This window comes from Juglans regia, chromosome 3, assembly GCF_001411555.2.
Source record: "Juglans regia cultivar Chandler chromosome 3, Walnut 2.0, whole genome shotgun sequence".
Lineage (NCBI taxonomy): Eukaryota > Viridiplantae > Streptophyta > Magnoliopsida > Fagales > Juglandaceae > Juglans > Juglans regia.
Window position 1 is genome coordinate 28,382,928 of NC_049903.1, and position 288,358 is coordinate 28,671,285.

At 35.8% G+C, this 288,358-nt stretch overlaps 12 protein-coding genes, 3 long non-coding RNA genes and 8 pseudogenes across 15 annotated transcripts in view; 16 read left to right on the forward strand and 7 right to left on the reverse strand.

The window, feature by feature from the left end:
• Positions 1-1,191: 1,191 nt before the first annotated feature.
• Positions 1,192-7,034, forward strand: LOC109002196 (annotated as a pseudogene).
• Positions 7,035-10,354: 3,320 nt separating this feature from the next.
• Positions 10,355-21,098, reverse strand: LOC109022293 (annotated as a pseudogene).
• A 10,019-nt stretch (positions 21,099-31,117) lies between these two features.
• LOC109002198 (pentatricopeptide repeat-containing protein At5g02830, chloroplastic) lies at positions 31,118-40,920 on the forward strand. Its single transcript, XM_018979843.2, has 12 exons — positions 31,118-31,758; positions 32,251-32,338; positions 32,606-32,810; positions 36,200-36,307; positions 36,733-36,897; positions 37,063-37,659; positions 37,920-37,985; positions 38,144-38,224; positions 38,432-38,529; positions 39,815-40,025; positions 40,184-40,247; positions 40,387-40,920. Exons 1-12 carry the CDS (start codon positions 31,203-31,205, stop codon positions 40,731-40,733), a joined length of 2,586 nt encoding a protein of 861 aa, XP_018835388.1. The 5' UTR covers positions 31,118-31,202; the 3' UTR covers positions 40,734-40,920.
• A 458-nt stretch (positions 40,921-41,378) lies between these two features.
• On the reverse strand, positions 41,379-42,915 carry LOC109002201 (DNA topoisomerase 6 subunit A). The gene has a single exon (XM_018979844.2). It carries the CDS (start codon positions 42,815-42,817, stop codon positions 41,549-41,551), a length of 1,269 nt encoding a protein of 422 aa, XP_018835389.1. The 5' UTR covers positions 42,818-42,915; the 3' UTR covers positions 41,379-41,548.
• Positions 42,916-63,529: 20,614 nt separating this feature from the next.
• On the reverse strand, positions 63,530-68,099 carry LOC109002202 (thioredoxin-like protein AAED1, chloroplastic). The gene is made up of 9 exons (XM_035688892.1): positions 67,829-68,099; positions 67,454-67,595; positions 67,252-67,297; positions 66,273-66,332; positions 65,924-65,960; positions 65,079-65,158; positions 64,862-64,953; positions 64,357-64,417; positions 63,530-64,048 (listed from the first exon to the last, which is right to left on the reverse strand). The coding sequence occupies exons 1-9, from the start codon at positions 68,031-68,033 to the stop codon at positions 63,989-63,991; spliced, it is 783 nt and encodes a 260-aa protein (XP_035544785.1). The 5' UTR covers positions 68,034-68,099; the 3' UTR covers positions 63,530-63,988.
• On the forward strand, positions 68,032-157,057 carry LOC108997622 (probable pectate lyase 4). The gene is made up of 6 exons (XM_035688758.1): positions 68,032-68,113; positions 68,401-68,635; positions 68,753-68,875; positions 68,966-69,176; positions 155,281-155,349; positions 156,821-157,057. The coding sequence occupies exons 1-6, from the start codon at positions 68,032-68,034 to the stop codon at positions 157,055-157,057; spliced, it is 957 nt and encodes a 318-aa protein (XP_035544651.1).
• Positions 70,052-74,527, forward strand: LOC109002199 (annotated as a pseudogene).
• LOC109002200 lies at positions 95,021-99,024 on the forward strand (annotated as a pseudogene).
• Positions 126,882-128,050, reverse strand: LOC109002204. Its single transcript, XR_001997980.2, has 3 exons — positions 127,796-128,050; positions 127,169-127,258; positions 126,882-127,089 (listed from the first exon to the last, which is right to left on the reverse strand). It is a non-coding gene; the product is annotated as an uncharacterized LOC109002204 (long non-coding RNA).
• LOC109002205 lies at positions 130,471-132,778 on the forward strand. Its single transcript, XR_001997981.2, has 3 exons — positions 130,471-130,709; positions 131,438-131,869; positions 132,361-132,778. It is a non-coding gene; the product is annotated as an uncharacterized LOC109002205 (long non-coding RNA).
• Positions 150,357-155,251, forward strand: LOC108997593 (annotated as a pseudogene).
• Positions 157,058-166,142: 9,085 nt separating the features above from the next.
• LOC108997594 (MDIS1-interacting receptor like kinase 2-like) lies at positions 166,143-169,204 on the forward strand. Its single transcript, XM_018973943.2, has 4 exons — positions 166,143-166,334; positions 166,403-166,638; positions 166,702-167,942; positions 168,813-169,204. The coding sequence occupies exons 1-4, from the start codon at positions 166,143-166,145 to the stop codon at positions 169,202-169,204; spliced, it is 2,061 nt and encodes a 686-aa protein (XP_018829488.2).
• Positions 169,205-182,465: 13,261 nt separating this feature from the next.
• Positions 182,466-184,935, forward strand: LOC108997619 (MDIS1-interacting receptor like kinase 2-like). Its single transcript, XM_018973973.2, has 2 exons — positions 182,466-183,417; positions 184,276-184,935. The coding sequence occupies exons 1-2, from the start codon at positions 182,484-182,486 to the stop codon at positions 184,671-184,673; spliced, it is 1,332 nt and encodes a 443-aa protein (XP_018829518.2). The 5' UTR covers positions 182,466-182,483; the 3' UTR covers positions 184,674-184,935.
• An 11,461-nt stretch (positions 184,936-196,396) lies between these two features.
• LOC108997596 (MDIS1-interacting receptor like kinase 2-like) lies at positions 196,397-199,469 on the forward strand. The gene is made up of 2 exons (XM_035688759.1): positions 196,397-198,236; positions 199,081-199,469. The coding sequence occupies exons 1-2, from the start codon at positions 196,397-196,399 to the stop codon at positions 199,467-199,469; spliced, it is 2,229 nt and encodes a 742-aa protein (XP_035544652.1).
• Positions 199,470-199,879: 410 nt separating this feature from the next.
• LOC108997624 lies at positions 199,880-203,824 on the reverse strand. Its single transcript, XR_001997177.2, has 4 exons — positions 203,553-203,824; positions 203,181-203,354; positions 201,411-201,456; positions 199,880-200,131 (listed from the first exon to the last, which is right to left on the reverse strand). It is a non-coding gene; the product is annotated as an uncharacterized LOC108997624 (long non-coding RNA).
• Positions 203,825-204,277: 453 nt separating this feature from the next.
• Positions 204,278-206,923, forward strand: LOC108997597 (annotated as a pseudogene).
• A 667-nt stretch (positions 206,924-207,590) lies between these two features.
• On the forward strand, positions 207,591-208,715 carry LOC118348032 (LRR receptor-like serine/threonine-protein kinase ERL1). The gene has a single exon (XM_035688760.1). It carries the CDS (start codon positions 207,591-207,593, stop codon positions 208,713-208,715), a length of 1,125 nt encoding a protein of 374 aa, XP_035544653.1.
• Positions 208,716-219,907: 11,192 nt separating this feature from the next.
• LOC108997598 lies at positions 219,908-225,763 on the forward strand (annotated as a pseudogene).
• A 4,004-nt stretch (positions 225,764-229,767) lies between these two features.
• LOC108997618 (probable leucine-rich repeat receptor-like protein kinase At1g35710) lies at positions 229,768-233,117 on the forward strand. The gene is made up of 2 exons (XM_018973972.2): positions 229,768-231,608; positions 232,491-233,117. Exons 1-2 carry the CDS (start codon positions 229,772-229,774, stop codon positions 232,880-232,882), a joined length of 2,229 nt encoding a protein of 742 aa, XP_018829517.1. The 5' UTR covers positions 229,768-229,771; the 3' UTR covers positions 232,883-233,117.
• A 1-nt stretch (position 233,118) lies between these two features.
• On the reverse strand, positions 233,119-237,437 carry LOC108997620 (thioredoxin-like protein AAED1, chloroplastic). The gene is made up of 9 exons (XM_035688761.1): positions 237,230-237,437; positions 236,936-237,052; positions 236,532-236,575; positions 235,337-235,392; positions 234,986-235,020; positions 234,186-234,262; positions 233,973-234,061; positions 233,477-233,540; positions 233,119-233,175 (listed from the first exon to the last, which is right to left on the reverse strand). The coding sequence occupies exons 1-9, from the start codon at positions 237,435-237,437 to the stop codon at positions 233,119-233,121; spliced, it is 747 nt and encodes a 248-aa protein (XP_035544654.1).
• Positions 237,438-262,378: 24,941 nt separating this feature from the next.
• Positions 262,379-268,289, reverse strand: LOC108997600 (annotated as a pseudogene).
• A 13,404-nt stretch (positions 268,290-281,693) lies between these two features.
• Positions 281,694-284,116, forward strand: LOC118348056 (MDIS1-interacting receptor like kinase 2-like). The gene is made up of 2 exons (XM_035688887.1): positions 281,694-282,682; positions 283,557-284,116. Exons 1-2 carry the CDS (start codon positions 281,719-281,721, stop codon positions 283,937-283,939), a joined length of 1,347 nt encoding a protein of 448 aa, XP_035544780.1. The 5' UTR covers positions 281,694-281,718; the 3' UTR covers positions 283,940-284,116.
• A 2,905-nt stretch (positions 284,117-287,021) lies between these two features.
• Positions 287,022-288,358, forward strand: part of LOC118348033 (MDIS1-interacting receptor like kinase 2-like) — a 2,277-nt gene continuing 940 nt past the window's right edge. The window contains exon 1 of the mRNA XM_035688762.1: positions 287,022-288,069. Coding sequence (XP_035544655.1) covers positions 287,022-288,069 — 1,048 coding nt within the window. The remainder of the gene's footprint in view (positions 288,070-288,358) is intronic.

Here is a 288,358-nt window from a genome sequence, read left to right on the forward strand (position 1 = left end):
ATATATTATCACTAGCATATATGTAACCATTAGCATATTAATTATTATCACTAACATATACAATCAAATATATAAATAGAATCACTAGCATATTCGTAAAGCTTGTGCCATGGATTATTTTTTTAGAACAGAACATTGTCATTCATAATAATAGAATCAGTAGCAAAGTTAACCCCATACAATTACAAATTAGCATCTAATAAGACTTTAGACTGAATAAAGTTTGGACACTAATACATCACTGAATAGTATCATCTACAAAATGAGAGGCACCACAAGTAAGTGAGCTACTTCATTTCCTTGCATACCAACATGAAGTACATCATCCACAAAATAAGAAAGAAGACTTGAATTTTAGAGATCATATTCTTTTGCCTAATAATTAGGTTCCTTAGAACCAATTGCTTCAATCACAGACAAGGAAACTCCTTCCAATGGCAAACTGGAAAAAACCTAAATTCAAGATCATTTGAAGTCCCCTCAAAGCAGCCACAAGCTCAATGTCATCCGCTTCAAACAATCCAAATTCTTTCCGACTCAAAGCAAATAAAGCATCACCTTTATCATCCCTTAAAATAACTCCAACACCCATGGAGTTAGAAGAATTAAATAATGCACTATCAAAATTAGGCTTTATTGTACCCTGGTAAGGAGGCTTCCAATATAGTGCATTTTCCTTAGGTACAATTAGTTGGTGAATTTTAATGGTAATGAACCCCTCAATATATGCTAAACAATTCTTAACAACATCTTGAAACATACTATTAGAATTATGAAATAACTTCAAATTTCTATACTTCCCATACACCCCACTAAAATAGTAATAAAAATAGAAACTAAAGTTAAGGTCTCGTTTGGTTACACAAATGAGATAAGATGAGATGAAAATTGAGAATTAAATAAAATATTATTAGAATATAATTTTTAATATTATTTTATTTTTTATTCAGGGAGGGGGGTCGAATCCAATCATTTCATTTTAAAGATTTGAGTGTTATGCCATCAAGTCATATGCCTTTGGCTAATATTATTTTATATGAGAATTTGAAAAAATAATAATTAAATGAGATAAGATGTTTGTATAACCAAACGAGTCCTAAATCAAATTGGATCAAAATCCCAAACCAAATAAACAATGGACTAGCAACCTCCATTATTGAACGGAGCTACAGAAACTCACCCCTTGGCGCCTCTTTTTAAATTTTTAAACAATCGTTTTTTGTCAATCCTCTTTTTATCTCTTCGTTGCAGTCCTGTCCATTGCAGATCTCTCTCTCCCGCGATCTCTTGTCGAGGCCAGCAGCCGCCATTGCCTCTTCTCCGGTCGCCGCCACGTCTGGACGCTCTGGTAAGCATGTCTGCTACTTGGCTCTTTCTCTATTTCCGCCTCCCTTGAGTCCATCACTAACCCTAACCGCCCAACTGTTAAGCCGGAAGAGGCCAGTGGGAATACGCGTCCATGCTTACCGTGCTGCATACCGTCTCACACTCCCCTCGCCTCCATCTATTCTCTCCCTTGCTTTTGATTTCTCAAGTGTCCCAAACTGTAGGCTTCTTGATTTCTCTGGAGCCCATGGCCCCCGAAGCCCCTGCAGCCTGCCTGGGATGAGCGTCCTCTGTCCCAAATAGTGGGTTTCTTCTCATCAATGCTTAAATGTAATATTTTTCTGATACTTCATGAGTTCGTGTTGAATGTTGAATTTTCTGATTAAAGATTGTGCTATTGGGTTTACTAATTTTTAGGGATTTGATTGTTTTCTCACTTACGCGCACACGCAGTCAACACTTCATCACTTCTTTTTTCTTTGTTTTCCCTCTCTCTCTCTCTCTCTCTCTCTCTCTCTCTCTCTCTCTCTCTCTCTCTCTCCGTCTCCGTTTGTTATTTGTTCTTTATTTTCCATTTCGCAACAGAGAATTAATGTAAGGAAGAGGGGTGAAATTTCGTCCTTTCTGTTAGATGTTCCTTTGCTTTCCAGTAAAGTGAGAGATTTCCATGCTTTGGCCAAATAGTTGTATTAGAAATTGTTTAGTGGTGAAGTTTTTGAATTGGGAATCACATAATTTCTAAGGGTTTTACTTTTTCGTTTTTTGGTACTTAACTCTTCCGAGTTACCAAACAGAGGGCCAGTTCAACAACTTCTTTCTGTTTTATTGTTCTTTTGGATGTTTTGAAAGTATGGGAATTATTATTTCTAAACGTCTCCTCTCTCTCTGATGTGGCTGGTCAATGTCTGCCACATCAGCAGTATATCCTAGGACTTTTGACCTGTATGCAGGACTCATCTATGTTATTGGGGTTGGCCTGGACAATTGGCCGTTGAGATCTCCATGTGCATAAACTTTGTTTGATGAAATGTTTCAATGAATATAGGTTTTTATATATGATTGTTAAGGGGGATTTGGAGACAAGGGTTGAGTTGGTTTTTCATTCATTTGAAAGATGTATGGGAGAAAGGCATGCCAGCTGGTGAAAGAACTTACAAGTGGTGAAAAGGGGCAGCTCACATCTTACAATGTAAGTCTTGGTGCCTAGTTTTTTTTTGATAAGTAAGAGATAAATATTGTTGATATGAATGAATAGGCATAGCCCATGTACACAAGAAGTATACAAAAGAATACCTAAATACATTATAAGAACAATAAATTAAAGATAATAAGTCATGAACATTGTTCCCATTTAAAACAATGGTTGAAAACCAAAACAGTAAAGTGTGGATAAAAAAATTCTTCAGCTCCGTCATTCTGCACTCCTTATCTTCAAAACATCGCGCATTCCTTTCCGACCAAATACACCACATGATGCACAACGAGATCATTTTCCACACTGCTGCCACTTGAGGACAGCCTTGCATTTTCCTCCAACAACCCAACAAATCCACTACCCTCAAAGGGATAACCCAAGCAACATCGACCCTTTGAAAGATCTCGTCCTACAACACCCTTGTTACCTCACAATGCAATAAGAGGTGGTCCATGGATTCTCCATTCTTTTTGCACATATAACACCACTCCATTACTACACATCCCCTCTTCCTCAAATTGTCCGTAGTCAAAATCTTCCCAAGAGCTGCATTTCATACAAAAAAGGCACATGAGATCTCCAAATGTTATTCCAAGAGAAAGGAGCAAAATTTTGTGTTGCCAAAATTTTATAGTATGCCTTAACTGTACATTTCTTGTGATTATTGGACCTCCCCTTCAATCTATCTTGTTGTGCCATAGGGGTCCCCATGGAATATATTAGTCTGAAAAAATATGAAACAATAGATAATTTCCAATCATGAAAATCCCTGTTAAAAAGAATGTTCCACTTGTGAGAACCATGAGAAAATATCCACATATCCGCCACTGAAGTCTCCCTATTAGTTGCAATACGATAGAGAGCCGGAAAAGCCTTATCCAACGCATGTTGTCCTCACTACACATCCCGCCAAAAATTGATTATGTTGCCTCACCGGCTACAAAACAAATATGTTTTTCAAAACATGGCCATCCCCTTGGTGCCTGGTTGTATCTTGTATTATAAAAGGTTTTGGTAGTTTTGTGTCTGCATTTGTTCAAAGGTTTTGGTAAAGTTTGAATGGAGACCGTTATCAGGAAATATTTAGAAACTCACTTGGTGGGTATGTTTCTTCTCATCTCAATTTGGTGATATCTAGCTGTCAATTTGGTCGATAATTTTATTTTGTTCTCTTCAAAATTTGGTGCTACGTGGTTGGTTTGTCGGTGAAGTTCTCTATTAATTGATGCATGGTGTCTAAAACAACATATTTGAGTTCATTAGGATGGAATTTTTTACTTCTAAAAAAAGGATTGAATTTTGTTTTCATCAAATCTGTTGATATGTGGTTGGGAATCTTGGATGTTGATGGTTGGAAGTATATATATATTTTCCTTATAACAATATAATTGTCTTGTTCTGATTTTTCTTAATAAGTTGAATAATTGACAGGCGATTCACCATGGTCCCAAAATGATTGGAAAATTTTGGTATCGGGCTAAGAATAATTGAACTATATGCACTGTGAGCTTTACTGTTAAATAATAAATCCTGCTTTTTTTACTAGTAAACAAAATGCGTTTTTCCAAACATGGTATCTTGTCAGTGTTTGTCAAACTCAGTACACTTTGGTTAATTTTAAATTTATTGATATGCTTCTAAATTGAACGGAAGTGTAGAAGTTGACCTCCGAATTCTGATGTGCTCTTTGAACAGAAGAAAATAAATGCTTTCCTCAAAATTGGACTTTCTAACTTGCTTGCCTCAATTTTTTTGAGCATTGATAGGGATAGTGTTTCGCAGGCCAAATTTTTCTTTTCTGCGAAGTGGCAATACATGCCATATGGAAACACTTTTGATGCGCATGTGTGGAAATACTTAGATTGTCTATATTGATTGTCAAAAATTTCTTCAGATTACATACGTGAATGGTTCCTCTCATTGCATGATGCATACCTGTCTCATTTTCAACCTTTCCTCTGGGTTCAGGACTCCCATAATTCTCTCTCTCTCTCTCTCTCTTCATTTGATATTTTATTTTTACTATAATCATGTAGAGCGACCTGTTTGATCAAGTGACAGCAGAATGTAGTCAACATCACCTTGAGCTTGAATCCTTGATAATGTAATCTTTTTTCCTTGTCTGCTTCTTGTAGCTCCACTTGTTGTTTTATTCTATTACTGATTTTTTTATTCAAAATTGCTGTTCCAAAAAATTATATATCCTGTCTCATCTTTTGAGCTTAACGTAACTTTTTGTATATATCATTTGTCCTGCATGTGATTTATGAGCTTTGACATTGCTGTTTGGGAAACTAACCCCCAAAATCCTTAGTGACAAATTCATCCTAAATGGTGTGCTGCTACTGCTTTCATTTCTTTGATTATGAACCAGAGGCTGAACAGATAGTTGTATAGACATATTGTACACAAGCAGTTAATGAATGTTAGATGCATACATAATATATACATTATTTGTGGATCATTCTTATTTGAATAATGTAAAGGGAGAGAGTTATCACTTTTCTAAAGAGGCTAGTTGTAATCATGAGACAATTTTGAATTGCTGCTGCCTTTTTTTTTCTCCTTGGGGTGGGGTGGCTAATTCACATTCCAGTTTTTTCCTTCGATGTCCTGTTATCGTTCTGTTAGTCAACATGGTTTTTCAATCTTCAAATTTATTGTCTCTGGCCTCTTCTTAAATGTAGCAGATCCTAAATAAAATTTATATCAAGTTCATAGAATTTCCCAACTATAGTATTTTATATTAGCAAAATTGGCATTTTGAAAGTTCCGATTACTCATTATGTTGGAATTTGTTTTTTTTGGGAATTTCTTTCCTCAATTGGCTATCTACATCTCTTAATATCTCTATTAACATATTTCATATGCAAGGATGAATAAAATCAGTTTGGTTTTGAATGGCTCACATGGCTTATATATATCTTTATATTACCACAGAAAGATCCAAGAAGAAGGATTGGATGTCCAAACAACTAGAAATGCAGAGCACTATGGAGCGCTCATCCACCACCTTTCTTTAGTTCGTAATAAGTGCTGTTTAGTGGCATATGTGTAATATTTCTTGCTTGCCATGTCTGTCGAGCATATTACTGGTAGCTAGCTACCTGTTTTTGTTCAAGGCCACGTTTGAGATCAATCTTATCTCATCTTATCTTCTTTCTAAATATCATTTAAATAAAATACTTTTTAATTTCAAATTTTTCACCAAATCATTACAATTTTTCTTAACTTTAAGACAAAACACAAAAAATAATTCAACCTTTTAAAATTTTAAAACAAAAATCATATTAAAAAGTTATATTCTAATGATATTTTAACTTTATAATATTTTTATTCAACTTTTTCTCTCTCATTTTTTAACATTTAATAAAACATTTTAACTTAAATTATTTCATTACTATTCATTTATTTATCATCTTATCTTATTTTCCAAACAAAGCTTAAAGGTTTATTTATTATGTTCACTAGTTAAGGGTATGGTTTTTATAACCATGCAGATACAACAGAGAAGAAATTATAAGAAGTCTGATATGGAAGGTTGGGCCTGTGCTTCCTCAAGAAATTCAAGAGAAGTTTAAGGTTGTGTTTGGATGTTGAAGTGAGTTGAGTTGAGTTGAGTTGAGTTGATAAAATATTATTAGAATATTATTTTTTAATATTATTATTATTTTGAGATTTGAAAAAGTTGAATTATTTATTATATTTTGTGTTGGAATTTGAAAAAATTATAATGATGAGTTGAGATGAGTTGAGAAGAGTTTGGTAACCAAACGAAGTATAAGTCACACTGAGGAAGAGTATTTTAAGAAACAGTCTGCAGCTTTGCAATCATATATGTCAAAGCTTGACCTTGATTTGACTGTGGTAACATTTCTCTCCCTCTCTCACACGCACACGTGCAAATATATGTATCTACTTTTTTGTGTTTTAAGGGATACGTATGAATGCTCAGTGTTGGAAGTACCTATTTTCATCATTTCTGCCTTGTATTTGGCAGGATATGGTGCCACCCAAAGATCCGTACATCCAAGTGAGAGTCCTCGAAGATCCGTACATCCAGTGGTACTCAATGATGATAAGACGACCAATTTTGCTTGCCACTCTATGGACTTTCTTAAACGAACTGATGTTGAGCAATTCATCTCACGGGTGGGTTCTCCATTAATTTATTTAACTAAAATTCTCATAGCAGAATGAATGGCCTTTTGGAATTCTTCTAACCATCTCTCTCCTTGTTATCAACAGGGTTTAATGGAAGAACTCACAGGCTGATTTAACAACCTTCTTTGTTATGCGGTCTTTTTTTTCGCAAAAGAAGATACTGTAAGTTGAATTTAAGCATTTGCCACCTGTGAAGGTGACACTTTTGTTTTTGTTTAGTTTTATCGTGTACGGTGAAAATCTTTCCCCCTGGATGAATAGGGCTTTATGATATTTATTGTTTACTTTTTTGTAATAACATAATTGCTCACATTTTTTTTTCATTTGTCATGTTATCAACACCAGTGGCAATTCGTCGTGTTATGTTAAATCATGAGCATTAAATTTTATAGATCAATTTGAATACGATTCGTTCAATTTAGATCCTAACACGATCCATATAAATAATATGTAATGTGACAATTTGTATAACTTGTTTAATAATTAACTTATATCGGGTTAATTTGGACACGACTTGTTTAACCCGTTTTATATAAATGGATGGAGATGACTTCTATATTTATTTTTTAATCCATTTCATATATAATACAAAGGTAACTATATAAATTAGTTATAAACCATTCACAATTATAATTAGATTTATGCAAAAGTATTTTATCATCAATATCCAAACTAATAAGAGATATAAGAAAATTAATATTTTCATAAACTAAAATCACATTAAAAAAAATTTAATAATTTGAGATATTAAGTAGTCAAATAATAATATTAATATTACATTCCAACAATATAAAGACATAAAACAAAAAATTTATAGAATTAAAAAATAGAATTTATTCGTGTTATACATCGGCGGAACTATGGTTTCTTTTTTTTTTTTTTCCCTCAAAATCTATATACCTGAAAATTGCCCCCCACCCCTCCAAATATATATATATATATATATATATATATATAATCCTTACATGTTCTCTAATGTTTTCTAAAATCTGTTTATACATAGAAATATTGCCCCTCTCCAATTTTTTCTAAATGCTCCTTTAATTTCTATATATCATCTATTTACTATAATGTGGTTACTTCAAGATTAATTTCTTTGCACCTAATAATTCTTTCAATTTAATAGGTAAATTCTAAAAAATCTTAAAACTAAAATTAAATGTATAAGAATAAAGAATTTATTAATATGGACCCCAAACTTCTTGAGTATATTATACTAAGCTTCTTACTATGAAATTCAAAGTGAAATAAACATTTTTATCCTTTAGATTTCATTAAGTATGAAAAATAGCATTATATACTAGATGTGGCACCAAAACATCCAGATTTTACATAAATTTGTATAAACTAGCTTACAGCCTTACATACTAAAATGAAAAATAGGTTTATGAAATATCATCTGTTCATTTTTATTGAGAATTCTTTTTTTAAAAATATCTTTACAAAAATGATAATGAATGAATTTTTTGATTTGGAAATGAGAAATTCTACTTATCATTTGGCAATGGAAATCTTCTCGAAAGTTTTTTGCTCTCAGTTTAATTACCGTTATACCAAACATTGTCAAAACTAGTTTTAATCAAAATATTTTACCTCAATGTAACTAACAAAAGAAAAATCAACTTTCACAAAATTTCAAGAGAATAAAAAAACCATTCAGATTTATTTTTAATGGATTCCACCACTTCTCCAAATTCCAATAATAACTGCTCTGAAAAACTTCATCAATCCAGTTTTAGTGAGTTCACTACTACTTTCACAAAAGGAAAATGCTAGTGGAGCCCCCCAAATTTACTGCTCATGTATTTTAATCTTTTTAATTTTTTATTTAATAGTTAAGGAAGTGGTTATTATTGAAATTATATATATATATTTTATTTTTTTCTAAATGATTAAGAATGTTAAAAAAAAATACTTGAAAGAAAATCAAAAGAAAACAACAAATTTATAACCACTGGGCGGCCCGCTAGCACCATTCTTCACAAAATTCCATAAAATTAACCTAATTTTTTTTCTTGAAGATTTAAGAAAATCTTAAGAAAATTGGAAGGTATGACCTATACATGTGCATACATAATCACATTAGGTAATTTTAAGACTTATTTCATATGTCTATTTCTCTAGTACACTGTACACCATGAGATTCAAATCCACGGCATCAATGCATTCCCACTTGAATTGATTCAAGATATGAATCACTTTGGAGAATTAAGTTTATATAATTAGTTTCAAAGTTTATTTCTATAAAAAATTTTTGTAATTGTAACACTTCTTCTTATTATTATATTATAGATAGTAGACACTAAAACAAAAAAACTTACCCTTTAAGACTAATTAAACTACCTAAACACAGATTGAGATATGCTCTACTTTTTCAACCCAAAAACTTTATATATGGGGCATAACCTTACAGTAAAGTCGTGCAAACTCAACATGTGCACAGGTGTAATGCTTCCAGGCTTAGGGCCGTACAACTACAGTATTGACCCCACACTTGTAACATCTTTGTTAACATGGGACATGAACCTTTTTATATTCACACGTGAGATTTGGGCGGCCCTCAACTGTGCAAAAGCCATGTTAGCCAAAGTGGGCAACACTCGCATCATCTTCTCGACGATAATGTCCGACGGCTCTGCTCTGGGGAGTGCATGACAAGAGGAGCCCAGCATTCCTTCATAAGTTTGCCAATAGGTTTTTAGTCTATGCGAAGCAAACAATCATTGTTCTTTGCATGAGTTTTATGCTCCTCCCACAAGAACACCTTAGACTTAGATCCCAATATATATATATATATATATATATATATATATATATATATATATACATACACGTGTCACTATAAGAAAACTGCTTATTTATTGTCAGTTATTTATTATAAAAATAATTATTTTTTATTAAAATAAGTCTATTTTTATCTCAAATGGTCATTCTCATTACAAATAATCTGTCTCAAATGTTTTTTATTTATTTTTTATTGTTTTTCTTTTCTTTTTAGGTAGTGTGTGTGGGATTGTTATGACATCCTATTCAGTTTCCACCGTTTATGCCCCCTCTTTACCAGAGGTTCAAAGGAAGACACCTGTAAGGCTTGTCTGCTCTTTCCCCAATTACAAGGGCTCTTCGGGTCCATTTCATGGGAGACAATCTCAGAAATTCTTTCTCAAGGTGTCGAGTTCATCTCATGTGTTATAATTATGTGTAGGATGCAACCAATTGAGTTCGAGCGGTTAGTGAATCATCTCGTTTAAAATTTATTAGAAAATTGGTCGAGTTCCGTTTTTTTTATTATATTTTAATATTCGAGTTCGAAATTATTTACGAGTTGCTTTATTTAATTAAAATAAATTATTTTTTATTTTATTTTATAAATTTTAACAAACTAACATTTACTTTGCTAATATCTTTCTAAAGTTTGTATATACATTTATTAATTGTTATATTAATAATGATTTAAGTAACATGTTTACTATTATGATCACATTTTTTCTTAATCTCTATAAATATTTTTATTGCATATACAAAATGATTATAAAAAATAATTTATATGAAGTTATTCGTACTTATACAAGTCGAGTCAAGTCAAATTTTATATAAGAAAAAAGATACATGCAACCGCCCAGTGCATACGCCGGGTAACCCCCACCTAATTTAATAAAACACATCGTTTTACTTAGAAGTTAGACGTGTTAGACTTCTCCTTGGACTTCTTTCCTTGGCAGAAATATCTCCAGCATTACTCTGAAGGGCAAAATGCTGCGTCAAAGCAGCTTTAGTTGCTCCACTGGCAACACCAAAACGATCGTGATAGGCTCCCCAAGCAAACTACAAACACGAAAACTGAAGGAAACAAGGGAGAAACCAGGTCCATTAACATTCCAAAATCATTCATAAGATCTGCGATTAAACGCCACATTTGGGCATTGCTATCCAGGTTTGAGCCCTGGTAGAATGTGAATAAAATGCCTCCAAGCATTCCAGTTAGGTCTCTAAAAAACTCTGAAATGTGGCACCAATTACAGTCGCAGATTTCTCTCCAACTCCAATAGCACTAAGAAGAGCTTGTGTCGAGAGCATGGTCCGAATGTACGTTGAAAGGCCCTGCAATGAATCCCCAACCTTTGGATGGAGAGAGAAGGAGAAGCGGTAATGGTGGCAGTTCCAAAGAGCTTGGTAGAAGAAGAGCCATTCCATTCTTCTAAGATGACTCCGTAGAGGACGATTTTGATGCTTCCACGAGAGAACTGAGTCAAAGTCCCTCTGTCTCCATCTGATCTAACGAAAAGGAGAGGACCTCATCAGTTCTAGTGTTTCCAGAAATGTTAAGTGTTTTGGACTTCTCTTTTTCTTTTTTACTTTCTGACAGATACTCACGTGCCACATCAAGCGGTTACACGCCGGTTGTAAATCCCGGTTGTACGTAGCAATTCTCTTTATATAAATTGTATCGTTTAACAATCGAACATAATTTTGTATTCATACAATATGACTTATTTAATAAACAAGTTGAGCCGAATTCGAATTTGATTAAGCTGATCTCGAATAGTTTGTTGAGTAATATTGTTTATTTACAACCTTAGTTATGGGGAGAACCTAACTTGTGCTACTATCAAAAAAATACTTTGGGCAAAATTGTAAGTATAATATATTTAACACTCTCTAACAGGCTCTTGAAATATAATTAACACTCTGTTTTGATACTATTTAAAATCATCACTCGTGAAAAACACTTAACCCATAAAGAATATTTAATTATTTATATTATATATTTTTTTAACATTTTTCACACAATTTTGTTAGATTCAAGATTCCGGGATATAGAACATAAAAAATCGGTTGAAATTGAGAGTCTCTTCAAATTAAAATAGCTAATAGACAGTAAAAAGCAGAAAATGAAGAGAGGAGAACGGACTTGGGAATGGTTAAGAAATTCCAAGCTTGGGTAGTCTTTGTAAATCAGCTTTGAGTCACTTAGTTCAGCAGGTTGTCACCATAGTAATACCTTGCCGAGAAGCAAAATTATACAAGAGAAATGATATTTGCAGTTATAGAGTGCGTAAACATCGCACACTTCTTTTGACATGAAAAAAATGAAAAAATATAGAATCCACTTGAAAAAATTAAATTTTTAATGATGAATTTCACTATTTTTCAAAAGGAGTTTGCAACGTTTGCACAACCTATAATTGTATTTAGCATTACTCATTATACAATATGATCAGTATTTGCTAAACAAATGTTTGAGAAATATTTTGGTCAAATATATCACATTAAGTTACGTTAGTGTATAAATTCTTTTATATAAGATTTACGTATATATAGATGTAACACTTATCATCAAATACAATCAGTATAAAAAACAAACCTTCTATAATGTTGATCAACTTCTAAATTTTTTTTGTTGTAAATCAGATTTTATCAGGATAGAAATGCAAGACATTCTCCCATGTCTAGGAAAAAGATTGTCGGTTTCTGTACAAGAAAAACCTTGTCATTTGCAAATATGGTGACTGTTTCCTAGCTAACTGAGTAGTGCTATGCTGCCTAGTATAAATTTATCTTTTTATTATTTTATTTCTTTTCTTTTCAGAATTTTTAATATATTTAAATATTTTTAAAAATAAAAAAATATACTAATATAGTAAAAGTCACTTTCTTAATCATTAAGTAAAAAATATTAAAAATAAAATAAAATAAAATACATGAACAGTCAAAATAAGAGAACAAACTAGGGTACATACTAGCATTTTCCTTCCTAAAATATCAACCACCTTGCTCTTGAAATATATCATTATTTTCGTCATATTTTGTCAGCAACTAAACAGTTGCATGACAATTCTGCCTTTTTGCATGTGATCCAATCATCCAAGCAACAAGTATTGATGGCTCCGCCCCCCTCAGCAGTATATAAGTATGTGGCAGTGGCACATTATTCTCCCCCTCTACGCTCACTTTCTTCTCTTGTTTTTCTTTCGTCCTATTTTGCTCTCAAGTACAGGCTCTTTTGGCTCTTGTTTAGTTATTTCAGAGTTCGGAACTCCTCAATTCAGCAAAAATGGCTACAAAAACTGCAACAGCCAATCCTTCAAATAAAGGGAACGCTAGGCTTCCTCCAAAGAGAGGTCAGATCAAAGTGAGAATAATTTCCAAGTTTGTGAAGATGGTAGTCGGAGCAGCTTCAAAAGCAGTAAGAGGACTGGGAAGAAAGAAAAGGGTGATAGAGGAAACTCAAACTCCACAACGATAAGGTTCCAAGCACATGGCTTACCATGCAAGGGCATTGTGATATCTAAGCTAAGCTGAGACCATCAAAATAGCATCATTTCTCAAACATTGTCGTCCAGCTCTCTAAATTTGCAGTACTGATCCTATTATTTAGCTGCATTATATCAATAATGTATTATTCCAGTAGGCCTGTGACAATGGCCATATAGATTAATTATTATCATACCCAGTTCTCTCTCTCTCTCTCTCTCTCTCTCTCTCAATTTGATACTCGTGGTTTTTCTTGCATATGTGCGAACATTCCATTCTCTGGTTGTTCAGAAGCAAAGCTTTATGAACATGACATAAATATCTGGGTATTATGACTTGTTCATTCTTTGGTCAATTTCAGCGGTGAAAACTAAAAGATATCAATTATTATGAACTGTATTTATGGGAAAATGGCCTGATATTTGCATATGGCAGAAGTGGCTTTCCATATTCACGTGTAGAGTAGAATGCTTTTTTTTTTTTTTTTTTCCAATGTCCTTCTCATATCCTCCTGTTTTCATACTACTAATTTGTGCACCATATGATTGCTACAATTTGGACAAAAACCCATCACTCTGATCACCAAAGCAAAGAACATGTGGACCAATCCTTATGTTTGGTGTTGGCTGTGATAGTCAATAGACCAATTGATGGTGAAAGTGAGACCCAACAATTAATGGCATTTAATCAGGGAATAAATTCCCCTGTATTGAAATGGAAATATAGTTTACTTTATTATAGGCTTACAACAACAAAGAGTTTTGTGCAGAAATTCTAGCTTTGATTTGTATTTCATATGGATATATGGTTTTCAGAGTTAAGAATGTAGAATTCAGAAGCTGTTTTGGGTGCTCTTGGGATTGCAATCTTTATAGTCCTTTCTACTTTAGATAATAAAAACTGGTGCTAGGATCAAAGTGACACTCTCCTAGACATATAACGATTATTACATTAACAGGAACACATAAACCTTACAAGAGAAATAATGCTTTGGTTGCTGCATTGCTACAGGCACAAAGATATTACATAAAATAAACCTATAAATTGATGTGGTTTCATGGAATTCGTGAGATCTACTTTATAATGAAAGTAACTTTACAATCTGACGTACTACATCGAGCTACATCAATTTGTGAGTTTACTTTTATGTAATCCCTCTGTAGCTAAAGTATTTTTCTTAAAAATAAACTTGGGCTATGAAATCTTATTACCCAAAACAAACAAAAAAATGAACATGAAGATGAAAATGAAAATTTGATTATGTTTTACATGATATCGACACTTCTTCTCTCCCAAGCAAGTGATAAACATGACCTTATGATATACACATAAATGCCCACTTCCCTAATCCTAATTTACGCGAGGCTCTCATAATTGAAGAATATTCATCCAATAACCATTATACACCATTCTAAGTGGTGTATTTATCATTGAAAGGGCTCCTGTTTTATATATATATATATATATATAATTATCTTTTAGTCTTTTCTTTATGGAAAATATAAGCCATTACGTTTTGCCTCTTGGGAGAGAGAAAAAGTGCTTCATCAACCATGTGATTATCGCAAGGCAAGTACCTTTTTAACCTAAGAAACATTTGGGACCACAAAGCACGACTAAGTTTTTGTTCCACTCCCTACATTTGTGTCTGTCTTGAGTTATCTTATCTGATATGGGTTTCACTGTCAGCAAGCATGCAAGCACTAATTGAGGAGCCAAAAAACCAGTATTATTGTCGTTATCCTGTGAACGCGTTGGTACCGTACCATAGTTGTTGTAACCCTTATTAATGATTGTGCATTGTTGGTAAATTTGTTTCAGGCCATTGACTTCAGGTGGGGTTTCTGTGCTCTCTCTCTCTCGAAGAACGCAAGAATGAAACCCCAATTGTACAAAACTATGAATGATAATAAATAAACAAACAACAAAGCATTCCCTGATCTCCATTTCACTTTAAATTGATAGTTAGTATCTATTTAGTTTATAAAAATTATATATATAGTCATTTTTGTATACTTTTTACGCACTTCATTAATGTGATTGATCAAAACAATTATTTTATATTAAAAAAAAAAAATAAAGCAGCCAATCACATGAATGAAATGTATAAAAAACACGCAAAAGTAGCTGTATATAGCATAATTCATCCTTGATTATTGCACTTGTTAATTGATCATCAAAATATTCTCATATTTTATACTAAATAATTCTTGAACTCATTATTAATATGAGAATAAGGGGTATTCTCTAGGGTCATACTAGAACTCATTGAGATGGGGTTGCTCTGTAAAAGTGGCATTGTCCTAGTCCTGTAGACCCATAAGCTTTAGCCAACTGACCATAATATCTCATTTATTTTACATTAGGGCAGGTTTGGGAGGTGGGATGAGATACAAAATTCTCATCTCATCATTACACATTTTTCAAATTCCTATACAAAATATAATAAACAATTCAACTTTTTCAAATCCCAATTCAATTTTTTCAAATTTCAATACAATAATAATATTAAAACATAATATTTTAAACATTAAAACAAAACATAAAATTCTCATCTCACCCTCCAAACTTGCCATATTATGAAACCAGGTCCTCTTGTCATACTAGAAAATATGGAAACAATGAGGTTGTTCTGGAAAGGGGGCTTTATCCCTGTCCTATAGGCCCATAAGCTTTTCTTAATCCATGTATCAATGACCTAATATGTTACTAATGGAGTACTGATGTTTTCCACTGACACCTAAAACTCAATCCCACAATATCCCATGTATTAATCGCGCGATATTATGGCCTGGTTTGGATAGTAAGAACTTCTCAAATCATCTCATTCCATCTTATTTCAATATCCAAATATTATAAATATAAACACTTTTTAAATTTAAATTTTTAACATTTTTATCTAATTATTACCTAATCATTATAATTTTTCTAAACTTCCAAATAAAACACAAAAAATAATTTAACTTTTTCAAATCTCAAAACATAAATTATATTATAATAATATTTTAATTTTATAATATTTTTATTCAACATTTTCTCTCTCCTTTCCCAAAATCTCATAAATCATCTCAACTCAAATAATTTCAACTATTCCAAAGCATCTTGCTACCATTTACCTATCATCTCATAGACACTATCCAAACAAGGTCAAAATACTACAAATCCTTGGATTTTGTTTTGGTTTTGATGGGTTTGAATTAAAATATATTATTTTTATTGATGTCATGTTTCACAGCTTGAGCAGCTCCACGATGGGTCGATTCATTCTTGCGAATATGGAGGAATGAGAGCTCGGAGTGGTGAAAAATACCTCTGATACCTAATTCAGTTTGAGTTTTCAGTCTATGATTTAAGGGATCTTAAATGAAAGTGCTTAGAAAGTTTTTTGCCCCTTAGAGGGGGGTATATATACCTGGTAGGGGTGGTCCCCTAGCAAGCCGATTGTGGTGATGTCGCTCCATATTCAGGTTGTGCCTTCTTCCAACATTCTGTCACGTCCATGTCTGATCGTGACAACTGCTGACAGCCCATGGTTCACGTCGAGGCGTGTCTGTCTCCGACCTTCATTAAATGCAGCGTGGTCTCGGCCTAGTGCACCCACCTTCGAGGTCTGTCCAGGAACTAGGGTTGTCCATAACCCTGCGTATATGGATTGTCGACCAATAGACGTGTCAAACCTTCTAACTCAGGGTCCACGTCCTGCACGTGCTACTTTGCTGCTTCTTTCTGAATTTTCTGGGCCGACCTCACCCTTTTTAGCCCGACCCATTCTATAATTTCATACTAATTTCCTTCTACCGGCTACCCTTAGACCCATTGGTGCCTCGTAGGCTAGGCCTGTATGGTTTGGCCCGACACTGAGAACGTCCTCCCTCACAATTTTGTTATGAAATTACAAAATAATTATAAATGAGTTGTAACTCTATCACTTCTAATTAATCAGATTGATAATGCATACATTCAAAACTGGGCCTTTTTTGTGCCCTCTCACGTACGGCTGATGTCCGATGCATACGTTTGCCTAAGGAATATATCAACAGGTTTGCTTCTGCTCTATATTTGCAGTCTCAGTAGTTGAATTATGCAAAAGAATTTTATTGCATGTTGGGTTTGAAGGAGACATGGCTGTCTCTTTTGGTCCCTTTAATGGTGTGTTTGTCCCCATGAGAAATCATCTTTCATTTACACGTTCGTTTGGATTCATATACAGACTTTTATGTTCGTTTTGGGAACCTACACTCGATGCTCTTTAGAGTTTTTTCAAGTCTTTTGTCGAAACATTTAACAGCCCTCAGATCCATCAGTTTCTGAAACCCACGCAAGTACAGCGTTCCTTTTCTAGTGGGAGGGTGATTTCCACCTCAATAATTGTGCGATATAAGTGAGGTTGGGAGTGGTGTCGGTGTGGGGATGGGGATGTAGCTGTCAACTCATTTTTTTTATTTAATTATTATTATATTTTTAAAATGTCATAAAAATAAAATAAATAATTTAATTTTTTTAAATTTTAAAATAAAAATAATATTAAAAAATATATTTTAATAATATTTTATTTAACTTTTAATTTTAATTTTAATTTAAATTCTTCTCATCTCATCTATAAAAATAAATGAGATCTGAGTGATTGTTAGTAGTTCAATTTTTTCGATTTACTTTTATTTGAATATGAGCGGTTGGAGTTTTTTTTATTAAGTTTAATTTTGTATATATGAACAACTCATTTAATAATAGGAGTGAATTCGAATTTATTCAGGAACTACTTTTTATTAAGCTAATATTATATTTTCACGAACAAATTTTGACTTTTTGCTAATATGTTTATAAATTAGTTCATATATACGTATCAATAATAATATTTGTAAGGATTCAAGTAACATATTTAGTATTAGGAAGTTAATTTCTCCAAATCTTTTAAATATTGAAAACACTCTCATTATAAATATAGAAATAATACTATAAAAATGTAACAAATACAAAATTATTCGAATTTATACGAGTCGAGCCGAGCCGAGTTTTATACTTGTTTTATGGTTAAATAATTGATCATAATTTTGTGTTCAAGAAAAGTTCGTTTAATAAAAGAATCATATCGAACTCAGTTTAGGTTGTGTTTGGATGTTGAAGTAAGTTGAGTTGAGTTGAGTTGAGATGATAAAATATTGTTAGAATATTATTTTTTAATATTATTATTATTTTAAAATTTGAAAAAGTTGAATTGTTTATTATATTTTGTATTGGAATTTGAAAAAGTTGTTGAGATGAGTTGAGATGAGTTTGGCAACCAAACTCACCCTAATATCAAACCTAGGCTTGTCGAATGTCCTTATTTATTTACAGGCGCCATTGGTCTCACCTCTCGAACAAGCGACTTCGGGTGTCTGCCGAAGCAGGCGTGCATGGCAAGCAATTTAGATAGAGAATCTTAAGTTCATTCCCATTCAAGAAAATGATGCTTTATTGAAGCATATAAAACTGAAAACACAATTTCTTTAGATCTCTTTTGGTTATACAGATAAAGTAAAATTAGATAAAAGTTAAAAATATTGATAGAATATAAGTTTTTAATATTATTTTAAAATTTAAAAAAATTAAATTATTTATTATATTTTAAAAGAGAATTTAAAAAATTTATAATAATAAAAAAAGATGAGAATCTCATCTTGATAACCAAATCAGTCTTAGCTTTCCTCGAACATTGTTTAAAAAATAAGATAATTTCATTTTCATAGTAAATTGTCTCATCTCTATTTATATGCATCATTCTTACTACAGAAAAAAATAGGGTTGTCTTACTTCTCTAATACCTGAAATCATTCTTTGATTATAATTTTTTTGAATTTAATCATTTTGAAATTATGACCAGCTTGTACAAACTTTGGCCCAAATCAAAATTTCTCCAAATTATTTCTAAACATTCTAGGGAAGAAACAATCATTGTTTAATGTAATAAAAACTCTATATACTACACTGTTATCTCGCACACGATCTATTGTTTTGATGTGACAATATAAATTAACCTTGATTTAAAAAAATAAATAAATTATCGGTCCAAGGTTGGACAATATATAGGACATTAATTAGCATAATAAAATAAGAATGAAATGAAAAATATAGCATATAAGGATAATTCATGACAATCCTATTGTGGGAGATGACATGCCACAATCAAAGTTGGAGAAGAGCATGAAGACATGACAGTTCATCATCCATCGACAAGAGGACACAAGCCCATAGGCTCACATATATAGGCATTTTAGTGTTGGGGTAACTTTAAGTTCTGACTAGTCTTGCTCACCTCTTCTTTTAACAAGATAATGCACCTTGGAAAGTAGAGACTTTTAGGCCCTTTTTCACTTTTTTTGGGCCAAAAGACGTTCTCTCCCGGAAGCAACTCTCTTTCAAGAATACTTTCCTAGTTACTAATGACGTGGAGACTCGGACAAAACATGCATAGGAATAGAGGTAGATGAGCAGAAAGCATCAAGATATACGACCTCTCTTCCTACTCTAGGTAAAGGAAATAGTCCAGGAAACGAAACACGACCTGCAAGAGAGCCCTATCTTCATGTAAAAACAGTGCAATAGTTCCAAAAGCAAACTCAAAGCTAGTCTATAATCATCTTTGTTTTGGTCTGTATAAAGTTTATAAATAAAAAGGTAGGTATATATATTCCAAGTATACAGGATGCATACAAGAGGAAGGATGTATAATCATTTTGATACTTATTGACTTGATAATAAGGATACTGACAACTTTAACTAACTTCAGTAGCATTAAAACTTCGCCTTTTAACTTCATAGGCCCGTCCAACCTCAAAGAAAGCACGTCCAGACTAAGTTTGGACTCTCAGGATCAAGTATGATTGCCTGCAGGCTCTTGAATTTGGAGTGATGTCTCTAATTATAAGCTTGCTTCCAACTCATTTAGTTCATTCATGTCAAGTTCATCATCTTCGTCTTCTGCAGCATCATCAGGTGATCATTAACCTGATGTTGAAAGCAATTAAAACATGGGCATCATGACATTGCAAAGATCATGTACGCTTAGTCCACTTTATTTATATACCAGACCCGTATTTTACATCCCAAACAAAGCAAAACTACCAGGAAAATATCAATCAATGCCCCAATTCATTGGCTGAATCAAGATCAAAACATATCCTGCATGTATACTTCGGCAGGAACATGAACAAAATAATTGGGCAACCATATTAACAGCATTTCCAAAACCAAAATGTGACATGGAAGTTGACGCAATGAGGACATTCTTCTGATATCAGTACATATCAGCCACTATATTCCAAACTTATATTTGGGCCCATTTGCATGTATCAGCAGTTCTCTGCAAAGTGACAGTAGCAGAAACTAACATGCATAGCATCAAAGGATAACATTTCATCCATCAGGGTAGCTAGTGAAGGATGAAAGGGGGATCTAGGGAAAAGACGAAGGGCGACAACTCATTTTTGCTCAGAAACATCAGATTATGGCCCTCTTTCATATGTCTCAGCATCATACAAGACAAGCTAGATTTCGACAGGAACAGCTCACGGCCACTGAAATGGAGGCAAAAAAGTATATGTTCAGAAAATAACATCAAACATACTGGACACCTGCCTTTTTTCCAAGCAGTATCTATTCTCCTTTAAAAAGGTGAGGTACATGAGAGAGGTAGAGAATATACCTCATATGGTCATTCTTAGCTCTCTCTCTCTAGTTTGTTTTCACAAATTTTTTTAATTTTTCTCAATTCATCTCATCTCATCATTATATTTTTTCTAAATTATCACGTAAAATTAAATAAATAATTTATTTTTTTCAAATACCAAAATAAAAATAATATTAAAAAAATATATTCTAATAATATTTTATTCAACTTTTAATTTTAATCTTAACTCATCTCATCCACAAAAACAAAAGAAGCATTTTTTTCTTCCATTGCATAAACAACTCGGGTGTCATAAGAGTTGTGGTAGTCAATTTTTCACGCTAGAGTGAAAAAAAAATATTTAATTAATTTTCCTGGAGGAAGAGCATGCGGCCTGTAATGGCAGTCTTGACCCCCCATCTGGGCAGACCCAAAACCAACCATATTGTTTCTTCTCCACTGCTTCTAAAAAGTAGATACAAACCTGCTTGATACTTGAAGAACATTCATTTTCCTGTACTTCAATTTTTTTCCCCAATGTGTATGTCACCAAGCTGATGGGAAACAAAGTTTCCAACAACAATCCACCCTTGCAAATTTGGGATGGGCTCATTTACAATTGAATTTATATAGGCCTAGAACAATTCTTTTTAAATCTTCCACTTAACATTGATAATTTTCCAATTAGATTCCTCTTAGGTTTCCAAATAGATTTTAAATGGCTTATGTTTCAAATACCTATATACATTCTCTCTCAGTTTTAAACTAGTTGCAGCTTCTCATTTTATTGGCTAACTACTAGACAAGAACTAGAGAATCAAAAGGAATGCGTTCCACTAACTCAACTCATGCAGCCCACCAAAGAACATATTAAAACAGAGAGAGAGAGAGAGAGAGAGAGAGAGAGAGAATGTCAGTTTTTAATTTCTTGGAAAATTCTCTCTCAAGGGCATTCTATGGCCAAAGTTGTTTTTGTCACTTCCATGCTTCAAAAGAGATGCTTTCTCATGTCAAAGAGCATTGATCCTTTATCTCTACCAAGTAACAACTATTGCCAGAGTTACTCGTTCTTTCGTGCGTTGATGAATAATAATGGACCTGTTCATGCAAGCTCAGTGGAAGCAAACAGAACATCTCTAGCAACAATATTTACCAATCACCAATATGTCTTATATGTGAAATCATTACGTGTTTTAAAAGTTTAAGCGGATGGGAAGATATATATTTTATTATTTATTTTATATATTAACACTCCTTTCACGTGTGAGCCAGACTCCCCCTCAATGGGTAGTCCAATATGTGGAATATTTAATTAAATGAGATAAAATGTAGAGTCAACGTTCGAACTTAGTACCTTTGCTTTGATACCATGTGAAATCATTATTTGTCTAAAAAATTAAATTGATGAAAAAATATAGATTTTATTATTTATTTTATATTTTAGTACTATAATATGTAGAAAAGTATGAGATTGAGCACTAAGAATGAAGAGAAAAATGTGAAAAATCCATTTTCCACAAACAAAATATTTATACACTGTAGAGATAACATTATAAAGACCACTTACATTATCAGTTGGCTTGTTCTGCTTATACTTAGTTTTCTTTGATTCAACAGTCTTCTCTAAATTCTATTGATCCCCCATTGTTTCTTCAAAATGAAAGAAGTCATGTGAAGCTCGCAATGAAGTTAAAGAAATCGAAGTATAGTAAAATAGCAACCAAAGATGGTAAGTTTCCTCTTCAATACCTTGGTCACGCTTGTCACTGTTTTGTTGCCCTAGCCGAACCCTACTTCCATTTGAATTTGAATTCAAATTTCGGCACTCCTTGCCTAATTTGAATTGTCCTAACCGAACACTCCACTTGCCTAATTAAGGTTTCTATAATCTAGGAATCCTAATTGACCAAAGTCTTACTTCCCTAGCCGCCCAACACTCTTGCTCTAAGTCCAAAACCATAATCCTAAACCCTAGGTGTCCATCATCATCTTCCCAACATTAAACCCTAAACTCAAGTGGCGCCAACCCTAGTGTTCCCATCTTACCATTTTTGTCACTTATCATAAATAGCCCTATCATCCACATAAGCCATAGCCGTCCATCTCAAGGCTCCATAAGGTGATTATTTCCTTTTAGGAGTCTTGACATCCTCTTACTATATTCAAATTCAAATCCCAAATCCAAATCCCTCAATTTAAGGAATTGCAAATCCTCTTCAATTCCTTAAATCACTCTTCCTACAATCTCTCTAAGTCAACTATTGACTTATTATTTTAATTCAAATTCAAACTTCCATCTTCCCTCGAAGATTCCTTCCATTTTGCAAACTTTCCATATCCATTCCTAAACCAACCAAACCCTAGCCAACTCCCTCCAACTCGCCAACCCTAATTCCACCACACCAATTCGGCAACCCTGGGTGTTCCTTAGCCACCAAACCCTAGCCTCACTCTTCCATCTCATTCCCAAACCTTAACATCATCCTAAACTCCAACCTAAGCCAACTTTTGTAAATCTCGAAATCCACCTTAGCCACCCCACAAAACCCTAGCTACACTACACCATATCTACCCTAATCACCATCCAAGTGGCCCAAACATCAAGGGCAACCCTTAAGTCATTCCCATTGCATCAAACACCCAGAATCATCTCTTAGAACACTCATATTCCATCATCTTGGTACTTCACTCAAGAACAAGTCTAGCCACCCACATTGATTTGCCTTAGCCTAAATACTTAGTCTACCCAAGTGCATCATCATTCCATCACTCAAACATCATCCTTTTGTGGAAGGCCAAGCAAGTTGGCAAGATCACTCGGTCGTCATCTTCACCAAGGCAAGCTCGTGGACCTTAATGTTAGGGATAAGACCGGGGTCCCTAACACCTAAACTCAAACCCTAAGCCAACTCTTGCAAATCTCGAAATCCACCCTAGCCACCTCACAAAACCCTAGCCACAAAGATCAATCTTTTCCTCCCTTCCTCTGAACATTCAAATCATGTGAAAATTTGCATTTAAAAACCACTTTATAAAATTGACATAATATGGGACTTGGGATCGATCAACACCTGATCACCAACCCAATCATTACAAATTGTGCACCGTCCACAAAATGAGTATAACAAAAGAGTAATGTTAGACTCTACTATGCATGCCGCCTAGACAATATTAATGTATTTTCTTTTCTTTTTTCTTTCACATATTTTTAACATCTTTAAACATTTTTTAAAAATAAAAAAATATCAATACATTAATAGTTAGAACTATTCATCCAAGCAGGTTTTTTCGAAGTCCGGAATCCGGGTTGCAAAACTCCTGGTACACCTAGTCCTGGTACCGAGTTTTAAACCTGGAATCCAAGTTTACAGCCCTATACCTTTTTTAAAAAAATTTATTTTCTCGTCACAATCATAATATTGTGACATATGGCCAAAGACTTCTAAAACTATTGAATTTTTAATGTATTTTATAGTACTAGCTTGGTCATTTTAGTGTCATTGATTGATAATTCTTTTAAAATTGATTATGAAACAATATAGGATTTTTTTTTTATTAATTCCATGTAAAATTGATTAGGAACTCTTGAAATTTGTGTCCCAATTCTATGACTAAGGATGAGAAAATTGTAGACAAAAAGTAGATAATACTTTTTTTGTAATGATTTCCCACTCTACCCCTTAAATTTATAGGTCTAGTTATAATGAAATATTATTACCTTCCAAGGTGGCCACCACTGGATTTTTGACCTTTCAATTTATTGTTGCAGCAGCAGATGAAATCATGAAACAACTTAATATGGAATCATGCATATTCCATGCACCAAATGCAAAGAAATCAATTCTCCAATGGTCCTTTAAAAGAAGAGCCGTGCTCGGCTTCGGACAAGAATAAAAAAGTTTTTTTTTTTAATTCATTTTTTATATTTTTAAAAAAATATTATATCTCTAAAAAAACATTTACTTAATCATTAAGTTAAAAAAAAAAAAATTGTCGGGATCCAACTCTCAATGACAATAGCATTTTTGTTAAAAGAATTATCAATCAATGATACTAAAATGGCAAAGCTAATACTGAAAAATATATTAAAAATCCAAAAGCTTCATAAGTCTTTGGCCATATGTCACAATATTATGATTGTAATGAGGGAAATAAAAGGGGATTAAAACTCGATCCGGATTTGAAACCCGGGTTCCGATCTGGATATACCTAAATTTTCAGGTCGGAGTCTAGATAAACAGTCATATTAATAATCATTTCTTTAATCAGTAAGTAAAAAAAATTAAATATATGAACGGTCAAAATAAGAGGATAAAATAGTATTATTGATAACAAAATTATTACCGACGGCATAGGAAAAAGAACCAAAGAAATAAGATGTTTACCAACAGGCACTGGAGTCGAGTTACAAATTGGAAAAACAAGTTTCTCTCTTCAGCAGGGAAGGAAGTTCTCCTCAAAGCAGTCCTTCAAGCCATACCTACCTATGCCATGGGTATATTTTTTATACCAGCCTCTATCACTAATAAAATAAATCAGTTACTCAAGAAGTTCTGGTGGAGCTCCAATGAAGATAGCTCCAAGATTCAGTGGGTCAATTGGAAACAGCTCAACTTCAGTAAAGACATGGGAGGGCTTGGGTTTCGAGATTTGAGGAGTTTTAATCTAGCCTTACTTTCCAAGCAAGGTTGGAGAATTTTACAAAACCCAAACTCGCTGGTGGCCAGGGTTCTTAAGCAGAAGTATTTCAGCAAAGTGGGGCTTTTAGAAGCCAAAGTGGGGTCAGGGCCTTCTTTTGCCTGGAGAGGTATCCATGCAGGCCTAAGGCTATTAAAGGAATGTCTCATATAGAGGGTGGGGAATGGACAACAAGTCAATATATGGTCAGATAAATGGCTACCCTTCTCCCATCCATATAAAGATTCAGTCCACCCGAGATGTGGATTGTTGGTGTGAAAAGGTTTGTGATTTGATTGATCCTCAAGTGCAGCAGTGGAAGGAATCTTTTCTCCAAGAGCTCTTCACCCAGTAAGAAATTGATGATATTAAATCAATACCAATTAGCCTTGGGGGGAGAGAGGACCAACTAGTCTGGCAATTTACTACAAATGAGAGATATACTGTCAAGAGTGGATATCACCTCAGTAAAAGTTTGGAGTGTAGCCTAGAAGGGGAGACCTCAGGCAAAGCCAAGGAAGAACAAGCTTGGAAGGCTATTTGGAAGTTGAGAGTACCCCCTGCTACCAAAATGTTTTTATGGAGAGCATGCAAGGAGGCCTTACCAACTCTAGCAAATCTGAGAAGGAGGAAAGTTGTGGAAAATAGTTCATATCTGATCTGTAAGCAGGAGCCAGAAACTTCTGGACATGTTCTGTGGGGCTGCGTTGTTGCAAAGGATGTGTGCGGTCAGGGAGTGAAAAAGGTGCAAAAACTATCATTTCAAAGTGATTTCATCTTTGATATCTGGTCAAGACTGGTAGAGATACTTAGTTTAGAGGAACTTGAAGAAGTGGCAGCTACTATGATGGGCATATGGACTAGAAGGAACAATACTCTTCATGGTAAAGATTTCAAACATCCAAATGCTCTCCACCAACTGGCCAAGGCAGAACTGGTATCATACAAGGAAACTCTTACAGAGGAGCTAGTCCTCAAGCTCCCAGCTCACGTAGGGACTCCAAAGTGGTCAAGCCTGAGGTTGGGTCCTATAAAGTCAATTGGGACGTGGCTGTAAATCAAAAGGAAGGGCACATAGGAATTGGATTGCTCATTAGAGATAACCAAAGTTTCTTTATTGGAAGCCTATAGTCACACAGATCCTTCAAAGGAACCCCTTTCGATGTTGAAGCCTATGGCATACTCCTAGCAGCAGTTTTTTTTGCAAAGAGTTTGGCATAACACATTGTCTGTTGGAGAGGGATTCAAAGCAAGTAGTGGATTTAATGAATCATCACACAAAAAACTGGAGTTTGGGTGGCTGCCTGGTGGAAGATGCAAGGGTGGTACTTAACTCCTTTGCTTGTTGGTCAGTGGTTCATACATACCGAGATGCAAACATGACAGCACATCATCTAGCAAAATCTGCTCTTGAATGCACAGATGATCTATATGATCTTGAAACTTGTCCCTCATGTATCTTATCTATTGTCACAAAAGAAATGAGGTAGTTGTATTACTCGATTTCTGAGTGTGAATTGATGTAATTGGCACTTATGTTTAATGAGATCAGTTTCTTTTATCAAAAAAAAAAAAAAAAAATACAAGTATTCTTAGCAAAATGCCTAAAAACACATATCTCAGTCGGTGTTCCGCCACCGAGAAATTACATTAAACAAGTACTTTAACCATTTACAAATTAATGAAAGCTTCAACCAGTACGTGAAGTGAACTATGTTGTATTGGGCCCATCCAAGTAAAAACTCTTAAGATAACTAATGAAAAACGTGAAATTCATAGGCCTGCTTTATTTTCTTTAGTGAACCAATTGACAACACCACCTTTAAATTCGTTTCCTGTCCAAAATACTTGAAATGCAAAATGGTAAGTTGGCTTGTTCTGCTATTCGTAGTACAGAATATGGAGTTCCCAACAGTCTTCCTGAACTGTGTGCTCGTCCAAAACTCAAAAGCAAAAAGAAAGTACTTTTCTTTGTTTGGTTCAATGGCAGGGCAACAGAAATGGGGGATATAATTACTCTGGTAAACACAAATAAATTCAAAAAATGAAGTCAAATGAATACTTTGATCTCGTGTATTCTTAGCCCATCGAATAAAAAAAAAAAAAGAGAGTTGTTACCAACATGGTTAATTTCACGGTTTAGAATCTTATGAACTGCTAGGATTTGATTGGTGTACTTTTTATATTCGAGCGATTCTTTAAGCTCAATTCAAAAATTAAATATTCTCCGCTCGAGTTTGGCTTGTATGAATGGCGAGCTCTAAAGTCAGTTTGTAGAACATGTGATTCGAGTTCGACACGAATTTCGAATTGTAATGTGTCAAATGCTTAATCAAGCTTGGCTCAACTAGAAAAATCTTTCTATGAATGATTTTTAAATTTTCTTATTTTTCTCAATTTAAGAAATAACAAATTAAACAAACCAAATTACGATTTTTATGTATTAGACAAATATATAAAGTATACTACTACAATATTACAATTTTTTACTTTTTTTCTTCTAGGGAATCCAAATTTTATTAAAAACCCTTACTTATAGAGGAGGAAAACCGTGGTAAAAATTTAGACACCTGGGATTACATATAGACCAAGCCCAAGCATCAAAAGAAATAGAGTAATGCTACACAAAAGTCTCACACTCTGCACACCACTTAAAAAACATGTGATTTTACTTTTTTATTGAAATATGAAATATGAAGATAAAATAGTAAAATCACATATTTTTAAGTGGTGTAAGGAGTGTGGAGCTTACGTTTAGAATTTTTCAAAGAAATAAAGACCCAAAACTATTTTGTACAAACCCCAAAAAAATTTTATATTGATCGAATATAAGGTAAACCATATCTATCATTACGAACAAGACCACGAAACCAACCCTTATTATAACTATCCCTAATAAAATCCAAAGAAACCCCCTGGTACCTTCTTTTGCCAAAACATCTGTTGCTATAAGCCTATATTCACTTCTTGAAGACATGTTGCACTTGAGCATTAAGTGAGTAGACAAGCTCCTAAGCTTCCTCTGAAAACTTCCATAAATACAAAAATTTGCAAACTCCCGACAAGAACCATCCCACCACAACACTTGAATATGATTCCACCAAAATATTCCTCAAACCCAATTACCGACACAATTTCAAGCCATCTACAAGCGCTCTACACTATGTAAGAGTATCAGTCGCATGTCCATAATGGTGCGCAAAACCCGACATGACCCTACCAGGGACATCCTGAATGACCCCACCACCTCCTAAAGGCCCCGGATTCCCATAAGACCCTCCATCCACATTAATCTAGAACCACCCCTCTTGAGGCCGATTCTACGCTACCTACTTCGGAGGCTTATAACCCACGAGAACTAGAGAGTAATTAAACTCCTACAGCAACAAAACATCATTATGATTCAATCTCTTAAACAAATGAAGGGTGCTGGAAATTTCAATAAAAAAAACCTTTAACTACATGGATAATAGCCCTCCAATCAAATGTTACCCCCTCCATTCGAGTTGCACATCTAGCTCGCCAAATCTCCCAAATAATAAAAATATGAGCAACACCACGTAACTACCCCACTTGAGAATTCGACGACGCCCGCAACCACCAATCATTGAACACCCCCTTCCACAACCTCACTTGCAGCAAACGGACCCCAAAAATTCCTACGAAAAAATTCCAAACTTTCCTAGCCCCCTCTCCATCACACAAAACATGATCTAACGTTTCAACCTTAGGCTCCACACAACAATCACACTTTGAAACTAGCAGCACTCCTAACCCCTTAATAGCCTCATCTATCGGCAAAGCATTTTGCCATGCCCGCCAGCAAACCAAAGACATTTTTTTGGGGACCTGCCACTGCCACAACCACTTCCTCCATATACAAATAGCGCCATGATGCCGAATTAAATTCCATGCAGACTTGGTGCTAAATTTTCCCTCCGTTGAAGGCACCCAAACCAAAATATCATCCGCCTCTCTGAACCACACCTGAGCACGTCTAATCTTCTCCACCATTTCCTCATTTATCACGCAGCTTACAAAAATTCCACCTAGCTTCATTTCTCAATTCACGCAACTTGATACCAAGATCACCCACCACTCCTATTGCATCAACCATAGCCCCATCTCGCAACCAATTATCAAACTAGAAACTCAAGCATCTCGAATTAGTCAAGACATGAGGTAAAACCCGTAGAACCCTCTTCCAAAATCGAGAACCTCTAGTAGATGAAACTAGAGCCGCAATATGTGAGTTTCCCACATATTTAGCTTTAAAGAACTTAGTCCATATAGACCCCAGTCACCATTTTCCATGCATACTTCATAAGTAATGAAACTTGAATTTCTAATAAATCATGAATACCCAAATTTCCCTCTTCTACCGGTAAACAAATCATGTGCCAAGACACTCAATTCCGTTTTTTCTTGCCCTCATTCGAACCACTAGAGAAAGTTGGAAAAAATTTTCTTCAAGCCTTTAAGAACACCTTTTGGCAAATTTATCTCCCAAAGCAAATGTATCGGTATACTATTTAGCACATGTTTTAAAAGCACAATTTTACCACCAAACGATAAGAGTTTACTCTTCCATCCCGCAAGCTTTTTCTGTACTTTAGCAAGAAAATGATCAAACATTCTTAACTTTAATCTCTTCACATGTATCCAAATTAATACAAGGAAAAATATACGGATGGTAGAATGTAACACATTATCTGGCTTATAAGTTAGCTTTGTCTCTGAAAGAGGAGCATATATGGATGGAAGAATGTCCTTCTATTTCCAGTTTTGTTCTGGAGGAAAAATATTGTAATGATTCTCATTAAAGAAAGGTTTCAGTATTTTATTAAAAAAAATAAAAGTAAAAAATAAATAAATGAATTAAAAGTGAGTTGAGACTTGGGTTTAATCCAATCGAATTTGAACTACTGTTGAGTAGCATGTTCAAATTGCACCACTTCCGGTCCATTATGGCATTAAAAGTTGGGGAAAATTTTTAATGGTGGCTGTAACATAAAGTTCTAGAGAGATGATATGCAACTACTGCTGTCCAATTTTTACCCAACCATCTATCAAAATATAATTGTTTTTTAAATGAGTAATTCTATTATGTCTCTAATTTATATCACTCTTTGATTGTGATCCCATATGACTTAATAAAAGAAATTAGAAAATTTAAAATATATATTCAAAATAAAATAAGGTCCAAAAGACAAAAATAGTAAAATTAAAACTTTAAATTTTATTTATTTATTTTATATTATATTTTTAATTTTTTTAATAAAGTGCCAGGTCAATAAAATAAAATGAATAATATAAATTAAAAGTTAAGTAGCATTTCTGTTTTAAATTCATATCCATGAAAACTTAAAATAAAATTCAAATAACTTCAATATAAATTAAAATTTATTCCTAGAAGCCTATGCATGTGGGTATATCCAGATGATTGGCCCTCCTTGGAGAGGACGAATGTCAAGATTCGATGGCTGCCCTACACCCATCAACTAATGAGTATGACCTGGTATTATTTTTAAAGATTTAAAAAATAAAAGGGTATGAGATCATTTATAAATAGTAATAATATGATTTAAATTAATATATTTTATAAAATATCGGTATAAAATTTATATATTTTAAATTTTTATATAATAATTTATCAAATCTTACGTCTATTTTTTTTTCTATTTTCTAAAATATTATTATTCTTTAATAAGATAAATATAAAAATATATTTTAATATGAAATTATAAAAAGTTTAACTTGCTTCTCTAAAATAAATGGATTTAATAAATTTCGTATATTCTTGTTTATTTACGTCCTTCTATTGACTGGTGACTCTGGTCTCTTATCTCTTGGGGGGGGTGAAAACGCCATGTGTACACTGTAGTGTACGAAGCGCCTAAAGTCCCCCACTTTCATCCCCAAAACGGTTGGCCAAGGATGAGAGAGTTCGTCATCCTTGGCTCCTCCTCCTCCTCCATTGCCACTCCTTCCCTCCACCTCTACCACTCCCCCAAACCCTACAGGTCCTCCCTTTCCAACCCCACAAAGCTATATTCTTCTAAACCACCACCACCACCACCATCGTCATCTTCCTCTCCGCTAGTCCCCATCCTCCATTCTCCTTCTCCTCTCCGCTCCGCCCGCCATGGCGTCCTCCTAAAGTATTATGCGGACCTTGCATCGAAGCTCGCAGGGAGCGGGAGGCTCGAAGAATTCTCAATGATTGTGGAAAGCGTTATTGTTTCGGGGGCAAACGCCTCCAAGTTTCTCGCAGCGTTGAGTTCTGAGCTCTTGGTCCAGGGGATTTTGACATGTCTTCGAGGGGGGAAGGTTCGGACTGTAATTGATGTTTTATGGAAAGTGAAGAAGCTTCGGGTTAGTCCATTGAAGTTGGTTAATGGGTCTGCTACCGAGTTGCTGGGCATAGAGTGCCGCCGCCTTGTGAAATGCGGGGAAATGGAGGAAGTTGTTGAGTTGATGGCGGTTCTTGCAGGTAATTATTATGATTACTTTATCATTTTGTGTTTTTTAATCTCCGTTCTGCAGCTTATTGTGTGATTGAATTCTTCTAGCACAAGAACTTTTTCAATTTGTTATATTGATGGGGAATTTTTTTTATATTTTATATTACTTTAGTGCAGCTACATTGTATCTAGCCTTGTTGGCTGCAGGGCTCTTGGTTTGATATTTGGTCTAAGAGAGTATTACCTCTAGAAAGTTTTGTGTTGGTTTCAAGTTCAAGGTAGGCTCTAATTTCCTATTCATGAAAAGAAAGGAAAAAAAAAGTATTAGTAGTTGTTTTTAAAGTACTTAAACTTGAGGTGTTGTGATGTGATTGATCTTGACTAACTGAATGGGCTAGTCTAGAAAGGAGTAGAGAATAAATTAAAAGTTTCTTATATGTTTATTTTGGAATATATGGTTTGTGTTAACTTTGTCACAATTGGAAGTTTTGCATTGGATAACAGATGATTACTTGATTCAGGTTTCCGTTTCTCAATCAAAGAATTACTGAAGCCGTCTGAGATTATTAGAGTTTGTGTTGACAAACGTAACCCAAAACTGGCCATAAGGTATCATTCACTTTTCTATTATTGATGTGTCTTTGTCAGGTTCAAGTCTCTCTCTCTCTCTCTCTCTCTCAATAGGCATTAGAGAGGCATCTTTGCCAAATAAGTTTTTGTTTAAATTTGTTATATTTTCTATAATGTAAGTTTTGCTTTGTAAATGGCTCAATTTTCATAAGTCTAGCTTTTGGGTGCATATAATGTATTAATGTATGCCATTTTTTCTTATGTGAGTCTAGCTTTGGGGCGCATATAATGTATCATATTTTGCAGGTATGCTTGTATTCTTCCACATGCGCAGATATTATTCTGTACTATTATACATGAATTTGGAAAGAAAGGGGACCTGGTGTCTGCTTTGAGAGCATATGAGGCATCCAAGCAAACCATCAGTGGTCCTAATATGTATGTCTACCGCACAATGATTGATGTTTGTGGTCTTTGTGGAGATTACATGAAATCGAGGTACACGTATGAGGTACTTTCTCTGACTACCTCATATTAATTTAATTGTATAACTTGTTTGTGACTGTTTGTTTGATAGGGATCTTTTTAAGATGACACTAATCCCTTTTTTTATAGGATTTAGTTCTCATTTTACTAATCTTTTTTTTCCCCCTCTTTTTTTCTTTGTCCCTTTATGCATATGGAGCTCAACATGTAGGGATGATTAGAACAATTTGACTTTACAAAAAGATCACGTAATTGCGATAGTCCTTAAAATAGGGAAAGGTTATTTATCTTTATTATTTTATGCAATGAATTGCATAAAAACAGTATTTTGAAAGGAGGGGGGTGGGGGGTGGGGAGGGAGGGAGCAGGTGATTATCAAATCTGTAAAAACCTGATGTTTAGATATAACTTTCCTCTATAAAAAGAATAAATAAAATATTCCAAATGTGGTTAAAATGGTGAGCATTATCATGACCAGGTTAAAATTTTTGGAATTCAATGGCTCAAGGTCCCTCATTCTATGAGCGCTTTAAGCATCACATTAAACTTCAGTGGATTTTATTGATAATAAAGTATAGGCGTAACCCAGGTACATGGGAAGATTACATGAGAAGACACCTAGTTAAGAGGTAGAAGTAGATACAAGGAAATCACGGAAGCTTAGTCTATTGAAATTTATAGCTAGTGCCCAAAGGAACAAACTGTTGAGAAAGAGACGTATAAGTTCATCCATTGTTCTTTCTCGATCTTCGAAGTTCTGACCATTCCTGTCCTTTCAAGTGCACCATAGAAGACATATGGGGCCATATTCCACGCCACTGCAATGTGGATTGCGTATAAACCTTTCAAACTTGCAAAGAGATCTACCACCGTTCTCAGCATTACCCATGCTAATTCCATTATGCCAAAGAAGTCATTACATAGTGCTTTGGCTACCTCGCAGTGAAGACACAAGTGATGTATTAATTCCCTATTCTTCTTGCACATGCAACACCACTCTATAATTATGACTTGGCGCCTCCTTAGGTTGTCTATGGTTAGGATCTTCTCTAAGGAAGCTGACCAGGCAAAGAAAACTACTTTGAGTGGCTCCTTACTCCTCTAGATACTTTTCCAAGGGAAGAGGAAACTCTCCTGCAAAAAGAGGTCCTTGTAGAATGAGCTTACCCTGAATTTTCCTTTCTTGGATAGACTCCAAAGCATCTTATATGTGCCTCCAGCTCAAGGTCCAATAGTTGAAGAGTTCTATGAGTGCATCTATCTCCCAGTCCTAAATCGCTCTAAGGAAACTTACATTCCACCATGGGGAGTCACCAAAGACTTCCAATAAGTCACCCATTGACACCTCATGCTCACAAGCAATTCTATGTACTGTTGGCAAACCATCATTAGGGGCCCTATCTTCGCACCATAAGTTGTGCCAAAATTTGATCTTGGAACTATCACCCACCTCAAGTTTTGCGTCTAGAGAAGAGCCCACACCTTTTCTGATATATTTCCACAGACCCACCCCATATGGTCCATGGACCTCAGTCACCACCCCTCCAAGCACTACCAAACTTGGAATCAATAACAACTTTCCACACAACCTACCTCTTTTTCTAGTAATGCTAGAGCCCAATTGAACATGAATAATTTGCAAACTTCCAACCCTTCCCCAGATATTGGAGAGCATACCTTTTTTGTTTTCTAGTGTGTAGTAGTATTTTCTTTGTATACGTCCTATGTACTTGGGCTTTGCCTATTCTTGGTAATAAAGTTTCTTATTAACTATATAAAAAAAAGCTATTGGAGAGCATACCTAATCTCAATTAATAAGGTGATATTTAAACTTTTCCCTATTCCAATCCATAAGAAATCACGTTGGAGCTTCTTTAACAATTTGCCACATTGGAGGGCAAAGGGAACAATGACAAGGAGTGGGCAAACTGGAAAAAGTGCTCTTAATTAAGGTGATCCTTTCTACCACCTTTCGACGTATACATCCTCTTCTAACTTGCCAACTTATGCTCCATCTTTTCAATGGCACCTTCCCAAATGGACTTCTCCTTAAAAGAGGCTCCCAAAGGAAGATTGATGTATTTCATGAGCAAAGATGATATCTTGCAACCCACTATGCTAGCCGAAACCACCAAACCTTAGGGACTTTCCAATTGGAACCAATTCTAACTTGGCTGAGTTCACTTAACTATAAACAGATTCAAAGCATACAAGAAGAGCCCTCAAAGAATGGATGTGATTTTGGTTCGCCTCATAACATATCATGTGTTATCTGCAAACAACAAATGATAAATGTTGAGTACACCACAATTACTGCCCCCCACCAAAAATCTAGAACAAAGCCACCCTCCACCATTGCTTCTAACATTCTATAAAATGCTTCCATGATGATCATGAAAAGGAATGGAGACAGTGGGTTGCCCTACCTCAACCCGTGGGAGCACTTGAAGAAGCCACTTGGAGAACCATTCACCAACATGGAGAAACAGAGTGTAGATATACAATGCCTAATTAAAAAGTACCATTCACCTAAAAACCACACCTTCCAAGCAAATAAAACAGAAATTTCCAATTGGCATGATCATGTGCCTTCTCCTTATCTAGCTCACAAAGCAATTTTGGTTCTTTTTCCTTTTTGCTAAATACAAATCATCTTTGGTTCGCCAGAATTAGTCTGCTATCCAGACATTTATTGGCAATAAGCATCGAATCTAGAATTTGTCGCCCTATAACAAATGCATTTTAGTGCTCTGTTATAATCTTCTCCATCACTGTGCTTGGCCATTTAGCAAGAACTTTAGAAATTATCTTGTACACCCCATTCACAAGACTGATAAGGCGATAATCTTTAACCTCCATTGCTCTAGCGGTTTTAGGGATGAGGGCCATAAAAGTGGCTATAAGACTTTTTTCAAACTTGGCAGAGGAATAAAACTCTTGTAATACTTGTAATACCTTTATGATATCATCTTTTATCACATCCCATCAAGCTTGAAAGAACTCTATAGTGAACCCATATGGACCTGGTGCCTTGTCACTAGTCATACTTCTTACCACTAAACAAACCTCAACCTCTTCTAATGGCCTCTTAAGCCACATTACTTGCTATTGATCAATGGTCTCAAGTACTAATTTGTCCAGGCTCGGCCTCCATGTGATCTGCTCATAATAATGCACAACATAATCCTTAATCTCAAAGCGCTCTGAGGAAATAAGATCACGAGCATCTAAATAGCGTTGTTTCTCCTATGCAAATTGGCCACATGGTGAGAAAAATTTTTACACTTCTTTTTTGGTTCTTCAAGGTTCATAACGATTGTGTTTTTGTAATCCTTGTTCGCTTTGTTTTGGGACAATTAGAGATGTTATGCTGCCATTGAGTGTTGGGCTTTCTTTCATATGAGTTTTTTGTAGGACTTGCTCAACCAAAAGATCACCCCGAATATTTATGTTTTCAACAGTCTCATGAACGTGAACGCTCATGACTTGAGCTACATATTGGATGTATACAAGAATATGCAGGTATTACTCTCTCTCTCTCTCTCTCTCAACAAAAACATGAATGTTGCTCCTTTGGTGGGTTCTAGTTACCTTGTATACTTTGGATTTTCTACGAATAATCGTCTGACCAATCGGAGTGAATGATCCCAAGTCAATTCCACAAAGCTCTAGGCTTTTAACGTTTTCTGCTGCCATGTTTTGATTAAAGATACATGATAGTGGAACTCTTAATGGTTAGCATGCTTACTGTGCTGCATCCTTTATACTTTTCCTTCAATCTTCATTTTTATTAATTTAACTATAATTTTAAGTTTCAAGCTTGTATCATTGCTATTTCTTTTCCTTTTTTTTCAAGGTAAAACCATGAAGAAAATATGCCTTAACTAGCGAGCCAGTATATCTCCTTTGTTACTTAATACTACCTCCTTTGTTTTTTATGCAACCAGAATCTTGGTGTCAGGGCGGATATGGCATCTTATAATATCCTTTTGAAGGCATGCTGTCTTGCTGGCAGAGTTGATTTGGCCCAAGACATTTATAAGGAAGTGCAGCATTTGGAATCGACAGGAGCACTAAAGTTGGATGTTTTCACTTACAGCACTATTGTAAAGGTAACTCAATGTGTATGAACATTAATTTTAAAGTCTTCACCATCTTGTTGTTTTGGGCGGTTCATAGATCTTCTTTTCCCTTTTTCTTGCGGAAGTGTAGACTAGTTATTTGAGACTCTTGTGCTACTTTTTCCATATCTACATGACCTGTGCATCACTTTCCAGGTCTTTGCAGATGCAAAATTGTGGCATATGGCACTACACATCAAAGATGATATGTTGTCAGCTGGTGTGGCTCCTAACACTGTTGCATGGTCATCGTTGATCAGCGCCTGTGCCAATGCAGGTCTTGTAGAGCAGGCAATTCAATTGTTTGAAGAGATGCTGCTGGCTGGCTGCGAACCCAACACACAGTGTTGCAACATTCTTTTACATGCTTGTGTTGAGGCTTGCCAATATGACAGGGCCTTCCGTCTTTTCCAGTCTTGGAAGAGAAGTAGGGTCTCAGAGCCTACTAGTGGAGATTACAAGAGTAATACTACATCTAGCAATTTAAGTGCAGAGCATGCGGAAGAAAATTGCAGTAGTACTGTTGCAAATTGCATATCTAATTCACATCACTTAAACTTTTCTAAGAAGTTTCCCTTTACACCCACTACTGCAACGTACAATATTCTCATGAAGGCTTGTGGTACTGATTACTATCGTGCAAATGCTTTGATGGATGAGATGATAGTAGTAGGTCTCTCCCCTAATCATATAAGCTGGTCAATTTTGATTGATATATGTGGAGGCTTGGGCAATGTAGAAGGTGCTATACAGGTAATGTACAAGTTAATATTGATCTACTTCATCTTTGCTCTTCCTTTTTGTATAATTTTTCTGAATATGTTTAGCTGAAAATCTTAGACTAGAATTAGCTGAATGCTTGCACTAGAATTATTGTTGATGTTGGAGAGTACTAGATCCAAGACTCATTTATGGAAGCAACATTATCCTTTCCTTTTTGCTACTGGGGTCTTTATTTACATCCTTTCATCAAGATCTTAGTTCTCTTATAACTACTTTTTCTTCCAGTGCAGATTTTGAGACATATGCTTGGTGCTGGAATTCAGCCAGATGTTGTTGCATATACAACGGCCATCAAGGTTAAATCTTTCTTCTGACACTACTTTGGTTGTAAAATAGTTTTCTTGTCTGGGATTAGTCGGGATTGTCCTGGACCCCCGACGCCAATAAAAAAGGAAAGATGTCTTGTCATGACCACTAATTAAGATGTTTATGCCTTGTGCCCTTGGTTTAATAGGTTTGCGTGGAAAATAAAAATTTGAAGCTAGCGTTTTCATTATTTGAGGAAATGAAAAACTATCAGATACGTCCAAATTTGGTAAGTGCTTAGAGTTAATCTGCTTGGATTCTTTATGCGTCACTGTGAATTTTATGGCATATTATTGGAAGAGGGAAGATATTGTAAATGAAAATGATTCTGCATGGTATTTTTAGATGGCAGTTTCGCACTGCATTCTGAGTACAATTTTGTGTATGCTCGCTGTGAAAGGCATTCTGAAAACTCGTTCAAGTTATTTATTTTCAGGTGACTTATAATACACTTCTAAGGGCCCGCACCAGATATGGCTCCTTGCATGAAGTACAACAATGCCTGTCTATATATCAAGATATGCGGAAGGCAGGGTATGTTAGTGTAAAGGGATTTTACCGATATTTCATAAATTTTCCAAGCAACTATGAATATTTCTTTTATCATTTATCTGTCAGTTAATTACATTGCATGAGTAGTACTGTCAAGTGTTGAACAATATCGATTCTGGGTGGGTCCACACTGGCAGCGAAGCTTATCTAACTGATCACTAATATTCATGAATGCCACTTTATGCCATTCATCAGGGATATTATCTTAAGAGTATGTTTGATTTGTAGAAGTTGGGAACGTTTTGATGAATGAAAAATTCTATTCATCATCCCCACGCACCACCTTTTTTTTTTTTTTTTCCTTACCAAATATGTGGCATATGGATGATGAGTAGAAGAATTTAATAATTTTAAGAAGAATAAAACAAAACAAAAAAAACTTAATTTTTTTTAAAAAAAATGTGTGATGTGTGAGGATGATAAGTGACAAAACTCATGTTTAAATAATGAATTTATGTAATATTTAATTTTAATTTATTTATATTAAAAAATAGTGGGGGTGGCCCGCTGCGGCTTGTGGGTGGCCACTTGATCTGGGCCACCCAGAGGTGGACGATTTTAAAGTAATGTTTAATTGTAATCAAATAATATATTTTGACAAAGGGAATAAATTGAGATGGGAGTTTTGAATATTTGGAAATAAATAATTTTTTTACTGTGGATGGAATACTACACTACTGTAGATGAATTTCTCCTCACCCAAATATGGGTTTGTCTAATCATTTTGAGTAATGCTATATAGAGTCGTGTTGTGCGTAAATGATGTGCAGTCGATTTGAAAAAAGGTGAGATCCACTATTAAAAATTAATTTTCTTTTAAGGTGGGTCTTGTATTTATTCATTTTTTTCAAAGCGATTGCACAGTGCTTACATACTCACGATTGCAACTATCATTTCTCTTTAATAAAATCTAAAATAAGCTCCATGGCAAAACATCTCTTATCTAGATAAAATTGGGCCAATTTTTTCATTTCTAATTAGCAAGGATTGAAGATTGCATTTGATTATGTTTTGTAAGAACTGATGTAACAGCCTCCTGGTTTGCCAATCTTGGTTTAACTTTGCCTTGTTGGTTGTGATGTAATTGGATGTACAAATCATTCCCATACTGTTGAAGATTGCTCTTGGGGTCGATCCTCTTTGCTGAGCTTATTCAGTTCATATATACATGCTCTGCCACATACAAGTAATGGGCTTACTTCGTGATAGATAATTATATATTAGTTGAATACACTCTTTTTGCTATTAATAATCGGTGCTTATGTAGGTACAAATCCAATGATTATTATCTGGAGGCGCTCATAGAGGAGTGGTGTGAAGGAGTTCTACAAGATGCAAATCAAAGCCAAGGAGAGTTCAGTTCCTGCAACAAGGCCAACTTAGGGAGACCTCAAAGTATACTTCTTGAAAAGGTTGCAACGCACTTGCAGAAGAGTGAAGCTGAAAGCCTAGCTATTGACCTTCAGGGGCTAACAAAGGTATGGGTAATGTCAAAGCCAAGGAGACTACAATCTATAGCCGAGCAATGGATTGTAGTTTAGATTGACTGCTATCACGCTTGTTTGTACTCTTTCAGAATTACATCATCTGTTTTCTCATGATTTTTCTCAAACGATTTTTCAATGCGTATCAACAGCTTGAAGCTCGGATTGTCGTTCTTGCAGTCCTGCGAATGTTCAAAGAGAACTACCATACTCATGGTATGAATGAATCTCTTCCATGTACATCTGCATTGATCCAGAGTCACATATATGTCGTCCCGCACTGAGGAAATGGATCTAAAACCCAAATTCAATATGTACAACTTCATTTTGATGACTTAATGGTTTATCATTGCAGGACATTCAGTAAAAGATGACATCTTGATCATCTTAGGAGTCAGTAAAGAAGATACAAGCGCAGAAAGGCACAATTTAGAGGTGAAAAATGCGATAATAAAACTTCTGAGGGATGAATTGGGGCTTAAGGTTCTTTCTGCAGGACCTAGAAATGCACTTCATGAGAAGGCATATTTGGAATGCACTGTTGAATCAGATATAAACCTAGAAGAATTGATAGGAAGGAATAGTTTACCCGCAAAGTTGGAATGTTCCACTAGGAGACCTGCGATTGTACAGAGGTTAAAGATCACCAGGAAGTCATTGCATTATTGGTTGCAAAGAAGAGTAGGTGACATTAGAAAATGAGTATTTTTGTATGTGAAATCAGGTCAAAGAGTTTGTACATGTATAAGATATGCTATATTCTTTACATATTGATTTCAAAGCGGAATAAGTAGCTCAATGTAAAAACCCGTATGGCCTCAATTGTAAGTAACAGAACAATTGAATTCAATTTTGAAAAATTGTTAAATAAAAACAACCCTTCTCATCTGCTCCGTTTGCCTCTTGATTTGTTTCCGTGTATCTTACCGGTCATAATCTTGTTGGCTTTTCAATTTAACCAGTTTAGGAAACTTTTCGAGGCGGTGTATGAGACCAGAGTTTATTTTGCACAGGTGGGTTTGAAGGGTCCTTGCCTTGGAGAGGTCTCCGACATCAAAATAATAATAATAATAATAATAATAATAATAATAATGCTTTTTTCCTCCAAAGTGAATAGAATCCACACAACTGCAAACGGTCAGATTTTATCAATGTTGTCTAACTTAGTTCGCAATAATGGAACTTGCAGAGACATAATCACAGAAGGAACGTTTTGGCTGGGCAGATAATCACAAAATCGACATTTTTCCCTTCAGCACCACCCATCAATGAAAGACAGAAGAAACATATGATTTTTCACTGTTGATTTTCGATTTCACAAGGGCCATTAATCCCAATATAGACGTGTTATCTCAACAAACAGACATTACTATTATTGATCAGCTGAAGGCATACAAGGGAAGTTTCAGCATACCAAAAGAGAAATTCCCATTTTTCATCCCAAATGTAAATTAAACAAAGAGGTACACAATGGAATTACCATTACACAAATACTCTGCCGGCTCAAACCACGCCTCTCACAGCCAGTCCCTCTGCTGCAGCTTGAGTGGCAAATAGACCTCAGACAAGTACTGAAACCCAAACGTGCTTAAAGCCTGAATTTCCGCTTTCTGCTTAGTCTTCACCATCAAAGTCAGCTCCTCAACCCAACCCGGATTCTTCTTCACAAAATCTTCCTCCAACAGATCCTTTCCGGTCTTAATATCCTGTTCCGTCATTGGCAATCTACACTGCTCTGGTATCTTATACTTATCCAAATCACTCGGCCTAATCCCCAACCACTTAATATCAGGGGTCGTCAAATTCGCACTATCGTACGACATGTTCTTGGAGCCGCATCCGTAAACGGACAAAATCTTCAACCCGTAAGGATCGCTATCCACCAGCGCAAGCACGGGGAGCTTCAATTCCATCTTCATCTTCCTCAAGAACAACCGCGTGGCAACGTCCGGCTGCCCCTTTGCTGTCACAATTATACATGGAAACCGGTTATAGAACCGATCCTCGGCCAATCGAATATATGCCGCATCCTTCTCAACCAGGAGTATAAACAATGCATCGCTCTGCATATCCCCAACTCTGTCAATGTTGGGGGGAATGGCCTTTCCGCCCATTCCCATTTTCGTGCAATCGATCATGTCGCCATTATCGCTGAAAATCAGCCGACCCACAACAACCCCTTTCTCAGCGGCGATGACATTGAGGCTGGAGCGCGTGCAGCCGAGCATACAAGAGACGTCGTCCAGGACGGAATCGGACTGGGTCTGGTCCTGAAAGAGCTTGACGTCGGTGTAGAAGAGGTCACGCTTGGTAACGTGGATGTTCTTGGAGCAGAGCTGGTGTATGAGCTGGAGGATACGGGTAGTGATGGTGGACTTGCGGACGGTGGAGATGTTAGCGTAGGGGCGGAGGGAAGTTTTGTCTTTCAGGACGATGCGGTCGAGCTCCGCGACGTAGAGCTGATTGGCGGCGGAGCGGGAGGGCACGTCGAAGGAGAAGCCGTGGCCGGAGAGGATGGAGTGGGCGATCTTCAAGATTTGGGACTCGATAGCTGATTGGACGGAGGGGAGCGAGAGGTCGGTCACCTCGCGACATGTGGAGGCCAGGGAGAGTTCGGTTAGGGTTAGGGTTTTAGAGTTAGAGGAGGAAGCGGAGTGAGTTCTGAGGAGGTCATGGAGGGATTCGAGGATAATCGAGTCGGGTTTGAGGCGATTCTTGAAGGGGAGTCTGGTTTCGTCATCGGAGCTCGGTTCCGGTCGGCGGCGTTTCCTCTTCTTGTCGTCCATTGACACAGAGAGAGAGAGAGAGAGAGGAGCTACCAAAATGTGGATGGCTTAAAGAACGGAAAGGCGGGAAACAAGTCTCCGAGGGCATCCAACTAAAAATTATTGGGAAATATTAACTTTGCATGCCTTTGTTTAGAGGATGAAATGATTTTATATGAATTGAATAAAATATTATTTTTTAAAATTATTATTATTTTAAAATTTAAAAAATTTGAATTATTTATTATATTTTATGTAAGAATTTAAAAAATTTGTAATGATAAAATAAAATGGATTTATAGTATTTCTATATCCAAATATAGTCTAACTTAAAATAAGGTCAGTATTTTCCATTTCAAAATTTAAATAATCAATTCACACATTAGATATTTAAATGATATTGAGAAAAGAAGATTGTGCAACAATTAGTCTCCTCTCTATTTTTCTCTTGGGAGAATTGAGTTGGAGTTTCGAACAAACATTTCAACCTCCCCACGAAAGAAGAGTGCCTAATCTCTGCCAACAACAAGTTATATGGAGGAGATGAATGGATTAGAGGAACTATAGGGTCAATTGAGGCTAACATAAGAGGAAAACTAGACAATAGTTTTGAATGGAGGAATAATGGTAGAAGAATGAGGAGTTTGGTTGATAAGTTGGAATTAGTCAATAGGAAAAGAGATAGTAGCTTTGAATATGTAAAAAGTATGGAAGGTGAGTAAATCGGTTGCCTCCCAGGAGTTTGTGCCTAATGTCTTCATCATCACCTTTGCAACTCATGTCGACAAATAGAGAATGATGGAGGGGCATACATGGCTGTTTGATAATAGTCTATTTATCATAAAAATGTTCAATGGGTTTTACCTAACCAAATAAGATGAATTGATTATGAATCCTTCTGGGTTCAAGTTCATAATTTACCCTTAGACATGCATGAACCGGGACTGTGGGGAGCAAATCGGAGGCACAATTGGCAAAGTAATTGAGGTGGGCGTTCTAGAGGATGGAATCAGTTGGGGACAATATCTTCAAGTTAAGATTGAAATGTCATAGCAAGGGGTTGAACCATCAATGTGAATGGGAACATGGTTTAGGTTTCACTAGAATATGAAAATATTCCTGGAATGTGTTCAAATGTGGCCGCATCCTACATGGTGATCGAGAATGTTAAAACAAGGATCAGTAGGTGGATATGATGATTGAAGATTTTAACTAGTTCAGAACATGGTTGCATGCTGAATTGAACATGCGTAGACAAAATTAACTGAGATATGTGAACTAGGAGAAAAAAATGCATGGTGGTTGGGCAAAAGAAATCGTAGGAAGGGGGTGGGCGGGGAAGAAGGTAATAGATTGGAAACTAATACCAGGCCGGTGGTGATGGCTAGTAGTGAACATGAAACTGGAATTAGAAAGTGCAAATGATTGGGCGAAAATCACTGAGGCAGAGAAGGGATTAGGGATACAACTTGATTTGGGGAGGGGATGGAGGAAGGGTTACCAGTTGAAGAATCTAAATATGTCACAAAAGAATGTTAGGTGAGAATGGAGGAACAAATGTGGGAAGAAAGTATGAATGATAATGTGAGAATGAGTTGTAGGCAAGAAGGTAGTATTTCAATGTAGGTTAGGGGGCTGGAGGGCCCATATATAAGATAGTAAAAGGAAGTGGGCCAAAAAAGGAAAAAAACTTACAAAACTAAAACTGAAGATGTTGCATAAATGATGAGAGAGAAGAAGGGGGAGGAATTTCGAGCTACTCAAGAACAATAGAAGGAGAAGACTATATAGAGCAGAGGTAGCTGGAAGCGAAGAGGAAGAGAAAGAAGTATGATCTCTGTGACTTTGCATAACTACTTTGCAAAGATGAGAAATTTGATTGATGATGATAATGGAAATGTCTAAGAAGCTTATGTATTGGTAGAGGTTGATAGTCGGCCCTGCCAAGGGCAATAAAAATATTAAGCTAGAACTGTTTGGTGGTTCCCATTGACAGGGGCTTGGGAACCACCGAACAATTCTAGACCATCACTTGTTAGTGAAGGATAAGACGCTCAACTTAGGCCCAATTTGGATACGCAGTTCAGATGAGATGAGATATTTTAAATGGTAATGAGATTTTTTGAATTAAGATGAGATGAGATAGTTAAAAAATATATGTTTGGATAGTAAGATGAGATGAGATAGTTTTGACTTTTTAAGATTTGATAAAAGAAAATACTAAAACCACAATTGGGTATTCCCAACTGGGATCCCAACTGGTTTTTTTTTTTTTTTAACTTAATGATTAAGTAAATATTTTCTATTGATGTTGTGAATTTTTAAAAAAATGCATGAAAAAAAAAGAAATACATTGGGTGGGATCCCAGTCGATCCCCCATGTGTGGTGGGTGTAGAAGCACTCTTTGATAGAGAGGTGGGTCTCATCAATGATTGAGTAATAGTTATGAATATATTAATAGAAAATAATAATTTATGAGTAATTAGAAAATCTATCATAAATAAATTTAAATCCCAAAATATATTGAGAAGTTGTTAGCCGAAATTACTCCATAAATCCAAAAACTAATTTCTCTTTTTAAAAGGATATTATTATTCTAAAAAATAATTTAAATCCCAAAATATATTGGGAAGTTGTTGGCCGAAATTTATAATTTCTTTTTTTTTTTTAGATATTTTTAACTATTTATTTTTCTATATTTAAGAAATTCGTCATTTTTTATTCTAATTATAAATTATAATTGTTAGAGTGTTTTTTCCCGACCCATAGAATGTCATAGGCCCAACCATTGGGAGGGGAGTCAAAAGAAGACAAGATGGGAAGTGACATAAATGAAGGTGTAAGGTGTCAAGAGAGAAAATGAGGGAAGTGACCTAAAGCAAGTGAGGGGGCAGAAGATACAAGGAAGGGGAAACCTACGGATTCAGGACTTCTTTTTTTTTTTTCGTTGGGGGGGGGGACTTCTTCTTCATCCAAAGAGCTCCAGAAAGAACTGATTCTCCAATAAATAGCCATATTGCTTTCAATGTACAGTGAGAAATGAGAGACTACGAGAGACAGTAAACAAGCTTATTATAGTGGAATCTCCTCTCCCCAAACCCTGTGGACGTAGGCTTGGTGTCGAACCATGTAAAATCTGTGTGTTCATCTATATATTTTCTGCATTTAAATAATGTTCATCGCCATGGACGTACGAACCAACACCATACAGCAGCACCGGACCTCTACCGGGGGCTCACACTCAGCTCCGAGCGAAGCCTAGCTCCGAAGACCCAAGTTGCCGGGGCTTGGCCCAAAGGCATGCGAAATACAACATCAACAATGGTGCCATATGTGGGATCGTAATAGATCTTGAGTATCTTTCGTATGCCTGCAACAACTAGTTCCTGGCGACTCGGAAGAGACACAGAGGAAGCCACAGAGGCAAGGTTAAAAATGAGGCTAGAAATCATGGAGGAATGGGTAACAAAGCTGACCGACTGAGTGTAAATGCTCCGTAGGGAAAATGAGAAGCTCATAATAAAAGAGCAAATAAAAATTTTCCAGAAAAGTACATTCGACTTTTCTACTTTTATTTTTATAAAAAGCACTGCTACCGAAAATGAGCGATTAAAAGCACACTGCATTTGTATTTTTTCACATCCAGCATATAGCCTGGGGTACCAAACTTTCCGGCCACGTGAGCTTAAATGAACACTGGGTGTGTACATGCACAACATGCATATACTATGCACTTAAGTGCACAATGCCCGCATAGACTTCACGTCCCGACTGTGCATGGCATGCACAATATGGGTTACACAGCAGTAGCTCAACGAGGAGTTCACGGTCGCCCGCAGTGAGCTAGAAGGATTTTCTAGCGACCACCGTTAAGTCTGCCGACACCATCAGTCCCCAACAGTGGGGCACCCTAAGCCGGCAGCAGGCGGACGAGATCTGCACCACACACGGTAGCGGGATAAAGAGAAGTGCCACAATCCTACCGTGGGGCAGTGTGAAAGTGGCACTGGCGGTCACCTGTGTGACCACTGATGTCATCTGTCCCCATGGGGATGGTTGGCGACCTCCCCTCAAGGCGGGGACCATGCCACACAATCACCCGCATGGATATGCATAAACAGTAAGTTCTGCAGCCCAGCCCAGCTGCAGCGCAGCGAGGACGACGGCGGCTACACCTTGCCCCATCGACGCTCTTTGACTTCACTAGGTTGGCCTCTGACCACCCCCAACTAGCAGCAGCTCAGCCATGAGATACGGGCAGTCCTGCGAATACACTGCCACTCTACGAGGCCTTGGCCTCCTCTCCACTCTACACGGCCGCCAACGGGCCGGTAGGACAGCACTCCACAGACAAAGCTCCACGAAATCCCATTTTGCAGTCAAGCACCGCGGCCTCAACTCCTCGACCAATTACTCTCTGCGGGCATGAACTCCACGGGCAGCACCTTTCTCGGCTACTCCTCCTCTGCCAGCAACCACACGGCCTCACCTCCATGACCAAATCGAGGTGGTACCCTCTCCTCAGCCACTAGCCTCCTCGGCGACTAATCTACACGGCCAACCTCCACGGCCTCAACAATCTCTCCGCGAAGCTTCTCGATCCACGATCTTGCACCATGCATAGATAACTCCATGGGCTTGACACACCGGCCTTCATGCATTGTGGCCACTCTACTAGGCCTCTTCTCCACTCCTCGGCCATGTGTTCCACGGCCAGTGAATCTACTCGTCAGCCAGTACTTCTCCACGATCTTGATGGACTTTACGCGGCCACTACGTGTATATGAGCCATGTACTATGCCATATACACAGTAGGCATACATAAGGGCACAAGCAGCAGATGAACAAAAAAAAAAAGAGAGAAGGAAGTGAAAATAAAAAGGAAGAGCAAGGAAGAAAGGAAATGACAACAATTGCAGACAATTTTGGACAAGTAATAGTGAGAAAAAATCCATCGCGGCAGATATATGCTCAGGTTTGCTTTCTTCAAAACTTGTGTAAATTTTGTTTTACTACCGTAATTACATCATGTGGTGTGAATTTTGTTTTGTACAATCCAACACTACAACAACATAACCAGCCAAGCTCCATCAATAAAGTCAACTCTACAAAACGGGAACTCTATCAACAACTTACCTCCCCGCGAGGTGAAAGGGATGAGGGTAATGCCTAAAGGCTGCTCTATCCCTCTTGTGGAGGAGTGTGGGCCGGTCCTTGGTCACCCGAAAATAAAACTTACATTCCTCGTAGGCATCAACAGGCGAGAGTGTGTCCAGTTACATATTGCTAGAACAATTTACCTCCCTGCGGGACACCATAGGGAAAGGCCGTCCCAAGGGTGGCCTTATACCTCTTGCGGAGGAGAGCGGGGTCAGCTTACGACTGCTCGAATGACTTACCCGACCTCCACCGTGATGAAGTGTGGGATCAGAGCCAGCCTGACCAACTTACCCTTCCCTATGACGTCAGTGGGAGGGAGCGTGTCTAGTAACAGACTGCCTTAACAGATTACCTCCCCACCAAGGGTGATAGGCGAGTAGGCGACTCGGCCTCCTCTTCAGGGAGAGTGGGACCAGCCTCTGGGCGGCCTGAATAAGTTACTCCAACTCCCTCACGGTGAAGGAATGGCCAACCAACTGCTGTCCGAACTTACTTCCCCGCGAGATACCATAAGGAAATGTAGGCCTTAAGGTTGCCTTATCCCTCCTGTGATGGTTACCTCCCCACGGGTAGTCCTTAGCTACCCAACGTCAGAGATCTTTACCTTCTTCGTAAGTGTTAATAGGCAAGAGCGGGTATAGAAACCGACTGACCGAAAACTTACCTCCATGGGGGACACTATATGGAATGGTCGGCCAAAGGGTGGCCTTATCCCTCCTGGAGAGGAGAGCGGGACCGGCATATGACCCTCTCGAATACCTACCCTGACCTCTACTGCGAGTGAAGAGTGAGTCTAGCACCAGCCTGGCTCAAAGTATTACCCTTCCTTGTGATGTCAACGAGTGGGAACGGCTCTAGTTACAAACTTTCCGAACAACCTACCTCCTTGCAGGGCCAAAAAGGGAAAGGTCGGCTTAAGGGTGACTTTATCCCTCCCGTGGAGGAGAGTAGGATAGTCAAACAACCCTCCCGAATAAATTACCCTGACTCCTATCACGGCGAAGGAGCGGACTGCTCTACTGGTAGCCCGAAGAAGTTACCTCCTTGGGGAAGAAAAAGGGGCAAGCTAGCTTGAGGTAGCCCGACCCCATCCCAATGGAGAGCGGGTTTGAATCTTACGACTACCTGAAGAAAGGAAGCTCCACGGAAAAGAAACAAAATGATGAGAAGAGAAGCCACACAAAGCATCAGCAAACAAATATCATCTAGAGAAGGTACAATCGGGTACACATATTTACTTTATTACTCAATGCAAGATTACAAAAAAGAAGAAGAGGAAAGCAGTAGGAGTGCAAGAAGATAAACAACAAGGGAAGCACAAAAACAGTACAAAATGAAATATGGAAGCGGTACCTCCCAAATAATAAGAAAAAATATACGGACGTCATCAACGGAATCTACATCAACGGGATCACCATCAACAACTTACCTTCCCCGAGGTGAAAGGGATGAGTGTAATGCCTAAAGGCTGTTCTATCCCTCTCGCGGAGGAGTGCGGGTCAGCCCTGGGCCACCCGAAGACAAAATCTCCACCAACGGACTTCAACATAAGAATCTCCAACAATAGAATCACCACCAAAGGAAACTCCACCAGCTCCAACTTACCTCCTCGCGAGGTAAAAGGGACGAGTCATGCTAGAGGCGACTCTATCCCTCTCTTCAGAGGAGTGAGGTTGGCCTTCGGCCACCCGACATATTTATCAACGGAATGTCATCTCTAGCAACAGAACACCAAACAGACAGCGCCTCAGACCTTCACCGCATCCTGACAAAACAACTCTGGTTTGCGAATTCACTAACAGGTTTGACTTGTGCAGCACCTCCAACTTACCTTCTCATGAGGGTCACTAGGTGGGACCAGCCCTATGGTACGGCCTGCCTCACGGCGAAGCGCGAGTTTAGTCTTTCGATAGGATCTTCTATAAAATATTATTTAGTAGGATCTCCATCTGCAGAATATTTATCTTCATTTACGGAATATTTATCGGCATCTACAAAATATTATTCAACAGGATCTTCATCTATAAAATATTTATCGGTGGGATCTTCTACAAAATATTATATGGCGGGATCATCTACTAAATATTTATCAGCAGGATCTTCATCTATTAGATATTCATTGGCAGGATCTTCTACAAAATATTTATCAGCGGGGTCTTTATCTACAAAATATTTCTCAACGAAATCTCCATCAAAATGAATCTTCACAGACAGAAACTAACACTCTTATAATGCAAGAATGAGCAAATGAAAAGAAAAGCTAAGGAAAAGTGGCAGGGTAAAGTAAAAAGAAAGAAAAAAGAGAGACAAAAGGCTTGGCGGGGTGCAAAATAGGAGCGACTAAGAAAAATACGGCGAAAGGAAAAGCATAAATGGATGGGAAAGGCGACTAAAGGGAAAGAAAAGAAAAAGAAGATTAAAGGAAGTTGGAATGACAAAGCGGCGACTTAGAGGCGTAGCGGGTTAGAACCCATAGAATGTCAGAGGCCCAGCGATTGAGAGGGGACTCAAGAGAAGACAATAGGAGAAGTGACATAAAATAAGGTGTAAGGTATCAGGAGAGAAAATTAGGGAAGTAACTTAAAGCAAGTGAGGGGGCAGAAGATAAAAGGAAGGGGACACCTACGGATTCAAGACTTTTTTTTTTTTGGGGGGACTTCTTCTTTATCCAGAGAGCTCCAGAGAGAATTGATTCTTCAGTAAATAGCCATATAGCTTCTAATGTACAGTGAGAAATGAGAGACTACGAGAGACTATGTAACACCCCGTATTTTAGTATATTTTTTAATTGAATGATTATTTGTTATTAATTTAAAAATTGATTCTCTTGTTTTAAATTTTTTTATTTGGGTTGTTGGATTGAAAATTGGATAGATGAGTTTATATGGCTTATTTAATTAAAGTATTTACGTTTGATTTGAGGTTTGAGAAAATATATATTCTTGAATTTGGAAGTACTCTAGCCTTGTTAGAGTTGATTATCAGGTTATATGAGTTAACTCTCCGGACCCTCGGGAACGGGGCGTTACAGTTGGTATCAGAGACATGTTTGAATTCTGCATACTATAAACTTTGGAGGTTTAGATTTCTGTGGGTTCATAGGATGTAAAAATTTCAATATAGGAACTTAAGGACTATAAGGACGATTAGGTGGATATTTAAGATTTTAGATTTTGTAAGATTTTATGATTGAGTTTTGAGACTTTGATGTTTTGGGATTTTTAGATCTGACAAGCTTACTTTGTGGACTATAGGAGATAATTTTTATAAGATTAATTAAAGGTTTAGATTTTTGTGGTTTAGATTCTAAATATATACGAGAGTTTAGAGCAATGTCGGGATTACAACATTAGATAGTAGGAAGGACTATATGAGTTGGTTAAAGATATGGCTAAGAATGGGTAAAACCATATGTGCAGTACCAAAAAAGTTTAAAGGTTTAATTTGAAATTATTATTTTTATTTAAATTGAATTCATTTCATTTTATTTGATTTTATTTTATTTGAAATGAAATTATGTTATTTTATATATTAAGCTTATTTGTTTTATATTATTTTGTTTTATTTTATTTTGTTCGTTTAGTCCGAAGTTGAAAAGTGGGTTAAGGATTAAGTTATGGCAGGCAGATGGTACGACTGAGAATGTTATTGTTAGGTATAAATATTTAGCAGAGTAGGCTTAAACTTTTATCGACTTGGTGTGCTTTTACAATATCGAGGCTTGAAAGGAACGGCATGGTCTGGTTGATCTATTTAAAGAGTAAGATATTTAAGGTTTTCGATTTCGTGGATGTATGACACAAGGCTTTAGAATAGAAGGTTATAAGTTCAACAAATTTTAAGGATAGATTTACGGGAATTTCACCAAAAGTTTAAGGTTTTGCAGACTTTAGAAAATGATTTGTTATCATTTAATATTTTAGATTTTGAAAGCTTCGGGAGTCGATTGTTTTATTATTGGATATAAGTTCATCGATCGTACAGATTTCGGAAAATGATTCTTATAAAATTTAAGGTTTTAGAATTACAGATTTGAAGGAATGATTTGTAATAAGATTTAAGTTTTTAATTTCGCAGGCTTGGTTTGCTAGCTTGATTTATTTTGGAGACTGGTTAGTATGTGACCATTATTATGGGGTTGATCGAAGTTGAGTTATTGATATAGGAATTTTCAAGGGGATTATTTCTTTGAGGATTGAAGGTATTGGTCCAGTTTGGATAATAATTGTTATTAGTTCGAAGTTTTAGTGGCAAGTTTTGGGATTTGATCCATACCAAATTTAAGGATGATAGTTGGTATAGATTCAAGAAGGCATTCTTAGCAATTTTGAGGGAAAAAAAAAAATTTGTAATAATTCATGGTTTTGGAAGATCAAGCATTTTTCTACCAAAATGTGATAAGAGTTTTCTGGTCAGTAGGTATGGAGCCACCTTGTACTCGATGGTGTTGTTTCTACGAGGACATAAATTTTATGCATGTGGCGAATTATCAGAGTGTGCAGTAGGAGCGTGATATTTTGGTTGTATTTAGGAGTCCAAATTTTGTGTTGATTTTGAGAAATTAGTCGTGACTTGAATTTTTTAAGACGATACTTGTAGTTGGAGACTAATCACACAGTTGTACCAATTATGTTATTGATGGTTAACTTTGGAAGTAACCATTAGGTTACCGAAGGTAGAATACAATGAAGATTTGGAAGTTATACCGTAGGAGTCAATTGAGGTTAGTATAGATTATTGAATAGAGCTATTAATCATTGGGATTCATTGGATGTTGTATTAAGGCTCTTGTGGAAAATGAGATTTTGGATATCATAGCCACCCTAGAAATACTGGACGTGCCACTGGGGGACTAATACGAGTATGATGGAATTGCCTATGGAAGGTTTAGCGTGTTTTGGGTTGTATCTTCTATCCTGCTTTAGCATCATGTTTGACCTTTCAAATTTCGAGGACGAAATTTTTTTAAGGGGGAGGATGTAACAATCTGTATTTTAGTGTATTTTTTAATTGAATGATTATTTGTTATTAATTTAAAAATTGATTCTCTTGTTTTAAATTTTTTTTTATTTGGGTTGTTGGATTGAAAATTGGATAGATGAGTTTATATGGCTTATTTAATTGAAATATTTATGTTTAATTTGAGGTTTGAGAAAATATATATTCTTGAATTTGGAAGTACTCTAGCCTTGTTAGAGTTGATTATCAGGTTATATGAGTTAACTCTCCGGACCCTTGGGGACGGGGCGTTCAGACTATAAACAAGCTTATTATAGTGAAATGTCCCCTCCCAAACCCCCATGGACGTAGGCCTGGTGCCGAACCATGTAAAATCTGTCTTTTCATCTATTTATTTTCTGCATTTAAATACTATTTATCACTATGGACGTACAAACCGACACCGTACAGTCGCACCGGACTACTGCTGGGGGCCCACACTCAGCTCTGAGCGAGGCCTAGCTTCGTAGACCTGAGTTTTCGGGGCCTGGCTCAAGGGCATGCGAAATACGACGTCAACAATAATAATTTTGATTATTGTAATAAATAAGTATCTGAATTATGTTGTAGATTTGTTTTAAATAATTTATTAATTTCAAATTTTCTAATAAAATTTCAAAATGCACTTCTATTCAATACTCACAAAATTATCAATTTCTTTGTGAAAATATATTATTATAAAAATGACTTATTGATTATTCTATTATAATCACATATGATTTTTTTTTTACTGTGTGAGATTCTTCTTATTGTTTATGTCAAAAAGTAATGAGATGAGATTGAAAACTTAGAGATGAAATAGAGATATGAAATTAACCATTTGGATAGACAAAACTATCTCATCCTTACAGACCATATGAGATAGTTTCATTTCCGTTGGCAAACCAAACTGGGCCTTAGTTTTTCTCATAAAGACTAAAGATTAAAGCATGTAGGTAATAAAGAAAAGACGGGGATTTGATGGGTCTTTAATAGTTGCGCCCATAGGGAGGAGTGGAGGCTTGGTCTTTTTATGGCGGTAGGACAAGAATATTGATGTTCTGAATTATTCAAATAGACATATCAATGCGTGGATCAATGATGAAACTTGGGCAACCTGATGTCAATAAAAGGTGAGAAACTTGGGATTTGCCATCTTCATTCAAACCTCCAAACTAGCTAGGATGGTGTGTGATTGGGGATTTTGATGAGATTACATCTCAAGGAGAACAACAAGGTGGAAATGAAGCTTAGATGGAAGATTTTAGAAGGGCTTCGAAAGTTGGAAACTTATACGATTTGGGGTGGAGGGGCCAAATATACATGGTGTAACAAACATAATGATGAGTCTTTTAGAAAAGAAAAGGCTGGACTAAGTGGTTGCAAACCCTTTTTGGCCAGATATGTACAAGAAACTGTGGGTGGAAGGTTTGGTTGCTAGGAACTTAGCTCATAGACCACTTCTCCTTTTTTGTAGCATGGACTCAAAAATATTTTTTGAAGTATGAAGCCAGCTGGGGTCTTGAGGAAGAATGCAGTAGGATCATAGAATAAAAGTGGAATGGATGAGGAATACTGTTAGTATAGATCCTATAAAAAGTGTGCAAGATTGCCTGAACCTTTGTAATGCAGCTTTAAGAACATGGGATTGCTCATGAGGGAAAAGCTTGTTTTTGTAAAGAAGTTGCAAGTTGAGGAGGGGCCTAATAATATGGAAGAAATAAAGAGGTTATAAAGGAAGCTTGGATTATTGTTAGATCAAAACGATTTAAAATGGAGACAATGAGCAAAGAGGCATTAGTATCAGTTAGGAATGCTCGAATTATCTAATGATGGAGAATAAAAACTAACGTAAATTTCAAGGCTACATTGAAGACTTATCTTAGTGTGTTATAGAGGTGCAATGAGAACATACATAGCACAACTAAAAGCATAAAGATGAACGATATTTGGTGGTTGATCAAATGTAAGTTGCAATAAAAAATATTTATTAGAATATTGCAAGGTACAAGCCCCAAATAGACAATACTGGTACAGTTGTAAAAATGTGGGTCCCACTATAATGGGACTGCAGGTGGCTTGTCTATTTATAGCTTGTACAGATCATTATTCTATTTACTATAAGTAGTTGGTTGTATTCGAACCAATAATGTTGCAGTATGCAAAATTCCATGTCCCCAAGAAGAGGCATGTAATTTTATTTTCAAAAGTAATAGTCAAGCAATTAATTGTAGACGTTTAATAAATGACTAAGCTAAATCATTTAGAGTATGTGTATGGACAACAAGATATTCAATATTAATCCCAATTGATATGCAATAATCATAAAAAAATTTATATGTAAATTCTTCTACATTATCCAATCGAATAAACTAAATTCGATAATAAATAAATTGAGTCTGTAATCTAATAATTTGTGCAAGAAGTTTAGTAAATGCAACATTTTGAATAGAGAATAGACAAATATGTGACCATCTACTTGATGTGTCTATTAAAACCATAACATATTTAAATGGTCCACATAGTGGATGTATATGCTAGCATATATCTCCATGGATTCTTTGTAAAAGTGATGGAGATTCAATAATTACCTTGGAAGATGATGGTCTGATAACTGGCTTTCTTTAGAAACATGCTGCAAATGGATAATCAATTGGTAAATGAATATTCTGGTTCTTTAATATATGAATTCTCAATTATTCAACGCATCATGATTGATCCAAGATGACGAAGATGATCATGCCAAAACATAAAGACCTTTAGATTTGAGCACTTCTAGTGCACTACAACAAGAGATTCAATTGTTTTTATTGTTGTATAATATAATCCAGAAGAGAAAACTGTCAAATTTTTTTAATATGAGCTTAACAAATTTATTGTTGTAATATAAAGATATTCATTATCATTGCTTTTATTGGTGATTTTAACATGATAACCATTACGATGTATATTTTTAAAATTGAGTAAATGTTTTTCTAGATTTTGAATAATACCAAGTATATATTCATTACAAAATGTGTTCCTTTTGATAACATGATATTGGCTTTCAATTAGGTTTGATAGATATTGTATAGACATTGGCTCTATTTAAAATTAAATATTAAAAATATTTATTATTCTTAAAAATTATGTGTATTGTACAACTGTCTGCCAGACATATATCTTCACTAATTATTTCAGAATTGGTCAATGGATATATACTTATAAACAAAAATATATATAAAACTTTATTAATGCAAAAGAATGTTTAAAAAGATGTATTGAAATATTATAACTCAAACATAATGTGATTACATAATAAATAAACAAAATTAATTATTATGATCATATGCATGACTAATCAAAAAATCACCGTCTACGTTAGGATCCATAAAGAAATCAGAAACACGAAGATGGGTTAGTTATATCCCATTTGGGTTATCAAAATTCATTTTGACATTTTTTTCTCCTTCACAGATGCTTGAAAAATTTAGATGTATGACATGTACGTGACCAATACCATTTCATGCTACACATATGACATTTATTGTCACATTTCTTTATAGGCTTATTTTGCAAGCTTTGTTTTCATCTTTCTTTGTCATTTGTCTTGGTGTGGTTTCACTTCTAGTAGTATGTAACATTTCTTTTTTAAAATCTTTGAGTACGCTCTCTTTGATTCCAATAGTTTTTTTCTACCATGTCCACGACCACGGTTGGATGAGACTGATGATTTCTCATTAACAGCTTGTTGTTTTGTTCACACACTAGTAAAAAAGATATTAGTTCAAAATATTTAGTGAACTTTTGCAATCAATATTGCTTCTACAGGAACACATTCAAGGCATGAATATATTATATATTTCATTTCAAACATATCTTCATTGGTGGCCTTTTGTCTAATAATCTTGCAAGTTCAAGTGCATTAAAACATAATGAGCTTTTGGGAGAATCACGATCGTATGGTCTATCCATTAAACTGCCTCATAGAATTAATGGATATTTAATTGTGAGGTACTCAGTTTTTAATTTTCATATAGATAGTGGTGAAAAAAAAGGCATTGCTTTAACGCAATCTTGCAAGGATGCTTCATTTAATTTCTTAGTAATATTTTCAAGATTCATTCATTAAGATGAATTTTAGCATTAAGTATCTATGATAAATAATTGTTATCAGAAACATCGAAGACAACAAATTTGAGTTTTGTAAGATTTGACATGATGTATAACAAATAAGTATTTAAAATCAAACTGACATATAGAAGACAAGAATATTTATTGCATTGATATGATATAACATTATACTCTATAGAATATCATATCAATCAGATCAATATTTAACAAAATGATTTATATCGCAATAAGCATATATCATTATTTATCGAATAGAAACTTATAGTGGTAGGGAAAGGTTATGCAAGTATTTTGCTAGGGATCAAAAGAACACAACAATTAGCAAGAGAATTGAAAGAATTGCAATATTGACTTATTAGGAGCTCAATATCATTCACTTCAAATTTCTTGTGTTGTACATATAGTCCTCAAGACACACTTTATAGGTATAGGATGATAAAGTGATACATAAATTACTAAAATACATTCATGAACACAATGATTGAAAGAAATTAATGTGTTGTAAAATTAAATAAAAGTAGCAAGAGAATTGAAAGAACTGCAATATAGATTTAGCTCTTTAGGAGCTCAATATCATTCACGTTAAATTGTTTGTGTTGTACAAATGATCCTCAACACTCTTTTATAGGTATAGGATGATAGGGTGATAAATGAATTAATAAAATACATTCATGAATTTAGAAATTCCAAGAATTGGTACATAAATGAAGTAGAATTCTAAAAGATGGAATATGTATGATCATCCACCAAGTTCATGTATGCATTTACAACAAAAGTGATCTTTTTGACCATTTTTCAAATCCAACAACTGTTTAGTTGATGTATGTTATGGTTTCATGCATATTTAATTTATCCTTTATTGGTAAAATGATGATCCCAAAACATTTTGGTAGAAGCTATGCGAAGAGCAAGTCTTACATAGGGGCAGTAATTTGTACTTGCAAGTCGTGTTTGTGTCATGTCAAGTCATAAGTATGAGAATATATGGTTAAATCTGAACACGATTCATTTAATTAAACGGGTCATACCCTAAAACCCTAACACGACCCCTATAAATAATGGGTGACACGACATGACCTGTTTAACTTGTTTAGTAATTAACTTTTATTAGGATAAATTGGGACACAACCCATTTAATCAGTTTCTACCCATTTCAAATAAATGGGTTGAGCTAACTCATATATTTATTTTCTAATCCAATTAATATAATTTCATATATCATACAAAGATAACTATATAAATCATTCATAATTACAACTAGATTTATGAAAAAATAACTTACTATCAATATCCAAATCAATAATATATTATTATTTTTTGATCAGTAAAGATTAAGGTCAATCAATAATATATTATAAGAAAATTAATATTTTCATGAAATAAAATTACATATTAACAAAAAAAGTTTAGTTTGAGGTATTAAATAGTCAAATACTAATACTAATATATATATATATATATTCTCAACAACAAAAAAAGATATATAAGACTAAACATTTATAAAATTTGAAAATATAATTTATTTGTGTTATACAGGTTGATTGCAGGTTTATTAATCGTATCTTACGATTCAACTTGTTTTGATCAAAATCCGTTTATTTCGTATTGTGTTTTTGTCGAATTCACGGGTCGTTTCATATATTGCCACCCATAATTTCATATTGTTGGGGTTTTTAGTGTTAGCTAAATTCGGTTTCAAAACAATGGGTTATATTTGTCATTTGAGTTAGGATGATATTTGGAAAATATATAAGATTTATCTATAAGGATATGGGTAAAGTTTGAGAAGATATTAAATATATCCACAAATGTGCTATTTGACCATATAAATTAGAATATTGGATGAACCTAGAAATTTGAAGATCTTAAAATTTGAATATTGGATGAGACCACGTTATTTGGAGTTTTGAAGTAGAAATCTCTCTCCAGTCAACAACTTGTAATGACAGCCTATCTACAGATTTTCATGATTGTGATTTTAAAACTCAAAAAATGTTTGATCAACTCAGGGACCATTCAAGGAGCACAAAAGTGGTTGCTACAAGTTATCCATTAGAGATTGAGACCTGAGTTGAGTACGCCAAGAACCACAGAAAACACAATAATAGAGATCCATGTGATGTGAGACAAGTTCAGCCACAGGAGGTTGGAGTAAAAGAAACCAAGTTCTAAAATTATTAGAAATTTTAGCTGCTATTGAGATAATTAAGGATGTGTCAAATAAAGAATTATGTTACAATTTTTTTTTGAATAAAGTTACTTAAAGGGTTGTGGCAAGTAGGGATTCTTACTTCCCAAAGGTTTTGTTGGATGGGATGTTTGCAAAGCTTTTGTAATCCTACTGTTTGTAAGTTATAATCCAGTAAAGATTCTTATTACATGTGTGGCTTCACTATGCCAGTTGTATTCCTAGAGTGGGCCTTGGATATGAATACAAAACTGAACGAGTTTACATCTTGCGACCCTCTCGGATTTAGTAGCTTAAGAACCCCAAATTGAGGATGAATGCTTCCTTTAATTCTTTTCATTCTCAATCCTCAAAACTCTCTCTGCCCAAAAACTCCTTAATCTCCTTTTATGGGACACCAAAGAGAAAACAGAGGGATTTTTGGATAGAAATGAAGATAAAATCGGAGAGAAGAGAGAGGCTTGGGCAATACGAGGGAAAGAGGAGAGAGGGCAGTTGGACTGTATTTTTTGAGTAAAATATTCATTTGGTATATGAACAGTGCTAGGCCAAATATGACCGGTGGGAGAAGATCATTGTAGCTCAAAATCATAAAGTTATGTATTTGGCTAATCTAATGCAGACATTTTTTAGATATATGATGCAAATATTTGCAAACACCGGCATTGTGTTCTTACCAATTCCCTTTCTTCTTCCACTTCTCATGTTTATAGATTGTTTATTGGTTTTGTTTTCTTCACTATTGCTTGGGTCTGTTCTAAATTGTTAATTTTAGGTGAGCAAAGTCTGATACGCGCTACCCCATGCTTCTCCCCATCCATTGATTTTCTTAAAGAAAGAAGAGTCGCTACAAAACACCCAATGCAAGAGCCTCAAGAGCGGCCTATCCATGCGTGGATTTCATGCTGACAGACACTTGCACAACCACACCTCTGATGGCGAAATGCGCATTACCAGAAAACTTGATTTCTTCTTATCAAACCCACCCCACCTCAATAGCCAGTGCCCATGGGTCCCACACATCGATAAAGCCATGTGTTGGATATAAAATGAGCTAAGTCTAGCCCATTGGGAGTTCATAACTAAAAGGAAAGGGTTTCGTAAGACAAGTATGACTCAATTACTCTAAAGAAGGAAACAGACCTCTATAAAGGGAGGTCATCTCCTCATATTTGAGAGAGACTGGACTACGCACAGAGATCCCTAAAATCTTCACTCTTCGGGAGGATGGCATCTTCTTTAACCTCTAGAAACTCTAATTTCATCTATTGTATTGAGAGATAGGTGAGGCCATGAGAGATTCTACAAAACTGAACCAGTGGGCCTTGGATATGAATGCAAAACTGAATGAGTTTACATCTTGCGACCCTCTCGGATTTAGTAGCTCAAGAACCCCAATCCCTACCACTCTGAGCCATTTAAATAATTTGAGATATTTAGACCTTAGTCAGAATAAAGTCAATGGATCCATTCCTCCTAAAGTAGGGATACTGAAAATTCTGACCTCTTTATACCTTTTTTCGAACATGCTTGTCGGTACCGCTTTGGGCCATTTAACTAATTTGGAATCTTTGTTCCTTAGTCACAATAAAATTAGTGGATTCATTCCCTCCGAAATAGGGATGCTAAAAAGTTTGACCTATTTATCTCTTTATTTGAACATTCTCATTGGTCTAATCCCTTCCACAATGGGTCTAATGCCTTCCACAATTGGTCATTTAACTAATTTGGAATCTTTGTTCATTGATCAAAATAAAATCAATGGATCAATTCCCTCTGAAATAGGGATGCTAAAAAATCTGACCGTTTTAGACCTTTATTCCAACATGCTCGTTGGTCTAATCCCTTCCACAATTGGTCATTTAACTAATTTGAAATATTTAGACCTTAGTTACAATAAAATCAATGGATTCATTCCCCCCGAAATAGGGATGCTAAAATAGCTAACGTCTTTATACATTCATTTGAACATGCTCGTCGATCCAATCCCTTCCACTCTAAGTCATTTAACTAATTTGAAATATTTAGACCTTAGTGTAAACTATTTAACTAGAAGCATTCCCTATCATGAGGATAACTTTTATTGGGTGAAATATATTAACCTAGTCATAAGTTTATTAGAGGAGAAATACCCGTTGCACTTGGGAGTGTTTCCTATCCCTCGAGTTTGGATCTTAGCTATAATAATTTTACAGGCCATATTCCCCTCTCTCATTTATATAAAATAAATTGACTTGTCACACAATTCTTTGAAGGGTTGAATTCCAGACGATTATATTACGTATCATACCTCCTACACATTAATTAGCAACAATGATTTATGCAGTCAGTTCAAGATTTTCCTTTCATGTCCCGAAAGCAAAATATCAATTGTAACCAAAATAGAAATTTGTGTTCCCATCACCACTTTCCTTGGATTCCTAGTTATTGGGCGTATTCTCTTCTCTCGTTGTGTGTTAAAGGAAAATCAGATTGAGTCTAGGGGATCAAAGAGTGGAAACATATTCTCAATATGGAATTATGACGGAGATATTGCATATGAAGACATTATTAAAGCAATTGAGGATTTTTACATCAGATATTGTATTGGAATCGGTGGTTATGGTAGCCTTTACAAAGCAAAATTACCATGCAGAAATGTGGTTGCCTTAAAGAAACTTCATCAGAGAGAGGCTGAGAGTCCAGTTTTCTATAGAAGTTTTATAAATGAAGTAAGGGTATTAATAGAGATTTGACATCGAAATATTGTGAAGCTACATGGGTTCTGTGTACATAAATGATGCATATTTTTAATTTATGAGTACATGGAAGGGAGAAGCCTATTTTGTGTCCCAAGAAATGTTGATGAAGCTATGGAACTCGATTGGAGCAAGAGGATAAACATAATCAAAGGCACAACACATGCTTTATCTTATATGCATCATGAATGCATCCTAGCAATTGTTCATAGAGATGTATCATTCAACAACATTTTGTTGAACTCCGAATTCTGAGGTTTTATATCTGACTTTGGAATTGCTAAACTCCTTGATTCTGACTCCTCTAATCAAACATTGGTTGCTGGCACTTATGGTTGCATTGCTCCAGGTAAATCGTTAATTGGTTGTTTCTACCACAACAATATCATTTAAATTATTTAATTAAGAATATTGAATATAATTATTCCATTAGTCATGTATCTAAATACTTTTCAAAATTATCTTTCTTTACTGTTTTTTTTTGTCATATTTACAATTTATGAATCGTTATCACCAATTCAGCTAAAAGGATATTAAGTTGATAAAACTAGAATAAAATCACAATAATCTTAAATTATTAATTTAATTAGATATACTTTTTCTTCATTTAATTATATGTTTAGCATAATCGGATATATTATTTAATAATAATACATTTGGAGAGTGGATAATGAGACTATATAGGAATAGTTTGCAACTAGCAATAATATAATAATATATATAATACCTTCCTACACTCAAAGTTTCATGATTTAAAAATCATATAAAACTACTCCTAGATCTGACCGAATAATGTGCGAGCTAGCTAAATAATCTAAGATATTAACTAAGAATATCATATAGATTTTCTAAAATATTTTATTTTAAGATATTTCAAATAAATTTAAATTTTTTTAAAAATTTATAAAATTTTTTAGATTCAAATTATATCCTCTATGCAAAATAAAATAAAAAAAGTAAAAAATAAATAATTGAAGCTAGAACCCATTTTTGTGAACTTTGTTTATTTTTTAAAATAATATATAATGAAGTCATCACGTCTTTATTTAAAAGATTTCTATTTTAAAAGCTAAATATTATTATCGATAACTTGATTAAATATTATTCTTTATTCAATAATTTCACTGTTAAATTATAATTATCAAATTAATTTGATGTATTACTGTTCAATGACCATATTTAGGCCTAGTTTGGATATCGAGAATAGTATTTTCAGAATACCTCATTATTATTCATTATTTTATTATTACTTTGCACCTACGTTTTACTACTATTCACTATTATTCAACATTCTATTATTACATTTTCATTACTTTTTTACTACTATTCAAAGAATACCTAATAGTACCTCACTACCCAAACGCAACATTAGTCGTTCTCATCCTTTTTTTCTTTCTCTACACGATGACAATTACTGAAAAATGCGATGCATATAACTTTGTAGTAGTGGCACTAGAAGTATTAATGGGAAGGTATTATGAGAACTCTTGTCCTCATTATTATTATCATCATTATAATCTCAAAATATGATGCTAAATGAAATATTAGACCAACCCTGCCATCTCCAAATCGTCTAATTGGACAAGATATTTTGCTTGTTGTTACAATAGCATTTACATGCCTTTACACTTAGCCAGAGTCTTGACCTATAATGAAATGTATGTCACAAGAATTTCTCTCTCACAAGAAGCCAAATGCCATACCCTTGACTACGGTTTCACTCTTGAAATTGAGGAAACAAGCAGTATATGTGGTTGGATCATGATTTGCTTATTGTTCAGGTGTTTTGTGTGCTGTCAATGTGCCATTTACATTTGTCGGTCTTTTTTCAAGAAAAATATTATTTGTAAGCATTCCAAATCACCCCATAAACCTGAGCTACTCACTTTTCAAGGTTGGAAGTGGCTGGAACAAAATGGGGCGGAGTGTTTGTATGAGATAAGTGTGCAAAAAGAAAGTAGAAGTGAATTAAGTAAAATCTAATAGAGAATGTCTGCAGACTTGTCATTTCTTCTTCATGAACAACAGGCTTTCAGAACATCTTTGATATTAGGATCATCCCCAGCTTCTTTGTCCTACTCAAAAAGAAATAAAGAAATTTTACATCTAGTTAGAGTAATATCTAGCATAAGAGCTCAGAACTTTAAAGCCTTGAGTGGAGTCTTTTGATACTCCTCTCTGATCTTAATTGTATAAGAAAATATATTTGGATAGGGTTTCAAAAAGTGTAAAAATATACACGTTAATTTGTTTGTGTGTTAGGAAAAAAGGAAACTATTGATCAATAACAAATATATGACAATGGTCATATTGATGATTAATCGTGTTCTGGGCATGAGGACAAAAGAGAAAGGGGACAGGCTATGATGAGGAACTTATTTACCTTGTGAACGAATGAGATGTTAGTTTTGCCAGGACCTGCAACTATAATTCCACCTTGCTGCCTGAGAAACAAGAAACTTCCACTTGTTAATTTAAAAACAAGAAAAAGTCATCACTAAGAAAAAATATATTTTCTACCCTTGCAGCAAACAACTCATATTTGACAAGCTTAGCCAAAATATATAAATATCATTAAACCAACTGTTTTATTGAAGGCAGGCCTTATAATCTATACACTTCTATACTTTTTTTTTTTTTTCAATTTACGCATTAGTGTAGAGTCAACTGTTGCCAGATTTCTTTGGTGGCTTCCTTGGGATCTTGTTTAAGCCACCAAGGGGATTAGTTGTGATGGATCTAGGTTCTGTTGATAATACCATTAAGTCAAGTCAGGATACTGGTTTTGTTAATAGTTGCTAGGAATTCGAGAAAAGTACATAACTGGATACTTTGATCTCATCATAAAAAAAATGGACACAGTAGTTGCAACAAGATGTTTTGCATACCAGCCACCTCTAGTCACGGTGTCCTTTTCAAATGAAAGCTTCCAGTCTTGTCGATAACCTTCCATATATAATTGTATTATCTTGAGACCTGCCTGTAGTGTCATAGAAACAATTAAACTAAGAATTCCTAGATGTAATCATGAAGTGCTAATTTTCACAAACACCTTATGTAAGCCACAAGTACTAGTAGAGTTACCAAAAAGGGATTTTCACATACTTTAGGAGTGAATGTAGTTGAAACCCCTGAGACAAATTGTAAAGCCTCATACGAAGAGTGGGTCGGGTCGGCATAAACTTCTGAAACAAATAACAAGTTTTATTAGCAGGTTGCAAAATTAAGACACATTACAAATTTTTCAGTTGGGAAGTATATACTCCATAGCAAAAAATTGAATAGATTTCATTTTTATTTTTTTACAGCCCTGCTTTGATGAGTAATAAGGTCTTTCCACAATGCAGGCTACTTTGCAACAACATGAATGACACCGTCATTGTTGCCATCACAAAACCTTCACCATCTCATCATTATCACATTATTGTTGTTATCATCATCATCAACTAGCAGCGGAAACAATGATTCCATATCCACACAGATTTCTACAACATAAAATTGAACAGATTTCTCATTCATTCTTTTACACCCCTGCTTTGATGAGTAGTAAGTTCTTTTCACAATACATGCTACTTTGCAACAACGAGAATACCATCATCATTGCTGCCATCACCAAACCTTCACCATCTCATCCTTATCATTATCACATTATTGCGTTATCATCATCATCGATTGGCAATAGAAACAATGGTTCCATATCCACACAGACCCCTTTATTATAGAGTAATTAAAATTTCAAGATATAAACACTGTAAGAACTTAAATATAAACAAGAAATTTAAAACAGAAAACAAAATGGAACCAAAAGTGCACATGTAATTGTCCGAGAGACACCATCTCATTTCCATGTTTCCATTTTACTCCATTGACAGTAAAACCAAAGTAGAACTTGATGTAACACTACTGATATAATAGAATTCACGTAGTATACAAATTCTTCAAAAACATACCTCCTTTGAATTTTGTTTGCTCAGTAAATGCTCTTGCCTGCATAAAATTACTGCTGCAAGTTACTTCAAAAATTTATGTTATTTCCTTGATAAAAAACTGGGGCAAAGGGTGAGAAATGATTTCAGTGAAGCATAACATTGTTAGTCACATATTTACCCTTAAAATATATGTGAAGAGTGCCATTGGTTTCCTCATGAAACTTCTATACATATTTACAATTACCCTTATTCCAAGGATGGCATATTGACACCCAACAAATACACGAGCAACTTATTATTTTATACTTAATTCATCTATTAAGTCTTATTGAAGCTAGTATCAACAGTTCAATTAATCATCAGTACATACCTGATCAATACTACCAGGTCCAATAACAACCAAAGCCACACCTGATGCATCCATTATATCCTGCCAACATATCATATATATCAATACTATGTCGACATAAGTAGTTCCCACTTATCATTTTAAACCAACAAAAATTAAGGGAGAAGATGCCAATAAGTTATTAAGTCTCTCTCTTTTTTTTTGCTACTTGTAAGCATACGGGAGGTGACCAGAAGTGGCTTCCCTACCTGGATGTGAACATAGTATAGCACCCTACCTGTTGGAACTGAACATGAGGGGCCTAGACGAAGAGAAGCCTTAGGCGCTCCTTCAAGTCGAGTTTGAACCACAGCTTAGAACCTAGCCCTACTAGGGAATTTAATGAATCCTTTGGTAGCTAATACTAATAGTTTAAGGTGAATTCATATTCGGATTTGAGATCATGATCTAGTACATGTCAAACCACTTAGGCGTAACCCAAGAACTATTGAGCCACCATCCTTGGTGGCCAGTCATTAAGGAGATGTTTGGATTCGAAGATGACTAGAGATGACTTGAGATGGGCTGAGATAGATTGTGAATAGTAATGAGATGAGTTGTGAATAGTAGTGAGATTTATGAGTTAAAGTTGCTGAATAGTAATGAATAGTAGTGATATGAGTTGAGATGAGTTGAGATGACTTGCAAATCCAAACAAGCCCTAAGTCTTCTACAGGCTATATGAACTCATCCTAAAGCTAACTATGTATTGCCCTTCCTTGGAAACATCCATTCAGTTGATTTGAAGTTGGTAGTGATATAAAATAAAAGTTTTTTCTCTTCACAGATCCAACAATTTCTAATTAGCATCAACGTTTTCATCTAGTTTTTGCTCCTCAACAACCATTATTTGTTGTTAATATCAAGGGGGAGCAAATATTTTGTTTCTTTTTGCAAGTAGAATTTACGTTATAACAGAATGAATGAATGCATGGCATCTATAGTCCATCCACACACTTACCTTCTTGGCGGCAAGATAATCAGCTCGTTTGCGGCAAAAGACACACCTGCAAAATCAAAGACAAGTACCATACGCAAAATGAATGATTGGTGCGCAATACTTGAGTGAAAATATTACTTCCATTAGCCTCTACTACCTATTTCTGTGACAGAAATTCGTTCGGAATAATCAGATATATATAACATTTATATAAGAAATTGACCCAAAATGGCGAGCGAATGCCACGACAGCTTTCCTATCTTTCCACAAATCAGAAATCGGGATCGCGTTTCCATTCAAATCGAACACTTTTACCGTGTCCAGCACAGTTGCGGTATCGTCACCCGCCACTGAAATTTCGGTACCTGTTGACATATGCACATATCATAATTGATCCGCTCCAAAATACCGTACAAAATAATTAAGTTTGTTTGCCGAGAAAATGAGGAAATATCAACATCAGGATGCTAAATATTTTCAGTGTAAAACGACGGAAATGAATAAAAGGACACATATTATTCTTTACTTTTTTTTCCCTTTTTTCTGTTTATAGAAACCAAAGATATATGATTAGTGCAAGAAATGTAAACAGATCTACCAGGAGAACCCAATATTGCAGAAGTCATGAGGAGGGTTTGCCGTGGTGAGAAACTGGTTGTATACTTGAGGTGTTTGGGAATCGTAGAAAGTCTGAGAGTGCTATTGGGTGATAGGCCAGGAAGCAGATGTGTTGAAGTCGGGTTGGTGATGCTGTTGGAGTAGAGATTACTGGTCGAAAGTGTGGTAGACAGAGAAGTCGCCATGGATGGATGCTCGAAGGATAAGCAGAAACTCCGCCCAAGGACTCTGGTTGGAGTAGAGATTATTGGGCGGCTTTGTGACCGTTGGTCGTAATTGTGGGAAATGGAGTTACACGTGGCAACACTCTGGTTGGTCAAAATGCTTCATTATTAGAAATTCGCGTGGTTATGCTTTGGCAATTAAAACTGCATGATGTTTCGTTGCGTTCTTGCAAACTGCATGTCGTTCCCCAACCAGATTATTCACAATTTGTAAAATTTACTGGTCATTGCCTTGTGAAAGTCTTCACTATGAGGGTCCTTCTCGAGTTTCCCTATAAAATTCGTTTGATGTGTTCTGCTAATTTAACATATTTTTCCATTGGTGTAGATGATGGGCCAGGAACACTTCGCCAAGGATGTCGTAGCAAAGAGCCACTATGGATTGTCTTTGAAGTTTCAGGCACCATTCATCTCTCTTCTTACATGGCTGTGTCGTCTTATAAGACCATTGATGGCCGGGCCCAGAGGGTTAAATTCACAGGGAAGGGTTTGCGGCTGAAGGAATGTGAACATGTAATTATATGCAATCTGGAGTTTGAAGGCTATTACGGGATATCAGTTGATATTTTCCATATTTCTAAATGTACAGCTTACTTTCCTTGTATACAGCTCGATTATAGGACAGATTATAGGTCTTTTTCTTGTATTTAAACTCTTGACTCTGTTTCCTAACATGGTATCGCTGATGGTATTCAAATAAAGCCTAATTCAAAACATATATGGATAGATCGCTGCTGCCTCCGTGACTATGATGATGGACTTATAGACATCACGCGAAAGAGCACAGATATTACTGTTTCTAGGTAAGATCAAGTCCTTTTTTTAACAAACAGGGATAACAAAAACAGAAAAAATTGATAATAATAATACATGTCTTCAAACATTGGCTTCAGGTGTCACCTTTCACAGCATAACAAGACAATGCTCATTGGGGCAGACCCTTCTCATATTGACAACAGATGCATCCGTGTGGCCATCCACCATTGCTTTTTTGATGGGACAAGACAGCGGCATCCTAGAGTTAGATTTGCAAAAGTACAATTGAACAACAATTATAGCAAAAACTGGGGCATTTATGCTGTTTTTGCCATTGTAGAATCACAGGTGCTAATTTTATAGCGAATTCTAATATCTGTTAGTTTTAATATTGAAGGTTTTAATATGATTCCTAGTCTAGGAGATTAAAGATCTTGTGATCTATATTTTGATACCATATATATTCCCAATGCAATATATATGAAGCAGGGCAGAAGAAGATGGCATTTAAATGTCTCACAGAGAAGGTATATGCCCTCGTTCTGTTTTCAACCCAGTACATTTCTGAATTCTGCTTATCATTTAGAATTTTTGGTTTTAATTAATTAGGGGATCAATTGAAGTGTGTGTTGGTGTGATTGCACATATAGAATTTTTGGTTTTAATTCAGCTCTTTGATCATATTTTTATTTGAAATGGACAAAAGAAAAAAAAAAAAAAGGCAACAAAAAGGCCTTAGTTGGGAACTAGGTATGATAAATTATGACCCTTCACACCAATTAGATACACTTTTGCACTGAGATTAGAGATGGATATGCACGTCACTGGCATTTCTATTTTGAATTTCATATCCATTTCCAACATGTCTGCATGTTTTCATCTATCCTAACCTTCAGTGTTTTTCTCTCTCAGTCTCTCACTCACAGCCTTTCTTATGTGCTGTAGGAACAACGATTCTAATTATGCAAGTTAAGAAAGTTTGGCTTTGTCCCTACATGAATGACTATATAGAAGTATCATACAAGCTTTCTTGCCCTCTTTCTCATTTCCTTTCCATCCGAAAATGGATGTCATTCAAAAGTCCCTTTAGCCCATCATATCAATTGGTGAGAATAATATAGCACCTGATCCTTGGAAGAAGGAAATAATACAGAAAAGAGCTCCAATGAGGAAGTCCTTGATGCCTGTAAGACGGAATAATAGAAAGAAGATATCTTTGAGAGAAGAGTCCACCTAATAGCAACGAAATAGATGGTAGACTCCTGCACTCGATTGAAATTTGAGCATATTGCTTTCTCATTTATAAAAGTGTGCGACTGTAAGTAATCTTTTCTAGCATTATGAAAGAGACTCCGAGTCCTGACTTAATTAAGCATTATTAAAGAGACTCTGTAGTTCATACCTTTACTGTTGAAGTCGAGTTTCAAGCATGCTAACAATTTTGGCATCCTCCCATGATAAAAGAAAACAGAGATCCCTGTGTAGTTAATTTTGCGACTGCATAAATCGTTTATATCAACAATAGGAATACAATGTCAGACTACTTGAGATCATTGAAAATAGGAATCTTGATTGGGACACTGCAGTAAGCGGCTAATTTGCATTAATATTTACAATGGGGGTGGCTGTTTCCTGCTTTCATTGACTGTACAATTATCATTATGAATCAGCGATGATGCTGCGAAACGTTTGTGCTGCTTGACTAGTCAATGGAGGAAGCTTGACATCATCTGATACTCTTTTAACTGTCATAATCCATAGTTTGACAGTGCTGTCCATATTACAAAGTTTTGCTTGTCAAGCCACTTAGCTAGATGCCATAAAAGAGTGGTCGAAATTATGTCTAATACATTATGCAGGCTTAAGAAATTATGCAGGCTTAAAAAATTATGCAGGCTTAACAAGTTCTTAAGCCTTAGTCAATCCTCTGAAATCGTTAAATTTACAGGAAGCGTGTGAATTTATCTATAACCAACATATTTCTCAAGCTCCAACACTGGAGCTATTATTTTCATAATGAGATTGAAATTGGTTATTTTTGACATCTCTCTAGGCATCTAACGGTTTTAGGGACGAGGGCCATAAAAGTGGCTATAAGACTTTTTTCAACTTGGCATAGGAATAATTATCTTGAAATACCATTATGATATCATCTTTGATCACATTCCATCAAGCTTGAAAGAAACTCTATGGTAAACCCATCTGGACTTGGTGCCTTGTCACTAGTCATACTTCTGGCCACTCGACAAACCTCGACCTCTTCTAAAGGCCTCTTAAGCCACATTACTTGGTATTGATCAATAGTCACAAGTACTAATTTTTCCAGGCTTGGTTTCCATGTGATCTGCTCATAATAATGCACACATAATCCTTAATCTCAAAGTGCTTTGAGGAAATAAGATCATGAGCATCTAAATAGCGTTGTTTCTCCTATGCAAAGGTTCATAATGATTGTGTTTTTGTAATCCTTGTTTGCTTTGTTTTGGGAGATGTTATGCTGCCATTGAGTGTTGGGCTTTCTTTCACATGAGTTTTTTGTAGGACTTGCTCAACCACAAGATCACCCCGAATATTTATGTTTTCAACAGTCTCATGAATGTGAATGCTCATGATTTGAGCTACATATTGGATGTATACAAGAATATGCAGGTATTGCCCTCTCTCTCTCTCTCTCTCTCTCTCTCTCATTCTCTACAAAAACATGAAGATTGCTCCTTTGGTGGGTTCTAGTTACCTTATATACTTGGATTTTCTATGAATAATCGTCTGACCAATCGAAGTGAATGATCCCAAGTCAATTCCACAAAGCTCTAGGCTTTTAACGTTTTCTGCTGCCATGTTTTGATTGAAGTACATGATAGTGGAACTCTTAATGGTTAGCATGCTTACTGTGCTGCATCCTTTATACTTTTCCTTCAATCTTCATTTTTATTAATTTAACTGATAATTTTAAGTTTCAAGCTTGTATCATTGCTATTTCTTTTCTTTTTTTTTTCAGGGTAAAAACATGAATAAAATATGCATTAATTAGCAAGCCGGTATATCTCCTTTGTTACTTAATACTACCTCCTTTGTTTTTTATGCAACCAGAATCTTGGTGTCAGGGCGGATATGGCATCTTATAATATCCTTTTGAAGGCATGCTGTCTTGCTGGCAGAGTTGATTTGGCCCAAGACATTAAGAAGGAAGTGCAGCATTTGGAATCAACAGGAGCACTAAAGTTGGATGTTTTCACTTACAGCACTATTGTAAAGGTAACTCAATGTATATGAACGTTAATTTTAATTTCCATCTTGTTGTTTTGGGTGGTTCATAGATCTTCTTTTCCCTTTTTCTTGCGGAAGTGTAGACTAGTTATTTGAGACTCTTGTGCTACTTTTTTCATATCTACATGACCTGTGCATCACTTTCCACAGGTCTTTGCAGATGCAAAATTGTGGCATATGGGCACTACACATCAAAGATGATATGTTGTCAGCTGGTGTGGCTCCTAACACTGTTGCATGGTCATTATTGACCAGCGTCTGCGCCAATGCAGGTCTTGTAGAGCAGGCAATTCAATTGTTTGAAGAGATGCTGCTGGCTGGCTGTGAACCCAACACACAGTGTTGCAACATTCTTTTACATGCTTGTGTTGAGGCTTGCCAATATGACAGGGCCTTCCGTCTTTTCCAGTCTTGGAAGGGAAGTAGCGTCTCAGAGCCTACTAGTGGAGATTACAAGAGCAATACTACATCTAGCAATTTAAGTGCAGAGCATGCGGAAGAAAATTGTAGTAGTACTGTTGCAAATTGCATATCTAATTCACATCACTTAAACTTTTCTAAGAAGTTTCCCTTTACACCCACTACTGCAACGTACAATATTCTCATGAAGGCTTGTGGTACTGATTACTACCGTGCAAATGCTTTGATGGATGAGATGATAGTAGTAGGTCTCTCCCCTAATCATATAAGCTGGTCAATTTTGATTGATATATGTGGAGGCTTGGGCAATGTAGAAGGTGCTATACAGGTAACGTACAAGATCTTCTTTATCTTTGCTCTTCCTTTTTGCATAATTTTTCTGAATGTGTTTAGCTGAAAATCTTACACTAGAATTAACTGAATACTTACACTAGAATTATTCTTGATGTTGGTGAGAACTAGATCCAAGACTCATTTACGGAAACAACATTATCCTTTCCTTTTTGCTACTGTGGTCTTAGTTCTCTTATAATTACTTTTTCTTCCAGTGCAGATTTTGAGACATATGCTTGGTGCTGGAATTCAGCCAGATGTTGTTGCATATACAACAACGATCAAGGTTAAATCTTTCTTCTGACAGTACTTCGGTTGTAAAATAGTTTTCTTGTCTGGGATTAGTCGGGACTGTCCTGGACGCCCGACACCAATAAAAAAGGAAAGATATCTTGTCATGACCACTAATTAAGATGTTTATGCCTTGTGCCCTTGGTTTAATAGGTTTGCGTGGAAAATAAAAATTTGAAGCTAGCGTTTTCATTATTTGAGGAAATGAAAAACTTTCAGATACGTCCAAATTTGGTAAGTGCTTAGAGTTAATCTGCTTGGATTCTGTATGCGTCAGTGTGAATTTTATGGTATAATATTGGAAGATGAGGGAAGATATTGTACATGAAAATGATTCTGCATGGTTTTTGTAGATGGCAGTTTCGCACTGCATTCTGAGTACAATTTTGTGTATACTCGCTGTGAAAGGCTTTCTGAAAACTGTGACAACATTGCCTGTCTATATATCAAGATATGCGGAAGGCAGGGTATGTTAGTGTAAAGGGATTTTACCGATATTTCATAAATTTTCCAAGCAACTATGAATATTTCTTTTATCATTTATCTGTCAGTTAATTACATTGCATGATTAGTACTGTCAAGTGTTGAACAATATCGATTCTCTGGGTGGGTCCACACTGGCAACGAAGCTTATCTAACTGATCACTAATATTCATGAATGCCACTTTATGCCATTCATCAGGTATATTATCTTAAGAGTATGTTTGATTTGTAGAAGTTTGGAAGGTTTTGATGAATAATGAAGAAATAGAGTTGAGATGAAAGTTTTATTGGATTTTCTGTCAACCCCACCTTTAAAATATTTTTACATAATGAATTTGTGTAATATTTAAAATTTAATTTATTTACATTAAAAAAAAAAACTGTAGATGAATTTCTCCTCACACTAGCTATAGATTGTAGTTTAGATTGATTGCTATCACGCTTGTTTGTACTCTTTGAGAATTAGATTATCTGTTTTCTCATGATTTTTCTCAAACGATTTTTCAATGCGTATCAACAGCTTGAAGCTTGGATTGTCGTTCTTGCAGTCCTGCGAATGTTCAAAGAGAACTACCATACTCATGGTATGAATGAATCTCTTCCATGTACATCTGCATTGATCCAGAGTCACATATATGTCGTCCCGCACTGAGCAAATGGATCTAAAACCCAAATTCAATATGTACAACTTCATTTTGATGACTTAATGGTTTATCATTGCAGGGCATTCAGTAAAAGATGACATCTTGATCATCTTAGGAGTCAGTAAAGAAGATACAAGCGCAGAAAGGCACAATTTAGAGGTGAAAAATGCGATTATTAAACTTCTGAGGGATGAATTGGGGCTTAAGGTTCTTTCTGCAGGACCTAGATTTAAACCTAGAAGAATTGATAGGAAGAAATAGTTTCTTGGTCTTACATTTCTTGGTGTTGTTTCAAGAAAATGTTATTTTGTAAGCATTCCAAATCACCCTATAAACCTGAAATACTCACTGTTTAAGGTTGGAAGCGGCTCAAACAGAATGGGGTGGGTGTGTATGTATGAGTTAAGTGTGCAAATAGAAAGTAGAAGTGAATTTAAGTAAAATTTGATAGAGAATATCTTTGATATCAGCAGATTCATCATTTCTTCTTCATGAGCTACAGGCTTTCAGAATATCTTTGATATCCGGATCATCCCCAGTTTCTTTGTCCTACTCAAAAAGAAATAAACAAAGTTTACATCTAGTTAGAGTAGTACCTAGGATAAGAGCTCAGAACTTTAAAGCCTTGAGTGGAGTGTTTCGATGCTCCTCTCCGATCTTAATTGTATAAGAAAATATATTTAGATAATGTTAAAGAAAGTGTAAAAATATACAGGTTGATTTGTCTGTGCGTTCGGAAAAAAAGGGAAACCATTGATCAATAACAAATATATGGCAAACAATGGTCATATTGATGATTAACCGTGTTCTGGGCATGGGGACAAAAGAGAAAGGGGACAGGCTATAATTCCACCTTGCTCCCCGAGAAACAACAAACTTCCACTTGTTAATTTTAAAAACAGGAAAACAACCATCACTAAGAAAAAATTATTTTCTACCCATGCAGCAGACAACTCATATTGGACAAGCTTAGCCAAAATAGATAAAGATCATTAAACCATCTATCTTATTGAAGGCAAGCCTTATAATCTATACACTTGTATACTTTTTTTTTTTTTCAATTTATCCACTAGTGTAGAGTCAACTGTTGCCAGATTTCTTTGGTGGCTTCCTCGGGATCTTGTTTAAGCCACCAAGGGGATTTAGTTGTGATGGATCTAGGTTCTGTTGATAATACCATTAAGTCAAGTCAGAATGCAGGTTTTGTTGATACTTGCTAGGAGTTCAAGAAAAGTACATAGCTGGAAACTTTGATCTCATCATGAAAAAGAAAAATGGACACAATAGTTGCAACAATATGTTTCGCATACCAGCCACCTCTAGTCACGGTGTCCTTTTCAAATGAAAGCTTCCAATCTTGTCGAAAATCATCCATTTATAACTGTATTATCTTCAGACTTGACTGCATTCTCACTGAAACAACTAAACTAAGAATTCCTAGATGTAATCACAAAGTGATAATTTTCACAAACACCTTATGTAAGCCAGAAGTACTAGTAGAGTTACCAAAAAGGGAGTGGATGTAGTTGAAACCCCTGAGACAAATTGTAAAGCCTCATACGACGAGTGGGTCGGGTCGGCATAAACTTCTGAAATAAAACTCAAGTTTTATTAGCAGGCTGCAAAATTAAGACACATTATAATTTTTTCGGTTGGGAAGTATAGACTCCACAGCATAAAATTGAACATATCTCTTTTTCATTCTTTTACACCCTTGCTTTGATGAGTAGTAAGGTCTTTCCACAATGCAGGCTGCTTTGTAACAACATGAATGACATCATCATTGCTGCCATCACCAAACCTTCACCATCTCATCCTTATCATTATCACATTACTGCATTATCATCATCATCAATTGGCAACAGAAACAATGGTTCCATATCCACACAGACTACTTTATTATAGAGTACTTGAAATTTCAAGATACAAACACTGTAAGAACTTAAACATAAACATGAAATTTAAAACAGAAAACAAAATGGAACTAGAAGTGCACATGTAATTGACCCAAGAGACACCATCTCATCTTCATGTTTCCATTTTACTCCATTGATAGTAAAACCAAAGTAAAACTTTATGTACCACTACTGATATAATAGAATTCACATGGTATACAAATTCTTCAAAAACAAACCTCCTTTGAATTTTGTTTATTCAGTAAATGCTCTTGCCTGCATAAAATTACTGCTGCCAATTACTTCAAAAATTTATGTTATTTTCTTAATAAAAAATTGGGGCAAAGGGTGAGAAATGATTTCAGTGAAGCATAACATTGTTAGTCACATATTTACCCTTAAAAAACATGTGAAGAGTGCCATTGGTTTCCTCATGAAACTTGCATACATATTTACAATTACCCTTATTCCAAGGATGGCATGTTGACACCCAACAAATACACGAGCAACTTATTATTGTATACTTAATTCATCTATTAAGTTTTACTGAAACAAGTATGAATAGTTCAATTAATCATCAGTACATACCTAATCAACACTACCAGGTCCAATTACAACCAAAGCCACACCTGATGCATCCATTATATCCTGTCAACATATCATGTATATCAGTACTATGTTGACATAAGCACTTTCCACTTATCGTTTTAAACCACAAAAATTAAGGGGGAAGATGCCCATAAGTTATTAAGTCTTACATGACGATCTCGAGCAATATCCCAGAACAAGTGATGACAGTCATGGCAGTTTGGAGCTGTTTGGTATGTAGTTTTATATATTGACAAGGTTTGATTTCCTGTAGTTAATGTGAGGTAGCATCAAAAAATCTGTAGGCCAATCTGTATGGCTGTTTTTTTGCATTATGTTAATTAATGTTATGTACTTAGATATAAATTACGCTGCTATGTACATCCTAAGGTTATATTGAGTAAACTGAAGGTCAATTTGGTTGCTTATTTGTTTAAAAAATATGTATGGAAAACAGATAATGAAAATTGAGATATGATAACCATGTCTTTCCCATCATGCTTCCTTATCATTGTTATGCAATAATTTGCATAGGAGGGGATGGGTACACAGATTAGAGACGGGGCTGGAAATTTCATTTTTTTTATTGATGTCTTGTGAAAATAATTTCCACTTGATTAATTTGTGTGAACATAATATTCATGTCTTGTAACATAAACCTGATTATTTATGTATATCATGAGGACATCAGACATCTTATAATTTTAATTTATAAAGATCTTCACAATGATTTCCAGATTGCAATGGCTACAGATTTTATTCACGAGCCTTTGCAATCGTTAGTCCAAATCTAGAAATCCTTTATATGTAATAACTTTCAACATGTGTTTTTGATATGTTAGGAAGTTAAGAGGAACACATAACAACACCATAGATGCACATTAGGTACAACAGTATATATCAGCTTATTGAGATTTTGGCATAATAGGGGGGACTATGGGGTTCCTTTTCATATAGATGGATGATGACAGTGTGAAAGGAATATATTGAGAAAATGATTCGACTTTGCATGATGTTTCTCAATCAAAGTTACAGCAAGGCTATTGCTGTGTTTATTAGATTTTTTCTTTTTGCTCTCTGGCCAAGAAAGTCTCACAATATGGTTAAATGTACTGTGAGAGTGAACACTGCTTTGGGAATGTTTTTTTGGGTATTGGAATACTAAACAACAGCTGAGATGTTTACAAAATCTATGGAAGAAAATGGGAGATTCTTAAGTGCAATTGTACTATTGGCTAGTGAGTGACCCAAACTGTAGGTCTGTCCAAAGTATATATATATATATATATATATATATATATATATGTGTGTGTGTGTGTATATAAACTCTAGGCTATTTTAGCATACATAAGTTTACCTTCTGCTTTCTGCCTTGTTTTGTACTTCCAGTGATTTTATAAACACTCTTGTAATGCAGGTGGGTGATTGGAGTTAATATGCCAGATTTATGGGTATTGTTGGGCTGAAATGCTAGGACATTTTGTTGGAGGGCACTTCATAAGATATTCCACCCACTCCTTCCAGTACTATTGTGTTATTGTTGCTGCTTTGGTTCACCTGAAAGGGCATGAACCAGTTCATTGAGTACCTGGTGAGTCTATATATTGGTTAGGGTTTAATGTGTAAGAAATCAGCCTCTTCTCTCCTTCTACATGTGAAATTACATGTCTGCACCAGTGTATATATAGTGTGTTGTAGTTAAAATACATGTACACTTTGTGGGGATGGATCCTAAGAGAAATGATAGTTGCAGTTGTGAGTGCGCAAGTGCCATGCAATCACTTTGACAAAAGTGAACAAATATGGGACTCACATGAAAAGAAATTAATTTTTTAATGGTGGACCCCACTTTTTTTCAAAGCGACTGTACAACGCTTGCACACTCCATGATTGTATGTAGCATTACTTTGGATCCTAATTAGTAGGCTGGGCAGTTGTTGCAAGGCCAAAATATGTACCCACTTCCCTTCAATTATTGTATGTACTATGTCACTGGTTTTACACTTTGATGAATAAATGAGCAGTCAAATTAGCCTTCTGATGTTTGGGTAGCAACAGGTACATTTTGAGATGGATCCTATGCACAAGGGATTCAGAATGAGTTTGCATGGCTAGATTTAATATATGAGATTGCAATTTTCATTCCAGTTATGAGATATAAATTGCATGATGATGATCAGAGCAGATATTTTATAGTGAATGCATTAACAAGGGAGTCAAGGTGGTATATGCAAATAGTGATTATATATACAACTTGTTTATTTATGAAAAGAACTTATTTGTATACAGAATTTATTTAAACTACAGATAAGTTTGGCTTCTTCATTAGTAATTTTTTTGGGAAACAATTACTTATATTTTGGAAAAAGTAATCAGTTAATGAGATCTTGATGATCCAGTCTCAACTCCACTAAGTAGGACTGATATAGAACCTATCCGTATTGATGCACCAGAAGGCATGGATACAGGGAATCACGGTTGAAAGTCCACATATTCTATTGAGGATGAGGAGGTTGCATCTGGTTCAAAAGATACTTTTGGTGATGGGGAAGATTCAGATGAGGAAGATTTCTCCACAGAAGAAGATTCAGTGTTAGGATAGACCACATATTGTGAATGGATGGAAGGTAAACACCATATTCTTTTCTTCTAGTCTTTTGTGGCCATTACCATAAACTATATTGCAACATTCACTAAGTTGTAAATGCTCTACTTAGTTTTGACAGCCTCATATTTTAATGCCTTAACTTGTACGTATCGGGTTAACTTAATTGGGGTGGTTGTTTATTTAGGTGTAGGCTTTAAGTGGTGTGAGATCCCAAGAGTAATACGTGCAGAAAATATGTATTTAATTTACCACTTCCCTGTTTTTACATCAATAAAATTTGTGTTGATTACAACCAAACACCATAACCATTCACTAACCATATGTTCGATGTGTGTGATGTTACTGCAGGTGATGAATTGTCCTTGAAGGTTACACGACAGCGTGCTGTTGTAGCTAGAACAGGGCTGGTGGAAATAAACAATTACAGTATAATATTGTGCATGTGCTGTACAATAATAATAAATCACCCTGAAAAAAATGCATGGCATATAGTTCTTCTCATAGTGTTTATAATTATGAGAAGAACTTCACTCGCAATGTCTACAGAAAACTGCCTTTTGGGAGCTGCATCTGAAGACTATCACAGCTTAAAGAGCATGTTTATTATGTTTGGTCATGCATGAAGATAAGATGATTTGGTAACTGATAGTGTGTAGATACCTTTCGTAATGTGGAAAAGGTAGCAAGTTGGACAAAATGCAATCGACAGCCACCCTTATCATGGCTGTTTGGTGCAAAAAATTCCAATCTTCGCTGCCCAGACCCATGCATATGCAATCTGTAGGTAGCTTATTAATGCTACTTCCAGTGCCATACACATCAACAGAACTGCATATGGGTAACCTGTCTAAAATTAATTCCAAGCCAGTTATCCCAACAAGGCAAATTGGTTAATAAACAATATTGGAAGAATAAGAAGCCAGGTTAACAATAAAACACTTGTTATTATATTATATGAGTTGTGGAACTGCTAGAGATAAGTTCTCCATATATCAAACAGCCTAGACTTGAACTGCAATAGCCTTGACACTTGGGCAACCACCATAATAGTTGCAATGCATTGAACTTTCCCATTTAGTGAGACACTATGCAATTTAATTGAAGGTAGATTTTTATATGTAATGACTATATTAGATGCAAGGGGACAAGTGATCTATTAAATTATAACTAAATGCCTCCACTGAGAAAAGTGTAATTCAAGGCACACTACTATTTCCCCAATGTAAAAGGTAAAAATGACAGCCTTATTGCAACAGAACATGGATAATGTGCTTATTAGATGATCTTTTGCAAATTGCAACTTTTCTTCCCAGTATTCACTATGCAAAGAAGATTCAAATGAGTTGTTATTTTTTAAAAATGTAAAGAGGTTTACTGATCAATGTAACCATGAGATAAATTGGTTCCAGATAATAGGTGCTGATTTTCAGTAGAAAACTATAGACCATGAACAATTTAATGTTAAATAAGCTGATGGTGTATTAATCTTAGTTTAATTTAATTTATACTAAAAAAGTTGAGGTAACACTAAATGATGTACGGGTACAGTTTATAGCAGTGGGATGGGGGGAAACTTTTGGCGCTGGGAAAAGTGGGCAGGAGTTTACCTGCTGAAAGACTCAAGTCTAATTGGTAAATTGGGAAATTATGTAATCAAACTGGTGCTAGCTGCTGACATACAGTACACAAAGTTGGTGCTCAGTACATATACACAGCAAAAAGTTGGGGACTTCGGTTTTGCATGAGATCAGTTCCTCTCGCCTGCTCTGGTGCTGAGGAAAGTTGGAAGCTTTTCATCTCCACATTCTCGACTGCTACTTGGTATAAGGAGAGATTTCCACCATAGTCGAAAAGGTTCAAAGTCTTGAACCCAGTGAAGGTAACAAAATATTCCTTCTTGCTCTCTCCAGGTATTTCTTCCACAATAATTTTTTTTGAGATAAATGCAGTAATTTCCTACTGGTCTGGTAGAAAGTTGCCCTTTTTTTTTTAAGTTCAGTTACCTAGGGTGTGGGAATTATAGAGGCTACCTACGGTGTGGGAAAAACATAATGGAGGGTGTGGACTTGAGTAAAATAAAAACTCTGTAAAGCCAGGGCAGATTTGTTTTTCAATATTGCAAAGCACTACACCCACTACACTTATGATAGAATAGGATCAGTCACCCTTGTGCTGCAACAAAAGGCCAGCCTTTGTAAAATAGATTTGAGTTACATTTTTGTATATTTCAGAGTAAAATATGCTTCCTAGTGACTAGATTATTGTTGCTGGGGAGTATTATAATATCCATGCCTTATCCCAGCATGATTTGATGAATGACAATTATTGGGCAGGTGGTTCTATGCCCAGTAACCTGCCAAAGAGTCATAGGAGACAGTCAAATTGCCTATCACTTGGATTACCAACTGCAGTGGGGTGTCACAAGCAGAAGCATTAGCCCAGGTAAAATTGAACTCGTTAAACTACTTTCCCAAAGTTGGGTTGAGATTATTACACTGCATGGTAGGTAATGATTTATTGTGCCACCAAATTTACAGTGAGGAAATGCACATGTAGGACTTGATGCAGCATGAAATGGGCCATTCTATGTACATACTGTAAATTAATATGCATGGAAGTTGCAATTATGTTTAGTTTCCTGATAATAGGCACTTACATATAAACGAAGGTTAAGGAAAATGGTGGAATACGTGTAGTAACTCATGAAAACTGCTGTTAAATAACCTTGTTCTATTTTTTTCTCTCCGTACGCTTTTTGCTTTTCTTGGTTTTTTCTGTTCTTGCTTCTAGAGTTGGGTCGTCATTGGTGATAGACTCTTGTGGTGATTAACATGTAGTCCAGTTGGGGGTGAAGTTCAGATTGGAGTTTATTGTTATCGTGTTAGTGAGTTTTACAGTTTAAGGAAAATGCTGAGTTTTCTCATTGGTTTTTCAGTTTTTGCTGGTTGAGCCCAGTGTTTGTTAGCCTAGAGTTTTCAGGATTTTTTGAATAGTTGTTTTGTGATGGGGTCGAGTAGGAATGTTGTTATTGATAAAAAATGTTTTGAAATTATGAAGTCGAATGCAAGGTGGTGGAGAATTACCGAGAGCAGTTGTCGCGCGGTGAATCATATCTTCATTGAGCAGGACTCCTTGGGGTGGCTGGCTGGCATGGTAGAGGAAGGTATAGTTTCAGAGGGCTCCTCTGTTTTCATCAGGTCGCGTAGAATAGGCTCTCACGTGTTGGTGATTCAGAGACAACGCAACTGTTATGGGAGTTTCTTCTCCCTAACAGAGTTTGGTCAAGAGAAACGGCGTGGCTTACTAGTGATTCCAGAAGGGAGGAAAGGTGTTGGTTGGAGGAATTTTGGTGAGTTGTTGAAGGAAATTGCTGCAACTGTAACCGCAACCTCCTCTGTTTTGCGAAGAGATAACAGAGGGAACCAAAGGACGCTGTCTCCTCCACTACCACAGGGGCATGAAATTTTTTCTTCGTACAAGGAGGCTCTGTCTGGAGCTCCAAAACCTGCAAAGGGGTTAGGTCCTTTGGTGAAGACGCGGCCCTGTGAAGAGGCAAGTGTACGCAAGCCTTTGTCGGGGCCAAGTTTGGAAACTTTGTTACAGTCGTTGGCAGAGATGGAGAAGCAAGTGGGTGGGTTAATACTTAATATGGGGGTATTAAAATGCTGCGTTGAGGAGGAACTTCAGAGGGAGAAGATTTGCGTGGGGGGCCAGGGAGAAGGCTTCTTTAATGGGCCTGTGTCCGAGTATGGGCTTAAGGGGAAGGGAACCGCTTCTGCTGGGCCTCATTTGCAAGCCATCGATCTGGTTAAGCCCGTAGCCCAGGGCTCGACGCCTGTGTGGAAACGATGCGAAGCCCATAGCGCTAGCCCAGTGTCACCGCTACCGTTGGTGGCGGGTCAGGCATCCTCATCGGTGGAGGCGAGTTCGACGGTGGCGGTGGTGGGCCTGTCGGTGAGTTCTGTGCTGCCTAAGGTGGTGTCGGCAGGTTGCAGAGTGGAGGATCCGATTCTTAGTACTGCCAGAATCCTCACGTCGCTGACTCAAACGTCGGCATCCCTGAAACAGAACCCGACGGTGTCCCTCGCGAAGGTGACTCTAACGTCGGCAGCCACTGATATGCCATCCCATTCCATGGAAGTCCTCGATGAAGTCAACGGCCCTGCGCAAGCTGCGTTGGAACATGGGGAGCTTTCGGAGGGGCCGCCACCCTTCGTGGTGGCACAGACTTTGCCGCCGGTATGTTCTGGCTTTCTTCATGACTCTCTGGTGACGAATAGGCTACCTGTGTTGTCTCATAATAATTCGTTGGACGTAGTTGAACTTTCGGGCCTAGCAGTGGCACAGACAGAGACGTTAGCTCCTTCTGGGTTGTTTTATGTTCCCCTGGCTGCGAAAACAGTAGCCATTGCGTCGGAACAGGTGGTAGAAGAGTCCGATTTTCTCGAAAATACTGATTCTTTGGTTTTGTTTAAGGCTAACAGGGAGGATGAACCTACTCCACTTTATTCCTTTCATCCCAATGTGTCAGACTGGGTTATCCGGAGAGCAATGGACATTAAGCACATGGTAGGTATTTCTTATGGGGATTTTGAAGCTGAATTTATGGCCTTACTTACAGCCGTAGAGGCGGTGAATGCCCAAGCAAAGTCCGATCAATCCTTGGCTTCGGCCAAAAAAAGAGAGAGAGAACTCAAAAGGCTAGATTGGGCAATGAAAGAGGATGGAGGTGAGAAGAGCTCTACTTGGGAGCGTAGTAAGGGGAGGGGGAAGATGGTTGTCCAATGAAGCCAAAAATAATTTCTTGGAATGTGAGGGGGCTGCATGATCCTAACAAGCGGCTCCAAGTTAAAAATTTATTTCGCCAGTGGAAAGGGGACATCATATGTTTACAAGAGACTAAATTGGAAGTTATTACTAGACAAGTAATTCGCAGTTTATGGAGATGACAACATATTGGGTGGTCCTACCTACCATCAAAAGGTGCTTCCGGGGGAGTTTTAATTATGTTTGACACAAGGGTGGTGGAAAGGGTGGAGGAGTGTGTGGGTGATTTCTCGGTGTCATGCTCTTTTGTTAATTTAGAAGACGGCTTTAAGTGGGCTTTTACTGGGGTTTATGGCCCTAATCTTGATTCAGAGAGAAGATTCTTGTGGGAAGAACTGGCGGGAGTCATCAGTTGGTGGGAGCTACCGAGTTGCATAGGGGGTGACTTTAATACTTCTCGCTTTCCAAGCAAGAGGTCGGGATCTTCTCGCATCACTCTAGCCATGAGAGATTTCTCTGATTTTATTTCAGAACAGGAGCTCATGGACATTCCTCTTTCAGGAGGCACTTTTACTTGGTCCAACAACCGTGACTGCCCATCATGGTCGAGGATTGATAGATTTTTGCTAACATCAGATTGGGAGTCTCACTATCCGGATGTGGCTCAAAGAAGATTACCTCGTTTATGTTCTGATCATTTCCCTATCATTTTAGATTGTGGAGGCATCTATGGGGGTAGAAGGTATTTTAAATTTGAACACATGTGGCTTAAAACTGACGGTTTTGTAGACAGGGTCAGACATTGGTGGACTTCCTATAGCTTCCAAGGTTCTCCAAGTTTCATTATGGCTAAAAAGTTAAAAGCGTTGAAACAAGATTTGAAGCAGTGGAACTTCAGCAAAAGCGCTCTCTTTTAGAGGAATTACAGGGCTTGGAAGGTGAGGAGGAGGCCATATCCCTTTCTGATCCTGCCAAAATCCGGAAAAACCAGGTAGTTGCTGATCTTGAAAGGGTTACTTTAATGGAGGAGATTTCATGGAGACAGAAATCTAGGGTACTCTGGCTTAAGGAGGGGGACAAAAGCACGAAATTCTTCCACAGGATGGCTAACTCTCACAGGAGGAATAATGCTATTGATACACTGATGGTAGATGGGGTAGCTTCTTCGGATCAGACGGTTATCAAAAACCACATTCTACAATACTACCAACAATTATTATCAGAAGAGCATAATTGGAGACCGAGAGTGGATGGGTTGTCTTTTTCTACTTTAGATCAGCACAGTGCAGGGTGGTTAGAAAGGCCTTTTACAGAAGAGGAAGTGGGCAATGTTATCAGAAGTATGTCAAGTGATAAGGCTCCCGGTCCGGATGGGTTTACCCTGGGTTTCTTTCAAGCTTGTTGGGAGGTGGTCAAGGAAGATATTATGCAAGTCTTTCTTGAATTTCATTCTAATGCTAGATTTGAAAAGAGCCTCAATGCTACCTTTTTAGTCCTTATTCCTAAAAAGGTGGGATCTAGGGATGTGAGGGACTATCGCCCCATTAGTCTCGTGAATGAGATGTATTAGATTCTTTCCAAAGTGTTAGCAAATAGACTAAGCTCGGTGGTGGAAAAACTAATCTCGAAGCCGCAAAATGCGTTTGTCAAAGGTAGACAAATCCTGGACTTGGTTCTTATTGCAAATGAAGTATTGGATGGTTGGCTTAAGTCTAGAGAGCTAGGGCTACTTTGCAAATTAGACATGGAGAAAGCTTATGATCATGTCAATTGGAAGTTCCTTCTTTATTTACTTGAAAGATGTGGTTTTGGGGGGAAATGGCAGAAATGGGTAGAATTTTGCATCACTTCAGCTCGGTTCTCCATCTTGGTAAATGGCTCTCCGGTGGGTTTCTTCAGCTCCTCTCGTGGCCTGAGACAGGGAGATCCGCTCTCTCCTCTACTTTTTTTATTTGTCATGGAAGCTCTCAGCAAGATGATTGAGGGGATGGTGGATGGTGGTTTACTCCATGGTTTCTCGGTAGGGAATGGTGATCTTAACATATCTCATTTGTTATTTGCTGATGACACACTTATTTTTTGTGGTGCACATCTTGGTCAAGTCCAAGACTTGAGGGCATTACTCCTTTGCTTTGCGGTCGTGTCAGGATTGAGCATTAATCTCGCTAAGTTGGAAATAGTGCCAGTGGGGGCCGCTTCTGATGTGGAGATTTTTGTTTCTACATTGGGTTGTAAGATATCTTCGCTTCCTATGAAATATCTTGGTTTACCGTTGGGGGCCTCCTTCAAATCTGAAAGGATTTGGAATGATGTAGTCGAAAGGGTGGAGCGTAGATTGGCTGCTTGGAAGAGGCTTTACTTGTCGAAAGGTGGTAGGTTGACTTTGATTAAAAGCACTCTTTCTAACTTACCCACCTATTTCCTGTCTCTATTCCCGCTTCCCACAAAGGTGGCTAATAGAATTGAGAAATTACAAAGGGATTTCTTATGGAGTAGATTGGGGGAAGAGTTCAAATTCCACCTGGTTAATTGGTCTACAGTTTGTACCCCAATTTCTGAGGGAGGTTTGGGGATTCGCCACTTGCTGAAATTCAATCAAACCCTCTTGGATAAGTGGTTGTGGAGGTACCAAAATGAAAGGGAGGCTTTTTGGAGAGCAGTCATAGATTCTCAGTTTGGGGAAGCTTGGGGAGGATGGTGTTCGAATGAGGTACGAGGCACTTATGGAGTGGGTTTATGGAAAAACATTAGGAGTTTTTGGGAGACATTCTGTGAACATGAACATTTTGTTGTAGGCGATGGTTCGCGTGTCCCTTTTTGGTTTGATATATGGTGTGGTAACCATTGTCTACGAGATACTTTCCCTGCCATCTTTGCGCTTGCAAGAGTTAAGGAGGCATCGATTGCCTTTCTTCATTCTTCAGCAAATGGTACCACTCAATGGAATATTGACTTCATTAGGGCAGCCCATGACTAGGAATTGGAGTCTTTTACGGAGTTCTTTGCGGCTTTATATTCCGCTAATATTCCAGGGGGCTCTGGTGATAAATTGCATTGGAATCATTCTAAAAAAGGTATATTCTCGGTTAGTTCTTTTTATCAAAAGCTTACGAACTCCGGTTTGTTTATATTCCCGTGGAAGAGTATATGGAAGACGAAAGCTCCTTCAAAAGCAGCCTTCTTTGTCTGGACAGCATTTTTGGACAAGATTCTTACCATAGATAATTTGAGGAAACGACGGGTCATTATCCTAGATTGGTGTTGTATGTGTAAGAAGCAAGGGGAGTCTGTCGATCATCTGCTTTTACATTGTGAGGTGGCTAAGGCTGTATGGGATGATGTCTTCTTAAGAGTCGGATTGTCCTGGGTTATGCCTTGGAGATTGGTGGATTTCCTCGCAAGCTGGACAGGACTACACGGAGATTCTCAGGTAGCGGCAATTTGGAGATTGGTACCAATATGCCTGTGTTGGTGTATTTGGAGGGAGAGAAATGCTAGATGTTTTGATGATCAAGAGAGAACAAGGAATGAGCTTAAAGTTTTCTTTTTTAAGACATTGTTTCTTTGGGCGGGGGCTATAGTTTGTAACGGACGTAGTGTCCATGATCTTCTTCTTTCTATTGTTTCCTCTAGCTAGGCGTGTTTTCATGTATACTTCCTGTGTACCTGGGTTATGCCTATTTTATGAATATATTATCTTTGATTACCGATCAAAAAAAAAAAAAAAAGTAATTCAGGGCAAATATGGTTAGGAATGGGCAACTATTAAGGGGTAAGGGTGTGGTGATTATGAGGCTCCACAATGCATTAGCAAATGACAGGTATCATCCGTATTTTTCAGTGTGTTCCTGTCAAAAATAGAAGACACATATTTAATATCGGATTCTAGATATGTGAGTGGAAGAATATGTAAGGGGTGATCTATCTGTTTTAGTTGTACATGTTCTGTGTAAGAGGGAGAGAAAAACATGATTAGCAACGCTTTCCAGAATTTGTACCATTGAAGTTATGATTAAATTCAACCAGTTAATATATTATACTTGTAAGTTTTTACCTTGTGCTGTGTGATATTACAGAAAACAAAAAGTAAATACTGGAGAGTTATGTCTAATAGAATCAGTTATGCTTTAATTCAGTCATTGCTTCCTATTTTTATACCTGACCTGATCACGTGGTTCAAGCATTCTAATGTAATAAATATGTTTCCAGTAAATAATTTACTGACTTGTTTGTCAACAAATGTGGAGATAAAGTTGGATAACCAGATGGAACAAAGTGGCCAAGGAGGAGGGAGAGGAGGTCGTCTGTGTGCTAGATGACCTGCACCTTACTCAAGTAGAGGCCGACCACGGCCTGCAGTTATTAATAGATGGAGTCAGCGAGATGCTGATGGTTCGAGCTCTGATGACTCAACCCAGCCTCCGAGCATAGAAATAAATACTCCATGTGCCAATCCAATACCGGAAGCCGACACTAATAGAGACTATTGGTAAGCATTATTGATTGCGTATATCAATATCATTGATATTGATGCTGAGCTGGACTCGTTGCTGGTTGTAAAGTGGCTGAAGGATAAAGTTTGTAAAACATGGTAACTTGAGGATTTTTGGGAGGAGGTAATGGGGATTTTACAGGGCCTAAATGCTCACATCTATCATGTTTTTAGAGAAGGAAATAAATCTGCGGACTTTGCAAGGAGAGGGGTGGATGGGACAAATGGTCAGTGGAGGTCGGCTCAGGAGCTACCTTCTCTTCTCAAAGGTATTTTACGGCTTGAAAAAAGTGGTCTTCCAGATATTCGGCTGGTTTAGTATTTTTTGTTGTTGGTGTAATGTTGAGTCCTTTGATGTTGTTTATTTTGTTGGTTTGGATATCGGGGATGGGTTGAATATCCTTGAGTCTTGGATGTTAACACGGATTTCCTCCGCCATAAGTGAGGGTTCTTAATAAAGTGGACGGGGGTCACTCATGGACATGTGACTTCTTCTCTTTTGAAAAAAAAAAAGAATGAGTTGACCTACACCTTATATATATTCCAAGCAAATATGTGTCTTATATGAAGTCTAACTTGCTGTATTTTATTCCCATCATAATACTTTAGCGGATGCAACCCTGGTTCCTGTAGCAAACGTGGCACAGAAATGGGGATGTGGGCCGGCAAAGTGCACTGAGTTTGAGAAGATGCGCAGGCACGATAAAGTACCTTTGAAAATAAATGATGGGCAAATAGTACCACGCTGTGAGAACATGTCCATGCTTACGACACGAGTAACATGGATTTTGAAACATCATGCGGACATGAATTATGCAAGATGGACTGATGTACCCAAGTCCGATAAGGATGAGTCGATTGACTGTGTCCGGGTAAGACATTTATGCCTTCATTTTTATATGATAAAAGTGGACAAAAGCTATTTGATGACTTACGTTTTTTTATATTTGTAGGGTGACTTCGAACTAGATTGGGAATTAAAGAATCGTCGAATGGCAGTTTGGAAGCAACTGCATAAGAGATTTAATGCCTTCCACCATGAGTTGCACAAGAAGTATTTGTCATATGGCAGCCATGATGAAGCATTGGCTTCTGGGACTAGGCTGGTCGACCCCCTAGTATGGGTTAAGCTATGTGGAAGATGGGGAAATGAAGCCTTCAAGGTATGCCCTCCCATATGTTATATGATTTGTGAAATACAATGTAGACATGTTATGAAAGTGGTTTAATATTTAGTGTATACCTAACATTTTGTTATCATGGCAGAAAATCTCATGCCAAAATAGGGAGAATCGTAAGAGGCTGAAGATTAATCGCACAGTAGGGCATAAATCATTTGTCAGGATCCTGGAGGAAAAGGTATAGGGGTTACGCCATTTTGCTTCCATAAAAAATGGGGGTGCAATATATCTTAAGCTCATATCACAGTTTTTACTCACTTATTTTTAAACACAGTAAGGAATGATAATAAATGCTGATTGAATGTAGTAATTGTAAGTTGCTGCCTTTACATTTGAGTATTTTCTTGTGATTATTATCAGTTTTAAAATGAATAAAAGGTAAAGACATTGTCTATATTTTTGTTCAAGCAGAGACACACATACAAGTAAGATAAAAAAAACTTTCGCTTACTAACAGTTGTTATATCTGGCCATATACAAGTTAGGTTTTAAGTGAAGTCCAGAAATAGGAATGTGGGGTGAGAGAGAACGAGTGCCCTGTGTTACCAGCAGAAATGCCTTGAAGGCAACCTATATTTCGACTTAGTAATGATGCTTGGATAGTTTAGCTGGGCGTTTTTTATGGTAGGGGATACTTTTGAACTTAATACATGACCTGAAAGATATTTAAATAAGTCTCTATCTCATCCCAGTCATTTTTTTGCTATTTTGTATACTGGATGTTGAGTCACTTATAAAAAGCGAAAGCTTATAAAAAAGGAAAAAAAAAAAAAGAACTGTGGCTGTACAATTTAGACTTGAACATATATAGTTCATGAAACCACACTTTTTTTTTAGAATAATTTGTCATGCCTCAACATCTAACTATACACATTCCAGTTACATATAGCGTACTGAAGGAGCAAACTTGGTGGACTTCTACAAGGATGTTCGCTGGTCTAAGAAGAATGATAAATTTGTGACATCTGCCACAGAAAATATTTATATAAGTCTTCTCATACCTTTCAGTCCACTAAAGAAAAATACCTGGTTCTTATTTGATGAAAATAAGCACATTAATATTTCTTGCATGGATACACTAATAATTGAATTTTAAGATGTGTGCAGAAGGAAATGGTTGGTAAGATGGATGATTTAGAACCCGAGTGTCGTACTGAGGAGGCAGCAGTGACTGTCTTTAGGGAGGTACTTGGTCATAGACCAGGATATGCAAGAGGCCTAGGAGAGATGGTAATACCAGAGTTTATGAGAGAACAGGACCGTGAACGAGATAAAGAGTACGCTGCTTTAGTGGAAAGACATAAGAAAGATGCAGAGGACCACAAGAGTCAACTAGACCATATGAGGGGAGAAATGCAGATGCTTGTGGAGAGAAAAATTGAAACTGACAATATTTTGAGGAGTTTCATGGCCGAATTTCAGTCACGCGTGGGAGACTCTCTTCGGGAGATGCAGTGACCTGCGAACTGCATGCAAAAAAGCGTTGGCAGAAATTTTTTGACTTCTTTTTGGGTGCTTTTTGGTACTTATTAGTGCATGCTTACTGCATGGTTTTTGGAAAGGAGGTGAGGGTGGCTGGGGAATATATATGGTGTGGGGGTTAACAATTCTGTTTTGTGGAAGTGATAATGGGCAGGTGTGGGAAGGTTGGGCTTTTAATATTTCCTAATACGTCCAGTTTTTTTGGTAGATGAACAAAGTAGCTACTTTCCATGTCCTTTTTCAATATTAGGGCTGGGGGCAACACTATGGGTTATATCTCTGAAGTAGAATTTGTACTAGGAATATGTAAGTATCAAAATTAGTTTCATTTTCTGCATTTAATTCCACACTGCATGTGTATTTAAAAGAACCTAACTGGAGTGTTCTTATACAGGTAGAGCGAAGTGCAGATGGAGTTGGTCGCCTTGCATTCGCAACCAAACTACTTACATGACGATCTTGAGCAATATCCCAGAACAAGAGATGACAGTCATGGCAGTTTGGAGCTGTTTGGTATGCAGTTGTATATGTTGACAAGGTTGGATTTCCTGTAGTTAATGTTAGGTAGCATCAAAAAATCTGTAGGCCAATATATTATTTACTTGTTGAATTTACCTGGTATTGCTGCTTTTTTGCATTATGTTAATTAATGTTATGTACTTAGATATAAAGTATGCTGCTATGTACATCCTAAGGTTATATTGAGTAAACTGAAGGTCAATTTGGTTGCTTAGTTGTTTAAAAAATATGTATGGAAAACAGATAATGAAAATTGAGATATGATAACCATTTCCCATCATGCTTCCTTATCGTTGTTATGCAATAATTTCATGTTTGTGTTGATGCATGTGGGAGTATCTAAAAACATGGTGCTGCACCTATTTACTGCATACTGAAGGACTACTTACGCATAGGAGGGGATGGGTACACGGATTAGCGACAGGGGGCTGGAAATTTAATTTTATTATTGATGTCTTGTGAAAATAATTTCCACTTGATTAATTTGTGTGAACATAATATAATATTCATGTCTTGTAGCATAAATCTGATTATTTATGTATATCATGAGGACATCAGACATCTTATAATTTTAATTTATAAAGATCTTCACAATGATTTCCGGATTGCAATGGCTACCAGATTTTATTCACGAGCCTTTGCAATCGTTAGTCCAAATCTAGAAATCCTTTATATGTAATAACTTTCAACTGTGTGAAGAGGAACACATAACAACACCATAGATGCACATTAGGTACAACAGTATATATCAGCTTATTGAGATTTTGGCATAATAGGGAACTATATATGGGGTTCCTTTTCATATAGATGGATGATGACAGTGTGAAAGGAATATATTGAGAAAATGATTTGACTTTGCATGATGTTTCTCAATCAAAGTTACAGCAAGGCTATTGCTGTGTTCATTAGATTTTTTCTTTTTGCTCTCTGGCCAAGAAAGTCTCACAATATGGTTAAATGTATTGTGAGAGTGAACAAGGCTTTGAGAATGTTTTATTGGGTATGGGAATACTAAAACACAGCTGAGATGTAAGAAAATGGCTGATTCTTTAGTGCAATTGTACTATTGGCTAGTGAGTGACCCAAACTCTAGGTTTGTCCAAAGTGTATACATATATATATATATACATATATATGTATATACACTCTAGGCTATTTTAGCATACATAAGTTTAGCTTCTGCTTTGTGCCCTGTTTTGTACTTCCAGTGATTTTATAAACACTATTGTAATGCAGGTGATTGGAGTTAATATGCCAGATTTATGGGTATTGTTGGGGTGAAATGTTAGGACATTTTGTTTGAGGGCACTTCATAAGATATTCCACCCACTCCTTCCAGTACTATTGTGTTATTGTTGCTGCTTTGAGTACCTGGCAAGTCTATATATCGGTTAGGGTTTAATGTGTAAGAAATCAGCCTCTTCTCTCTTTCTGCACCAGTGTATATATACTGTGTTGTAGTTAAAATACATGTACACTTTGTGGGGATGGACCTAATTAGTAGGCTGGGCAGTTGCTGCAAGGCCAAAATATGCACCCACTTCCCTTCAATTATTGCATGTACTATGGCACTGGTTTCACACTTTGATGAATGAATGCGTAGTTAAATTAGCCTTCTGACGTTTGGGTAGCAACAGGTACATTTTGAGATGGATCCTATGCACAAGGGATTCAGAATGAGTTTGCATGGCTAGATTTAGGCCCTGTTTGGTAGTTGAACTCTATTGAGATCAACTTAATTCAGTTTAAGTTTAAAATAAGTCTAACATCCAAATACCCAACTCTCAAATCACTAAACTCATCTCAACTCAAAACCTTTTTACACGTAGGACCCACAACATTTTTCAATTCACATCTCTTTATACACAAGACCTATAATCTTTTTCAAATTCTCATAAATATATCTAAACTCATTTTAACATCCAAATACATATAAACTCATCTTAAGTGGGCTCTACAAAACTTACTCCACTATCTCAACTCACTACTATTCATAAAGAACTCAATTCATCTCAACTCAATTCAACATTCAAACGTAGCTTTAATATATGAGATTGCAATTTTCATTCCAGTTATCAGATATAAATTGCATGATGATGATCAGTGCAGATATTTTATAATGAATACATTAACAGGGGTGTTTAGGTGGGATATGCAAATAGTGATTATATATACTGCTTGTTTATTTATGAAAAGAACTTATTAATTGTATAGACTTTATTTATATTACAGATAAGTTTGGCTTCTTCATTAGTAATTTTTTTGGGAAACAATTACTTATATTTTGGAAAAAGTAATCAGTTAATGAGATCTTGTTGGAATTTCACAAAGAAAAAAACGCAGTAGTAGTGATCATGTTTCTCCTTTGCAGCCTTAGCGCGCGTGATCACTGGTTGCCCTATCATTGGCCGAAAGTTGTGTCGTTCACAAAAATATAGCTATGAGGCACTCTCGAGTATTGCCGAGCAGTAAGTTAACACAGCTGCACACAATGGATCGGGGCTCTTGACCTTCTTGCATCAAATTGAAATGTTAAGATTATACCTCAAGAATGAAGTGCATATATAAATAACTGATTAATCAGTATTTTCATTATCCTTATCGAATGGTCTATGGAAAACATTAACTGAAACAAGCCCATTGTTTTAGAATCCCAGCGTTGAGGAAACGTCTCGTTTCATTTTCTCCCTTGACTGCACGATCTGGGCAACTTGCTATATCTATTTCATCACTTTTTCAAAACGCAAGTCTCGAGAAAAAAAAAAAAATGATTTACACTATAATTTTTACAAGAGAAATGCTTTTTGTACTTGAAAAGAAAGGGTCTAGCTACGCATACTTAAAACGTAAGTCTCGAGAAAAAAAAAAAAAAAATAGGAAAATGGTTTACACTGTAATTTGTACAAACAAAGAGTTGGGTGAGAAAAGTCAGTACGTCCGTCGAAGCCTTTGACGGGGTTAGTGTGGAAGTCTTGAGGGTTGATTTCAAGGAATAAATGGGACCTATATATAATTAATACATCAATTTAGTCAATGAGTCGTCGCATGCACGTAGGACAAGTCTTGAGGGTCGATTTCAAGGAATAAATGTATTCATTTCCTGGAAATTTCCAGGATGACTCGTTCAATTATTTCACAGGCCTAGCTTGAGAGTATCTTTTCTTATATATACAGTCTAGCCTAGTACTAATCGGTCATTACTTATAAAAATGGCAGCAACCTCTCTTTCCATTTCCATACCGATACTAGCATGGGCTATTTAGATCTTGTTATGTGGAAAGGGTTTGGATAATGCACTTCATCAGCTTGTTGTTGCTGCATCTGGATCATCTGCCCTTCAACTTAAACAAGCCAAGGCTTTGCAGGAGACTGGGTGGTGGCCGTCCACTATTGCCCAAGCCAATAGTAATTATTCAAATGCTTGCGACTGGGATGGTATTACTTGTAATGATGGTGGAAGCATCACAACCATTGATAGATCTTTTCAAAGTTTGCGAGGTCAGTTGATCAAACTCAACTTCTCTGTCTTCCCAAATTTAGGCACGCTTGATCTTAAAGTGAACAGCCTTACGGGGCATATCCCAATTGAGATAGGGATGCTGAAAAATATGACCTTTTTAAACCTTCATTCGAACATGCTCAGCGGTTCAATCCCTTCTACTTTGGGCGGTTTAACTAATTTGAGATATTTAAACCTTCGTCAGAATGAAATCCATGGATCCATTCCCTCCGAAATAGGGATGCTGAAAAATCTAACCTCTTTATACCTTTCTTCGAACATGCTCGTCGGTTCAATCCCCACTACTCTGGGTCATTTAACTAATTTAACTAATTTAGACCTTAGAGCATTGGCAATGGCTGCCAAGTCCAAAATTTAGCTAGAATTCCAAATTTTGGCTATAGGATTAAATTTTGGCTAGATGAATCCACATTGGACTAGCCATCTTAAAGTTAAAATAATAATATTATATTATATATTTTAATAATATTTTTCAATTTTTTTTTTAATTTTACAAATACACTTAATATATTAATTAATAATTCAATAGAGTAGCAATTAATTAATAATATATTTTTAATTTTTCAGTACACCTTAAATATATATATCTTAATTAATAGAGTAGCAATGATTATATATATATAAACTCGATCATGGTTTATAAATCTTGGAAAGAGCTTGCAACAGGTTTACTTGCAGCCTCAAATGCAGGATATAATCTGCAGTACGAAGAAAGAGTCGGTTCGGTTGAGGAGATGTTATTTTAAAATAAAATAATGATTTGGCGATGAATAGGAGCTCGCTATGTTTGGAGAAAAGGATGGATTTCCTGTAGATGAAAACTTAAACTTTTCTATCTTACCGAGTCCAATGCAGCGGGTTTAAAGACGACCAAGTCCATAATTTGGCTTTTTTGGAGTTTTAGCGAGGCTGATGCTAATGCTCTTAGTCAGAATCAAATCAGTGGATCCATTCCTTCCGAAATAGGGATGCTAAAAAATTTGACTTCTTTATACCTTCATTGGAACTTGCTCGTCGGTCCAATCCCTACCACTTTGGGTCATTTAACTAATTTAGAATATTTAAACCTTAGTCAGAATAAAATCAATGGATTCATTCCCTCTGAAATAGGGAATGGATTCATTGGAACTTGCTCGTCGGTCCAATCCCTACCACTTTGGGTCATTTAACTAATTTAGAATATTTAAACCTTAGTCAGAATAAAATCAATGGATTCATTCCCTCTGAAATAGGGATGCTGAAAAATTTGTTCTACGTTGACCTTAGCCATAACTTTATTAGTGGAGAAATACCTAGCGCACTTGAGACTATTGCCCCTCAATTCTTTGATCTTAGCTACAATAATCTTATAGGCAACATCCCCTCTTCTCTCATTTCTATTAAAAGAATTGACTTGTCACACAATTCTTTGAAGGGTCGAATTCCAGACAATTATGCTCTATATCATACCTCCGACACATTAATTGGCAACAGGGATTTATGCGGTCAGTTCGAGATTTTCCCTCCATGTCCGAAAAGCAAAAAATCAATGGTAACCAAAATAGAAACTTTTGTACCCATCGTCATTTTTCTTGGATTCTTGGTTATTGGGGGGGTTATTCTCTTGTCTTGTTGTCTATTCAAGAAAAATCAGACCGAGTCTAGGGGATCAAAGAATGGAAACATATTCTCAATATGGAATTATGACGGACATATTGGATATGAAGATATCGTTGAAGCAACCGAGGATTTTGACATCAGATATTGCATTGGAACCGGTGGTTATGGTAGCATTTACAAAGCAGAGTTACCAAGCGGAAATGTGGTTGCCTTAAAGAAACTTCATCAGAGAGAGGCTGAGAATATAGTTTTCTATAGGAGTTTTATAAATGAGGTGAGGGTATTAACAGAGATTCGACATTGAAATATTGTGAAGTTGCATGGGTTCTGTGTACATAAAGCATGCAGATTTTTAATTTATGAGTACATGGAAAGGGGAAGCCTATTTTGTGTAAGAAATGTTGATGAAGCTATGGAACTGGATTGGAGCAAGAGGGTAAACATTATCAAAGGCACAGCACACGCCTTATCTTACATGCATCATGAATGCATCCCAGCAATTGTTCATAGAGATATATCATCCAACAACATTTTGCTTAACTCCGAATTCCAAGCTTTAATCTCTGACTTTGGAACTGCTAAACTCCTTTATCTCGACTCCTCCAATCAAACATTGGTTGCTGGCACTTATAGTTACATTGCTCCAGGTATATTGTTAATTGATTATTTCTACTCCAACAATGTCATTTAAATTATTTAATTAAGAATATTGAATACAATTATTCCATTAGTCAATATCTAAACATTTTTCATTATTATTTTTCTTTACTTTTTTTTTTTGGTCAGATTTACAATTTATGAATGTTTATCACCAATTAAGCTAGAATGATATTAAGTTGATAAAACTAAAAAGACATGTAATGAAATCTAAAATCCCAATACTCTAAAATTATAAATTTAATTAGATATATTTTTTCTTCATTTAATTATATGTTTAGCATAATCGCATATATTATTTAATAATAATACATTTGGAGAGTTTATAATGAAACTATATTGGAATAGTTTTCAATTAGCAATAATATAATAATATAATAGCTTCCAATAGTCAAAGTTTCATGATTTAGAATTGATATAATACTAGTCCTAGATCTGAATAATGTGCGAGCTGAATAATCTAAAATATCAATTAAGAATATCATATATAATTTCTAAATATATTTTTTAAAGGTATTTCAAATAAATTTATAAAATGTTTTGGAGTCAAATTATATCCTCTACCGCAAAAAAAAAAAATTAAAAAATAAGTAGTTGAAGCTAGAACCCATTTTTGTGAACTTTGTTTTTTTTTTTTTTTTTTCAGAATATTATATAATGAAGTTGTCAAGTCTTTATATTCTCTCTTTAAAAGACTTGTATTTTGAATACTAAAGATTATTATCAATAACTTGATTAAATATTATTCTTTATTCAATAATTTACTGTTAAATTATAATTATCAAATTAATTAGATGTATTATTGTTCATTGACTGTATTTAGTCGTCGTTCTCATCATTTTTTCTTTCTCTATAGAGTTTGCCTATACGATGACAGTTATTGAAAAATGCGATGTATATAGCTTTGGAGTGGTGGCACTAGAAGTATTAATGGGAAGGCATCCAGGAGAACTCCTGTCCTCATTATCATCATCATCATCATCTCAAAATATGATGCTAAATGAAATATTAGACCAACGCCTGCCACCTCCAAATCGTCTAATTGGACAAGAGATTTTGCTTGTCGCTACAATAGCATTTGCATGCCTACACACTCAGCCAAAGTCTCGGCCTACAATGAACTGTGTGTCACAATAATTTCTCTCTCGTAGGAAGCCGAATGTCATACCCTTGACTACGGTTTCACTCCTGCAAATGAGGAAACAAGCAGCATATAAGGCAGGATCGGGATTTTCTTATTGTTAGGGTCTTTTGTGTGTTGTCAAGGTGTGGTTTACATTTCTTGGTCTTGTTTGAAGAAAAATGTTATTTTGTAAGCATTCCAAATCACCCTATAAACTTGAAATACTCACAGTTTAAGGTTGTAAGCGGTTGAAACAGAACGAGGTGGGTGTGTATGTATGAGTTAAGTGGGCAAACAGAAAGTAGAAGTGAATTTAAGTAAAATTTGATATTGATGATTAACCGTGTTCTGGGCATGGGGACAAAAGAGAAAGGGGACAGGCTATGATGAGGATCTTAATTACCTTGTGAACGAATGAGATGTTTGTAACGCCCCGTTTCCAAAGGTCTGGAGAGTTAGCTCTTAATACCTAATATCAACTTAAATAACACAACTATAAAATCCAGAAAACTCCATAAAATGTTAATCCCTTTAATCAACCCAAATATCTATGTTCCTTCATGGGGACAACAAAAACATTCTCAATAACATAAATTAAAAATAGGAAAAAAACCATCACTAAGAAAAAATTATTTTCTACCCTTGCAGTAGACAACTCATATTTGACAAGTTTAGCCAAAATAGATAAAGATCATTAAACCATCTATCTTATTGAAGGCAAGCCTTATAATCTATACACTTAGATACTCTTTTTTTTTTTCAATTTACCCACTAGTGTAGAGTCAACTGTTGCCAGATTTCTTTGGTGGCTTCCTCGGGATCTTGTTTAAGCCACCAAGGGGATTTAGTTGTGATGGATTTAGGTTTTGTTGATAATACCATTAAGTCAAGTCAGAATGCAGGTTTTGTTGATACTTTCTAGGAGTTCAAGAAAAGTACAGAGCTGGAAACTTTGATCTCAACATGAAAAAGGAAAATGGACACAATAGTTGCAGCAAAATGTTTTGCATACTAGCCACCTCTAGTCACGGTGTCCTTTTCAAATGAAAGCTTCCAATCTTGTCGATAACCTTCCATGTATAACTGTATTATCTTCAGACTTGATTGCATTCTCACTGAAACAACTAAACTAAGAATTCCTAGACGTAATCACAAAGTTATAATTTTCACAAACACCTTATGTAAGCCACAAGTACCAGTAGAGTTACCAAAAAGGGAGTGAATGTAGTTGATATTAAGGAAGATTGCATCAATCCCTCAAATCAAACTGAATCAAGGAATCAAGATTAAATTACCAAAGTCAGCAGAATCTGTTTTCATTCATCTGTATAGCAATATAGCCGTTTCATTTTAATGTGAATAATTTTCTTTTATTGTACATTTATTTCACCATAACTCTGCTTTCCTTTTCTATGTAATTACCAAAAGTTTGCTACTGCACTTGTATAAATTGCTTCAGAACTTAATAAGAAAGTGTGTATTTTTCCATTGAACCCGTGTAGTAAATTTCTTTATATGGTATCAGTAGAGCCCTACTCTCACGAGCAACCAGATCCTTTCCCTCTCTGAAATGGCCTCCTCTTCAGAACAAACATCCACCCAAACCCCACATACTCATCCCATCTCACCCACCGAAAATGCTCTCATAGCTCTCAATATTTCTACACAAATCAATGAGAAACTAACACCCTCCACCTTCCCTCAATGGAGAGCACAATTTGAAGCTCTCCTTATCAGCTATAATCTCCTTGACTACGTCAATGGAATTTCTCAGTGTCCCTCCCCTGTCGGCACCTCCTCCACTGAGTTGAATAAAACTCATTGGGTTCGTCAGGATAAATTAATCCTGAGTGCTATTCTGGCTTCAACCTCAACCACCATTACTCCTCTTATCGCCACTGCCAAAACCTCTCATGAGGCTTGGAAGAAACTCAATCAAATGTATGCCAGTAAATCCCGCACCCGTGCCATGCAACTCAAGGAAGAACTCACCTTGATTCAGCGAGGAACACGCTCCATTCCGGATTATTTGCATTCGGTGAAAGCCCTAGCCGACGAAATCGCCCTTATCGATCATCCTATCTCTGATGATGATCTCACCCTCTACATTTTAAATGGATTGGGTTCTGACTTCAGGGAAATAGCAGCGCCGATTCGAGCCCGGGAAACATCCTTAGCCTTCGAAGAATTACATGATCTCCTTGTGGGACATGAAGGCTACCTGCGGCGCCTGGAGCTGAAAACCCAGCAACTCGTCGCCTCTGCAAATCTCTCCTACCGCAACAAGGGCAACTCGGGCACTAGCAATCAGTCAAACGGGCCTTATAAGGCCAGTGGATCCTCTCGGTCTCACGGCCAAAATCGCACTCCTCAAAGCCCATCCACTCGCAAGCCCAATAATAACCCAAACCAGCGACGTTATCAGCCGAAATGTCAACTATGTGACCGCATGGGTCATATTGCAAAGTATTGTCCCCAGCTCAAATCATCTGAAGTTCAAGTAAATTGTGCGACTACTTCCAAACAACAAGATCATAAGTGGCTCCTTGACTCCGCTGCTTCCCACAATATTACTGGTGACTTGGCCAATTTATCTATTCACTCTGAGTACGATGGCACTGATGAAGTTGTTATTGGTGATGGGTCAGGTTTGGCTGTCTCACATATTGGTTCATTAACTCTAAATTCCCCAAAACGGAACTTTATTCTTCGTGATACTCTTTGTGTTCCAAACATTTGCAAAAATTTAATTTCCGTTCACCATTTCACATCCCAAAACAATGTTTTTGTTGAATTTCATCCTTCTTATTTTCTTGTGAAGGATCGGATCACGGGGGCGACCCTACTACGAGGAGCATGTGACAGTGGCGTTTACATTTTTCCGAAATCACTGGTGGGCTCTTCCTCCAACATGGTGGCTAATGTGCATGAACGGACCTCGTTTGATGGGTGGCACAAGCGTCTTGGACATCCGTCGTTTAAAGTTGTTCAACATCTTGTCAAAAATTTTTCTCTTCCTGTTATGAATAATAAAATGAACTCTTTGTGTTCATCTTGTTCTATTAATAAAGCCCATCAACAACCTTTTCGGCCCACGAGTTTTCAAAGTCATGCCCCTCTAGATCTTATTTACACTGATGTGTGGGGACCTGCTCATTGTCTTGGTCTAGATGGTTCTCGTTACTATTTACTTTTCATTGATCATTTCACAAAATATATGTGGTTTTTTCCAATCAATGCAAAGTCTTGTGTCAAGACCATTTTTCCCCAATTCAAAAATCTTGTTGAGACTGGCCTTACCTTACTTCATGATGCAAATCTTCCTCTTTCATATTGGCCTCATGCCTTCCATACTGCTACCTACCTCATAAATCGTCAACCCACTCCTCTTCTTCAAAATAGAACCCCATTTGAGGCCCTTTTTGGTCAAAAACCGAACTATTTCAAATTAAAATCTTTTGGGTGTCTCTGTTTTCCTCTTACAAGGCCTTATAACACGCATAAGCTTCAGCCCAAGTCCAGCCCGTGCGTCTTTATTGGGTACTCTACGACCCAAAATGCTTACAAGTGTTTTGAGCCCGTTACCCAGAAAATTTATACTTCTCGGCATGTCTTATTTGATGAAGACCGAACCCTAGCCTCCATTGCTTCATCTCCGCCTCCATCGTCTTCATCGTCTAATATGCACTCCACTCACGACGTCGTCTCATTCGTGCCCTCAGCTCTCTCGCTGGCTCCAACCAACCACGACGTTGCTCCGTTCGTGCCTGCAGCTCCCTCGCTTGCTCAATCCGACGCCGTTCCAGTGATTTCGGAACCTGTCTCCGCTGCAATCTCATCTCCTCCAGGTAACACCCGACTCCCTTCTTCTCATGGATTTATGGATTCTCCATCTATTTTACCTGCACCTATGGTTGACTCTCATTGTGAATCTGCTCCTATGATATCTTCCCCTTCCCCTGTTTTCAACACCGAATCCGCTGCATCTCCTCCATCATCTCCACGTCGCACACACTCCATGACCACTAGATCTATGAATAACATCTTCAAACCAAAACAACTAAATGTTGTCACAAAACACCCCCTTCCCCCGAGTCTTGAACCAACGTGTGTGACCCAAGCTCTATCCACTCCTCAGTGGCGTGCTGCCATGTCTGAAGAGCTCACTGCTCTTATGAGACATAACACTTGGGACTTAGTTCCCCCACCAGTTGGATCAAACCCCGTGGGTTGTAAGTGGGTTTTTCGGGTTAAGAGAAAGGCTGATGGCTCCATAGATCGTTTCAAAGCCCGTCTTGTTGCAAAAGGGTATAATCAACGACCCGGACTTGACTATAAGGAGACTTTTAGTCCGGTCGTAAAACCAGCCACTATTCGATCTGTCCTTACTATTGCTGTTATGCAAGGCTGGGCTTTAAGGCAAATGGATGTTAATAATGCATTTTTGCATGGGGATATTACTGAAGATGTGTATATGAGTCAACCTCTAGGGTTCAAGGATTCTTCCAAACCAGATCATGTGTGCAAATTGCGTAAAGCAATTTATGGCCTTAAACAGGCTCCTCGGGCTTGGTACTCTACTCTCAGGGATGCTCTTTTTCAGCTTGGTTTCAATAACTCCAAGGCTGATTCGTCACTTTTTATCTATCACAGTGGCCCCATTATATGCTATTTTCTGGTATATGTAGATGACCTTGTTCTTACGGGAAATGATTCTAGTTTTGTCAAATCTATCATTAAACAGCTTGGTGTTAGATTTTCTTTAAAAGACATGGGATCTCTTCATTATTTTCTGGGTGTGGAAGTTATTCCAACACATGCAGGTCTGTTTTTGTCACAACATAAGTATATACGTGACTTGCTGTCCAAAACCAACATGGTGGGTGCTAAGGATGTGTCCACTCCTTTATCTACAAGTACTTCTTTAAAATTGATTGATGGTACAGCTTCTTTTGATAGCACTGAATTTCGACGAGTTATTGGAAGTCTTCAATATCTTTCCCTCACTCGTCCCGATATATCTTTTGCTGTAAATAAATTGTCTCAATTTATGCACAAGCCCACCATTACACACTGGACAGCAGCAAAACGTTTACTTAGATATCTGAAGCAAACCATCTTCCATGGTATTCACCTCAAAAAGAACACTTCTTGGCGCCTCATGACATATTCCGATGCTGATTGGGCTAGAAATGTCGATGATCGATCTTCTACTTCAGCTTACATCAGTTTTCTTGGCACCAATCCCATCTCTTGGAGTTCAAAGAAACAAAGGGCTGTTGCACGCTCATCTACGGAGGCTGAATACCGATCCTTAGCAAATGCAGCCTCCGAAACAATGTGGTTACTTGGACTTCTCAATGAGCTCGGTTTTCCTCTCAAAGAGCCTCCTACCTTGTTATGTGACAACCTTGGTGCAACTCATCTCAGCTTTAATCCAGTCAACCATTCTCGCATGAAGCACATTCAAATAGACCTCCATTTTGTCCGTGACTTGGTTCAAAAAGGGATCCTCCATGTCAAACATGTTCACACTCAGGATCAGCTTGCGGACTTGCTGACCAAACCATTGTCTAGGCAGCGCACTGAACTTCTTCGATCCAAGATTCGCCTTGCCGATGGAAGCCCCATCTTGCGGGGGCGTATTAAGGAAGATTGCATCAATCCCTCAAATCAAACTGAATCAAGGAATCAAGATTAAATTACCAAAGTCAGCAGAATCTGTTTTCATTCCTTTGTATAGCAATATAGCCGTTTCATTTTAATGTGAATAATTTTCTTTTATTGTACATTTATTTCACCATAACTCTGCTTTCCTTTTCTATGTAATTACCAAAAGTTTGCTACTGCACTTGTATAAATTGCTTCAGAACTTAATAAGAAAGTGTGTATTTTTCCATTGAACCCGTGTAGTAAATTTCTTTATAGTTGAAACCCCTGAGACAAATTGTAAAGCCTCATACGACGAGTGGGTCGGGTTGGCATAAACTTCTGAAATAAAAATAAAGTTTTATTAGCAGGCTGCAAAATTAAGACACATTATAATTTTTTCAGTTGGGAAGTATAGACTCCATAGCATAAAATTGAACATATTTCTTTTTCATTCTTTTACACCCTTGCTTTGATGAGTAGTAAGGTCTTTCCACAATGCAAGCCGCTTTGCAATAACATGAATGACATCGTCATTGCTGCCATCACCAAACCTTCACCATCTCATCCTTATCATTATCACTTTATTGCATTATCATCATCATCAATTGGCAATAGAAACAATGGTTCCATATCCACACAGACTACTTTATTATAGAGTACTTGAAATTTCAAGATACAAACACTGTAAGAACTTAAAGATAAACACGAAATTTAAAACATAAAACAAAATGGAACTACAAGTGCACATGTAATTGACCCAAGAGACACCATCTCATCTCCAAGTTTCCATTTTACTCCATTGATAGTAAAACCAAAGTAGAACTTCATATACTACTACTGATACAATAGAATTCAGATGGTATACAAATTCTTCAAAAACATACCTCGTTTGAATTTTGTTTACTCAGTAAATGCTCTTGCCTGCATAAAATTACTATTGCCAATTACTTCAAAAATTTATGTTATTTTCTTAATCAAAAATTGGGGCAAAGGGTGAGAATTTTAGTGAAGCATAACATTGTTAGTCACATATTTACCCTTAAAAAACATGTGAAGAGTGCCATTGGTTTCCTCATGAAACTTGCATACATATTTACAATTACCCTTATTCCAAGGATGGCATATTGACACCCAACAAATAAACGAGCAGCTTATTATTGTATACTTAATTCATCTATTAAGTCTTACTGAAGCAAGCATGAATAGTTCAATTAATCATCACTACATACCTAATCAATACTACCAGGTCCAATTACAACCAAAGCCACACCTGATGTGTCCATTATATCTTGTCAACATATCATATATATCAGTACTATGTTGACATAAGCACTTCCCACTTATCGTTTCAAACCAACAAAAATTAAGGGGGAAGATGCCCATAAGTTATTAAGTCTTACATGACGATCTCTAGCAATATCCCAGAACAAGTGATGACAGTCATGGCAGTTTGGAGCTGTTTGGTACGCAGTTGTATATATTGACAAGGTTCAATTTCCTGTAGTTAATGTGAGGTAGCATCAAAAAATCTGTAGGCCAATATATTATTTTCTTGTTGAATTTACCTGGTATTGCTGTTTTTTTGCGTTATGTTAATTATAGTTATGTACTTAGATATAAAGTATGCTGCTATGTACATCCTAAGGTTATATTGAGTAAACTGAAGGTCAATTTTAAAAAAAATATGTATGGAAAACAGATAATGAAAATTGAGATATGATAACCATGCCTTTCCCATCATGCTTCCTTATCATTGTTATGCAATAATTTCATGTTTGTGTTGATGCATGTGGGAGTATCTAAAAACATGGTGCTGCGCCTATTTACTGCATACTGAAGGACTACTTATGCATAGTGAGGGGATGGGTACACAGATTAGAGACAGGGGGCTGGAAATTTAATTTTATTATTGATGTCTTGTGAAAATAATTTCCACTTGATTAATTTGTGTGAACATAATATTCATGTCTTGTAGCATAAATCTGATTATTTATGTATATCATGAGGAATCAGACATCTTATAATTTTAATTTATAAAGATCTTCACAGTGATTTCCAGATTGCAATGGCTACAGATTTTATTCACGAGCCTTTGCAATCGTTAGTCCAAATCTAGAAATCCTTTATATGTAATAACTTTCAACGTGTGTTTTCGATATGTTAGGAAGTTAAGAGGAACACATAACAACACCTTAGATGCACATTAGGTACAACAGTATATATCAGCTTGTTGAGATTTTGTCATAATAGGGAACTATATATGGGGTTCTGTTTCATATAGATGGATGATGACAGTGTGAAAGGAATATATTGAGAAAATGATTCGACTTTGCATGATGTTTCTCAATCAAAGTTACAGCAAGGCTATTGCTGTGTTTATTAGATTTTTTCTTTTTGCTCTCTGGCCAAGAAAGTCTCACAATATGGTTAAATGTATTGTGAGAGTGAACACTGCTTTGGGAATGTTTTTTTGGGTATTGGAATACTAAACAACAGCTGAGATGTTTACAAAATCTATGGAAGAAAATGGTAGACCCCACTCTTTTTCATAGAGACTGCACAACGCTTGCACACTCCACAACTGTATGTAACATTACTTTGGATCCTAATTAGTAGGCTGGGTAGTTGCTACAAGGCCAAAATATGTACCCACTTCCCTTCCATTATTGTATGTGCTATGTCACTGGTTTGACACTTTGATGAATGAATGAGCAGTTAAATTAGCCTTCTGACGTTTGGGTAGCAACAGGTACATTTTGAGATGGATCCTATGCACAAGGGATTCGGAGAATGAGTTTGCATGGCTAGATTTAATATATGAGAGTGCAATTTTCATTCCAGTTATGAGATATAAATTGCATGATGATGATCAGTGCAGATATTTTATAGTGAATGCATTAACAGGGGTGTCTAGGTGGTATATGCAAATAGTGATTATATATGCAGCTTGCTTATTTATGAAAAGAACTTATTTGTATACATAATTTATTTAAATTACAGATAAGTTTGGCTTCTTCATTAGTAATTTTTTTGGGAAACAATTACTTATATTTTGGAAAAAGTAATCAGTTAATGAGATCTTGATGATCCAGTCTCAACTCCACTAAGTAGGACTGATATAGAACCTATCCGTATTGATGCACCAGAAGGCATGGATACGGGGAGTCACAGTTGAAAGTCCACATATTTTATTGAGGATGAAGAGGTTGCATCTGGTTCAAAAGATACTTTTGGTGATGGGGAAGATTCAGATGAGGAAGATTTCTCCACAGAAGAAGATTCAGTGTCTGGATAGACCACCTAGTGGAATGGATGAAAGGTAAACACCATATTCTTTTCTTCTAGTCTTTTGTGGCCATTACCATAAACTATATTGCAACATTCACTAAGTTGTAAATGCTCTACTTAGTTTTGACAGCCTCATATTTTAATGCCTTAACTTGTACTCATCGGGTTAACTTAATTGGGGTGGTTGTTTATCCACGTGTAGGCTTTAAGTGGTGCGAGATCCCGAGAATAATATGCGTAGAAAATATGCACTTAATTTACCACTTCCCTGTTTTTACATCGATAAAATTTGTGTTGATTACAACCATACACCATAACCATTCACTACCCATATGTTCGATGTGTGTGATGTTACTGCAGGTGATGAATTGTCCTTGAAGGTTACACGACAGCGTGCTGTTGTAGCTAGAACAGGGCGGGTGGAAATAAAAAATTACAGTATAATATTGTGCATGTGCTGTATAATATTAATAAATCACCCTGAAAAAAATGCATGGCATTTAGTTCTTCTCATAGTGTTTATAATTATGAGAACTTCGCTCGCAATGTCTACCGAAAACTGCTTTTTGGGAGCTGCATCTGTAGACTAACACAGCTTAAAGAGCATGTTTATTATGTTTGGTCATGCATGAAGATAAGATGATTTGGTAACTGATAGTGTGTAGATACCTTTCGTAATGTGGAAAAGGTAGCAAGTTGGACAAAATGCAATCGACAGCCACCCTTATCATGGCTGTTTGGTGCAAAAAATTCCAATCTTCACTGCCCAGACCCATGCATATGAAATCTGTAGGTAGCTTATTAATGCTACTTCCAGTGCCATACACATCAACAGAACTGCATATGGGTAACTTGTCTAAAATTAATTCCAAGCCAGTTATCCCAACAAGGCAAATTGGTTAATAAACAATATTGGAAGAATAAGAAGCCAGGTTAACAATAAAACACTTGTTATTATATTATATGAGTTGTGGAACTGCTAGAGATAAGTTCTCCTTATATCAAACAACCTAGACTTGAACTGCAATAGCCTTGACACTTGGGCAACCACCATAATAGTTGCAATGCATTGAACTTTCCCATTTAGTGAGACACTCTGCAATTTAATTGAAGGTAGATTTTTGTATGTAATGACTATATTAGATGCAAGGGACAAGTGATCTATTAAATTATAAGTAAATGCCTCCACTGAGTAAAGTGTAATTCAAGGCAAACTAGTATTTCTCCAATGTAAATGGTAAAAATGACAGCCTTATTGCAACTGAACATGGATAATGTGCTTATTAGATGATCTTTTGCAAATTGCAACTTTTCTTCCCAGTATTCACTATGCAAAGAAGATTCAAATGAGTTGTTATTTTTTAAAAATGTAAAGAGGTTCACTGATCAATGTAACCATGAGATAAATTCGTTCCAGATAATAGGTGCTGATTTTCAATAGAAAACTATAGACCATGAACAATTTAATGTTAACTAAGCTGATGGTGTATTAATCTTAGTTTAATTTAATTTATACTAAAAAAGTTGAGGTAACACTACTGACGTACGGGTACAGTTTATAGCAGTTGGGTGGCTGGGGGGAAACTTTTGGCGCTGGGAAAAGTGGGCAGGAGTTTAATTACCAGCTGAAAGACTTAAGTCTAACTGGTGCTAGCTGCTGACATACAGTACACAAAGTTGGTGCTCAGTACATATACACATAGCAGAAAGTTGGCGACTTCGGTTTTGCATGAGATCAGTTCCTCTCGCCTGCTCTGGTGCTGAGGAAAGTTGGAAGCTTTTCAACTCACATTCTCGACAGCTACTTGGTATAAGGAGAGAGATTTCCACCATAGTAGAAAAGGTTCAAAGTCTTGAACCCAGTGAAGGTAACTAAATATTCCTGCTGGTTGGAAAAGGTAGGTTGGTGCAACTATCTTGCTCTCTCTCCAGGTATTTCTTCCACGATATTTTTTTTTTAGATAAATGCAGCAATTTCCTACTGGTCTGGTAGAAAGTTGCCCTTTTTTTTAAGTTCTTTTTAAGTTCAGTTACCTTGGATGTATTCGGGACTTGCATGTGGAAATTATATAGGCTAGGCTACCTAGGGTGTGGGAAAAACATAATGGAGGGTGTGGACTAGAGAGTGATATGCTTGAGTAAAAATAAAAACTCTGTAAAGCCAGGGCAGGTTTGTTTTTCAATATTGCAAAGCACTACACCCACTACACTTATGAAAGAATGGGATCAATCACCCTTGTGCTGCAACAAAAGGCCAGCCTTTGTAAAACAGATTTGAGTTACATTTTTGTATATTTCAGAGTAAAATATGCTTCCTAGTGACTAGATTATTGTTGCTGGGGAGTATTATAATATCCATGCCTTATCCCAGCATGATTTGATGAATGACAATTATTGGGCTGGTGGTTCTATGCCCAGTAACCTGCCAAAGAGTCATAGGGGACAGTCAAATTGCCTATCACTTGGATTACCAACTACAGTGGGGTGTCCCAAGCAGAAGCATTAGCCCAGGTAAAATTGAACTCGTTAAACTACTTTCCCAAAGTTGGGTTGAGATTATTACACTGCATGGTAGGTAATGATTTATTGTGCCACCAAATTTACAGTGAGGAAATGCACATGTAGGACTTGATGCAGCATGAAATGGGCCATTCTATGTACATACTGTAAATTAATATGCATGGAAGCTGCAATCATGTTTAGTTTCCTGATAATAGTCACTTATATATAAACGAAGGTTAAGGAAAATGGTGGAATACGTGTAGTAACATTATAGTAATTCAGGGCAAATATGGTTAGGAATGGGCAACTATTAAGGGGTAAGTGTGTGGTGATTATAAGGCTTCACAATGCATTAGCAAATGACAGGTATCATCTGTATTTTTCAGTGTGTTCCTGTCAAAAATAGAAGACACATATTTAATATCGGATCCTAGATATGTGAGTGGAATTATATGTAAGGGGTGATCTATCTGTTTTAGTTGTACATGTTCTGTGTAAGAGGGAGAGATAAAAAACATGATTAGCAATGCTTTCCAGATTTTGTACCGTTGACGTTATGATTAAATTCAACCAGTTAATATATTATACTTGTAAGTTTTTACCATTTGCTATGTGATATTACAGAAAACAAAAAGTAAATACTGGAGAGTTATGTCTAATAGAATCAGTTATGCTTTAATTCAGTCATTGCTTCCTATTTTTATACCTGACCTGATCACGTGGTTCAAGCATTCTAATGTAATAAATATGTTTCCAGTAAATAATTTACTGACTTGTTTGTCAACAAATGTGGAGATAAAGTTGGGTAACCAGATGGAACAAAGTGGCCAAGGAGGAGGGAGAGGAGGTCGTCTGTGTGCTAGATGACCTGCACCTTACTCAATTAGAGGCCGACCATGGCCTGCAGTTATAGATGGAGTCAGCGAGATGCTGATTGTTCGAGCTCTGATGACTCAACCCAGCCTCCGAGCGTAGAAATAAATACTCCATGTGCCAATCCAATACCGTAAGCCGACACTAATAGAGACTATTGGTAAGCATTATTGATTGCGTATATCAACATCGTTGATATTGATGCTGAGCTGGACTTGTTGCTGGTTGTGGCTGAAGGATAAAGTTTGTAAAACATGGTAACTTGAGGATTTTTGGGAGGAGGTAATGGGGATTTTATAGGGCCTAAATGCTCACATCTTTCATGTTTTTCGAGAAGGAAATAAATCTGCGGACTTTGCAAGGAGAGGGGTTGATGGGACAAATGGTAAGTGGATGTAACGCCCCGACCCAGAGGGTCTGGAGAGTTAACTTATATCACCTAAAATCAACTCCAAATAATGCGTTTAAAATAAAACAGAGTCTCCATAACATATTAAGCTATTTGTTCAACACAAATATCCATGTTCCTACGTACGGGCACATCAATGGTATCTCGTCGTTATAAATAACTTTTCTGCAAAGACTAGAAATATTCATTACTCAACATACCAAAGTCACATAAAATATCTATACTACCAAAAAGTTACTCTCCAAAAGTCATTGCACCCTAAGGCACTAGTCTTCTATGTTCCACAAAACTTGCAAATACTCCCTATTCCTGATTCTCAGCTGTTGCATCAAAATTATCTGAAACATATTATGAAGATAGGGGTGAGTTATCAACAACTCAGTAAGCAGAGAGCATATACTAGCATGTAAACATGAGCCCTTTTCAGAAAGTTCAGTATGCAGAAACAAAAACATTTTATTATTTTCTATGCAGATTTCAGAAAAACGTGTTATCAGAAAATCAGAGTGACTTTTCAATCTTTTCATACTCAAAATCAATAATTCATATTTAAGGATCCATTTCATATTCAAAAACGCTTTGGCATAACATAACTGAACATTTCATCTTATCATATCATATCATATACCATGTTTAACTCCCGTGGTAGGGCTGTGCTATCCCCGGTGGCCAAACCAGGCAGTATCATGTGGTGAACTTCCCCTTTTTCAATCTCGGAGCCCCGAGTGTGCATACAGGAAAGAACACGTAAAAGGACCACTTTGTTTCCAAAGTAGGTGCACTCATATCATATCATGGTGGTACCAACCATATCACGTGAACAGTATAATCATATCAGAACCATATTCAGAACAGATAAGTATGCCAAAGTTTTATCATATCCAAACACGTGCGAAACATATTCATATCATTTCTATTTGATCAAAAACAGATCCAAATCATTTCATATCACATGCATAAAAATTTCAATGATATCATATTCGCTCTTTTGCATATTTCAGAAACATGTCAAATATTACTCATGTCTACACATTTCATGTCAAAAACATTTCTTTTCTCTTTCATACGTATCTCATGAGGGAATGTAAAACATATACTGAGGTTGTTTTTCACTTTTTCTTTTTAAAACGACATGCATATTTTTACAAACCAACCTCAGTTCATTTCTTTTTATGCAAATCTAGCATATGAACCCCGCTTACCTGGACTTCTTAGCTTTTCGAAAATTTCCTCAACAATGCCGAACAAAATTAATCGTCACCTATAAGATAATCACGTAAATTTCCATAAGTCTCCAATCAATCTCGTATTTCGATATTCAAGCCTACAACTTCTAAAATAGTCTATTTTTAATTCCTCAAACTCAAAATTCTCATTATTCTCAAAATACCAACATCACTTTCTAAACTCATCAATATCCCACTTCGACTAAACATTTAATTCTAACTTATTTACGAAAGAGATCTTACTATAATTTATAATACAAAGTGACATAACTATAATAAATTCATTACAATTAGAAATTCATACTTTTGTTTAAATAATAATAAAACAAAGATATTCTTTTAAAAGGATAATTTAAAAGAGTATTTTAAAATATTCTTTTTAAGTGTTACTTATCAGTCTACTTACTAACTATTCCAATAAAATATTAGCCCTTTAAAAAAATTGTCCCTTAAACAAAATAAATCTATGCGTCTACGCCTAATTAAACATACTTTACAACCCACGCGATATACTCATGATTTCAAATCTGAAGTACATAACATAAACTTAATTAAGTTAACACCCTAAACACTAACCTTGGAGGCGTACTATAAGAGGCGGAAAAATAAAAACAAAACGATATTATTTCCTATTGTTAAGTTAACATAATTTACATATACATCCACATATATATATATATATATATTTACGCCAGAAAATTGATTACATCCGCATATATACATATATATATATATACACCAGAAAAATGGATTTACGTATATATATATATATCTCCGCATATATGTATATGCATGTACACAGAAAAATACTTTACACAGTGCGGTGGAAGCACTTACGGAGAGGTGGGGAAGCACGACGGCGTGGAGCTGGGGCTGGCTACGGCGGATGAGGGTGCTGCTTGGTCACTAGCTGCGAGAGCAAGAGAAAGAAATGAGAGAGAGAGACACACGGTGAGAGGACGGGGAGAGGCCGAAATGCAAGGACCACCACTGGAAGTGGTGTGAGCTTACCGTGGGATGAGACAGTGTGCGGCGGACCGGGGTGATGGAAGGTCCTCACCGGCGGTTTCTGTGGGGGCACGGCACGGTGTAGCTCCCGATGGAGCGTGACTGCAGTGGCTTGGATGGTGGCTGAAATGCTCTGTTTTTGATATCTAAAATAGGGGAAACCGAAATCTGCAATGGAGGTTATGGCTCGTTGGGCAGCAGCTTCGGTGGCTGGGCAGTGGGCACGATGGTGATTTCCAGAGTGGCTGAAGAACATGAAGAGGTAGTAGCGGCACTGAAGTTAGGTCAAGGATGCTCAACACAAATATATATATATGCTATAAGAAGTAAGGAATAAAACCTAGAGGAAAAAGTGAGGAACGGACATGCATGGAAATGGAAATGAGAACGTGAGCTTAAACGACGTAAGGCGTGACCCCGTGCGACAGTTTATGGAGCCGTAAACCACGTGCATGAGTGTTAGTGGCTGGGTCTCACATCCTACCCCCTAATAAAAATTCCGTCCTCGGAATTTTGTGTTATCAAAAGTCAAAACCCGCTTCGAAGAGTTGTGGGTACTTATCTCGCATTTCTTCCTCCAACTCCCAAGAAGCTTCATTAGTAGCATGATTCTTCCACATTACTTTAACCAAAGGGATAGTTCGAGCCCGTAATACTTGTTCTTTCTTTTCCAAAATCCGAATTGGTTCTTCCGCATAAGTCATATCCTCCTGAATCTGAAATGGTTCATAGTCAATAATGTGCGTCGGGTTGGGAATATATTTCCTCAACATGGAAATATGAAATACATTATGCACTCCCGCAAATGCCGATGGAAGTGCTACTCTATAAGCCACTGGTCCAATTCGGTCAAGAATCTCAAATGGCCCAATATACCTTGGGCTCAACTTGCCTTTCTTTCCAAATCTCATAACTCTTTTCATCGGTGCTATTCTCAAAATTACTTTTTCCCCAACCTCAAACTCTAACTGCTGGTTGTGGCTGAAGGATAAAGTTTGTAAAACATGGTAACTTGAGGATTTTTGGGAGGAGGTAATGGGGATTTTATAGGGCCTAAATGCTCACATCTTTCATGTTTTTCGAGAAGGAAATAAATCTGCGGACTTTGCAAGGAGAGGGGTTGATGGGACAAATGGTAAGTGGAGGTCGGCTCAGGAGCTACCATCTCTTCTCAAAGGTATTTTACGGCTCGAAAAAAGCGGTCTTCTAGATATTCAGCTGGTTTAGTATTTTTTGTTGTTGGTGCAATGTTGAGTCCTTTGATGATGTTTATTTTGTTGGTTTGGATATCAGGGATGGGTTGAATCTCCTTGAGTCTTGGATGTTAACACGGATTTCCTCCGCCATAAATGAGGGTTCTTAATAAAGTGGGCGGGGTCACTCATGGACATGTGACTTCTTCTCTTTTGAAAAAAAAAAGAAAAAAAGAATGAGTTGACTTGCACCTTATATATATTCCAAGCAAATATGTGTCTTATATGAAGTCTAACTTGCTGTATTTTATTCCCATCGTAATACTTTAGCAGATGCAACCCCGATTCCCATAGCAAACCTGGCACAAAAATGGGGACGTGGGCCTGCAAAGTGCACTGAGTTTGAGAATATGCACAGGCACGATAAAGTACCTTTGAAAATAAATGATGGGCAAACAGTACCACGCTGTGAGAACACGTCCATGCTTACGACACGAGTAACATGGATTTTGAAACATCATGCGGACATAAGTTACGCAAGATGGACTGATGTACCCAAGTCCGATAAGGATGAGTCGATTGACTGTGTCCGGGTATGACATTTATGCCTTCATTTTTATATGATAAAAGTGGACAAAAGCTATTTGATGACTTACGTTTTTTTTATATTTGTAGGGTGACTTCGAACTAGATTGGGAATTAAAGAATCATCGAATGGCAGTTTGGAAGCAACTGCGTAAGAGATTTAATGCCTTCCACCAAGAGTTGCACAAGAAGTATTTGTCATATGGCAGCCATGATGAAGCATTGGCTTCTGGGACTAGGCTGGTCGACCCCCTAGTATGGGTTAAGCTATGTGGAAGATGGGGAAATGAGGCCTTCAAGGTATGCCCTCCCATATATTATATGATTTGTGAAATACAATTTAGACATGTTATGAAAGTGGTTTAATATTTTGTGTATACCTAACATTTTGTTATCATGGCAGAAAATCTCATGCCAAAATAGGGAGAATCGTAAGAGGCTGAAGATTAATCACACAGCAGGGCATAAATCATTTGTCAGGATCCTAGAGGAAAAGGTATAGGGGTTACGCCATTTTGCTTCCATAAAAAAATGGGGGTGCTATATATCTTAAGCTCGTATCACAGTTTTTACTCACTTATTTTTAAACACAGTAAGAATGTTAATAAATGCTGATTGAATGTAGTAATTGTAAGTTGCTGCCTTTACATTTGAGTATTTTCTTGTGATTATTATCAGTTTTAAAATGAATAAAAGGTAAAGACATTGTCTATATTTTTGGTCAAGCAGAGACACACATACAAGTAAGATAAAAAAAACTGTCGCTTACTAACAGTTGTTATATCTGGCCTACAAGTTAGGTTTTAAGTGAAGTTCAGAAATAGGAATGTGGGGTGAGAGAGAACCAGTGCCCTGTGTTACCAGCAGAAATGTCTTGAAGGCAACCTATATTTCGACTTAGTAATGATGCTTGGATAGTTGAGCTGGGCGTTTTTTATGGTAGGGAATACTTTTGAACTTAATGCATGGCCTGAAAGATATTTAAAGAAGTCTCTGTCTCATCCCAGTCATTTTTTTGTTATTTTGTATACTGGATGTTGAGTCACTTATAAAAAGCGAAAGCGTATAAAAAAAGAAAAAAAAAATGAACTGTGGCAGTACAATTTAGACTTGAACATATACAGTTCATGAAACCACACTTTTTTTTTAGAATAATTTTTCATGCCTCAACATCTAACTATACACATTCCACTTACATATAGCGTACTGAAGGAGCAAACTTGATGGACTTCTACAAGGATGTTCGCTGGTCTAAGAAGAATGATAAATTTGTGACATCTGCCACAGAAAATATTTATATAAGTCTTCTCATACCTTTCAGTCCGGTAAAGGAAAATACCTGGTTCTTATTTGATGAAAATAAGCACATTAATATTTCTTGCTTGGATACACTAATAACTGAATTTTAAGAAGTGTGCAGAAGGAGATGGTTGGTAAGATGGATGACTTTGAACCTGAGTGTCGTTCTGAGGAGGCAACATAGGCTGTCTTTAGGGACGTACTTGGTCATAGACCAGGATATGCAAGAGGCCTAGGAGAGATGGTGATACCAGAGTCTACGAGAGAACAGGACCATGAACGGGATAAAAAGTATGCTGCTTTAGTGGAAAGACATAAGAAAGATGCGGAGGACTACAAGAGTCAACTAGACCATATGAGGGGAGAAATGCGGATGCTTGTGGAGAGACAATTGACAATGTTTTGAGGAGTTTCATGGCCGAATTTCAGTTGCACGCGGGAGACTCTTCGGGAGACTTAGTGACCTGCGAATCGCATGCAAAAAAGCATTGACAGAAATTTTTTGACTTCTTTTTGGGTGCTTTTTGGTACTTAATAGTGCATGCTTACTGCATGCTTTTTGGAAAGGAGGCGAGGGTGGCTGGGGAATATATATGGTGTGGGGGGTTAACAATTCTGTTTTGTGGAAATGATAATGGGCAGGTGTGGGAAGGTTGGGCTCTAAATATTTCCTAATACGTCCAGTTTTTTTGGTAGATGAACAAAGTAGCTACTTTCCATGTCCTTTTTAAATATTAAGGGGGCAACACTATGGGTTATATCTCTGAAGCAAAATTTGTACTAGGAATATGTAAGTATCAAAATTAGTTTCATTTTCTGCATTTAATTCCACACTGCATATGTATTGAAAAAAACCTAACTGGAGTGTTGTTATACAGGTAGAGCGAAGTGCAGGTGGAGTTGGTCGCCTTGCATTCGCAACCAAACTTCTTGACGTTCTCGAGCAATATCCCAGAACAAGTGATGACAGTCATGGCAGTTTGGAGCTGTTTGGTATGCAGTTGAATATATTGATAAGGTTCGATTTCCTGTAGTTAATGTGAGGTAGCATCAAAAAATCTGTAGGCCAATATATTCTTTACTTGTTGAATGTACCTGGTATTGCTGTTTTTATGCATTATGTTAATTAATGTTATGTACTTAGATATAAAGTATGCTGCTATGTACATCCTAAGGTTATATTGAGTAAACTGAAGGTCAATTTGGTTGCTTAGTTGTTTAAAAAATATGTATGGAAAACAGATAATGAAAATTGAGATATGATAACCATGCCTTTCCCATCATGCTTCCTTATCATTGTTATGCAATAATTTCATGTTTGTGTTGATGCATGTGTGAGTATCTAAAAACATGGTGCTGCACCTGTTTACTGCGTACTGAAGGACTACTTATGCATAGGAGGGGATGGGTACACAGATTAGAGACAGGGGGCTGGAAATTTAATTTTATTATTGATGTCTTGTGAATATAATTTCCACTTGATTAATTTGTGTGAACATAATATTCATGTCTTGTAGCATAAATATGATTATTTATGTATATCATGAGGAATCAGACATCTTATAATTTTAATTTATAAAGATCTTCACAATGATTTCCAGATTGCAATGGCTACAGATTTTATTCACGAGCCTTTGCAATCGTTAGTCCAAATCTAGAAATCCTTTATACGTAATAACTTCCAACGTGTGTTTTCGATATGTTAGGAAGTTCAGAGGAACACATAAGTACACCATAGATGCACATTAGGTACAACAGTATATATCAGTTTATTGAGATTTTGGCATAATAGGGGACTATGGAGTTCCTTTTCATATAGATGGATGATGACAGTGTGAAAGGAATATATTGAGAAAATGATTCGACTTTGCATTATGTTTCTCAATCAAAGTTACAACAAGGCTATTGCTGTGTTCATTAGATTTTTTCTTTTTGCTTTCTGGCCAAGAAAGTCTCACAATATGGTTAAATGTATTGTGAGAGTGAACACTGCTTTGGGAATTTTTTTTTTTGGGTATTGGAATACTAAAACACGAGATGTTTACAAAATGTATGGAAGAAAATGGGAGATTCTTGAGTGCAATTGTACTATTGGCCAGTGAGTGACCCAAACTGTAGGTCTGTTGAAAGTGTGTGTATATATATATACATATATATGTATATAAACTCTAGGCTATTTTAGCATACATAAGTTCTGCTTTGTGCTCCGTTTTGTACTTCCCGTGATTTTATATACACTCTTGTAATGCAGGTGATTGGAGTGCATGTAACGCCCTGAACCCGAAAGTCCAGAGAGATAACTCTTAATACTTAATATTAACTTCAATAACACAACTATAAAATTCAGAAACTCCATAAAATGTGAATCCATTTAATCAACTAAAATATCTATGTTCCTTCATGGGGACAACAAAGTAATTCTCAATAACATAAATTAAAAACTCCCCAAAACTAGGAATTATCTTTAACTCATCAAATCAAAATAACTAAAAATAAATCAGTTTACTAATTACGACTATCAAATAAGCACTTGTACCCTCGGACACTTATTCCACTACGGACGTCACACCTTGCTAAAACTTCCTACTCTTGTTCTCCAATTGAACCATCAAAATTATTTGAAAAATAATTGGAGATAAGGGATGAGTTATCAACAACTCAGTAAGCAGAGGACATATACTAGTGTGTAAACATGAGCATTTATAGAGTTTAGAATGCATAACAAAATATTTTCTTTCAGAATGCAGAATCGGAATATTGTTTTCAAAATGCAGCGTCAGAGCATGTTATAAAAAATATCAGAGCGAAAGTTCGAAAATATTCATAATCAAAATCCCTTTGGCATAACATAAACAGAAACATCACATCTTATCTTATCATATCAGAACAAATATCATGCTTAACCCCCGTGGTAGGGTTGTGCAAACCCCAGTAGCTAACCGAGCAGAAATAGAATGTGAATCTATCCAAGTACTTTGGCATAACATATCTGATTCATCATCATCATCTTATCAGAACAGAGGTCATGTTTAACCCCATTGTAGGGTTGTGCATTTGCGGATAACCAAGCAGATGCATATCAGAACTGAAACAGAATACCACTATTCTTTCCCGTGGCAGGGCTATATCATATCGGAACAGAAGCCATGTAAAACCCTCGTGGTAGGGTCTCTAACTAAACATAGCAGAAATAGAATTATATGCAGAACCAGATAGTTATGCTAAAGGTTTTTCAAATGCCACATCTTATCAAAACAGAGTACTGAACAGAATTCGAACGAAACAGAATCATATCACAAAAACATAATTTATGCACAAAATTTCATATTCGCTCTATTTTGCATAGTTCAGAAATAAAATATCAAAAATAGGCTCATGTCTACACCAGTCATGACAGAAAATATTTTCTTCTTAAACAAAATCTCATGAATAATGCAGAACAAATAACTGAGTTAGTTCAAATTTCTTTTTATAACCAAATATGTATATTTTTCAAAAATCAACCTCAGCTCATTTTATTCTAATGCAAAGTCTAGCATAGGAACCCCGCTTATCTGGACTTAGCTTTTTCAGAATTTTCCTAAAAAATGTCGAACAATAATTAAGCTTCACCAATAAAATAATCATGTAATTCTCGTAAATTTTCAATTAATCACGTATTTTGATATTTAACCCTAAGCTTTTAAAATAACCTATTTAATTCCTCAAAACCTAAAATTACAAATCATCACTTTCTAAATCATCAATGTTGATTTAATAACTTTGACTAAAACATTTAAAAATTTGACCTATTTATTATTGAAAACAAACTATAAAGTTTAATACTAGATAATATAATTATCCCAAAATATTTAAAATAAACCATAACTATTTTTAAATAGACTAAATCATATCTAAAGTGTAAAAACAACATTACTCCAATATTGTTTACTCTTAAAATAAATCTTTACTTAATAACATGTTAAAATATTAAAGTGATTTTTTGTAATCATAATTATATAAGAGTGTACTAATACATGATAAAAATTTAAAAGCACATTAATATAACATGTAGTAAAAGGGCACTAATGTAATTTCTTTCAATTCTTTGAAAACCAACAAAAACCTACGTAAAACAAACAACTTGCATGGCAGGGGCTTACTCACTGAGGAATCAAGTGGCAGCGTGTGATACAGTGAGGGGCAAGAAGCTTAGCGATGTAGCGGTGGTGATCTCGGCGGAGCACTGGAAGCGAGAGAGAGTGAGAGAGAGAGAGAGAAACACGATAAAAGTATGAGTAAGAGACAGAGAGAGTATGGCATGCGGAAGGGGGAGAGAGCTCACCATGGGACAGCGAGAAGGCGTGTGACTGGTCGGGAGCTACGTGCAGTGGCTTCCGTCGTGAAACGTGGCTGAAAAACCAAGGGGCACAGGGAGAGGGAGAGGCAGAGGAGCTCACTGGAATGGCTTGAGCAATGACTACTCTGTTTCAGGAGTGGGAAAACAGAGTATGCCGTGTGTGTTCCTCCTTCAACGGCTAGGTGACGGTGGTTGGCTTTCCGTGGCGGCGAGGACGACCTGGGGGGTGGTGTGTTGTTTGCAATGAGGAGTTGCTGTTTGTGAGTTCGTGTGGTAGGGTAGCAACATCACGGAGAATCAAACCGTGTTGCGTTACGGCTTGGCCAGTGGTTGGGGGTGCTGCACGGCTTGGGGTGGGTTTATGTGACCAAGGCGGAGGAGTGTTCTGTAGTGGCTATCTTATGGTGTTGGTGGTTTGCGGTAGAGGTTTTTGGTGGCAAAGTTGATGAGCATAGAGTCGAGAACGCGGAGAGGCAGTGAACGAGAGAGAGTTATGCATGGGTTGCTGCGGCTACTACTTTTTCAGGAGAGGAATACAAGTCTATATATAGGCAAAGGAAAAAAAAAAACCTAGAGAAATGAGGGAGACGTGCAAGATCATGCATGCCGTGGATGTGAGGAAAACTCTAGGGGTGAAAATAGACGGAAAAAAATAAAACGTTCGGGGAAGTTAACGTGCGAAAAAAATAAAATATAAAAAAAATAAAAATAAAAAAAATGAAAATTCAGCTTGACTGGGTTCGGGTGTTACAGTGCAATTGTACTAAACACAACTGTGATGTAAGAAAATGGGAGATTCTTAAGTGCAATTGTACTATTGGCTAGTGAGTGACCCAAACTGTAGGTCGGTCCAAAGTATATATATATGTATATAAGAAAAAATCTTGGGAGCAGCCACTGTTTGGCTGCATCCATTGCACACATGACATGGCTTAAGTGAAATGAAAAAAAACTCCATGTAACAAAACCACACTCCGCACATTCACTCTCTCAGATTTTACTAAATTCACGTTTGATTTCTCCCCATCCCCAGCTCATGTTCCCATCTGCTCTCGCCCCCACCCCTGCACATTTAATTTCCTCCTCCCCCATCCCCTCCCCATTGAATCGCACCCTTCCTCCCCCATTCCTCACGCATCTCGTCAGGCAGTGGCAGAAATGGGCCATTCGGAATGAAAACTCCACCATTCGCGATGGACTCGAAGGGAGACGCAAAGTCCGAGTTGGCCTGTGCGGGGATCCCATAAAGGTCATCGTTGTAGTAGTACTGGTGGCTGGCTGTGAGGTCATCTGATGGAGCGATTGGTGACGAGCTGGGGCATGGCTGCCCAGATCTCGGCATGAATGGCAAGTTGGTGCTCTAGGAGGCAGTGGATCATTAGAGAGTTGGACTGTGCATTGACGCGAGTTGGAGTAGGTTGGATCGACGAGTGACCCAAGTTGGAGGGCGACTCGGAGGAGCAGTGGCTCTGTGAGGACGAAGAGGAGGATGAAGGGGAAGAAGAGGAGCGGAAAGGATGATTTCGAGGAGGGAGAAAGTGGGGTCGTCTTCGGAAACCTCAATGATACATGGAGAAAAAAAGAGCAGCCATGTAGGGTGTGCATTGTGTGCACTGCTATAGTGGCTGCTCTGTAGCAAATCTCTTCTCCAAAAGAGGGGATAAGCTATTTTTTTTTTCTTTTGAGACAGCATTTACCATATAGCAAGAAATATTGTAACCAAAATAAATATTAGTGAAGCAGGTATCAAACACATTGTCACTGACTAATTCTAGCAAGCAAGGCCCAAGGCAAAGTGAGAATGAGAAACATAGGGGTGCAATTTTGGACCAGAAAATCGGACCGGACCGGTTTTACCAGTTTTGAACCGGTCCGGTCCGGGACCGGTTCTTATAATGTAAAAACCGGCCGGTTCCAGTCCGGTTCCGGTTTTGAGATTTTTTGGCCCTGACCGGTTAATTAAAAATATATATAAAAAAATAATATTAATATTATTGTATATATAAGTTTTATACAAAATATTTTATATATATATGAAATAATTTCTTATTATAATTTATAAATTATTACATAAAATGTTAATACTAAATCACTAAAAGTTTATAACTAATACTAATAGTCTAATATAGACTAATGACTATAGTTATACTTATAATTAATATTACAAGTTTTTACTAAAAGTTTATAATTAATACTAATATTAAATATATAGTTTATAACTAATACTAATATATAACTTATAACTTATAACTATACCAATAGTCTAATATATAAGTCTATAACTAATAGTTATAGACTATTTAACTATTTAACTAATACTAATAGACTAATAGTCTAATATAAACTATAGATTATAGTTATACTTATAATTAATACTAAAATTTTTTACTAAAAGTTTATAACTAATAGTAATATATAACTATACTAATAGGCTAATATTAATACTATTATATAGCTATACTAATATACAAGTCTGTGACTATTTAACTAATAGTCTAATACTAATAGTTTAATATAGACTATAGACTATAGTTATACTTATACTAATATAGTTATACTAAATCACTATAACTAGTATTAATATATAACTATACTAATATGCTAATATTAATATTATTATATAGTCTAATATACTATTAGCTATACTAATATATAAGTCTATAACTATTTAACTAATATTAATAGTTTAATATAGACTATAGTTATAGTTATACTAATATAGTTATACTAAATCACTATAACTAATACTAATATATAACTATACTAATAGGCTAATATTAATATTATTAGACTAGTCTAATATATTATATAGTTATACTAATATATAAGTCTATAACTATTTAACTAATACTAATAGGTTAATATAGACTATAGACTATCGTTATAGTTATACTAATATAGTTATACTAAATCACTATAACTAATACTAATATATAACTATACTAATAGCCTAATATTAATACCATTAGACTAGTCTAATATATTATATAGTTATACTAATATATAAGTCTAACTATTTAACTAATATTAATAGTTTAATATATATATTTAATGTATTACAATTTACAAATATATATATTATATATTCTAATATATAAAATATTTGACTATAGTATATTAAATGTATTACAAATATATATATAGTTATATTAAATCACTATAATCACTATAGTCTATTAATTATCATTTAACAAAAAAACACATTGGAAATAATTAAATTTTAATTAAATAGTAAAGGCCAAAGGCCAAATGACGCCGTTTTCAATTTGAAAACCCTAAATCATAGATTCCTCTGATTCATCTCTTTCATGAATCGTCTCCGAGTCTTAACTCCGTCTCTTTCCAAGTTTCTAGTTTCCGCCTCGTCTCACAACAGTCTGCTCTCGCCTCTCGCTCTCTCCGTCTCTCGTGCCGTCGTGCACACTGCGCTCAATGGCTCACTCTCTCCGTCTCTCGTGCTCGTGGCTCTGCTCTGGTCTCTCAAGCTCTCGTCTCTCGTTCTCAGTCTCAACTCTCCCGTCTCTCACTCTCTCGTCTGAGTCGTCTCTCACTCTCTCGTCTCTCAACTCTTTTGTCTCTCACTCTCAAATCTCCCATGTCTCACTCTCTCGTTACTCTCAATCTCTCGTCTCTCAACTCTCTCGGCCCCTGTCTTAGTCTCTCTGCCAATCTACCCCCACGATAAGTTTTTTTTTGGAAATTACATACTAGCCTACTATGATTTTTGTGATTGGGTTTTGTGATATTAGGATTTTTGTGATTGGGTTTTGTGATATTGAGATTTTTGTGAATCTGTGATTATCGATTGGGTTGATTGGGTTTTTTGATATTAGGGTAGGATTTTTGAATCCGAAATTATTACAATGTTTTCTTGCATTGTGTGTATTCTCTATTTGAATTTCATCTATTTTGCATTGCATCCATCATCAATTATTTGAAAGTAATAGCAGCCCGTTTCCATTCCATGCATACAGATCAAGGAGATCATGATTCATGATCATATATAATTTAGAATGCTTAAGGAATGTTTACAAAGTCCTTATACCAGTAAGTCCAGCATGGATCACAACAATCACCCTAACTCAGCGTAAGGAATGTTTATAAAGTCCCACTCCCTTCTCTTTTTTTATAGTAGATTTCATCTTTTGATCCTTTATAGTTGATTAGTTGCTTTAATTATCGTATATTATATGTCATTATTTTCTTGTTGCGTTTTGAGTCAATGAGTGTAGTTTTTTAATTTTGCTTTTGGGTACCTGAAGATTACAATTAAGTTGCAAGAAATGGAAAGCTTAAATGATATATTTTAAATTAGTTTTTTTTTTATGAACATTTTTAATGACAAATTGTGAAACTTATATTTTAAAAAAATCAGAAAATCGGACCGAAAATTGATAAAATCGGAATTACCGGTTTATGAGGATAACCGGTGCGTAACCGGTTTTGAAAAATACAAAATCGATACATACAGGTTTGGTCCTAGATTTTGTTCAGAACCGGATCGGACCGGACCAGTTACACCCCTTGAGAAACATCATAAAACCATTTTCATGAATGGATTCTCATGAAACAGAAAAATATAACCTTCTTTCGTGATTTCAGAATTACAAAAGAGGTTTTTTTGTTTTTTTGTTTTTTTTGTTTTTGGAAAGTCTTGTAAGGTTATTTAATAGATTTTCTATTACCAAAATCCAAAACAAATTGAGACTTCGAAGTTCAACTGTGCAGAAGACCTACAGGACCTGAAACACCCGGCCGGAAAACAAAGAACCTACAGGGGATTCTCGCTCGTGTTCAGAGAGAGATGCACGCTTCGTTCGTGTGGCTATTTCAGCAGGTCTTTTCTCATACTCCCACTCTGATGGTGTACATGATGATTCTCCTCGCGAATTTCTCAGTTTATTCCATGGGGCAAAACAACACTACGTTCGCAACCTCACTGCCACTGAGGTCATTTTCAACGACAGCCGAGATGGCTTCGGTAGTTGAAATCGATTAGGACCATACGTACCAGAGGTTTGATTCTTCATCAATTAATGGAGGTTTAATTTCGTCAGATGAAGATGAACTGGTGACTCACAGCAAAGGGAATAGATAGCTTGGCAAAAAAAAGGGAGAGGAAACGAAGAGGAAGAAAGGGAATCTGAGAATCGGGAAGAAAGGGAGAGGAAGAGAAAGGGGATTTCAAGCTGTTGGGAACTTGGGAGAGGAAGAAAGGCAGAGTAAGAGAAAGGGAGAGAGAGCAACAAGAATGTGGGCGAAAGATATGATTTTGCTAATAAAATAATACCGATAGCAATGAATAGTAGTTCTTCAAATTTGAAGATGAAATGAGATACGCTATCGCTTAGTTTCAAATTTTGAAGATTGGACTAATGCTAATGCTTTTAGTAATGTTGGCTGGTTTAGCACATGAACGTGCTCTGTTATAGACTCTGGAAAACCAAGTCCTTGAACTCGGATAGGTTATGAATATAATGGCAATTTGCATTATGGTGAGTAAATGTAAAGGCAGTGTATTTGAGAATGCTTGGTTGTAAACATTACTCCCTTGGTTGTAAATATTCTGTACTTGAGAATGAATAAGCAGTTTCAGTTTTGCATTTTATCTTCATGTGCCAGTTTTGCAAAGTGGTATTTTTATCTTTCCTAACAGATGAATATGTCCTGTTTTGATTTGTATCCATCAAAATGGTAAGCACATGGTGAATTGCCCTTGGTTAAAAACAGGCCACTCAACGGAGCAGTTATCTATTATTCATTTATTACAGGAAATTGTACGAAATGGTAAACTGATTCCATCACAAAAAAACATTACACTAAAGATAGTACTGAATCAAAATGGTAAACTCATTCCATCACAAAAAAAATTACACATCAGCATTACAAGAAAGCATTCCATCACAAATAATACTGTATCAGAATACTTATTACAAGAAAAGATTCCATCACAAATAACACTGTCAGAATACTTGAGTGCTACTTCCACTAGGGACTGCTCTGTGTTGGACATACTTCCTGCATGAAAAATAACAGTGTCAGAATACTTGTTATAACTACAAACAAGTGAAGTATGTAAGCCACATAAGATCACAACTTGTTTGTACTAGGTTGAGCCCCTTCTATTGTGTCCATCATGCATATCAGTAGGGGCCTCTTTGTATTGTAATTTACTTGCTATGAAAGTCTGCACAAAAAATTTGCATTTCATTAGTAACGTGTTTGATCAAAACATTGCAGTAACAATTTTGCAAACAAACAATATTACAAACCTCAATGAAGCACAAGTGAAGCAAGGCTGCAATACCCAGCAGATTATTTGAGAAAATTTTGAAATCAAATGAAGCTAAAAAAATGAGTAATATATTTGCATATCCGGTTGTCAAGTGGAAAATGAACGGGAAAATAACAAAAGAGTAAAGACAAGGAAACACACAGAAAATATGTATAAACTAGATGAGTCTACTTGTGATGAGTCTATGAGACAAAATGCGAATTTGGTAACCGGATATATATAGCCCTTTCAGAATTGCTCTTCCCTATGCAAAATAAATAAAGTCGGATATAAAAAGGGTTACTTTCAACTTCTCCAGTTATGAACTCAATTCAAGAAAGGTTAATTTACACAACTTTTCATTACAACATTGTTTAATCCGAAACTTCAATACAATCCCTCAAGCAGAATATCACAACCAATTGACTTCTGAGGATTTCAGAGTTTTACCTTCTCCAGTGGATAAGCCGTTTTACCACAAGTACCACATTTTTCTTGTGTCCTAGATAACATGCTGGCAGCTTTTCTGGGTGACTTAGTCTGAAACCAACTTAAGCTTTTGAGAATCAGTGACGATGCCCAAAAACAGATTAGACTCATTTCAATAAAATTTTCAACAAGTGGGTAAACATCTATTTCCCTTGTAATGAATTTTAACCTGCTTGGGATAAGCTTGTGTGAGCACAATGTCTAAGGTGTTGGGGGGTTGTGGGTGAGGCAGACAAGTGTGGTCCATGTACGATATTGGTGCTCACTTATGCGCAGCAATGATTGAGAGTTGAAATGCAGTAATGGTCGTTGTGGATGAGATAATGTCTGTGCTTGATCATTATCCTCTAGGATTACCAATTACTAGTCCAAATTTTATAACAGATTGAAAAAAAAAAAATTCAAAACGTGTGAAATATATCATTCAAAATATAAGACTCACATACTCTATTAATTGCTCCAGAACAACTCTCCATCTCACATTATTTTAACACTGTAGATTCTGGATAATTTCTAGCTTCAGATTATTCTCAGCATTGTATTCGCCACAAATTAAAGTGCTCTACCCCAGCAATAAGTTATGTGGAAATGGGTTGTCTTTTGTATAGTTTTATATCATTAATGGCTCATTTGCTTTTTATTTTCGAGTATTATTTCTGGACCCCATCATGCGGCTGCCCCCTCTGTCATTTATATGCTAGTGGTTCTTCATTTTCTTGGTAAGCATTAGACTCAATACGTTGATTGTAAGAGAATTCAGAATGTACCCCTTGATTATAAAAAAGATAGTAGCATCTACTCTATAGGGACTGAAAATGGTCACATTTAAAGGGGAAAATGATATGAGACTGGACTAGAGTCCGTTTTCTCAATTAAAAATCGTAATTTTTTTTTTCTGGATTTTTAAGAAAACCAAGCATTACATGTACCTTTGCTGATGTATTAAAATAAGCTTTTTTCCCGAGTTAAGGAGATAGTGAGCACTAAATACCAACTAGATTATATTTATGTCATTTGAACCTGGTCTAAAATCAAACACCAACAAAGAAAGAAAACTCTTTCCTCACTAAATACCAACTAGATTATATTTATGCCACTGAGATTTGGATCTGGATTGAGCTATTGAATCATCCCAACTAGATTGTATTAAAACGAATAACAAAAGCAAACAACAGTCATAAGTTTTTTTTGTTGTAACAAAAAATTTAAGAGCACAGCAAAGAAGTGGAACAAAAAATATTCACATAGACCCGAGATTTCTGGTTGATGGTCAGACAAGATGCAACTCATACAGATTGACATTGAATACCAACTAACAATTTTCAACTAGAATGGCAACTCATACAGTAAGGTGCAAATTAATTCAAGAAACAATCCTGATATATTGACATTGAATACCAACTAAGAATTACAAGCTTAACAGATTTCTGAACGCACCTTTATACCAAGGGTTTCTAAAGGAAAAACAATATGCATAGATCTTTTTCTCGAAATTGAAAATAATTTGGATTGAAAATCTTTGGTCACAATTGAATTAAAAAGGTAACAAATATTGTAGCTCATACAACAATTAGGAAGTTAAGAAACATCATTCAAACTATTGCTATCTGAAACTTCCTGTGAATTTCTATAAGTACCATCTGAAAATTGACTCATTGAAGGAACTCACAAACAAAACAAAATCCAATGACTAACTTTTAGAGTCATTCGAGTTTGAAAGTCCAGATAATTCAGACTTCAATGAAAATAATCAACAAGTAAGACTTATTCGTAGTCGTAGAAAGCCAGTTACAAACGCTATTAATCCCCTGTTCTTCTATGAAAATTTATGAAGTCCTTATAATTTTCTCCATTCTATATGCCGTCCAAAATGAGGTCTCTTTACCTTGAAGGATATGATTATTCCGTGTTCGATCTAACGAGGCATGATAGAGTTCAAATTCAGGTATAGTGGATCTTACAGCCATAATGAAAACTTAAAATTCTCGTTTGCCGCTTATGAGGGCATCAGTTGGGATTTCTTAGCCTTTGGTGAAATTTGAAGACATGGGTCAATGTAGTGTTCAAATATTGGATTGAAATTTTCGATGTCTACATTCACTCACCCTTTTTATTGTCTTGTTTTTGCTTTGTAAAGCATGAATTATGGAAACTGCAAACTGGAATGTATTATTACAATCTTTTAGCTTGTATTTATTGCTTATCTTCTTTTGATTGATTTGTGTGGATTTGAATTCCACATTAATATTGCTTACCTTGCCACATACCAGGCGTGACGATTAGGAGGGGATTAGTTAGGTTTCCCTGGCTCTTGGTGAAATTTAAGGTCATGGGTCGATTCCAGTTTCAATAATTGGATTGATTTGTACATGTATTCTTTCATTCCAATATTCTAGTTGTGCCACATTATGACTTTGATCATAACTTTCTGGGTCATCTTGATGGGTCCTTGAAATTTTTTCAATAATTGGATTGATTTTCCCTTCCCCTTTATGGCCATCTTGATGGGTCCTTGAATTTTTTTTTTTTAGAAATTTTATATTCTATAGGTTGTATTGTGTACATGATAATGTGGGGTCATGTGTTATTTATGCTTTAGTTAAGCTACATAATTTCTGAACTGAATGATTTTTCTATGGTTGCACTCATATTTCTTCTTCCCTTCATTTCTGAATGCTATTGGATGTGCTTCAAACGGTGTTTTGGTTTCAGCTTCAGTACTCTGTTGTCATGCTTATATGCTTGAGATATATAGTGGTAAAGATCTGTGTTGGTTATTTGCTGCAGGCCCATATGAGGTTATTTCAAATTAGCTCCATCTCCTTTTGAACGAATTTTGATGGAAGGAAAAAGTTTTGAGTGGTGTGGTAATAAGGTATATAAACAATTTCTTATTAAATTTTTAAATTTGCATAATCTCCTTTTTAGGTACTTTACTGTGTGTTCTCTAGCTTATTTTCTACCTAGAGTGAGATGCTGGAGAGTGGAGGTGGAGGTTTAGGTCATACCTGGTACTCATGTCCTGCTGTTTGCACTCTGTTTTAGACACTTGGTGAATACGGAGGATCTGTAAATTTTTCAAGAAGCTTATGAAGCTATGATGGTGGCTATTTTTGTGATTGCTTTGAGATATATGGTTTGCTTTTGTGTTTCTGGGAGATATCGTGATTGGCATGTCTTTGTGATAGATTTCTTTCAATTTGGTCGATTTTTCATACTTTTTTTTTCCCATGGGTTTCCTTTTTCTATCTTTTTCATTTTCATTCCCTAGATTCGTTATCTGAGCCTCTAAAGGAATCTTGAATGGCCCTTCAAAGTTCAAGGATGAATTTTCCAACTCAATAGTTCTGATATTAGGAATTTGCCAACACCATAATTTTTATTTTTGTGACAAGCTCTCTTTGTCTCTGTGGATCATTACTTTGTGATGGCTTGTTGAGGAGGCCATCTATTGTGTAGAATATAGATTGGCCAAGCCAGAAGATGGCCAGAATATAGAATTTGTTCAGCTCAGCACAAGTACCTGAGCTGAGCGTTTGGACTTTGAGTTAGACTTGACAACATTAGTTTGTAATGCTAATCTTTTGAATTGAATATTTTCAGATGAGTATTCGAATGTCCAAACTGGAATTCTTTTGCAACAGACCCACTCTTGTTGCCTTAATTGGTTTTGGCTTGGATTTAAGCGCTGTGAATCATATAGGAAGCAGTACAGATATGACCAAAGCTTCAGAAGATGATTGAATGGTCCAACATGAGTGAATCATGAAAAGGAATCATCATACCTTTGGTGTTATGTGCATGTTACAACAGCGAAGAACAGGATAGGTGGAGCTTGGAACGCACACTAGTCAATCTCATGGTGCCACTCTTGCATGGAATCACAGTTATGATTGGCTTATATTGCTGCTTCTTGCCGTGATAGAAGTAGTTGTATATATCATTGGCCCATTTCACTGCTTTGTGGGAAAGGATATGATGACAGACCTCAAGTATCCCATGAAAGGAATCACAGTTCCTGTATGGTCTGTTCCGGTAAGTTCTCTATCACTGTTTTTTATTTCTTTAATAAAAAAAACTTTTAGCTTAATTTTCAGTAAATTGAACTGGCTAGATTCTGTTTTGTCACTAAAAGCAACAATTAGTATTCTGTTTTCATCCACTTTGCAAATGCAAGTTTCTGTAAGATTTATTTTAGAAATCTCCTATTGCCATTTTCCTTCTCTTCTATATTCATAGGAAAGATATCTACGAGGCTAAGAGGGGATCGGAGAGAGGCGATACCTTATTCATGAAGATGTGCTAAATGCTTGGAAAATTTGTCATCTTGCAAGACAATGTGAAGTTGGCTGGATGTATACATTATATTACAACTGCTTCTTGCTACTGTTATTATTATTTAATCAATTTCTATGATTGAAGCCATGATCGTTATCAAAATTGAAAATTCCATTTGTTAGATATGACTTTAAAGTGATGAAAAATATTGATTTCATGTTGAGTTGAGCTTCGTGTTGTCAATGTAGGGGTTTGATGTGCATACATAGGATGAAGATTGTTCATCGTTATATAAAGAGTGCAAATTGCCTTGTGAATAAGAATTGGACTGTCAAGATCTGTGATTTCGGGCTCTCAAGGATAGTAACAGAATCACCAATGAAAGATGCTTCATCTGCTGCTCATCAAAGAGATGGAACATCTAGATCGTTTAAGAGGGGAATGAGAAAGAGTTGACAGTGTTATTATAGTGTATTATAGTGTTAAGACAGTGTTATATTTCACTTCATAGAAAATGTATGTAAATTTATTGATTCACAGTTTTTCCTTGAAAGATAAGTCCTGATCTTTATTTGCTTTTCTTTTATTTTTCCTTTCTCATAATATTCCAAAACCAAATATAGACTGTATTATGTTATTATTATTCCATTTGCATCAAATCGAAAACCAGATTCAGACTGTGTTGCAATCTTGATATAGCCAATCCTTCTAGTTTTATTATGTTGGGTAACTAAATATGTTCTGATTGGGTGCCAAGATTATGAGGTAAAAGAACAAATTCAAACTGTGACTAATTGCATATTTTTTTAAAAACCGGTACTATCAAACTGAGAATGCAAGTGAAGTTAGGTTCATGTTGCACCATTAGCAACAGTGGAATCAAAATCAAAATCATTCATGACATGTGCACAAGCTATTTTCATTACAAAAGTTAATTTAATGAACCTATAGCTACCCTTTTTGTACAATAAGAGGAGTACCATTACAGTTGATCTATTCAATAACGATATATTCATACATCGTGCAATTTACATACAATTTATCCAACCAAACCAAAAGTATTACAATTGTGACAACCCAATTTTAGAAACTTGTCTGCTACAGTAGGGAGAATATTTTTCATCTGTATGTCTTGCTTGTATCTTTCTTCTGCAGCCAACCATTCTTTAACTTTTGTATCAAATGGAAGATTCATAATCCAACTAGAAACACTAGACTACAAAGACTTTTCTTCTACCTAGCTCTTCCATATCTTATGCATATGTTCATTAATTTTAAGCATAGCCTGAGCATAAGAAAATAAAAATCAAACATAACTTACTCCGTATGTCTTCAAGAATACTATAGTCAGATGCCATATCTTCAATAGACCATATAGAATGCAGGAACGATGATATGCATCATACTTGGACCAGGTGTTGTGAAAACATAAACAAAAGCTCACCTCATTAAAGTGATGCCTTCTTCAATGTTTATTAACAATTCCATCAGTGGCACTATAAAACATATCCATAAGCATTGCCTTCCATACAAAAACCGCAATAGTTATTAGTTACTTCGGTTAATTGTATTATTTTCAGTAAACCATTTTGAAACAAGTTAAATGGACAGAGAAACTCAAAATGATTGTGAAGGCAAGAGGCTTAAATCCATAGCAACATATTTTGCAGTGATGAATATTGATGAAATGATACATTGGGAGATGCAGTCAAATGAGAAACCAAAAGCAGTTTTTGCCAGCAAATACTGGCTTTAAAGAAAAGTATTGACTTAAAGATGAATAAATTTTTTTAGCATAATACCGCTTCCAACATTGGCATATATATATAGTCCTTTCGGGAAAAGAGGAGAAGTTGGACGACGACCAACAATAGAATCTAGCTTCTTCTCTCGGTTGAGATATGATCAAACCCATTTCCCTGCTCCCGATTCTACATTTTCAGAGCTTTTCTTGAGTCAAGAGAAAGTTCTTAAATACAGAGATGAATCAAAGTGAAGATGAAAATAAAAAGTTTCACAGAGAGAGAGAACAGAGAGAGTAATTAAGTTCTGCACAATAAAAAAAAATGCAGCAGAAAATTCAAAAGGGCCAGAGAGAAACGTGGTAATGGACGAAGTGCTGTTGTGGTAATGGCAACTTTGCAGAGAATGGGTGATGGGGGTGGGGGAGAGGATGGGCGATGGGGAAGAAATTTGATGAGGGCCAGAGAGAAACGTGCGATAGGGAGAAGGAGGAATAAAAAAAAAAAGTTACCTTAGAGAAGAAAAAGAAACCTTAGAGAAGAAGAAAAAGAAGAAGAAATCTCAGAGGAGAGAAGAAGAAGAAGAAGAAGAAGAATAAGAAATCACCTGCGAACTCGAAATCACATTGCAAAGGAGCTCGGGGCTTCGGAGGAGGAACTCGAAATCGCAGAGTAGGGCTTCTCAGGAAATCACGTTGCAGAGGAGTTCGGGAGCTCGAGGGGTGGGGGGAGAAGAAGGAAAGAAACAGGAAGGGAGAAGAGGAAGAAAGAAACAGAGAGGGAGGAAGAAAGAAGCGCGGGGGGTTGGGGGAGAGGAACGAAACGCACGAAAGGGATGAAAATTCAAAATGAAAGTGGATTCTTCCATTTGGGGGGAGAGGAACGAAAGACACGTTATATGTGTAAATTGGATGCACCAAATAGTAGCTGCTATTTAGAGTTTTCCTTTCATCCCTCAACTCTATTAAACAATAAAACAAACAAGTTCCGAACAAGGATCATGTCTTCCAAGCCCAAAGAACAATCTTTTCTCCACACCCTAAGCTACAATACCCCCATCTCACAAAACCCAAAAATCACTTCTCTCAGTACACAAGAAGAACTTAATAGTATGGAATGAAAAATGGTACAACATTTAACTATGAAGCTGATGGTGGGGGGGCGGCAAAACAGAGCTCTATCGGAGCAGTGTCTCTGGTTTGGTGCGTTCAATCAGCTCGCAGGAATAGGCAAACGGAGGAGCGTCGCGAGGTGGCACTGAACAGAGAGACGCCGTCACGGGGTAAAGCTGGGAAGAGGAAGCCGACGCAGGTTCTGTCGAGGGAGGAGGGTGGGTGCGAATCTAAATCAAAATTTGAATGGAGACTCAAAAATGTAAAACCCACTATGCAAAACATGCATTTTGCTTGAAAAAAAAATTGAAGTCACGTAAGGTGTGCAACGGATGATGAGCTACAGTTGTTGAAACCTAGTATTACTCTTTAGAGAAAACTTAACATCACAAATGCATGTTTTTCTATACCTGTTAGTAAAATATTGTTGTGGTATGCTTCAGATTTATAAACATACATTTGAAACTTTATGTGACTTATTTCTTATGTTCTGTATAGTATTCTTGGCCGTTACGGCTCTGCTTCGGCCGCGGCCATCTTCGGCGGTTTCAGTCACAGTTGCCTCGGTCTTCGCTGGAAAGCTGGTTGCAGGTGAACCAGCTCCTATGGCGGAATCAACTCGGTTGGCCAATCATATGGCTGTCTCGCGTTCGGCTTCACCCGAAATATGCAAAAGTGTGCGGAAGTGAAAGTGACTTAAGTGTTTAAGAGAGACGACGTCGTTCCCATTCAATCTGAGTACAAGGTGTTTAACACAGTACCATTTTCACGCAATCATGGACACTGGTTTCGGATTAGGTAAATGCTTCCTCTATTTCCTTCTTACTTTTAATGATTTACCTTTTAGATCGATTTTAGGTTCTTCTGATTTTATTCAGTGTTTTGTTTTCAGAAATTGGATCTTTAAATTTTTTGTTGTGCAGGAATATTTTCTTTTTAGGACTTCCTTCCAACTTTTCTTTAAAAACTCAAACGTGTCATGAAATTGGCAAGGAAGCATATGGTTTCTCTATATCATATTAATATAATCTATTTTATATTGTTTTAAATTAAACAATCATATATATACATATATATATATATATATTACATTGTTATTATTATAAATTGACTATTAAATATTTATTGGTAAAGTGAACTCTTTTATATATTCATGTTCTATTTTATAAATATTTGATATACATTTTTTTATAGTTATGAAAGTGATTATGTATAATAAACTATTTAAAATTATAAAATTCAACATAAATAACGATCCGCGCATTGCGCGGGTTACATGCTCGTTACAATTAATATCAGAGTTTATTCAACATGCCTTGCTGTGGAAATTGTTCTTCTTCATTTCATTTTTTTCTGCGACTCTCTCCTATAATCAATTTTTCATATGTCTAGACTTCTAGGATTTAATGTTTTGCTGGTTGCAGGATCAGGTAAGTTAGTAGAAAAGGTTGCCCCACCAATTGAAAACGGGAACCAAGAGTAATTGAACATATTGGTGCTTATGTAGACATAGAAGGTTTTCTAGTTTACTGAAACTTAGGTCTTTCAGATCAAGTGGTTTTCCATAAGCTTGATGTGTCTGACCCTGCTAGCATTACTTCTTTCGCAGATTTCATCAAAACCCAGTTCGGGAAACTTGATATCTTGGTATATATGATTCAAAGCTGATTTCTTTATCTACTTTTTCATTCTTCTTGAACATCATGAAATTTGTTAAGTAGCTTTCTTGACAAAGTTGGACAGTTCGTTGAATTTTTTTATTTCTTGTAGGAACTCGTTGGCTTCTTTTTCTTAGTTATTATTGTCATTGTTATTATTATTTTGCCTTTTTCATCCCGTGTGAACCTTTTTCTTTGGGGGAAATTTTGCACTTGAATGATCTCTGTTTTTCAATTTGTATCCCAAATGATAAAGCTTGATAACTGACAGCCTAAACTACCAACTTCAAGTAATTTGTTATTACAGGTGAGATTGATACGTACGAAGGGTGTAGGTATGAAGACAATTCTGCTGTTAATGAAATTCATATGATCTTCATACATTAATGGTAGAACTAACAAATGTGGCTAATTAAAATTATTATAATTAACATCTAATTATGCACTGCAGATTCTTAATAAAATTAAGGTAAATCTTGTAATTAAGTCGGTTAGAAATCTTTTAGATAACTGGAGGGATTTGATATCTTTTCCTACTTAAAATATCTAATATGGTAATTAGTATAACATATTAATTAACATATGGTTACTGTAATTGTAAAATATGAAAAAAATAAATTAAAAATATTATTATTAAAAAAATAATATTATGTTATTATTTTGATGAATCCAATGTAGGGTTGGTTATGGCTAGGAAGGCTTTGAACTTATGGAAAATATGTATTTTTCATCAAATTTTGAAGATGTCTATGATGAAACCAATATTAATGCTCTAATAATCACAGCAAATTAGTTGGCTAACATAAGTGAATCTTTACAAATTAGAATGAGCCAAACATGTCTTTACTGAAGCTATACATAAACATTTGGCAGAAACACTAGTTTGTATTGTTCTTTAACTCTGGGAATATAAGCTAAGCACACCAGCTACCCATTTTCACTTTTGAACTGGCCTCGTGCTTCTTCACTTTTGGTCTCCCCATTTTCTTTCCAACAAAGATTCCTAGCTTCATGGTTGTAAATAATGCTCATGTAATCAGAAGTGGTCTCACTATCTAGTGAAAATCCTCTAGGTGTTGATACATCCTCACCATCCCTGGACACTTTTTAAATGTAATCATTTCTACTTCAGTTGGATCAGCCTAGAAGGTGGTCCATTCATCACCAAAAGTCAAAATCCCTGGAAACATCTTTAGTGGGTCGTCTGACATCCCTATGGATGCAACTCCACCATCTACACCATGCATCTATCCTGCCCATTCCAACAAAAAACCGTTTTGAAAGTTAACGCTCAAAATAAGTTAACCCAAATAGAAGCTACAAACAATAAAATTAAAACTTTGCATCTCCACAAAAACACAACAAAAAAAATCTCCTTTCATCTTTGTTTTAATCCTGATTTTAATGATTAATGAACTGAAGAACCAAAAGTGTTTTAACAAAAATATATCTCAGAAAGGTTTCTTCGCAAACATATTTTCTGTCCAATTTAATAATTCAAAAGAAGCAGAACTATAATAATTCAAAGATGAAAACCATTAATCCTCAAACTTTCTTGGACAGTTTCAAGCATTGAGAGTCTCACCAGGTAGCAATATCTGTTCTCATGTTTTGGAGCACAAACCATGTCCATTGGAAGCTCTCCAGAGTTCTGGAAATATTACATGAACTTGCGTTCCAAGAACCATTGCAGTGGATGGAGGGAGGGAGGGAGGAGAGAGAGAGAGAGAGAGAGACATTGCTAGTAAAAATTTCATTTTTTGTGTAAATGTGAACAAATTACTTATGACGGCATAGGAAGATGTTAAAGATGCAAATGATTTCGACACTCCATTCCCTAAGCCGCAATATCCATCTCACAAAACCCAAAATTTGCCCCAAAATTCACCTCTCTTAGTGCACAAGCAGAATAATAATATGGAAGGAAAAATGCACGGAGGAGTTACCAATGAAGCTGAGCAGAGGCGTGGCAAAACAGAGCTCACGAGCAGAGGCGCAGCGCTGGGCAGACTGAGGAGCCAACGAGGGGCAGCACTGGATAGAGGGAGGGGCGTCCCAGGGTGGTGCTTGGCAGAGGGAGGGAGGTGCGATGCGAGGTGGGGGAGAGGATGCGCGACGGGGCCGACGGGGATGGGCGGTGGGGCTGAATGAGTTTGAAATGGGTGAGAGAAGGTCCGATAGGGAGAAAGGGGGAAAAAAAATATGCTGCCACATGTGACGCCCCCAGATTCCGTTTGGGATCGGATCAGACGGACATCAGAAGCGTCGGGACATGCAACCCAAGGTTACCTGCCCCCATTCATGACATAAGGATGCAGTGTTCCTATATTGCATATAGCATTATGCAATATTTGCAGCATATAACTTTTTTTTTTTTAGCAATACTATGCATCAAACTTATAATATCTCAAATAGTTAAAACATAAACCACGCATACTTAAAACATCCACGATTACAGCACGGATCTCAGAAGACTGTAATCACAAAACAACGGAGATTTGGCTCTATAATTATATTGCCAAAATACACTATTAGGCTAGTTCGTTGAGTAACTCACGTAACTCGACTAACGATGCCGAAATAATATCCAAAGATCTAATTATGGAGGCTGCAAGCTCCGTGTTGCGTCTATGGCGTCTAGTCAACCTTCTCCAGTCTGCCAGTGTCTGCTCCCTGCTCTGATCCTGACACACCGCCTACCATTCGGGGGGAAGGGTAGTTGAGACTACCACAGTGAGATTTGACTACAAATCTCAGCAAATTAACAGAAAACCTCCACACAGGTTAACGATGCATGCATGGCAGTAAAAGTATGATGCATAATCAAAATCATAAGTAAGCATAACATAACTTGACTTCTAGCATGGCATAAATGACATAATTTGAATTGAAACTGAAACTTAGCTTGACGTGACATGGCATGTACGTGAACTTAAAACATAACATGGACTAGCAACATAGAATGAACGTGAACTTGAAACATAACATGGACTTGAAATATAACTTGAACGTGAACATACATAATTTGAACATGAACTTGAACATAACATGAATCTGAGCACAATATAGCATAAACGTGAACTTGAAACATAACGTGAACATGAACATAACATAATACGAACGTGAACTTGAACTTGAACATAACATGAACTTGAAACATATTCTTGTCTCATGGGGTCACCATGATTTAGTAATCTTATCTCATGTAATTACCATGATTGCGTATTCTTATCTCATGGGGTTACCATGATTGACATGAACTTGAAACTTGACATGAACGTAAACTTGAACATAACATAATGTGAAACATGACTTGAACGTGAAATATATGAACTTGGAATCTTATTCAATACACTTAATTAATAAAGTGAATGTACGGGTGCTACACAGGTCCCCTTGAGCCGTGTATCCCTGCCGATTATCGCATCACAACACAGGTGTCTATACTAGCTGTGAGTGCGTTAATACGTACTCCACAGTTGTTATGGTCCTACGTATTCTACGTGTCACAATTGATGTGTCTCACGTAGTCTATGCTCCACAGTTGTTGTGGCCTCATACTTCATGCTCCACAGTTGTTGTGGCTAGGGGTATACATAAACATGCCAGACCAGCCGCAGTCGATGTAGACCGACCGCCGAATTCAGGAATCGGCCTAAACCGATAGAGAACCGGTCGGCCGGCGGTAGACAAAACCAACGTCGGCCAGTTCGGTCTACGGTTTAGGCCCAGTCTAAACCGAAGAACTGACCAACATTAATAAGGTTATTTTTTTAATATATTTCTTATACAAAACGACGCCGTTTCACATGAAACGGTGTCCTTTTGGTTAGTAACCCATTTAAAAAAAAGAAGAAAGAACGAAAACTGCGCCGTTTGTTCTAAACCAAATGGCGTCGTTTTTGGGTAGGATTAGGAGTTTTGAATCCACCTCCCCCCCCCCCCCCCCGGATTTCACTTTCTCCTTCCTTCTTCGCAGCTGCTCTCTTCTCAGACTCCCTCTCCCTTGACTCTCTCCTCTCCCCAGACCTCACATCTCATAGAGTCACAGACTCACTCTCAGACTCTCCTCTCTCGTCGCCGACGACCCACATGCCACACGACCCTTTCTCCTCTCTCGTCGTCGACGAACCACACGGCCCACATTCCCCCTGTAAGTTTTCTTTGTATTTCATCTTTGTTGGATTCCATTGTTTTGTTAGTTGTTAATTTATGGGAAGAATTTTTTGGGATGAAAAGGAAATGTCAAAATGTTGATTTCATCTCTATTTTTGCCTTGTTTAATGTTAAGTAAAAATATTGTGGTTACTGATTTGTGTCGTGTGTGATGACTGATGAGCAATGGTAACAGTAGACTTGTGGTTTATTGGTTTATGCCGAAATGAGCAATGCTTATTGTCCTAAATATTGTGGTTTGTGTCTGTGACATAGTGTCGTGTGTGATAATTTGTGTGTGTGTGATAGACTCATAGACTTGTGGTTTTGCATAAATATTTAGGTTTGTCTTTGAATTTATTTTCTTATTTTCTTAGCAGTCTTTGAAGTTGTGGGCTGTGAATTGTGATTGAAAATTTATGCAAAAACACCACATAAAGAAAAGATGAGTGAACTAAACTTAGATTAGAGTCTTAGACTTGTGATGTTTGCCATGTTGCAAACTAGCTGCTGTGTAATACTAGTCATTGTTTTGTTTTATAATGTATGTGACAACGTATAACATTTATAATTGTTTTATATAATAGATGGATTCTTCGTCGTCTCCGATTGATGTTGATGCATCAAGTCCAAGTCCAACCATTAACTTGAGAGATGATTTGAGGGAGACCCACTCATCAAAACCCCCTAGTGCCTCTACTAGTACCACTTGTCCATTACCTAAGAAACGAAAAGGGAAGGATCCATCGATTGTTTGGGACCATTTTACAAAAGTGGAGGGTTGTCCCATAGATGATCCGTAGGCTAAATGTAATTATTGTGGTAAGACGTATGCTTGCCACTCAAAGAGGAATGAGACTTCAACAGTGCAAAATCATTTACCTTCATGTTCTAAAAATCCTCATAAACGTGGTCCTTTGGATAGGTACCAAAAAATATTAACAGGTGAGGCAACACATGAGGAGGGGGGTGGAAAGAGTGATGGTATGTTAAGGAATCTTGTAACCCACAAATATAATGAAGATGTTGCGAGGTTGGCGATTGCAGATATGGTAATTATCGATGAGTTGCCATTTAGAGTTATTGAAGGATAGGGATTTAGAAAAGTGTGTTGGTGTCTTGAATCTCAGTTTAAAGTGCCATGTCATGTCACAGTTGCAAGAGATTGTATGAAATTGTATGAAGGTGAAAAGGGGAAATTTAAAAAAGTGTTAAAAAATGGTGGCATGAGGATTTCGTTGACGACCGATACATGGACATCGGTATAGAATTTGAATTATATATGTCTAACTGCACATTTCATTGATACAAATTGGAAATTGCAGAAAAAAATCATTAAGTTTTGTTTAATCCCTAATCATCGAGGGGAAACTATTGGGAGATATGTTGAGACATGCTTGCTTGATTGGGGTATTGATAAAATATTTACTGTGACTGTTGATAATACAAGTTCAAATGATACTGCAATTTCATATTTGAAAAGTTTTTGAGTGGGAATTTGTTGGAGGGTAAGTATATGCACATGAGATGTTGTGCTCATATATTGAATCTTATTGTGAATGAGGGTTTGAAGGAGTGCAATGACGCCATCACAATGGTTAGAAACGCAGTTAGATATGTGCGTTCATCTCCCGCAAGATTAGACAAATTTAAGAAGTGTGCAGAAAAAGAAAAAATTGATTGTAAGAAAATGTTGTGTCTTGATGTACAGACACGATGGAACTCAACTTATATGATGTTGGAGGCAGCTGAGAAGTTTGAGAAGGCTTTCAAGCGGATGGAGAGTGAGGATTATAATTACCTCTCTTACTTTGATGATGGCCCTGGGTCTAGGCACATGGGGCCTCCTACAGCTAGGGAGTGGGAGACAGTGAGGGTTTTTGTTAAGTTTTTGGAATGTTTTATGATGTCACTAACCAGTTTTCTAGAGATTTGTGATCTCCAAAATGAGATGGTGGAGTTGAGCGAGAGTCCTAATAGTTGCTTGAGGAGTATGGCCATAAATATGAAAACAAAATATGATAAGTATTGGGGTTCATTAGACAGGCTGAACTTATTCATGTTAATTGCAGTTGTGCTTGATCTACGAAGCAAGTTAGGACTTCTTACTTTCCACTTGAGGAAAGTTCATGATGAGTTTCGTGCTGAGGAGTTGGTGTCGAGTGTGAAAAATGTATTGAGAGATTTGTATGCAGAATATAATGCGGAATTCGGCTCCACCACGAGTACCCAAGAACGTGAACAACCCCCTCCAATATCTAGAACTATGAATGTTGGTGATGGCAAGCATGAGACCAAATGGTTCTACGAGTGGTATAAAGCATCTTCCGCCATGGGATCTAATATTGCCAAAACATAAGTGGATCGATATTTATCAGATGGTTGTGAGGCACTCTCCATATCGTTTGACTTGTTGACTTGGTGGAAAATTAATGAGACTAACTATCCTATACTCGTGAGGATTGCACGAGACTTATTAGCCATGCCTATTTCTATGGTTGCGTCCGAGTCAGCATTTAGTATAGGAGGTCGTGTCATTGATCCTTTTCGGAGTTCATTGGCTCCGAGAACCATTAAGGCACATATTTTTTCTCAAAATTGGTTAAGGCATCTGGCAACAACCATGGATATTCAGGAGGTTATAGATAATGTGGAGAGTTTCATGGTTGAATCAAGTAATATTTTTTTGATTTCATTGTAATTTAATTTTAGTATTTGTTATAATCCAAACTCACTAACATTTGATGTTTTATTCTTATTATTTATATTTTTTAATGTCTGTATATAGAGTTGGGCACATCTTCAAACGTGACAACTATTGAAGCTTGAAGGCTTGAAGTTGAAGTAGCAAATATGAAGATCATTGTCAATTTCCCAATTTGTTGTCATTTAATTATGTTATATTTATTAGTTGCATTTTGTTATGCTTAAACAATTTGTTTTTGTTTTTTGGTAATATGTATTATGTAATACTAAACATCTAGTGAAGTTATTTTTATTTTTTTAATTATGTAATAAGTAGTAAGTAAAAATTATTATTAATATAGTTAGTTACTTAGCAATAGTAGAAAATTATAACTTATAAAAAAAATAGTAGAAGATTATAAATGACATTACTATTAAAATGAGATTAACTCAAAAAAGCTTAAAAAAGAACTTGGATAATGAATTGAAGAAAAAAAAAAGTTCAAAATAAATGTTGAATTGGTCCAAATAGGGCAAGAAAAAAGGCCCAAAAAAGGGCCCAATAAAGGGGCCCAAATCGATCAAACCGACCGGTAACCGGCCGGACCGATTCCGGTCGGTTTTGTCCCCTATTACCAGTCGGTTTCGATCGGTTTTTAGGGATACAATTTAATGGTCGGTCGGTTTCGGTTTTCCCAAAAAACTGAAACGACATAGTCTATTTTCAGCCCTAGTTGTGGTCCCATGAATTGTTTGTGCCACACTTATTGTGGACACACATAACATAAAGTGTGGCTCCATTGGCGTTAGTATCTGGCGTGCTCTGGTGACCAGCTAGTTAGACTTCATTCACAACATGTTAACTGTATTTCGTCAACCAAAGGAATTTCACACCTATTTAGACACTCCAGCGTGAACAAAGGAGTTTCACTAGGATATTACCCCATCCTAGCACTTAGGGTCGTGATTGACAAGAATAACTTAACTGGCATACATGACATTTTGTAACATGACGTGACATGAACGTGACATAAAAGACATAAGTTTTGACATAGCATAACGTGTTAAACGATATGACGTAAGATGACAAACATGACATACTTTGAGACATAAATGTAATAGAAAATATTTCATAACATAGTGTACATGTAACAGACAATATTTCGTGACATGATATAACATGTAACATACAATATTTTGTAATATGGCATAACATGTGATAGTGAATATTATGTGACATGATATACTGTAACATATTGCATACATAATGTGACATACTTGTAATAGATAGTAACATGTGACAGAATATATTATGTAACAAATAAGATTTTCATGACAGAATAATTCGTGTAATAGATTAACATGTGATGACATGGCATGACATGCCATATATAACAACATACAAATATAAATTGTAGTTCTCTTACCCATCACACATACACAGTAAACTGATAGTAAGTTAAGAGCTAACTTAGCTCAATCATCGCGTTCTACGATGATAAAGCGTGAAATACGAGGAACTGTAAGAGGGTATTTTAAAAGTTAGAAATTTAATTACTATCAGTTAGAAACGTGAAAAGAGACAACTTAAAGTACAATTACCATTTTACCTTCTACATGTGGGAAAACGACCATTTTACCCCTAACTTAAGGATTTCACATCCTAACTCTAAAAATTACCAAAATTTATATTCCTCATGTAAATTTTGTCCTAGACTTAAATATCAACTCAGAAAAAATTAAAACCATTCACAACTATGGAAAAATCACAATGGCCGAAACATTCATAGACCATTTCTCTTAATTTTGGTTGCAATTTCTTCCATTTTCAAAACCCATGATTAAACTAAAATTTTGTAACAAAGATCTTCCTATCCTAAGTTTAAAAATACACTTAAAATATCCATTACGAAAAGCTAATCATCAACACCAACATTTTGTAAAAAGACCCAATCTTTTTAACAAAAAGTAAACCCTTAAATCACAAGTTTTGGCCTTAATAAAAACATCTCCAAGAATTCCAAAAAAAATAAATCTTACTTCTAACATATTCATAACATCATCCTAAGATTAACCATGATTTAAATCATCAAACAAAAGTCACAAAAATCACAAAACAACACTTGGAGTTTTTTGGTTTTAAACTTAGTCAAAAAATAGAAACTTTTCTTTCCACTAACTTAGATCAATCTCTTGATCAATAGCTTAAAGATATGTGATCTTCAAACTAAAACATCTCATGGTTTAAAAATGTGTTCTAAAGAAGATCCAACCATCAAACTTAACATCACAGGCTAAAATTCAACGAAACATGGATCTAACCCAAAAATATCAAATTTTAGGCCTAACCGAAATCCTCTTGCATAGAAAAATCATACCTTTTAAAAATAATAGTAAATATATTCAAAATAACATCCTGACATGTATGTAAGAGACTTAGGATCATCATATAAAAATATCAAAACCTTTGGAATAAGATTAAACCACGAAATATTCCAACTTTCACAAAACAAAAACTGTTTTTCCACTTCCAGTTTTCAAGTTTCTAAATCTAAGGAAATCTATCATCAAAAGTTTTATCCATGCAACAAAACCTTAATGGACATTCATAAACACATGCTAACAACACTCCATAAAATTTTCGGAGCAAGATATGTCCATTAGCTTGGTCAAAAATTTCAAAACATATTATACTCTCCAGTTTCAAGCCCAGAATGACCTTTCCATAATTTAAAGTCGAACAAATTTTATGAAGGAGTCATCGTGAGAAAATACCTACAAAGGGTCGAAAATGGCCACGCAAATAGACCTAGAAATCTACCCGAGAGAGCTCTTTTGGGTTTCTTTCTTAGAATTCAAATATTTGATGAAGACCACATTATTTGGAATTTTGAACTAGAAATCGACAGCCCCGACCTAAACTTTTCTCAATGTTTCTCTCTAAACCCAAACCCCCCCTTTCTCTCTAAAGCTCCCTAAACATCAGATCTGTTGAAAGGGGGTGGGAGCTTCGGCCCCTCCCCCCCAAATGCCCTCTTCCTTTTCTCTGTCCATTTAATTTCTGTATAGTGTTTTTTTATTTTGTTTTGTGTTTTTAGGCCGAATAAGAGAGAATCGCCGTTCGAGTCTTTCTAGCCATCACATCTCTACACGCGCCCCACTGGTATGAAGCCCAGCCGCCGATCTTCAAGACCTCCAAATCCGGCGTCCATCGGAGTGGCTCGTAGCCCGCACGCGCGGGATGAAATTTCGAACAGCGTTGGCTCATGGCCTTCACGTGCCACCGAGGAGCCCTCTCCCGACACCACGCTCGGTTGTTATGGAACCTCTGACTCCGGGTCTTCCAAGTCTGACTGCGGCTTTCCTCCCGGCGTGAACAGTTTCTGCATGAAACAATGCCGACCATTGTGTGCTGTTCATCCGTTTTGTAATTTTTGTTCTGTTTTTTTGTTTCGTTTCTTTGTTGTTGTCCGTTTCAGTATTTTGTAGTTATTTTGTTTCTGGTGTTGGTGTTGCTTTTGTTGACCCGAGTGTGGATTGGGCCTTTAGATCAGACGTAATCCAGGGCAAGGCTTTCGAGAGTGATGGGCGATGCTATGGCCGGTGGTTATATGGCCGGGCTGTTGTGGTCCATATGTATGCTGGGTGCTCGTTCCACCAGGGCTCGAGATGACGATGCTTGCGATGGGCGTGACGTCTGGGGTCTCACCAGAGATTGTGGTCTTGTAGTTGTTAATGTGGTTATTTGTAGTTGTTTGTTAGTTTAGTTTTTAATAAAATTGGAATAGGCTATAGGATTTGATGTCCATAGCAGTGTCCCGTACTCTTATTCACTGGGAGGATAGAAAGGGCCATTAAGTTCTGTTTTAACAGAGCGCTTTCTCTGTTACGAGAGAGTTTGATTAGAAGTTAAGACAATGTCTACCATAAATGTATTTGTGTGTGGGGAAGTCCCAGAGTTGTTGCGTTAGTTGGCTTATAGATTAGATTTTCTATGCATTGAACCTTTTTGTATTGATAAGTCACATTTATAACTTCGATTTATTAATAAAATGATTATGTTTCATTTAAAAAAAAAAAAAAAACTAGAAATCGACATAGAAAAATGTGTCTGGTCCCACTAACCGACAGAGCCATGGAAAAATGTTTTTAGTCACTGCCGATCTGGACCACTTGCTATCTATCTCATTACTTTTTCAAAACGTAAGTCTCGAGAAAAAAAAAAAAAATAGAAAAATGATTTACACACTATAATTTTTACATGAGAAATATTTTTGTACTTAAAAGAAAGGTCTAGCCACGCGTACTTAAAAGAAAACTCAAAAAAACGTACAACACGTGAATGCAATTGACAAAGTACGCGTAGCAAGACCCTTTTTACAAACGTAAGATTGGGTGAGAAAAGTCTCCCACGTTGGTTGAATTCTTTGATGGGGTAAGTACGGAAGTCTTTTCTTGTCGATAAGTCATCATAACTAAAAAGTAAAGACTCGAGCAATAATTTTTTCAATCTGTATCTTGCCCGATCTTTTCAGCTAATTAAATTTTATTATTGACTGTGTGAATAAATTAAATATTAGTACAATTTAATTAATTTAATTGGAGTTAAATTTGAAAAGTAAAATAGAAAATAGTTAAAAACTTTACAATGACGTCCTCCACAAATTGCGCATGTAACTATTAGTATTTAATCATATCATGTACGTCGTTAAGATGCAATAATACACTTTAAATTCAGTAGTAGTAGTGTGTTGAAACTATATATATATATATAAGATCAATTCCCCAAATGGGACCTATATATAATTAATACATGAATATAAGTCAATGAGTCGTGGCATGCATGTAGGACAAGTCTTGAGGGCCGATTTCAAAAGGAAATTTCAATGCAGGTTGAATATTCATTCCATGTAAATTTATAGGATGATTCATTCAATTATTTCACAGGCCTAGCTTGAGATCGAGAGTATCTTTTCTTATATATAAAAGTCTTGCCTAATACTAATCCGTCATTACTTATAAAAATGGCAGCAACCTCCATTTACATTTCCATACCGATAATAGCATGGGCTATCTGGATCTTATTATGTGGAAAGTGTTTGGATAATGCACTTCATTAGCTGCTTGTTGTTGCATCTGGATCATCTGCCCTTCAACATAAACAAGCCAAAGCTTTGCAGGAGACTGGGTGGTGGCCATCTAGTACTACTGCCCAAGCTCGTAGTAATTATTCAAGTGCTTGCCACTGGGATGGTATTACTTGCAATGCTGGTGGAAGCGTCACAACCATCGATAGATTTGATCAAAGTTTAGGAGGTCAGTTGAAACTCAACTTTTATTTCTTCCCAAATTTAGTCAGCGTGGGCGTATCCCACTTAACATAGGGATGTTAAAGAACTTGGTCTATTTAAAACTTTACTCGAACATATTCGTCGGTCCAATCGCTCCCACTCTGGGCCATTTGACTAATTTGGAATCTTTAGACCTTAGTGAGAATAAAATCAATGGATCCATTCCCTCTGAAATAGGGATGCTGAAAAATTTGACCTTTTTATACCTTTCTTCGAACATGCTCGTCGGTCCAATCCCTTCCATTTTTGGCCATTTAACAAATTTGGAATATTTAGACCTTGGTCAGAATGAACTCAATGAATCCATTCCCTCCGAAATAGGGATGCTGAAAAATCTGACCTATTTATACATTTCTTTGAACATGCTTGTCGGTCCAATCCCTTCCACTCTGGGCCATTTAACTAATTTGGAATATTTGTTCCTTGATCAGAATAAAATCAATGGATCCAATCCCTCTGAAATAGGGATGCTGAAAAATTTGACCGTTTTGTACCTTTCTTCGAACATTCTTGTCGGTCCAATCCCTTCCACTTTAGGTCATTTGACTAATTTGAAATTTTTAGACATTAGTGGGAATGAAATCAATCGATCCATTTCCCCCGAAATAGGGATGCTGAAAAATTTGACCACTTTATACCTTTCTTCGAACATGCTCGTCGGTCCAATCCCTTCCACTCTGGGTTATTTCACTAATTTGGAATATTTGGACCTTTCTCGAAATAAAATCAATGTGTCAATTCCCTTTGAAATTGGGATGTTTAAAGATTTGAGCTACCTTAACCTTAGCTATAACTTTATAAGTGGAGAAATACCTAGCGCATTTGGGACTATTGCCCCTCTATGGACCTTGGATCTTAGCTACAATAATCTCACGGGCAACATTCCCTCTTCTCTTACTGGTGTACATAGACTCAACTTATCACATAATTCTTTGGAGGGCCAAATTCCAGACGGTTATGCTCTGTATCATACCTCCAACACATTAAATGGCAATAAGGATTTATGCGGTCAGTTCAAGATTTTCCCACCATGTCCAAAAGGTAAAAAATCAATCGCAACCAAAATAGAAACTTTTGCACCCATCACCATTTTCCCCGGATTCCTGGTCATTAGGGGGGGGGGGGTATTCTCTTGTCCCGTTGTGTGTTCAAGAAAAATCAGATTGAGTCTAGGGGATTAAAGAATGGAAATATATTCTCGATATGGAATTATGACGGACATATTGCATATGAAGACATTGTTGAAGCAACTGAGGATTTTGATATCAAATATTGCATTGGAACTGGTGGTTATGGTAGCGTTTACAGAGCAGAATTACCAAGCAGAAATGTGGTTGCCTTAAAGAAACTTCATCAGAGAGAGGCTGAGATTCCAGTTTTCTATAAGAGTTTTATAAATGAGATTAGGGTGTTAACAGAGATTCGACATCGAAATATTGTGAAGCTGCATGGGTTCTGTGTACATAAAGGATGCAAATTTTAATTTATGAGTACATGGAAAGGGGAGCCTATTTTGTGTCCTAAGAAATGTTAATGAAGCTATGGAACTGGATTGGAGCAAGAGGGTAAACATCATCAAAGGCACAACACACGCCTTATCCTACATGCATCATGAATGCTTCCCAGCAATTGTTCATAGAGATATATCATCCAACAACATTTTGTTGAACTCTAAATTTCAAAGTTTTATATCTGACTTTGGAACTGCTAAACTCTTTGATCCTAACTTCTCCAATCAAACATTGGTTGCTGGCACTTATGGTTATATTGCTCCAGGTAAATTGTTCATTGGTTATTTCTATCACAATAATGTCATTTAAAGTATTTAATTAAGAATATTGAATATAATTATTCCATTAGTCATGTATCTAAATATTTTTCAAGATTATTTTTCTTTACGTTTTTTTATTGTTAGATTTACAATTTATGAATAGTTATCACCAATTAAGCTAAAAGGCTATTAAGTTGATAAAACTAAAAAGACATGCTATAAAATCTAAAATCCTAATAATCTAAAATTATAAATTTAATTAGATATATTTTTTGTTCATTTAATTTTATGTTTAGCATAATCTAATATATTATTTAATAATAATACATTTGGAGAGTGGATAATGAGACTAAATAGGAATAGTTTGCAACTAGCAGTAATATAATAATATATATAGTACCATTCTATACTCAAAGTTACATGATTTAAAAATTACAGAATACTAGTCTTAGATCTGATCGAATAATGTGCAAGCTAGCTGAATAATCTAAGATATCTATTTCTAAATATTTTATTTAAAGATATTTCAAATAATTTTTTTTTTTAAATTTATAAAATTTTTTAGATTCAAATTATATCCTCTATGCAAAATAATAATAATAATAATAATAATAATAATAATAATAATAATAATAAATAAATAAATAAATAGTTGAAGCTAGAACCCATTTTTGTGAATTTTGTTTATTTTTCAAAATATTATATAATAAAGTTGTCACGTATTTTTTTAAAAGATTTGTATTTTGAAAACTAAAGATTATTATCGATAACTTAATTAAATATTATTCTTCATTCAATAATTTTACTGTTTAATTATAATTATCAAATTAATTAGATGTTTTAATGTTCATTGATCGTATTTAGTTGTTCTCATCATCTTTTTCTTTCTCTATAGAGTTTGCCTACACGATGACAGTTACTGAAAAATGCGATGTATATAGCTTTGGAGTGGTGGCACTAGAAGTATTAATGGGAAGGCATCCGGGAGATCAACTCTTGTCCTCATTATCATCATCGTCATCTCAAAATATGATGCTAAATGAAATATTAGACCAACGCTTGCCACCTCAAAATCGTCTAATTGTACAAGAGATTTTGCTTGTTGCTACAATAGCATTTGCATGCATGCACACTCAGCCAAAGTCTCGGCCTACAATGAAATGTGTGTCACAAGAATTTCTCGCTCGTAGGAAGCCAAATCCCATACCCTTGACTGCGGTTTCACTCCTGCAACTGAGGAAACAAGCAACATATGTGGTTGGATCAGGATTTGCTTATTGTTAGGGTGTTTTGTGTCATGTCAATGTGTCGTTTACATTTATCGGTCTTTTTTCAAGAAAAATATTATTTGTAAACATTCTAAATCACCCCCATAAACCTGAACTACTCGATTTTCAAGGTTGGAAGTGGCTAAAACAGAATAGGGCCGATATGCTTGTATGAGATATGTGTGCAAATAGAAAGTAGAAGTGAATTAAGTAAAATCTGATAGAGAATTTCAGCAGACTCGTCATTTCTTCTTCATGAACAACAGGCTTTCATAATATATTTGATATTAGGATTATCCCCAGCTTCTTTGTCCTACTCAAAAAGAAATAAACAAATTTTACATCTAGTTAGAGTAGTATCTAGCATAAGAGCTCGGAACTTTAAAGCCTTGAGTGGCGTCTTTCAATACTCCTCTCCGATCTTAATTGCATAAGAAAATATATTTAGATAAGGTTATAAAAAGTGTAAAAATATACACGTAAAAGGAAACTACTGATCAATTAAAAATATATAACAATGGTCATATTGATGATTAAACGTGTTCTGGGCATGATGTCGTAGCAAAGAGCCACTATGGATTGTCTTTGAAGTTTAGGGCACCATTCATCTCTCTTGTTACTTGGCTGTGTCGTCTTACAAGACTGTTGATGGCCGGGCTCAATGGGTTAATAAAATCACAGGGAAGGGTTTGCGACTAAAGGAATGTGAACATGTAATTATATGAAATCTGGAGTTTGAAGGCTAGTACGGGATATCAGTTGATATTTTCCATATTTCAAAATGTACAACCTACTTTCCTTGTATACAGCTCGATTATAGGTCTTTTTCTTGTATTTAAACTCTTGACTCTGTTTCCTAACATGCTATCGTTGATGGTATTCAAATAAAGCCTAATTCAAAACATATATGGGTAGATCATTGCAACCTCTGTGGCTACGATGATGGACTTATATACATCACGTGAAAGAGCACATATATTACTGTTTCTAGGTAAGATCAAGTCCTTGTTTTAACAAACAAAGATAACAAAAACAGAAAAAAATTGTGCTAAAGTGAATAATAATAGTCATGTATTTTTTTTTTTTTGAAAGAACCAAATCCATTCTATTAAACCAAAGGGATACAAGGAGGGAGAACCTCCAACGTTACAATATGATCATAGATGGAAAGGGCATCTTTTGCTAAATGTGAGCCATAGTATTGCCATTTCTCCTAACATGGGAAACCTCCCACTTTGCAAAATTTTTTAGAAGCTGTTTTGCCTCACATACAAACATACTTGCACTATTACAACCCTCTTTCTCCCTTTTAAGTTCATTGATGACTTGTAAAGAATCCCCTTCTACAATCACTTGGGATAGACCAAGCTCCATGCCAAACTGTACTGTTTTAAGGGCTCCAAATGCCTGTGTTAGTAATGGATCAGGGAAGAGATGTTCTTTGGTCCTCATGGTGGCAATGATTTGACTAGAGTTGTCTCTAACTGCTACTCCCACTCAAATTACTCCTTTGGCCTTATCAACTGCACTGTCCCAATTCATCTTGAGCTAGTTTGGTGGAGGAGCGTGCCAATCCTCAGCTGAGGTACAGGCCTGCCTACGATTCTGTCTAGAACTCTCCTCATTTAGCATCTCCAAGAGACCTCTTGCTTCCTTCACAACCACATTCAGGTGAGCAAAGGAACCTTTAAAAATAAAGTTGTTCCTTCTCAACCATATCTTCCTTGCAACCATGACAAACTTCTGAATGAGTTGGCAATCCTAGGTCTGAAATAAGGCTTCAAGTATTTGGAGCATGGATATGCATGGGAGGTGGCATTTCTGTAATCTTTTTGAACACTGACTCCAAACATCTTTAGCTGATTCACACCTCCATATAGCATGAACTGAGTCTTCTTCCTCCTGGTAGCAGATAGGACAATGGGGATCATCAACTATTCTCTTCTTAAAGAGATTTGACTGGGTTGGAAGGGCCCCTAGGTAGGATCTCCAAATGAAAAATTTATCACCAGGCTGTACTTCTAACTACCATAGCTGCTGCCAAACTGCTTTGAAGGGAGAACTGCTTGATGCTTGACTAGAGTCATGTAGACTTCTCCCTAGTTCCTTGTGGTAAGCACTTCTTACTGAAATTTCACCTTCTTCTGTGCCTTGCCAAACGAGTCTGTCTCTGCTGTTGAGTGAGCTTATAGGAGTTTTAAGTATGATATCAGCTTCTCTGGGATTAAAAATCTGCTGCACCAGGGCACCATCCCATTTCTTTGTGATAGGGTCAATTAAATTGGAAATTGTGGCATTATTCTCCAGCACACTAACATTACTTTGGACCCTACTAGGATTTGGATAGATGGTCCATTTATCAGTTGAATGGGGCAGACTTTCTAGATTATTAAGAACTTATGAATTAGCCTCAGGTCAAAGGCTTAATCTGGAGAAAATATCAATCATTTTTAGTAAGAATACAGCAAGGGTCACACAACAATATATCTTATCTATTGTGGGGGTAAGACATGGCATGTCTTATGAAAAAAACTTGGGTTTGCCCTCAGTGGTTGGAAGGTCCAAATGCAAGACTTTTAAATGTATCTTGGACAATATCAGATAAAAAATTAGTAATCATAGAGTTAAATTGCTGTCTCAAGCTGGGAAGGTGGTCTTCATAAAAGCTGTTCTCCAGGCACTACCTACCTACACAATGTCTGTTTTCAAACTTCCCAAATCTCTACTTAAAGAAATCAATAGTGTCTTCAACAGCTTTTGGTGGGGGTAGCAAAGCAATGAACACAGAATCCATTGGATTTCATGGGAGAAATTGGGAAAAGCCAAATCAGTAGAGGGGATGGGATTTAGAGATATTGAGGCATTCAACAAAGCTATGCTTGCCAAGCAATGTTGGAGGATGATCCAACATCCTTATTCTCTGGCTGCTCAGGTGATGAAGGCTAAGTATTATCCAAATTTAACTTTCAAGAAGCAAAACTAGGATCGAAACCCTCTTATGTCTGGAGAAATTTCTTAGCAGATAGACCTTTGGTTGAGGCAGGTTCATATTGGAGGATAGGAAATGGGAGTCGAATAATACATGTCTTCAAACATTGGCTTCAGGTGTCACCTTTCACAGCATAACAAGACAATGCTTATTGGGGCAGACCCTTCTTATATTGACAACAGATGCATCCGTGTGGCCATCCACCATTACTTTTTTTATGGGACCAGACAGTGGCATCCTAGAGTTAGATTTGCAAAAGTACAATTGTACAACAATTATACCAAAAACTGGGGCATTTATGCTGTTTTTGCCATTGTAGAATCACAGGTGCTAATTTTCTGGCGAATTCTAATATTTGTTAGTTTTAATATTGAAGGTTTTAATATGATTCCTAGTCCAAGAGATTAAAGATCTTGTGATCTATATTTTGATACCAGATATATTCCCAATGCAATATATTTGAAGTAGGGCAGAAGAAGATGGCATTTAAATGTCTCACAGAGAAGGTATATGCCCTCGTTCTGTTTTCAACCCATTACATTTCTGAATTCTGCTTATCATTGAGAATTTTTGGTTTTAATTAATTAGGGGACCAATTGAAGTGTGCGTAGGTGTGTTTGCACATATAGAATTTTTGGTTTTAATTCAGCTCTTTGATCATATTTTTATTTGAAATGGACAAAAGACAAAAATTAAGACACTTCACAACAATTAGATAGACTTTTGCACTGAGATTATAGATGGATATGCACGTCGCTGGCATTTCTATTTTGAATTTCATATCCATTTCCAACATGTTTGCATGTTTTCATCTATCCTAACCTTCAATGTTTTTCTCTCTCTTTCTCGCTCACAGCCTTTCTTATGTGCTGTAGGAACAATGACTCTAATTATGCAAGTTAAGAAAGTTTGGCTTTGTCCCTACATCAATGACTATATACTAGTATCATACAAGCTTTTTTGCCCTCTTTTTCATTTCATTTTCCATCCAAAAATGGATGTCATTCAAAAGTCCCTTTAGCCCTTCATATCAATTGGTGAGAATAAGAATCTAGGTTTCTAGAAACCATATAGCACTTGATCCTTGGAACAGGGAAATAATACAGAAAAGAGAAATAGATCCAATTAGGAAGCCCTCAAAGCCTGTAGGACGGAATAATAGAAAGGAGATATCTCTGAGAGAAGAGTCCACGTAATAACAACGAAATAGATGATAGACTCCTACACTGGATTCAAATTTGAGCATATTGCTTTCTCATTTACAAAAGTGTGCGATTGTAAGTAATCTTTTCTAGCATTATGAAAGAGACTCCCGAGTCCTGACTTAATTAAGCATTATTAAAGAGACTCTTACAATTCATACCTTTACTGTCGAAGTCGAGTTTCAAGCATGCTAGCAATTTTGGCATCCTCCCATGATAAAAGAAGATAGAGATCCCTGTGTAGTTAATTTTGCGACAGCATAAATCGTTTATATCAACAATTGGATTACATTGTCAGACTACTTGAGATCATTGAAAATAGGAATCTTGATTGGGACACTGCCGAAGCGGCTAATTTGCATTCATATTTATAATGGGGGTGGCTGTTTCCTGCTTTCATCGATTGGACATTTGTCATTATGAATCAGCGATGATACTGCAAAACATTTGTGCTGGTTGACTAGTCAATGGAGGAAGCATGACATCATCTGATACTTTTTTAACTGTCATAATCCATAGTTTGACAGTGCTGTCCATATTACAAAGTTTTGCTTGTCAAGCCACTCAGCTAGATGCCATAAAAGAGTGGTCGGAATTATGTCCAATACATTATGCAGGCTTAACAAGTTCTTAAGCCTCGGTCAATCCTCTGAAATCATTAAATTTACTGGAAGCGTGTGAATTTGTCTATAACCAACATATTTTTCAAGCTCCAACGCTGGAGCTGTTATTTTCATAATGAGATTGAAATTGGTTATTTGTGACATCTCTCTAGGCATTTGACAAGGAGGAGGCAATGACTGGTCGCATAAGGTCTGAAGGAGACTTGTTCGTGAGTGGAACTCAAGCGGGGTTGATGATTGAGAGTTCTGACCACAACATGTTTCATCCAAGTGAATACTACCCTACTTGGACAGTGGAACCTCCCACCGGTGATCTTAAGCTCGTTCTCCAACATTGCACTGGATGGCAAAGTGTTCTGCTACCAGTAGATCAGAAGGTGGATTCTTAGCTGCATGGAGTGATGGGTTAGTAGCTTAGCAGCCTAATTTACATGTATAATGTGTAATCTAGACCTTGATGTTCACTATGGTTTGTCAGGTCTTAAATTTTTCTGTTCCTTAATTTTTTTTATTAGTAAATGTTCCGGTATGCTTGGTCTGTTTTGAACTTACATCTCTGCTTAAAAAAAAAATTAGCTGTTGAAATAGCAATTCGATCACTCTGACATATATATGATCATATGCTTTTAGGGATTTCCCCCACACAACGGATTGCAAATAGAACTTTTCATTATCTTATTTTCAATGTGGTGTGTCTTCATGTTAACGATAAATATTATTGCAATGTTTGGGAGATCAAAAGGACAATTACTACTTATGAATCTTGGTCGGGATAAAAGGTTAATAAGTAAAAATCTTCAATGATCTTTTCTAAACACGACTTTGACAAGAAAAAGGGCGCTTTTGAGTATTACTAGTTTTAAGGAGGATAATGTCCCTTTCAAGTATTTAGGGGCTCATTTGATTTCTGGTAGATTGCAGGTGCAACACTTGGATGAATTAGAGCAGAAAATACAAAAGAAAGTGGAAGGTTGGCAGAACAAGTTGTTATCTAATGGAGCAAGAATATTACTTCTAAGACATGTACTGTCGAGTATCCCTATACATTTATTGTCCATTATTCAAGTCCCGGTTTTGGTGATAAAAAAAATTAAACAAGATATTGAGCTCATTCTTTTGGGGTACCTTGGATGGCAAATCTAAAAGGAAATGGTGCTCTTGGGACAGGATTTTTAAGTCAATACAAAAGGGTGGTTTGGGAATTCGAGACTTCAAAGAGGTTCAAACTTCCTTAAATATGAAATTTGCATGGAAACTGATGACAGAGCATTCTCTATGGACTGAGTACTTTAAGGCCAAGTATGTGAAAAACAATCATATTTCTTTGGTTGATGCAAGGAAAGACACTAGGTTTTGGAGAAATGTTATCAAGTGTGTCCCAATGGTAATTGAAAAATCAAAATGGAAGGTTAAAGATGGAGAGATTTCTTTTTGGAGGGATAAATGGACATTGGATGGTCCATTAGCAGATCAGTTTGAGGTGAACACTCGTCCAACTTACTTCTCATCAAAGAATGTGAACTTGATAATGGATGGAATGTGGATTACTTACAGGAGCTGGTTGGCATGGACAAAACGGAAGAGTTGTTGGAAGTTTTGGGAAGGAGTAGAGAGGGAGCTGATATTTTAATCTGGACTACTGAAAAATAATGGGAAGTTTACAACAAAAAGTGCATGGCAATGTATCCGAATCTCGGCTCCAAGAATTAAGTGGTTTGATTAGGTGTGGCACCCTTGCCTCCCAAAAAATATTTTCTGTTGCAAAATGGAAAGCTTTGAACAATGCTTTAAGTGTTGATGATAGGTTAAGGAGAGTTGGTATTCCATTAGCTTCAAAGTGTAATTGCTGTAGGAAGCCTGCTTATGAAGACCTTAATCATGTGTTGGCTATGGGAGATTTCGCACAGGAGCTATGGCATCGATGTGCAAGCCGGTTGGGTATTCCTTCTGTTCCTGGCAGAACTTGGAGGATATGGTTGAAGGATGGTTTAGGCGTGCAAGGAAGTCAACACAGGTGGGCAATCTATTGGGCTTAATACCGTGCATTGTGACTTGGCTGTTGTGGAATAGGAGATGTAAACTGAGAATGGAAGATAAATTGGACAGCATTGAAACAACTTGGTTGTCTTTTAAATATTGGGTAGCATGGGCTGGCATGAAATTGAAAGAGGGGAAGAGTTTATCTTGCAGAGATGAGGATAGTTTGCTAGCTCTTAATATAACGGTCAAACCCACTAAACATAAGCTACTTATGCAAGTAAAATGGCAGCGTCCTGAAGTTGGGATTTATAAATTAAATATAGATGGAAGTTGCAAGGGGAACCCAGGTCAGGCAGGGTAGGTGGTGTGATCCAAAATCATCTTGGTGATCTAATGGGTGCTTTTGCAGTGCACCTAGGACAGGGGACAAATAATTTTGCAGAAATGATGGGTTAGCTTCATGGACTACGTTTAGCTCGTACACTGAGAATTACTTTTATTGCAGTGGAGATGGACTCAATGCTTGCTGTTCAATGGGTGCAACAGAATCAATATGATTTATGGTACCTTGAGGATTTTTGGAAAGAAATTAAGGTACTCTTAGGCGACTTCTCGTATCAGATTATCCACTCTTATAGGGAGAGTAATGTGGTTGCAGATGTTTTAGCCAAAATGGGTTCTGAAGGAATTTCAAAGACTTGTTCACTTGGCAGGAAATACCTCAGGCAGTGAAGGAATTGCTCAAGCTAGATAAAGTTGGGGTGTCTTATTTGAGACTAGTTTAAAATAATGTAGTCCTTGAATTCTTTATTTGTGTCCTTTGTTATATTGGTCCTTTATTGTTTCACGGTATTCCTTTGTCATGAGTGAGGTTATTTTGAATAAATGATAGAGGTGTCATCCTCTTTCCAAAAAGAAGAAGAAGATGAAACTTTTGGAGTAAATTATGAATTTTATGTCATATATATGTCAGAGTGAAAAAGTTTTAAAATCCATATACGTAAGTTTCTTTTCAAGTAAAATCCATATACCTATGGGGGTAGGGTTGTTTGAGAATTGAGATGAGATGAGATGAGATGAGATGAGAATTATGTGAATAATAGTAAAATGATTTGTAAATAGTAGTGAAATAGTTTGAGTTAAAAATTTTTATTGGATTTTGGAAAATAAAAAAGAAAAAGTTGAATAAAATTATTAAAAAGTTAAAATATTGTTTTATTATAAATTTTTAATCTAACTTTTATTTTGAAATTTGAAAATTTTGTATTGTTTTTTGAAAGTTTGGGAGAGTTGTAACTGTTAGGTAATAATTAAATGAAAAAGTTGAATATTTGCAATTGAAAGTTGTTATATTTGATTGATATTTAAAAATGAAATTATGAAAAATTTTGAGATAATCTCACTTCCCGTTTCGGAACCCAAACCATCTCATTCTTCTTTTGTATTCAATCACAATTGAAAATAGTAAAAATGTAGCTCTTAAATTCTCTCATACTTTGTTTGTAGTCGAAACTCACCTTAACTTATCCCATGTTATCATTATAAATTTTTTAAATTTTCATATAAAATATAATAAACAATTCAATTTTTTTAAATTTCAAAGCAATAATAATATTAAAAATAATATTTTAATAATATTTTATTCAACTAATCTAAAACTATCATAACTTATCTCTACTTATCTCTGAATCCAAACCAAATTTAATGTTCTTTTTATTTTCCATTATATTTTATTTTCTATCACAAAGTGGGGCCGAAATGTCTACCCATCGCAAGCTCCGTAGTAGCTTGAGGAACCAAGATTTGGTAACCAAGATTTGGTGTCTGGGGCAAAGTGTGCGACATGTGTCAGCACAAATAATATGTACTTTTTATATATGATTATATGAAAAATTAATCATATCTGGTAAAATTATATAATTTTTCTCGATTTATTTATATTTTTTTAAATTTTAAGAAAAATTTATAAATTAAGAATAAACATAGAAAAATATATAATAATATAAAAGTCGTTAGATTTTTTATTGTATAATTATATTATTATTAATAAGTGAACAAAAAAAAACATGTGAATAACTAATAAATTCTTCACATACTCTCTATCTCTCTAGAAACATCTCATCAATCATCAAGTTAGATAAATTTGCTACCTCTCATATGCAAGAATCTTCCAGATTTATTTTAACTATTAGATAAACTCTCTTGAAACTTCTAACTAGTTAACTGATTAATATATGATTAAAAACATCTCAAAATTTGTAAAGGAAGATTATATATAGGTGATAGGCAATAAATTTAATGAAGTCGAGAATGACTTAAGTGAAAAATTAAACAAAAAAAAATTGTGTAACTATATATGTAAGCTCATAACGATAAGAAAAACTTATATGATATCATTGATATGAAACTAAATAAATCACACAATGCACACCAAAAACAAATAAAAAAAGATAGAAATGTCAAATCAAGACTATTATGTTAATATTGAGTGATATACTTTGTGTTTGAGTATTGGTGAGGCAATCTTAAATATTTTAAGAATATTTACACTTAAAACATGCAACATAGTTCCGCCCCTGACCTCCACGCTGCTGGGAGTTATATTTCCGCGTTGATTCTCCCCCCTTGGACTCAAATCTTGTGCATTTAATAAAGAACAACGCCTTCATTTCCAAATCCACTTGGATTGGTAAATATTGCATGGTGGCTCCAAATCCCTTGTTAATCTAGCTAGAAATTTTTAACAGAAAATGGCTTTGAATTGTACTGTTACGTGTATTATTCATTGTTGACGTAGTGAATAGTTTAGGGAGTGAGATCAGATAAAAAATTTGTGAATAATAGTAAGATAGTATGTAAATAATAGTGAGATAGTTTAAATTGAATATTTTTTTAGTTTTGCAAAAGAAGAAAGAAAAAATTGAATAAAAAATATTATAAAGTTAAAATATTGTAATAATATAGTTTTATAATATTATTTATATTTTGAGATTTGAAATTTTTGAAATTTTTATTATTTTTTATTCAAAAGTTTGAAAAATTGTAATGATTAGTTTGAAAAAATTTTAATGATTAGTTTGAAAATTTTATATTTGAATTTTATTTAGGAATAAGATGAGATGAAATGAGATCAGATAAAAATTTAAAATAACAAAGAAAAATGTAAAGAATTAACGCAAATATCCCTCGTCAAACAGACAATTCCAAAACTCAAAACTCTTTATTTTGTTCCCTTTTACATACAGAATCAAATTTTGAAGAACACATGCACTTAACTCACCATTAATTATTATCACCATTAAACCAAGCACAAAGAGAGATATTTATTATCCCAAATAATTGGTTTTTGGATTTTTTCTTTCTAATAAAAAAAGTCACAAAAAGAGATATTTTTATTATAATTTTTATTTCATTTGTTCCGCCTCGTTTATTTTCACAACTTCTCCTAATTTATCTCATTTAATCATTATAATTTTTTCAAATTTTCATAAAAAATAAAATAAACAAATCAATTTTTTCAAATCTCAAAATAAAAATAATATTAAAAAACTATAATCTAATAACATTTTATTTAACTTTTAACTTTAATTTTAACTTATCTCATTTCATTCTTCAAAACGAACAAGGTATACTTCCTTCTAGGGGTGTAAATTTAAATTGGGAAACCGGAAAACTGGTCCGGACCAGACCGAACCGGACTGGTTAGTCCGGTTTTGAACCGGTATGGTTCGGAACAGGTTCCTATTTTATGAAAACCGGCCGGATCCGGTCCGATTTCGATACCGCAGTTTCCGGGACCAGATCGGACTGGTTGAAAAAAAAAAGTATAAAAATTAATTTTATATATTATACAAATTTTTTATATATATAATATATTATCATATATTAAATTTTTATATATAATATATATAATTATATATCATATATGAAATAATTTCATATTATAATTTATAAATTATAACATAAAATGTTAATCTTAAATATGAACATTTGTAATTTGTCTGATCATATGTTATTAATATAATTATATATAAGATAATATTGTTATAATTTATAAAATAAAATTTTAATCTTAAAGATGAAAATTTAATTGATCATATGCTTTAAATATAATATATATATATTAAATTATTAATAACATGTTATCAACATTTTATTATATGTTTTTTACATTTTAAAAAAATCAGAAAACCGGACCGGACCGAACTAGAAACCGGTAAAATCGGAGGTACAAGTTTAAGAGGGTAATCGAGGCATAATCGATTTTAAAAAATGTAAAACCGGTACATACATATTCAATCCTAAATTTTGTATAAAATCAGGCTGAACCGGACTGATTAATCTCCTTACTTCCCACAACTCTTTCGTAGATGTTCAGGACACTCGACGATGCGTGACGTGAATTCAGCTCAAATGGTTGGATGTTGACTGACTAACTATATTTTACTAAAAAGTCTCTTGTTTCTAACAACCACCGCATGGGGTAGTTGTAGAATTAATGGACTCGATAGAGAAAGACCAGCTCTAGGCCCCGGAGCCCTAGTAAATTGTTATTGTTTCCCTTGGGCCCTTTGATTTTTTTTTTTTAGAGATCAACCAAATATTTTCTCTAAAATTAAACTTGACAACTGGTCAGTGGTCATACTAAAATTATCAATTTGAATAAAATGAGAAAATCGCATCATATATATATATATATATATATATAATATTGTTTTTGTTTTTTTTTTTTTTGGAGGAGAAAAAAAAATTGTTTGAAAAGGCTCAGGGGAGGATATAAGAATGATTTTAATGGTTTAGAAGAAAATGGAACAAGTTAAAACTATATATGCACACATAGATACTCATATTTTAGAGACCAAAATCTTAGGTTTTTCAAATTTCAAGAGTCTTTTTAAGTGTGTATAATATTAAATATACATTCATTTTTTTTTTTTTAGATTTTGGAGTTAAAAACTTTTGAGTTAAGAAAAAAATTAAGAACGTTCTTCAATAATTTTAGCTGGGGTTAGAAGAGAGTTTCATATCGTTGGAGAATTTGAATAGGGTTTTCAAAATTTGTAAGAGATTAAAAGATAATTTTTCTTTTTTTTTAATAAATAGTTATCCTGCAAATGAACTTATCATCTTTGTCCTTATTATTGAAATTGAAAAGACATTTAACTGTTGAAATAGCAATTTGATAAAAAAAGGATTGAAAATTCTTGTGCATTGAAGTCTTGTTCGTGACCCTACAAATATTTTATAAAGCCTCATAAAGATTTGTATCCATATGAAGCATATAAGAATCTCTTCAACCTTGTTATTTTTTTTTATTTACTTTCTTAACACTACTCCTTTTAATATATCTTACTTTAATTCACTTTCTTAACACTGCTCCTTTTAATCAATCTTTCTTTCCTTTTTATTAGAAGATATGTGTGATTTCAATTTTTATTTGTATTGATAAATTTGGACATTTTTCTCATCCACCCCAAATGTGGGGTTGGGTGAGAAAAGTCTCAAAGTCCATCGAAGTCTTTGATGGGGTTAGTGCGGAAGTCTTTTCTCGTTGACAAGTGATTAGTAGGGGTGTAAATTTAAACCGGGAAACCGGAAAACCGGACCGGACCGGACCGAACCGGACCGGTTGGTCCGGTTTTGAACCGGTCCGATCAGGAACCGGTTCCTATTTTATGAAAACCGGCCGGTTCCTGTCCGGTTTCTGTTCCGTAGTTTTTGGGACCGAACCGGACCGGTTGGAAAAAAAAAATATAAAAATTAATTTATATATTATACAAAATATTTATATATATAATATATAATTATATGTTAAATTTTTATATATAATATATATAATTATATATCATATATGAAAAAATTTTATATTATAATTTATAAATAATAACATAAAATGTTAATCTTAAATATGAACATTTGTAATTTATTTGATCATATGTTATTAATATAATTATATATAAGATAATGTTGTTATAATTTATAAAATAAAAGTTTAATCTTAAAGATAAAAATTTAATTGATCATATGCTTTAAGCATAATATATATATTAAATTTTTAATAATATTTTATAATAAGAATTAACACTTTATTATATGTTTTTTACATTTAAAAAAAACCGGAAAACCGGACCGGACCGGACCGGAAACCGGTAAAACCGGAAGTACCGGTTTAGGAGGGTAATCGGGGCGTAATCGGTTTTGAAAAATACAAAACCGGTACATACCGGTTCGGTCCTAGATTTTGTCCAAAACCGGACCGGACCGGACCGGTTACACCCCTAGTGATTAGAACCAAAAAATAAAGACCAAACAATACATCAAGCAATAATTTTTCCTATTGACTGCATGTATGAATAAATTATTGTCACAAAAATATTAACAAAATAATATCAGTACAACTTAATCAGTTTAATTGGAGTTAAGTTTGAAAACTGATTCATGATCCATCCAACGAGCTATATAAAAAAACATTGAAAATCCCCTATTTATAGGAAAAGAATAAAATTGTTAAGGAGGAAAAGATTAAAGTGTAATGCTACGTATAGTTCGCACATGCAAGCTAGATAATTTTCTTTAAAAAATTTTTAAATTATAATAATATCTCTTTAAAATTATTACAATTTTTATTTAATGAAATATATTAATAGATCTGTACATACAATCTTCACTTGAGTACTATAAATATAATTTCTTAAGACTAAAACCACTTTAAAGGAAAAGAAAAAGGAAGCATCCTACAGCGTACGTGTTCCACGTCCATCGAATTAGTAATTGATCATCGTCGGGTCAATCATGTGGAAGTCTTTTCGACTTTAAATTACGTTCTGACTCTTCAATACACAAAAGATCTTTTAATTACTTTCCAAAAAATCTGACTATAAATTTCAATAATTTTAAAGGCTGTGAAATCTTAAAATAATATGAATGGTATAAATGGAGTGACGTTAAAAGTACTAAAAAAAACACAATATATTTTTTCCTCTTTCATTTTAAATGTATTTCATTGAAATTAGTACTCACAAAGTTTAAAATAGAAAATAGTTTTTTTTTTTTTGAAAAGTAAAATAGAAAATATCTAAACACTTTACAATGACGTCCCACAACATATAGCATTTAATCACATCATCATGTACGTCGTTACGATGTAATAATACACTTTAAATTCAGTAGTACTGTGTTGAAACTATATATAAGATCAATTCTCCAAATGGGACCAACATATAATGAATACATGAATATAGTCAATGAGTCATGCGTGTAGGACAAGTCTTGAGGGTCGATTTCAAGGAATCAATGTATTGGCTTTCAAAAGGAAATTTCAATGCAGGATGAAATATTCATTCCATGGAAATTTTCTAGATGATTCATTCAATGATTTCACAGGCCTAGCTTGAGAGTATATTTTCTTATATAATATAAAAGTCTAGCCTAGTTCTAATCGGTCATTACTTACTCATAAAAATGGCAACAATCTCCCTTTCCATTTCAATACCGATGGTAGCATGGGCTATCTGGATCATGTTATGTGGAAAGTGTTTGGATAATGCACTTCATCAACTTGTTGTTGCTGCATCTGGATCATCTGCCCTTCAACTTAAACAAGCCAAGGCTTTGCAGGAGATTGGGTGGTGGCCGTCCACTACTGCCCAAGCAAGTAGTAATTATTCAAGTGTTGCCACTGGGATGGTATTACTTGCAATGTTGGTGGAAGCGTCACAACCATCCAAAGATCTCATCATGGTTTGGGAGGTCAGTTGAAACTCAACTTCTCTTTATTCCCAAACTTAGACAGGCTTGATCTTAATGGGAACAACCTTACGGGGCTCATCCCACTTGAGATAGGGATGTTGAAAAATCTAACCTATTTAGACCTTTCTTCGAACATGCTCGTCGGTCCAATCCCTTCCACTCTTGGCAATTTAACTAATTTGGAATATTTAGAACTTAGTCAGAATAAAATCAATGGATCCATTCCCTCCGAAATAGGGATGCTAAAAAATCTGACCTATGCATATCTTTTTTTGAACATGCTCGTTGGTCCAATCCCTACTAGTTTGGTTCATTTAACTAATTTAAAATGTTTACATCTTAGTATTAATCAAATCAATGGATCCATTCCCTTCGAAATAGGGATTCTAAAAAATCTGACCATTTTATACCTTTCTTTCAACATGCTCATCGGTCCAATCCCTACCACCCTGGGTCATTTAACTAATTTGGAATATTTGTCCCTTCATCATAACAAAATCAATGGATCCATTCCCTCCGAAATGGGGATGCTTAAAGATTTGAACCTCTTTAACCTTAGCCATAACTTTATTAGTGGAGAAATACCTAGCGCACTTGGGACTATTGCCCCTCTATGGAGCATGGATCTTAGCTACAATAATCTTACGGGCAACATTCCCTCTTCTCTCATTGGTATACATAGACTCGACTTATCACATAATTCTTTTGAGGGCCAAATTCCGGACGATTATGCTCTGTATTATACCTCCAACACATTATATGGCAATAAGGATTTATGCGGTCAATTCAAGATTTTCCCTCCATGTCCAAAAGGTAAAAAATCAATCATAACCAAAATAGAAATTTTTGCACCCATCACCATTTTCCTCGGATTGCTGGTTATTGGGGGCGGTATTCTCTTGTCTCGTTGTGTGTTCAAGAAAAATCAAATTGAGTTTAGGGGATCAAAGAATGGAAACATATTCTCGATATGGAATTATGACGGATCTATTGCATATGAAGACATTATTGAAGCAACCGAGGATTTTGATATCAGATATTGCATTGGAACTGGTGGTTATGGTAGCGTTTACAGAGCAGAATTACCAAGCAGAAATGTGGTTGCATTAAAGAAACTTCATCAAAGAGAGGCTGAGAATCCAGTTTTCTATAAGAGTTTTATAAATGAGGTGAGGGTGTTAACAGAGATTCGACATCGAAATATTGTGAAGCTGCATGGGTTCTGTGTACATAAAGGATGCAGATTTTTAATTTATGAGTACATGGAAAGGGGAAGCCTATTTTGTGTCCTAAGAAATGTTGATGAAGCTATGGAATTGGATTGGAGCAAGAGGGTAAACATCATCAAAGGCATAGCACACGCCTTATCTTACATGCATCATGAATGCATCCCAACAATTGTTCATAGAGATTTATCATCCAACAACATTTTGCTGAACTCCGAATTCCAAGGTTTTATATCTGACTTTGGAACTGCTAAACTCCTTGATCCCGACTCCTCCAATCAAACATTGGTTGTTGGCACTTATGGTTATATTGCTCCAGGTAAATTGTTGATTGGTTATTTCGACTCCAACAAGAGCATTTAAATTATTTAATTAAGAATATTGAATATAATTATTCCATTAGTCAGCATCTAAACATTTTTTAAGATTACTTTTCTTTACTATTTTTTTCTTGTTTGATTTACAATTTGCGAATCGTTACCGCCAATTAAGCTAAAAGGATATTAAGTTGATAAAACTAAAAGGACATGTAATATAATCTAAAATCCCAATAATCTAAAATTATAAATTTAATTAGATATATATGTTCTTCATTTAATTATATGTTTAGCATAATCGCATATATTATTTAATAATTATACATTTGGAGAGTGGATGATGAAACTATTTAAGAATAGTTTGCAATTAGAAATAATATAATAATATAGTAGCTTCCTACAGTCAAAGTTTCAATTCTTAGAATTCAAATAATACTAGTCCTAGATCTGATCGAATAATGTGCGAGCTAGTTGAATAATCTAAGATTTCAATTAAGAATATCATATATAATTTCTAAGTATCTTATTTTAAGATATTTCAAATAAATTCAAAATGTTTTTAAAATTAAAAAAAAATAGATTCAAATTATATCCTCTACACAAAAAAATTAAAAAATAAATAGTTGAAGCTAGAACCCATTTTTGTGAACTTGTTTATTTTTCAGAATATTATATAATGAAGTTGTCACGTCTTTATATTCTCTGTTTAAAGACTTTTATTTTGAAAACTAAATATTATTATCGATAACTTGATTAATATTATTCTTCATTCAATAATTTTACTGTTAAATTGTAATTATCAAATTAATTAAATGTATTACTGTTCATTGACCGTATTTAGTCGTTCTCATCGTTTTCTTCTTTCTCTATAGAGTTTGCCTACACGATGACAGTTACTGAAAAATGCGATGTATATAGCTTTGGAGTGGTGGCATTAGAAGTATTAATGGGAAGGCATCCGGGAGAACTCTTGTCCTCATTATCATCATCATCATCATCATCTCAAAATATAATGTTAAATGAAATATTAGACCAACATCTGCCACCTCCAAATCGTCTAATTGGACAAGAGATTTTGCTTATCGCCACGATAGCATTTGCATGTCTGCACACTCAGCCAAAGTCTCGGCCTACAATGAAATGTGTATCACAAGAACTTCTCTCTCGTAGGAAGCCGAATGACATACCCTTGACTAGGGTTTCACTCTCGCAACTGAGGAAACAAGCAGCATATATGGCAGGGTTAGGATTTGCTTATTGTTAGGGTGTTTTGTGTGCTGTCAAGGTGTTGTTTACATTTCTCAGTCCTTTTTCAAGAAAAATGTTATTTATAAGCATTGGAAATCACCCCATAAATAGAAAGTAGATGTGAATTAAGTAAAATCTGATAGAGAATTTCAGCAGACTCGTCATTTCTTCTTCATGAAGAACAGGATTTCAAAATATCTTTGATATTAGGATCATCCCCAGCTTCTTTGTCCTACTAAAAAATAAATAAACAAATTTTACATCCAATTAGAGTAGTATCTAGCATAAGAGCTCAGAACTTTAAAGCCTTGAGTGGAGTGTTTCGATACTCCTTTTCGATCTTAATTGTAAAAGAAAATATATTTAGATAAGGTTATAGAAAGTGTAAAAATATACACGTTAATTTGATTGTGCGTTAGGAAAAAAAGGCAACTATTGATCAATAACAAATATATGACAATGGTCATATTGATGATTAACCGTGTTCTGGACAAAAGAGAAAGGGGACATGCTATTATGAGGAACTTAATTCCCTTTCAAATGAACGAGATGTTAGTTTTTCCAAGACCTACAAATATGATTCCACCTTGCTACCTGAGAAACAACAGATTTCCCCTTGATAATTTTGAAAACACGACAATGGTCATACAAGTTATCTACCCTTGCATTAGACAACTCATTTTGACAAGCTTAGCAAAAATAGATCAAGATCATTAAACCAAATGTCTTATTGAAGGAAGGCTTTATAATCGATACACTTCTATACTTTTGTTTTCCAATTTACCCATTAGTGTAGAGTCAATTGTTGCCATATATCTGCGCTGGCTTCCTCAAGATCTTGTTTAAGCCACCAAGGGGATTTAGTTGTGATGGATCTAGGTTTTGTTGATAATACCATTAAGTCAAGTCAGGATGCAAGTTTTGTTTATAGTTTCTAGGAGTTCAAGAAAAGTACATAAGTGGATACTTTGATCTCATAAAACAAAAATGGACACAGTAGTTGCAACAAGATGTTTTGCATACCAACCACCTCTAGTCACAGTGCCCTTTTCAAATGAAAGCTTCCAGTCTTGTTAACCATCCATGTATAGCTGTATTATCTTGAGACCTGCTTGTAGTGTCATAGAAATAACTAAACTAAGAATTCCTAGATGCAATCACAAATTGCTAATTTTCATAATCACCTTAGTAAGCCACAAGTACTAGTAGAGTTACCAAAAAGGGATTTTCCCATATTTTAGGAGTGAATGTAGTTGAAACTCCTAAGACAAATTGTAAAGCCTCATACGACCAGTGGGTCGGGTCAGCATAAACTTTTGAAACAAACAACAAGTTTTATTAGCAGGCTGCAAAATTAAGACACATTACAATTTTTCTGTTGCGAAGTATAGACTCCACAACATAAAATTGAACATATTTCTTTTTCATTCTTTTACACCTCTGCTTTGATGAGTAGTAAGGTCTTTCCACAATGCATGCTGCTTTGCAACAACATGAATGACATTGTCATTGCTGTCATCACCAAACCTTCACCATCTAATCCTCATCAATCATTATCACATTATTGTTGTTATCATCATCATCAATTGGCAACGGAAATAATGGTTTCATATCCACACATATTTCTACAACATAAAATTGAACAAATTTCTACTTCATTCTTTTACACCCCTGCTTTGATGAGTAGTAAGGTCTTTTCACAATACATGTTGCTTTGCAACAACGAGAATGACACCATATTTGCTGCCATCACCAAACCTTCACCAAACATCCAACATCTCATCCTTATCATTTCACATTATTGCAATATCAGCATCATCAATTGGCAACAAAAACAATGGTTTCAAATCCACATAGACCCCTTTATTATAAACTAATTGAAATTTCAAGATATAAACATTGTAAGAGCTTAAATTTCAAGATACTCATATTTTAACTAGAGACCAAAATCCTAGGTTTTTCAAATTTCAAGGGTCTTTTTAAGTGTATACAATATTAAATATATATTCATTTTTTTTAGATTTTGGAGTTAAAACTTTTGAGTTAAGAAAAAAATTAAGAACGTTCTTCAACAATTTTAGCTGTGGTTAGAAGAGAGTTTCAAATCGTTGGAGAATTTGAATAGGGTTTTCAAAATTTTTAAGAGATTAAAAGATAATTTTTCTTTTTTTTTAATAAACAGTTATCCTGCAAATGAACTTATCATCTTTGTCCTTATTATTGAAATTGAAAAGACATTTAATGATACGGGTGCCAAGTATGGGAAGTGAATAAAGAGGAGCGTCAGCGTGATAGGCGAGTCACGGACATTATGAAACCTTCTCCATTTGAATATTGCTCTGTTTTGGGAATAATATGATTAGCTTTAATTACGTATGTTGTTTTTGGAAAGGGGAATAATGTAATGACTATATCTTTACGAGGGAAAGGAAGAAGAGTAAGAAATTTATTATTCAAACTTGTTTTGAAAGAGGCGGGTTCCTCATCAACCCAACTGTTCTTGCAATTTTAATTCAACATAGGTAAGGCACGTTGACTCGATCCGGCGTCTTTTCCAGTTGAACCTCGCTTAACCCGTTTCATCGCCAAAGCTCGTAACAATTTGGCATCAGAGCAGGTCATGACAGATCCCCGAATCGAACGCCTAGAGCAGCAAATGGCGAATTTCGGTAATATCATGGAAAGGCTCATGTAGAGGTTCGAAGAAACCAGCGCTAAGGTGGACTCTATTGCTAACAGAGGCAATGGCGAGGGAGAGGACTCTGGTTCACGAAATAGGAATGGGAGGAACAATGGTGGTCGGCCAAATGCAGCAGCACCAAAAATTTGCTAAATTGGACTTTCCTAAATATAATGGGTTGGAAGACCCAACAAGTTGGATTTACAGGGTGGAGCAATTCTTTGATTATCAACAAATTGAGGAGGTGGAAAAATTACATTTGGCTGCGTATCATTTAGAAGGGGAGGTACAAATGTGGTATCAAATTTTTAAAGATAGCGAAGGGATTGTATCATGGGAAGCGTTAAAAGGGGGACTGAGGATTCGCAATGGTCCAACTATGTTCGAGGACCATTTTGGTTCACTCAGCAAGCTGCGACAAACGGGCTCCGTCCGAATATCAACTTCAATTTGAACAACTGCTAAGCCGTCTAGGGAGGTTGGCTCCCGACCATCAATTGGGATGTTTCGTCAGCGGATTGAAGGAACTTGTTCACACGGATGTGCAAGCTGCGAGACCCACTTCCATTACGGATGCGATCGGGTTAGCTAGGCTTTCTGAAGCAAGGAGTATGAAGAGACCCCTTCAGTTGGATAACAGAAGGCAAACCACGTTGGAACCAATTCCTCCACCTATGCCTTCAGCCAACTTGTCAAGAACAAAGATGCTAGTCATCCGATGTCTCAATCCCAATGAGATGCAGGAGAGGAGGAAGAAAGGCCTTTGTTTTAATTGTGACGAGCCCTTCACACTAGGTCATCGCTGTAAGAAATTATTTTTAATTGAAGGAATATATGTGCAGGATGGTGATGGGGATGACGGAGTGGAGGTAGAGGACCAAGACGATTTTAAGGAAGAACCAAGAATATCTTTGCATGCCATGCTGGGGTCAACACTGCCACAAACAATGAGAGTTCGGGGTGTGCTTATGGGCCAAGGTATCACCATTCTTTTAGACACTGGAAGCTTTCAAAATTTTTTGAATGCCTTGTCCGCAAGGAAATTCGGATTGGTTCCACAACCAACACAAGGAATGAAGGTGATGGTTGCCAATGGAGAAAGGCTGGATTGTGAAGGCCGTTGCAACAATATAGAGGTATTTATCCAGGGCAACAAATTTTCTATTGAATTTTTCTTGTTCGCCATTGAAGGGTGCGATGCAGTCTTGGGCACTCAATGGTTACGCACGCTTGGACCGATCTCATGGGACTTTACTAAGCTTTCCATGAGCTTCAAACATAAAGGAAGGAAGGTGGAGTTGAAGGGAATAAATGGACCAAGACATAAGATAGTCAAAGGAGTAGCGGCCAGAGAATTGCTTAAAAAAAAATCTGGGTTCCTCTGCCAGTTACTTCCGATGCCACACAATGACCCGAACGAAACTACTGAGTTATTTGCCTTTAACATGAATGTTATTATTGCAGGTCAAAAAAATGTTAGCCATGATCTTAAAAAATTATTCTTGGAGTATGATAAGTTATTTTCAGAACCAGTGGGACTACCTCCAGATCGCTCACATAACCACCACATTCCTTTGAAACATGGGTGCGGACCTATTAATGTTCGTCCCTATCGTTACCCACACTACATGAAGGGGGAAATTGAGAAGATGATTTCCGAACTCTTGCAGACAGGGGTAGTTCGAACAAGTACCAGCCCATATTCTTCGCCAGTGTTGACGGTAAAAAAAAAAAAGATGGCTCGTGGCGACTTTGTGTCGATTACCGGGCTCTCAACGAAATCATGGTAAAAGATAAATTTTCGATACCCATCATCGATGAATTATTAGACGAACTAAATGGAACAAAGTATTTCTCAAAACTGGATCTTTGCTCGGGGTATCACCAAATAAAGATGGACGACAAAGACGTGGAAAAAACAGCCTTTCAGACACATCATGGCCATTATGAATTTCTTGTGATGCCGTTCGGACTCAACAATGCACCCTCAACCTTCCAATCACTCATGAATGAGGTTTTTAAAAACGCCTTATGGAGGTACGTGTTGGTGTTTTTTGATGATATACTGGCAGCCTTTCAGACACATCATGGCCATTATGAATTTCTTGTGATGCCGTTCGGACTCACCAATGCACCCTCAACCTTCCAATCACTCATGAATGAGGTTTTTAAAAACGCCTTATGGAGGTACGTGTTGGTGTTTTTTGATGATATACTGGTTTATAGTTTAACGTGGGAGGACCATCTTAGTCTTTTACGGATGGTGCTAGATACGTTGAATGCTAATTAATTGTTTGTAAGAGTGGATAAGTGCCATTTTGGGCAAAGGCAGGTTAGTTACTTGGGACATCTCATTTCCGAAAATGGCGTGGCAATAGACCCGGACAAGGTGACGGCCATGACGGAATGGCCTCGTCCCACCACCGTGAAGGCCCTGCGCGGCTTCCTCGACTTGACTGGTTATTACAAGAAATTTATCCGAGAGTATGGTCTGCTTGCACGCCCCCTCACCTAACTTCTCAAAAAAGACTCCTTTAGCTGGAATGAAGGAGCAGAGGTAGCATTCCTTCAACTCAAGAAGGCGATGACGGTTGGTCCAGTTCTAGCTCTTCCGAATTTTTCTAAACAATTCGTGATTGAATGCGATGCTTCCGGCTTTGGGTTAGGCGCTATCCTCAAGCAAGAGGGGAGGCCCATCGCCTATTTCAGCAAGGCTCTACAAGGAAGGAACTTAAGCCGATCCACATATGAGAAGGAAATCATGGCTCTCGTCGCTGATATTCAAAAATGGAGGCCTTATCTTCTCGAAAATAAATTTGTGATATGCTCTGACCAGAAAAGTCTGAGATACTTATCGGATCTGACCATAGCTACGGAAGCACAACAAAAATGGTTAGTAAAACTCATGGGATAAGATTTTGCTATTGAGTATAAAAGGGGACGGGAAAATTCTGCTGCAGATAGCTTATCCAGACGTGAAGAAGGAGCTCGGAATGAGAACAAGGCATTTGCCATCAGCAGGCCGCTGCCTCTGTGGTCAGACACCATCCGAGAGGAAATATTGCACGAACCAGAGTTGCAGACTTTAAAAAAAAAAATATTGAAGCAGGCGAAGCCATCGGCCCATGGAGCATCAAGTCCGGAATGATTTTCTATAAAGATAGAATTTACTTGAGACCAACTTCTCCACTGACTAAACTTATTATCAGTGAGCTTCATGCAGGAACGCATGAAGGGTTCCACAAGACCTGGCAAAGACTCAAGGCAGTTTTTTTTTGGCAGGGGGCGATGTCCCAAATCAAAGCATTCATACGTGAATGTGATATTTGCCAAAGACATAAAAGTGAACATGCCAAACCAGCAGGACTTCTTCAACCACTTCGATTTCGATCACTGTATGGGCTGACCTTTCCATGGATTTCATAACGGGATTGCCAAATTCGCAAGGAAAGAATGTAATTTTTGAAGTGGTTGATCGCTTTTCGAAATTTGCTCACTTTATGGCTCTCAAACATCCCTTCACAGGAGCAGTATTGGCTCAAGTTTTCTTCGAAAATATATTCAAGTTGCATGGGCTTCCTACTTCCATTGTATGTGATAGAGATCCCACCTTTACGAGTAAATTTTGGCAAGAACTCTTTGAGTTGCAGGGCATTAAGTTCAACTTCAGTTCCTCGTATCATCTGCAAACGGATGGCCAGACAGAGGTGGTTAATCGCACCCTTGAAATGTACCTGTGCTATTTCACTAGCTCCACACCTGCAGCATGGGCCAAATGGCTACCTTGGGCAGAGTACGTGTATAACACTAGCAGCCATTCCAGCATAGGTCGATCTCCCTATGAGGTGGTTTATGGCAAGGCACCTCCAACACTGCTCACATATGTACCTGGAACGGCAAGGGTAGAAGCTGTAGAACAAACACTCATGGAGAGAGATCAACTTCTGAAGGATCTAAGGCTTAAACTTCAGCAAGCCCAAAACCGTATGAAGCTGCAATATGACAAGGGGCGTCAAGAGAGGAGCTTTCAAACAGGTGATATGGTTTATGTTCGGTTACAACCATATAGGCAGCAATCTGTGGAAAGGAGGACTACAATGAAGTTAGCAGCCTGATATTTTGGTCCATTCAGGGTCTTGGAACGAATCGGATTAGTGGCATACCGTCTCCAATTTCCTGAAGGATCGCGAGTTCACCCGGTATTTCACGTATCGCTGTTAAAGTTGAAATTGGGAAAACAGAAAGCAGCAGCTACTGAGCTGCCCCAGGCTGCTCTCACGTCCACTCTAGTTCAGCCACAAGCTGTCTTAGCTATTCGTGGCCAAGGGCGCAAAGCAATGGCACTCATTCATTGGCAAGGAACCAATCCAGCTGAAGCTACCTGGGAGGAGATCTCAACTATCATGTGGCAATTTCCTGAGTTCAACCTTGAGGACAAGTGTCGAATTGAAGTGGGGAGGGATGATACGGGTGCCAAGTATGGGAAGTGAATAAAGAGGAGAGTCAGCGTGATAGGCGAGTCACGCACATTAGGAAACCTTCTCCATTTGAATATTGCTCTGTTTTGGGAATAATATGATTAGCTTTAATTACGTATGTTGTTTTTGGAAAGTGGAATAATGTAATGAGTATATCTTTACGAGGGAAAGGAAGAAGAGTAAGAAATTTATTATTCAAACTTGTTTTGAAAGAGACGGGTTCCTCATCAACCCAACTGTTCTTGCAATTTTAATTCAACATAGGTAAGGCACGTCGACTCGATCCGGCGTCTTTTCCAGTTGAACCTCGCTTAACCCGTTCCGTCGCCAAAGCTCGTAACATTTAACCGTTGAAATAGCAATTTGATTAAAAAGGATTGAAAATTCTTGTGCATTGAAGTGTTGTTTGTGATCCTACAAATATTTTATAAAGCCTCATAAAGATTTGTATCCATATGAAGCAGATAAGAATCTCTTCAACCTTGTTATTTTTTGTTAATTACTTTCTTAACACTAGTCCTTTTAATATATTTTACTTTGTATTGATAAATTTGGACATTTTTCTCATCCACCCCAAATGTGGGATTGGGTGAGAAAAGTCTCCACGTCCATCGAAGTCTTTGATGGGGTTAGTGCGGAAGTCTTTTCTCGTTGTCAAGTGATTAGAACCAAAAAATAAAGACCAAACAATACATCAAGCAATAATTTTTCCTATTGAGCTCTGTCTCTTGCTCAATCTTTTCAACTAATTAAATCTTATTATTGACTACATGTATGAATAAATTATTGATACGAAAATATTAACAAAATAATATCAGTACAACTTAATCAGTTTAATTGGATTTAAGTTTGAAAATTGATTCATGATCCATCCAACGAGCTATATAAAAAAACATTGAAAATCCCCTATTTATAGGAAAAGAATAAAATTGTTAAGGAGGAAAAGATTAAAGTGTAATGCTACGTATAGTTCGCACATGCAAGCTAGATAATTTTCTTTAAAAACTTTTTAAATTATAATAATATCTCTTTAAAATTATTACAATTTTTATTTAATGAAATATATTAATAGATCTGTACATACAATCTTCACTTGAGTACTATAAATATAATTTCTTAAGACTAAAACCACTTTAAAGGAAAAGAAAAAGGAAGCATCCTACAGCGTACGTGTTCCACGTCCATCGAATTAGTAATTGATCATCGTCGGGTCAATCATGTGGAAGTCTTTTCGACTTTAAATTACGTTCTGACTCTTCAATACACAAAAGATCTTTTAATTACTTTCCAAAAAATCTGACTATAAATTTCAATAATTTTAAAGGCTGTGAAATCTTAAAATAATATGAATGGTATAAATGGAGTGACGTTAAAAGTACTAAAAAAAAACACAATATATTTTTTCCTCTTTCATTTTAAATGTATTTCATTGAAATTAGTACTCACAAAGTTTAAAATAGAAAATAGTTTTTTTAATTTATTTTTAAAAGTAAAATAGAAAATAGTTAATAACTTTACAACAATGAAATTAGTACCCACAAATTGCGCATGCAACTATTAGTATTAATTAATCACGTCATCATGTACGTCGTTAAGATGCAGTAATACGTGCACTTTAAATTCAATAATACACCTTTTAATATATCTTACTTTCATTTACTTTCTCAGTACTACTCCTTTTAACATATATTTCTTTCCTTTTTATCAGACAAAATGCGTGCTTTCAATTTCTATTTGTATTGATAAATTTGGCCATTTTCCGCCCCAAATGTGGGGTTAAGTGAGAAAAGTCTTCATGTGACGTCCATCGAAGTGATCTTTGATGGGGTCAGTGTGAAAGTCTTTTCTCGTTGAGAAGTGATAACTAAAATGTAAAGACCAAACAATACGTCAAGCAATAATTTTTTCAATTGAGCTCTGTTTGTTGCCCAATATTTTCAAGTAACTAAATCTTATTATTGGCTGTATGAATAAATTATTGACACAAAAATCTTAACAAAATAATATTATTACAATTTACTCAATTTAATTGGAGTAAAATTTGATTAATTGAACATATAAAATTACAAGTCTTCCTAACAATAAAGTGTTTCAAAACTAATTTAGATCGGCGTACTCATTCATTATCCATCATATACCGTCATCCAACGAGCTGCCATATAAAGAAACATTGAAAATCCCCTAATTTATAGTTTGAGAAAATAAGAATTATTCAATTATAGCGCCAGGATTCAACTATTAGTATTTAATCACATCATGTACGTCGTTAATTAGATGCAATAATACACTTTAAATTCAGTAGTAGTGTGTTGAAACTATATTTAAGATCAATTCCCCAAATGGGACCTATATATAATTAATACGTTCATGAATATAGTCAATGAGTCGTCGAATGCATGTAGGACAAGTCTTTTCTGTGAACTCCTTTGGCTGAGAAGGTTGCTAACTGAGATTGGCTTTGTTCCCACATCAGAAATGAGTCTTTTCTGTGATAATAAAGCTGCAATAGATATTTCTCATAATCCAGTTCAGCATAATAGAACTAAACATGTGGAGGTGGATCGGCACTTCATCAAACATAACCTTGAGACAAAGACAATTCGATTCCCATTTGTCAAATCTAAATACTAGCTAGCAGATATACTTACCAAAGCCGTGTCCAACAAAGAATTCTACAACTCACTAGTCAAGTTGTGCATAAGGGATCCGTATGCATTAACTTGACGGAGAGTGTTGGCGTGAGTTGTAACGTATGGGTAGATAGGAGGAATTATAGGAAGGGGGATTCCCCACGAGAACGTGATTATAGCAACTTATTCTGTATAGCCTAAAATAGAAGATTTATTCTAGTTGTATATATTGTAACAACCGATTGTAATTGATAAAAAAATGAGAGAGTAAATATTTTTGACAGTGTTGTTTTTGTGGCAGCATCTAATGATATTTATCTCTAATCTTTTCCATGATTTCTAACGAAGGAGGATTGGATCTCCCAATGGACCATATATAGTGCCCTCTTAAAAAATAACAATTGGCTCCAATTTTATCGTGATTTGAAATAATAGAGATGATTATTTATTTAAAAGAACTAGACGGCAATATTCTCGATAAAAGACTCTTTCGGTTGTTTGTTTGTTGATTCTGACCATTAAAATTATGGATTATTACTTTTTACAATTTAAAAAGAGGTAAAAAAAAAAATCAATATTTTAAGAATAGATTATATTCATTTTCGAGTCGTAAAAAATATTTAAAAAAAATTAGAAAATATCTTCTTGGTATAATGGGGGCAGTACCATTGTCTCCTTTTTAGCCCAAGGATTTGGATTTTTATTTTTACAACTTATTGATCCAAGGTGGCCGTTGGGGAATTTGACTAGGTTTTTCAAAATTTTTAATAAATAGGATAAATGAACTTATCATCTTTGTCTTTATCGTTGAAATTAAAAAGACATTTAGCTGTTGAAATAGCAATCGATCAAAAAGGTATGAAAATTCTAGTGCATTGAAGTGTTGTTTGTGAACCTGCAATATTTTATAAAGCCACTTAAATATTTGTATCCATATGAAGAAGATAAGAATCTCCTCAATCTTGTTATTTTCTTTTATTTACTTTCTTAACACTACTCCTTTTAATATATTTTACTTTCATTTACTTTCTTAACACTACTCCTTTTAATATATCTTTCTTTCCTTTTTATCATGAAAAATGCGTGATTTCAATTTTTATTTATATTGATAAATTTGGGCATTTTTCTCATCCGCCCCAAACATGGGGTTGGGTGAGAAGAGTCTCCATGTCCATCAAAGACTTCTTTTGACGGAGTCAGTGCGGTAATCTTTTCTCGTCGACAAGTGATCAGAACTAAAAAGTAAAAACCAAACAAGACGTTGAGGAATAATTTGATATTATTGCTCTATCTTCTTCTGCCCAAAGTTGATCACCAAGATTATTATGACTTAAAAAAGAAATGCTTTTTATACTTAAAAAAGAAAGGGTCTTGCTACGCGTACTTTCTATGCTTTTTATATTGCTATGCTTTTTATGCTTTTTATAGTTGGCAGTTGACGTGACTAACTTTAATTTACCAAAAAGTCCCTTATTTCTAACAACCACCACATGAGGGTAGTTGTAGAATTAGAAGTGGGCGTGTGGGCCTTATGGCTCGTCTTTCTCCACGTCCATCGAATTAGTAAAATTGATCATCATGGGGGTCAATGTGGAAGTCTTTTCTACTTCAAATTCAGTGTATTTAATTAAACGATAAGAGCAATTCTCCAATTGGGCCTGTCGTTGCCATTCTGATTAATACATGAATACAAGTCAATAAGTCGTCGCGTGCATGCCAGACAAGTCTCGATTTCTAGGAAATTAATAAATGTATTGGCTTTCAAAAGGAAATTTCTAGCTTGAGTATGATCTTTTCTTATATATAAAACTCTACGTCCGGAATCTTTTAATTTTAAAAACCTGACACTTCAATACACAAAAGATCTTTTAATTAATTACTTTCCAAAAAACATGAATATAAATTTCAATAATTTTAAAGGCTGTGGAATCTTAAAATAATATGAATGGTTATATATGGAGTGACGTTAAAAGTACTCAAAAATACACAATATATTTTGTCCTCTTTCATTTTAAATGTATTTCATTGAAATTAGTACTCACAAAATTAATATAATATTAAAAAATTATATTCTAAAATATTTTAATTTTATAATATTTTTTTTAAAATTCTATAAAACATCATAATTCAAATAATTTTACTACTATTTATAAATAATTTCATTATTATTTATAGATTTTTAATCTCATTTTATTTCCTAAACATCTTATTCTATGAGGAGGAAATGGAAGAAGCAAAAGTAAGCCTCACTATCAATCTACCACTTGTTCTTGACCTTTAATTTTTTTCTTTCTCATTTATTTTTCAATTTCTATTTGTATTGATAAATTTGGACCATTTCCCATCCGCCCCAAACGTAGGGTTGGGTGAGAGTAGTCTCCACGTCTGAAGTCTTTGATGGGTCAATGCAAAAGTCTTTTCTACTTGCTAGCCTGGAACAAAAGCTTGTCGACAAGTGATTAGAACTAAAAAAATAAAGACTAAGGCTTCGTTTGGAATTTAAAATCATCTCAACTCATCATTATAACTTTTTTAAATTTCAATACAAAATATAATAAATAATTCAATTTTTTCAAATCTTAAAATAATAATAATAATAAACAATAATATTCTAATAATATTTTATCAACTCAACTCAACTCAACTTAATTCAACATCTAAACGCACCCTAAAGATTAAACCTTGACCTCGACCTCAGCAATTTATGACGTGGAAATTTTGATTACTTGCCTCAAGACCAAACAATACGTCGAGCAATAATTTTTCTAATTGAGTTTTGCTTCTTGTCCAATCATTTCAACTAATTAAATCTTATTATTATGCACTATATGAATAAATTATTGACACAAAAATCTTAACAAAATTTAGCACGTTTGGAGTTCAATTTGATTAATTGAAGTTATAAAATTACAAGTACCCTTCCTGACAATAAAGTGTTTGAAAACTAATTTAGATCGGGGTACTCATTCATTATCCATCCTATACAATCATCCAACGAGCTGCCATATAAAGCAACATTGAAAATCCCCCTAATTTATGGTTTGACAAAATAAGAAATTTTCAATTATAGCGCCAAGATTCAACTATTAGTATTAATTAATTCATCACATCGTCATGTACGTCGTTAAGATGCAATAATACACTTTAAATTCAGTAGTAGTAGTAGTGTGTGTTGAAACTATATATAAGATCAATTCCCCAAATAGCCGGACCTATATATAAATAATACGTACATGAATATTAGTCAATGAGTAATTAATACATGAATATTAGTCAATGAGTCGTCGCATGCATGTAGGACAAGTCTTGAGGGTCGATTTCAAGGAATCAATGTATTGGCTTTCAAAAGGAAATTTCAATGCAGGCTAGGATGAATATTCATTTCATGAAAATTTCCAAGATGATTCGTTCAATTATTTCACAGGCCAGCCTAGCTTGAGATTGTCCTTTCTTATATATAAAAGTCTAGCCTAGTACTAATCCATCATTACTTACTCATAAATTAAAATGGCAGCAATCTCCCTTTCCATTTCCATACCGATAGTAGCCATATGGGCTATCTGGATCTTGTTATGCGGAAAGTGCTTGGATAATGCACTTCGTGAGCTTCTTGTTGCTGCATCTGGATCATCTACCCTTCAACTTAAACAAGCCAAGGCTTTGCAGGAGTTTTTTGTATCCAGCAGCATTTCCCCTCCATCTCCGAAAGGTAAAAAATCAATCGTAACCCAAATAAAAGTTCTTGTACCCATCAGCATTTCCCTCGGATTCCTGTATATTGGGTGGATTATTTTCTTGTCCCGTTGCGTGTTCAAGAAAAACCAGATTGAGTCTAGGGGATCAAAGAATGGAAACATATTCTCGATATGGAATTATGACGGACATATTGCATATGAAGACATTATTGAAGCAACCAAGGATTTTGATATTAGATATTGCATTGGAACTGGTGGTTATGGTAGCGTTTATAGAGTAGAATTACCAAGCAGAAATGTGGTTGCCATAAAGAAACTTCATCAGAGAGAGGCTGGGAATCCAATTTTCTATAAGAGTTTTATAAATGAGGTGAGGGTGTTAACAGCGATTCGATATCGAAATATTGTGAAGCTACATGGATTCTGTGTACATAAAGAATGCAGATTTTTAATTTATGAGTACATGGAAAGGGGAAGCCTATTTTGTATCCTAAGAAATGTTGATGAAGCTATGGAACTAGATTGGAGCAAGAGGGTAAACATCATCAAAGGCATAGCACACGCCTTATCTTACATGCATCATGAATGCATCCCAGCAATTGTTCATAGAGATATATCATCCAACAACATTTTGCTTAACTCCAAATTCCAAGCTTTAATCTCTGACTTTGGAACCGCTAAACTCCTTGATCTCGACTCCTCCAATGAAACATTGGTTGCTGGAACTTACGGTTACATTGCTCCAGGTAAATTTTTAATTGATTATTTATACTCCAACAATGTCATTTAAATTATTTAATTAAGAATATTGAATATAATTATTCCATTAGTCATGTATCTAAATATTTTTCAAGATTATTTTTCTTTACGTTTTTTTATTGTTAGATTTAAACTTCATGAATAGTTATCACCAATTAAGCCAAAAGGATATTAAGTTGATAAAACTAAAAAGACATGCAATAAAATCTAAAATCCCAATAATCTTAAATTATAAATTTAATTAGATATATTTGTTGTTCATTTAATTTTATGTTGAGCATAATCTAATATATTATTTAATAATAATACATTTGGAGAGTGGATAATGAGACTAAATAGGAACAGTTGGCAACTAGCAGTAATATAATAATATATATAGTACCTTTCTAGACTCAAAGTTACATGATTTAAAAATTATATAATACTAGTCCTAGATCTTATCGAATAAAGTGCAAGCTAGCTGAATAATCTATGATATCTATTTCTAAATATTTTATTTAAAGATATTTCAAATAAATTTATTTTTTTAAATTTATAAAAATTCTTAGATTCAAATTATGTCCTCTACACAAAAAAAAAAAACTAATAATAATAAATAAATAGTTGAAGCTAGAACCCATTTTTGTGTACTTTGTTTATTTTTCAGAATATTATATAATGAAGTTGTCACATCTTTTTTTAAAAGATTTATACTTTGAAAACTAAAGATTATTATCGATAACTTGATTAAATATAATTCTTCATTCAATAATTTTACTGTTACATTATAATTATCAAATTAATTAGATGTTTTAATGTTCATTGACCGCATTTAGTCGTTCTCATCTTTTTTTCTTTCTCTATAGAGTTTGCCTACACGATGACAGTTACTGAAAAATGCGATGTATATAGCTTTGGAGTTGTGGCACTAGAAATATTAATGGGAAGGCATCCGGGAGAACTCTTGTCCTCATTATCATCATCATCATCATCATCATCATCTCAAAATATGATGCTAAATGAAATATTAGACCAACGCCTGGCACCTCCAAATCGTCTAATTGGACAAGAGATTTTGCTTGTTGCTACAATAGGATTTGCATGCATGCACACTCAGCCAAAGTCTCGGCCTACAATGAAATGTGTGTCACAAGAATTTCTCTCTCGCAGGAAGCCAAATCTCATACCCTCGACAGCAGTTTCACTCGTGCAATTGAGGAAACAAGCAGCATATGTCGCTGGATCAGGATTTTCTTATTGTTAGGGTATTTTGTGTCATGTCAATGTGTCTTTTACATTTATCGATCTTTTTTCAAGAAAAATATTATTTGTAAGCATTCTAAATCACCCCCATAAACCTGAACTACTCAAATTTCAAGGTTGGAAGTGGCATAAACATAATAGGGCCGATGTGTTTTTATGAGAAATGTGTGCAAATAGAAAGTAGAAGTGAATTAAGTAAAATCTGATAGAGAATTTTAGCGGACTCTTCATGTCTTCTTCATGAACAACAGGCTTTCAAAATATATTTGATATTAGGATCATCCCCAGATTCTTTGTCCTACTCAAAAAGAAAGAAACAAATTTTACATCTAGTTAGAGTAGTATCAAGCATAAGAGCTTAGAACTTTAAAGCCTTGAGTGGAGTCTTTCGATACTCCTCTCCGATCTTAATTGCATAAGAAAATATATTCAGATAAGGTTATAAAAAGTGTAAAAATATACACGTTAATTGGTCTATGCGTCAGGAAAAAAATGAAACTATTGGTCAATAACAAATATATAACAATGGTCATATTAATGATTAACCGTGTTTTGGGCATGAGGACAAAAGAGAAAGGGGACACACTGTGTTGAGGAACTTAATTACCTTGTGAATGAATGAGATGTTAGTTTTGACAGGACTTGCAACTATAATTCCACCTGGCTGCATGAGAAACAGCAATCTTGCACTTGTTAATTTTAAAAACAAGAAAAAAATCATCACTAAGAAAGAAATATTTTCTACCCTTGCAGCAAACAACTCATATTTGACAAGCTTAGCCAAAATAAATAAAGATCATTAAACCAATTGTCTTAATGAAGGCAGGCCTTATAATCTATACACTTCTATACTTTTTTTTTTTTTTCATTTTACCCATTAGTGTGGAGCCAACTATTGTCAGATTTCTTGGGTCGCTTCCTCAGGATCTTGTTTAAGCCACCAAGGGGATTTAGTTGTGATGGATCTAAGTTCTATTGATAATACCATTAAGTCAAGTCAAGATGGAGGATTTGTTGATAGTTGCTAGGAGTTCAAGAAAAGTACATAACTGGATACGTTGATCATCTCATCATAAAAAAAAAAAATGGACATAGTAGTTGCAACTAGATGTTTTGCATACCAGGCACCTCTAGTCATGGTGTCCTTTTCAAATGAAAGCTTCTAGTCTTGTCGATAACCTTCCACGTATAATTGTATTAGCTTGAGACCTGCCTGTAGTGTAACAGAAACAACTAAACTAAGAATTCCTAGATGGAATCACAAAGTGCTAATTTTCACAAGCACCTTATGTAAGCCATAAGTACTAGTAGAGTTACCAAAAAGGGATTTTCACATACTTTAGGAGTGAATGTAGTTGGAGCCCCTGAGACAAATTGTAAAGGCTCATATGACGAGTGGGTCGGGTCAGCATAAAATTCTGAAACAAATAAGAAGTTTTATTAGCAAGCTACAACATTAAGGCACATTACAATTTTTTCAGTTGGAAGTATAGACTCCACAACATAAAATTGAAGAGATTTCATTTTCATTCTTTTACACCCTTACTTTGATGAGTAGTAAGGTATTTCCACAATGCAAGCCATATTCAGATTCGAGCTCAGGATCCTAGTACATGTCAAACCACTTAGGCGTAACCCAAGAACTATTGAGCCACCACCCTTGGGGGCAAGTCATTAAGTCTTCTACAGGATATTGTAACTCATTCTAAAGTTAACTATGTATTGCCCTTCCTTGAAAACATCCACTCAATTGATTTGAAGCTGGCAGTGAAATAAAATAAAAGTTTTTTCTCTTCACAAATCCAATAATTTCTAATTAGCATCAACGTTTTCATCTAGTTTTTGCCCCTCAATAGAATATTTTGTTTCTTTTCGCAGGTAGAATTTATGTTATAACAGAATGAATGAACGCATGACATCTATAGTCCATCCACACACTTACCATCTTGGTGGCAAGGTAATCAGCTCGTTTGTGGCAAAAGACACACTTGCAAAATCAAAAACAAGTACAATATGCAAAATGAACGATCGGTGCATGCTACGTGAGTGAAAATATTACCTCCGTTAGTCTCTACTATCTATTTTCTATTCATTGCGACAGAAATTCGTTTGGAATAAACAGATACATATATATATATATATATAATATTTACTAGGTCAAAGTAACGTGCAGAGCACGTTTGCCTAGTTAGATCAAACAGTTGTTTTACAAAAATAATATGTTATTTTACAAAATTTGTAAAAATAGTTGATGGTATATATAGCTTAGAAAACATTGCTTCAGCTTTTATACAAATAATATAATTAATAGAATATTACAAATAAACTACTACGATCAATTCTTTAACAAGATGATTGAGTTTGCGTCATCAAGATGATGGTATTTAATGGCGTGTTTTGGGCCAAATGACATTTATTTCTCATTTTTCCTATATATTTTCGCTTTGCATTATATTTTACTAGATAACTATATAACCTCGTTGAGGATATTTCACTGTTGTGGTTCTATTTATAAAATTCTGGTACTTATGATTACTAAGTTGTGAAATTTATTTTCTTATTTTAATGTACTTTATTATTATTGGACCCTTCTTTTTCGGATTGGGCTTGTTTTAGTGTGTTTTATTCTCTTTTGGGCCCATCCCATTCGGATTTGAAGCCAAGCCCATAGCTTGCAGCCCTCTCCTCCGTTTCTCTCTAAACGGCGTCGTTTTGGCCATAGCCCTTGGGGCTTTATTTCTTTTCCTCATGCGCGCCGTCCTCTTCTTCTTCTTCTTCTTCTTCGGTTTCATCTTTCTTCCGAAATCCCAATCCTCATCTTCTTTGACTTCAGCCTCACCTACGGTCTCCACCATGGGTTGACACATAGCTATGCCTATCTATCTTAGGGAACCTCTATTCTGACTTTCCATCGACTAAAATGCAAAAGCTGAAAAGTCTTTATTTCTTTCTCTGATCTACGACCACCCTTCTTTCTCTCAATCTTTTCAGAATTTCATGCCTGCTCTATCCAACTTGGTGCTTTCCTTTATATCAGTTTGGGATCGAGATCATCTTTTATTTTCTTTCTCTAGGCTTGGCCGTTTTCAGTTCCTTCCATCCAAATAGTAAATAGGCTGCTAGAAGACCTCAGGCTCAGGAAAGTCAGATATGGATTCCCAAACCCCCATTTCCAGTGGACTTCGATCCTTATTATGGTATGGCTTGACTTCCCTACCGATTACTTTTGATTCCTTTTACTTTCTCTTCTCATTTCGATTTATCTTTACTTTTGTTGGCCTTTCTCCACATGCTGAAAATCAAGTGTGCAAGTGAAGAATTACTGTTGTGTTGGGTCATAAGTTAACGGGGAAAAATAGGGTTTGAATACTTGCCGCTATCATTAGTGAAAAAAAAATATTAAAATAAGAATTTCTGTCTCATAGACCCTTTATATATATATATATATATATATAAAGATATATATATATATTATACATATATACTTTTGCTTTAAAGGTGGAGTTTGAGCTCGCAGATTCAGTACGAAAAGGCAGGCCCATCATGTTGATAATATCAGGTAAAATAAAACATCTTGCCAGAGCAGTATCTCAATAGGGATTAATTGTATTAGATCACGTTAAAGACTTGTCGTTAACTTTAACGAAAAAAAAAACCGTTAAAACAAGAATTTCCATCTCATACACACTTTATATATACAAAGAAAAGATATAAGAAACTGACCGAAATGGCTAGCGAATGCCACGACAGCTTTCCTATCTTTCCACAAATCAGAAATTGGGATCGCATTTCCATTCAAATCCAACACTTTCACCTTCACCAGAACACATGCGGTATCTTCCCCTACCACTGAAGTTTCGGTACCAGTTGACATCCGCAGATGTCATAATTGATCCGCTACAAAATACCGGATGGATGCTATATGGTTTCTAGAAACCATATAGCACCTGATCCTTGGAATGAAGGAAATAATACATAATATAGCAATAGATCCAATGAGGAAGCCCTCGATGCCTGTAGGATGGAATAATAGAAAGAAGATGTCTCTGATAGACTCAAGCACTTGATTTAAAGTTGAGCATATTGCTTTCTCATTTATAAAAGTGTGCGGCTGTAAGTAATCTTTTCTAGCATTATGAAAGAGACTCCCGAGTCCTGACTTAATTCAGCATTATTAAAGAGACTCTTACAGTTCATACCATTGTGAATCAGCGACGATACTGCAAAACGTTTGTGTTGCTTGACTAGTCAATGACGGAAGCATGACATCATCTGATACTCTTTTTAACTCTCATAATCCATAGTTTGACAGTGCTGTCCATATTTCAAAGTTTTGCTTGTCAAGCTACTCAGCTAGATGCCATAAAAGAGTGGTCGAAATTACGTTTAATACATTATATATGCAGGATTCACAAGTTCTTAAGCCTCAGTCAATCCTCTGAGATTGTTAAATTTATTGGAAGCGTGTGAATTTGTCTATAACCAACATATTTTTCAAGCTCCAACGGTGGAGCTGTTATTTTCATAATGAGATTGAAATCTGTTATTTGTGACATCTCTCTAGGCATTGACCATATGCAGCCCGTCATTGCCTCCTCCTTGTCGGATTCCTAGAGAGATGTCATTGCCTCCTCCCAATCCCAGAGTGGGAGGGATTGGACCGACGAACATGTTCGAGTAAAGTTTTAAATAGACCAAGTTCTTTAACATCCCTATGTCAAGTGGGATACGCCCATCAAGGTTGTTCACACTAAGATTAAGGCTGACTAAATTTGGGAAGAAATAAAAGTTGAGTTTCAACTGACCTCCCAAACTTTGATCAAATCTATCGATGGTTGTGACGCTTCCACCAGCATTGCAAGTAATACCATCCCAGTGGCAAGCACTTGAATAATTACTACAGGCTTGGGCAGTAGTACTGGATGGCCACCACCCAGTCTCCTGCAAAGCTTTGGCTTGTTTATGTTGAAGGGAAAATTAATGATCCCGATGCAGCAACAAGCAGTTGATGAAGTGCATTATCCAAACACTTTTCGCATAACAAGATCCAGATAGCCCATGATACTATCGGTATGGAAATGTAAATAGAGGTTGCTGCCAGTTTTATAAGTAATGACCGATTAGTACTAGGCAAGACTTTTATATATAAGAAACGATACTCTCGATCTCAAGCTAGGCCTGTGAAATAATTGAATGAATCATCCTAGAAATTTACATGGAATGAATATTCAACCTGCATTGAAATTTCCGTTTGAAATCGGCCCTCAAGACTTGTCCTACATGCATGCCACGACTCATTGACTTATATTCATGTATTAATTATATATAGGTCCCATTTGGGGAATTGATCTTATATATATATATAGTTTCAACACACACTACTACTACTGAATTTAAAGTGTATTATTGCATCTTAACGACGTACATGATGTGATTAGTTAATACTAATAGTTGCATGCGCAGTTTGTGGGTACTAATTTCATTGTAAAGTTTTTAACTATTTTCTATTTTACTTTTCAACAAAAAAAAAAAAAGAAACTATTTTCTATTTTAGACTTTGTGAGTACTAATTTCAATGAAATACATTTAAAACGAAAGAGGACAAAATATATTGTGTTTTTTAGTAATTTTAACACTCCATAACCATTCATATTATTTTAAGATTCCACCGCCTTTAAAATTATTGAAATTTATAGTCAGGTTTTCAGGAAAGTAATTTTATGTATTGAAGAGTCAGAAAGTAATTTAAAGTAGGAAAGACTTCCACATTGACCCGATGATGATCAATTACTAATTCGATGAACGTGGAGAACCCTACGTTTGTAGACCCAAATTTATCTATCCAATTAAATAGAAACTGGAGAAAAAAGAAGAAGATGAAGAAGATGAGAAAGAAACGAAACAAAAGGTCTAGAACACGTACGTGGTAGTGATGCTTCCTTTCGCTTTTCCTTTGAACTGGTTTTAGCCTTTTCCTCCTTTAACAATTTTATTCTTTTCCTATAAATAGGGGATTTTCAATTTTTTTTTATATAGCTCGTTTTCAAATTTAACTCCAATTAAGTTGATTAAGTAGTACTAATATTATTTTGTTAATACTTTTGTGTCAATAATTTATTCATACAGCCAATAATAAGATTTAATTAGTTGAAAAGATTGGGAAAAAAAAGAGCTCGATTAGAAAAATTATTGCTCGACGTATTATTTGGTGTTTACTTTTTAGTATTGATCACTTGTTCACGAGAATAGACTTCCGCACTGATCCTGTCAAAGACTTATTGTGTTTGGGTAACCAACACCTCTCAACACTTTCCAAATATTTTCGTACGGATGAGGAGACTTTACATGCCAAACATGTACGAAGTAGTTTGAACAAAGTCACTTGCACTGTGTTGAACAATGTCTCTTGAACAAAGTCGAAAACACAGTCGAAGTAGTTTGAACAAAATTGCGTGCGAATGTGTTAGGGACCCCGGCCTTGTCCCAAACACTAAGGTCCACGAGTTTGTCTTGGTGAAGATGACGACCGAGTGATCTTGCCAACTTGCTTGGCCTTCCACAAAAGGATGGTGTTTGAGTGATGGAATAATGATGCACTTGTGTAGACTAAGTGTTTAGGCTAAGGCAAATCAATGTGGGTGGCTAAACTTGTTCTTGAGTGAAGTACCAAGATGATGGAATATGAGTGTTCTAAGAGATGATTATGGGTGTTTGATGCAATGGGAATGGCTTAAGGGTTGCCCTTGATGTTTGGGCCACTTGGATGGTGATTAGGGTAGGTATGGTGTAGTGTAGCTAGGGGTTTTGTGGGGTGGCTAGGGTGGATTTCGAGATTTGCAAGAGTTGGCTTAGGGTTAGAGTTTAGGATGATGCTAGGGTTTGGGAATGAGGTGGAAGAGTGATGCTAGGGTTTGGTTGGTTAGGGTTGCCAAAATGGCAAGGTAGGATTAGGGTTTTAGGATGTTGGATGGCTAAGATGAATGGATTGGGTTGACTTGGTCTTTGGAAGGTTGGCTAGATTTTGGATGATTTGGAAATGGATATGGAAAGTTTGTAAGATGGAAGGAATCTTTGAGTGGAGAGGGAAATTTGAATTTGAATTAAGATGATAAGTCAATAGTTGAGTTAGAGTGATTGTGGGAAGAGTGATTTAAGGAATTGAAGAGACTTTGCAATTCCTTAAATTAAGGGATTGGAATTGAGATTTGAATTTGAATTTGAATTGGGGGAAGTCAAGACTCCTAAAAAGAATGAGTTTCCTTATAAAGCTTTGAGGTGGGCGGCTAGGGTTTATGGTAGATGATAGGGCTATTTATGGTGAGTGACAAAGATGGTAAGATGGGGACACTAGGGTTGGCGCCACTTGAGTTTAGGGTTTGGTGTAGGGAAGATGATGATGGATGGCTAGGGTTTAGGATTAGGGTTTTGGACTTAGGGCAAGAGTGTTGGATATGGAAAGTGGAATGGGCGGCTAGGGCAAATTCAAATAAGGCAAGGGTTGCCAAAATTTGAATTTGAATTCAAATTGGGAGGGTGTTTCTGCTATGGCAAGTTTGATGAGGCAAACCAATTATAGAAAGGATGACAAACACTAGGTTGGTCGACTTTTGTGGCTTGGACGGATTGGAAGAGCAAAAATAAGATGAACACCAAGAACACTATGATAAACACTTAAGAACAAAAGCAACAATACTTATGAACTTAAATAAATAAAAGAACAAACAAGATAATTCAATACTTGATTCACGAATTGCACAATAATTGAATAAATCTCATATATTGAAAAACACAACTTGGATTCAAGAATTGCACTAAGTTGCAAGAACAAGATAGATTGAACCACACATATTCACGAATTGCAAGGTGTGATCCTCTCTTGGGGGATTCATGTATTGCACCCCAAAGAGCCTAAGTGCCGTAGCATCGTATGATGATCTTAAGAACAAAATAGTCTACCCACTAGGGAATTTGCCAAAAAATGTAAATGCAAAGCCTATGGGTCCTATTTATTAGGATTACAACTTGGAAACCCCCAATAGGTCCATTGGAAAATAAATAATTAAATAAAAATAAATAATAAAAAATAACATAGTTGGCATGGGTCAAGTTAACTCATGGCATGCACGAGCCCATGGGTGGGCTAGGCTGGCCCATGGCATGAACCATGGGCATGACTAGCATGGCTAGCATGGTTGTTGGCATGTGGCTGACATGCCCATGGGGTTGCTGTGGGGCTATCCAGCCTTGTCATGACATGGCTAGTGGCTTGACCATGGGTCACAAAACATGGGGTCCTACCAGAATGCAGTGTGCGACGGAGAGGGAGAGGGAGAGAGAGATTAGTGGTGGCTGGGTCTGCGAGAGGTGGTGGAGGTTCGGTGGCCTAGTGGCCGCGTACGGCGGCACAAGTGGACCGAAATATTTATGAAACCCATTTTGGTTGGGTTACTGCAGGGGAGAGAGAGCTGCACGTGGGGGAGATCGGTAGTGGCTGGCTTGGTCGCCGGCATGAGGGGGAGTCGCACTTGCTGGCGGTGAGGCTGGGTGGCCGCGTACGGCGTTGCATGTCAACAGAGAAATGAGTTTCACCCATTTTGGTTAGGTTACCGCAGGGGACGTAACGTTGCGTGTGGGGGAGATCAGTGATGGCTGGAAGAGTCGCCGGTGTGAAGGGAAGTCACCGGTGATGGCGGTGAGAAGGTGCAGCGCACCGCGACGTTGGGCTAAGCTCAAAACCCATTTTGGGCGTGGGGTGAATCGGGCCAGAGGAGAGAGTAGAAAGTGAGGAAAAAAAAATTCACTATTATATATATAAGAATAAAATTACTATAATATTTATCACTATTATATATAAATTAAAAATAAAATCATTATAATATTTGTTACTATTATATATAAATTAAAAATAAAATCATTAAAATATTTATCACTATTATATATAAAAATAAAATAAAATCACTATAATATTCATTACTATTATATATAAAAATAAAATAAAATCACTATAATATTTATCACCATAATAAAATCATTATAATATTTATTACTAAAAATAAAATTATTATAATATTTATAGGACATACACATTTTTCAACTACCTATCTAAAAGTCAACAACTCAACATACTTCATACATCCAAATAACTCAAAATATTTTCAATGGGACCTGCAAACTCATTTTAATCTCTATTCATAATTATTCACAAACATTCTCAATACTTTTTAGATATTCTTACTACCCAACTATTCACAGTTGGTGGTTGTAAGTAATAAGGGACTGTTTGGTAAAATACAATTAGTCAGGTCAACCGCCAAGTATTTGAGTTGAATTCACGACACGCATCATCGAGTGTCTTGACCATCAACAAAAGAGTTGCAAGAAGTAATATGATTGTATTCCTAGATAAGATGAAGATGAGGTGAATTAAAATTAAAAGTTAAATAAAATATTATTAAAATATATTTTTTAATATTATTTTTATTTTTGAATTTGAAAAAGTTAAATTATTTTATTTATTTTATGTAAAAAATTTTTAAAAAAATATAATAATTAGATGGAATGAAATAAATTAGGAAAAGTTTGAAAACAAACGTGACCGAACAAATGGAATAAAAATTATAATAAATATCTCTTTTAATGACTTTTTCTTTTATTAGAAAAAAAATCCAAAAACCTATTATTTGGGATAATAAATATCTCTTTTTGTGCTTGGTAATTTAATGGATCCCGATTAATGGTGAATTAAGTGCACGCGTTCTTCAAAATATTTCTTTTCACTCTGACATATATATGATCATATGCTTTTAGGGATTTCTCCCACACAACGGATTACAAATAGAACTTTTCATTATCTTCTTTTCAATGCGGTGCGTCTTCATGTTAACGATAAATATTATTGCAACCTATGGGAGTAAATTATGAATTTTATGTCATACATATGTCAGAGTGAATTAAAAGTTTTAAAATCCATATACGTAATTTTCTTTTCAAGTAAAATCCATATACCTATGGGAGAATTCCCTAAGCTAGGGCCTGTTTGAAAAGTGAGATGAGATGAAAATTTTGTGAATAATAGTGAAATGATTTATAAATAGTAGTGAAATAATTTTAGTTAAAAGTTTTTATTGGGTTTTGAAAAATAAGAAAAAAAAAGTTAAATAAAAATATTAAAAAGTTAAAATATTATTTTATTATAATTTTTTAATCTAACTTTTATTTTGAAATTTAAAAATTTTGTATTGTTATTTTTTTTTTTTGAAAGTTTGGAAGAGTTGTAAATGTTAGGTAATAATTAAATGATAAAGTTGAATATTTCACTGATATTTGAAAATAAAATTATGAAAAATTTTGAGATGATCAAATGACATCACCTCACTTCTTTTGTATTCAATCACAATTGAAATTAATAAAAATGCAACCCTTAAATTCAGTGAGATGATTTCATCTGATCATCTCAAATGAGATCAGATGTCTAACCGATCATTTCAAATGAGATCAGATGTCTAACCATCTCATTCTTCTTTTTATGATTCATTATATTTTATTTTCTATCACAATGTGGGGCCGAAATGTCTACCGTCTACCCATCTACAGAGCTTGCAAAATACTACTTGAACAAGGAGACATTAACGCGTGAAAGACTTTGAATGTTCAGTGCATGGACCTCAACGCTGCTGGGAGTTATATTTCCGCGTTGATTTTCACCCATTGGACTCAAATCTTATGCATTTAATAAAGAACAGCGCCTTCATTTCCAATTCCACTTGGATTGATCAATATTGGTGGCTCCAAATCCCTTGTTAATCTAGCTAGAAATTTTTTTTCCAGTTTCTATTTATTTGTATGGATAAATTTCCGGATTAAACGTTAAAATTCTAACACAACCCATTCAGTAATTATTACATTTTATTGGGTTAACTTGAACCTGACCACGCATTTAATCAGTTTCAACTTAATTGTTTCATATAAAAGGGTTCTCAACTAACTCATATTTATTTTTTAACCCAATTAATGTAATTTCATAAAATACAAAAATAACTATATAAATCATTCACAATTATAAATGAATTTATGGTAAAATAATTTATTATCAATATGCAAAGCAATAATATATAAGAAAATTAATATTTTAATAAAATAAAATTTATACATATTAACATTTTCATAAAATAAAATTCATAAAAGAGGCTGGAGTAAAAGAAACCAAGTCTTAAAATTATGGGCGCCTTCTGTGTGAATGACTTATTCTCTGAGGAGGAAATGAAAGGAGGAAGATTCCTCGTCTCATGAGATCGTATGAAGCAGATAAGAATCTCCTCAATCTTGCTATTTTCTTTTATTTACTTTCTTAAAACTACTCCTTTTAATATATCTTACTTTCATTTACTTTCTTAATACTACTCCTTTTAATATATATTTCTTTCCTTTTTATAAGACGATATGCGTGTTTTCAATTTCTATTTGTATTGATAAATTTGGACATTTTTCACATCTGCCCCAAACTGCGTGGGGTTGGGTGGGTGAGAAAAGTCTCCACATCCATCAAATTAGTGTATTGGCTTTCAAAAGGAAATTTCAATGCAGGCTAGGTTGAATACTCATTTCATGGAAATTTCCAAGATGATTCGTTCAATTATTTCATAGGCCTTGCTTGAGATCGAGAGTATCTTTTCTTATATATAGAAGTCTAGCCTAGTACTAATCGGCCATTACTTACTCATAAAAATGAAAGCAACCACCCTTTACATTTCCATACCGATAGTAGCATGGTCTATCTGGATCTTGTTATGCGGAAAATGTTTGGATAATGCACTTCAACAGCTGCTTGTTGCTGCATCTGGATCATCTACCCTTCAACTTAAACAAGCCAAGGCTTTGCAGGAGACTGGGTGGTGGCCATCTAGTACTACTACCCAAGCCCGTAGTAATTATTCAAGTGCTTGCCACTGGGATGGTATTACTTGCAATGCTGGTGGAAGCGTCATAACCATCGATAGATCTTATCGAAGTTTGGGAGGTCAGTTGAACCTCAACTTTTCTTTCTTCCCAAATTTAGTCAGACTTAATCTTAGTTTGAACAACCTTGATGGGCGTATCCCACTTGACATAGGGATGTTACAGAAGTTGGTCTGTTTAAAACTTTACTCGAACATGTTCGTCGGTCCAATCCCTTCCACTTTGGGCTATTTGACTAATTTGGAATTTTTAGACCTTAGGGAAAATAAAATCTATGGATCCATTCCCTCTGAAATAGGGATGCTGAAAAATCTGACCTTTTTATACCTTTCTTCGAACATGCTCGTCGGTCCAATCCCTTCTACTCTGGGTCATTTAACTAATTTGGAATATTTACTCCTTGGTCAGAATAAAATCAATGGATCCATTCCCTCTGAAATAGGGCTGCTGAAAAATTTGACTAATTTATACCTTTCTTCGAATATACTCGCCGGTCCAATCCCTTCCACTCTGGGCTATTTGACTAATTTGGAATATTTAGACCTTAGTGAGAATAAAATCAATGGATCAATTCCCTCTGAAATAGGGATGCTGAAAGATTTGAGCTACCTTAACCTTAGCCATAACTTTATTAGTGGAGAAATACCTAGCGCACTTGGGATGATTGCCCCTCTATTGACCATGGATCTTAGCTACAATAATCTTACGAGTAACATTCCATCTTCTCTCACTGATATATATAGACTCGACTTATCACATAATTCTTTGGAGGGCCAAATTCCAAACGGTTATGCCCTGAATCATAACTCCAACACATTAAATGGCAATAAGGATTTATGCGGTCAATTCAAGATTTTCCCTCTATGTCGAAAAGGTAAAAAATCAATCATAACTGAAATAAAAACTTTTGTACCCATCAGCATTTTCCTTGGATTCCTAGTCATTGGGGGGGGAGGTATTCTCTTCTCCCGTTGTGTGTTCAAGAAAAATCAGATTGAGTCTAGGGGATTAAAGAATGGAAACATATTCTCGATATGGAATTATGATGGACATATTGCATATGAAGACATTATTGAAGCAACCGAGGATTTTGATATTAGATATTGCATTGGAACTGGGGGTTATGGTAGCGTTTACAGAGCAGAATTACCAAGCGGAAATGTGGTTGCTTTAAAGAAACTTCATCAGAAAGAGGCTGAGAATCCAGTTTTTTATAAGAGTTTTATAAATGAGGTGGGGGTGTTAACAGAGATTCGACATCGAAATATTATGAAGCTGCATGGGTTTTGTGTACATAAAGGATGCAGATTTTTAATTTATGAGTACATGGAAAGGGGAAGCCTATTTTGTGTCCTAAGAAATGTTGATGAAGCTATGAAACTAGATTGGAGCAAGAGGGTAAACATCATCAAAGGCATAGCACACGCCTTATCTTACATGCATCATGAATGCATCCCAGCAATTGTTCATAGAGATATATCATCCAACAATATTTTGCTGAACTCCAAATTTCAAGGTTTTATATCTGACTTTGGAACTGCTAAACTCCTTGATCTTGACCCCTCCAATCAAACATTAGTTGCTGGCACTTATGGTTATATTGCTCCAGGTAAATTGTTCATTTGTTATTTCTACCACAACAATGTTATTTAAATTATTTAATTAAGAATATTGAATATAATTATTCCATTAGTTATGTATCTAAATATTTTTCAAGATTATTTTTCTTTAAGTTTTTTTATTGTTAGATTTATAATTTATGAATAGTTATCACCAATTAAGCTAAAAGGATATTAAGTTGATAAAACTAAAAAGACATGCAATAAAATCTAAAATCCCAATAATCTTAAATAATAAATTTAATTAGATATATTTGTTGTTCATTTAATTTTATGTTTAGCATAATCTAATATATTATTTAATAAGAATACATTTGGAGAGTGGATAATGAGACTAAATAGGAACAATTTGCAACTAGCAGTAATATAATAATATATATAGTACCTTTCTAGACTCAAAGTTACTTGATTTAAAAATTATATAATACTAGTCCTAGATCTGATTGAATAATGTGCACGCTAGCTGAATAATCTATGATATCTATTTCTAAATATTTTATTTAAAGATATTTCAAATAATTTTTTTTTAAAATTTATAAAAATTCTTAGATTCAGTTCAAAAAAAAAAATCTAATAATAATAAATAAATAGTTGAAGCTAGAACCCATTTTTGTGAACTTTGTTTATTTTTCAGAATATTATATAATGAAGTTGTCACTTCTTTTTTTAAAAGATTTGTACTTTGAAAACTAAAGATTATTATCGATAACTTGATTAAATATTATTCTTCATTCAATAATTTTACTGGTAAATTATAATTATCAAATTAATTAGATGTTTTAATGTTCATTGACCGTATTTAGTCGTTCTCATCGTTTTTTTCTTTCCCTATAGAGTTTGCCTACACAATGACAATTACTGAAAAATGTGATGTATATAGCTTTGGAGTTGTGGCACTAGAAATATTAATGGGAAGGCATCCGGGAGAACTCTTGTCCTCATTATCATCATCATCATCATCTCAAAATATGATGCTAAATGAAATATTAGACCAACACCTGTCACCTCCAAATCGTCTAATTGGACAAGAGATTTTGCTTGTTGCTACAATAGCATTTGCATGCATGAACACGCAGCCAAAGTCTCGGCCTACAATGAAATGTGTGTCACAAGAATTTATCTCTCGCAGGAAGGCAAATCTCATACCCTTGACAGCAGTTTCACTCCTACAACTGAGGAAACAAGCAGCATATGTCGATGGATCAGGATTTGCTTATTGTTAGGATGTTTTGTGTCATGTCAATGTATCGTTTACATTTATCGGTCTTTTTTCAAGAAAAATATTATTTATAAGCATTCTAAATCACCCCCATAAACCTGAACTACTCAATTTTCAAGGTTGGAAGTGGCTAAAACATAATAAGGCCAATGTGTTTTTATGAGATATGTGTGCAAATAGAAAGTAGAAGTGAATTAAGTAAAATCTGATAGAGAATTCTAGCAAACTCGTCATTTCTTCTTCATGAACAACAGGCTTTTAGAATATATTTGATACTAGGATCATCCCCAGCTTCTTTGTCCTACTTAAAAAGAAATAAACAAATTTTCCATCTAGTTAGAGTAGTATCTAGCGTAAGAGCTTAGAACTTTAAAGCCTTGAGTGGAGTCTTTCGATACTCCTCTCCGATCTTAATTGCATAAGAAAATATATTCATATAAGGTTATAAAGTGTAAAAATATACACGTTAATTGGTCCATGCGTTAGGAAAAAAAATGAAACTGTTGGTGAATAACAAATATATAACAATGGTCATATTGATGATTAACCGTGTTCTGGGCATGAGGACAAAAGAGAAAAGGGACATGCTGTGTTGAGGAACTTAATTACCTTGTGAATGAATGAGATGTTAGTTTTGACAGGACTTGCAACTATAATTCCACCTTGCTGCATGAGAAACAACAAACTTCCACTTGTTAATTTTAAAAACAAGAAAAAAATCATCACTAAGAAAAAATTATTTTCTACCCTTGCAGTAGACAACTCATATTTGACAAGCTTAGCCAAAATAAATAAAGACCATTAAACCAATTGTCTTACTGAAGGCAGGCCTTATAATCTATATACTTCTATACTTTTTTTTTTTCAATTTACCCATTAGTGTAGAGTCAACTATTATCAGATTTCTTTGGTCTCTTCCTCAGGATCTTGTTTAAGCCACCAAGGGGATTTAGTTATGTTGGATCTAAGTTCCGTTGATAATACCATTAAGTCAAGTCAGGATGGAGGATTTGTTGATAGTTACTAGGAGTTCAAGAAAAGTACATAACTTGATACGTTGATCATCTCATCATAAAAAAAAAAAAAAAATGGACATAGTAGTTGCAACTAGATGTTTTGCATACTAGGCACCACTAGGCATGGTGTCCTTTTCAAATGAAAGCTTCTAGTCTTGTTCATAACCTTCCACGTATAATTGTATTAGCTTGAGACCTGCCTGTAGTGTAACAGAAACAACTAAACTGAGAATTCCTAGATGGAATCACAAAGTGCTAATTTTCACAAGCACCTTATGTAAGCCATAAGTACTAGTAGAGTTACCAAAAAGGGATTTTCACATACTTTAGGAGTGAATGTAGTTGGAGTCCTTGAGACAAATTGTAAAGCCTCATATGACGAGTGGGTCGGGTCAGCAAAAACTTCTTAAACAAACAAGAAGTTTTATTAGCAAGCTACAAAATTAAGGCACACTACAATTTTTTCAGTTGGAAGTATAGACTCCACAACATAAAAGTGAAGAGATTTCATTTTCATTCTTTTACACCCTTGCTTTGATGAGTAGTAAGGTATTTCCACAATGCAAGCCATATTCGGATTTGAGCTCAGGATCCTAGTACATGTCAAACCACTTAGGCGTAACCCAAGAACTATTAAGCCACCACCTTTGGTGGCAGGTCATTAAGTCTTCTACAGGATATTGTAACTCATTCTAAAGTTAACTATGTATTGCCCTTCCTTGTAAACATCCACTCAATTGATTTGAAGCTGGCAGTGAAATAAAATAAAAGTTTTTTCTCTTCACAAATCCAACAATTTCTAATTAGCATCAACGTTTTCATCTAGTTTTTGCCCCTCAACAGAATATTTTGTTTCTTTTCGCAGGTAGAATTTATGTTATAACAGAATAAATGAACGCATGACATCTATAGTCCATCCACACACTTACCTTCTTGGTGGTAAGGTAATCAGCTCGTTTGCGGCAAAAGACACACCTATAAAATCAAAAACAAGTACAATATGCAAAATGAACAATCGGTGCATGCTAATTGAGTGAAAATATAACCTCCGTTAGTCTCTACTATCTATTTTCTATTCATTGCAACAAAAATCCGTTTGGAATAAACAGATACATATATATATATATATAATATTTACTAGGTCAAAGCAACGCAAAGCACGTTTGCCTAGTTAGATCAAACAATTGTTTTACAAAAATAATATGTTATTTTACAAAATTTGTAAAAACAGTTGATGGTATATATAGCTTAGAAAATATTGCTTCAGTTTTTATACAAGTAATATAATTAATAGAATATTACAAATAAACTACTACGATCAATACTTTAACAAGATGATTGAGTTTGCATCATCAAGATGATGGTAATTAATGGTGTGTTTTGGGCCAAATGAGATTTATTTCCCCTTTTTCCTATATATTTTCGCTTTGCATTATATTTTACTGGATAACTATATAACCTCATTGATGATATTTCACTGTTGTAGTTCTGTTTATAAAATTCTGGTATTTATGATTACTAAGTTGTGAAATTTATTTTCTTATTTTAATATACTTTATTATTATTATTATTATTATTATTATTGGACCCTTCTTTTTCGGACTGAGCTTGTTTTAGTGTGTTTTATTCTCTTTTTGGCCCAACACATTCGGATTTGAAGCCAAGCTCATAGCTTGCAACCCAGTCCTCTGTTTCTCTCTAAACGACATCGTTTTGGCCATAGCCCTTGGGGCTTTATTTCTTTCCCTCCTGCGTGCCGTCTGCTTCTTCTTCTTCCTCTTCGGTTTCATCTTTCTTTCGAAATCCCGATCCTCATCTTCTTTGACTTCGGCCTCAACTATGGTCTCCGCCATGGGTTGACACATAGCTATGCCTATCTATCTTAGGGGACCTCTATTCTGGCTTTCCATTGACTAAAATGCAAAAGCTGAAAAATCTTTATTTCTTTCTTTGATCTACGACCACCCTTCTTTCTCTCAATCTTTTCGAGATTTCATACCTGCTCTATCCAACTTGGTGCTTTCCTTTATATCAGTTTGGGATCGAGATCGTCTTTTATTTTCTTCTCGGGGATTGGCCATTTTCAGTTCCTTCCATCCAAATAGTAAATAGGCTGCTAGAAGACCTCAGGCTCAGGAAAGTCAGATATGGATTCCCAAACCCCCATTTCCAGTGGACTTCGATCCTTATTATGGTATGGCTTGACTTCCCTACCGATTACTTTTGATTCCTTTTACTTTCTCTTCTCATTTCCATTTATCTTTACTTTTGTTGGCCTTTCTCCACATGCTGAAAATCAAGTGTGCATGTGAAGAAATACTGATGTGTTGGGAAAGAAGTTAACGGGAAAAAATAGGGTTTAAATACTTACAGTTATCATTAATGAAAAAAAAAATATTAAAACAAGAATTTCTGTGTCATAAACACTTCATATATATATATATATATATATATATATATATATATATATATATATATATATATTACATATACACTTTTGCATTAAAGGTGGAGTTTGAGACCACAGATTCAATACGAAAAGGCAGGCCCATCATGTTGGTAATATATATTTAATTGTATTAGATCACGTTAAAGACTTGTCGTTAACTTTAACAAAAAACAAAAAACGTTAAAACAAGAATTTCGGTTTCATGCACACTTTATATATACAAAGAAAAGAAAAGATATAAGAAACTGACCGAAATGGCGAGCGAATGCCACGACAGCTTTCCTGTCTTTCCGCAAATCAGAAATCGGGATCGCATTTCCATTCAAATCCAACACTTTCACCTTCAGCAGAACACTTGCGGTATCTTCCCCTGCCACTGAAGTTTCGGTACCAGTTGACATCCGCAGATGTCATAATTTATCCGCTACAAAATACCGTACAAAATAATTAAGTTTGTTTGCCGAGAAAATGAGGAAATATAAACACCATGATACTAAAGATTTTCAGTGTAAAACGACGGAAATTAATAAAAGGATACATATTATACTTTACCTTTTTCCCTTTTTTCTGTTTATAGAAACCAAAGATTTATGATTAGTGCAAGAAATTTAAACAGACCTACCAGGACAACCCTGCAGAAGTCATGATCAAGAGGGTTTGCCGTGGTGAGAAACTGGTTGTATACTTGAGGTGTTTGGGAATCGTAGAAAGTATGAGAGTGCGATTGGGTGATAGGCCAGGAAGCAGATGTGTTGAAGTCGGGTTGGTGCTCCTGTTGGAGTAGAGATTATTGGTCGAAAGTGTGGTAGACAGAGAAGTCGCCATGGATGGATGCTCGAAGGATATGCAGAAACTCTGACCAAGGACTTTGGTTGGAGTAGAGATTACTGGGCGGCTTCGTGACCGTTGGTCGTAATTGTGGGAAATAGAGTTACACGTGGCAACACTCTGGTTGGTCAAAATGCTTCAATATTGGAAATTCACGTGGTTATGCTTTGGCAATTAAAAATCTCGCTCCTAGAATTTGACCCAAATTCAGGTGGTCCCCCACCCCTTTACCACGTTACTAAAGCAGGTCATCTTCATCACTCTCTTTACTTGTCTGATCGTGTATGTTATTTGTTTGCATGAAATTCGGATTCTGGGTAATTGTTAAGATCTTCTGATATTTTTTATAATTTGGTAATCTTGTGTGCTTTATCTAAGTTTCTTCTTGCTTGTTTAATTTGTAACTAGTTCGTTCCTGATGATGCAAATTGCTTGAAGATCAAAAGTTTGCGGGTTCCTCAAATTGATTGCATTGTTTTGAGATTTTGCTCGTGGAAATAACGAAATGCTTGTGATTAATTTACTGGTCATTGCAAAGATGATGGGCCAGGAACACTTCGCCAGGGATGTCGTAGCAAAGAGCCACTATGGATTGTCTTTGAAGTTTTGGGCACCATCTCTTCTTTCTTGGCTGTGTCGTCTTACAAGACCATTGATGGCTGGGCCCAAAGGGTTAAATTTGTAGGGAAGGGTTTGCGGCTGAAGGAATGTGAACATGTAATTATATGCAATGTAGAGTTTGAAGGCTAATATGGGATATCAGTTTATATTTTCCATATTTCAAAATGTTATATTTTCCATATTTCAAAATCATGTACAGCTTACTTTCCTTGTATACAACTCGATTATAGGACAAATTATAGGTCTTTTTCTCTTATTTAAACTCTTGACTCTGTTTCCTAACATGGTATCGCTGATGGTATTCAAATAAAGCCTAATTCAAAACATATATGGATAGATCGCTGCAGCCTCCGTGACTACGATGATGGACTTATAGACATCACTCGAAAGAGAAAAGATACTACTGATTCTAGTTAAGATCAAGTCCTTGTTTAAAAAACAAAGGTAACAAAAAAAGAAAAAACTGTGCTAAAATGAATAATAATAATAATACATGTCTTCAAACATTGGCTTCAGGTGTCACTTTTCACAGCATAACAAGATAATGCTCATTGGGGCAGACCCTTCTCATATTGACGACAGATGCATCCGTGTGGCCATCCACCATTGCTTTTTTGATGGGACCAGATAGCAGCATCCTAGAGTTAGATTTGCAAAAGTACAAGTGTACAACAATTATACCAAAAACTGGGGCATTTATGCTGTTTGTGCCAGTGTAGAATCAGAGGTGCTAATTTTATAGCAAATTCTAATATCTATTAGTTTTAATATTGAAGGTTTTAATATGATTCCTAGTCTAGGAGATTAAAGATCTTGTGATCTATATTTTGATACCATATATATTCCCAATGCAATATATATGAAGCAGGGCAGAAGAAGATGGCATTTAAATGTCTCACAGAGAAGGTATATGTCCTCGTTCTGCTTTCAACCCAATGCATTTCTGAATTCTACTTATCATTTAGAATTTTTGGTTTTAATTAATTAGGGGATCAATTGAAGTGTGCGTAGGTGTGTTTGCACATATAGAATTTTTGTATGATAAATTAAGACACTTCACACCAATTAGATACACTTTTGCACTGAGATTAGAGATGGAGATGCACGTCACTGGCATTTCTATTTTGAATTTCATATCCATTTCAAACATGTTTGCATATTTTCATCTATCCTAACCTTTAGTGTCTCTCTCTCTCTCTCACTCACAGCCTTTCTTATGTGCTATAGGAACAATGACTCTAATTATGTAAGTTAAGAAAGTTTGGCCTTGTCCCTACATGAATGACTATATAGAAGTATCATACAAGCTTTCTTGCCCTTTTTCATTTCCTTTTCCATTCGAAAAGGGATGTCGTTCAAAAATCCCTTGAGCCCTTCATATAAATTGGTGAGAATAAGAATCCAAGTTTCTAGAAACCATATAGCACCTGATCCTTGGAACAAGGAAATAATACAGAAAAGAGCAATAGATCCAATGAGGAAGCCCTTAATGCATGTAGGATGGAATAATAGAAAGGAGATATCTCTAAGAGAAGAGTCCACCTAATAGCAATGAAATAGATGATAGACTCCAGCACTCAATTCAAATTTGAGCATATTGCTTTCTCATTTATAAAAGTGTGCGACTGAGTAATCTTTTCTAGCATTATGAAAGAGATTCCCAAGTCCTGACTTAATTAAGCATATTATTAAAGAGACTCTTACAGTTCATACCTTTACTATTGAAGCCGAGTTTCAAGCATGCTAGCAATTTTGGCATCCTCCCAAGATAAAAGAAGACAGAGATCGCTGTGTAGTTAATTTTGCGATTGCATAAATCATTTATATCAACATTAGGAATACATTGTCAGACTACTTGAGATCATTGAAAATAGGAATCTTGATTGGGACAGTACTGCCGGAAGCGGCTAATTTGCATTAATATTTATAATGGGGGTGGCTGTTTCCTGCTTTCATCTACTGGATAGTTGTCATTATGAATCAGTGATGACACTGCAAAACATTTGTGCTTCTTGAATAGTCAATGGAGGAAGCATGACATCATCTGATACTCTTTAACTGTCATAATCCATAGTTTGACAGTGTTGTCCATATTACAAAGTTTTGCTTGTCAAGCCACTCAGCTAGATGCCATAAAAGAGTGATCGAAATTATGTCTAATACATTATGCAGGCTTAATAAGTTCTTAAGCCTCAGCCAATCCTCTGAAATCGTTAAATTTACTGGAAGCGTGTGAATTTGTCTATAACCAACATATTTTTCAAGCTCCAAAGGTGGAGCTGTTATTTTCGTAATGAGGTTGAAATTGCTTCTGACAAGGAGGAGGCAATGACTGGCTGCATAAGGTTTGAAAGGGACTTGTTCGTGAGTGGAGCTCAAGTGGGGTTGATGAGTGAGAGTTGTGACCCCAGCATGTTTCAGCCAAGTGAATACTACCCCACTTGGACAATGGAACCTCCCACCAGTGATCTTAAGCACGTTCTCCTACATTGCACTGGGTGGCAGAGTTTTCTGCTACCAGCAGATCATAAGGTGGATTCTTAGCTGCATGGAGTGATGGGTTAGTAGCTAAGCAGCCTAATTTACATGTATAATGTATTATCTAGACCTTGATGTTCACTATGGTTTGTTAGGTCTTAAGTTTTTCTGTTCCTTAATATTTTTTATTAGTAAATGTTCCGGTATGCTTGGTCTATTTTGAACTTGTATCTCTGCCGAAAAGAAAATTAGCTGTTGAAATAGCAATTCAATCACAAGGGTTAAAAATTCTCATGTATTGAAGTGTTGTTTGTGTCCCTGCGAATATTTTATTTAGCCTCTTATAGATTTGTAACCATATAATACGACAAATTTCATAGTTACATATACTGACTATGTGGTTTAGCTTCCAATATGATGGAATTAAAACAAAAGAAAAGAAATGGGAAAGAATTTGAGTTGAAATGTTCCCTCCAAATTGCGGCTGGATAGGATTTGAAACGAGAATTTTGAGGAAGGTCTGTGTCTCCTCTGGATTAGAAAAAGACTAATCACTTTGGTATTCTTTTTTTCTTCCCATTCATAGTCAAAACAAATATAAAAAGGGATGATAGATGGCATTCAATCCTTTTTCATTGACTTACTTTCCACTGTCTTTCTGATTGAAATGTCAGACTAAATGAACAGGACACTCAACCCTTCGACATTGGCCTCATCAATTATACACTCGAGCATGGCATCATCTGCCTCCATCTCTGTCATTGCAGTAGCATGGGTTACCTGCATTTCGTTCTATGGAATTTATTTGGATACTGAGGTAGTTGTGTTTGTGGTAGCATCTAAATCATCACCTCTAGATCTAGAAATGAAAGCTCTGCTGGAGATGGGGTGGTGGTCAAGTGTCGACACCAACAATACCTCAAGTCCTTGTGAGTGCTATGGTATTTCTTGCTCTGCCGGTGGAAGGGTCACAAAGATTAACTTAGCTAATAGCTATTTGGAAGGTAAGTTGAAACTCAAATTTTCTTCCTTCCCAAATTTAGACTTTGTTGATCTTCATGGAAATGGACTTCAAGGGAGCATCCCTAGTGACATAGGTACTCTATCAAACCTCACCTTTCTTGACCTATCCTTCAATCAACTTACAGGTGAGATACCTCTTTCCATCGTAAACCTCACCCAATTACTGACGTTTGACATTGCTTCTAACAACATCCATGGTTCCATTCCCTTGGAAATAGGCAACATGAAGAGCTTGAATTACTTGTACCTTAGTTTGAACAAAATTAGTGGTTCCATCCCAACAGGAATAGGAGACTTGAAGAATCTGATGTGTTTGCACCTTAAATCTAACAATCTCATTGGTGCAGTTCCTACTACTCTTGCTGGTTGCCCTTATTTGCAAGAGTTGATATTGAGCCACAACTACTTGACTGGACTCTTTTCCCATCGCTTTGCTGACCTTTATTGGCTAAATACTATTGATCTCAGTCACAACTTTTTCAGTGGAGAGATACCAGGTAAACTTGGGGGTTCGGGCAATTTATCAATCTTATATCTTAGCTACAATAATCTTACAGGCAATATCCCCCTTCCTCTCATTTCTGTACAAGATGTTGACTTGTCATACAACCCACTGAATGGAAAAGTTCTTGACAATTTTGATCAATATCATTCGCTGGACACGTTGATTGGCAACAATGATTTATGTGGTAACTTCACGGGTTTCCCTCCTTGTCATTCTTCAATCGGAAGCAAAATTAAGCTTATTATTCCCATAGTCATTTTCCTTGGATTCTTAGCTCTTGGGGGTTTTCTCATGTATCAAGGCATTATTAAAAAACCTCGATCTAAGTAGAGAGAAACAAGGGATGGGAACTTGTTCTCTATATGGAATTATGATGGACATATTGCATATGCAACCATCATTGAAGCAACATAGGAATTTGACATCAAATATTGCAGTGGAACATGTGGGAATGGTATTGTTTACAAAGCAGAATTATCTGGTGGTAGAACTGTTGCCTTGAAGAAACTTCATAAGTTAGAGGCTGAGAATCCCAATTTTTTATAGCAGTTTCAACAATGAGGTAATGGTTTTATCAGAGATTTGGCATTGAAACATTGTAAAACTTCACGGGTTTTGTTTGCATACAGTTTTAGTTTATGAGTACATAGAGAGGGGAAGCCTACTTTGTGTTCTAAGCAATGTTTGTGCTGAAGCTATACATAAACATTTGGCAGAAACAATAGTTCCTATTGTTCTTTAACTCTGGGAATATAAGCTAAGCACAACAGCTACCCATTTTCACTTTTGAACTGGCCTCGTGCTTCTTCACTTTTGATCTCCCCATTTTCTTTCCAACAAAGATTCCTAGCTTCATGGTTGTAAATAATGCTCATGTAATAAGAAGTGGTCTCACTATCCAGTGAAAATCCTCCAGGTGTTGATACTTCCTCACCATCTCTGGACACTTTTTAAATGTAATCATTTCTACTTCAGTTGGATCAGCCTAGAAGGTGGTCCATTCATCACCAAAAGTCAAAATCCTTGGAAACATCTTTAGTGGGTCCTCTGACATCCCTCTGGATGCAACTCCAACATCTACACCATGCATCTATCCTACCCATTCCAACAAAAAACCATTTTAAAAGTTGATGCTCAAAATAAGTTAACCCAAATAGAAGCTACAAACAATAAAATTAAAACCTTGCATCTCCACAAAAACACAACAAAAAAAATCTCCTTTCATCTTTGTCTTAATTCTGATTTTAATGATTAATGAACTGAAGAACCAAAAGAGCTTTAACAAAAATACATCTCATAAAGGTTTCTTCGCAAACATATTTTATGTCCAATTTAATAATTCAAAAGAAGTAGAACTATAATAATTCAAAGATGAAAACCATTAATCCTCAAACTTTCTTGGACAGTTTCAAGCACTGAGAGTCTCACTAGGTAGCAATATTAGTTCTCAAGTTTTGGAGCACAAACCATGTCCGTTGGAAGCTCTCTAGAGTTCTGGAAATATTACACGAACTTGCTTTCCAAGAACCATTGTAGTGGATGGAGGGAGGGAGGGAGGGAGAGAGAGAGAGAGAGTGAGAGAGTGAGAGAGAAGTTGTTGGTAAAAATTTCATTTTTTGTGTAGATGTGAACAAATTACTTATGACGGCATAGGAAGATGTTAAAGATGCAAATGATTTCGACACTCATGCCCTAAGCCGCAACACCCATCTCACAAAACCCAAAATTTGTCCCAAAATTCACATCTCTCAGTACACAAGCAGAATAATAATATGGAAGGAAACATGCACGGTGGAGTTACCTATGAAGCTGAGCAGAGGCGCATCAAAACAAAGCTCACGAGCAGAGGTGCAGCTCTGGGCAGACCGAGGAGCCAACGAGGGGCAGCACTAGATAGTGGGAGGGGCATCCCAGGGTGGCGCTTGGCAGAGGGAGGGAGGCGCGATGTGGGGTGGGGTGGGGGAGAGGATGAGCAACAGGGATGGGCGGCGGGGCTGAATGAGTTTGAAATGGGTGAGAGAGGGTCCGATAGGGAGAAATAGGGAAAAAAAAAACAAAAAACAAAAAAAATATATATGCTGCCACGTGTGACGCCCCTAGATTTCGCTTGGGATCGGACGGACATCTGAAGCGTCGGGACATGCAACACAAGGTTACCACCGCCGTTCGTGACATATAAGATGCAATATTCCTAACATGCATCTACCATTAAGCAATATTCGCAGCGGATAATTTTTTTTTTAGCAATATTATGCACCAAACTTATAATATTTCAAATAGTTAAAACATAAACCATGCATACTTAAAACATCCACGATTACAGCACAGGTCTCAGAAGACTGTAATCATAAAACAACAGAGACCTGGCTCTATAATTACATTGCCCAAATACAGTATTGGGCTAGTTCGTTGAGTAACTCGCGTAACTTGACTAACGATGCATGAATACTATCCAAAGACCTAACTACTGAGGCTACAAGCTCTGTGTTGCGTTTACAGAGTCTAGTCAACCTTCTCCAGTCTGCCAATGTCTGCTCCCTACTCTGATCTTGACACATCACCTATCATTCGGGAGAAATGGTAGTTGAGACTATCACGGTGAGATTTGTAATCAAATCTCAGCAAGTTAATAGGAAACTTTCACACAGGTTAATGATGCATGCATGACAGTAAAAGCATGAATGCATAATCAAAGTCATAAGTAAGCATATCATAACTTGACTTATAGTATGGCATAAATGACATAACTTGAACTGAAACTGAAACTTAGCTTGACGTGACATGGCATGTACGTGAACTTAAAACAGAACATGGACTATCAACATAGCATGAACGTGAACTTGAAACATAACATGGACTTGAAACATAACATGAACGTGAACATACATAATTTGAACATGAACTTAAACATAACATGAATCTAAGCACAACATAACATAAACGTGAATTTGAAACATAACGTGAACGTGAACTTGAACTTGAACATGACATGACATAAACATGAACTTGAAACATATTCTTGTCTCATGAGGTCACCATGATTGAGTAATCTTATCTCATGGGGTTACCATGATTTCGTATTCTTATCTCATGAGGTTACCATGATTGACATGAACTTGAAACTTGACATGAATGTAAACTTGAACATAACATAACGTGAAACATGACTTGAACGTGAAATACATGAACTTGGAATCTTATGCAATAGACTTAATTAATAAAGTGACCATACGGGTCGGATCCCCTTGAGCCATGTGTCCCTGCCGATTACCGCATCACAACACAGGTGTCTATACCAGCTGTGAGTGCGTTAATACGTACTCCACAGTTGTTGTGGCCTCACGTATTCTACATTTCGCAATTGGTGTCTCACGTAGTGTATGCTCCACAGTTGTTGTGGCCCCATACTTCATGCTTCACAGTTGTTATGGCCCCATGAATTGTTTGTGCCACACTTGCTGTGGACACACGTAACATAAAATGTGGCTCCATTGGGGTTATTGCCTGGTGCGCTCCGGTGACCAGCTAGTTAGGCCTCATTCACAACTTGTTGACTGTATTTCGTCAACCTAGGAAATTTCACACCTATTTAAACACTCCAGCGTGAACAAAAGAGTTCCACTACGATATTATCCCATCCTAGCTCTAAGGATCGTGATTGACAAGAATAACTTAATTGGCATACATGACATTTCGTAATGTGACGTGACATGAACGTGACATAAAAGACAGAAGTCCTGACGAAGCGTAACGTGACATGAACGTAAGATGACAGACATGGCATACTTTAAGACATAAATGTAACAGAAAATATTTCATAACATGGTGTACATGTAACAGACAATATTTCATGACATGACATAACATGTAACATACAATATTTCGTAACATGGCTTAACATGTGACAGTGAATATTATGTGACATGATATATATGTAACAGATGGCATACCTAATGTGACATACTTGCAACAGATAGTAATATGTGACAGAATATAGTATGTAACATATAAGATTTTCATGACTGAATAATTCGTGTAATAGATAAACATGTGATGACATAGCATGGTATGGCATGGCATGGCATATATAACAGCATATGAACATAAATTTTAGTTCTCTTACCCATCACACATATACAGTAAACTGATAGTAAGTTAAGAGCTAACTTACCTTGATCGTAGCGTTCTACGAGAATAAAGCGCCAAACACGAGAAACTGTAAGAGGGTATTCTAAAAGTTAGAAATTTAATTACTAAAAATTAAAAATGTGAAAAGAGACAACTTAAAGTAAAATTACCATTTTACCCTCTACATGTGAAAAATGACCATTTTACCCCTAACTTAAGGATTTCACATCCTAACTCCAAAACTTACCAAAATTTACATTCCTCATATAACTTCTGTCATAGACTCAAATATCAACTCAAAAAAATTTAAAACCATTCACAACTATAGAAAACTCACAATGGCCGAAACATTCATAAGCCATTTCTCTTAATTTTAGTTGCAATTCCTTCCATCTTCAAAATCCATGATTAAATCAAAATTTTGTAATAAGGATCTTCCTATCCTAAGTTTAAAAATACACTTAAAATATTCATTAAGAAAAACTAATCATCAACACCAATGATTTGTAAAAAGACCCAAACGTTTTAACAAAAAATAAACCCTTAAATCTCAAGTTTTGGCCTTAATAAAAACATATCCAAGAATTCCAAACAAAAATCAATCTTACTTCTAACATATTCATAACATCATTCTAAGATCAACCATGATTTAAATCATCAAACAAAAGTCACCAAAATCACAAAACAACACTTGGTGTTTTTTGGTTTTAAACTTAGTCCAAAAACATAAACTTTTCTCCCCACTAACTTTGATCAATCTCTTGATCAACGGCTTAAAGAGTTGTGATCTTCAAACTAAAACATCTCATGGTTTAAAGATGTGTCATAAAGAAGCTCCAAACCATCAAACTTAAAATCACATGGCTAAAATTCAACAAAACATGGATCAAACCCAAAAACATCAAATCTTAGGCCAAACCGAAAACCTCTTGAATAGAAAATCATATTTTTGAAACTAATACTTAATATCTTCGAAATAACATCCTAACATGTATGTAAGAGGCTTAGGATCATCACATAAAAATATCAAAACCTTTGGAATAAGATTAAACCAAGAAATATTTCAACTGTCACAAAACAAAAACTGCTTTTCCACTTCTGGCTTTCAAGTTTCTAAATCTAATGAAATCTATCATCAAAAGCTTTACCCATGCAACATAACCTCAATGAACATTCATAAACACATGCTAACAACACTCCATATAATTTTTGGACCAAGATATATCCATTAGCTTGGTCAAAAATTCCAAAACATATCATACTCTCCAGTTTCATGCCTAGAATGACATTTCCATAATTAAAAATACTTTTGACCAATCAAATAAGCATGTAATGAGACTACTAAGATATATACGAAAACTTTGACTCAAAGATGAACAACGTTTATGAAGGAGTCATTGTGAGAAAATACCTACAAATGGTCGGAATTGGCCACGCAAAAAGACCTAGAAATATGCCCGAGAGAGCTCTTTTGGGTTTCACTCTAAGAATGAGGGAAAGAAGTGATAAAATGGAGAGAAGTGTGTCTTGCACGACTTTAGACTCTTGGAGGGGGAAGTTATTGGTTTGAAAGACCCTTGATTGAAGTTGGCTTTGTGACATAAAGTGAAGAGTAATGAGGGCCAAGGACTGCCTGTAGTAACTGTGAGAGATGGAGGTTGATGGAGTGGACTTTTCTTCACATCAAGGCATTAATGAGTTGTAGCCAATGGTAGTGGATGATCTGCCATGTGGGGGAGGAAACTTCTTCAAGAAACTTTGCTAAGGTGGCCAAATATGTGGGCCTTGGTGGGCCACAACCAAGTGGGCTTCAATTTGGGGTTTACAGGTGGTTTGGTTAGGGTTTGAGATGCTATCAAGTCCAAAACTAATTTTTCTTGGCCCAATCAAATTTTCAAGATTTAAAAGGTTGGATAATGATGTCATAACAAGGATTTGATTAATTAATAGCATGTGGAAGTGATTTAATTAAGTGATTAAACACAATGCTAGAAATCGGATTAAAAAAGGTTTGAAGGTCAACTTTAGGGTTTGGGAACCATTTAGGGTTTTGGTTTCAACTAAGCTTTTGGGGTTTCAATTGGATTCCAACCATTTAAGGTTTCGCTAGGATTGAAACCTTCTTTAGTCTGGCACAATTTGGTTGAACAGATGAAACAATGCTTTGCTTTGGTGGCATGATCTCACACCTTGACTTCCTTCACAAATCCATCAAATGGTTTCTCAAGGTGCGAAGTGTCTTAATACTATTCACTATGCATGGCTAAAATCTTGCCAAGTATCCAAATAAAACTTCTCTAACCTAATTTGGACATTCTATACTATAATTCTGAAAATATTGCACTGAGTGCGCTTATCGAGATTACTATTCACTTAAAAAATGAAAACATAATAAATTTAGTACTGAAAAATTCTAAATATTCATATTAACCTATAGTGAAAATCATTTACCGAAATTCAATCCCAAAGTACCCCTAAAAATAAATTCACAATTTCAAACAAACGTTTCGTCCGGAATTATGAAAATTAGCTATTGCGCCATAAAATTCTAAATAATCAATTGAGTCAAAAGGCGTAGACCATAACACATTCTGACACTTCTAACTACCTCAAATAATTAAACTCATATTTCTAGTATCATAGCGAGTGATAACACTAACATTGTTGACAGACTAAAATCTGCGCGATTAGTCGATTCGTAACAACTTATGGAGTTTTCATGTGGTTCCTAAAGTCAATAGGAATTCCACCAGTGAATATCTAGCTGGTTATTACACCACGTAAGGTGTGTCTTGGGCTGATGTTGTATAGTGGCTGATAAGAAGTGTTTTCCTTTTATAAACTCTCTTGTAATGCAGGTGAGTGATTGGAGTTAATATGCCAGATTTATAGGTATTGTTGGGCTGAAATGCTAGGAAATTTTGTTGGAAGGCACTTCATAAGATATTCCACCCACTCCTTCCAGTACTATTGTGTTATTGACGTTGCTACTTTGGCTCACCTGAACGGGCATCAACCAGTTCATTGGGTACCTGGCAAGTCTATATATCGGTTAGGGTTTAATGTGTAAGAAATCAGCCTCTTTTCTCTTTCTACATGTGAATTACATGTCAGCACCAGTGTATATATAGTGTGTTGTAGTTAAAATACATGTACACTTTGTGGGGATGGATCCTAATTAGTCGGCTGGGCAGTTGCTGTAAGGCCAAAATATGTACCAACTTCCCTTCAATTATTGTATGTACTATGTCGCTGGTTTCACACTTTGATGAATGAATGAGCAATTAAATTAGCCTTCTGACGTTTGGGTAGCAACAAGTACATTTTGAGATGGATCCTATGCCCAAGGGATTCAGAATGAGTTTGCATAGCTAGATTTAGTCCCCGTTTGGTTGTTGAACTCTATTGAAATCAACTTAATTCAGTCTAATTTTAAAATAAATCTAACATCCAAATACCCAACTCTCAAATCACTAAACTCATCTCAACTCAAAACCTTTTTACATGTGGGACTCATAACGTTTTTCAATTCAACACATTTTTATACGCGGGACCCACAACCTTTTTCAAATTTTCATAAATATATCTAAACTCATTTTAACATCCAAACACATCTAAATTCATCTTAAGTGGGCTCCACAAAACTTACTCCACTATCTCAAGGTGTTATTAGGTGAACCAATTCGTGCTCGCCAGTCGTGTTTGTGTCGTGTCAAGTCATGAGTATAAGACTATATAGGTCAATCAAAACGCGACCCATTTAATTAATCGGGTCATACCCTATAACCCTACACAACTCATATAAAAAATTGGTGACACGACCTGACTTGCTCAACTCGTTTAGTAATTAACTTTTTTTGGATTAAATTGGGTCACAACCCATTTAACTAGTTTCCACCCATTTCATATAAATGGGTTTAGCTAACTCATATATTTATTTTCTAATCCAATTAATATAATTTCATATATAATATAAAGATAACTCTATAAATCAATCATAATTACAACTAGATTTATGATAAAAATAACTTATTATCAATATCCAACTCAATAATATATTACAAGAAAATTAATATTTTCATAAAATAAAATTACATATTAACAAATAAAAAGTTTGATAGTTTGAGATATTAAGTAGTCAAATATTAATATTACATATTCTCAATACAACAAAAAAAGATATATAAGACTAAATATTTATAAAATTTAAAAATATAATTTATTTTTGTTATACGAGTTAATTGTGGGTTTATTAATCGTATCTTACGATTTAACGAGTTATGTTTGTTATTTGAGTTAGGTTGATATTTGGAAAGTGTTTATGATTTATCTATGAGAAAGCTTAATAAGAAATATATATGCACAAATGTGCTATTTGAACATATAAATTAATTACAATATTGGATGAACCTGGAAATTTGAAGACCATAGAATTCAAATATTTGACGAAGACCACATTATTTGGAATTTTGAACCAGAAATCGACATAGAAAAATGTGTCTGGTCTCACTCACCGACAGAGCCATGGAAAAATGTTTCTGGTCCCTGCCGATCTGGACCACTTGCTATCTATCTCATTATTTTTTCAAAACGTAAGTCTCGAGAAAAAAAAAAAAAAAAAAAGAAATGATTTACACACTATAATTTTTACATGAGAAATATTTTTGGACTTAAAAGAAAGGTCTAGCTACGCGTACTTGAAAGAAAACTAAAAAAAACGTACAACACGTGAATGCAATTGACAAAGTACGCGTAGCAAGACCCTTTTTACAAACGTAAGATTGGATGAGAAAAGTCTCCTACGTTGATTGAAGTCTTTGATGGGGTAAGCACGTAAAATTGATCAATTGACAAAGTACGCGTAGCAAGACCCTTTTTACAAACGTAAAATTGGTCAATTGTAGGCCTTTTTTTTAAATAATATAAACGCCGAAAAACTTAATAATTTACCGGCGTAAAATTGATCAATTGTCGGCGTTTTGTTAAACACCGAAAAAGCTATATATTATTTCTGATGTAACAATATAAACGCTAGAAAACTAAATAATTTACCGGCGTAAATTTGATCACCTTTCGGCGTTTTTTTAAATGCCGCCAAAGCTATATTATTACCGGCGTAAAATTGATATATTTTCGACGTTTTTGTAAACGTCGCCGAAGCTATATATTATTACCGGCGTAAAAATATAAACGCCGGGAAATTCAATTATTTACCGGCGTAAACAATAAGTGCCGGCAATATTATATTTTTACCGGCTCATAAACAACCGCCGGTAATATAAACGCCGGCAATTCTATCTTTTTTTGTAGTGCATAACTAAAAAATAAAGACCAAATAATATGTCGAGCAATAATTTTTTCAATCTGTATCTTGCCCGATCTTTTCAACTAATTAAATTTTATTATTGACTGTGTGAATAAATTAAATATTAGTACAATTTAATTAATTTAATTGGAGTTAAATTTGAAAAGTAAAATAGAAAATAGTTAAAAACTTTACAATGACGTCCTCCACAAATTGCGCATGTAACTATTAGTATTTAATCACATCATGTACGTCGTTAAGATGCAATAATACACTTTAAATTCAGTAGTAGTAGTGTGTTGAAACTATATATATATAAGATCAATTCCCTAAATGGGACCTATATATAATTAATACATGAATATAAGTCAATGAGTCGTGGCATGCATGTAGGACAAATCTTGAGGGCCGATTTCAAAAGGAAATTTCAATGCAGGTTGAATATTCATTCCATGTAAATTTCTAGGATGATTTATTCAATTATTTCACAGGCCTAGCTTGAGATCGAGAGTATGTATAAAAGTCTTTCCTAGTACTAATCCGTCATTACTTATAAAAATGGCAGCAACCTCCATTTACATTTCCATACCAATAGTAGCATGGGCTATCTGGATCTTGTTATGAAAGTGTTTGGATAATGCACTTCATCAGCTGCTTGTTGCTGCATCTGGATCATTTGCCCTTCAACATAAACAAGCCAAAGCTTTGCAGGAGACTGGGTGGTGGCCATCCAGTACTATTGCCCAAGCCCGTAGTAATTATTCAAGTGCTTGCCACTGGGATGGTATTACTTGCAATGCTGGTGGGAGCTTCACAACCATTGATAGATTTGATCAAAGTTTGGGAGGTCAGTTGAAACTCAACTTTTATTTCTTCCCAAATTTAGTCAGCCTTAATCTTAGTGTGAACAACCTTGATGGGCGTATCCCACTTGACATAGGGATGTTAAAGAACTTGGTCTATTTAAAAATTTACTTGAACATGTTTGTCAGTTCAATCCCTCCCACTCTGGGCTATTTGACTAATTTAGAATCTTTAGACCTTAGTGAGAATAAAATCAATGGATCCATTCCCTCTGAAATAGGGATGCTGAAAATTTTGACCTTTTTATACCTTTCTTCGAACATGCTCGTCGGTCCAATCCCTTCCATTTTTGGCCATTTAACAAATTTGGAATATTTAGACCTTGGTCAGAATGAACTCAATGAATCCATTCCATTCGAAATAAGGATGCTGAAAAATCTGACCTATTTATACATTTCTTTGAACATGCTTGTCGGTCCAATCCCTTCCACTCTGGGCCATTTAACTAATTTGGAATATTTGTTCCTTGATCAGAATAAAATCAATGGATCCATTCCCTCTGAAATAGGGATGCTGAAAAATTTGACCGTTTTATACCTTTCTTCGAACATGCTCGTCGGTCCAATCCCTTCCACTTTGGATCATTTGACTAATTTGAAATTTTTAGACATTAGTGGGAATGAAATCAATGGATCCATTCCCCCCGAAATAGGGATGCTGAAAAATTTGACCACTTTATACCTTTCTTCGAACATGCTCGTCGGTCCAATCCCTTCCACTCTGGGTCATTTCACTAATTTGGAATATTTGGACCTTTCTCGGAATAAAATCAATGTATCAATTCCCTCCGAAATTGGGATGTTTAAAGATTTCAGCTACATTAACCTTAGCCATAACTTTATAAGTGAAGAAATACCTAGCGCACTTGGAACTATTGCCCCTCTATGGACCTTGGATCTTAGCTACAATAATTCACGGGCAACATTCCCTCTTCTCTTACTGGTGTACATAGACTCAACTTATCACATAATTCTTTGGAGGGCCAAATTCCAGACGGTTATGCTCTGTATCATACCTCTAACACATTAAATTGCAATAAGGATTTATGCGGTCAGTTCAAGATTTTCCCACCATGTCCAAAAGGTAAAAAATCAATCGTAACCAAAATAGAAACTTTTGCACCCATCACCATTTTCCTCGGATTTCTGGTCATTGGGGGGGGGGGGTATTCTCTTGTCCCGTTGTGTGTTCAAGAAAAATCAGATTGAGTCTAGGGGATTAAAGAATGGAAATATATTCTCGATATGGAATTGTGACGGATATATTGCATATGGAGACATTATTGAAGCAACTGAGGATTTTGATATCAAATATTGCATTGGAACTGGTGGTTATGGTAGCGTTTACAGAGCAGAATTACCAAGCAGAAATGTGGTTGCCTTAAAAACTTCATTAGAGAGAGGCTGAGATTCCAATTTTCTATAAGAGTTTTATAAATGAGGTTAGGGTGTTAACAGAGTTTTATAATGAAGTTGTCACGTATTTTTTTAAAAGATTTGTACTTTGAAAACTAAAGATTATTATCGATAACTTGATTAAATATTATTCTTCATTCAATAATTTTACTGTTTAATTATAATTATCAAATTAATTAGATGTTTTAATGTTCATTGACCGTATTTAGTTGTTCTCATCATCTTTTTCTTTCTCTGTAGAGTTTGCCTACACGATGACAATTACTGAAAAATGCAATGTATATAGCTTTGGAGTGGTGGCACTAGAAGTATTAATGGGAAGGCATCCAGGAGAACTCTTGTCCCCATTATCATCATCATCATCTCAAAATATGATGCTAAATGAAATATTAGACCAACGCCTGCCACCTCCAAATTGTCTAATTGTACAAGAGATTTTGCTTGTTGCTACAATAGCATTTGCATGCATTCACACTCAGCCAAAGTCTCGGCCTACAATGAAATGTGTGTCACAAGAATTTCTCGCTCGTAGGAAGCCAAATCCCATACCCTTGACTGCGGTTTCACTCCTGCAACTGAGGAAACAAGCAGCATATGTGGCTGGATCAGGATTTGCTTATTGTTAGGGTGTTTTGTGTCATGTCAATGTGTCGTTTACATTTATCGGTCTTTTTTCAAGAAAAATATTATTTGTAAACATTCTAAATCACCCCCATAAACCTGAACTACTCAATTTTCAAGGTTGGAAGTGGCTAAAACATAATAGGGCCGATATGTTTGTATGAGATATGTGTACAAATAGAAAGTAGAAGTGAATTAAGTAAAATCTGATAGAGAATTTCAGTAGACTCGTCATTTCTTCTTCATGAACAATAGGCTTTCAGAATATATTTGATATTAGGATCATCCCCAACTTCTTTGTCCTACTCAAAAAGAAATAAACAAATTTTACATCTAGTTAGAGTAGTATCTAGCATAAGAGCTCAGAACTTTAAAGCCTTGAGTGGAGTCTTTCAATACTCCTCTCCGATCTTAATTGCATAAGAAAATATATTTAGATAAGGTTATAAAAAGTGTAAAAATATACACGTAAAAGGAAACTATTGATCAATTAAAAATATATAACAATGGTCATATTGATGATTAAACGTGTTTTGGGCATGATGTTGTAGCAAAGAGCCACTATGGATTGTCTTTGAAGTTTCGGGCACCAATCATCTCTCTTGTTACTTGGCTGTGTCATCTTACAAGACCGTTGATGGCTGAGCTCAAAGGGTTAATAAATTCACAGGGAAGGGTTTGCGGCTAAAGGAATGCGAACATGTAATTATATGCAATCTGGAGTTTGAAGGCTAGTACAGGATATCGGTTGATATTTTCCATATTTCAAAATGTACAGCCTACTTTCCTTGTATACAGCTCGATCATAGGTCTTTTTCTTGTATTTAAACTCTTGACTCTGTTTCCTAACATGGTATCGCTGATGGTATTCAAATAAAGCCTAATTCAAAACATATATGGGTAGATCATTGCAACCTCCGTGGCTACGATGATGGACTTATATACGTCACGTGAAAGAGCACATATATTACTGTTTCTAGGTAAGATCAAGTCCTTCTTTTAACAAACAAAGATAACAAAAACAGAAAAAATTGTGCTAAAGTGAATAATAATAGTACATGTCTTTTTTTTTTTTTTGAAAGAACTAATTCCATTCTATTAAACCAAAGGGATACAAGGAGGGAGAACCTCCAACGTTACAATATGATCATAGATGGAAAGGGCATCTTTTGCTAAATGTGAGCCATAGTATTGCCATTTCTCCTAATATGAGAAACCTCCCACTTTGCAAAATTTTTTAGAAGCTGTTTTGCCTCACATACAAACATACTTGCACTATTACAACCCTATTTCTCCCTTTTAAGCGCATTGATGACTTGTAAAGAATCCCCTTCTACAATCACTTGAGATAAACCAAGCTCCATGCCAAACTGTACTGTTTGAAGGGCTCCAAATGCCTATGTTAGTAATGGATCAGGGAAGAGATGTTCTTTGGTCCTCATGGTGGCAATGATTTGACCAGAGTTGTCTCTAACTACTACTCCCACTCAAATTACTCCTTTGGCCTTATCAACTGCACTGTCCCAATTCATCTTGAGCTAGGTTGGTGGAGGAGCGTGCCAATCCTCAGCTGAGGTACAGGCCTGCCTACGGTTCTGTCTGGAACTCTCCTCATTTAGCATCTCCAAGAGACCTCTTGTTTCCTTCACAACCACATTCGGGTGAGCAAATGAACCTTTAAAAATAAAGTTGTTCCTTCTCAACCATATCTTCCTTGCAACCATGACAAACTCCTGAATGGGTTGGCAATCCTAGGTCTGAAATAAGGCTTCAAGTATTTGGAGCATGGATATGTATGGGAGGTGGCATTTCTGTAATCTTTTTGAACACTGACTCCAAACATCTTTAGCTGATTCACACCTCCATATAGCATGAACTGAGTCTTCTTCCTCCTGGTAGCAGATAGGACAACGGGGATCATTAACTATTCTCTTCTTAAAGAGATTTGACTGGGTTGGAAGGGCCTCTAGGTAGGATCTCCAAATGAAAAATTTATCACCAGGCTATACTTCTAACTGCCATAGCTGCTGCCAAACTGCTTTGAAGGGAGAACTACTTGATGCTTGATGCTTAACTAGAGTCATGTAGACTTCTCCCTAGTTCCTTGTGGTAAGCACTTCTTACTGAAATTTCACCTTCTTCTGTGCCTTGCCAAATGAGTCTGTCTCTGCTGTTGAGTGAGCTTATAGGAGTTTTAAGTATGATATCAGCTTCTCTGGGATTAAAAATCTGCTGCACCAGGGCACTATCCCATTTCTTTGTGATAGGGTCAATTAAATTGGAAACTGTGGCATTATTCTCTAGCACACTAACATTACTTTGGACCCTACTAGGATTTGGATAGATGATCCATTTATCAGTTGAATGGGGCAGACTTTCTGGATCATTGAGAACTTATGAATTAGCCTCAGGTCAAAGGCTTAATCTGGAGAAAATATCAATCATTTTTAGTAAGAATACAACAAGGGTAACACAACAATATATCTTATCTATTGTGGGGGTAAGACATGGCATGTCTCATGAAAAAAACTTGGGTTTGCCCTCAGTGGTTGGAAGGTCCAAATGGAAGACTTTTAAATGTATTTTGGACAATATCAGATCAAAAATTAGTAATCATAGAGTTAAATTGTTGTCTCAAGCTGGGAAGGTGGTCTTCATAAAAGCTGTTCTCCAGGCACTACCTACACAATGTCTGTTTTCAAACTTTCCAAATCTTTGCTTAAAGAAATCAGTAGTGTCTTCAACAGCTTTTGGTGGGGTAGCAAAGCAATGAACACAGAATCCATTGGATTTCATGGGAGAAATTGGGAAAAGCCAAATCAGTAGAGGGGATGGGATTTAGAGATATTGAGGCATTCAACAAAACTATGCTTGCCAAGCAATGTTGGAGGATAATCCAACATCCTTATTCTCTGGCTGCTCAGGTGATGAAGGCTAAGTATTATCCAAATTCTAACTTTCAAGAAGCAAAACTAGGATCGAAACCCTCTTATGTTTGGAGAAGTTTCCTAGCAGATAGACCTTTGGTTGAGGCAGGTTCATATTGGAGGATAGGAAATGGGAGTCGAATAATACATGTCTTCAAACATTGGCTTCAGGTGTCACCTTTCACAGCATAACAAGACAATGCTTATTGGGGCAGACCCTTCTTATATTGACAACAGATGCATCCGTGTGGCCATCCACCATTACTTTTTTTATGGGACCAGACAGTGGCATCCTAGAGTTAGATTTGCAAAAGTACAATTGTACAACAATTATAGCAAAAACTGGGGCATTTATGCTGTTTTTGCCATTGTAGAATCACATGTGCTAATTTTATAGAGAATTCTAATATCTGTTAGTTTTAATATTGAAGGTTTTAATATGATTCCTAGTCCAGGAGATTAAAGATCTTGTGATCTATATCTTGATACCAGATATATTCCCAATGCAATATATTTGAAGCAGGGCAGAAGAAGATTGCATTTAAATGTCTCATAGAGAAGGTATATGCCCTCCTTCTGTTTTCAACCCATTACATTTCTGAATTCTACTTTTCATTGAGAATTTTTGGTTTTAATTAATTAGGGGATCAATTGAAGTGTGCTTAGGTGTGTTTGCACATATAGAATTTTTTGTTTTAATTCAGCTCTTTGATCATATTTTTATTTGAAATGGACAAAAGACAAAAATTAAGACACTTCACAACAATTAGATAGACTTTTGCACTGAGATTATAGATGGATATGCACATCGCTGGCATTTCTATTTTGAATTTCATATCCATTTCCAACATGTTTGCATGTTTTCATCTATCCTAACCTTTAGTGTTTTTCTCTCTCTTTCTCACTCACAGCCTTTCTTATGTGATGTAGGAACAATGACTCTAATTATGCAAGTTAAGAAAGTTTGGCTTTGTCCCTACATGAATGACTATATACTAGTATCATACAAGCTTTTTTGCCCTCTTTTTCATTTCATTTTCCATCCGAAAATGGATGTCATTCAAAATTCCCTTTAGCCCTTCATATCAATTGGTGAGAATAAGAATCTAGGTTTCTAGAAACCATATAGCACCTGATCGTTGGAATAGGGAAATAATACAGAAAAGGGAAATAGATCCAATTAGGAAGCCCTCAAAGCCTACAGGACGGAATAATAGAAAGAAGATATCTCTGAGAGAATAGTCCACGTAATAGCAATGAAATAGATGATAGACTCCTGCACTGGATTCAAATTTGAGCATATTGCTTTCTCATTTATAGAAGTGTGCGATTGTAAGTAATCTTTTCTAGAATTATGAAAGAGACTCCCGAGTCCTGACTTAATTAAGCATTATTAATGAGACTCTTACAGTTCATACCTTTACTGTCGAAGTCGAGTTTCAAGCATGCTAGCAATTTTGGCATCCTCCCATGATAAAAGAAGACAGAGATCCCTGTGTAGTTAATTTTGCGACAGCATAAATCGTTTATATCAACAATAGGAATACATTGTCAGACTACTTGAGATCATTGAAAATAGGAATCTTGATTGGGACACTGCCGAAGTGGCTAATTTGCATTAATATTTATAATGGGGGTGGTTGTTTCCTACTTTCATCTATTGGACATTTGTCATTATGAATCAGCGATGATACTGCAAAACATTTGTGCTGCTTGACTAGTCAATGGAGGAAGCATGACATCATCTGATACTTTTTAACTGTCATAATCCATAGTTTGACAGTGTTGTCCATATTACAAAGTTTTGTTTGTTAAGCCACTCAGCTAGATGCCATAAAAGAGTGGTCGGAATTATGTCCAATACATTATGCAGGCTTAACAAGTTCTTAAGCCTCAGTCAATCCTCTGAAATCGTTAAATTTACTGGAAGCGTGTGAATTTGTCTATAACCAACATATTTTTCAAGCTCCAACGCTGGAGCTGTTATTTTCATAATGAGATTGAAATTGGTTATTTGTGACATCTCCCTAGGCATCTGACAAGGAGGAGGCAATGACTGGTCGCATAAGGTCTAAAGGAGACTTGTTCGCTGTTGAAATAGCAATTCGATCACTCTGACATATATATGATCATATGCTTTTAGGGATTTCCCCCACACAACGGATTGCAAATAGAACTTTTCATTATCTTATTTTCAATGTGGTGTGTCTTCATGTTAACGATAAATATTATTGCAATGTTTGGGAGATCAAAAGGACAATTACTACTTATGAATCTTGGTCGGGATAAAAGGTTAATAAGAAAAAATCTGCAATGATCTTTTCTAAACACGACTTTGACAAGAAAAGGGGCGCTTTTGAGTATTACTAGTTTTAAGGAGGATAATGTCCCTTTCAAGTATTTAGGGGCTCATTTGATTTCTGGTAGATTGCAGGTGCAACATTTGGATGAATTAGAGCAGAAAATACAAAAGAAAGTGGAAGGTTGGCAGAACAAGTTGTTATCTAATGGAGCAAGAATATTACTTCTAAGACATGTACTATCGAGTATCCCTATACATTTATTGTCCATTATTCAAGTCCTGGCTTTGGTGATAAAAAAAATTAAACAAAATATTGAGCTCATTCTTTTGGGGTACCTCGCATGGCAAATCTAAAAGGAAATGGTGCTCTTGGGACAGGATTTTTAAGTCAATACAAAAGGGTGGTTTGGGAATTCGAGACTTCAAAGAGGTTCAAACTTCCTTACATATGAAATTTGCATGGAAACTGATGACACAACATTTTCTATGGACTGAGTACTTTAAGGCCAAGTATGTGAAAAACAATCATATTTCTTTGGTTGATGCAAGGAAAGACACTAGGTTTTGGAGAAATGTTATCAAGTGTGTCCCAATGGTGATTGAAAAATCAAAATGGAAGGTTAAAGATGGAGAGATTTCTTTTTGGAGGGATAAATGGACATTGGATGGTCCATTAGCAGATCAGTTTGAGGTGAACACTCGTCCAACTTACTTCTCATCAAAGAATGTGAACTTGATAATGGATGGAATGTGGATTACTTACAGGAGCTGGTTGGCATGGACAAAACGGAAGAGTTGTTGGAAGTTTTGGGAAGGAGTAGAGAAGGAGCTGATATTTTAATCTGGACTACTGAAAAATAATGGGTAGTTTACAACAAAAAGTGCATGGCAATGTATCCGAATCTCGGCTCCAAGAATTAAGTGGTTTGATTGGGTGTGGCACCCTTGCCTCCCAAAAAATATTTTATGTTGCAACATGGAAAGCTTTGAACAATGCTTTAAGTGTTGATGATAGGTTAAGGAGAGTTGGTATTCCATTAGCTTCAAAGTGTAATTGTTGTAGGAAGCCTGCTTATGAAGACCTTAATCATGTGCTGGCTATGGGAGATTTTGCACAGGAGCTAAGGCATCGATGTGCAAGCCGGTTGGGTATTCCTTCTGTTCCTGGCAGAAGTTGGAGGATATGGTTGAAGGATGGTTTAGGCGTGCAAGGAAGTCAACACAGGTGGGCAATCTATTGGGCTTAATATCGTGCATTGTGACTTGGCTGTTGTGGAATAGGAGATGTAAACTGAGAATGGAAGATAAATTGGACAGCATAGAAACAACTTGGTTGTCTTTTAAATATTGGGTAGCATGGGCTGGCATGAAATTGAAAGAGGGGAAGAGTTTATCTTGCAGAGATGAGGATAGTTTGCTAGCTCTTAATATAACAGTCAAACCCACTAAACATAAGCTACTTATGCAAGTAAAATGGCAGCATCCTGAAGTTGGGATTTATAAATTAAATATAGATGGAAGTTGCAAGGAGAACCCAGGTCAGGCAGGGTAGGTGGTGTGATCCAAAATCATCTTGGTGATCTAATGGGTGCTTTTGCAGTGCACCTAGGACAGGGGACAAATAATTTTGCAGAAATGATGGGTTAGCTTCATGGACTACGTTTAGCTCGTACACTGAGAATGACTTTTATTGCAGTGGAGATGGACTCAATGCTTGCTCTTCAATGGGTGCAACAGAATCAATATGATTTATGGTACCTTGAGGATTTTTGGAAAGAAATTAAGGTACTCTTAGGCGACTTCTCATATCAGATTATCCACTCTTGTAGGGAGAGTAATGTGGTTGCAGATGTTTTAGCCAAAATGGGTTCTGAAGGAATTTCAAAGACTTGGTTCACTTGGCAGGAAATACCTCAGGCAGTGAAGGGATTGCTCAAGCTAGATAAAGTTGGGGTGTCTTATTTGAGACTAGTTTAAAATAATGTAGTCCTTGAATTCTTTATTTGTATCCTTTGTTATATTGGTCCTTTATTGTTTCACGGTATTCCTCTGCCACAAATGAGGTTATTTTGAACAAATGATAGAAGTGCCATCCTCATTCTTAAAAGAAGAAGAAGAAGAAGAAGAAGAAGAAGAAGAAACCTTCGGAGTAAATTATGAATTTTATGTCATATATATGTCAGAGTGAAAAGTTTTAAAATCCATATACTTAAGTTTCTTTTCAAGTAAAATCCATATACATGTTGGGGGCTTGTTTGAGAAGTGAGATGATATGAGATGAGATGAAAATTCTATGAATAATAATAAAATGATTTGTAAATAGTAGTAAAATAGTTTGAGTTAAAAATTTTTATTGGGTTTTGGAAAATAAGAAAGAAAAAGTTGAATAAAATTATTAAAAAGTTAAAATATTGTTTTATTATAATTTTTTAATCTAACTTTTATTTTGAAATTTGAAACTTTTGTATTGTTTTTTGAAAGTTTGGGAGAGTTGTAACTGTTAGGTAATAATTAAATAAAAAGTTGAAGATTTGCAATTGAAAGTTGTTATATTTGATTGATATTTGAAAATGAAATTATGAAAAATTTTGAAATAATCTCACTTCCCGTTTCGGAACACAAACCATCTCATTCTTCTTTTGTATTCAATCACAATTGAAAATAGTAAAAATGTAGCTCTTAAATTCTCTCATACTTTATTTGTATTCGAAACTCACCTCAACTTATCTCATGTTATCATTATAAATTTTCTAAATTTTTACACAAAATATAATAAACAAATCAACTTTTTTAAATTCCAAAACAATAATAATATTAAAAATAATATTTTAATAATATTTTATTCAACTAATCTAAAACTATCATAACTAATCTCTACTTATCTTTGAATTCAAACCGGATTTAATCTTCTTTTTATTTTCCATTATATTTTATTTTCTATCACAAAGTGGGGCCGAAATGTCTACCCATCGCAAGCTCCGTAGTAGCTTGCAAACAAAATACTACTTGAACAAGGAGACATTAACGCGTGAAAGACTTTGAATGTTCAGTGCATGGACCTCAACCAGCGGAGCTTGCAAAATACTACTTGAACAAGAAGACATTAACGCGTGAAAGACTTTGAATGTTCAGTGCATAGACCTCAACCAGCGGAGCTTGCAAAATACTACTTGAACAAGGAGACATTAACGCGTGAAAGACTTTGAATGTTCAGTGCATGGACCTCAACCAGAGGAACTAAGATTTGGTGTCTGGGGGCAAAGTGTGGCACAAATAATATATACTTTTTGTATGTGATTATATAAAATAATATCAGTACAACTTAATCAATTTAATTGGAGTTAAGTTTGAAAACGAGCTATATAAAAAAACATTGAAAATCCCCTCTTTATAGGAAAAGAATAAAATTGTTAAGGAGGAAAAGGCTGAAAGCTGTTCAAACTTCAATGGAAAAGCAAAAGGAAGCATTACTACAGCATACGTGTTCAAGACCTTTCGTTTCGTTTCTTTCTCATATTTTTTTTTTCCAGTTTCTATTTAATTGTATGGATAAAAATGTCAAAACTATATATATATATATATATAATCAATTCCCCAAATGGGACCTATATATAATTAATACGTACATGAATATAGTCAATGAGTCGTCGCATGCATGTAGGACAAGTCTTGAGAGGCCGATTTCAAGGAATAAATGTATTCATTTCATGGAAATTTCCAGGATGACTCATTCAATTATTTCACAGGCCTAGCTTGAGAGTATCTTTTCTTATATATAAAAGTCTAGCCTAGTACTAATCGGTCAGTACTAATTACTCATAAAAATGGCAACAGTCTCCCTTTCCATTTCCATACCGATGGTAGCATGGGCTATCTGGATCCTATTATGCGGAAAGTGTTTGGATAATGCACTTCATCAGCTTGTTGTTGCTGCATTTGGATCATCTGCCCTTCAACTTAAACAAGCCAAGGCTTTGCAGGAGACTGAGTGGTGGCCGTCCACTACTACCCAAGCAAGTAGTAATTGTTCAAGTGCTTGCCATTGGGATGGTATTACTTGCAATGTTGGTGGAAGCGTCACAACCATCCAAAGATCTCATCATGGTTTGGGAGGTCAGTTGAAACTCAACTTCTCTTTATTCCCAAGCTTAGACAGGCTTGATCTTAATGGGAACAACCTTACGGGGCTCATCCCACTTGAGATAGGGATGTTGAAAAATCTAACCCATTTAGACCTTTCTTCGAACATGCTCGTCGGTCCAATCCCTTCCACACTTGGCAATTTAACTAATTTGAAATATTTAGAACTTAGTCAGAATAAAATCAATGGATCCATTCCCTCCGAAATAGGGATGCTAAAAAATCTGACTTATGCATATCTTCATGTGAACATGCTCGTTGGTCCAATCCCTACTAGTTTGGTTCATTTAACTAATTTAAAATGTTTACATCTCAGTTTAAATCAAATCAATGGATCCATTCCCTCCGAAATAGGGAGTCTAAAAAATCTGACCACTTTATACCTTTCTTTGAACATGCTCATCGGTCCAATCCCAACCACCCTAGGTCATTTAACTAATTTGAAATATTTGACCCTTCGTTATAACAAAATCAATGGATCCATTCCCTCCGAAATAGGGATGCTTAAAATTTTGAACTTCCTTAACCTTAGCCATAACTTTATTAGTGGAGAAATACCTAGCGCACTTGGGACTATTGCCCCTCTATGGATTTTGGATCTTAGCTACAATAATCTTACGGGAAACATTCCCTCTTTTCTCATTGGTATACAAAGACTTAACTTATCACATAATTCTTTGGAGGGCCAAATTCCAGACGGTTATGCTCTGTATCATACCTCCAACACATTAAATGGCAATAAGGATTTATGCGGTCAGTTCAAGATTTTCCCACCATGTCCAAAAAGTAAAAAATCAATCGTAACCAAAATAGAAACTTTTGCACCAATCACCATTTTCCTCGGATTCCTAGTCATTGGGGGGGGGGGTATTCTCTTGTCCCGTTGTATGTTCAAGAAAAATCAGATTGAGTCTAGGGGATTAAAGAATGGAAACATATTCTCGATATGGAATTATGACGGACATATTGCATATGAAGACATTATTGAAGCAACTGAGGATTTTGATATCAAATATTGCATTGGAACTGGTGGTTATGGTAGCGTTTACAGAGCAGAATTACCAAGCAGAAATGTGGTTGCCTTAAAGAAACTTCATCAGAGAGAGGCTGAGAATCCAGTTTTCTATAAGAGTTTTATAAATGAGGTTACGGTGTTAACAGATATTCGACATCGAAATATTGTGAAGCTGCATGGGTTCTGTGTACATAAAGGATGCAGATTTTTAATTTATGAGTACATGGAAAGGGGAAGCCTATTTTGTGTCCTAAGAAATGTTGATGAAGCTATGGAATTGGATTGGAGCAAGAGGGTAAACATCATCAAAGGCATAGCACACGCCTTATCTTACATGCATCATGATTGCATCCCAGCAATTGTTCATAGGGATTTATCATCCAACAACATTTTGCTGAACTCCGAATTCCAAGGTTTTATATCTGACTTTGGAGCTGCTAAACTCCTTGATCCTGACTCCTCCAATCAGACATTGGTTGTTGGCACATATGGTTATATTGCTCCAGGTAAATTGTTAATTGGTTATTTCGACTCCAACAATGGCATTTAAATTATTTAATCAAGAATATTGAATATAATTATTCCATTAGTCAGCATCTAAACATTTTTTAAGATTACTTTTCTTTACTATTTTCTTTTTGTTAGATTTACAATTTGTGAATCGTTACCGCCAATTAAGCTAAAAGGATATTAAGTTGATAAAACTAAAAGGACATGTAATATAATCTAAAATCCCAATAATCTAAAATTATAAATTTAATTAGATATATATATATATATATATATGCTCTTCATTTAATTATATGTTTAGCATAATGACATATATTATTTAATAATAATACATTTGGAGAGTGGATAATGAAACTATATAAGAATAGTTTGCAATTAGAAATAATATAATAATATAGTAGCTTCCTATAGTCAAAGTTTCAAGATTTAGAATTCAAATAATACTAGTCCTAGATCTGATCGAATAATGTGCGAGCTAGTTGAATAATCTAAGATATCAATTAACAATATCTTATATAATTTATAAATATCTTATTATAAGATATTTCAAATAAATTTAAAATGTTTTTAAAATTAAAAAAAAAATATTCAAATTATATCCTCCACGCAAAAAATTAAAAAATAAACAGTTGAAGCTAGAACCCATTTTTGTGAACTTTGTTTATTTTTCAAAATATTATATAATGAAGTTGTCAGTCTTTCTATTCTCTGTTTAAAGACTTTTATTTTGAAAACTAAAGATTATTATCGATAACTTGATTAATATTATTCTTCATTCAATAATTTTACTGTTAAATTGTAATTATCAAATTAATTAGATGTATTACTGTTCATAGACCGTATTTAGTCGTTCTCATCGTTTTCTTCTTTCTCTATAGAGTTTGCCTACACGATGACAGTTACTGAAAAATGCGATGTATATAGCTTTGGAGTGGTGGCAATAGAAGTATTAATGGGAAGGCATCCGGGAGAACTCTTGTCCTCATTATCATCATCATCATCATCATCTCAAAATATAATGTTGAATGAAATATTAGACCAACGTCTGCCACCTCCAAATCGTCTAATTGGACAAGAGATTTTGCTTGTTGCTACAATAGCATTTGCATGTCTGCACACTCAGCCAAAGTCTCGGCCTACAATGAAATGTGTGTCACAAGAATTTCTCTCTCGCAGGAAGCCGAATGACATACCCTTGACTACGGTTTCACTCTCGCAACTGAGGAAACAAGCATCACATATGGCAGGGTCAGGATTTGCTTATTGTTAGGGGGTTTGGTGTGCTGTCAATGTGTTGTTTACATTTCTCAGTCTTTTTTTAAGAAAAACATTATTTATTAGCATTCCAAATCACCCCATAAACTTGAATTACTCACTTTTCAAGGTTGGAAGCCGCTGAAACAGAATGGGGCCAGTGTGTTTGTATGAGATAAGTGCGTAAATAGAAAGTAGATGTGAATTAAGTAAAATCTGATAGAGAATTTCAGCAGATTCGTCATTTCTTCTTCATGAACAACAGGCTTTCAAAATATCTTTGATATTAGGATCATCCCCTGCTTCTTTGTCCTACTAAAAAATAAATAAACAAATTTTACATCCAATTAGAGTAGTATCTAGCATAAGAGCTCAGAACTTTAAAGCCTTGAGTGGAGTCTTTCAATACTCCTCTTCGATCTTAATTGTAAAAGAAAATATATTTAGATAAGGTTACAGAAAGTGTAAAAATATACACGTTAATTTGATTGTGCGTTAGGAAAAAAAGGCAACTATTGATCAATAACAAATATATGACAATGGTCATATTGATGATTAACCGTGTTCTAGACAAAAGAGAAAGGGGACATGCTATGATGAGGAACTTAATTCCCTTTCGAACGAACGAGATGTTAGTTTTTCCAAAACCTACAAATATAATTCCACCTTGCTGCCTGAGAAACAACAAATTTCCCCTTGATAATTTTGAAAACACGACAATGGTCATACAAGTTATCTACCCTTGCAGCAGACAACTCGTTTTGACAAGCTTAGCAAAAATAGATCAAGATCATTAAACCAAATGGCCTATCGAAGGAAGGCTTTATAATCGATACGCTTCTATACTTTTTTTTTTCCAATTTACCCATTAGTGTAGAGTCAATTGTTGCCATATATCTACGGTGGCTTCCTCGAGATCATGTTTAAGCCACCAAGGGGATTTAGTTGTGATGGATCTAGGTTATGTCGATAATACCATTAAGTCAAGTCAAGATGCAGGTTTTGTTGATAGTTTCTAGGAGTTCAAGAAAAGTACATAAGTGGATACTTTGATCTCATAAAAAAAAAAAATGGACACAGTAGTTGCAACAAGATGTTTTGCATACCAACCACCTCTAGTCACTGTGTCCTTTTCAAATGAAAGCTTCCAAACTTGTTCACCATCCATGTATAACTGTATTATCTTGAGACCTGCCTATAGTGTCACAGAAACAACCAAACTAAGAATTCCTAGATGCAATCACAAATTGCTAATTTTCATAATCACCTTAGTAAGCCACAAGTACTAGTAGAGTTACCAAAAAGGGATTTTCACATACTTTAGGAGTGAATGTAGTTGAAACTCCTAAGACAAATTGTAAAGCCTCATACCACGAGTGGGTCGGGTCAGCATAAACTTTTGAAACAAACAATAAGTTTTATTAGCAGGCTGCAAAATTAAGACACATTACAATTTTTTTGTTGCAAAGTATAGACTCCACAACATAAAATTGAACATATTTCTTTTTCATTCTTTTACACCTCTGCTTTGATGAGTAGTAAGGTCTTTCCACAATACAGGCTGCTTTGCAACAACATGAATGACATTGTCATTGCTGTCATCACCAAAACTTCACCATCTAATCCTCATCAATCATTATCACATTATTGCTGTTATCATCATCATCAATTGGCAACGAAAATAATGGTTCCATATCCACACATATTTCTACTGCATAAAATTGAACAGATTTCTACTTCATTCTTTTACACCCATCACCAAACCTTCACCAAACATTCAACCTTATCATTATCACATTATTGCAATATCATCATCATCAATTGGCAACAAAAACAATGGTTTCAAATCCACACAGACCCCTTTATTATAAAGTAATTGAAATTTCAAGATATAAACATTGTAAGAGCTTAAATATAAACAAGAAACTTAAAACATAAAACAAAATGGAACCAGAAGTGCACATGTAATTGACCCAGGGACACCATCTCATCTCCATGTTTCCATTTTACTCCATTGACAGTAAAACCAAAGTAGAACTTGATGTACCACTGCTGATATCATAGAATTCACGTTGTATCCAAATTCTTCAGAACTTAATGGAACCAGAACTTGATAAACCTCCTTTCAATTTTGTTTTCTCAAAATGCTCTTGCCTGCATAAAATTATTGTTGCAAGTTACTTAAAAAATTTATGTTATTTCCTTGGTAAAAAACTAGGGCAACGGGTGATAGATGATTTCATTGAAGCATAACATTGTTAGTCACATATTTACCCTTAAAAAACACGTGAAGAGTGCCACTGATTTCCTCATGAAACTTCCATAAATATTTACAATTACCCTTGTTCCAAGGATGGCATATTGACACGCAACAAATACACAAGCAACTTATTATTGTATACTTAATTCATCTATTAAATCTTACTGAAGCAAATATCAACAGTTCAATTAATCATCAATACATACCTACTCAATACTACCAGGTCCAATTACAACCAAAGCCATACTTGATTCATCCATTATATCCTGTCAACATATCATATATATCAGTACTATGTTGACACATAAGCACTTCCCACTTTTTTTTATTATTATTATTAACGATCCGAGAATCACCTGTCCACGAGTGACCCCGTCCCAATTTTATTAATAAACCCTCACTTATGGCGGAGGAAAACCGTGGTTACAGACCAATACTTGGAGATACAATAAAGTTTTGAAACCAGGTATCAAAATAGCCTAGATTTTGCTGTCCAAAAAATAATAAGCCAAAGAAAAAACAAGCAAAAACCCCACCTGCAAAAAATGTTAGCACAACAACAATAGACAATAAAAGCTTACCAAATCAACACAACGATCAAACTCCATTCCTCTAACAACAATGTAAAGATGGTAAACCAAGTTTATCCAAGCGAATTAATCCTCGAAGGATCCTAGGCAAATCTCCAATAATATTCCATTCCGTGTTAAGCACTTCCCACTTATTGTTTAAACCAACAAAAATTAAGGTGGAAGATGCCAATAAGTTATTAAGTCCTTTTTTTTTTTTTTTTGCTATCTGTAAGGGTATGGGGGTGACCGAAAGTGGCTTCTCAACTTGGATGTGAACATAGTAGCACTCTACCTGCTGGGAACCGAATAGGAGGGGCCTAGATGAAGAGAAGCCTTAGGCGCTCCTCCAAGTCGAGTTTGAACCATAGCTTAGACCCTAGCCCTACTAGGGAATTGAATGAATCCTTTGGCAACTAATACTAATAGTCTAAGGTGAATCCATATTCGGATTCAAGCTCTTGATCTAGTAAATGTCAAACCACTTAGGTGTAACCCAAGAACTATTGAGCAACCACCAGTGGTGGTAGGTCATTAAGTCTTCTATAGGCAACATGAACTCATCCTAAAGCTAACTACTATGTATTGTCCTTCCTTGGAAACATCCATTCAATTTATTTGAAGCTGGCAGTGATATAAAATAGAAGTTTTTCCTCTTCACGGATCTAGCAATTTCTAATTAGCATCAACATTTTCATCTAGTTTCTGCTCTCAAAAATCTTTCTTTGTTGTTAAAATCATGGGGGAAAAAATATTTTGTTTCTTTTCGCAGGTAGAATTTATGTTATAAAAAAATGAATGAACGCATGGCATCTAAAGTCCATCCACACACTTACCTTCTTGGCGGCAAGATTATCAGCTCGTTTGCAACAAAAGACACCTGCACCTGCAAAATCAAAGACAAGTACCATACGCAAAATGAATGATCGGTCCGCACTACTTCAGTGAAAGTATTACCTCCATTAGCCTGTACTATCTATTTTCTATTCATTGTGACAAAAATCTGCTCAGAATAATCAGATATATATATATATATAATATATTTGAGAAAAAATATTTATAACCGTAAATTCTGTAACTGTCCCGTAATCGTTTTGAAAAAAATGAATAAAACATGGAATTCACATGAAAAAAATTAATTTTTTAATAGTAGATCTCACTTTTTTTCAAAGCGATTACGCGACGTTTACATATTTCACGATTGTAGTAGAATTACTCTATATATTTATGTAAGAAACTGACCCGAAATGGCGATTAAATGCCATGACAACTTTCCTATCTGTCCACCAATCAGAAATCGGAATCGCGTTTCCACTCAAATCGAACACTTTCACCATGTCTAGCACACTTGCGGTATCTTAACCAGCCGCTGAAGTTTCGGTACCTGTTGCCATCCGCACATGTCATAATTGATCTGCTCCAAAATACCGTACAAAAAATTAAGTTTGTTTGCTGAGAAAATGAGGAAATATAAACATCATGATGCTAAAGATTTTCAGTGTAAAATGACGGAAATTAATAAAAGGAGACCTACCAGGAGAACCCAATATTGCAAAAGTCAAGACGAGGGTTTGCCGTGGTGAGAAACTGGTTGTATACTTGAGGTGTTTGGGAATCGTAGAAATTATGAGAGTGCGATTGGGTGATAGGCCAGGAAGCAGATGTACTGTCGAAGTCGGGTTGGTGATCCCGTTGGAGTAGAGATTATTGGTCGAAAGTGTGGTAGACAGAGAAGTCGCCATGGATGGATGCTCGAAGGATAAGCAGAAACTCCGCCCAAGGAATCTGGTTGGAGTAGAGATTACTGGGTAGCTTTGTGACTGTTGGTCGTAACTGTGGGAAATGGAGTTACACGTGGCAACACTCTGGTTGTCAAAATGCTTCAATATTAGAAATTCGTGTGGTTATGCTTCGGCAATTAAAACTGCATGACCCAAATTCAATTTCTTCTTTCTCCCCTCCCCCTCCATTGGCGGACATTCCCTCGTGTCAAAGCCCTACTCCATTTCTTTATTTGAGGAGATGCTTTTATCACCGGCCATTATATCCGATGCCAATCCTCCTTTTGCCACTCCTATCCCTCTAGAAGCTTGACGATAATCTAATCCGCCGCAATGGTCTCATGGATAGAAATGTCCAGTGGGTATTACTGGGCTCCCCGGCTTGGGAATGGGAACCATCGCCAGCCGCCTCTCTAACATTCTTGGCGTACCCCGCGTCGCTAATGATAATCTCGTCTCCTCCGACCCCCTTTCTCAACTGGTTTTTCTGTCTAGTCCCTGATCTGTTCGTTGGAGTTCATATTACTTTGGATTCTTATTATTTTTCACGTAGGCTAGCTTTAGAAGTGCATTACTTTTATCCCTTTTTTTTCTGTTCTGAAATCTCTCATTCTCGCTTACTATTTAGCAAAATGGTTTTTAGCTGGTTGGACGCTAAAAAAAAAAATCTATACCCGCTAATGTTTCAATATTATTAGTTCATAATTAAGTTACGTCTGTCATGCTCGTATCATCCCGCTAATGTATAATTTGTTGATATATTTGGGAGTTCTTGCCAATTAATATCCTGCTAATGTCATGCTCGTCTATCCACCAGCAAAATCTCCCAATAATTAGCCATAGAATTAGGGACGAAGGCACCGACATTGGGACATGTCCCTGTTATTATAGAAGTATAAATTGAAAACAAAATTTTATATAAAAATTTTACGCTAACCAAACAACAAAAAGAAGTGTAATGGGATGCATTAATACCAACTCTATAATTGAAAACAAAATTTTATATAAAAATTTTATGCTAAACGAACAATAAAAAGAAAAAAACAACTATTTTCAAGTGACAACCAAACACCAAAAAATCAGTTGTTTTCTTGGAAAGAATTTTGCATAAAACAATATCCATAACATAATAGTTATACTTCAAACAAATGGAGCCTGACTGTTTTTATGCCTTACTTGCACCTTATTTGAGAGGGGGAATGACATTTAAAAAAAAAAGTAAAATATGTAATATCTCATTCTACCCCTTGTTTGGGAGTTTAACTAGCTAGGAGGGATCATTTCCTCATGAATCTCTCTATTTGCAGTCCTTACTTGAGGTTGTATGTTCAGACCCTTTATTAAATGAAAAAAAAATCATTTTATGAGGGAAAGTTTTGTAATTTTAAAAAATTTTAAAGATAAAATTATTTAGGCTTGCATTGCAGTCCCCAAATGGGGACTGTAGCTAGCATTGCTCTTTCCTCAATTGAAAGTTTGTAAATGGAATGGGTACACTACAAGAAAATCGGTTTATCCCGGCATTTGAAATTCACCGCATTAGGAGCTTAAATTGCCGCATATAACTATTCCCATCAATTTATAAATTGTTGCACATCCGTTGCATTTGTTTCTTCACTTTTGTTTCAACCCAGCGAATACCAAAAATCGCCGCAAATAATTACTTTTTTTGACATTTCTTTTTTTGCCGCAAATGGCCATTTGGTTTGCCTATTAAATCATTGGGAAAAACTATTTGCGGCATTATCACAATAATTGCTGCGAATGTGGAGAACTATTCCAACGATGAAATTAATTTGTTGGGAAAAATTCCAGCCGTCGATTACATACTCGCCGTAAATAGTCAATTAATCACCATAATTGAAAATAACTATTCCGACGGTGTACTTAAATCGTCGCAATTGTATTCATTACAGACGTACACCAATCGCCGGAAAAGTTCGATACCGACGATTTTATCCATCGTCGTGAAAAGTTTCATAGGTCCAAACTGAGTTTTTGTGGCGATGGTTTTTCACCACAATAGATACATTTCCGATGAAATATAATCGCCGCAAGGGAAACCATCAAGGGACATGATTATTATACCCAACAACCTGCATGGACATGATTTATTTGATTGTAAACTGGAAACATCAAGCATTAACATCATTAACCTATCAAAATTCAACTTTTAAATGACAACTAATTAATATTCCCATCAACAAATAATAAGGGCACCATTTGCATCTAATTCAAAATTTTAAATGCATCAATTCATCCAAACTCATATATATTTTGACACTTTTTTTTTAAGAAGAAGATGGTATCCCAATTTATTGAAAACCCTCACTTATGGCTGAGGAAAATCGTGGTTACAGCCGAATACTTGGGGTTACAAAAAACCAAAACCCAGGCATAAAAAAAACCAAACAAACTAACCACAATATAAAATGTCAATAATGTTCAAAGAAAAAATTACAGGACCAAGATAGAGGACAAAAGGATGAAACAAGAAGCACCTGCAAAAAGAGCACGTAAACAAATAAGATCAACTCAAGTAAAGCAAACAAAACTTACCAATGGAAGCCTAAGTGAGTTGCAAATAGGGAAGACTAATTATGTCCATACAAATAAGACCTTTGAGTTGACTGGTCAAATTCTCACTATTGCTTGTCCAATCCACATTTAAACCCCCAACTCCCTATTTGGCAAGAAAATTTGCCACCACATTACCTTCACATAAAACATAGTATTAAGAATGATGCAGAAGAATTGAAGCAAGGGAGGAGACGACGCAACTGATTCGTACGCATGTAGACGGAATGAAAATAACAGAATGCATAGGCGCACAAGAGAGATGCAACAGAGACGCACTCAGCAGTTGGGAGAATAAATCTCGTGTATTGATCTGTGATGTACAACGGTTATTTATAGCTACATAGGATTGGTAAATGAAATATAAAATAAACAATGTATATTTACAGCTCATCAAATAAAATTAATCTCTTCATGACTCATCAATCTGGTGGTCTTGTATGTGTTTGATAATATTCCTCTTCTAACTTCAATAGCCCCCCGCAAAATGGAGATTAAATATTAATGACTCCCATCTTGAGCAGTAATCGATTGAATGTAGGAGAGTGTAATGGCTTGGTAAGTAAATCTGCTAACTGGAAGGAGGAGAAAACATGAGCAGTTTTTACTTGACCTTCGGAGATTTTATCGTAAACTACATGGCAGTCAAGTTCAATATGCTTCGTGCGTTCATGAAAGACAGGGTTTGCGGCAATATGCAGAGCAGCTTTATTGTCACAATAGAGTGTAGATGGAGTGCCAATGGTGAGGTGCAGATCATAGAGTAGGTAGCGAATCCAAGTAAGTTCGCATACAACGGCAGCCATTGCTCTATATTCCGACTCGGCGGAGGACCTGGAAATGGTGTTCTGTGTTTTTGATTTCCATAGAACCAAAGAGGTCCCAATGAATATACAAAATCCGGTGGTTGACCATCTCGTGTCTGGGCAATTTGCCCAATTGGCATCGGCATATGCGATAAGTTCCATATTGGCACTAATAGGAAGAAAAATACCCTGGCCAGCGGTTCCTTTAAGGTATTTAAGGACTTTGATCACAGCATCATAATGGGGAACACGTGGATTTTCCATAAATTGACTTAGCAAGTTGACACTATAACTCAAATCCGGTCGTGTGTTGGTTAAATAAAGCAATTTGCCAACTAATTTTCAATAGAGTGTAGGATCATGGAAAGGATTACCTTCATCTTTCCTTAGTTTGCTATTTGGTTCCATTGGCATTGGGGAGGGTTTTGCTGCAAGAAGGCCTGTCTCCGAGAGTACATCCAGTGCATATTTGCGCTGGCAAATTTGAATTCCTGCTTTGGAACGTCCAATCTCCATTCTGAGAAAGTAACGCAATGTCCCCAACTGTTTGATGCGAAATTTAGTTTCCAAGAACTGTATGACTGCAAGGCTTGAGCTGGAATTTGAATTCATGAGGATGATGTCATCAACGTATACGAGGAGGGCAAGAAATGAATCATCTGTACATTTGGTAAACAAGCTGTAATCTGCCTTTGATTGGGTGAAGCCGAACTCAGCTAATGTAGAGGTTAGTTTTGTGTTCCATTGGCGAGAAGCTTGACGAAGGCCATACAAGCTTTTCTATAAATGACAGACCTGTTTGGATTTTGCTGCATAGTGACCAAGAGGTGGTCGCATATAAATTTCCTCGTCGAGATCGCCATAGAGAAAGGCGCCGTTGACATCGAGTTGTTGGAGATCCCAACCTTTGATGGCAGCAACGGCTAGTAGACAACGGATTGAAACTAATTTAGCAACAGGGGAGAAAGTATCGTGAAAGTCAATACCTTCACGTTGGGTGAATCCCTTTGCAACTAGGCGAGCCTTAGCCCGCTCGATTTTGCCGTCAGCTTGAAATTTGTACTTGTAAATCCACTTGCAGTCAATCGGTGTCTTGTTTGGAGGAAGATCAACGATAGTCCAGGTCTCATTGAGCTCAAGTGCAGTGAGCTCTTGGTTCATTGCCTCACGCCAAATTGGTTGGTGGATAGCTTGGTTGTATGAGGTGGGTTCGGAATGGATGGAAACAGAGGTGGTAAAGGCACGAAATGAAGGTGAGAGGGAAGCATAAGATAAAACAGATGAGATGGGAAAAGGGACATTACCTAAGGAATCATGTGATTCAGGACGCGTCATCATGGATGCCGAATGGTGTACAACGGGTGTGGAGGCTTGTTGGCAATGGTAGTCACGAAGGTATGCAGGGGTTGTGCGAGTGTGTGGTGTTCTGCGAGGTGGGAGGAGTGTTGGGGTTGAATCATCTAGATGATGGTTAGACGTGGCTGGGGTAGGTGGTGACGAGAGTGAATTGTTGGTGGGGTGTGATTCGTCAATGTGTGTATTGGGAGAAAAGGCCACATTTTCGTTATTCTGGGTGCAGGGAAATGAATCCACGTGTTCATTGTTATGAATGGGTGAATTGAGAGAATGAAAGGGGATAGAAGGGGTGTCGGTGGAAGAAGAATTTGTGGGTGTTGACAAAATGATTTTGGTGGAAAATGGTGTTTGAGTTTTTAGTGGAAAAATTTCTTCATGGAAGATGACGTCGCGAGAGATAAGAATTTGTTTTGTGGTGAGATCAAGCAATTTATATCCTTTGACTCCGTATGGGTATCCAAGGAAGAGGCATATTTTGGCGCGAGGGTCAAATTTTGTTCAAGAGTGTGATAGAGTAGAGGCAAAGCACAATCACCCGAAAACTTTTAGATGTGAGTAAGAAGGCTTGGTTTGATAAAGGATTTCGAAAGGTGGTTTATTATGAAGGATTGGTGTTGGTGTTCTATTGATTAGGTAGACCACGGTCGTGATAAAATCAGACCAATATTGTAGGGGTAAACTGGATTGAAATTTGAGAGCACGTGCCACGTTGAGGATGTGTTGGTGCTTACGTTCGGCAAGGGCATTTTGTTGAGGTGTGGCGACACATGTTAATTGGTGGATGACACCTTTGGAATTGTAAAAATGTTGCATGTTAAATTCGGCGCCATTATCTGATCGAAGAGTTTTAATATGGCTGCCGAATTGGGTCTCAATGAGTGCGAAAAAATTGATTAGAGATGTTTGAGCTTTAGCTTTGTTTTTAAGAAGATAGATCCAAGTGCATCTTGTGAATTTATCGACAAGGGTGAGAAAATATTTTGCACCATTGTAAGCTTGTGTTGAGTTGGGCCCCCAAATATCAACCAAAACAATATCAAAGGGTTTGGTGGCTTTGGATTCTGATTCGGAAAAAGAAATTTTGTGTTGTTTTGCTAGTGGACAAACGGTACAGGGAAGGTGAGAATGATATGAGCATTTGAGATTAAGATTAACATCATGTAAATTTTCTTAGTCATGGAGCTATGTCCAAGCCTATAATGCATAACATAAACTGAGTAAATTTTGTAGTGGTGGTGTGATTGACAGATGTTGAAGGAAATAAATTGTGAAAAACTGATTGCAAGCGAGAAGGCTCTGGTCTGGACAATATCAGGTGATACAAGCCGTTACACACCGTCCCCACTCCAATCGTCATCCAAGATGAAAGGCCCTAAATATAACAAGAATTGGAGAAAACAATTAGGCAGCAATTAGAATGTTGGGTTAAGTATTTGGCGGAAATTAAATTGAAGGTAAAATCAGGAACACATAAAACATGACGAAGGATTAAGTGGGGCGTTAAATGGACATCACCAACATGAGAAGCAGTGGTAGTGGATCCGTTAGGCAGCTTGATGATGCGAGATGTTGGAGTGATGTTATGTGTAAAATATTTTGGGCTACAGATCATGTGATCTGTAGCATCGGTGTCTATGATCCAAGGTGTTTGAGTGGTTGTGGTGCATGCTAGTGTGTGTTTATAAAAAGAGGAAGAGATACCAGACACGGGAAGTGAGGTAGCATTGGCGTTGTTTGCAGCAGGAGTGTTGGCGTTGCTGTGGGTAGGATTTAGTAAGGCAATGAGTTGTGAGTACTGCTCTGGAGTGAGAGATGGACCATGTTTAATTTCTTCCTGCACAAGAGAGGATTGATTAGCATTGGATTTGTATTTTGAATTCTTCTTGTGTCCAGGAGGAAACCCATTCAACTTGTAGCATTTTTCCCGCGTGTCCAGGTATGTGACAATGGGAGCAGATTGGTAAATGTAGATTTGCTTTGAAGCAACGCTCCAACGAATGTCCATGAATATTGTAGTGAGAACAGAACAAACGTTCACTTGCCTGGGTTCCCTAAACTACTACCATCAATGTTCAGCTTCATCCAACTCTGTGGAGGCCGAATCCACCTGACCACACGAACTTGCCTGGGTTTAGGAAATAAAATTGAAATGTCCAATCTATGTAAAATAGCAACATCATGGGAAGTGATCCTAGAAAATTTCATGATTAACGAAATAATCTTGCGAATCCACAGCTTAATAACATGCCAACCTGACTAAACTGAATCCATCTTTTCCTCAAACCGGGCCTTACAACACCTATCCCAAAACATCCAAGAGACAATAGATGGGAGGAGACCAAAAATACTTAGTAACTAAGTAGACTTACCAGCATGGCAGAACCAAAAATTTGTTTGCTCCTGCCACGTTTGGAAAACACCCATATGAACACCTAAGTTAGTCGTAGCCAGATGCCAAATTTGTCCAGCAAAATCACCAGTACATAGCACGTGGTTTAAATCCTCCATATGGCCCCTGGCACAACAATGACATTTAAAAACTACAAGTATGCCAATAGTCTTGATCTTCTCATCAACACTCGAACAATTATGAGAAGCTTTCCACATCATAATGGAAATTTTCTTAGGAAGATTGGTATTTGGATCATGGGCCCAAGGTAAGAAAGACGCTCTAATGCGGATATAATCCCAAGCACTCTTAGTAGAAAATTTACCATTAATTATCCTTCGACCAAATAAGAACATCATTCTCATCCTTCCTCCTAGTCAAAAACTGATACAACTCAATGGCTTTTTGTTGACCCACTAGCCTTTCCAAAAAAGGGATATCCCAACCATTATCAATCTGACACTCTTTAATTTTCATCAAAGGTTTCTCAAGAACCTAGTAATGTCCATTAATAGGACCACCATCCTCCCAATTATCATACTAAAAGGAAATATTTTCCTCTTTCACCATCCATTTAGAATTGTTCAAAACCTCCGGAATACTACATACAATAGATTTTTCGAACCGAGTACCCTTATTAGGATTCAATAGGGATAAATAATGACTACCCTAAACATACTTACCTCTAAGGAAATCTGTCCATAAGGACTGATCTTGAATGAGACGCCAAGCAAATTTCATGTGTAAAGCCTTCTAAATATCTCCAAAATCACGAATACCCAAGCCTCCTTCCTCAATATGAGTACAAATATGTTTCCAGGCAACCCACTTCCGCGCTTACCTTTGCCATCAGAATCACCCCAAAAAAAGGAACTCAGAATCCTATTCAAAGCCATAAGCACCCCATTAGGAACATGTAAAACAGCTAGAAGATGAGTGGCCATGCTCAACAAAACATGACACAGAAGAATCAACCGACCACCAGTAGAAAGCAATTTCATTTTCCACCCTACAATTTTCTTTTTTACTTTCCCAAGCAACTCACCAAAATCACAAACCTTAAGCCTACCAACCACAAAAGGGACACCCAAATACTTAAAAGGAAAGGACCCATCCGAGAAACCAGTCATACGGAGAAGAGAGGACTTTCTGGGAATAGAAATCTTCTTAGAGCAAAAAATAGCACTTTCATCTTTATTAAGAACTTGACATTTCCTAAGTTCTTAAACATTTAAAAGCTCCATCAAACCTCTCATAGACTTCTTACCACCATTAGCAAAAATAAGAATATCATCAGCATACATAAGGTGGGAAATAAGAGGGGTACCTCTGGCTTGAGAAAACTGACCAAGTCTACCATTCTCAAACACTTTCTTCAGCAGACGATATAAAACCTCTTGCATAGTAATAAATAAATATGGTGAAAGGAGATTTCCTTGCCTCAATCCCCGTTCACCTTTAAAAAAACCCAAAGAAGTGTCATTCATCATAATAAAATATCAAGGAGTGGAAATACACAATTTGATCATATTGCAAAATTGATAAGAGAAACCAAAGGAACCCAAAACATGTAAAAGAAAACTCAAATTCACTCTATCATAAGCCTTAGACATATCAAGTTTAACCATAACATTGCCCCCATTAGACTTTTTATTAATAGAATGAAAATTCCCTGAGTAAGACTAATATTTTCAAAAATGTTGCGACTTGGAATAAAAGCCCCTTGTTCCTGAGAAATCATCTTGGAGAGCAAATTCGTCAAACAACCCACAATGATCTTAGCACAAATCTTATACATCATAGAACAAAGAATAATAGGTCTAAATTTATGAAAACCATTAGGCTTATCAACCTTGGGAAGCAATACAATAAAGGATGCAGTATAAAATCTGGGAAGCGAACGATGTTGAAAAAGATCAGAAATGGCTTCCAATAAATCATCTTTAACAATATCCCAACAGATCCTGAAGAATCCAGAACCAAAACCATCAGGATTAGGACTACTATCAAAAGGAATACTAAAAAGGGCATCCTTAATATCCCCAATGGAAGGGATACTATAGAGTATCAAATTATCTTCTTTGGTAATCACAGGAAAAATCAAATCCTCTAAGTTAAGTGACTCACAACTACTACTTTCACCCAAAAAATTATGAAAATACTCAACGGCCGCCTGATGAATTTCAAGAGGGGTTTTTAAATGAGTACCATCTCTGAAGCACATGTCAGTAACCCTCTTATGATGTTTAGCATTCAAATAAGCATGAAAAAATTCAGAATTTTGATCCCCATCTTTAAGCCAACTTTTATTGGCCATCTGAGAAAGACGAATTTCTTCTTGACTCCAAGTTAAAAGCTCCAATTTAGTAGCCAGGTGATCATTATCATCCTCAACAGAAACATAATCATGAAGGCAATTTTCAATGATCTCAATACGATGCTCAAGAACACTAATAATAACATTAATAAGCCCAAAAACTCGCTGATTCCAGTTCCTAAACACGACCTTCATCCGTTCCAACTTAAAAGATAATTTATTTAACCCAAAACCAATCCCTCTTGATTCCACACCCCCTCGACAATAGTGAAAAAATCAACATGATCAATCCACATAAATTGAAAACGAAAAGGACTAGACCCATACCTGAAGAGATTGACACACATTTGAATCATTAAAGGAGAGTGATCCGAAGTAGTACGAGACAAAACCTGAGAAAACATATTAGGAAAACAATTAAGAAAACTAGAATCAATAAAGCATCTATCTAACCTTGCCTAGCTACGAGCCAAGCTGCTTTTTCCATTGCACCAAGTCATCCTCGAGCCTTTCAAACACACGTCTAGCAAGCCACAGTTTTGAATGCATAGATTAAAATCTTCCATTGCAACAAATGGGCGGGGATGACCACCTCTTATTTCAGAATCCTCTTTGATAATGTTGAAGTCACCATATAGAATCCACGAAAAATTACTGTTACTAGTAGCAACTAGGTCCACCCATAGAGCCTTCCTTTCTAATGATTTACACTTAGCATAAAAAATTGTAAGAATAAACCCATTCTCCTCAACCTTCATAAAGATGAATTGATTAGACTAGGCCAACCATTATATTGAAACCGTTGAATTCCACAACAACCAGATTTTCCCTTTTTGCGCTTCATTAGTAACGAAAAAATCATAGTTAAAGATACCCAAGCAGGTTGGAATTTTATCTTCTATAAAAAATGGCTCAGCCAAAGCTACAATATTAGGCCTGTATTTTTTTATGATTTTCATCAAGATCAACTTAGAGGAACCGACTCCTCGAATATTCCGAAAAAGAATGAGACTAATCATAAATTAAACTTGGTAGGGTGAGCGATAGCCCGAGTGGAGTTCCTTTTCTAAAACTTACCAACTGTTTTACAAGGTTTTTCTGAATCAGAGCAATATTCTTCATGCATATCTTCTTTCATCCTATTTCTCTCAATTTCACTGTCAGACTGTGACTCGTCAACCCTCTATGTCTCACCCATAGCATCACAGCCTTGAGAAGTAAATTGTACCACTGGTTCACCCTCATTGGCCTCCTCCAACATAACTCCATTCAAGCTTAACCCATCCTCATATAAATTCGTGACTACCACCATCCGGATACCCTCAGGCCTCCATTCACCCGTCTCCCCACCTCTATCAACCAGGCCTAAGCTCGAATGCTCATATTGCCCAACTCAGAAGCCTTACCACTCGAAGGCCCAGAACTCTTAGGTCCATTAGAGGAACTCGGCGCCCCTTCATTAGCTAACATTGGGTCAGACGACAGCATATTCCTCAATGGGTTTAGATTTTCCTCTGAGTCCTACAGCCTATCCAAATTCTCAACTGGGCAAATGTCAGCATCCATGTCCAGAGTTCTCTTCCCAGCGTTAACTTTCTTATTCTCATTACTGGGTTCCACCATCTCAGCACCTTCCTGCTGCACAATTCCTCCTTGTTGCACCACAACATCCATAGTTACCTCCAAAGGAGGAGTGTCTTCACTTACTTCCACAACCTTCGCTGGCTTCCTTGCCTTCCTAACCCACTTCTGCCCTTCATTCAACATCATTTTCTGGTCATCAACGATACGACATGTTCAAGAATTATGACCCTGGCATTTACAAAAGGAGTAGTAAGCAGGCAATGTTCAAGATAAACCCGAGCCCCATTTGTTCTCGTCGTACAGGTCGTAGAGTTATCACGCCAGATGAAGCTTCCGATCGATGTTGCGAGCATTTATAATATAGAAGACTGATAAAAATTAGGTGGGGGTCCGGGCAAAAACACCCATACCGGGACACATGGTGGTTCAAAGTTTTCATCAAAGTCCATCGTCCATGCGAAATGTCGGTAGAAAACTCCATTAATCTCACATGATTCTCTGGACAAAGCCTTATTAAAATCTAGCTCAATAGCCATCCAGACAAATACATGTCACAGACATTGCATTGCAGAGATCATGGGCATGCTAGACAGCCCCTAGTGGCTACAGATAAAGGATCACACGGCGTCTAGAGAAGGCCTCTATCTTACAAAACATAATGTAATCTGGTTTTACATAAGGACAGCAACCAAAGTATGGCTGAGATACATTGCAGCACTCAAGACATGCATAAAGCTGATAAAGTATGCTGCAGTACATGGAAAGAAAAAGGCAGCAGCAATAGCAAAGGTGATGGCATAGAAAAGATGAATCACAGCTGAGAAATGCATGGTTGCACTCAGAGAACAATGCAAACACTGTCATTGTTTCACCACCTTTGACTGGCCCCAACTACATTTCTTGGAGCAGATCTTTTCTTCTTTCCATTTCAATCAAGAATAAGTCAGGATTCTTGGATGGCACCATCCTCACTCCTGACCCTGCAGATCCTTCTTATGTATCTTGGCTACGATGCAACAACATCCTGCTTGCTTGGATTTTAAATTCAGTTTCCAAGGACATAGCCTCTAATGTGTTCTTCATGACTTCAGCTAAACAGATATGGGATAAACTCAAGGAGTGCTTTGCACATCCTGATGAAGCTAGGATATATCACCTTCAACACAAACTTAGTGGCATAGTTCAAGGGCATCTTTCTGTAAGTGACTACTTCACCCAACTTAATGCCATTTGGGAAGAACTGCATAGCTATAGACCACTTCCTTGTTGCTCTTGTGGTTTATGTACTTGTAATGCTTTAAGGAATGTTGGTGAAGTTCAACAGAGGGACTATGTTTTCAAAATTTTAATGGGTTTAAATGACAGCTATGATGCTGTTAGAGGGCAAATTATCTTGTTGAGCCCCTTGCCTTCTCTAGATAAGACCTTTTCACTTATTTTACAAGAAGAGAGGCAAAGGCAAGCAAGAAACATAGTTGTTCCTACCATAGAACCATATGCCTTGTTTGTTTATCAAATTTTCTCAAAGAAAAAGGAGAAAACGGATTTGGTTTGTGGACATTGTGGGAAGATGGGACACACAAAGGAAAAATGCTACAAACTAATAAGGTTCCCACCCACTTTCAAATTCACCAAATCCAAGTTTGGAAATGGTATTGGAAAACCTGCTGCTCACTGCAAACCATGTTGCTCTTGATGGTTCCATTATAGATCAAACTGTTGTTGCAAGCCAGGCATCTCCTACACCAAGTACCTCTCAGTTAAGCCTCTCTCAAGCACAAGCACAACACCTCGTGGCTCTTGTCAATGCCCAATTCCCTCAGCTAACCTCAGGACACAATAAACCTCTCATGCCACCACCTGTGCATCCCTCACCAATTATTTCAGAACCTGCCCCTTCAACAACATCTCACTCCAATCTGGTAGGTAATCATCATTGTTTTTCCAGTCCTAGCATCTCTCATAACCCCTCTCTTTTCAATGTCACAAGTCTTGATAAATTCACTGCTCTTTCACAAGATCAGCATGATACATTTCATCACGCACCATGGATCATGGACACAGGAGCTACTAATCACATTGTGTGCTCAACCTCATTTTTTACTAATTCTTCCAGCTGCATTCAAGCTTTTGTACAACTTCCAAATGGTACAAAAGCTCAAGTCACACACATAGGCACTGTTACACTCTCAGACTCTTTTCTTCTCACTGATGTCCTATGTGTTCCCTCATTTGCTTTCAATCTCATCTCAGTCAGTAAACTTACTCAAAGGCCAGACACTTGTCTATTTTTCTTAAACAATCTTTGTTTCATTCAGGTCCTCTCTTCATGGATGACGATTGGACATGCTAAAGTCCATGCTGGTCTCTATTACCTATTGTCTTCACCACCAAACAACACCAATATTCCACCTTCAAGCCCATCTAGTCTAGCTTGAGCCAACCAAGCTGATGTACATCAAGATTTTGGCTTATGACACTGCAGATTAGGACATTTATCCTCTCAAAGAATGAACTCAATTCATTCTGATGTACCTAATGTAAAGTCCAAAGAAAAATCTCATTGTACAGTTTGTCATTTGGCTAAACAGAAACAACTTTCATTCCCTTCAAGTGTTTCAAGTAGTTTATTTCCTTTTGATTTAATCCATTGTGATATATGGGGCCCCTACTCCCATGCTTCTCTTCAAGGATTTCATTATTTTTTAACAATTGTGGATGATTATTCTAGAGTTACTTGGGTTTTCCTAATGAGACTAAAATCAGACACAAGATCTGTCCTGCAATCTTTCTTCCATCTCATACAAACCCAATTCAACAAAAACATTAAGCAAATCAGAACTGACAATGGATTTGAATTTGCTATGACTGATTTTTACAAAAAATATGGCATCATTCATCAAACATCATGTGTGTATACTCCTCAACAAAATGGTGTTGTTGAGAGAAAACACCAACATCTCTTGAATGTTGCCCGAGCCCTTCTCTTTCAAGCATCATTGCCAATCCAATTTTGGGGAGATGCTATCTTAATAGCAGCCTATATCATTAACAAAATCCCCACACCTCTCCTCTCCAACAAATCCCCATATGAGATGCTTTTCTCATCACCACCTTCATATTGTCACCTTAGGGTCTTTGGCTGTCTCTCTTATGCTAGCACTCTCAAACAAAACAGAACCAAATTTGAACATAGAGCTAAACCTTGCATTTTCTTAGGATATCCTGCTAATGTCAAAGGTTATAAGCTATATGACATTGAATCTCACTCTACCTTTATCTCTCAAAATGTCATTTTTTATAAATCCACTTTCCCTTTCAAATCTGGTTCTTTTTCAAACAATGACCTGTCTTCCTTCCCCAATAATCTTGTCCTTCCTCCTAATCCACCAGATGACATCTTCTCATTTCCCCAAACTTCTCAAACTCTCACTCAATCACACAATGATGAAGAACCTTCTTCATCAGAACTTTCTGCACCAGCTGATGAAGAACCTTCTTCACCAGCTGATACCTCCACTCTTCCCTCCTCTACTGCTCCCACTCTCCCTGCACCTGCCTTCTCACCTCATCCTGACCCTTTCCCTCTTCAAAGGTCCACTAGAAATAGGAACCAACCTACTTATCTTCATCAATATCATTGCCAACTTGCAGCATCTCAACCCTTCCTTTCCTCCACAAATCACCCCCTCCATGATTACATAACTTACAAAAATCTCTCTCCCTCCCACCAGTCATTTTCTGTTTCCCTTTCATTACTTCATAAACCTCAGTCCTATAATGAAGCTGTCAGGTTTAAGCATTGGCAAGATGCCATGAAAGCTGAACTTCATGCTATAGAAGAAAACCACACATGGACTGTCACCACCTTACCTCCAACAAAACTGCAATTGGTTGTAGATATGTTTATAAGACCAAGCTGAAATCAGATGGATCTCTTGAAAGGCACAAAGCCAGACTTGTGGCCAAAGGCTACACCCAAAAAGAAGGCTTTGACTTCCAAGAGACCTTCAATCCAGTTGCCAAGCTCACCACAATTCGGGTTTTCCTTGCGATAGCAGCCATTAAAAACTGGTCCCTCACTCAAATGGATGTTCACAATGCCTTTCTTCATGGAGACCTTGATGAGGACATCTATATGCAATTACCTCCAGGCTATCACATCAAGAGTGAGCAGATTAAGGGGGAGAACTTGGTATGCAAATTAAATAAGTCTCTCTATGGACTTAAGCAAGCATCCAAGCAATGGTTCTCAAAGTTTTCAAATTCACTCATTGCCATTGGATTTCACCAATCAAAATCTAACTATTCTTTGTTCACTAAGGTCAGTCCCAATGGATTTATAGCTCTCTTAGTCTATGTGCATGACATCATAGTTAGAAGTGACTCTCAAAGAGAAATTGATTCCCTCAAATCTTACCTTCACAGCAAGTTCAAAATTAAGGACCTTGGACCCCTCAAGTATTTCCTAGGATTGGAAGTTGCTAGGTCCTCACTTGGAATGAACCTTTGTCAAAGGAAGTACATCCTCGAGATATTAGAAGATTCAGGTCTACTTGGCACAAAGACAGTTTCCACACCTATTGAACTGAACCATAAATTGAGTCACACCATAGAAATCTTCCAAGATCCCACAGCTTATAGAAGACTCATTGAAAGGTTAATTTACTTAACCATCACTAGACTCGACATAACCTATGTTGTAAGTGTTCTAAGCCAGTTCATGGACAGACCCTCACAATCTCATATGCACTCAGCCTATAGGATTCTCAAGTACCTTAAGGGATCCATAGGTCAAGGCATTTTCTTGTCATCCAAATCAACTTTACATCTAAGGGCCTATAGTGATTCAGATTCGGCTGCCTGCCCCGAGATAAGAAGACCTGTCACAGGGTTCTGTATATTCATTGGGGATTCACTAATAAGCTGGAAATCTATGAAGCAAGCAACAGTTTCTAGATCTTCAGCTGAGGCAGAATATAGGGCACTAGCATCTACAAGTTGTAAGATCATATGGCTTCTTGGTTTGCTAAAGGAATTTAATGTTGACTATGCACAATCTGCTTCCCTCTTATGTGATAACCAAGCAGCCATCCACATTACAAAGAATCCAATTTTTTATGAAAGGACCAAACATATAGAACTAGATTGCCATTTTGTTAGAGAAAAGGTCTTGGCTGGAATTATCACACCTATATATGTGTTCTCAAAATTTCAATTGGCAGATATTTTCACCAAGGCCTTACCAACCTCTACATTTCAGTTCCTACTATCCAAGATGGGAATTGTTAACATCTATGCCCATCTTGAGGGGGAGTCTTACAAAACACAATGTAATCTGGTTTTACACAAGGACAGCAACCAAAGTATGGCTGAGATTCATTGCAGCACTTAAAACATGCATAAAGCTGATAAAGTATGTTGCAGTACATGGAAAGAAAAATGCAGTAGCAACAGCAAAGGTGATGGCACAGAAAAGATGAATCACGGCTGAGGAAATGCATGGTTGCACTCATAGAAGCATGAGGGACACGATGCATAAAGCTGCATCTACCATACTGTCCATAGAGAGTTCTGAATTGATGTTGTGTACATAATCAAAGTTGCTTTTCAGTACCTTTTTTTACTTTTCTACTTTCCTTTGTAATGTATATATATGACTCTTGTGTATTCAAAAGATATCAAGAGAATAAGTTTCTTCTCAACTCAGTTTCTTCTCATGTTCACTTTCTGTTTTTAGCAATTTCTAACACTCTGGCGAAGGAATTTAAGGACGATGGAGTATCGGAACGGCTAGGCCATTTTCTCAATCTCCTCTGCAGAGAAGGTAAAAACTAGTTCACCATCTATGGATTTTAGGTGACGGAAATGGACCTCCATCTTCGGTAGTGGTTGAGGCATCACGGAGACGAGGTCGGTGAACGATCGGGGCTGGGCTACCATGCAGCCGAAGGAATGAAGGAACCAAAACAGAGATTGAAAACGAAGGAACTAGCAGAGCATTTTACGTAGAAGGAAAGTTTTTTTAATTGTCATTCATATATATTTATACACTTGGGTGGTGCATTATACTCATATCAAGTACAAACTGGGCTACTAATTACATAAGCCAAACATCATTGTTATTGCAGATTTTGAGGAGTCCAATTATATCACTAAAATAACATGAATGTTCCGCACCATTATTTAAGTATGATGGTAGAGGACTATAACAATATGCAACTGGCCAGAGGTGGGTGAAACATCTTCATACAACACTGCAACCAGCCCTTAAGGATACATGTGGCAATCATCAGCGTGGCATTTGGAGGTAATTAAATGCATTAGTCCACAACAAGGAGTAAAATTACTGGGGTAGATTTGTCATAAAAGGCATATTATTTTTTTATAGGTAAAAATCCTTTGGCAAGCATAGAATTATATTATAGACGTGTAGATTCGAGATTGATTAATCAGTTTCATACTTATTTGTTGAGTTAGATCTACATGACTTGAGTTGTTTTTCATAGAAAAAGATTATAAAAGGACGGGCAAACCAATATAACGGCACAAAACTAACATTAACCAAAAGAAGAAAAACAAAGTGAGAGAAAAATGAAAAAATAACTGGAACCATTAAGCACCAACACACCCTAACATGCCTCAAACCTCCAGTTGTAACAGTAAGACGAGCTAACAAGAATCAGATCATAGTATAAATTTCATTTTTTGATAAGTATCATAGCATAAATTTCTATAAGGATAATGCTAGTCCTCCCACTTCCAGCTCCTGCTAGCATTTTTTTTTGTTTTTTACTTTGTGATTAAAGAATTTTCTTTTAATGATGCTATGAATTTTTTTTTTAAATATTTAAAAGTGTTAAAAAAATACATATAAAAAAAAAAAAACAAAATAACTAGAAGGAACCAACAGTGGCTGTAGTGCCGCCCTAAAAATTAAGAAAAGTGATACTCTCACCATTGGTTCTTAAAGCTCAGTGTTACACAGTTAGAATTTTTTATTTTATTTTTTAATATTTTTTTTACTTAGTGATTAATAAAGTATTTTTTAATAATATTGTATTTTTTTATTTTTTTAAAAAATATTTAAAAGTGTAAAAAATACATGTAAAAAATAATAATAAAAAAGAAGAAGATCAATTATGTCTAACGATAGGTCTCAAAGGGAGCTGGGCACGGTGGACATGGCATTATCCTTTCTATAAAGGCTATAAGGATCTGAACCCTGGTATACCTGGTTACCTAGAGCAGGTCAAGTGTGCCAGACTTGTTCAAACTCTCTATCAAACTAATAAGCACACTTCCTTCCCAAATAACCCAACTAACCACAACCGAGGTGATGATCGGGCCGAGGGCTGCCTCACTCTCCTTTCCCTAACATGAACCTCGACTCATCAAAGCCCTGACTCACAGCCTTGCCTAGTCACCCTACATGACTACCGTTCAAATAGTTTTTTTTACGAGTTTAAAAAATGGAAATTTATTGTTAGCATCTTAAAACATTATCTTACAAATACAATTTTATATAACTTGCCAATACAAAAATGGAAATTATATATATGAGTTTCTTCTGTAACACAACTGTGCAATCAGATCGTATCTGTTCAACCAGAAATATATTATTATTATTATTATATTGCTATAATTTCAACCAGAAATGCTCATATTATATTAAAGATCCATACGTTTGCTAATAGTCGATACTTAGGTTGACATGCATGAAAAAGACGAGAACACAAAAACAATAAGAAATATTAAATATAGAAAATATCAACAAATGCAGACACAACCATAACAATTGATGAAAAACTTAGTAGGAGAGTTAGGAGATTAATGCCACATCAAGCATTTTCCCTAAGTTAAAAATATGAGTTCCTCCTAACTGAATTTTCTTACCTCATGAAGATCTACTAGCTAATTATGAAGTTGATGCACCAACTTGTTAATTGATTCATCTGTTCCAGGAACAACAGTACTACTGAGCCCCTCAACTTCGGCATTCCCAACAGCTAAACTGTAATAAAATTAAATAAAGAAAGTAGGTTAGCAGATTTGAATCATCCTTATAAACAAAAGCTTCATTAACTGTAGAAGACAAAAGCGAAAGGAAAGAGGAAAAAATGACAACGACAAAAAAAAGGAAAGTACCTGAATGTTATAACCCCTTCGATAAAATATTGAGAACTCCAGGAGAGTCATCTACAAGCATGGATAAAGTGTGAGATTGAAGTCCACTTGTCTGAAAATAACCCGGCACTAATTTGCATCACAAAACAACTAACTTTATTTAACCATTGATCTGTTTCACTGTGATCACCATCTGATATTCAATTGCCACATGGCTATAATTCAGTCATAATGCATAAAGGCAAAAATTGTAATTAGATATAGGCCCTTGACATCAACTATATTTACGGATCACCATTCAAAGCTAAATTTATTTACCTTGTAAAACATGGCCCACTCCACTGAGATCTCTGAAAAGGCTCATGTACGGCCATGTACCTTTCAAATCTGTGAAATTACAATCCCTCAAGGCTAAAACCCAAGATGGAAAATATTACTCTTTTCTTCACACACAACCAAGGATGTTGAGTAAGATGCCAAATATTATCTCTTATGAGTGTCTGACTAGAACTTAGCCACCTTTCTTCATGTCAGATGGTACATGAATAGAATTACCCATGGCAGTCAAGATTCCTCAGAAATCAATAGGTAAAAGGAACAAAAGAAACAATTAGATGTTAGCCATCAAATGACTTAAATAGATAGCAATTTGATAGTTGGCATCTTCTCTGCAGGAATGCCAAGTGCAAGAAGAGCAAATAGATCCCTACAAGTGATCTGATTGGTCTTCTTCCATTTTCTCGGCAACCAAGTCATTGATGTAACTGATTTTAGCCAACATATTTGCAAAGTCAACGAAGCATAAAGGAATTCATAGATCAGAGAGATCGGATCAAGACCTAATTTGCTAGTTGCATCGTCGATCTTGAACGTAACTCCCCTTCTTCACTATACAACCTCACGAAACTGATGGAAAGTGAGATTGAATAAAAAATCATTATCACTAAAGATATTAAGAAGAAATGGAAGCTTGACAAAAAATAGAACACAAAAGTAAGTTGGATGAAAATATGGAGAGATTTATTACTATGAGCTACAAATTGATACAAGAAGCATGGAATATTCCTGCTGTGTAAATCAATTAGGTTAGGCGACCAACCTAACTTCATGTCATTTGTTGTTCCTATATAACAAGTAGTAAGGTCAGTTAAACATGACAACGCAAAATAGTAGCTGTAATAAAGTGCAAAAATTATACTTCAGACACGAAGTTTACACTAACATCGAACTGTACTCCTTAATTTTGCCACAACCATATTTGTCCCCAATTTGTCAACAAACGAGACATGGACACTAGATAACCATAAAACATTATCCATAGATGTCTACGGAACGGATATGCTCAAAAGCACAAAGATAAAAAACCTACCCAGTTAACTCCCGTGTGTAGACATAGGTCCCTTTATATATATGGATATATATATATAATATATATATATATGGATATATATATATATATATATATTGCCCAGTTAATATCTTAACTAACAAAAACTACCCAAAATAGTCAAAACATACTTCTCCATTATTTTGCAAGGGAACCAATTCACTGAGTCTCTTGAATTGCGGCATGTTGGCAAAGAAAGTTTGAAACATCTTGTCCATCTCATTTTGTCTCTCCCTACGCACGTCCATTTCATTCTGTCTCTCCCTAAGCACCTGTATCTCTCCCCTCATCTCATCGAGCTGACTCTTGTAGTTGTCAGCATCTTGCTTATGTTTTACAATTAATGCCAGCTACTCTTTCTCCCAATCTCGGTCACGTTGTCTAGAGGACTAGGGAATGTCCCATCTCCCCCACTCCTCTAGCATATCCTAGTCTATGGCCAAGGACCTCTCGAAAGATAGCCACTGCTGCCTCATCAGTATGTCGCTCCGGTTTTAGGCCATCCATCTTACCAACCATCTCTTTCTGCACATGGAGAAAACATCTGATTATATACCATGGCATGTGCTATTTATGCATTTATTACATTCAGAAAGAAACATAGATCAGTTGAGACTATAAATTTACTACTCACATAAGTATCTTTTGTTGCAGCTGTGACAAATTTTCCATTCTTCTTAGACCATCTGGTCTCTTTGTAGAACTCAACCATATTCGTCTTTTCTGCTGCTATATGTGTGCACAAATGTGAAAAATAAAATAGTTGTATCAGAAAAACATTATTACGGTGGACATGTTCATTTTAATTGCTAAAGCTAGAGTATCCAAGCACAAACTAGTGTCATATGAACAGTCAATTGGATATGAGAAAAATCAGTGAAATAGAAGGAGATCAAGCTCAACTAACGAACAATATAACTTGAATGTTATATTTATATCTTCTTCATAAGGCTATGCTTCCAAGATCATATACCAGTGTGACAGACTTAAGTTTGGATTAAATTTTAGGTCTTCCAATATGGGGCTAACCGGTTCTAAACCAATTATGGGCCTAATTGTTCTAAACCAATTATACCTCTGGCCAGGCAAAACTAGATATATAGATTATGAATGTGCAAGCTTCGCCAACTCACCTAGTATGGACAATAACAAGAAGTACCCATCTTCTAAACTACCTCATGCATTTTCGAAGTTGTATCTCCCTCTATCACCCCACATTTTTTACAATAAGTATATTTTGTAACCTTTTCGGCCTTTTGTTTTGGAACTCCCAAAATAGAGATGAACTAAAAAGCCATACCTCATGGCCAGTGACCCTAACGAAAAGATCCTAAACAAATTAGTTACCTATATATAAAATAAACCAGCTTATGGATACTATCAAAGAGCACTTCTTATGATTTAATACATGATGAGTCATTATGTTGCCTATTGTTGGAATATGAGCTTACCATTTGGGACAAGTGTATTTATATAAGAAGAAATTATTTGAAACCTTATACCTTCTGCTCAAGGACCCAAACAAATGATTTATGGCCTGATGTGTGGTTAATTATGAGTTGCTATCGATTCTCCCGATTTTGATGTGAGATTTTCTACCATGCAAACCCAATGTTAGCTATGATAAACAACAATATGGATTTACCACAACAATAAGTAGACATATTAAATTGGTAGATATATAGTTTAATTTGATAAAATAAATTGTACCTTAAATGCGTCATTTCCCCACCTCCCACACAACATAACCCATACAAGGGGGTCGACCAAGCTAGTCCCACCAGCCAGCACTTCTTTGTGGCTTCCATATGATAGATATATCTTGTGCAAGTCGGGGTGGAATGCGTTGAAACACTTGCATAGTTGCTTGGTCACTGTCAAGTCACATTCCCAATCGAACACGAAGTCACCCTACATTTATGCCATCACGTTATTTTGTAAGTGAATACTACTACGACCACTTTCAATCAAGTGATATTAAATATCAAATGACTCACCCGAATGCATTTGATTGTCTCATCCTTATGGGCTCGTGGGACATCAGACCATTGTGCGTAACTCATGTCGCGGTGATGCTTCACAATCCATGGTACCCATGTCGTGAACAAGTTAGCGTTCTTACAACATGGGACAGTTTCGCCTTCATTTGTCTTCAAAAGCACTTTCTTGTGCTTCCTCAATTTTTTAAACTCGGTGCATTTCACGGGCCCACGCCCGTGTTTCCTCTGTGCCTGGTTTATTTCAAGCACTGTGGGGCATCCACAACTGTATTACAAGATAACAAACATTAGTGTTTGTACCTTTAATTAATCTTTACACGAAATAACACATATACTTTCCAACTCATTCTTTGTGTCCGAGAAAAACACCCACCAGTTTGTGGTATACCAATCTCTTCATTACTTGTGGGTTCTCTAACAGGTGATGGGTCTCTAACAGGTGAGGGTTCTCTAATAGTAGCCAGTGGGGATAATGTTGAAATGGCACTTGGAGGCTCCCAGGGATGACTTGGAGCCTGTGTTGAGTCATCCGAGCTAGATTGATCTGCCAACTCAGGGCTATGGTATGAATCGATCCATACTCCGCATGGTCGACGGGCTCGACAGGAGTACGGTTTTAGTCGCCAGGCACAATTCATACCTCTTCCTCTCCCTCCTCCTCTTGAACTTTCTCCAAATCAGTCACCTGCATGTATACGAGATGACATTTGAGATAAATGCCATTCCATTCCACATAATAAATCTCAAAGCGAATTCCAAGGTTTTATATCTGACTTTGGAACTACTAAACTCCTTGATCCTGACTCCTCCAATCAAACATTGGTTGCTGGCACTTATGGTTACATTGCCCCAGGTAAATTGTGAATTGGTTATTTTTACCACAACAATGTCATTTAAATTATTTAATTAAGAATATTAAATATAATTATTCCATTAGTTATGTATCTAAACATTTTTCATGATTTTTCGTTACTATTTTTTTTCTTTTTTCTTTTTTGGGTCAGATTTACAATTTATGAATCATTATCACCAATTAAGCTAAAAGGATATTAAGTTGATAAACTAGAAAAACATGTAATATAATCTAAAATCCCAATAATCTTAAATTATAAATTTAATTAGATATATTTGTTCTTCATTTAATTATATGTTTAGCATAATCGCATATATTATTCAATAATAAAATATTTGGAGAGTCGATAATGAGACTATATAGGAATAGTTTGCAATTAGCAATAATATAATAATATAGTACCTTCCTATAGTCAAAGTTTCATGATTTAGAATTCATATAATACTAGTCCTAGATTTGAATAATGTGCGAGCTGGAAAATCTAAGATATCAATTAAGAATATCATATATAATTTCTAAATATTTTATTTTAAGATATTACAAATAAGTTTAAAATCTTATTCAAAATTTATAAAATTTTTTAGATTCAAATTATACCCTCTACCACAAAAAAATTAAAAAATAAATAGTTGAAGCTTGAACCCATTTTTATGAACTTTGTTTATTTTTCAAGATATCATCTAATGAAGTTGTCACGTCTTTATATTATTCTCTTTTGAAAAGACTTGTATTTTGGAAACTAAAGATTTTTATCCATAACTTGATTAAATATTATTCTTCGATCCAATCAATAATTTTACTATTAAATTAAAATTATGAAGTTAATTAGATGTATTACGGTTCATTAACTATATTTAGTCGTTCTCATCATTTTTTTTTCTCTATAGACTTTGCCTACATAATGACAGTTACTAAAAAATGCAATGTATATACCTTTGGAGTGGTGGCACTAGAAGTATTAATGGGAAGACATCCAGGAGAACTCTTGTCTTCATTATCATCATCATCTCAAAATATGATGCTAAATGAAATATTAGACCAACGCCTACCACCTCCCAATAGTCTAATTGGACAAGAGATTTTGCTTGTTGCTATAATAGCATTTGCATGCCTGCACACTCAGCCAAAGTCTCGGCCTACAATGAAATGTGTGTCACAAGAATTTCTCTCTTGCAGGAAGCAAAATCTCATACCATTGACTGCGGTTTCACTCCTGCAACTGAGGAAACAAGCAACATATGTGGTTGGATTAGGATTTGCTTATTGTTAGGGTGTTTTGTGTGATGTCAATGTGTCGTTTAAATTTTTAGATCTTTTTCCAAGAAAAATATTATTTGTAAGCATTCTAAATCACCCCATAAACCTGAACTACTCACTTTTTAAGGTTGGAAGCAACTGAAATAAAATGGAGCCAGCGTGTTTGTATGAGATAAGTGTGCAAATAGAAAGTATATATGAATTAAGTAAAATCTAATAGAGAATTTCAGTAGACACGTAATTTCTTCTTCATGAACAACAGGCTTTCAGAACATCTTTGATATTAGGATCATTCCCAGCTTCTTTGTCCTTCTCAAAAAGAAATAAACAAGTTTTACATCTAGTTAAAGTAGTATCTAACATAAGAGCTCAGAACTTTAAAGCTTTGAGTGGAGTCTTTCGATACACCTCTCCGATCTTAATTGTATAAGAAAATATATGTAGATAAGATTACAAAAATTATTAGGAAAAAAAGGAAACTATTGATCAATAACAAATATATAACAATGGTCATATTGATGATTAACACTATTATGAGCAAGAGGACAAAAGAGAAAGGGGATATGCTATCATGAGGAACTTAATTACCTTGTGAACGAATGAGATGTTAGTTTTGCCAAGACCTGCAACTATAATTCCACCTTGCTACCTGAGAAACAACAAACTTCTACTTGTTAATTTTAAAAACAAGAAAAAAATCATCACTAAGAAAAAATTATTTTCAACCCTTGCAGCAGAAAACTCATATTTGACAAGCTTAGCAAAAATAGATAAAGATCATTAGATCAATTGTCTTATTGAAGGCAAGCCTTATAATTTATACACTTCTATACTTTTTGTTTTTCAATTTATGCATTAGTGTAGAGTCAACTGTTGTCAGATTTCTTTGGTGGCTTCCTCAAGATCTTGTTTTAGCCACCAAGGGGATTTAGTTGTGATGGATCTAGATTCTATGATAATACCATTAAGTCAAGTCAAGATGCACGTTTTGTTCATAGTTGCTCGGAGTTCAAGAAAAGTACATAACTGGATACTTTGATCTCATCATAAAAAAAAAAAAAAAATGGACACAGTAGTTGCAACAAGATGTTTTGCATACCAGCCACCTCTAGTCACTGTGTCCTTTTTCAAATTAAAGCTTCCAGTCTTGTCGATAACCTTCCATGTATAACTGTATTATCTTGAGACTTGTCTGTAGTACAAAAACAACTAAACTAAGAATTCCTAGGTGCAATCACAAAGTGCTAATTTTCACAAGCACCTTATGTAAGCCACAAGTACTAGTATTGTTACCAAAAAGGGATTTTCACATACTTTAGGAGTGAATGTAGTTGAAACCCCTGAGACAAATTGTAAAGCCTCATAGGATGAGTGGGTCAGGTCGGCATAAACTTGTAAAGCAAACAACAAGTTTTAGTAGCAGGCTGCAAAATTAAGACACATTACAATTTTTTCTATTGGGAAGTATAGACTCCACATCATAAAATTGAACAGATTTCATTTACATTCGTTTACACCCTTGCTTTGATGAGTAGTAAGGTCTTTCCACAATGCAGCTTGCTTTGCAACAACATGAATGACACAGTCATTGCTGCCATCACCAAACTTTCACCATCTCATACTCATCATTATCATATTATTGTTGTTATCATCATCATTAATTGGCAATGGAAACAATGGTTCCATATCCACACAGATTTCTACAACAAAAAATTGAATAGATTTCTCCTTCATTCTTTTACACCCCTGCTTTGATGACTAGTAAGCTCTTTTCACAATACATGCTGCTTTGCAACAATGAGAATGACAACATCATTGCTGCCATCACGAAACCTTCACCATCTCATCCTTATCATTATCACATTTTTGCATTATCATCATAATCAATTGGCAATAGAAACAATGGTTCCATATGTAGACAGACCCCTTTATTATAGATTAATTGAAATTTCAAGATGTATACACTGTAAGAACTTAAATATAAACAAGAAATTTAAAACAGAAAACAAAATGGAACCAGAAGTCCACATGTAATTGACCCAAAGACACCATCTCATCTCCATGTTTCCATTTTGCTCCATTGACAATAAAATCAAAGTAGAACTTGATGTACCACTGCTAATATAATAGAATTCATGTAGTATACAAATTCTTCATAAACATACCTCATTTGAATTTTGTTTGCTCAGTAAATGCTTTTGCCTACATAAAATTACTGCTACAAGTTGCTTCAAAAATTTATGTTTTTTCCATGATAAAAAACTAGTGCAAAGGGTGAGAAATTATTTCAGTGAAGCAAAACATTGTCAGTCACATATTTACCCTTAAAAAGCACGTGAAGAGTATCATTGGTTTCCTCATCAAACTTCCATACATATTTACAATTACCCTTATTCCAAGGATGGCATATTGACACCCAACAAATACACGAGCAGCTTATTATTGTATACTTAATTGATCTATTAAGTCTTAATGAAGTAAGTATCAAGAGTTGAATTAATCATCAGTACATACCTAATCAATACTACCAGGTCCAATTACAACCAACGCCACACCTGATGCATCCATTATATCCTGTCAACATATCATATATTAGTACTATGTTGACATAAGCACTTTCCCTTATCGTTTTAAAACCAACAAAAATTAAGGGGAAGATGCCAATAAGTTATTAAGTATTTTTTTTTTTTTTTTTGCCAACATGTAAAGGTACATGGGGTGACTAGAAAGGGCAGAAGAAGATGGCATTTAAATGTCTCACAAAGAAGGTATATGCCCTCATTCTGTTTTCAACCCATTACATTTCTGAATTCTGCTTATCATTTAGAATTTTTGGTTTTAATTAATTATGGGATCAATTGAAGTGTGCATAGGTGTGTTGGCACATATAGAATTTTTGGTTTTAATTCAGCTCTTTGATCATATTTTTATTTGAAATGGACAAAAGAAAAAAAAAAGAAACAAAAAGGCCTTAGTTGGGAACTATGTATGATAAATTAAAACACTTCACAGTAATTAGATACACTTCTGCACTGAGATAAGAGATGGATATGCACGTCACTGGCATTTCTATTTTGAATTTCATATCCATTTCCAACATGTCTGCATGTTTTCATCTATCCTAACCTTCAGTGTTTTTCTTTCTCTCTCACTCACAGTCTTTCTTATGTGATGTAGGAACAATGACCCTAATTATGCAAGTTAAGAAAGTTTGGCTTTGTCCCTACATGAATGACTATATAGAAGTATCATACAAGCTTTCTAGCCCTCTTTTTCATTTCCTTTTCCATCTGAAAATGGATGTCATTCAAAAGTCCCTTTAGCCCTTCATATCAATTGCTGAGAATAAGAATCTAAGTTTCTAGAAACCATATAGCACCTCATCCTTGGAACGAAGGAAATAATACAGAAAAGTGCAATAGATCCAATGAGGAAGCCCTAGATGCCCGTAGGATGAAATAATAGAAAGAAGATATCTCTGAGAGAAGAGTCCACCTAATAGCAACAAAATAGATGATAGACTCCTGCACTCGATTCAAATTTGAGCATATTGCTTTCTCATTTATAAAAGTGTGCGACTGTAAGTAATCTTTTCTAGCATTATGAAAGAGACTCCCGAGTCCTTATTTAATTAAGCATTATTAAAGAGACTCTTATAGTTCATACCTTTACCGTTGAAGTCGAGTTTCCAGCATGCTAGCAATTTTGGCATCCTCCCATGATAAAAGAAGACAGAGATCCCCGTGTAGTTAATTTTGTTTATATCAATAATAGGAATACATTGTCAGACTACTTGAGATCATTAAAAATAGGAATCTTGATTGGGACACTGCCGCAAGCGGCTAATTTGCATTAATATTTATAATGGGGGTGGCTGTTTCCAGCTTTCATCTATTGTACAATTGTCATTATGAATCCGCGATGATACTGCAAAACGTTTGTGCTGCTTGACTAGTCAATGGAGGAAGCATGACATCATCTGATAGTCTTTTAATTGTCATAATCCATAGTTTGACAGTACTGTCCATATTACAAAGTTTTGTCTATAACCAACATATTTGTCAAGCTCCAACGGTGGAGCTGTTATTTTCATAATGAGATTGAAATTGGTTATTTGTGACATCTCTCAAGGCATCTGACTGGATGCATAAGGTCTGAAGAGGAGTTGTTTCTATCACGTGCATCAGCATTTATGATCAGACTATGTGGTTGAGTCTTTTGTTAAGCTCCAGCCCCTATTTGATCAAATAATAAACAATAAACTAAAAACCATAAACTAGGTCCCTGGAGGTGAAATGTTCCCTCCAAATTGCAGCTGGATAGGATTTGAAAGGAGAATTTCAAGGAAGGTCTATGTCTCCTCTGGATTATAAAAAGACTAATCACTTTGGTATTCTATTTTTTCTCCCAATCAAAGTCAAAACAAATATTAAAAGGGATGACAGATGGCATTCAATCCTTTTTCATTGACTTACTTTCCTCAGTCTTTCTGATTGAAATCTTAGACTAAATGAACAGGACTCTCAACCCTTCGACATTGGCCTCATCAGTCATACACTCGAACATGGCATCATCTGCCTCCATCTCTGTCATTGCAGTAGCATGGGTTAGCTGCATTTTTTTCTATGGAATTTATTTGGATACTGAGGTAGTTGTGTTTGTGGCAGCATCTAAATCATCACCTCTAGATCCAGAAATGAAACTCAAATTTTCTTCCTTCCCAAATTTATACTTTGTTAATCTTCACAAAAATGGACTTCAAAGGAGCATCCCTAGTGACATAGGTACTCTATCAAACCTCACCTTCCTTAACCTGTCCTTCAATCAATTGATAGGTGAGATACCTCTTTCCGTCATAAACCTCACCCAATTACTGATGTTTGACATTGCTTCTAATAACATCCATGGTTCCATTCCCTCGGAAATAGGCAACATGAAAAGCTTGAATCACTTGTACCTTAATTTGAACAAAATTAGTGGTTCCATCCCAACAGGAATAGGAAACTTGAAGAACCTGATGCGTTTGCACCTCAAATCTAACAATCTCATTGGTCCAATCCCTACCACTCTTTATGGTTGCTCTTATTTGCTAGAGTTGATATTGAGCCACAACTATTTGACTGGATGCTTTTCTCATTGCTTTGCTGACCTTTATTGGCTAAATACTATTGATCTCAGTCACAACTTTTTCAGTGGAGAGATACCACGTAAACTTGGGGGTTCGGGCTATTTATCAATCTTATATCTTAGCTACAATAATCTTACAGGCAACATCCCATATCTCTCATTTCTGTACAAGATGTTGACTTGTCATACAACCCATTGAAGGGAAAAGTTGCTGACAATTTTGATCAATATCATTCGCTCAACACGTTGATTGGCAACAATGATTTATGTGGTAACTTCTCGGGTTTCCCTCCTTGTCATTCTTCAATCGGAAGCAAAATTAAACTTATTATTCCTATAGTCATTTTATGGGGAAGCAACTTTAGTCACAATTAACACCTTATTCCGACAAAAATCAACTTCCTGCAAGAGTTGGTCTTTTAAATATAAATACTGACCACTTTTTTACGTTGTATTTCAACAAGTCATAATCCTCATAAGTATTTAAGTTGGCGGTTTTGGGGAGTGAAGATTAATTGCGACCATTAATCAACACCGATATTAAGAAAATTTTTTTATTATGGACATTTCTCTTTAGTTTGGTGACCGGTCCCGATTACATTTTCTCCTCCCCACGTCGAATTTTAGTGTCCAACTTCTACCTCTCTGAAATGTGAAATCGAAGCTTATTAACCATGAAATCCTACGACAATCAAAATCTGGAGCTAAAGCTAGTAGTACAATCACATTGAACCATTCCTTTGAAATACCCAAATCCTTATCTTATTTGAAACCCTTCTTCAAAATCCCCAAATTCATGTTTACGCCCAGAATTACGAGTTAATCTTTTAAATCAAGAAGGAAAGGCTTTCAAATCGAGGCTGATAACACAAAGAGACCCTTTGAACATGAGTTTCATTTCTTGCTTGTTCTCACGTTGTCGTCGGCATCAACTCGATGGAGTGCCCATGTAGGCATAACCCAAGCTGATCGTTGAACTTACCCTGTTCTGAGGGTTATTGTTGCCTACCTCTAGGTTTGTCTCATTGGTCATTTTTGCTTTTTCCTTCTCTTTAAATGTTCTCTCTTTTCATTTACACATGTTTTATATGACTTTATGGCTGACAATCAATGGATCCATGATTTAACCATTTTAGCCATTATAGCACTTGCTTCATCAATGTTGGAATCTGAGCTATCTTTTATTTTGTCAGAAAGTTAACTGATGATGATGTTTCAAACATTTATGTCTTGGGCAGCTTAGTATCTGAAGGCTAATTTTTTTGTCTTCACACTTGGTGTAATACTTGCCATATTTGGCTTGATATGGGAACAACTGGCTTCTAATCTCACTTTACACATACTTGGGAATACTTGTGAATTGGGGTCTTATATCTTTCTTTGTTCATTTGCAACTTTATGTTTGTTCTTTTTTCTTTCTCTTTTGTGTTGCCTACTATTTTCTTGCTAATTTGTTTATTCCACATAATGCTCCTATTGTATATTGACTGCCATGATGCAACAAAAGATTCTATTTTGCAGAGAAAGGTCAATGGAAATTGGCCTCAGATGAGTGGGCAGAGTTATTGGTAAATCTATTATTATCTAAAAGACCATTATTGTTCAAGAGGAGGTATGAGACTTTTTGCTATTACATTCTTATACTACATGGTTTGAATAGCTTGATTCTAGTACTGAGTACTGAGGGTTCTTCCAAAGAGAAGAGTTTAGAAATCAATAAGCATTTCTTTGTTCAAACAATACACATTGCCCCTGCAAGTTGCAACTGTTAGGATCTTTGTGCAAACATCTGTTTTGAGTACTAGTATTTAAGTAAATTCTTCTATGCTTCTAGTGGCCACTTGTGCTTTACTTTTTTAAATTACATTGGTGATTTTAAATCTGCTTATTTTATATACATGTAAGAATTATTGTAGAGAGTTCCATGAACTTGTAGTTTTAACGTTTTGACTTAAATTATAGAACAAAATTATTACACTCTTTTTCAAGTTGCCATGTCTCTGTGGAGCCCTATGATACATCATTTCTTTTGTTAACTATGCACACAAACCTGGGTATCAAGACAATCATGGAGCCCCAAACTTCTTTGTTTTTCATGTTTTTCCCATTTGATATTATGCTAATTAAATGTAAAATAAAGATTTTCTCTAGATACCTATGCCTGATACAGCAAATGGTGTTTAGTTAAACAAATAAACATATTTGGTCTCAAGATTTTAGAAATATATTATGGCAATGATCTCGTTCATGGACAATATTGAAAGTCAATTAATCTACAATTCTGGGGGCCAACAAGTTCTAAAAGACTTCTTGTACGTTGAGAATATAAGTTGGCAAACCCATCTTCAATAATTTGTATCTAATGTTTTGTTTCAATTTAACTATACAGGCCATCCCCACATCATTCACAGGGATATTAAATCATCAAACACTCTTCTTGATAGCAAATTTGAAGCTCATGTATGCTTCATTCTTTGTTCTCAATTTACATTTCTTTCTTCTATTACCGTGTTCTCTATAATGGTGTTTACTTTTGATGAATCAAAAAAAATATAGCCACATTATCTCTGCATATGCTATATGCTTTCTATATCCTATTACCGACATTATAGCCACATTATAGAGTAGATGAAGAACCTTTTTTCATTGACCCTTCAACCATATTACCGACACAGCAGAACACAATTATGTAAGTTAAATCTATTGATGTTTTTAAATTAAACCTTCTTAGTATTATGTAATGGTGTTCAGTAATGGTGATGTAGAATCTGATGGTTGAGCGGTTGAATGAGAAAGACTTGGATGGGAATATGGATGATGCAGCTAATGCATTATTCAAGGAGGTTTTAGGACATCGACCAAGTTATGCAACAGGTCTAGGCCAGTCTGTTATACCTGAACCATCTCTTTCATTGTACAACAATAGGAATTATCAACACATTATTGAGGACATGGAGAAGAACAAGAATGATGCAAATTTTTACAAGAGCCAATTTGAGGCATTGAGATTTTATTTACCAGAATTCAAGAACCAAATTCAAGACTGAGAAATTGATTAACATTTGCATGACAAAGTTGGAGTCTCAAAGGGAGTCTCATTATGAGACTCCAATCAATGTCTAGGCATCATGGGTACATGACATCATCCCTTTTTTTATTTTTTGAACTGCTATTGAAGGTTGATTAGCCAGTTGATGGGGATGATATCATTTTTGGCCACTTTTGTTGAGCAACTTAGGATGTGGCTTGGTTGGAAGTGATAGGACGGACATACAACCTATATATTGACAGGTGCTTTTTACACCTTTGTAGGCTTGGTCCTTGGATTCTTTTTTATTCCCCTTGTTATCAGCTTTATGTCCTACCATGCATTTAGATAAATTTGAGAATAATCATTTGACAAATGATAGGGTTGGTTCTGGATATTTAAGATAGAATCGAGTGTATTATTTTTTAGCATTGCTTACATATCTAGGAATCATTAAATGAATCCATAAGCTATCAATAAGGGTATCAAGTCATTGATGAGCTATCTCTACTTAAAGTCTATTCAGTCTGCTAATTTGGAAATTTATTAATAAAATGATAGTAATGGTTCAGGTTTTCTTGATATTTATGCAGCAAGTCTCGATCTATTAGAGTCAGATTGAAAGGGATTCCTGCTATATACACAATGCTGCATGAGAGACTAAGTGAATTGGAGGAAAAGTGTTTTTGAGCCAAGACCACAACTGCTTTCGACCCAGTTAATCAGACTATTCACCATCAAGTGATTGAATCTAGATGTAAGAACCCATCTGCAAGTTGCCATATTGTTGCACATTCCTGTTTTGCTATGTCATTTATATTGGCTGATTGTCAAACGATGAATGAATTGTTAAGTTTGGCTTTTCATGTGCATCATGTTTAATGATAATAGAAGTAATATATAAATTAGGCCTGTGCAAGAAAACCCAAAACCCGACCCACCCGATTGACTCGACCCTCCCAACCTAATACTGTCGGGTTAAAATAGAAGCAGGTTGCAACATTCTGTTTAGAGGGCGAAATACTCCAACACCCGATAAACCCGCTCTCTTCTTAAGGCAAAAAAGACCTAGCCCCTCTCTCTCTCTCTCTCTGTCTCTCACTCTCACACAGACGGCCGTTCAATCCAGTTTATAAAGATGCAAAAAACCATTCATCCAGTCGTTGCATATAAACAAAAACATTATTACTTGCCTTCGAACAATCTCTTGATCACAAATGGACGCTTCTTTTGCCAATTATAAGGTCATGATCTTCCTTTGGTTTATGGCTCCCACTTTTTGCCCATCCCCTTGGGCTGAAACTAGATGCAGCAAAGAACAGAACAGAGCTCTGTTGGAGATCAGAAACTCGACACACGGTTTAGCATTTGCCAATTTTGTTTTGCGTTGCCGTTCTCCATTGCCGGATCTGGGCTAAGACAAGGTCGTACCTCGAAATCCCATTCGGACAAAACGAAAGAAAAAGCCTCTCAATCATCGAGTCTTTTCTACTGCTCCTCCTCCAGAACCTCTCGTCTCCTTCTTTCAATCTAAGTTGGTTTCTTGTTTTCATTCCTTTCATGGCATAAAGAATGTTCAAGGAGTGCCCTCACCCAAATGAGAAGTAGAGGTTGTAGTTAAGTCGGGAGCTAGGCTTGACTCCTCACCAGATCAAGTTTTGGTTCTAGAACCGGAGGACCCAGATGAAGGTATTACTGATTTTCTCGATCGCATGCCTTGATCTTTCTTGTTTTCTTGGAGATTTGTTCATGTAATCTGATATCGTTCAGGCCCAACGCGAAAGAGTTGATAACTGTGCAAGAACTAAGCAATTCGAGACGCTCTCAGGAGGAAAAAACATTAAATTAGAATTAAAATTAAAAAATTAATAATAAATAAATAAATAAAAAACGATATTTTCTCGACCCGAATCATTACGTGTCGGGTCGGGTCGGGTTATTTTTCCCTACACACAGTTGCGGGCCAAGTCGGATCGGCCCCAAAAAGTGTTTGGGCAGGCCAAATGTGCAGGCCTAGATTCAGCATTGAAACATTGTAAAGCTTCATGGGTTCTGTTTGCATAAAAAAATGTACATTTTTAGTTTATGAGTACATAGAGAGGGGAAGCCTACTTTGTGTTCTAAGCAACGACTTTGTGGCTATGGAGTTGGACTGGAGCAAGAGGATAAACCTCATAGTACAACTTGTGTCTTCATTCATTTTATTTTATTTTCGACTCCCACCTATTAATCCAAAATTTAATACTCTTCTTTTCTTTCCATATAGAGTTGGCCTATATTGTGGTAGCGACTGAAAAATGCGACGTTAGTTTTGGGATTGTGGCATTAGAAATTTTAATGGGAAGACATCCAGGGGAAGTCTTGATTCTCTTATCTCTTATCAAAGCTGGCTAGCGCTGTATATATGATGAACATATTTTGCCAAAAAGTCCCTTATTTCCTACCACCACCACATGGGCGTTGCTGTAGAATTAATGGAATCGATAGAGAAAGACCAGTCCTAAGCCCCTAAGCCCTAGTAAATTGTTATTGTTCTCCTTGGGCCCTTTGTTTTTGTTTTTTTGTTTTTTTTAGAGATCAACCAAATATTTTTATCTAAAATTAAACTTGACAACTGGTCAATAGTCATACTAATATTTTCAATTTGAATAAAATGAGGAAATCGCATCATATATATTCATTTTTTTAGGTTTTGGAGGCAAAACTTTTGAGTTAAGAAAAAAATTAAGAACGTTCTTCAATAATTTTAGCTGGGGTTAGAATTAGAGAGTTTCATATTTTTTGGGGAATTTGATTAGGTTTTTGGGGAAGTCTTTGACAGGATCAGTGCGGAAGTCTTTTGTCGTCGACAAGTACTGATCAGAACTAAAAAGTAAAGACCAAACAATACAACAAGCAATAATTTTTCCAGCCAAGCTTCATTTATTGCCCAATCTCTTCAACTAATTAAATTTTATTATTGACTGTATGATTAAAGTATTGTGTCACAATTCTGTCCATGAACAGTAGTGGGCCGAAGTTCATTGTGAGCTTTGGTTGGCTCAAGCCTATAGTTGTGTTGACCTGTGACCCTTTCTTTTATTTTATTTTCAAGTTAATATCGAGTTGGGCATGGCCCATTTATTGTTATTAGAATTGTTGAATTGCCCTTATTTTACAATCTGATTAAGTAGGCCCTTGGCCCATTAGTTAGTTAAAGGAGTATTTGTAGTGGGAGGACGAAGAGATAAGGATCCGGAAAATTAATAGCATTCTCATTTTCAAGTTTATCTTCTTCTTCCTCTCTATTATTCTGAAGGTTTCTCACCCTCGAAGTGAGATTGTTCATTCAACCCTCAGGGGTGTGTTACAAGTGATATCGAGAGCCAGTCTTTCCTTGGCATCGGCTTTATCAATCTATAAGAATGGAAAACATCATCTCATCTTTACTAAATATCAAAGAGTTAATGGAAGACAATCTTCAATGCTTCGATGTTGTTCAACAACATCTGAAAGAATTGCAGGAGAGTCACGACAAAATACACCATGTATTTCAACAGTCTCTGGACGAATTTGCAAATAACTTTGAGAATTTAAGCTATTTGGAGCAGGTTGGTACGATGCAGGAGAAAGAAGACGAAGAACAAGCAACAACAAATTTCTTGTCCGAGTGCATCTTTGAACAAAGCTACTTCTCTCAGATCCCGGTTAGTGACGACCCCTCTGCTAATCACCACCATATGCCTCATTTGTTATCCGAAACAACCCAAGTAGCAGCCAAACAACATCATCCCCAGTCCCTCCAAACCAAACATTCGATTGAGGTTGATGACGGACAAATTTTAACCCACCGAAAATTCAAAGCAAAAGCAAAAATGGGAATCAATGAAGAATTTATGGACGACAAGGTCAAGCGGATGAGAGATCTGTGCTCGAGATTCTCCTTCACCACCATTTGGAAAATTCAAACCCAAGCTGCAAGCTCAGATTCTCATATTTGGAATTTTGACCCTGGAGGAGTCACCACCATTTGTTTATTCACAAGCTCCCAACTACGGAAAAGCAACCATTCCGCAGAAACAATAATACCAGCACGTTCATTATATTCCATTCCCAAGTCCGATTCCAGTTATATCCCGTTCGGAACAATGTTAGCGTCCGCGATGCCCATTGCTGCCTCACCTCTGTTCGGAGCAACGTCTTCTACGAGAGCAACCTCCGCTTCGAGTTCAACACCTTTCGAAACAACAGTTCCATCAGCGAGTCCAGGTTTATCCACCTTCGGATCATCTATATCAACACCGAGTTCCACCCCATCCATATTTGGAACAACAACATTCTCATCATCATTGTCATTTGTTGCCACCTCTCCATTTTCAAACACTAAACCCAACAGTAGAGAGGGAAAGAATCCACCATGTAGGGCTTCTCATTCGGTTCTTCATCCTCCTCTTCTTCCTCACAAGCTGCACCAATCTCTTACTTGCTGCTCGTGCTTCCTTGGTCAACTGGAGGCAATTCCCCTCAAACTTGCAGGTGGAACAGATATATGGGGTTACACTTCAACGGGCGATGCTGTGAGATTGAGGAGTGGCAATCAGAAATTAGCCAAAGGAAATGTTGCCTAGGAGTTGTTTGATGAAAGGCATGAAGGGACCCTAGCTGATGAGAGCAAATTAAATCGGATGAAAATTAAGACCGTTATACCGGTGGCAGAGAAGCGCTTGGATCGTTTGGTTCAGCTCTATGAAGAGGATGGCCATTATTTTATCAATGTGGAGCACTGCGGTGATGATTTTCTCACAGCAGTAGCTGATTTAATGCAAAACACTGAAAAAGGGGATGATTTACAAGCCTTTGAGTCAGAAGCTTGTGGAACCTTACAGAATATGTTTGACAAAAATGTTTGCAACAAATATGAAGTAGATAATGATGAAGCTGGAAGAAGCTATATCAATGTTATAGAGGATTCACCCAAATCTCAGAAGGATTCGAGTTTTATGAATTTGGATTCTTCTAGTTATGGTGAAGACTTAAGAACTCCAAAGAGCAAGGGTGTCAAATATACCCCTTCTTCTACGGATTGGAGCAGTCTTGCCTTCATGCAAGGGTCAAATAAACGTCATTCAAAATCTGTGGATTATTGGAGCAGCATCATTCAAAGTCCAGCTACATCAATTTCCTATAAAAGACGGTGCTCCCAAACATCGAAAGAGGAACATGAGAGTCATGAGACTTTGAGTTATGAAGAATTACAGTCTCTGGATGATTTTGAAGTGGCAGATGTCGTGATATTTGGTATGGTTGAGGTATATAAAGTCCTTTCTACCTTGCTTGTAATTTATGGTGGAGGAAAACTATTCATGGGCTTGCAAGTTTTCGGAGATAAGAAATTTGCACCTCAACTGCTTGATTTTTTGCCACTTAGAGTTATTTTCAAACCTTTTGATAGAGGAAGAGAAAGAAATCATGTGGGGATGCATATAGATGGAAGAGTTCTTTCAGGTAGAAGTGTTGTTGATGAATCCATGATTACAGGAGAATCACTTCCTGTGTATAATGAAGAAGGCCTTACGGTCTCTGCTGGGACAATAAATTGGGATGGTCCTTTGAGGATTGAAGCCTCTTCCACATGCACCAACTCAACGAGGTCCAAGATTTTTCACATGGTTGAGGGTATTGCAAACAAGTTTGCAACTCCAGTCAACATGGGCGTTCCAACTTCTGAGCCATTGTTGAATCAAAGAGTAGAGATTTATGGTATTAATGAATTTAATGAAAGCCCATCACGAGGTTTTTGGATCTTTGTGTGGGAAGCCCTTCAAGATACAACCCTTATGATTCTTGCTGTTTGTGCTTTTATCTCTCTTCTGGTGGGCATAATTATGGAAGGATGGCCGAGGGGTGCCCATGATGGCCTTGGAATTATTGCCAGCATTTTGCTTGTCGCCATAAGTGATTACAAGCAACCCCTGCAGTTCAAGGATTTGGACAGGAAAAAAAAAATCATAGTTCAGAATCGATCAGGCAAGATGCTCGTGACTACTATTGGAATGAGAGCTCAGTGGGGTAAACTGATGGCTGCTCTTTGTGAAGGAGGAGATGATGAGACTCCATCGCAGGCCAAACTTAATGGTGTAGCAACCATTATTGGTAAAATAGGCCTATTTTTTGCTGCTATTACATTTTCTGTTATGTTGCAAGGGCTGATCACCCGCAAGCTGCAAGAAGGGTCCCACTTGATCTGGTCTGGAGATGATGCAATGGAAATTTTGGGATCCTTTGCAATTACTGTTACAATAGTGGTGGTTGCTGTTCCTGAAGGAATGCATTTGGCTGTGACCCTAAGTCTTGTTCTTGCCATGAAGAAAATGATGAAAGATAAGGCACTTGTCCGTCATTTAGCTGCTTGCGAGACAAGGGGATCTGCCACATTTAGAACCTGGTCTCAACTACAAAGGAAGCGTTGAAGCCTAACCGCACCTTGTGGACAAGGTGCTTTGAAGGGGGAGGGTTTGTCACAATTCTGTCCATGAACAGTAGTGGGCCGAAGTTCATTGTGAGCTTTGGTTGGCTCAAGCCTATGGTTGTGTTGACCTGTGACCCTTTCTTTTATTTTATTTTCAAGTTAATATTGAGTTGGGCATGGCCCATTTATTGTTATTAGAATTGTTGAATTGCCCTTATTTTACAGTCTGATTAAGTAGGCCCTTGGCCCATTAGTTAGTTAAAGGAGTATTTGTAGTGGGAGGACGAAGAGGTAAGGATCCGGAAAATTAATAGCATTCTCATTTTCAAGTTTATCTTTTTCTTCCTCTCTATTATTCTAGAGGTTTCTCACCCTCGAAGTGAGATTGTTCATTCAACCCTCAGGGGTGTGTTACATATTGACACAAAAATATTAACAAAATAATATCAGTACTACTTAATCAATTTAATTGGAGTAAAATTTGAAAACGAGCTATAAAAAAAAATATTGAAAATCCTCTCTTTATAGGAAAAGAATAAAATTGTTAAAAGGAGGAAAAGACTAAAAGCAGTTCAAAGGAAAAGCAAAAGGAAGAATCATTATCGCGTACGTGTTCAAGACCTTTCCTTTCGTTTCTTTCTCATCTTTATTTTTCCAGTTTCTATTTAATTGTATGGATAAATTTGGGTCTACGGCGAAGGGTTGGATGAGAAAAGTCTCCACGTCCATCGAATTAGTAATTGATAATCATCGGGTCAATGTGGAAGCCTTTTCTACTTTAAATTACTTTCTGACTCTTCAATACACAGAAGATCGTTTAATTACTTTCCAAAAAACCTGACTATAAATTTCAGTTTGAGATATTAATATTTTCATAAAATAAAATTACATATTAACAAAAAAAAGTTTAATAGTTTGAAATATTAAGTAGTCAAATACTAATATTAATATATACTAATATTAATATTACATATTCTCAACCACAACAAAAATATATATAAGACTATACGTTTATAAAATTTAAAAATATAATTTATTTGTGTTATACGGGTTTATTGCGGGTTTATTAATCGTATCTTACAATTCAACCTGCTTGGATCCAAATCCGTTTATTTGGTATTATGTTTTTGTCGGATTTATGGGTCGTGTCATATATTGCTATCCATAATTTCATATTGTTGGGGTTTTTAGTGTTAGTTTAATTCAATTTCAAAACAACGAGTTATGTTTGTTATTTAAGTTGGGTTGATATTTGAAAAATATATAAGATTTATCTATAAGAGTTTAATAAGAAATTAGGTCTCGTTTAGATAGTAAAAGTATTTCATTTCATCTCATCTCATTATTACAACTTTTCTAAATTTTCACACAAAATCTTATAAAAAAATTAATTTTTTCAAATCTCAAAATTAACAATAATAATATTAAACAATAATATTTTATCAATATTTCATTCAACTTTCAACTTTCATCTCAACTCAACTCACTATTCAAATCACACCTAAATATATCCACAAATGTGCTATTTGACAATATAAATTACAATATTGGATGAACCTGGAAATTTGAAGATCTTAGAATTCAAATATTTGATGAAGACCACATTATTTGGAATTTTTGAAGTAGAAATCGCGCCAAAAAAAATAAAAAATAGAAATCGCGCTCTATCAGTGTCAGCAACATGTAATGATCGCCTATCTTAGGAGGATACCCCTTTTTATTTTGTTAGAAGCCTGCAGTACCACACTGGCCTCTTCATGCCATGAAACACACCTCTCCACCTTATTGCTATTTAGCTCTGTTATAAACAATATTGCAACTTATTTTATCAAATGAGAACTTGTGAAATTTGATCATTTCATGGAACATTTTCTATATTTATTGGGTGTCCTTTTTCACTACTGTGTGTGTTATGATAATGTAGTGTAAAAGTTAATTGCTTATCGAATGGCCTATGGAAAACATTAATAACTGAAACAAGCCCCATTGTGCAACTATTTCTGGGGCAATTTTGAACTAATAATTAAAAACCTGCCCTTCGTTTCATCAATCGATTCCCCTCCCTTTGCTTTAGCATCCCAGCGTTGAGGAAACTTCTCGTTTCATTTTCTCCCTTGACTGCACGATCCCAATTCCCCACTGCACAAGAAAAATGTTTCTGGTCCCACTCACCCACAAAGCCATGGAAAAATGTTTCTGGTCCCACTCATATTTCAATATGAAATATGAAGATAAAAAAGTAAAATCACATATTTTTAAGTGGATGTACAGAATGTGGGACTTATGTTTAGAATTTTTCTTTTTACAAACGTAGGGTTGGGTGAGAAAAGTCTCCACGTCTATTGAAGTCTTTGACGGGATAAGTGCGGAAGTCTTTTATCTTCGACAAGTGATCATAACTAAAAAGTAAAGACCAAATAATAAGTCGAGCAATAATTTTTCCAATTCGAAGTTCTGTATCTTGCCCAATCTTTTTAACTAATTAAATCTTATTATTGGCTGTGTGAATAAATTAAATATTAGTACGTACAACTTAATCAATTTAATTGGAGTTCAATTTGAAAACTCATTCATTATCCATCCAACGAGCTATATAAAAAAACATTGAAATGAGGAAATATTTCAATTAAACTTTTTCTTTTAAGTAAACGAGCTATATAAAAAAACGAGCTATATAAGTAAACGAGCTATATAATTTTTTTTTTTTTTAGAGATCAACCAAATATTTTTATCTAAAATTAAACTTGACAACTGGTCAATAGTCATACGTACTAATATTTTCAATTTGAATAAAATGAGGAAATCGCATCATATATATTCATTTTTTTAGGTTTTGGAGGCAAAACTTTTGAGTTAAGAAAAAAATTAAGAACTTACGTTCTTTAATAATTTTAGTTGGGGTTAGAATTAGAAAGTTTCATATTTTTTGGAGAATTTGATTAGGTTTTTCAAAATTTTTAATAAGCAAATGAACCTTGTTATTTACTTTTATTTACTTTCTTAACAGTACTACTCCTTTTAATATATCTCACTTTCTATTTTATCAGCAAAATAGAAAAAAAAAATATTGAGGAAAAGGCTGAAAGCGTTATCCAAGAAAAAGCAAAAGGAAGCATCACTACCACATGTTCTTAACCTTTTTCTCATCCGCCCCAAACGTGGGGTTGGGTGAGAAAAGTCTCCACGTCCATCGAAGTGATCTTTGACGGGGTCAGTGCGGAAGTCTTTTTTCATTGACAAGTTATAAGAACAAAAACGTAAAGACCAAACAATACGTCGAACAATAATTTTTCCAATCGAGCTCTGTTTCTTGCCCAATATTTTTAACTAATTAAATCTTATTATTGGCTGTATGAATAAATTATTGACTCAAAAATCTTAACAAAATAATAATATTAGTACAATTTACTCAATTTAATTGGAGTTAAATTTGATTAATTCAAGTTATAAAATTACAAGTCTTCCTGACAATAAAGTGTTTCAAAACTAATTTAGATCGGCGTACTCATTCATTATCCATCCTATGCCGTCATCCAACGGGCCATATAAAAAAACATTGAAAATCCCAAAATTTATAGTTTGAGAAAATAAAAATTATTCAATTATTGCGCCAAGATTCAACTATTAGTATTAATTAATCACATCATCATGTACGTCGTTAAGATGCAATAATACACTTTAAATTCAGTAGTAGTACTGTGTTGAAACTATATATAACATCAATTCACCAAATAGCCGGACCTATATATAATTAATACGTACATGAATATTAGACAATGAGTCGTCGGATATTGCATGCATGTAGGACAAGTCTTGAGGGTCGATTTCAAGGAATAAATGTATTGGCTTTCAAAAGGAAATTTCAATGCAGGCTAGGATGAATATTCATTTCAAGGAAATTTCCAAGATGATTCGTTCAATTATTTCACAGGCCAGCCTAGCTTTAGAGTATCTTTTCTTATATATACAAGTCTAGCCTAGTACTAATCCATCATTACTTACTCATAAATTAAAATGGCAACAACCTCCCTTTCTATTTCCATACCGATACTAGCGATATGGGCTATCTGGATCTTATTATGCAGAAAGTGTTTGGATAATGCACTTCAGCAGCTTGTTGTTGCTGCATCTGGGTCATCTCATGCCCTTCAACTTAAACAAGCCAAGGCTTTGCAGGAGACTGGGTGGTGGCCGTCCACTACTCATGCCCAAGCCAGTAGTAATTATTCAAGTGCATGCCACTGGGATGGTATTACTTGCAATGCTGGTGGAAGCATCACAACCATCGATAGATTTGATCAAGGTTTGAGAGGTCAGTTGATCAAACTCAAATTCTCTTTCTTCCCAAATTTAGTCAGTCTTGATCTTCGTTGGAACTCCCTTACGGGGTGTATCCCACTTGAGATAGGGATCCTAAAGAACTTGGTCTATTTAAGACTTAGTTTCAACATGCTTGTCGGTCCAATCCCTTCCACTCTGGGCCATTTAACTAATTTGAACACTTTAGGCCTTAGTCGGAATAAAATCAATGGATTCATTCCCCCTGGGATAGGGATGCTGAAAAATCTGACCTTTTTATACCTTTTTTCCAACATGCTCGTCGGTCCAATCCCTTCCACTTTGGGTCATTTGATTAATTTGGAATATTTAGACCTTCATCAGAACAAAATCAATGGATTCATTCCTCCCGAGATAGGGATGCTGAAAAATCTAACATCTTTAAACCTTTCTTTGAAGATGCTCGTCGGTCCAATCCCTTCCACTCTGGGTCATTTAACTAATTTGGAATATTTAGACCTTCATCAGAACAAAATCAATGGATCCATTCCCCCCAAGATAGGGATGCTGAAAAATCTAATCTCTTTATACCTTTCTTCGAACATGCTCGTTGGTCCAATCCCTTCCACTCTGGGCCATTTAACTAATTTGAATACTTTAGGCCTTAGTAGGAATAAAATCAATGGATCCATTCCCCCTGTAATATGGATGCTTAAAGATTTGAGCTACCTTAACCTTAGCCATAACTTTATTAGTGGAAAAATACTTATTGCACTTTGGATGATTGCCCCTCTATTGACCTTGGATCTTAGCTACAATAATCTTACAGGCAACATTCCGTCTTCTCTCACTAGTATTGATAGACTCGACTTATCACATAATTCTTTGGAGGGTCAAATTCCAAACGGTTATGATCTGTATCATACATCTCACACATTAAAAGGTAAAAAATCAATCATAACCGAAATAAAAACTTTTGTACCCATCAGCATTTTCCTCGGATTCCTGTTTGGGGGGTGTATTTTCTTGTCCCGTTGCGTGTTCAAAAAAAACCAGATTGAGTCTAAGGGATCAAAGAATGGAAACATATTCTCGATATGGAATTATGACGGACATATTGCATATGAAGACATTATTGAAGCAACTGAGGATTTTGATATCAGATATTGCATTGGAACTGGTGGTTATGGTAGCGTTTACAGAGCAGAATTACCAAGCGGAAATGTGGTTGCCTTAAAGAAACTTCATCAGAGAGAGGCTGAGAATCTAGGTTTCTATAAGAGTTTTATAAATGAGGTGAGGGTGTTAACAGAGATAAGACATCGAAATATTGTGAAGCTGCATGGGTTCTGTGTACATAAAGGATGCAAATTTTTAATTTATGAGTACATGGAAAGGGGAAGCCTATTTTGTGTCCTAAGAAATGTTGATGAAGCTATGGAACTGGATTGGAGCAAGAGGGTAAACATCATCAAAGGCACAGCACACGCCTTATCATACATGCATCATGAATGCATCCCAACAATTGTTCATAGAGATATATCATCCAACAACATTTTGCTAAACTCTGATTTCCAAGCTTTAATCTCTGACTTTGGAACTGCTAAACTCCTTGATCCGAACTCTTCCAATCAAACATTGGTTGCTGGCACTTATGGTTACATTGCCCCAGGTAAATTGTTAATTGATTATTTGGACTCCAACAATGTCATTTAAATTATTTAATTAAGAATATTGAATACAATTATTCCATTAGTCAGTATCTAAACATTTTTAAATATTATTTTTCTTTACTTTTTTTTTTTTTTTGGTCAAATTTGCGATTTATGAATCTTTATCACCAATTAAGCTAAAAGGATATTGAGTTGATAAAACTAAAAAGACATGCAATAAAATCTAAAATCCCAATAATCTAAAATTATAAATTTAATTAGATATATTTGTTTTTCATTTAATTATATGTTTAGCATAATCGCAAATATTAGTTAATAATAATACATTTTGAGAGTGGATAATGAGACTATAAAGGAATAGTCTGCAACTAGCAATAATATAATAATAATATATAGTACCTTCCTTTACTCAAAGTTTCATGATTTAAAAATCATATAATACTAGTCCTAGATTGATCGAATAATCTTCGAGCTAGCTAAATAATCTAAGATATCAATTAAGAATATCATATATAGATTCTAAATATTTTATTTTAAGATATTTCAAATAAATTTAAAATGTTTTTTAAAATTTATAAAAAAATTTAGATTCAAGTTATATCCTCTACGCAAAATAATTAAAAATGTAAATAGTTGATGCTAGAACCCATTTTTGAGAACTTTGTTTATTTTTCAGAATATTATATAATGAAGTTGTCACATCTTTATTTAAAAGATTTTTATTTTAAAACCTATAGATTATTATCGATAACTTGATTAAATATTATTCTTCAATCAATAATTTTACTGTTAAATTATAATTATCAAATTAATTAGATGTATTACTATTCATTAAATGCATTTAGTCCTCATCGTTTTTTCCTTTCTCTATAGAGTTTGCCTACACGATGACAGTTACTGAAAAATGCGATGTATATAGCTTTGGAGTGGTGGCACTAGAAGTATTAATGGGAAGGCATCCAGGAGAACTCCTATCCTCATTATCATCATCATCTCAAAATATGATGCTAAATGAAATATTAGACCAACGCCTACCACCTCCAAATCGTCTAATTGGACAAGAGATTTTGCTTGTTGCTACAATAGCCTTTGCATGCCTGCACACTCAGCCAAAGTCTCGGCCTTTAATGAAATGTGTGTCACAAGAATTTCTCTCTCCCAGGAAGCCGAATGTCATACCCTTGACTAGGATTTCACTCCTGCAACTGAGGAAACAAGCATCATATGTGGCTGGATCAGGATTTGCTTATTGTTAGGGTGTTTTGTGTGATGTCAATGTGTCGTTTACCTTTATCGGCCTATTTTCAAGAAAAATATTATTTGTAAGCATTCTAAATCACCCCATAAACCTAAACTACTCACTTTTCAAGGTTGGAAGTGGCTGAAACAGAATGGGGCCGATGTGTTTGTATGAGATAAGTGTGCAAATAGAAAGTATAAGTGAATTAAGTAAAATCTAATACAGAATTTTAGCAGACTCGTCATTTCTTCTTCATGAACAACAGGCTTTCAGAACAACTTTGATATTAGGATCATCCCCAGCTTCTTTGTCCTACACAAAAAGAAATAAACAAATTTTACATCTAGTTAGAATAGTATCTAGCATAAGAGTTCAGAACTTTAAAGCCTTGAGTGGAGTCTTTCGATACTCCTCTCCGATCTTAGTCGTATAAGAAAATATATTTAGATAAGGTTACAAAATTTGTTAGGAAAAAAAGGAAACTATTGATCAATAACAAATAGATAACAATGGTCATATTGATGATTAACAGTGCTCTGGGCATGAGGAAAAAAGAGAAAGGGGACACGCTATGATGTGGAACTTAATTACCTTGTGAACGAATGAGATGTTAATTTTGCCAGGACCTGCAACTATAATTCCACCTTTCTGCCTAAGAAACAACAAACTTCCACTTGTTAACTTTAAAAATAGGAAAAAAATCATCACTAAGAAAAAAATATTTTCTACCCTAACAGCAGACAACTCATATTTGACAAGCTTAGCAAAAATATATAAAGATCATTATACCAATTGCCCTATTGAAGGCAAGCCTTATAATCTATACACTTCTATACTTTTTGTTTTTCAATTTACGCATTAGTGTAGAGTCAACTGTTGTCAGATTTCTTTGGTGGCTTCATCGAGATCCTGTTTAAGCCACCAAGGGGATTTAGTTGTGATGGATCTAGGTTCTGTTGATAATACCATGAAGTCAAGTCAAGATGCACGTTTTGTTGATAGTTGTTAGGAGTTCAAGAAAAGTACATAACTGGATACTTGCACCTTCTCCAGACGAACAATCATCTGTTCTCTCCAAGCAGCAAGCCTCTTCGTTCCCATCAGCACTTGCACCAACCCTTCTCTCCCTCTCAAATGAAAGACTCATCTTTCATCTTTGACCTTGAAATCCCATCTTGTTCTTCTCATCCCTCTCCAATACCAGGTCTGTACTCCAAATTTACAAGTGTTAGTCATAGAATCCTCAATGTATAAGATTTTCAGAAAGAAAACGAAGATTCACAAATAAAAAAATTGCAATGGTAATCACGATCTAGCTGCAATAAATAAATAAATAAATAAAACTGATAAATTTAAAGCTTATTTATGCTTTCATTCTAAATATCTAAAAAGCAAATTAAATGAAGGGAACAAATAACTGCAGAACAAAAATAATTTGACAGAAATTCAAACAGGCTATCTAATCAATTTCCTCTGTTCAAGGCCCCAAACAATAATCAACAGTATAACCCTTCATTTTCCAATTCTGTAACCTCTAGTTTTGTAGTAGCCAAACAGAGGAGAACAACAAATCAGAAGAAACCCAGGAGAAGGTTGCCCAACAATGAAGAACCCAGAAGAAACTCTATAATTGAAACCAAAATTTTATGTTAACCGAACAATAAAAAGAAAAAAAGGAACTATTTTCAAGTGACAACCAAACACCAAAAAATCAGTTGTTTTCTTGCAAAGAATTTTGCTCAAAACAGTATCCATAACATAATAGTTATACTTCAAAACAAATGGAGCCTAACTGTTATTGTGCCTTACTTACACCTTATTTGGGAGGGGGAATGAGATTTTGAAAAAAGAGTAAAATATGCAATATCTCATTCAAACTCAATGGATCCATTCCCCCCGAGATAGGGATGCTGAAAAATCTAATCTCTTTATACCTTTCTTCGAACATGCTTGTCAGTCCAATCCCTTCCACTTTGGGTCATTTGATTAATTTGGAATATTTAGACCTTTGTTAGAACAAAATCAATGGATCCATTCCCCCAGAGATATGGATGCTGAAAAATCTAATCTCTTTATACCTTTCTTCGAACATGCTCGTCGGTCCAATCCCTTCCACTTTGGGTCATTTGATTAATTTGGAATATTTAGACCTTCGTTAGAACAAAATCAATGGATCCATTCCCCCCGAGATAGGGATGCTGAAAAATCTAACCTCTTTAAACCTTTCTTTGAACATGCTCGTCGGTCCAATCCCTTCCACTTTGGGACATTTGATTAATTTGGAATATTTAGACCTTCGTCAGAACAAAATCAATGGATCCATTCCCCCCAAGGTAGGGATGCTATAAAATCTAATCTCTTTATACCTTTCTTCGAACATGCTCGTCAGTCCAATCCCTTCCACTTTGGGTCAGTTGATTAATTTGGAATATTTAGACCTTCGTCAGAACAAAATCAATGGATCCATTCCCCCCGAGATAGGGATGCTGAAAAATCTAACCTCTTTATACCTTTCTTCGAACATGCTCGTCGGTCCAATCCCTTCCACTCTGGGTCATTTAACTAATTTGGAATATTTAGACCTTCGTCAGAACAAAATCAATGGATCCATTCCCCCCGAGATAGGGATACTGAAAAATCTAAACTCTTTAGACCTTAGTTCGAACATGCTCGTCGGTCCAATCCCTTCCACTTTGGGACATTTGATTAATTTGGAATATTTAGACCTTCGTCAGAACAAAATCAATGGATCCATTCCCCCCGAGATAGGGATGCTAAAAAATCTAACCTCTTTATACCTTTCTTCGAACATGCTCATCGGTCCAATCCCTTCTACTCTGGGACATTTAACTAATTTGGTATCTTTAGACCTTGGTTGGAACCAAATCAATGGATCCATTCGCCCTGAAATAGGGATGCTGAAAAATCTAAACTCTTTAAACCTTAGTTCGAACATGCTCGTCGGTCTAATCCCTTCCACTTTGGGCCATTTAACTAATTTGGGATCTTTAGACCTTGGTAGGAACCAAATCAATGGATCCATTCCCCCTAAAATAGGAATGCTGAAAAATCTAAACTCTTTATACCTTAGTTCGAACATGCTCGTCGGTTCAATCCCTTTCATCAGGGATAATTTGACTAATTTGCAAACTTTAGACCTTAGCGTAAACTATTTAACTGGAAGCATTCCAGTTGCACTTGGGTATCTTACCTATCCCTCGAGTTTGGACCTTAGCTACAATAATCTTAGGTGCCATATCCCCCCTTCTCTCACTTATATTCATAGACTCAACTTGTCACACAATTCTTTGAAGGGTCGAATTCCAAACGATTATGCTTTGTATCATAACTTTGACACATTAATTGGCAACTGGGATTTATGTGGTCAGTTCAAGATTTTTCCTCCATGTTCCGAAAGCAAAAAATCAATCATAACCAAAATAGAAATTTTTGCACCAATCACCATTTTCCTCGGATTCCTGGTTATTGGGCGTATTCTCTTATCTCATTGTGTGTTCAAGAAAAACCAGATTGAGCCTAGGGGATCAAAGAATGGAAACATATTCTCGATATGGAATTATGATGGACATATTGCATATGAAGACATTATTGAAGTAACCGAGGATTTTGACATCAGATATTGCATTGGAATCGGTGGTTATGGTAGCATTTACAAAGCAGAGTTACCAAGCGGAAATGTGGTAGCCTTAAAGAAACTTCATCAGAGAGAGGCTGAGAATCCAATTTTCTATAGGAGTTTTATAAATGAGGTGAGGGTATTAACAGAGATTCGACATCGAAATATTGTGAAGCTGCATGGATTCTGTGTACATAAAGCACGCAGATTTTTAATTTATGAGTACATGGAAATGGGAAGCCTATTTTGTGTCCTAAGAAATGTTTATGACGCTATGGAACTGGATTGGAGCAAGAGGGTAAACATCATCAAAGGCACAGCACACGCCTTATCTTACATGCATCATGAATGCATCCCAGCAATTGTTCATGGAGATATATCATCCAACAACATTTTGCTGAACTCCGATTTCCAAGCTTTAATCTCTGACTTTGGAACTGCTAAACTCCTTGATCCCGACTCCTCCAACCAAACATTGGTTGCTAGCACTTATGGTTACATTGCTCCAGGTAAATTGTTAATTGATTATTTCTACTCCAACAATGTCATTTAAATTATTTAATTAAGAATATTGAATACAATTATTCCATTAGTCAATATCTAAACATTTTTAAATATTATTTTTCTTTACCTTTTTTTTTTTTTGTCAAATTTACAATTTATGAATCTTTATCACCAATTAAGCTAGAAGGATATTAAGTTGATAAAACTAAAAAGACATCTAATAAAATCTAAAATCCCAATAATCTTAAATTATAAATTTAATTAGATATATGTGTTCTTCATTTAATTATATGT

Bases quoted from the DNA above. Each gene is read 5' to 3' on its own strand.
- LOC109002198 (XM_018979843.2), top strand. From the start codon at position 31,203: ATGAGAGAGTTCGTCATCCTTGGCTCCTCCTCCTCCTCCATTGCCACT. The intron at 38,225-38,431 runs GTAAGTGCTTAG...ATTTATTTTCAG, and splicing joins ATCAGATACGTCCAAATTTG to GTGACTTATAATACACTTCT. The intron at 40,026-40,183 runs GTATGGGTAATG...GCGTATCAACAG, and splicing joins ACCTTCAGGGGCTAACAAAG to CTTGAAGCTCGGATTGTCGT.
- LOC109002201 (XM_018979844.2), bottom strand. From the start codon at position 42,817: ATGGACGACAAGAAGAGGAAACGCCGCCGACCGGAACCGAGCTCCGAT.
- LOC108997622 (XM_035688758.1), top strand. From the start codon at position 68,032: ATGGATGGATGCTCGAAGGATAAGCAGAAACTCCGCCCAAGGACTCTG. The intron at 68,636-68,752 runs TATTTTCCATAT...CTAACATGGTAT, and splicing joins TATTACGGGATATCAGTTGA to CGCTGATGGTATTCAAATAA. The intron at 155,350-156,820 runs GTATATGCCCTC...ACATCTCTCTAG, and splicing joins TTAAATGTCTCACAGAGAAG to GCATTTGACAAGGAGGAGGC.
- LOC109002202 (XM_035688892.1), bottom strand. From the start codon at position 68,033: ATGGCGACTTCTCTGTCTACCACACTTTCGACCAGTAATCTCTACTCC. The intron at 67,596-67,828 runs GTAGATCTGTTT...ATATGTCAACAG, and splicing joins TGCAATATTGGGTTCTCCTG to GTACCGAAATTTCAGTGGCG. The intron at 64,049-64,356 runs GTAAATAAGTTC...CTTTTTGAGTAG, and splicing joins ACATCTCATTCGTTCACAAG to GACAAAGAAGCTGGGGATGA.
- LOC108997594 (XM_018973943.2), top strand. From the start codon at position 166,143: ATGGTAGCATGGGCTATCTGGATCATGTTATGTGGAAAGTGTTTGGAT. The intron at 166,335-166,402 runs GTATTACTTGCA...TTGGGAGGTCAG, and splicing joins CAAGTGTTGCCACTGGGATG to TTGAAACTCAACTTCTCTTT. The intron at 167,943-168,812 runs GTAAATTGTTGA...CTTTCTCTATAG, and splicing joins TTATGGTTATATTGCTCCAG to AGTTTGCCTACACGATGACA.
- LOC108997619 (XM_018973973.2), top strand. From the start codon at position 182,484: ATGGCAGCAATCTCCCTTTCCATTTCCATACCGATAGTAGCCATATGG. The intron at 183,418-184,275 runs GTAAATTTTTAA...CTTTCTCTATAG, and splicing joins TTACGGTTACATTGCTCCAG to AGTTTGCCTACACGATGACA.
- LOC108997596 (XM_035688759.1), top strand. From the start codon at position 196,397: ATGAAAGCAACCACCCTTTACATTTCCATACCGATAGTAGCATGGTCT. The intron at 198,237-199,080 runs GTAAATTGTTCA...CTTTCCCTATAG, and splicing joins TTATGGTTATATTGCTCCAG to AGTTTGCCTACACAATGACA.
- LOC118348032 (XM_035688760.1), top strand. From the start codon at position 207,591: ATGGCATCATCTGCCTCCATCTCTGTCATTGCAGTAGCATGGGTTACC.
- LOC108997618 (XM_018973972.2), top strand. From the start codon at position 229,772: ATGGCAACAGTCTCCCTTTCCATTTCCATACCGATGGTAGCATGGGCT. The intron at 231,609-232,490 runs GTAAATTGTTAA...CTTTCTCTATAG, and splicing joins ATATGGTTATATTGCTCCAG to AGTTTGCCTACACGATGACA.
- LOC108997620 (XM_035688761.1), bottom strand. From the start codon at position 237,437: ATGGCGACTTCTCTGTCTACCACACTTTCGACCAATAATCTCTACTCC. The intron at 235,393-236,531 runs GTAAGTGTGTGG...ATATGTTGACAG, and splicing joins ATAATCTTGCCGCCAAGAAG to GATATAATGGATGAATCAAG. The intron at 235,021-235,336 runs GTAGGTATGTAT...AATTTTATGCAG, and splicing joins ATTGGACCTGGTAGTATTGA to GCAAGAGCATTTTGAGAAAA.
- LOC118348056 (XM_035688887.1), top strand. From the start codon at position 281,719: ATGCTTAAAGATTTGAGCTACCTTAACCTTAGCCATAACTTTATTAGT. The intron at 282,683-283,556 runs GTAAATTGTTAA...CTTTCTCTATAG, and splicing joins TTATGGTTACATTGCCCCAG to AGTTTGCCTACACGATGACA.